The following is a 288,358-nucleotide window of genomic DNA, read 5'->3' as shown; positions in this document are numbered from 1 at the left end:
ACTAACTGTCTAAAAAAGCGCTAACAATCTATTGTCTAAGGCCAATTAGTCAATTAATGGACCAGTATATTTTTAAGAATGTGGGAGTGCCTGCAAACCCATGGGAACACAGGGAGAAAGAACATACAGGTAACCTTCAATGTGAGATTAGCACCTTGCACCCGAATGTAAGTTCAGCCCAGAAGAGTTATGAACAGAGACTCTGGATGTGGTTCAAACTAGCCAAATATAACTATTTAGGCAGGTTTGCAAATGTAAAAATTAATATTAATGACTGTCCATTCTAGAAATGCATTTTCATACATATTTAAGGTCAGCAGTAGTGCTGGTGTGACCAGATATACATGTTGTACTGTTAATTACTCAGATAAAGAAAACATTACAAATAACACTGTTTTAATGTATTTACAAAGGCAAGTCGTAATTCAGACGCATTTAAAAATAAGTACACTCTTACTACTTCCATTAGAATTAAACGCGTAGGTAGGACCCAGGTACTGCTAATAAAATGCTAATGATCAGGTAATCAAGTGGAAGTGTGACCAGCTCAATAAAAGCAGATGTTTTAAGCACTCAGGTATGTGTTAATTCAATGCTACACAAGGCTATTTCCAGACAACATGAAGTCAGTCATTCTACAGTAAGAAAGATTATTCACAAGTGGAAAATATTTAGGACAGTTGCCATTCTTTCCAGGAGTAAACATCCCACAAAATCTACCCCAAAGTCAGACTGTACAAGGCTACTGCAAGAAATAAGAAAAAAAAACTCAAAAGCTACATCTTAGACTCTACAGACCTCAGTTAGAATGTTAAATATGTGCATGACAGTACATTGAGAAAAAGGAATGAATGAAGTATGTCTTCTTTAAAATGATTGCCAGTCACTTCTTTTTAAAAAGAACATGGTAGCACGGCTTTGGTTTGTAAAGTTGCACTAAACAAACCACAAAACATCTGGAAAAATGTCCTTTGGAAAGACCAGACCAAGTGGAGATGTTAGTATTTTGCCAAACGTGGTGCTGTGCATTATAACAAAACACTACATATCAGCCTCATATTAACTGTCAAGCAAGGGGGAGGAGAATGATGATTTGGACTTGTTAAGCAGCCACGGGACCATGCCTACATATACACACATCCCTACACTTACATTAGAGCTGTAATCTAGTGATATGACACAAATCATAATATACACGTTATGGTTCAAAACATTGCATAATTTTAAAAAGGCAAAAATATATATCAATTTATAAAATATAATTTTAGGTAAACCTTTACACTATAAAGAAATCTACAAAAATCCAGTTTGCTTTCTTCACTGCCAGATATCCACCATTTAAAATCAATTGTGGGCAGTATTTCAACACTAAAATCAATATTTTTCCCCACAAATCTTGTTAATATAAATATCAGTTTGTGACCCACACCTCACCTCCAATAGGCCAGTAATTGCTAAATATTGCAATATTCAAGGAATCAATACAGTATCGTTAAACATGATATTCTGCAAAAAAAAAGTTTATCTCTTGTGACAGTCAAGATCTCTTTAAACCCAGTTAAATGCTAGCAAAATAAGTATCTGACAGCTGGTAAAACCTTTACATAGAATTGCTGAAAGACATTCGTAAGAAAATTTGATTTTATCTAAGGCTATCATAGAATAAATGCCCTCCATGTTCATGCAATTTTTTACTGCTACCAGTACACCAACAACAGGAAAAAGCTTTCAATTATTATTATTATTATTATTATTATTAAACAGGTTTTATATAGCTCCAACATATTACGCAGCGCTGTACATTAAATAGGGATTGCAAATGACAGACTAATACAGAGAGTGATACAGGAGAAGAGGACCCTGCCCCAAAGGGCTTACAATCTAGTAGGTTTTCACACACAATTGGATGGGAGATGTAACTTAATGTAATTTACTTTCCTACCAAGTAATTTAGTTGCAGCTGATATTGTACTATGCAATATGCTTATGTTGCCACTACTGGCAACTGTTAGATGCCCATGAGCAGAAATAGATGGTAACTACTAAGTGGTAACAAGTGCATGTACAGACATTTACTAGTGGTTTAAAGTGGTGTTTTTTTTTCTTCTAGGGCTAAAAGAATTTACTTTTTTGTAAGCGGTTGAAGCAGTTAAATACTCTAGGATGCTGCATGAAGTGTCTGAAAAAAACATTTTCATTCATTCCAATATTAACTTTTTTTAAGAGCAGTTAAATGTAGTTAACTGCAGAAATACGGCTTGGGGAGAAAAAAGGGAATACAAGACTACATATACAAACTGCATAATAACTGAAAGTAAAATTAACAATAAAAAAGTGACAGAATAACAATAAGGCCATTACTTTTTCCCATTGGAATCATGGGGCCACTGTTGCCTTTTCTTTTCTGTGCCTCTCCTCTTCAAATTGCATTCAAACAGTAAGGATGCCATGTGTGATGTGATTGGCTAGATGGTGGGCACAGTTGTGGCAAAGGTAGAAACAGGCATTTTTACCTAACAATTAGTCAGTCAGTAAGCTTGGCCCAGTAGCAACTTTGCCTGTGGCACTCTTGAGGTCATGTGGCACACTAGTGCATCCTGGCACCCAGTTTGGCAACTGACTTTCTTAGATCCTTTTTAGTCCCTGTTTGTCAATGTTTTAATGTTTTTTTTACTTAAAGTATCTTGGTAAAAAGTAACACCATACTCAAATTGTTTAAGTGAAATGATTTTAGCTTAACATTTTGTATTAATTAGTAACAGTAAAACACAACAGTAAAACACAACCTTTATTACAACTACCACTGATCAAAACTGGGAACATATTTGTGTGTGTGTGTGTGTGTCTTTTTTAATTAATGGTAAAATAATCCAAAAGTAAAAAAAGATAAGGATTTGGAGCAACATGCTTATATCCTTGAGATAAGTACACAATTACACAAATATAGAAGAATGAGACTTGGAAAATATTTTTCTCTCTATTAGCTACAACAACCTTAGCACCATTCTAATTACTGAAACATATTTCAATTACCACACAGCACCTCTGTACAGACAGACATTTGTTCAGAAAGAAAGAACATTTCATTGAAATTTCCACAGACAAATAAATATTCGCAGACAGCCAAAAAATGGATTGTAAAAATAGTGAAAAGAGAATCAGCATCTAGCACCAAGGCTGCTGAACCCTATGTGCTTCTAAATGGTTTTCACATTAAAACTGAAGTGACATCACAGCACTTTTAGATAGTATGAAATGCTCAAGCAGAGGCAAAGCAGCCCCTTAACTGCCACTCTCTGTAGCAGCAGATTGATCACTATGATAGCAAACCTAATTCTGGAGGAATTTTCAAAAGTAGCACAAGGAGAAAAAGGGAATGAGATATATTTGCAGTAACATCACTCTGTAATACATGATTGGATATACCAGCCAAAGTAGACAGTACTACATAAAAGCTTATTGAGATGGAAGGGAAACGTCCTAATAGACCGTAGTCAACAGAGTTTCTGACAAGCACATCAGTACATATGACACAGTGTTTGACAGAAAGTAAGATACTTGGGTTCCTGGACACTAACTTGAGATGACTACGTGGAAGTGTGACACTTCCACTGAGTGATCCAGCAATGCTGCATTCACCAAACCACTCAATCTACTAAAGAGAAAACACAAAGAGGAAGCACGCCTGTATGCCAAAGCCTAAAGTATTTCATGATATAAAAATTATATCACTGACTTGATACACAATAGAAGAGAGTAGAAGATTGTGCTGGTGTAAATGAAACAACTCAGATGAGCTGCAGATTTTCAGCATTAATTCAGTGGGTTGAACAAAAAGATTGCATAAAAATGTGAGGAACTAAAGCCTTTTTTTTTTTACACAATCACTTTATTTCAGGGGCTCAAAAGTAATTGGACAATTGACTCAAAGGCTATTTCATGGGCTGGTGTGGGCAATTCCTTCGTTATGTCATTATCAATTAAGCAGATAAAAGGCCTGGAGTTGATTTGGGGGGGGACCACAGGCGGTCACAGGAGCTCTCCATGCAGGTGAAACAAGCTATCCTTAAGCTGCGAAAACAGAAAAAACCTATCCGAGAAATTGCTACAATATTAGGAGTGCCAAAATCTACAATTTGGTACATAATGAGAAAGAATGAAAGCACTGCTGAACTTAGCAACGCCAAAAGACCTGGACGTCCACAAAAGAAAACAGTGATGACAGAGACATACTTCCTGCTCAAATCCAGCTAAATGCAGTCACATTGATTGGGAGGCGTTTCATAATACAGATGGACAATGACCCAAAACATACAGCCAAAGCAACCCAGGAGTTTATTAAAGCAAAGAAGTGAAATATTCTTAAATGGCCAAGTCAGTCACCTGATCTAAACCCAATTGAGCATGCATTTCACTTGCTGAAGACTAAACAGAAAGGCCCACAAACAAACAGCAACTGAAAGTCTTTGCAGTAATGGCCTGGCAGAGCATTAAAAGGAGAAACCCAGCATCTAGTGATGTCCATGAGTTCAAGACTACAGGTTGTCATTGCTAGCAAAGGGTTTTCAACCAAGTGTTAGAAATGAACATTTAAGTTTCGGCCTTTTTATTTGTCCGACTACTTTTGAGCCCCTGAAATAAAGTTATTGCATTAAAAAAAGGCTTTAGTTCCTCACATTCCTCTACAATCTTTTTGTTCAACCCACTGAATTAAAGCTGAAAGTCTGCAGTTCAACTGCATCTGAGTTGTTTCATTTAAAATTAATTGTGGTAATGTACAGAACCAAAAGTAGAAAAAAGTTGTCTCTGTCCAAATATTTATGGAACAACTGTACAAATTCACTGGTCCCATAATGCCCCCTTATCCTGAGCACTTCCATGACTATCTACTATGATATCCATCTATCATGATATCTACTATCTAACAGTGGAGACAGGAAAGAGAGGAAGGAAAGACTGGGTCAGAAGCTTTCCAACAGTGTAGAAGTGTATAGCCAGCTTTACAGTCAACATCACTTTTACTACAGTAGTTGTTCAGTGCCCAACAAGCATCTGAAAGCTGAATTCCAGCTTTACTTTTAATTTTGCACACCTAAAGATGGCCCTCTCCTGTGATGAAAAATATTTTTTCTTAGCAATTTCAGAACAGGAAAAAAAGCTAGTGGTCAGTGGAACATTGTCCCCTTGCGCTGGTAGTCAGCAAATTCAAAAGAAGCACCAGCAGAGAATCACTAGCGCAGATTCAGGGAACATCCATTTCTTGTGTTATTAGTGTTTTGTTTTTTTTGGTATAGGGATAGATTTGTATTGAGTACCTAATTTTTTTTATTTTGTGTTATTGTAGACTCAGAGTCTTGAACACCCAAAAATTAGTAAAGCAAAAAGTCAAGTTTTTGCAACTATTTAGAACAAATCATCTGACTGCTGCCAGTTTTTGAAATTCATTGTGCGTAGCAAAACATAGTAAGGCCCTCTCTAATGGAGATATTATGAAAACGGACATGTTTTCTAGGAGTAACCCCCTTTTTCATGATTTCCCAAACAAGGATAAAATTATTAAATGCATCTCTGAGCAGAGTCACTTAGCAGAAATATTGGTAAAGATGGAGTCCAGTGCATGGCAAGTGATGTTAGTCAGCAGCTTACCACTGACTTACAAAAGGCAGCCTTCCATGTGTTTGCAAGAAAGCACAGATATAAATAATCAGGCAAGGCTAGCAGTAATTTTGCGTTATGCTGTTGGTGACATCATGAGATAAGAGCTGGTGAAACTGGTGTCTTTGCCTGAGAGAACACAAGGGATAGATATCTACAATGCTGTGATGGAGGCTTTTTTGTTACAAGACATAAATCCAGAAAAAGTGGTTTCAATTACTAGTGATGGGGCACCTTCTATGGTGGGGGCAACATCTGTTTTCATACTTCTTTGTTAAAGAAACAAAACATCAAGTCATTCAGTTTCATTTTATTATTCATCAAGAAGCTCTTTGCCAGGGAAAGCAGCAAAAAAATTGACAATGTCCTCAAAGATGTCACAAAAGTAGTGAATTACATCATGGCTCATGCTCTGAATTTTCCACAGTTTCAAGCACTTCTTGAAGAGGTTCAGGCACAGTATAATTGTTTACCTATACACAATATTGTCTGGTGGCTGAGCAGAGGACGAGTCCTGGAGAGATTTGTGGCCTGCTTGGATGATATAAAATTCTTCCAGATTTTACACTACATTTCAATGTACTGAACAAACAACTACAAGGTGTAGGGAAAACAACAGAAAGGATTTTTTGTGATCTCAAAACATTTGAGAGAAAACTGCAGGTTTGAGACTTTGATAAGGGGCTGATGAAATATTTTCAAAATCTAAAAATGCATTTAGAAAATTCTACATTTGCAGAAAATCCTACAAGCCATCGGAATCTACATGGAGTTTTCTAGCATTGTAGCAGCTGCAAAGGTGAATTTTAGTACCAGATTTTTACAGTTTCGTAAGATGGAGCACAACTAGTTCTAAAAATGAAATCCTTAAAGTGTGAAAAGTGTGAAATTCTCTGCCAAATAATTTTAAATCAATGAAAGCATTTGGGTTTGCTTTCCCTACTTTGTTTGGATCATTTTATGCTTGTGAGCAGCTGTTTTCATCTTTGAATTATATCAGTATAAGCCAAGGTTACACAAATTATCAGCATGCATACAAAAGGCAAAAATCACATTAATTGTTCAAAGGCATGCCAAATGCAAACTTTTACCCTTCAATAAAAAGTTGTTTGTATCATTGAAAGCTCTGTTATTGTGTTTTTCTTTTAAGACAAAAGATGGTAATGTAAGTTGGTATTTCTAAACTAAAACCTCAGTATTCAGATTAAATTGCCGTGTTGGCACTTTGCAATAAATAAGTGGGTTTTGGGTTGGAGTTTGGGCACTTGGTCTTTAAAAGGTTCGCCATCACTGGTCTAGAGGGTCCTTTCCCAGCTTGGGAAGCACGACTGTGCAAGAGGGGAACAGTTGGAGTAGTGAGAATGTTGTATCAGATAGTTGAAGAAATTAGCCAGATATGGTGCCAGAAAATCAGGGAATTTTTTGTCAAATATAGCCGAATACCCATCAGGCCCCAGCAACTTCTTTAAGCCTCTTGATCACCATTAACACCTCAGCGACCATATTGTTTGCCGCCACGGTTTTGGTAAGAGTGGGAAGAGATAATTGTTCAAACAGTTTGTCAGCCCTATGCTGTTGAAATTGCTGTGGGGCAGCTTACAGTTTGGAGAGATTTTTTTTTTTTTTGCCCTACTATGGTAAGTGGATTTCAGGTAATTGAGCCATTAGAGAGCTTTAGTTTACTCAATAGTGTTCTTGGAGAGTGAGCGTTAAAGAGTTGATAATATGGGCCCTGGTTTGTTTGCGCTAGCATAATAATTATGTCTAGTCCACCTTATTTGTTTTTCAACCTGGTGTTCTAAAAGAAGGTTAAGTTCGATATGTTTGTTGTACCCCTTTGCGGAGATGCCCTGAGGGATTCCATCTCCATTGTGATTCCAAACGCTCTAGTCTGGACCTTAATTCTATTTTCCTCAGGTTCCTTGTCTTCTTTTGTCGAGAGGCCAGTTGGAATAATGTTTCCTGTATAATTGCATTGTGGGCATCCCAGAGAGTGACAAGGGAAGCAACAGATGGGGTATTGGTTTCAAAATATTGTTTGATTGCCTGCTCTACTGCCCCTGCCATCTTTGGGGACGCCAACAATATTCTCGTCACAATGATATGGAAAAAATGGCAGATGAAAACAAAATTTTTGTTCAGTGAATCTGAAATTTTTGTTCTGAATCAGTGGAAACAAAGGGTCCCTCTACAGTTGTCATACCTATATTTAATATATTGCTGCAACAGTCTAAAAGTTCAGCTACTGAAAATGATTGCATGCATCGCTTTTTGGGGCCTAATGATCTTGGTCCAGACTTTAAATGAGAGGTCAAACACAGAGTACTCTTTTTGGCTCAAAGAATTGCCCAAATCTTAAGATTTATGTCATGTGTCATGGTTCCTCAGTTCTAATGCTTCAGGACTTGTCGATACACAGCTTGCCACTTTGTCAGTTCCTGAAACCTTTTTTTAGAGGGCTTATCGGCTAACAATATTCAGATAGCCGTTCCAACTCCCCGGCTTTTACATCAGGAAAATTTGCCACTACCCTCTGTTGGTAACCACTTTTGAGGTCCCTCAGATCTCTCTTCAGATTAGCCGAAAAGCACAGTGTTATATCAAAAAAAAGCTACCTGTGAAATGTATCCACCTGAGGGGCATGTACAGGTTCATGTTTGCAATCCCAAGGGGCATGTACAACCAGGTTTGTACAGTGACGTACAATCTTGTACAATCAGGAGCACAGTTAATAGCTGTGTGTGTATGTGTAAAGTCTGCTTGTCATTCTAAAGACTTTATACCTCCTAACCAGTTCATTGTAATGACTTTAATGTACTTTTGAATACACAGGGGACCCTCTCAGCTATAAGTACCCAAAAGCCCCCTAGCGTTAAAGAATTTCATGCTATAGGGGTACAAGGTGCCACCTGCCTAGCAAGGAGCATTGGGGTGGGGCCCCTAAATTTGTACCTACCTGTCACAAAACGATCTTACTGCCCTGACCTGTCTGCTTACCTTCTTTGAACTTTGAGATGTAAGAAATGGAAAATAAAGGTACAAATAAAAAATAAAAACAAAGGAACACTTTTGACTAAGACTCCCCAAAATGTCATCACAATAGCATCATAAACTCTACCGAATAACAACTAACAACACCCTGCTACACATACCTGTCCATGCTATTAATTTCTCTGGAAAGGAGAGGTTGCAGATAAGCAATTTCATAACTCACAAGCATAAAATCCTAATAACAAGCAGGGATATTTTCACTTCCTTCCTTAGTCCCCAAATTGAGTTTGCATGTTAGGGACTCTCGGGTTCCACTTCCATGGCAATGAGCATTAGGGTACTGTCAGTTTGCTCTGTGCTGTGGTGCCACAAATATATCCTTGCTCGTTCACAAAACTGGTGATGCTCAGTACCACTCACAGACCCCTGGAGTCAAATCTGCAGATGCTGCGTTGTGATGGACTGAGCGGCTGGTGGGGTGCTTGTTATACGTAGCTGGCCACTTACCTCCTATGACCCTCAATTTGCTCTCGAACAGAGGAATTTTGGCAACAGGAAATGTGGGAGCCAGTAGGAAATGCCTTTTGTCCCCCCCGCCAAATAAAATTTTATACCCATCATATGTTACCCTGTCACACATTGCTATCCCCTTTACTCTATATGAACCCCAATTTCTCTGTAAGAAAAGGGAAATGTAACTGCAAGTGAACGACTCTTGTGGCTAACTCCCCCTAACATTACATCACTACAGCACTACCGCGCCAATCCAAGATAAGAAAAACAATACCTGTCGTACTGTGCTACCCTATCACACATACCTGGCCACTTACTTCTGTGAACCACAATTTCTCTTTAACAGCAGAGAAAGGGAATGTAGGTTAAGTAGGGGAGCTGTAGACAAAATAAAATGTAGGATAAGTTTGATACTTATCATACCGTGTTACCCTGTCACACATATCTCGCCACTTACCTTCCGTGAACCCTAATTTCTCAGGAACAGAGAGATGTAGGGACCCGACAATGTAGTAGTAAAAACATGTACCCATTGGCTATTTGTCACATGAACTGCATTTCTCTGGAAGCATCCATTTCAGAGATTTTGGGGTACAAAGAAGGTTAGCTGCCCCTATTACTGACAGGACGCATTGTATTTTATAGTTTCTGCTCTTTGTTACAGGAATGGTGAGCAAGGAGCAATATATGACCGGCCAGCACTGTATGATAGAATTAGTTTTGTATCTTTCTTTATTGAAATGTCACATTATTAAAATGAGCATCAAAAGAAGTGCAGAAATTCTTGATTTGTCATTCCTTTTATTTAGTGGATGTAGGTTACAGTAACTAAAAACATTTTATCATTTTAAATGAAAACTATTTTATTTTTAAGCATATATCTTTAATGTTTGTTTGCATTGTGGCCCGCAAGGTTTTACCCAATGTCAAATACGGCCCAGATGAAAAAAAGTTGGGCACCACTGGCTTAGGGGATTAATAGAGCCTTACACGTCATAATTCAAAATTGCTGGGCAAATTTAGAGGAACTTATATCAGGGGACCACCCCCACCATGGGTCCTGCCCAGTTTTAGGACCTTTCTGGGAACAGGTTAGGGAAATTTGTCTAAAATTCACTGATTATGTGATTCCAAATTACACTGCCTTTCTCCTGTTGCATCACAATACATTACCTTTGAAAATATATCCTAATCTGATAAATATCTGGTGACAGCAGCATAATCAGCTTGGTGTTCCTCTCTTTCGGAAATAGTCAACTGGGCCCTCGATTCCCCTGTAGGTTTAAAGAGCCACAAGATTATGCTCAGAAGATCTTACTTGTTCACTATATAGTAAAAGGAAGAAATTTCTTTCTACTTGGTTTTATTGGCACCTGTCACGATTAACAGGGAGGGGAGGGTAACAGAAAGGTTTATTAACTACTTGCTGAAGCGATCAACAATCACCAGAATCACGGTTTTTCCTGAGGAATTCGGCAAATCAGTGATAAAATCCATCGATAAATGAGTCCAAGGTCGGGATGGGATTGACAACGGAAGTAGGGATCCAGAAGGCCGAGTATGTGTCACCTTAGCACGAGCAGAAGTACTACATGCTGACACATAGCCCTCAACACATTTACGCAACCCCGGCCACCAGAATCTACGAGAGATGAGATCGACCGTGGATTTGTTCCCAGGGTGTCCTGTAAGGACTGTACAGTGGTGTTTCTCGAACACCTTATGTCGNAATTNATAAGGAACAAACAATTTGCCCGAAGGGCAAGAATCCGGTGCATCTCCCTGGGCCTCCAATACCTCTGCCTCTAGATCGGGATACAGGGCGGATATTACTACCCCCTCAGGCAAAATCGAATTCCGAATTACCTCCCCCAGGAAAGCTAAGCGACAAAGCGTCCGCCTTGACGTTCTTAACCCCAGGGCGATAGGTGACAATGAAATTGAACCTGGTAAAAAAAACAACGACCATCTGGCCTGTCTTGGGTTCAGACGTTTAGCCGACTCCAAATATGCCAGATTTTTGTGATCGGTAATTACCGTAACAGGATGGATCGCTCCTTCCAACCAATGACGCCATTCCTCAAAAGCCAACTTAATGGCCAGCAACTCTCTATTACCTACATCATAATTTTTCTCCGCATTAGAGTTTTTTTGAAAAGAAAGCACATGGGCGCCATTTACTAGGTGAAGGACCCTGTGATAAGACTGCTCCTACGCCTACTTCAGATGCGTCAACCTCCACAATAAATGGTTGTGACACATCTGGTTGCACCAGTATAGGGGCAGAAGTGAAACACTCTTTAACAGCTGAAAAGGCTGCCGCATCTGACCAGACTGAGAAATCTGAGCCTTTCCTCGTCATGTCTGTTAAAGGTTTTACCACAGTCGAGTAATTTAAGATAAATTTACGGGAGTAATTGGTGAACCCCAAAAATCGCATAAGTGCTTTCAGATTTTCGGGTTGATCCCAGTCCAACACCGCACGGACTTTTTCAGGATCCATACGAAAACCTGAAGATGAGATTAAGTAACCCAGGAACTGCACCTCCGGAACAGCAAAAACACATTTCTCCATCTTCGCATACAATTTATTCTCTCTAAGGATCTGTAACACTTGCTTTACGTGATCCTGATGAGCCATCATGTCTGGAGAATAAATTAGTATATCATCTAGGTACACCACAACAAACCTGCCCACCAGATGATGAAAGATGTCATTATTGAAATGTTGAAAAACCGCAGGAGCATTGGTTAACCCAAAAGGCATGACCATATTCTCAAAATGACCCTCAGGGGTATTGAAGGTCGTCTTCCATTCATCCCCTTCTTTGATTCTTACCAGATTATACGCCCCTCTCAAATCCAATTTAGAGAACACCTTGGCGCCAACAATCTGATTGAATAAATCTGGAATCAAAGGAAGGGGGTAAGGGTCACGGACAGTAATACGGTTAAGCTCCCGGAAGTCCAAACATGGCCTAAGAGTTCCATCCTTTTTCTTAACAAAGAAAAACCCGGCGGCTACAGGAGATTTGGATGGTCTAATATGACCTTTAGCCAAACACTCAGCGATATATTCTCGCATGGCCGCTCTTTCGGGTTCGGAAAGATTATATAACCGAGACTTGGGCAGCTTAGCTCCGGGAATAAGGTTGATGGGACATATTCCCGATGTGGAGGTAACTCCTGGTCTCCATTTTCAGAGAATATATCAGCAAACTCAGAAATAAACGAAGGTACAACCTTAGTGGTTACAACAGAAAGCGATGTGTTAAGGCAGTTGTCTATGCAATATTCACTCCAATCAAGAATCCGTCTTGCTTGCCAATCGATAGTAGGATTATGTTTACTTAACCATGGTAAACCTAGCACCAACGGAGCACGCAGACCCTCCAACACAAAGCAGGAGATGGATTCTTGATGAGAATCACCCACTTTTAAACGAATGTCCTGCACCATTTGTGACAAACATTTCTGCGAGAGAGGAGCGGAATCAATTGCAAACACTGAGATATTTTTGTCTAATGCACTAGTTGTTAACCCATGCATACGGACGAACTGACCATCGATTAAGTTAACCCCTGCCCCGCTGTCAATAAACACATGAATTTCCATCTTTTTGGAGTCTAGCGCCACCTCAGCAGACAGGAGAAATCGAGTACTACCGGTAAAAGACAAAAATAATTTCTCTGATTCTCCACACAGACCACCCAGTGAGAAATGAGGGTTAAACACACCCCCTTTTTTTTTGTTTTCACCCTGGCGCTGAACATAAGGGCAGACATTGACAAAATGTTCCTGTTTTCCACAGAAAAAACAAAGTCTTTTCTTATGCCCAAAATTCCTATTCCCAGGTCCAGAGGTAGCTCCCCCCAACTGCATAGGTTCGTCACCAGACCTAACCTCAAGCGTCTCTCCACCCAACGTATCAGAGGAGGGCGCCATCTTATAGGATTGTACGTCCTGAGATTGAGGAACTTTTGATCTCTCCCTCAGGCGTCTTATCTATACGTACAGCTAGGGACATAGCCGCTTCTAATGACCCAGGATTTTCATGAACCGCCAATGCGTCCTTCAGGATCTCAGATAGCCCATGTCAAAATTGACTACGGAGAGCAGGATCATTCCACTCAGTATCCGTAGCCCACCTCCTAAATTCAGAGCAATAGGACTCTGCAGAACGCTTTCCCTGCTGCAAGCCACGCAACTTGGTCTCCGCCAGGGAAACCCGATCTGGGTCATCATAGATAAGACCTAGCGCTCTGAAAAATTAATCTACCGACCGTAGGGACCGAGATCCGGTCGGCAGCGAAAACACCCAAGACTGAGCGTCGCCTGCTGCAGTATGAAATAATAATACCCACTCTTTGACTCTCGTCCCCCGAAGAGTGTGGACGTAGTTTAAAATAAAGTTTGCAGGATTCCCTGAACCGCATAAAATTGTCGCTTCCCCCGGAAAATCTGTCTGGGAGCGCCACCTTGGGTTCAGGACAGGTCTGAATGTTGCTGTCACAACCAGCTGCCTGTGGTCTCTGTATGTGAGAGACGGCCGTGCGGAGGTCAGCTACCTCCAATGACAGCCCCTGCAGTTGTGCGACCAGTGCAGAGATAGGATCCATAGCTGCACTGACAAACAGAAAAAAATAGCGTTTTTTGGCGGTTGATAATGTCACGATTAACAGGGGGGGAGGGTAACAGAAAGGTTTATTAACTACTAGGCCTCAAATGACTAGGGAAAAGGGAATGGTCACCCCTTGCAGACACCCTAATCTGGCCCTAACTCCTAACCGTATGAGCATCCCCTGATGGTGAAAATACTCATACACAGGAACCTAGTCCCTACTAGCCCTGTATAGCCCTGGCAGTAGGGTCTGGATTGAGACTGCTGGTTCCTTCCCCTATGAAAGACCCAGTGTCTCCCTGAGGCCTAGTAAACAACTAAATCACCACAAAACACCAAGACACCAAAAGTAAAGCAACTTATCTTATTAGGAGATATCAACAGGAACACAGGATGGCACAACACTCCAGCTATTCACAACCCAGCAGTGAATATCAACCGCACAGCATGAAGTGTGAGGCCAGACTAAATGGAGAAGCAGTAATGACCAGCAGCTGCACCTGATACAAGGGGAGTGGTCATTACAAACAACAACACAGAAACAAGTAAAAACAAAGAGACTGACAGATAATCTCACATGCAGCTTGTCTGACAGATCCTCAAACTTCCGTCACGGAAGGAACCGTGACAGCACCACTATATTACCTCCAAGGAGTATAGGCACAACCTGGTTCTGACTGCTTCTTCTTTATCTTATTAGGAAGGTCTTTCATAATAGACTTATTTTTACATTAATTACTAATATTTTTAATGTCAGTTAATTTGGATTGCTTAAGTTCATACTTTGCTTATGATTATTTCTGTCTGTAGCATTGTTATGGCATATTTTGAGTTTCCCTTAATTTTCTCCATTTTCACCTATTCTCATATTTTAAATTGGATAAATTGGACTGTATCCTGTGGATGTTTTCACTTTATTTAGCTTAAATGCCTATGTAACTCTTCACCCAAAGGGCTCCGAAAATAGAAAAAAAATGTGGGGTACTGCACCTCCTAAAGCAGTAACTGTTCACAGCCTTAAGCAATGTAAAGGTAATGTTTCATCTTAGGTGCAAATGCAGGAAGAGTGGCCAAAGTGCAGGTCTTTTCTTAAATAGGCACTGGATGTGCAAGTAGGAAAGTGCTAAAAGTAAGACATAAAATATCCAAAAATATCCAATATAAAATATCCATTCAAATGCATGACTCTGGTGTCAGAAAAAGCAAATGGGTTTTGGAGGTTCAAATTCAGTTGTAGCACTTGACTTTCTATTCCAAATCAAAACATGAAAATTTTATCAAATTTGTGTGTTTTCTTTACAGAAAGTGAATACAAGGGAACATTAGGCCTTTAAATTAGCAGCAGTGTGGAGTTCAGTTTGTGAAGTCATTCATTCTTTTAAAAATGTCAAATAAAGCCCTTATTTATGGAAGGAAGGCAGCAAATGTTTTACATGGTTATAGTGCATTTCCTTCTGAGAATCTAGATAAAATTGCTTGTTCTAGACATTGTCCAGAAGAACAGTGTACCATTATTTAAAAGTTATTTGGAGAGGGGGAAACACAAAGAAGTGCAGAAAATGATAGGTTGCCCAGCTAAAATTATCTAAAGCTTTAAAATGGCAACCAAAACCTAAAGGACATGGACGAAAACGGAAAACTACCATTCGAATGGATAGAAGAATACCCAAAATGGCAAAAACTCAGCCAATGATCATTTATAGGAAAATCGAAGAAGGTCAAAAGTTACCTCCAAGTACTGTTACAATTAGAAGATGCCTATGTGAAGCCAAGCTATCGTCAGGAAGCCCCTAATTTTGTCCTAGTTTTGAAAAAAAAAAAGGTGTGTTGATAAGGTTGTAGTTTGCCAAAGAACACATTGTCTAGCCAATAGAGAAATGACAAAACATTTTGTGGACTGATTAAAGCAAAAGTCTTTTTGGGTCTAGGGATTGCAGATAGTTTGTCACATGACCCCCTAAACACTAAATTCAACCCACAGCACTCTGCGAGAACCAGGAAGCATGGTGGCGCAAGCATAATGATATGGGGAGATTTCTCATACTATGTAGTTGGGATCATGAATCAGTTTGAATACATGAAAATACTTGAAGAGGTCATGTTTCATTTAGCCAAATAAGAAATGCCCTTAAAATGGTTTCAACAAGACAACAACCCCAAATACACCAGTAAATGAGCAACGTCTTTATTTCACTCCAACAAGACTGATATTATGGAGTGGTCAGCCCAATCCACGGACTTTATTGAAATAGAAAACTTGTGGAGGGACATGAATAATGCGGTTTCTGAGGCTAAACCAAGAATTGCAGAAGAATTGTGGAATGTAGTCCAATCATCCTAGGCTGAAATACTGGTTCACAGGTGCCAACGGTTGGTCAATGTCATGAAACAGTTCTCAGAAACAGTGGTTATACAACTAAATTTTCAGTGATTCCAAGGAAAGCAAAATCTTAAAACATGTTTTCAGTTTATACAGTGAATATTTGAGTTTGTAAAGAAGAATGCAGACACTGCTTTTTTAAAACCAATTCATATAAACCATTGGCCCATTTTAAAATGCTGAAGTTTTTAAAGAAGCAGTTTTATATTCTTTAACAAAAGGGAAGCAGGTTTTTCAGCAACTGCAAACTGATTAGCAACCTAATTAAATACAAATATTTTAATTAATGATTATGTGTCGATGTATTACTTTTATTTTTCTAGTTTAAAAAGTGGTCCGATAACAAAAAATGCAATACAAAAATCCTAACATATGAAACAAAACTACCCTAAAAAAAGCTGCTGTACAATATCCATTAAAAACATACTTAAAGCTGATAGCAGGATTATACTGTAGCTTAATGTAATTGTGTGTGCCAGAAAGTAGCTTGATGGCCCAATTTCTGTAATCAGAGGCATTTAATATAATTAAGGGAGCCCTCTCTTCATCATCCCCTATCACTGATCTATTTTTCCAATCCACCCTGCAAAAACAACAAATAAAAAGTAATAACAATTACAGGATACTGCATATAATAAAAGGTTTTTGAGCTAGGTTCACCACATCCTTTTTCTCAAATAGTACATGGACCAGCAACGTTTGGAAAGTTTTATCAAATCTTTACTGTACTGGAATGTCAAAAGCAAGACAACGTTTGTAAGCATTTTATGGGGTGATATTACTGATGCAGTGTTCTTCGCAATTTGTTATACTTTTCCAGCCCTACAAATATCAGTTGACAGCCACTTGCTTGTAGTTTGCTCCTTTCCTGGCTACCTCCTTCCAACACCACTTTTGTCTCACCACTTTTGTCTCCTGTCAGACTGTGCTTTTCAAATACACCAGTAGCCTTCAAGGATTATTGATATGGATAGCTTTGTTTACTTTCATGAGTAATATTATTATAAACATCATTATTATAATTATCAGTAACACTATCATCCACCTTTTATAGAGCACCAACATATTACGCAGTGTTTTCAAAGTCCACAGCTTAGTCACTAGCTGTCCCTCACAATGTAATGACCCTATCATAGTAATATGTCATTATTACAGTCCAAGTGAAGCCAATTAACCTAACTGCATGTTTTTTGGGACTTGGGAGGAAACCAGGAAGAGGAAACTCACACAAACATAAGGAGACTATGCAAACATCATGCAGATAGAGCCCCGGCCAAGATTCAAACCTGGGATCTAGTGCTGCAAAGTCTAAAGTGCTAACCTATGTAGAGATAAAAGTATAGTTAGTTAAATAGCGGCAAGTATTCCAGTTAACAGAAATGTTGTTGTACACCAGAAGATGGTAAGCATATGTACCATCAGTATAGTGGTCTATTTATTTATGTGATTTTTTAACCTATGTTAAGGTTCAAAAATACATTGCTATACACAAACCAAATTAGTCAGTACTTTGCAGCAGGGTGTAGGTTAGGCAATTTGTGGCTTTTTCCTTTTTCATATCCTAAAATTTCCATATATACCTAAGCATAAACCAATATTTTATTTCTCTCAAAATGCCATTAGAAAAACAATCTCAGTTTATGCTCAGGTAATACCTGGTGGCATGTCCAGGAACTGCAATTGTCTCTGGTTTGACAGTAGTTAAACACCAGCTGTTTTTTTAACTGTTCCTGAGGACACAGCAACATCTACTGAAGTCCAACAAACATGCACAGAAGATTATGACCAAATGAGTCATGACAACCAGCTTAAAAGTATAAAAAAGTATAAAATACTTTAACCCTGTTAAATGTTTTAATATATTTGAAAAACACCATATATGTATTTTCCCATTCTTTATATTGGCTTTTCTGTCAAATACCGTATTGAATGTTAGCAGTGATGGCGGAATATTGAGCCATAGGTTTATACTCAAGTTTGCCTTAATATTCTTAGTTTAGCAGGCCATTTTAAATATATAAACATTTGTTGTTCCCAACTGCATGTATCCCCACATATGAATTCCATAGTAGTTAGTATCCATGGTCTAAATCATGCACAATTTCAGCCAATCTAATGGAGACAGAGGTGCCATGTAGACTCTGTAGAAGTGCTGCAGCTTTTTCTTCTGGCACATTTGAGAGGTTTACAATATCTGGCTTAAAGGTTGTACCCCAATGAGAACTCAGCCCAATGCTCTAAGAACCCAAACCCTTCCCTATTACAAGACTTGCGTTTAGCTGTCTAAGCTCCTGCTGCGACCCCCTGCTCTATAGTATTCATTTACTTTTCAGATAGAATTGAATACCATTTCCTGTTTTCCAGAATCTTATTACATATTGATCTCTATCCATTAGCACTACATTTCCGCCTTCATCAGGCTTTGTTATTATTTGATTTTTTTTGTAACTGATTTAGTGTTACATGCTGCGTTTTAGTGAGATTTTTTTAGGTGGCATACAATATGTCAGAATTGCCTGTATAACTTGCTGCACAAATCTAGATTATAACTTTTAGAATGGATTTATTACTATACTGTAGCCACCTCCTTTTTTCTGATGTAATAAGGATGCTACAGTCTGTAGGATAATGATGTAAAGTTGTTGCTTAGAATAGAAGCATACCACCATGATTATCTTACAACCTAAGGCTTACATAATTGTTGATTTTATATATATATATATATATATATATATATATATATATATACACACACACACACATATATATAAATATTGTGACACCAAGGCAGGATTGGAGGTGGAAGAGAGATATAGTTGCCCAGGATTCCTCTTTTATGTGAGGTATATTTGCCCAAGATTCCTCTCCTGTGTGAAGTAGCAGATGGAAGACTCTCACCTGTGAGATAATTATTGAAGAAGCATTGAGGGTGGGGATATAACATAGAGCCAGGAGCTCAGTCAGTAGCTTGGCTTGGAGAGACACAGACAGGGGTTTGTGTCAGTGCAGCTCTATTTGGGGAGACACAGACAGGGATCTGTGAGAGTTCAGCTCTGTTTGGAGACACAGCCAGGTGGACTGTGGGAGAGAGCTCTGCCTGGGGACACAGAAAGTTGGTCTGTGTGAATGAACTCAAACCTGAGTAAAAGGTTGCTGAAAGTTTTGTTTTGAGCTGACAGGGAGAAGCTCTCCACCTGATAGACAGGAACGTTGGATGTATAGTAAGTGCTGGACAGGCAAGGTTTTCTTTTGCTGTTTTGTTATTTTATCTGCAACCTTCTAATAAACCTGGCTACAAGTCAGCTTAACACTTATACCTCAGTGTGTGATCTGAATTGGATGAACCAGACAAGTGTCCTTTGACCCCAGCAAAGGCGATCCTGAGCTTAACCCCTCACAATATATACAAAAAATATCTTTAAGAAAGTGTCCTAAGCTGTTATTAATTAATGTTCAAGGCATTTGGTTGTCCGATTTGCAGGCAACTTGCAAACATATGAAATAGAAGTTTGTTTCCTGCTTGGATGTCCTCCGTTGCAGTTTGTAGCAAATTTCCCCAGATATGGGGAAGTTCTATTTACTTTAAGGATTATCCATGATGAAGGTCTGTTTTGATGAAACATTGATAGTTACTCTTGATTTATTGTTTTTGGAATTGTTAATAAGCACTATGTATTATAATGTAGGTCTCATTTGTATCCTGAAGAAGCTGACATATAGCTTCCACGAAACACGTCAATGTTCATTGAGACAAAGTATGAACTTGGTATGTCACGGTTTTATGCTATGAGCAATTTCCTTTTATTCAATCAATTATATGTATGTTTTAACTATTTATGTACTGTTGATTACACTGGGAAACAATTTTAAACAAATTTTTGTTGACTTGTTGACAATTTTTAAGCTTATTTACACTAAAATAGGTATGCTGATTCTGAAAGTACGGTTAGTTTTCTTCTATCACGTCAAGTTTTTTCTCTACCGCTTATATTATTGCGATTACTGTAGCATGGATTTGTATAGGCTATTCATTTACACGCAAGACAGTGTGGTCAGAGGTTGTCCGCTGCTCTACGTAGTGAATAAGCAAAATTTATTTTTCTACTTACACATGTATTTACCTTCTTTCAGATCATGTCTGGCTCTGCTGTTTCTCGTCAAAAGTGCCTAAACAACCCTGATTCATTTTGTTATATCTTTGCAGTTTCACCATTCCCAGTCAAAGGGCGAACATCAGTACATCTGTAGAGCAAGCCTATTTGGCATATTTCAGTTAAACTTGGTGGTCAAGATAAGTCTTGGGCTCCTTATAAAGGTGTGAAAACAGAGTGTTGAGGGTTTACGGATGTGGACAAAGGAAACACGTGGACAAAGGAAACACACGTGAAAAGATGTCAATTGGTATACCTATGGCTTGTCGAGAGCCAGGAGATCATTTCAGTTCCTTTTGTATAGTGAAAACTTCGGGATATAACAAGAAAAATAAATGTAACATCAGCAATATGCCCAGTACATCCTCAGTGCCGGTTTTCGTTACAATACCCTCTGTTTAAGAACATGATTATGGTGATGATCATTATGGTGATAACAACAATGATGAAGAGTTTGAAATTGAAGAGGACATTGTTCGTAAGGGATTTGATCAACATAAATTGAGTGATTTGGCATGTGATTTGAGACTATCAAAGAAGGCTTTAGAACGCCTAGCATCAAGACTGCATGAGAAAAACATACTTGAAAAAGGAACAAAGGTATTGCAGTTTCGAACCAGAGAAAATGCGTTTCTGCAGTACTTTAGAATTGACAGTGGCTTTGTATATTGTCATAACATACCTGGTTTAACCTTCTGGGCGGTTCATTTCTCTCTGGATTTATGGCAGTTATGTCTAAAAGTGGTTGTTTTTTATGAAAATTTATTTTACAGTATATTATATTAGTATGAGTATAATAAAGTTTGAAACACAAAATCATGTCAAAATAATAGATTAAATAAATTAAAAGAAAATAAAAAAAATAAAATAAAAAATATATTATGCTTATATTATACTGTAAAATAAATTTTCATGAAATGCACTGCATTTAGACATAAATCCACTGTATTGCATTCAATACCGTTATTTTGTATTGAATGCAATACAAAAAGATTTTAAATTCCCGCCGCGGCCCCGGCACAACAGCCGCACGTATCGACGTCACTGGGAACTTCCGATGGCTCATCAGATGCAGAGGACGCCGGCTGGAGGATGCACGAGGACGGGAATCGCGAAGAAGGGTGCCAGTGGACCAGGTAAGGCTATTTACTATTGTTTTACATTGTTTTAGCTACGCCGAGTCACTGCTTTCAGCATCTTTTTCTTATCCCGAGTCACACTAGGGGTTACCACTGGGGAGGTTAATGGAGGAATTGGGAATTCCAAACTATAACTCAATTGAATGGTGAACTTAAAGTGTGTCCTCCTTCACAATGGCAATATATTTGTGACAGTCCCAATTGGCCATTCAGTTTCTTTTTGTAAAGAATATGCAGACATAAAGAGAGTCACTGAGTTGTTGCAATATCACTAATACAATTGGGTCACCTGTGTTGACCGTAAAATTCTATGCTTCCTTCTTGGTCAGCAACGCAGATACACCAAGTATCCCTGTGATCTGTACATGTGAGACAGCAGAACTCGTGAGAGGCATTGGGTGGAAAGAAATTGGCCTCCAAGATCTGCCCTAAAACCAGGTGATCCAAACATTCTATATAAGCCACTTGTTGATAGAAAGAATATTATATTACCTCCTCTGCATGAAACTGGGTCTGATGAAGCAGCCCGTCCAAGCTTTGCCAACTGAATGAGATTGTTTCAAGTACCTCATTTTGGCATTTCTTAGCCTGTCATTTGAAAAAATAAAGGCCAGTGTGTTTGATGGTCCACAGATTCGGCAGCTCATCAAAGATAAACATTTTATCAGGACAATGTCAGAAGTCCAAAATAATGCTTGGTTATGATTTAAAGTCCATGTCAAGGACATTCTTGGAAACACATGAGCAAATATTTACACAGAAATTGTCCAGTAACTCTTGAAGAGCTACAAAATGCTTGGCTGCAATATGAGCATCAAGGTGCATTTTCTGCACAGCCATTTTTCTTACTTCCCGGAAAACCTTGGTGCAGTCAGTGATGAGCAGGGTAAATGATTCCACCAAAATTTGAAGGTCATGGAAAAATGGTATCAGGGGAGATGGGATGTACAAGTGGGATTGTCCTAACACTGAACACTCCAGGAAAAGTGTAAATTTTTACCTTAACCGCTTACCCGATTCATTTTCAAATGTTTTATTGTAAAAAAAAAATGTCAAAGTAACAAAAAATCCTTTGTATGAAAACAAGAAATTTAAATAAACAGTACATTCAAGTAATTTTAATTTTTTTCTCATTGTATGTAAGGAGATATGAAGGTTTGAACACAGTGAGTTGCTAGGCTAAAGAATATGACAAGTAGCTTTAACACAGATATCACAGAGCTGCCAATGACATCATTGTATACTCGAATTGTTTACTCCACTTGGGATTTCACACGCTCACTTGTACACAGGCAGCTTTTTCGGAGAGAACAATAGAATGGCTTTATGGGCCCTGCTGTCATCTGTTTAGATAACAAGCCACTGCTGATGACAGGTGGGTGGAAAAGGCACAAGTGCCGGGTGAAATACCCTAGAAAAAGCCTCTGGGGAGCACTATGAGAAAGGGATGCAGGTATCCAACACCCCCTGGCATGGGCAACTGGACATGTATTCACTGGATTAACAGGTTTGCTTCATTTAGTATCTAATAACACCTTGAAAAGCAAACCTTTCAGTAAACAATAAACTAATGTAAAATTCGGGTTGCACAACATAAAGACATATCTGTTAAATATGAAAAAAACAGTGTTGTTTTACAATAGGCCCATTGTACTTTTGTGGCCTGATCCAGATAAGCTGGCTATTGCTACATAGACCTTAAACTTCTTAGTAACTCATGCTGGTCCTCCCAGGCTGGTTTCCCGGTTGTTAATTATTGGTAAAAAAAAAAAAAAATAATATATTGGAAACAGGAAAAAATAAAGATAAGGACAGTTTTGGGGAAAGGGTGAGTATATGAGCCAGAACTGCAGCCTTACTCTGCATTTTCTTTTCTGGTTATGAAGTGGACCTACCACTAGATACTCAGGAGAAAGTGCCCATGTCACCCTGCCTCTTGTAAAAATAGGAACAAGAAGCCAACATAAAGGTTAAGCACAAATGGAAGGTGGCATTGGAGGAGGATAAGTTGATTGCAATATGAAAAACACAGCATTTATAAGCACAAAATGTCATATACTTTTTCTTAAATGCCTAACATTTAGTATGGAGAAAGAGAAGAATGGAAAGCTTTGATGCATTAAGTACACTACAGGGTTCATTTCTAAATGCTTGCACACAAGATTTCCAAAATTTCCCTAACATATCACATTTCCTAACTGAATTCAACTAGAGTTTGGGCCTTTTCAGATTAATACACTGTGGTGTTGTACATTATCGTGAAATGCAGGTTTATTGGAGATATATTGTACTAGTACATTTAGGTTCTATTTTTTGAAAATGGCAAATAAATTGCATTACAACATGGTATACGAGTTGCCTTAAAATGAGTACAAATACAGGACCTGCTAGTTCAGATTCCCCTGGTGTACCAAAATAGGAGTCTCTGTCTTTTGGTGTAAAAAAATAATAATACTGTCACTGTAGCTTTATGTATCTGTTCCTCCTAACAAAAGAACTTTGGAGAAAAAAAAAAATGTTTCAATATACACGTAATGATACTGCACAGAGGGATTGAGGGGGATTCTTTGGGGTGGTGGATGTTCTATGATAAATGGAAGTACTATTATTTTCCTTGGGATCTATTTTTCTATTGGTTGCCTCTGGTTTATCCCAACCCACCCCCATTTACCATTTCTTTATTGCAGAATTTAATTTGGAGAAACAGTCTTTTTTTTGTTAGTGTTTTGCTTTTTTTTGGTGTTCTGTTATGTCTGTGATCATACCCCCATTTCCTGATTATCTGATAAATTGTATAATGTATCATCTGTTCCTTTTTGTTTGATATTTGTGTAATAAAGAACTATTTTTAAAAAAAGTACATTGTTGCAATGCATGACCACGAATGGGTCTTTAAAAGTAAAATTTCCACATTGACAAATGACACAAACTGTCAAATATAAAAGAATGTACTCGTGCATTTGAATAGTTCACAAAAAGCAGCACACTGTGGAGTTTAACAATACTATTATGTCAAAAACGCAGCACTATCAAAAGAAAATGTAAGGAAACCTACAGTCCCCTATATTGTCTGCTGATGGGTAAGTGGCCTTCAATGACAACCAGGGGTTGGTTTGCTGCAGAGTCACCTTCTCATTTAGCAACACCTGTGGCTTGTTATTAGTAGGTCTTTATTATCTGGCTTCATATCTCTCACTCATTATTGGATATGTATCCTTGAACCTGAATCCTTGCTGGTGCTCTGGTCACTTGCCCTCCTGAATTAAGTCCTAGCCCTGCTCCTGATATATTGTCACCCAATGTATATAGTAGTTGTATATAGCTTGGTGCCACTGTGTGTTTTAGTGTTGGTTGCACTGTGCATCCTGCTGTGCATACCCTTCCAATAAATACACACAACCTATCAATGACTAAGTGCTTTTTAATATATTCTATCAATGAAGATCCTGAAACAAAAGCTCACAAGCTCAATATCCAACCCATATCTGAAACCTGTACTATAGCTGAAGCTTGCCTAAAATTGGGTCATGCAATGGAACAACAATCTCAATCACACCTCCACATTTACAATAATCTAAGGGCTTATAAAAGTCAAAAATCTTCTGGTCTGTAGGATATAGTTAAAAAAAAAAATGTCCCAAGTTGTAGCTTTGTGCTGCCAATGCTGTGGCGGGACCTAAGTAGGCCAAAATTTCAACAATGATGTGAGAGACTGATGATCACACAGAAAACCATTACCATAAGTCACTGCAGCTAAAGTTGGTCTACAAGCTAATAATTCATAGATCTTTCAGAAAAAAATGTTTTAATTTTTTATAAACTTTCAAAGCTGTAGAGAAAAAATTGCAAAAATGTTCTAGCCACACAATGAGAAAAATGTGAGGTAGGGAAAGGGAGCATGTTGATTAATGTAAGTTTTGCAGTTGGCTAAAAACATGTATATCATAAAAATCAGTGGGCAGGGATCTAGTTTTTCTGGTGGATCATAAACTTAAAAAGCACACAAATGCCAATCTGCAGCTTATAGGGTGAACCAGACAACTTTCTGTATAAAAGGAGGTGTAGACTCAAAAGGCTGTATTTATAAATTATTACCACCAGTTCCTGTTAAAGTTCACCTACAGTTATTTGAATCTCTGTACACTTCTCAGTGTCTAAAAAAAAGATTCTCAATCTACCACCTAGTGGCCAACTGTCAGAAGTGAACAGCTGTCACCATTGGAAAGGTTATATCTACTACTGAATATAGGAATGACTCTAGGTTAAATTGACGGGGGAATCATTTACAAATACACCCCAAAAAGACACAATTTTGTGCCTGTACAAAGCATTAGTAAGAGCTCATCTTGAATATGCAATTCAGTTTTGGGCAACAGTTTGCAAAAGAATGTAACGGAACTGGAGATTACATAAATTGGTAACTAAAATATTGAGGGGAATGGAATACCTTAATAGTGAGAATGATTACTTGAACTGAATGTATTCTTCCATGACAAGAAGCAATTAAGGGGGATTTGTTAACTTTTATATGAATACATAAATTGTGTACTTAGCATGCTGTGTGGAAAGTTGTCATTTTAGGGACAAGGTGAAATCTTTGCTGCTAAAAGCAAAAATGTTAAACCCTCACATGCAGAAAGGCAGCTTCACAGCAAGAACTGCAGAAATGTAAAACATAATAAAAAAGCTGGATATATTTCTAAATTTGCACTATATAACTAGCTAGAGTTATTTATAAGTAGTAACACTCTATCATCAATCAGGAGTAGGAGATTGCCATAGTAGGCATGTCGGAAAAAAAACAATGTAACAGAGTGTCATATTATGTTTAATGTCACTGTATAAATTCTTGAAACGTACTCCATAATTTCTGCTTCTTCTTTTCCTGGTAGCCCTGAGCTGCTACTCCTATCCAACAATTGCGGTCATTACATGTTCTGTGTTTTTGTGTTTGTAAACTGTGGATTTTCCCACCCCCAACAACCAATAGGCCGATGGGATCAAACCAGCTTGTTGGCTGCTACATTTACACAATGGAAAGTGGAAGCATGCTAAACAGATGCTGGGCATAGTTAGACTGTTTTCCCCTTCTTGATATTAAAGTAGAGTTATTTCCATGCCCCCTCCTCCTATGTAAAAGCTGCCAATCTCCCTTTACCCTTCAGCCACTTCTAGCTTACACCTACTCCAGAGTCAGTTGCATATTATTGCCCAGTACCAGTTTCCTGATTGTGTCAACTGTGGACTATAGCTTTGCAATTTCTACTGGCCAATTGTGTGGTGTCATGGGGTGACAATGCAGAAGTACAGTTGGAAGACAAGCACCATCAGGAATGCTTGCAGATACAAGATTTTAGGCACTAGGTTTATATTTCATTTGAATCTTAAAAGGCAGATCCACATGTTAGCAGTGTCGTAAAACAGTACTTTGATCCACATCTGGCCAAATGGCTCAAGCTCAATAGCTCAAGTTCCTGCTGCTCCTGATGCAATATCAGCCAGCAGCTTACCCAAAAACACATTGCTGGTTACTGAACATATATTCCCAGACCTAAGCTTGGTTGGCTGGGTTACACCATGTACTGTTGCTTAGCAACAAAAGAAGGTGCAATGTCTCATATGCACATTATATCCTATGAAAAAGCAACCAAAGCAATGATTTTTTTAATTCTTATATTTTCAAAAAAATTGATTTTTAACATTATACATTAATCACAAATCCTAACTAATATTCATCAGAAAATAAACAATTATTCAATGTAGAAAATTATATTCTGGTGTTTTCATTTTGTCACAAAAATCCTAAACAAAGGGCCAGTTTCACCTTGGGACTTTTTTTAAAAAATTATACCCCGCGGACCAGGATTCCACTATCACTGTTGGCAAATTACTTTGTACCAAAACTTTTCTTCTTCCCTGCCTTCAATTTTTTGCACATTTTCTTGATGTGCAGCTAGTTCCTGAAGCATCCTGAAGGCTGAGCAAAATGGATAAAGACAGGGAGAACTCTGAAGAGGTGTTGACAAAGCAACAATGACCTATTTATACATGTGCATACACTAAATCTAATGTTTGTGTGTGGAGGAAACTACAATAAAAGCAACTAATTTTGTGTTGTCAGAGAGTAATACGTCTAGTGTGTGTGGTGCACTGTATAGTAATACAATAGTAAATAGTAATTCATTATATATGCTGGCTAAGGCGCTATTCAAAATAAATAGGAGCATGATGCCCATTACCCTATATAATGGAGATGTTCTATATAACGTAGATGCTTTTTAGTAACACATGGTAAAACAATAATAAAATTCTGCATGGGTCTCAAAAGATAATGTTAACACTTTACAAAACAGAAATGGCTACTGACCAAGGCTCCACATTTTCAGATAAACCTGTTTAAAACAATAAAGACTAGATTAAGACAGAAGAAGGCATGTAAACCTTTTATATATCCAGAGAAAAATGATCAAAACAAGCAAACCCTTTAAATGGTTAAGATGTGGATCTATTGTTTTACATTTCGGCAACTGAATATCTGCACCTTTCCGTGGCATAGACCGTACCATAAGGTGCTGGAAAATGCCTTGGGTATTGTATAGTTGCTACAGATTTGTTGGCTGCACATGGATGATTTAAATCTCTTATTCCAAGGCATCCCAAAAGGTGCTAAATTTGATTGGAATCTGGTGACTGTGGAGGCCATTTAAAAGTCAATTTATGGTCATGTTCAAGAAACCCAGCAGGTTAACATGGCACATTATCCTGCTGCAAGTAACCTTTGGTGGATGGATACACTGCGATCATAAAGGGGTGGACATTGTTAGCAATAATACTAAGGCAGCAGGAGAGGCAAGTGTGTCAAGAAAATATCCTCCAGACCATTACATCACCTCCTGCAACCTGCACTGTTAATAAAAATCAGGATGGATTCATGCTGTGGGTGCCAAATTCTGACCCAGATATCAAATGTAAAAACTAACAAATGTCCCAGCAGAAATTAAGGCTCATTGAACCAGGTGACATTTTTACAATGTATCTGTGTTCAGTTTTGGTGATCTTGTGTGAACTGTAACTTCAAGTGCCTTAGTTTACAGGAGTGGCACCCGATGTGGTATCCTGCTGCTGCAGCCCATCAGTTTCAAGGTTGAAAATCTTGTGCATCCATAGATGGTCCTCAGCATACCTTGGTAGTAAGAAGCTGCATTTAAGTTACTGTTGCCTGATGGTTGAAGCCAGTATGGTAATTCTCCTCTGCCATCAACAATCCATTAACCCCCAATGAACCACTAATCACTGGATATTTTCCCTTTTTAGAACTATGCTCTGTAAACCCTAAAGTTGGTTGTGCACGGAAATTCCAAAATCATCTTTTGAAATACTCATATTTCAACAATAAAATACTCATATTTCATTGTTGACACCAACAATGAAAAACATACAATAAGATAGTAACACTTATGGTATGCCTAATATTTACCAAGACTTATTTGGTACAATTAGCTTGCAGGATTAGATACAATTTAAATGAATGGTGTAGGTACGTCTTCATATTACAGTTTTGGTAAATCTAAAGTTGACCATAGATGTTACACCTTACTGCACAATTGACTTTATATTTGCCAAAACAGCAAAATATGAATTCACTTTTGTGTGTATTTTGGTATTAGAAGAAGATAACTTGTGCACTTTAGACTTTTGTGTTTTTAATGCTAAAGTTGCTTATTAGAATTTTACCTCAGTTAATAAAGAGAACAATCATTTTATATTTCTTGGTTTTGATTTATTGATTTGTGTTGGTAGAATTAATATTGTCCTCAATGTCTTTGTTTACCATAAAATCCCTTATCCTTTATGAAAAGGCCTGAAAATAAAACCAGCTATTTATATCAGTGATCACAGGAGGCTTGTTGGAGGAGAGGGATAAGTATGAAGACATTTATTGATATAAAAAAAAATATAAAAAAAATAAATTTCTTGCTCTGTACCAAGCAAATTTGGCATGTGCTAAGATGTTTAATAATAATAATTTGATTATAGCTTAACAGGATTTATATAGCGCCAACATATTATGCAGCGCTGTACAATGAATAGGGGTTGTAAAACCTAATGCATCAACGTTATAGAAACATTTCAGGACACATCAAAACTTGTATCTCAAACAATTTCTAAAACAAAGAGCTCAAAAGATTGATATAATCTAGTTTCTTTCCCAGTTCTGTGGAATTTAAGTGGTACTAAACTGAAAAGGAAATATTTTCTTTGTTATAGGGAACATCTAGAAATGGTAAGTGTGCCTAAGCATAATTCCGATTTACCTTTCATCCTGAATTTCTTTGGAAATACATCAGTGTACTTCAGCTGAACATAAAGCCTGAAAGCTGTGTAGCTGCAGTGCGAGACCTAAGACACTGCTGCCTCTGACTGCTAGTCTTAGCAGATTTGGAGTGAGATTTTGTTATGTCATTACTGTCCTGTTCACTGTTCTTTATAGAGGCTGTGTCCATACAGAGACAAAGCACAGGGCAGTATGGAGGTTAGAATAATTACTCTAATCAAACTAAAGTCATTAGACAAAGAAAGTATGCCTTCTTTCAATTCTAAAGTTTACCCATCAGGACATAAAAATCAGGTCCTTTAACGTCACGTGCAAAACAATACATAGATTCTACTCCAACATAATTAATTTAACAAAATAAAGCCAAATTGGAGAAATGTGCGAGAAACTAAATACACCTATGAATAAATAAGTTACCTAAAATATTTATTTTCAGTTAGAATTTATCAGTCTCTCACATCCTTATGTTGAAATTTTGGCCCATTGTTCTTTCTTCCAACATTGGAACAGTTCATTGAGGTTTGCAGACAGCTCTCTTCAGGCCCCACCACAGTATTTAAATCGGGTTTAGGACAAGTCTTTGACTAGACCATTGCAGGATTTTGGTTTTTTTTTCTTGTTCAGGAGTTGTAGATTTGTAGGTGTGCTTGGGGTCATAGTGCTATTGCATTATCTATTTTTGGCCAAGCTTTAGCCTTCACACAGATTGCCTCACATTTGACTCTAGAATACTTTGGTATATAGAGGGGTTCATGGTTGACTTATCGACTGCAAAACAAGCCGAAATCATCACTCCCCTGCCACTGTGCTTTACAGGTGGTAGGAAGGGGTTGTGCGGATATGATGTATTTGTTTTTTGACAAACCTGGCACTGTGCATTATGTCTAGGTTTTTTACATTATAGGAAAGTCCCTGCTGTGCAAATTCACAAACGGTCATGCACAAAAAGGGCTTGCGCAGATCTCACGCATGCACAGTGGGATCAGAACCTTTTTTTTTTTTACATTTACAGTAAAGCGCGCCACCCGATCTCACCTCACCTGCGCAGTGTGAGATCAGGTGACGTCATTGACCAAGGAGGAGGAGAGGACAGTGCGAGACTGACTTGACCAGGATCGCAGAGGGATCAAGGGCTTTCCATTCTATTTCCACTTTAAATAATTAATGACAATGTGTAATATGTAATGGGTTGTTCATCCGGGGTTTCATTTACCTATTTTTAGGGCCTGCTAAGGACAAGTTGATATTATGTCCTGGTACATATCATTTGGAAAAGAATGTACACACTCTTTCATTTCTATTACTGCATGAGGGAGGAAGTAAGAGCATGCAGTTACTGGTTTACTGGTCTGTGTAAGAATGCTGGAAAGTGTCCACTGCATGCATTATGCAACCTACAACCATGCTTGAAGGCAAACACAGGAAGTACAAGGGTTTTGCAGGACCTAATGCAGCAGTTGACCAACGTTTGACAACCACTTCTAAGAATGCTCAAATTTATATCAATAATAGAACATGGATGTAGTGGTGGATCAGCAACTGGTAGCTTGTCAGCTGCCCATTACTTCAGCTAAAAAAGGTAAAAAGGAATCTAAGACAATGTTGTGTCTGCAAATGTTAAAATTATATTTTTCTGTGTAAATTCACTGAAAGCCAAAAACTGCTTTCTGAAAATATATGGTTTTAGGGGACAGCTAATACAATTTTACAGGTATAAATTGGTCCACCAGCAAAAGGATTAAAGAATCTCTACTGCCAACTTCTGTTGTCCTATTGTAGATGTGGAGTGTGTGTGTGTAGTGATTCAATCTCTTCTGGTGAATTAAAACATTTGAGATATTACATACCAGGAATAATGGGGGCACTTGTTATATAGGCAACAGTTTGGAAAAAGATTCTCCATACTTTTGAGAGATCTCCCACTTCCTGTAATGTTTTAAAATAAGAAGTTGAGGAAAGTTTTCTCAATGGAACTTCAAAGAAAACTTGACTAAAATCATTACATTCCACATTTTATTGGAATCTGAGAAAGTGTTGGCATTAAAGGATACAAAGTTTTTTTTTACAAGCATTTAGTTTTGAAATCTCAGCTTTCCAAAAGGTAAAAAATGTAACCTACCATTTGCATGCCATATTTTACAAAATTGATAAAATTAAAAAGTTTGTTTTTGCATACCATATAACTGCTTGTACAGGTATGTCTAAAAAATTCTGCATGATGTACATGGGCGAAAAAAGTATTGAACACATCAACGTTTCTCAGTAAAGATATTTCTAATGGAGATATTGACATGAAATGTACGCCAAAGGTCGGTAACAACCCAAGTAATCCACACATACAAAGAAATCAAAACACAAATGTCCATAAATTATGTGTAATAAACTGGAATGGCACAGGGAATAAGTATGGAAAACATGAAAAAAAGAAGGTGCAAAAAGGCATGGAAAGCCATGAAACCTATCAGTGCAAAATATTATCATCTGGTTTAGCCCTAATTGATGGCTTTCTCATTACCAAGGTATCACACAAGAAGCATCCTGTGATGGGATCTGCACATCACCCGACAGTAAAGCTTGCAGGGGGAAACATCAAGGTGTGGGGCTGTTTTATTAGCATATGGTACTGCCAGACTTTATATAATTGAAGGAAGGATGAATTGAGACATGTACTGGGACATTTTTGATAAGAATCTGATGCCATCTACCAGAATGTGGAAGATGAATTAGGAATTTTAGGATTTCAGCATGACAATAATCCCAAACACACAGCCAAGGAAACTCTCAATTGTTTTCAGAAAAAGAAAAAGCTGCTGGAATGGCCAAGTCAATTACCCAACATAAATCTAACTGAAAATCTTTGAAAAGCCCTGTTACTCTGGATGAAGTCTCCTCTCTTCTCTCATCATCTCCATCTACTACCTGTCCACTTGACCTAATTCCCCCTGATCTACTCCATGCCCATTCCTCCACCCCGGCCCCCACCCCAACTGAAATTTTCAACCTCTCCCTTTCTGCTGGTATCTACCCCTCTGCTTTCAAACATGCCATTATTCTCCCTATTTTGAAGAAACCCTCACTAGACCCCTCCCTACCTTCTAGCTACAATCATATCCCCTTCTCCCAAACGTTTCCAAAGTCTTGAGCACCTTTTCTATAAAAGACTCACCGATTACCTGAACACCAACTTGACCCTCTATAGTCTGGATTTTGAGCTGCCCAATCCACCGAAACAGTCCTTACTAAAGTGGATAATTACCTCCTCAGAGTTATGTCTCGAGGCAACTTTTCCCTCCTCCTTCTCCTTGATCTTTCCTCTGCTATTGACACTGTTGATCACCCCCTTTTAATCCAAATCATGTGCTCCATTGGTATCTGTGACACTGCTCTCTCTTGGTTTGCTTCCTATCTGTCTGACCGCTCCTTTCAAGTTTCTTTCAATGGTAATTCCTCCTCTCCTCCCTGTTGGTGTTCCCCAAGGGTCAGGACATGGACTGGTTCTCTTTTCTCTGTACACCTGCTCTGTACATCGATAGTCTCATATCCTCCCTTGGTTTACAGTAACATTTTTATGCTGATGACACTTAATCTATCTGTCCACCCCTGACTTGTCTCCCTCAGTCCTAGGTAAGGTGTCATCCAGCCTGTCAGCCATATCATCATGGATGACGGACGGATTTCTGAAACTCAACCTGGATAAAACAAAACTCATCACCCCCCCCCCCCCCCCAATTCCAGATCTCTCCCTGACGCATTTCGAACTGTTAAAAACACTGTTATTATCCCTCTCCTCAGGCGTGTTGTCTTGGCGTCAACTTTGATTCTGCCCTCTCATTTACCCCCTATATTCAGAACATATCCTGGTCCTATTACTATCACCTATGCACCTGTGCTTTGTCTTCAAATCCCTCCACAGTTCTTGTCCCACTTACCTTTCTGACCTGGTAAAATAAAAATACTCCTCTAGCCGCTTTCTTCGCTCCTCCAATGACTTAATAATGACTTTCTCACTCATAACCTCATCACACGCACGGCTCCAAGACTTTTCTAGAGCTGCCCCAACTCTCTGGAATGGTCTTCCCCATCCTACTAGGCTTGCTCCTACTTTCTGTTCATTTAAAAGAGCACTCAAATCCTATTTTTTCAAACTTGCCTACCCATCTTCTTCTGTCTTTAGAAACCCTCACTACATATCTCCCCTCCTATTGTGTGTTACCTCCACAACCTCCTAGATTGTAAGCTCTTCGGGGCAGGGTCCTCTCCTCCTCCTGTGTCACTGTCTGTATCTGTCTATCATTTGCAACCCCTATTTCATGTACAGCAGTGTAATATGTTGCCACTATATAAATCCTGTTTATTAATATTAATAATAATAATATTAATAAAAAGAACTAAAGAACTGAGTTTATAAAAGAGGCCCCAGCAACCTTCAATATTTGTGTGGAAGAATGGGCCAAAAATCACAATTGAGAAATGCATGCGAATAGTTTCTTTATACAGAAGGTGTTTTGAGGCTGTTATTACCAGCAAAGGCTTTTGTAATAAGTATTAACTAAATTTCAGTAAGCCTGTTCAATGCTTATTTTCTGTGCCATTCCACAACTTTTTGTTTTGATCTCTTTATATGTGTGAACTACTTGGGTTGTTACCAACAACTCGTGTAATATTCATGTCAATAGCCCCATTAGAAATATATTTACTGAGAAAAATGTTGACGTTCTTAATACATTTTCTCATGCTGTATGTGTTATAACAGGTTGAACACAATTTACATACTAGTCCACCACAAACAACATACACGGGTCATTCCATCTAACGGTTCAATTCAATTTATTGTTATCTATCGTATACAAAGCCAACTGTCATCCACAAATCAGATTTTATACTGGCATTGTGGGTTATTAAAATTGATACTTAGAATGCATTGGGTCAATACAGAAAATATATTTAGGTAACCTTTCAATACACTTTAGTACATTTAAAATAAAGGGATGCCTTTTTACAAGATTCCAGCTTTTCTACCTTTCATTCAAACAGCAGACTGGAAAAGGAATAAGACATTTTTCACACTGTATATTAAAAGGTGTAGTGGTTCCTTTCCATTTGGACATGATTCAAATCATTTTCTCCCCCTCCCATTCACTGGTAGCAGGAATGCAGCTATCCAGAATTATCAGCTATTCACTTCCCTCCCCCAGCAGAACAACAGATGGTCTTCCAGAGTGGGTGATGAGGATACCACTCAAGAGTACAAGAAGCTGTATTATGTACTAGAATCTCCTCCAAGAAAAGCATTTTTTTTAAAATCAGTTTTGCCCTATAAATAAAAAAATTACTTTCTATATTCAGTTGTAGTCAAATTGATGAATTTATATTGAAACAAATATTATACTTATGAACCAGCCGACATAATCATTAGGTCAAGGTTAACATGTAAAGCACCAGGAGGCAAACATGCGGTTTAATAATATAGAATTGATAGTGGATCTTCCTTGTAGTCTGTCTACTGAAACATTTCATTTACCAATCACACCTAACCGGCTACAAAGAGCAGCAGCAGTGTTTTCCATTTTCCATTGCCAGAAAGTGACAGCAGCACTGAAATAATCTCATAAACCTTGCAGACAACCAATTTTAGTGTACATTATTTCAGCTATGTGTAGAAAAGAACCAGAACATATATATACACATATATAATTATATATATACATATCACACATACATATACACAAAACCCCTGTCAAGGGTTGGAGCAAAACTAGCACAGGCCTTATATATAAATATGACTTGGCATGAATTAATATATATTCCCATTTTCAGCCTAAACACAGGTAGATTGCAGCACTGGTATATGTGGCAGCTATTTCTATGGAACGGAATAGGCAAATAAATATATAAATGGCACAACTCTGACCCCCCTTTCAAGCAACCAGCCCAATCCGCTAACCATTACATCATAACAGCAGACACAATAAGATACGGTGGGATGAAGAAGAGAAAAAATTCTCCATCACAGGATTTCACACCTATTGTCTATGCCAGGCATCATGCTGAAGGCAGCCACCCTAATTCATTGGATAACATTTCTATTGCGCTATTTTATTCTCACCTGAAGCATGGGGAGGCTCGTGTAATTTACACGGAAAAAGCCACAGTCTGCTATCCAAACATCAATCATCCATCCATGCAGAATCCACGGTGGAGCCTACACCAACCGGAAATACCGTGCCCAAGGCGATGACCCAGCAGAGAATAACGGGAGAGGCGGAGTCAGCGATTGAAAGGCGGTGTCTGTAAGGGAGCGGTTTGTCAGTGCTCCCTATGCGTAGAAAAGCCTCCCAATCTCGCAAGAGCTGTTTACCGCTGTTGTTGCAGTCCCTCTTCGCTAAGACTGTGTGTGCCTGTGATTTACCATATGGGCGGGGCTTGTCATTGTCAGGGCGGTGCCATGGTGACTACATCACCGTTAGATTATGGGACTTGTCATCTGCACCTAGGAGCGGTTGTGGGCTCTCTGATGTCGCAGGCCAGGTGTAACGCGATGCCCCCTTTTTCACACCTCATAAAAGGACCTTGTGATGTAGGCGGCTTTCTAAGCACTCTTTGGGGAGAGTGAACGAACAGAAGCAGGCTACTGTGGTTCAGTATGTTTGAAGGATTTAGATGATGTATTCTGTTAGTACATGTAGCTGTAGTTTCCATTACAAGGTTGTTGCAACAACTGACTTCTGTATGAAAATGTTGATGGACAGACCATTGCACTCCGACCATTTACATTTCATGGGAGAAGCATGCAGCAAGTAAAGTCAGTACCTATGAACTGTATACTTATTGCTGGTCAGTGATTCAACATTATAACAATATTAAACCCCGCTGATGGTGCCTAGTGGCTCTTTCAGACCTGCAGAGTGAAACCATGTGGCAGCATTTACCAGACACTCATCAAAGTGTACAGATGGGAGAGCAAGCAGTAGAAAGGTGCTTCTCCCTACACTTGCAGATACATTGATTGGAGCCACCTCTAGATATGGTACAGTACATTACCAGGGAGAACAAAGAAAGTGGCTTGAGGCTCAAGTCGTTTTAGTAAAGTATTAATTATGTATTTATACACTGTGGATTTATCCATAACTATTGATAACAAACATCAATTATTTTCCTATGTCTTGTTAAATAGTCACAAGACTGGGATATGCAGTGCTATACATGGGTACTCTAGCCAGATAACAATAAAAGTAACCGTATTTGTCGCATACGTTCCGACGCGTTTCCCCACAGATGGGCTTTCTCAGGGGTATGATGCTATATGAGCTTTACAGTCTGTATATACATGCAGGATAATTTAAATAAAAATGTGTATATCTAGAACATTATTACATTATTATTATTATTGTATTAGTACATACATTACAGTGCTTCAAATAAATAATAGTATGAATCATTCAATACTCCATTGTTACAGATATAATTTGTTGATATAAAATATAGTAAATAAAAGATCTTTCAAATTTTCATTTCATATAGTACTCCAGATTATATTTTATATTCATATATACTATGTTTAGCTTATAGTAAAGCAGGGGTCGGCAAACTCCGGCCTTTGGGCCAGATACGGCCTAGCCGGTAGATCATTCCAGCCTAACACCACCTGGCCGATCTGGCCTAATACTGGTCTGCAACCCGCGGCTCTGGAGCCACGTATTGCCAGCGGATCAGCCAGGGGGGCGTTAGGAGCCGTCAGTGCCGCCCCCTTGCAGTGGCCCCCCTATTTACGGTGGCTGGCGTTGATACTAATAGGGAAATCCCCCTGAAGGTAAATTCCTCTCCTTCGCAATGCATACAGAGGAGAGGGATTTCTCTTCAGGGTGTGTTCCCTGGTGGTGGGTGGAGCCATTAGGGTGGGTCCAGCCTAGTGTGCTCCCGCCCACCCCATAAATGGCCTAGTGGTCATAAAACTTTGCCGACCTCTGTAGTAAATATTCCTATATTCCTTTATATATATATATATATATATATATATATATATATATATATATTGAAAAGGTACATACCATTTCAGAAAAATACCTAAAGACTTGACAGGGAATTGTATATCAAATATACAGGAGAGGAAGTGTTTGATCCCCGCTAATTGTTTTAAACAAGCATCCATCAATGCTGATATGTAATCACATGGGTAAGGCTGAGCCTTCTGTTGTTGTATAGATCTATATAATAACACTGGGAAACAATTTTGAAAAACATTTTATGTTGACTTCAACTTCAATTTTTAAGCTTATTTACTCTAAAACATGTATGCCAATTCTGAAAGTGCATTTAGTTTTCTTCTATCACATCAGGTGTTTTCTCTACCGCTTATATCAATGCGATTACTGTAGCATGGATTTGTATGGGCTATTCATTTACACGCAAGATAGTGTGGTCAGAGGTTGCCTGCTGCTCTACGTAGTGAATAAGCAAAATTTATTTTTCTACTTACACATGTATTTACTTTCTTTCAGATCATGTCTGGCTCTGCTGTTTCTCATCGTAAGTGCCTAAACAACCCTGATCCATTTTGTTTTATCTTTGGCAGTTTCACCATTCCCAGTCAAAGGGCGAACATGAGCACATTTGTAGAGCAAGCCTATTTGGCAAATTTCAAAGTTAAACTTGGTGATCAAGATAAGTCATGGGCCCCTCATAAGGTGCAAACAGTGTGTCGAGGGTTTACAGATGTGGGCAAAGAGAATACGTGATAAGATGCCATTTGGTATACCTATGGTTTGGCGAGAGCCAGGAGATCAGGAGGATTTCAGTGACTGTTACTTTTGTATAGTGAAAACTTCAGGATATAACAAGAAAAATAAATGTAACATAGAGTAGCCTAGTCTACCATCGGCTATACGCCCAGTGGCTCATTCAAATGAAATCCCAGTGTCGGTTTTCGTTACACTACCCTTTCTTGAAGAACATGATTATGGTGATGAACTAGGTCACAAAAATGATGAAGAGTTTAAAATTGAAGAGGACTCTGTTCGTATTTTCGTAAGGGATTTGATCAACCAGTGAGTGAGTGATTTTGCACGTGATTTGTGACTATCGAAGAAGGCTTCAGAACTCCTAGCATCAAGACTGCGTGAATAAAACTTACTTGAAAAAGGAACAAATTTCTGCAGTACTTTAGAACTGACAGTGGCTTTGTGTATTGCCATAACATACCTGGTTTAATGGAGTAATTGGGAATTCCAATCTTGACTGAATGCCTTGACTGAATGCCGACTATTTATTGATACCTCAAAGCAGGGCTTAAAGTGTGTCCTCCTTCACAATGGCAATATATTTGGCAATTGGCCATTCAGTTTCTCTTTGTGAAGAATATGCACACATAAAGAGAGTCATTGAGTTGTTGCAATATCACTAACACAATTGGGTCATCTGTGTTGACCTTAAAATGGTATGCTTCCTTCTTGGTCAGCAACGCGGATCCACCAAATATCCCTGTTATCTGTGCATGTGAGACAGCAGAACTCGTGGGAGGCATTGGGTGGAAAGAAATTGGCCTCCAAGATCTGCCCTAAAACCAGGTGATCCAAACATTCTACATAAGCCACTTGTTGATAGAAAGAATATTATATTACCGCCTCTGCATACAACTGGGTCTGATGAAGCAGTCCGTCCAAGCTTTGCCAACTGAAGGGGAGTACCTCATTTTGGCATTTTTTAGCCTGTCATTTGAAAAAATAAAGGCCAGTGTGTTTGATGGTCCACAGATTCGGCAGCTCATCAAAGATGAACATTTTATCAGGACAATGTCAGAAGTCCAAAATAATGCTTGGTTATGAATTAAAGTCATTGTCAAAGACATTCTTGGAAACATTCTTGGAAACACATGAGCAAATAATAATAATAATACACAGAAATTGTCCAGTAACTCTTGAAGAGCTACAAAATGCTTGGTTGCAATATGAGCATCAAGGTGCATTTTTTGCATAGCCATCTTTCTAACTTCCCAGGGAAACCTTGGTGCAGTCAGTGATGAGCAAGGTGAACGATTCCACCAAGATTTAAAGGTCATGGAAGGACGGTATCAGGGTAGATGTGATGTACATATGATGGCTGACTATTGTTTGAGCATTTGGCGGGATTGTCCTAACACTGAATATGCCAGGAAAAGCTATAAGCGTAAATTTTTAACTTAACTGCTTACTTGATTATTTTTCAAATGTTTTACTGTAAAAAAATGTCATAGAGTAACAATAAATCCTTTAATGAACCAAATAAATGCAAATAAACAGTACATTCAAGTTATTTCATTATTTTTTTATTGTATGTAAAATTTGTGTGTTTTTTGACAAAAATAGAGGATACCCTGTATCGTAAAAAGTGCATGTGATAGCAAAAAACTGGGGTCATTTTTGGGTCACCACCCAAAAATTAGTAAAAAACAAGTGTAAGTAATCCAACTCAAGAAAAATGTGTTTCCCAGTGTATTAGGTGAAGTAGAATTAGATTTGAGGATACAAAAATATTTAAGGATAAATTAAAGGCTGAAAGAAGTATACAGAAAAGAATAATTTTAGGGTTGTCTTACCCAATTAATTGATGGCATGTGGGTCAGTCTGAACGTCTGTATGTCTGAAGACTAACAGCATTACATGCAGCCAAGAGGGGCTGTGTAAAGCCGGAAATTCCCTTATAAGGTGTAGTTTCTGGTTGGCCTCTTGTCGGCACATCACGCATGCTCCCGCTTCAGGGAGATTCCCCGTGGTGTCAATGGGACTCCAGCTCCGTCACAAAGGGAGCCAATCAGTCAGGTCAGCTCCCTTTGTGCACAGAGGGTGATCTGCCCCAAATGGGCAGGACATACGGAGGACAACAACTGGCTTTCTGCAGACTGAGACAAAGGGCCTGATTTATTAAAGTTCTCCAAAGCTGGAGAGGATACACTTTGGGACAACAAACCTGAAATAGATCTGGTCCAGGATTGAAAAAATTTGCTAACAAAAAACAAATGACTGTTGGGCCTGGTTTTCAGGATCACCCAGCTTCACAGATAAAATTGTATCTTCTCCAGCCTTGGAGAGCTTTAATGCATCAGGCCCAAAGTCTGCAGCTGAGCCCAGGCACCACTTGTGAGTGGCGCTTGGTCCCCCTCAAGCCCCAAAAGCAGCAGGGGGATTCATCCTAGCAACAGCAACCATGCAACAATCTGTCACAGCCGCATGCAGAAAGGGTCCCCGTCTGCTCCAATTCAGTTGAATAGGAGTGCTTGAGACTGCACCTACCGAAGCTCACCATAGGTCTGAACTGGCCATAGGACGTTTGCCATAATGTGGAAGTATGGACATCATTTTTTCACATTATTGCAGATTTACTTACTACAGCACCCCTATCAAGCATTGCAATGGCCACAATGTCTCCTATTGCGTCTTCACTGCCGCTGATATTATCGCCTGGTCTTCTAGATTTAGCAGTATAAACCATCTTGATTGGCCCACCTTGGATGATGTAACTTCAGTGCAAAACCACCAGCATTGTACACCAAGCTACACATACTCACACAAGACTTTGCAGGCTAGAAAGTGCAATACTTAAAAATAAAAATGTAATGCAATAAGAACTTAGCTATTAGTGATGCTTTTTGCAACAAATTGCAAATCACACTGAAGTCAGTATTTGTGTTAGTTACCAGAAAATAATCCCATAACTGGTGTCAGTGGATGCGATAAATAAACCTAGCACTGGTTTCAGTGACAGAAATAACAGTGTCAGTGTCTGCAATAATACAATGTCTGCTGGAGGAGGTGGGGACGGTGTGGCATTGCAGGGCATTAACACACTTCAACCCATAGATAGGTGGATTCCAGGTGGTAATGTTGGACATCAACATTTTGACAGCTAGGAGGAGGTGGCAGAAAATTGCAGTGATGTAAACACCAATACACTGGATATTATTACAGATATTAACTTGAAATTGGCAGTGTAGACCCTAGTCAAGTTCTCCCTCTACTTGTTCAGGTTTCATCTGGTCTGATTTAACACTTCAATATGGGAGAAACAAATCCAGACGTAACAAAAAGAAAAACAAGGGGGACCCTTGATCATCATGTTTGGCTGGGCAAATATGTTGTAACCCCTGTGTATGCATGTATGAGTTCAGTCCTAGCAGCACTGGGCACTGTGGGACAGTGATCAGGCAGGAAAGTAGGTTTTATTGCAGAAAGTATACCTGTCCCTTTTTGCAATAAAGCCCTGCCTAATCACTCATTTTTTAAAAGGAGAATGAATTTTGATGAAGCAAAAAAAAAGCAACTCAATAAGTATGACAGTCAATAAATGTAATTGATCACCTTTCCGCATCCTAGAAAGGCTTCAGAGTGGGGAATGGCCAGGATATATATATATATATATATATATATATATATATATCATTGTGCCTACTTTCCTACACCTTCAACATTAGTTCTAGGTAGAAGTTATGCTCTGGCTGCTCCAGTGTTTTTTAATTTCAAATTTTTAGGTATTTTGAAGGAATGTACAATAAAGGTACGAGAAGGACAGATACAAAAAAAAGGATACCCCAAACAATATGTCAAAATAAACAGTTACAACCACACACAATGGCAGAAAGAAAGAAGTACCAGAACATAATGACATTTAGGGTCAGCTTAGCAAAATAGGGTTACACCAGCAATATATTCTCAATACAAAACAAAGGGCAATATGTACAGTTATACAAACAAAAACCTGACTTTGTGCTAACAACAGGGTAATCCGGGACCTTTATTTGTGAGCCCGTATAAATTCGTTGGAACTTGTTACCCCATATAAATTTTAGCAGCTTGTTTTGTTTGCTTTTTTTATTGGTAAAGAAGTCGGGGAAGGATGTTCAACTTTACTGCTGCTATCCTCCCATACCAAGACAGCAGGAAGGTTGACCAACTGCTAAAGATTGTTGTTGGTCTTACGGAAAAGAGGTGGGTAATTAGCTGAAAAAAGTGTAATAAAGGTCAGTGTCAGATTAACTCCCAAGTAAGGTATTAATTTGCTTTCCCATGTCAAAATTCTCCTGAAGTTGGGTAACTATTGAGGGGGGTAGGATTAGATTAAGAGCAAGAGATTTGCTCCTGTTCACTATTAGGCCTGATACCCCAGAGAACAATTTTAGTTCTTGAAAGGGATTAGGAAGGGTGATCACTGGGGAAAATGTACGAGGACATCATCTACATATAGGGCACACTTATGCTTGATGGGACTGCATTTGATACCTTTAATCTCTGGATTTGTTCTTATAGAAATCGCCAGGGGTTCTGTTTGCCACAGTTGGAGAGACAGGACCACTAGGGGCCGCTATGGCCTGCACAGAGGTGGTGTGAGTCTTGAGAAGAGCCAAGGCGCAGAGTCTAAGCAGTAACCAGGTTTTCTCTAGAGCCTCGGATGGTGAGGATGTTGCGCCACTGGTTACTGCCAGGTTGCGGTCCTTGGGCACACCAAGGTAGGCAAAGCGCGGTACCAAATCACTAAGCAGAAGGATAGTCAAGGGAAGCCGGGGTCGAGACAGGCAGCAAGCAAGAGAGGTCAGGTCACACGCCAGGGGTCAATAGCCAGGGATCCAGGAGACAGACAGCAATGACACAGAGGCCATTGCGGGCACAGGGAACACAGGAGACACTAGAAACAGCAGGAGGTACAGGTGACTCAGGGATTTCCACAGGCAGACAGGAGAACAGCACAGGGAAGATGGCTGGGAACCAACAAACTGGACAACGAAGGGTTAACACAGGAGCTGGACACAGGAAACACTGGATTAAGCAGCAGGTGTACAGGAACTAGTTCACAGAACTAAGGGCTCGGCACAAAGGAGACACAACTTGTTGCATGAACACAAAATGAAGTCTGAGAGCTAGCTAAATAGCCAGGGCTGGTTAACAGGCTATTTTCTGATTGGCCAGTGGCATGGACGGAGTTGATAAAGCTTGGAAACAGAGGCATGCCCAGCATCAGAACTGCCCGCATGCACAGGAGAGAGATGCCCGTGCTTTAGTGAGGAACAGGTAAGTATGACACTATTGTTTCTATTATTCTGTCACCCATCCCAATTCCCAGTAATGGCTTATATCAAATCTATTGTACTCCTGACCTAGTCAGGGACCTGACAGTGGCAAAAAAACCTACCTGATCTAGATGTATATAGCGGTTGAGAAAAGCATTAAATCGCTCAGGTAATATTTTTGTCATGATCTTGAGATCACAATTGATCAAGGAAATGGGTCTATAGTTAGCTACTTCAGTATGGGAGAAGGGCCAAGGTGCAGAGTCTAAGCAGTAACCAGGTCTTCTCCAGAGCCTCTGATGGTGAGGATGTTGCGCCACTGGTTACTGCCAGGTTGCAGTCCTTGGGCACACCAAGGTGGGCAAAACAGGGTACCAAATCACAAAGCAGAAGGATAGTCAAGGAAGGCCAGGGTCAAGGCAGGAAGCAAGCAAGAAAGGTCAGGTCACACACCAAGGGGTCAATTGCCAGGGATCCAGGAGACAGACACCAGTGACATAGGGGTCACTGCGGACACAGGAGACACTGGTAGCAACAGGTGATGCAGGGATATCCACAGACAGACAGGAACACTGCAACAGCATAGAGAAGTTGGCTGGGAACCAACAGACTAGACAACGAGGGGTTAACATAGGAGCCAGGAGACAGGCAGCAATGACACAGAGGCCACTGCGGGCACAGGGAACACAGGAGACACTGGAAACAGCTGGAGGTACAGGTGACTCAGGGATATCCACAGGCAGACAGGAGAACAGCACAGGGAAGTTGGCTGGGAACCAACAAACTGGACAACGAAGGGTTAACACATGAGCTGGACAAAAGAAATGCTGGATTAAGCCACAGGTGAACAGGAACTAGCACAACAGAACTATGGGCTCGGCAGTCATAGAGACTCGTTGCACGAACACTGAGTGCAGTGTGTGAGCTAGCTAAATAGCCAGGGCTGCTAAAGAGAATATTTTCTGATTGGCCAGTGGGTTGGACAGAATTGATAAAGCTTTGAAACAGAGGCACGTCCAGCGTCAGGACTGCCCGCATGCGCAGGAGAGAGGCGTCTGGGCTTTAGTAAAGGAAGAGATAAATGTGACAGTTATGCTCCTTGTCTAGGAATGTTATGTGACCCCTTTTCAGTTTAGGCAATAATATTCTAGAGAAGAATGATTCTAACACAGCTCTAGATGTCTGCAGAGGGGTTGCATAAAATTTATTGTAGAAATTGTGAAAGGCCTTATGTACTAGGGTGGAGTTTTCTGTAGTCTGCCATATCCAAGCTTTATTTTAGGGATCGCATAATTCTTGTTTTTAGGATGGGGTTAGTTGGTCAGTAAAGGCCCGGTTTGTCACCACATGTGAAGAATTTGTGTCTAGTCTGACCTAAACTATTTAACCTTTTCCTTTCTACTAGTATCTACCTCTCTGCTTTCAAACTATATTAACACCAACTCTCTCCTTGACCAACTCCAGTCTGGCTTTCGAGCTGCCCGCTCCACTGAAACAGTCCTTACTGTGGCCAATGACCTCTCCAGGGCTAAGTCACAAGGCAACTTTTCCCTTCTCTTTTTCCTAGATCTTTCCTCTGCTTTGGAAACTGTTGATCACCCCCTTCTAATCCAAATCATGAACTCAATTGGTATCAGTGAAACTTCTCTCTCTTGGTTTGCTTTCTACCTGTCTGACTGCAACTTTTAAGATTCATCCAATGGTAATTCCTCCTCTCCCATTCTCATCCCTGTGTTCCCCAAGGATCATTCCTTTGACCAGTTCTCTTTTCTCGCTCATAAGACTCATAGCCTCCTTTGGTTTCATCCGCATGCTGACTGTCAAATGTATCTGTCCACCCCTGGCTTGTCTCCCTCAGTCCTGGACAAGGTTTTATGCTGCTTGTCAGCCATCTCTGGATAAAGTTGCCTCTGCCACCTTCCGCTACCCCCGCCCTGCCAACCCCTGACCCTGACAATTCCACTAAACATTTACAAAAGACTGTTCGTTCAGCTGAGCACCAGTGGAGGAAATCTGGCCTCAGTATTGACTTCATTGTCTACAAAGCCAGACTACAACACTTTAACACCGCACTAACTGTCGCCAAGCAAAAATTTTTCTCTGTGGTCATTTCCTCTCAAGCTTCCAACCCATGCAGCCTCTTCTCAACAATTGACTGCATCCTAAACCCCAAACCCACTTCCCCCACAACTACCTTTTCTGCCCATAACATAGCCACCTACTTAGAGATAGAATTGTCAATGATGTCAACATGATGTCTCTGCTCACCGTGCCACTCCAACCATGTCCACCCCTCCCACCTGTCAATCATCACTGACCCCCCTCAGCCCTGTTACTGTGGATGAAGTTTCCTCTCCGCTCTCATTATCTCCATCTATTGACACTTAGGATGGGAGGCAATAAAGGAATGCATTTCCTGCAAAGCCAACACATCCACCCCAAGGGAGTGATAATACTGGAAACCTCTTTACTGGAGAACCAGGATGCATGTATGTCAGTAAATAATAAAATTGTGGCTTATTGAAGAGATTGTTGTACAGCTTAAACATACTGCCCTTTTTTCTCCTTTTGGGTGCTAACAGTAATATAAGCCCACAAAATCCCCCTCCCCATCCTTTAGGGAGTTTATGCTCCAGCACTCCCTCCAATGGTGGGTTGTGCTACCTTCTGGTCACATGAACTCTATTTGCCTCATGACCTCCCCTATAACAGAAGTGACTGGCAACAGGATGTTGCCTAAAAAAGGAGTTCTCCTAGGGTCTGCGTCCAGGTTCCTATTTGCATTTACTGATCCTCATTCTGACTATTTAGTATACTGACCTGGGCTCTGTCTGACTACTTCTGATTGCTGTCTGCCCTTACCTTGGCTCGTCTTACTACTTTTGAATGCTGCCTGCCCTGACTTTGGCTTGTCTGACTACCCTTTTGCATTTTCTCCTATACTATGTTATGGTCCTATCCAGTCAGCAGTTACCCGCCTCTGCGAATGGGGGCCCCAATCTAGGCACTGCTTCCTAAAGTCCATTACTCCTTGTGGGGTGCACTGGTAAAGCCTGAAGCTAGTGTCTTAGACTCTGTGACCCTTACACGCTTCTGCCAAGCTGGCTGGTAACACAGTGGGTCCACCATCCTGCCCCTGACACTCTGACTGTTTATTTAGGCCGCTGACTCCATGCAGGATTTGCTGCGATGGATACAACAGGAGTTGCTGCAAATTAAGGTTGGTGACCTTCTTCAAAAGTATGATGAATGCACTAATGAATTCCAGTTTGCCATCATTCAGACCCTGACCGCTTCACCTGTTCCTGTGACTCCATCTTCAGCTCCAGTGACTCCAGTTACAGTTCCTGTTCCAGTCCCAGCCCCTATGCCACCCTGCTCCACACTCTGAATTCCTACTCCTCCTGCTATTCTAGTGACCCCCAAGCTCTGCTGTGGCTTTGCAATTCAATGCCTAATCCAGTTTGAGTTGCAACCCCAGAATTTTTCCACATAATGAACTAAGGTGGCATTAGAACAGGTATCACCTCCCTAGGAAAAGGGGGATCCTGTTTCGAATGGCTTTCATAGCTTCCTTCAGACTTTTCACACCTCCTCTGCAGCCTTGGGAATTCTTTGTGTATGCCAGGCTTCTCACACATTGGTGAAATTTTGAACCCTGGCTACAGAACCTTATTGGAATAAAGATGCTCTTGTGGCAGTGTTTTGGCAGGACCTAGCAGGCCATATTAAAAATGGCTTTGCAGCCCATGACCTTCCATCTACTCATAACAACCTGGTGTCCCTCTGTATTTGGGTTGACACTCGCTTTCAGGAACGAGCTAGAGAAATCTAGAGAGAAGGGCAGCATTTGAACCCATGCAAGTGGATAGAGCAGGACTTTCCTTACAGGAACATGCTTGCCGCCAAGACCAGATCCTCTTTTTAGACTGGTGCAGCCAGATTACAATACTACTGTGTTGCCTTATTACAAGCCTGCCATTTGGTGCTAATCTTCATATTTAGTGCTTGGATGTGGGCAGGATCCTTAAAGGGCCAGCACATGTAAGAAGTACTTTCTTGCTTTGTTGATTTTAATGGCTGTAAAAATGTCTTTGTCTGTTGGTGGCTGCTATTGACAGGGCACATTTTTTTCCATAATGGTGGAACTATTTAGGGCTGTGTTGGAAAACACTGCATCCCTGCAGAGGTCACACCAGCAAGCCAATGCTGCCCAACAGGAGGCCAACAAACTTTTAGTAGCCCACCTGGTAAATTCTGGGGCCCAGCTCTCTGTGCTGACTTACACTGAGACAAGTAACTAACAGATCCAAGCTTTGAATAAAATGACACTACAGGTTAAAGGTAGCACTGCTGAGTGCAGGTGGGTGCAAGCCTCCATGCAAAGAAGCTTAACACCAGCCCTGAAAAAGTTAAATGACTCCGTAGTGTGTAAAAACCCTAACTGCACTCCAGACACTGCAGCTGAGTTGCAACAACCTGTTTTGGCTGCACTGCCTAAGATTTTTTTTCTTGCAGTAGTAAAACGGAATTAAAAGAAAAATGAGACCTTCCTAGAGGAATATTTGCTGTTGGAAAACCTACGTGAGGAAACGTACATTTTCCCCAAAGGTTCAATGTAACCTCCGATTGGAGAGGGAGTGCTGTGTTGCAAATTCAGCAGAGTGAAGATGGCCACAGTGATCTTGACCTAAAGAGGGATGTGCAGACTGGCATAAAAGAGACAGGTCAATTAATGAAAACAACTGAAACTGTTTCCAAGTACAGGGTAAAACCTTTAGCACAGTGGTCGCCAATCTTTTTGGATATTTTGGGGTAACTCCTATTATCTCCTGATCTCTTTTATAGACCCCCCAACCTAAGGGCAGGTTACCAAACATCAAAACCTTTTGCATCAACACTATATTTACCTGTGTTTCACGTAGAAGCTTACCAGAGAGGACCAGTTTCAACTTCATCCCCCCCAAGGGGAAATTATTCTGGTAATTCTACACAGACTTACCTTTTTAACACAACCTCTAAGATAAAATCTTGTAATAGTATGGTATCATATGTTAATAATTGATACTTGATCAATATCTGTTATCTGATATATTGATGTTAACAATGTAGACTGTACCCATATACCACCTAATATGATAATTAGGTACAATTATTATTATTATTATTAATAAACAGGATTTTATCGCCAACATATTACGCAGCGCTGTACATTAAATAGATAATATGATATTATTGTTAGGAGGCACTCTTTGGCCCTACAATCCCGGGCGGTGCCCCACCGCAGGAGGGCGCGCTCAGCCTATTCTCTCCGGCAGCTGCACTCACAGTAGCACAGGGATTTGAGGATTGGTGCTATAAGGAAAGCAGCATCCTTGTTTCTCTTCGGCTGTGGTTTTCCTCTCGGCATCCTCTGCACTGAGGCTGCACAGCTGAGTGGACTTGGAGCTGTGTTGAAGCTGATTAGCAGTGTTTCCTGAAGCAATCCCATGCTGTCATTGGCTGCTGGAGCTTTATAGCCTCTCTGCTTCCAGTCTTCAGTGCCTGTTGTAGTGTATAGCTGGGCTAATCTGTGCTGAAGGATCAGCAGGGGATTAGCCTGTCTCGGCTTTAGGGGTACATCAAGCCCCCCATGCAGCTATTGGGACAGGCTATTTGAAAATTTGTGAGGAGTGATTGCTATCAGGATTTATTTCTGTGTAGTTTATCCTTTTCATTTTCATTTTGCATCATAGAGGAAGACCTTGTGGGGAGAGGCTTTATTATCTCATATGCATGTGATAAGGATCTGAGAGTTTGCCAGTCCTTTAGAATTCTGGTGCCGAAGAATGAAAGAGGAGCGTTCCTCTTGGAAAAACTTGTGGCCCAATGCCTAGTGGAAAAACTAAAAGTGAACAAAAAGGATATCCACTGCCTGCAAGAACAAAGATCAGGTCATTTTATTCTGTCACTTATTGGAATGGGTGCTTGCAATAATCTGCACAACAATCTGAAAAAAAACAACTAGAAAATGAGGTCTTTAATGGCTGGGAGTTCGTACTTTTGTACTCACAGGAGGAAGTGTTATTAACAACCCACTTTTATAATCCATTTGTAAAAGAAGCTGACATCAGAATCTTCCTCCATAATTACTGTTCCTCTGTATCTGAGCCCATGAAAGTTTACAATGTCTGTGATATATGGAATGGAAAAATTCAGTATAGAGTCAAGTTCATGTCTGACCCTGGGGGGATTGGAGGCTTGAAACACCCTCCCTCCTCTTTTGCCTCGGGGCCGAATCGAGTTTACTGTTCTACCCTGGGATACCAGTTTTTTTGTGAAAAAGTTGGGTCATATTCAAGAATTTTCTTTCTGCAAAAGTTGCAACAAAACTGGTCACAAAACTAAAAACTGTCCTGTGAAACTGGTGTGTAATCTGTCCAGAAGTTCTGCTCATCTGTTTAAAGGGTGTCCACATCGGAGTAAGAGGTCAGGGGGTGTGGGTGCTGTCACTGCTCATATGGCAGAGGTAGCTGCACGCCTTCAGGGTGACCCAGTGTCTGAAGCCCCTGCAGCACCATCTCAGTTGGAGCTGGTGGATGAGGAGGAGGAGATGGAAGCCTTACCAAGCAGTCCTGAAGTTGTTCCAGATGGCGAAGCCAGACCAGTGGAGGTGTCTGCAGGGACTGACCAGCGACACCTGGACAAAGGAGGACCAGGCCTGAGTCTCAGTCGAGTTCAGATGAGGAAGAAACCTCAGTTAAGTGCAGCTGCAGTGAAAAGTCTGCTGCAGTCGGCGTATCGGCACAGGTTGGTGACCAGGAACCTTATTCAGGTCTCATTGAGGATTTGACTGTAGTCAACAGGTTCCACCATCTGCAGCAATTCCACCTTTGACCAGCTCAGACGAGGAACCCTTCAGTCCAGCACCCAGTTTCTGTATAAAATCCTACCACTCTGAAAATGGGGGAGTTTAAAATTTGTTCCCTGAATGTCAGGGGTCTGAAAAGCTCTGTACAGAGGGCAGCAAAATTTAGCTATTTAAGTAGCATAGCCTGTGAAATATTTTGTCTTCAGGAGTGCAAAATAGAACACCACCCAAAGTATGAACACCTTAGACAATCGGCCCTTCATTATGGTCAGGGGACAATGGAAATTTAGCTACAGGTATTGGTATCCTTGCAAAGGGGAACAAAGTCATCTTTTCAGTACCTGGGAGAGCTATGATGGCCACTGTGAAATTTAGGGGGAAGGAACTCAAGGTGTTTAATATCCACTGCTCCCTGGAGAAAAATGAGTGAGCTGAATTGATTAATACCATACAGTTCTTCATTCCAGGTCCCTCCCCTGCAATTGATTGTGGTGAATTTAATTGTGTATTACGAGGTGAAAAGCGAGCGGGCTGTAGAACAAGGAAGCACAATAAAACATAATGGCTGATCTTGAGTTGCAGGAGGTCTGGAAGAAGTTACATCCGAATGATCCTGGTTATACATGGTCCAGCAATATAAGCAAGTCCTGCATTGACTTTTGTTTTTGCCATTGCTCTTTCACTCCAGGGAAAATCACTCTCCAAAACAACATTTTCGGGAGTGCGCATGCGCCGCCGTCCATGCAGGCAGCATTCTAGACGGCTCGGCGCTCCCCGGATCCTTTAACGGCTTCCTAAGTAGCGGTACTCGGCAGCCACGCTACTGATCAGCTGTGCAGGAACCGGTCACACCTCTGCTCCCTCCGCAATGGTTGGAAAGTCCGGGACGAAGGCTAAAGACATGGCTACAGGCTCTGCATTGCTGGAGAGGGAGAATGTCTATCCCACAGGTACGGGAAGGGGACCAGCGGACAGGGGGTGGGAGCTCTCCTCACTCCTCACCTGCTAGCACCCAGGCTGCACAAGCTTCCCCCAGCTTGCACATACCTCAGCCCCCCCCCCTTCAGCATCGCTCTCACCAGCACTACAAAAATCCCAGAATATCTCAGGGGAGGATTCAACGTCCATCAGCCCTACAGCAGTAATAACAGATAATGGCTCCAGATACAGAGTGTTATCACAAGATTTCATAGCTTCTTCATCCCCCCCGGACCTTCCGGTGGCAGAGAATAGGTTGTATTTATATCTGGCTGAGCTTTTGCAAACAGAGCTGGCTAAAGTAACAGAGACCATTACATCTGAGCTGCGACAAGATTTACAGATTCTGGGCACCAGAATTGATGTTTTTGAGAAAAAAGTAGATGAAGCGGTGTCGCAAGTTAACCATAATTCCAAGGAAATATCGTTTTTGCATGACCAGATTGGGGATCTGCAGCTTAAGCTTGATGACATGGAAAATAGGTCTCGCCGAAATAATTTTCTGATTAGAGGTCTACCTGAATCAGTGAAGGATGTCGCAGAGGCTGTGAAAAGATTTCTACATGATCTCTTGCCTGACTTACCTGAGTCTCTTCTAATACTTGACAGGGCAAACAGGGCTCTGATGGCACCCAGACCGGATGGTCCGCCCAGGGATGTGATTGTCAAGCCTCAATACTTTGACCAGGGGCTTGGACCATGTTGAAATGGAAGGCCATTCGATTCAAATTTTTTCTGATATAACACCATTCACTATTCAACGTAGACGGGAGCTTAAACCCCTACTGCAAGTCCTGATCGATCACAAGATAAAATATAGATGGGCTTTCCCTTTAAAATTGATTTTCCAGTTGCAAGGGAAAAGTTTTTCTTTCTCCTCATTTGCTGAAGGTGAACAGCTCCTCAAGGATTTGGACCTAATCCAGAGAGCGGAAGCTCCGCCTATGTCAGGCAGGGAAGCGTCCACATCTTTGTACCCACTCTGGAATAAGCCCAAAACATATGGGAAACATCCTCAGAAGACACCCTGAAAATGTGGGCTGGACGCCATTCTGCACCAGTCTTCTATTCCTCTATGATGATGGAGGAACTCTGAGGGTCTTACTGTATGGTTGTGTTTCTTTTTCTTTTTCCATCTTTACAGTATACATAATGTTATTTTTCTGTATGCTTTGCACTTAATACTGGTTTTTATTGTATTGAGGCCCCAGTCTTGCCTTGGTTTCAGTGTTTTGTTTTTTTTTCCTGCAGTTCTAAAAGGTACTGGGTATTGTATTATTGTATTGATTGTTAAGTGGCTGCCGAGCCATTATCAAGCATGTGGTTCCCCTGGGTTGTTAAGTAAATGTTCTGCTATGCTCTGTTTGTTGGGAACCTTGTGCTTTTGTACTTGAACTATGAGGGGCGTGGGATCCGGGGGGGTCACACATGCCCTCAACCAACAGGGAATCCAGTTTGGGTCTTATTTATTTGACTGGGCCCGACCAGAATCTCCCTGACGACATGGAGCTTGTTGGAGCTCCTGGGAGCACGGGAGGTTAGGGTGCCCCCCGAGGTCCAGGACTGTGTGTTTCCCGGGGGTCGGGGAGGCACCCAATCCTCTTTGGTTTACTACATTGCACTTTAGTGCGCTGGTTGTTTGTTTTTTGTCTGTCTTATTTTTTTTTTATGTTTCCTGTTAGTTCCCATACTTTTCTCCTTACCCCCAGAGGAAGTTCACTGATGGCTCTACTATTGTTATATTCCCATGTTGACTGATCCACCCGCAGGGCCCGTGACCCCTACTAAGCTAACATTGCTCTCCCATAATGTCCAGGGTCTTAACTCTCCGGTCAAGAGGTCTAAAGCGTTTCACTACTATAACTCCTTAAAGGTTGACATCCTAGCTTTACAGGAAACCCATTTTTCCAACAATTCAGTACCGAGGTACTTTCATAAAAACTATGATAAGAAGAAATGTGGGGTTCTCTTGTGTTTTAGAAAGAGCTTGAACTTTGCTCCACAGGAGGTCTTTAGGGACCCAGGGGGCAGGTTTCTGGTAGTGATTGGGTATGTTGGATTACAGCTCATTACGGTTGTATCTTATTATGCGCCCAATGAAGGTCAACTGGCGTTTTTTCACGCATTTCTAGGTGAGATCTGGCCCAAAGTGAAGGGTTCCCTTATTTTGTTAGGCGACTCCAATTTAGCTCTGGATCATATTTTAGACAAATCTAAATTAGGCAGATATAGGAACCCCCCCGAAAAAGAATCATGGCCTCTCTCTCTTGCTGCAAAAATATGATCTAATTGATAGTTGGCGCTAACTGAATCCGTCGGCCAGGGACTATACTTATTTTTCAGCAGCTCATGACCAGTATTCTCGAATTGATCATGGGTTCATCCAGTCTCATATGCTCCCCAATATAATTGGGGCCCGGATTCTGTCAACGCCTTGGTCCGATCATGACCCATTGGCATTGTATCTGACGGGTTTTAACCGGCCTCCAACCGGGTTTCGCTGGAGATTTAACAAAAGCTTTGTTTCAGATACACTGGTAAAAGGGGAGATAGACTCATTGTTAAGTAGTTATTTTCAGATTAATGTTGCGAGCGACATATCCCCAGCTATTAATTGGGAAGCTCATAAGGCTTATATTCGGGGGGAGCTGATCAAACTGGGGGCGTCACGTAAGAGGGCTCACAACAAACTGATTGATACTGGTCTTAAAGAGTATCACCAGTTAAAGTTGCAACATAAGAATGACCCCCAGTCTGTATTGAAGTCTCGTTGGAGGCCAAACGCACCGAACTTAATTTAATTCTCACCACTAGGGCAGAAAAATCGATTCGCTGGTCAGCCCACAAATTTTACCTGTGGAGTGACAAACCAGGCAGCCTATTGGTTAATAAACTCAACCCCAGACCCAAGTCACACGCGCTCCCCAAAATTAAAGTTAGAGATGGTAGGCTATCACAAAACCCAGAAAAAAATTTGGCAGCTTTTGAGGATTTCTATGGTCGTTTATACAGTTCTGAAGACTCAATTTCCAAAGTAGGCATTGAAGGGTTTCTTAGTAAGCTTGACCTACCTAAACTGCAGCCTAAACACGGGGCAATCCTGGAAAGACCATTCACAATTGAGGATTTGAATGGGGTCCTTAAATTTCTTAAGTTGGGAAGTTCACCTGGCCCGGATGGTTTTTCTAATTTGTACTACAAAACGTTCAGCTCTGTCTTGGCGCGCATTTGATAGCCTATTTTAATTTTTTGCGAGAAGGGAATTCCCTTTTGGGGGACGCCAATAGAGCATTTATTAGCATGATCCCTAAGCCAGGCAAGGATGCTTCTGAAGTGGCCAATTACAGGCCCATTTCATTAATTAATTGTGACCTCAAAATTCTAACGAAGATCCTGTTAATCCGGCTGGGCTCCTTTTTGGGAGTGTATATCCATCCGGACCAGGTGGGCTTTATGCAACACAGACAGGCCCCTGATCAAACGAGAAGGGCAATAGATCTCATTTCAGTGGTTAACTCCAGTTGGGATGGGGGCCGTCCACGTCAGGCTATGCTGCTTTCCCTCGATCTTCAAAAGGCTTTTGACAGTATTTCTTGGAGATATCTTTTTCAGGTCCTTGCTAGGATAGAATTTGGGGCCCACTTTACTAATCTGCTGCTCTGTATGATTCCCCAGAAGCGAAGATATCGCTAGGGGGATTTTTTTCTACAGCTATCCCAATTAACGGAAGACCAGACAGGGATGTCCGCTCTCGCCATTCCTGTTTGCACTAGCAATCGAGCCCTTAGCGATCGCAATGCGAATGAATCCTAACATTAAAGGGATTAGCTGTATTAAGGTGGAACATAAATGTGCCCTCTCTGCGGATGATATTTTGATGTTTATCACCTCCCCAATCACTACTTTGCCCAACCTAATGAAACTTTTGGATGACTTTTCTCTATGCTCAGGCTTGAGGGTAAATAAATCTAAATCTCAGGCCCTTAATATAAATATTCCCTCAGGGACGCTAGAAGGGATAAGGGAGACATTTGATTTCAGCTGGCACAGGGATTCCATTCAGTACCTGGGCATCCAGCTGACTCCTACTTACAATGGTCTCTATAAAGCTAATTATACATCTTTGTTTAAAAAACTCTATGCGGATTTTCAGAGGTGGTCCCTCCCCCCCATCATGGATGGGGCGGATAGCTGCTATCAAAATGAATTTACTCCCTAGACTACTTTACCTGTTTCGTACTCTCCCAATTCAGGTACCGGTAAGGGAACTTGAACTCCTCCAGGCTGGAATAATAAAGTTCATCTGGGCAGGGAAGAAGGCCAGAATCCGAAAAAGCACTCTTTTTGCCCCCAAGCGAATGTGGCAGCACAGGTAGCATGAGTCTCATTGAGCACTTTGCACGGAGCTCGACCTCAATAGGTTGAAATAGAGAATCAGGACGTTTTTTTGGGCTCCATAGAATCTCTTATGTGGCGTAAAAATAGTATGCGAGAGCTGTGAAATGCCCAGCTCTGTCCCATTCCATTCAGGTATGGGATAAATTTAGCAATCATCCGACACTAACCTCACCTCATAAACCTCTAACCCCACTCTGGCATAATCTGGATTTTCCGCCGGGCCTATGTCCAGCTAACTTTAACTGGTGTATTTCCAAGGGTTTTAGAAGGGTGAAAGATTTGTTAGATATTCGCGCAGTGTTTACATGGGACCATTTAGCCAGTAAATTTGAAATTCTTCCAACGGAACATTTCCGCTATAGACAATTGACCTCATATATCAACAAGATAATTAAAGAAGCCCCGAGACCCATGCGCTCTTCAGCATTTGAAAGCACGTGCTCATCCATAGCTTCCACTAAAGGGCAATTTTCTGTGATTTACTCAGCCTTAGTTGCCCCCACCAGTAAACTGCAATATATGCGGGATTGGGAATCCGAACTGGGCACCACTTAGGATTTGGAAGAATTGCGGGATATGGTTTACTCCCTTTCCACGGTCTCTTTGAACTCTGTGGTGGTGGAAGCCAATTATAAGGTAGCACTTCGATGGTACCTCACTCCAGCTAGACTAGCGAAAATGTTCCCCTCAACCTCTCCCTTGTTTTCGAGGCTGTGATTCTAGGGGCTCCATGCTGCATATCTGGTGGTCATGTCCGATAGCCAGGGTGTTTTGGGACGAGGTGTTTAATTTGATCTCCAAAATTTTACAGCAAACGTTTTGTATTACTGTGGAAGCTGCTCTATTTTGTAAGCTTGAGGTGTCCCCTCCTAGACCCACAATGAAACTGTTTAGATTGATATTACTGGCGCGCAGAATTTCACTAGCCAAAGCTTGGAAGTCACCCTCGATATCTTTGGACCCCATTTTCACAAAATTTAATTGGATTATGGTTAATGATAGACTGACTCATACCCTAAAGAACTCCTTGGACAAATTCGACGATATATGGGAACCTTGGATCGTGTTTAATAATACATAGATATTGGCTTATGATGATTTACTCTTGGGTATAGTGCATTAGTGATGTGTGCCTTTTCTACTTCCTCTACCTTCTCTTTCCCCCTTCCTTGTGATTTTTATTGTTTATGTTTGTTGTTATTTCTTTTGGCATAACTGGGACACGTGATCTGTTTACTCACTGTTCAAACTTGGTTTATTAATGCTTTGTTTTCTGCTATTGTTTCCTTTAGTTTGTTATGGTATATATTCATCTGATTCTAAGATGAGTTTTCTGTTTTCTGTATACCTGGATGTGGCAAATAATATGGTTTGAGCATTGTTTGCAGTGAAAAATGTTTTAAATGTCTGCGCACACACAATGTGTTCTGTCTCATATTACAGCATTGCTTTTATTGTTACAAATTTTTTGTTTTGTAAAATTTAAAAATTTAATAAACAAATTGAAATACAAAACAACATTTTCTCGGGTCATAAGTTATTGTACATTCACCTAAAATTATCAGGTACATCCAAGGGACCAGGGACCTGGAAGCTAAATACCACGCTTCTAGAGATCCTGGGATCAAAACACAATACACATAGCATACAAGTCATGGCGGAGGGACATATTCAAATTTCCCAACCCCTAAGTTGGTGGGATAACATAAAAAAAAAAACTAGGTCCTTTTTTGTCCAGAAAGGAATACAGGAAGCAAGGAGGAAAAAAAAAGGGGGGGGGGGGGTTCCAGAGGCTAAACACACGGGTCCAAACTTTTATTCAATTTAGCAAAAACAGCATCCTAATGGAGGAGAAAATTAATCATTTAAAAAATGATATAGCAGAGGTCATCACTGCTAAAGGGAGACAAATTATTTACAATGCAAAAGTGGAAAATGAAAAATGCTCCAGGTTTTTCTTTCAATAAGCAATCAGTTTGGAAACAAAACATACAAAAAATCAGGGATAAGGTCACAATATCCGACATGTTAAAGGAAGCCCAGAGTTTCAACTCGGAGCTCTTTAGGGAAAAAGAGATAGATCCAACCGTCACCAAGGAGGTTGTAGGTGCCTTGGAGCTTAAATTAGATCATGTTGACCATCTTTTCTGACGATCTGAGTGAAAAAGAGCTATTAGTTACCATCAAGAGCTTTACCAAAAATAAATGTCCAGGTTATGATGGTTTGCGGATTGAAGTTTATCTGTCATTCCGGGATCTTCTAAAAAATGATTTGTGTCTGATTTTCCATGAAGTTTTATCATCTAACAGGCCTCCGGACTCCTGGCTTTGGGGTGTAATCACTCTGATCCCTAAAAACGGTAACCTATCAAACCTGGAGAACTGGCATCTCATCATCTTGCTCAACGTGGATTATAAAATCTACTCCAAGATTCTGGTAAATAGAGTCAAAGAAGTTGTTGATAAATTTACCCAGGGTGATCAGGTCTGTGGGATCCCTGGTAGAAGTGCACATGATAGTCTATGTGCTATTGTATTCAAATGAGAGAAAGCAAAAATTGGCCTTTTTGTTCTTCAACTTCCAAAAAGTGTTTGATAAAGTTTCACATATCTATTTGTGGAAAGTGTTCAAAAAATGGGTTTTCCTTTTACACTAATTAACCAAATCAAATGTCTTTACAGTGGTGCTTCTAGCAAAGTCTTAGTCAATGGCTTCCAGATGATTTTCAAGTCTGGAGTTAAGCAAGGATGCCCTCTCTCTCCTCTTCTATTTATCTGTGCCTTGGAACCACTTCTGTCATCATTAAGGTCAAGGTAATCCAGGGAGTCCCTATATCAGGGGTGGTGGTCAGTCCGACAAAATTTGCGCATACATGGACGATGTTACTGTCCTCTGTACCACAGAAGCTGCTCTCAACAGGACAGATCTAAACACTGAAATTTTATGTACAGCCACAGAACTCAAGGTAAATATCAACAAGTGCATTTGTCTTTATCTTGGCAAATGGCAGCTTCAACATCTAAAAATTGCAACATCATGTCAAGCTATAAGCATTTTATGAGTGTTTTTTGACCATCAAAACAGCAGGCACTAAAGCTGGAGCATTGTCTAGGAAAAAATAGGCCAAAAAATTGAATTCTGGAAACTACATAACTTAACATTAGAAGGTAAAGAGCTGGTTGTAAAAAATAATTCTGTCTCAGTTACAATACAAAAGCCTTGTCTATCCACCATCACTCTCCATATTTAAAAAAATGACCAGAAATATCTATTTTTCTGGAGCTCAACTGTTGAAAAAATGAAATGGTCGATTGTGCACAAAAGCAAGGCAAATGGGGGTAAAGACCTTCCGGATAGTAAGATCTTTCTGTGGTCCAGTTTTTTTCTCCCTTTGCTTCAAGTGCCTCCAAACCAAATCTAACAAATAGTCATATTTTCTCAAGTATGCAGCTGTTCATGTGCTTAGGAGGAGAGGATGGTACCAATCACCCCAAATAGTTCCAACAACTCATTATTTCTCCAAAACTATAAACAATTTTGGAAAAAATGTATCCGTATCTGGAACCTACAAACCCTAGACCAAAAATCTCCAAACAAAATTAGGGAATTCATTAAAACAAAGGAGGAAATTGCGCTTGTACCCACATTTACTACAAAAAGGTTAGCACAAATCTGGAAAGATTTGGACGAAAAATTTCTATCAAACGAAATATAAGATATTGCTTGGCAGGGTGTCCATGAGTGCCTGCCCCTGCGTGCCCTTCAGCAGAGGAGGGGTTTTGTGAGTTCTCCTGTCTGTCCCCGGTCTGGATGTTGAGGAATCAACCCTTCATCTCTTCTGGACTTGCCCGTATGCAAGGGCTCTGTGGTGGTCAAATTTTTAAACACTTGACCACCAGGTTGTCATGTACGGTCCTCCTCTTTCCTTCTCAGTAGAGAAGAAAAAGCTACTTTGGGTTTCTATAAATTGCCTGAAATTAGCTTTATGGAAAACAAGAAACATTTTCTTGTACAAGGATGATTTCATAAATGAAAAGGAGTGTATTAGGTATACCTTGAGCAAAATGTTTGCACCTGAGGTGCGCCGGATTTTGGAAAATTCCGTATTTTTTTTTTTATACTTTCAGGAAGAAGGCAGCAGGGACGTCTCAAGGTGTATGTAGTTTAGCAAGCGTTTCTGCAGAACAGCGCCAAACATATTAGTGGCCAAACAGTGTACTGCAGTGTTAAATATGCAATCTGAAATTCATGCCGGCAAACTGAAGTAAAAGGAATATCGGTGGCCGGATTTTTGAATGTCACCCTTTATACCGCACGTAGCAGTCAGGCTCCCCCTGAGGATAAATTTTCAAGAGCTTGCCTTTTATACCTAGAGACTCAGTTGTCTGACTGAATAATAGGGTAGTACAAATGTTACAGATTTCTACTGATGCGTTTCACCAATAGGCTTCATCAGGGTATGTACAGATTACGTTAGAACAGCTGTATAATAACATATGAGAATATACATGTGAAAGTATGAGTAGTTATAATCAGTATTCAAGATAATCACTTCACATTACAATATCACATATGTATTTCAAAAGAAGTATCAAAATATATGATCATGGATAGTATCAAGAGATTTCATAAAAGATGTCAATAATATCTATTGATGTCTAAGGGTAGTATATAGTGCACAAAAAGAGAAAAATAAATAAAGGCATGTATCTGATTCAGTATTTACCTGATCATAAAAAAGTGTGTGTAAATTATGGTAATTAGTGAATCAATAATTCTAAGTACAAAAAGAAAGCATAGGTGTTTAATTAGTTCTAATGATGACACTTACTCCGCAATTAGAATGGATTCCTATCCTTAGGAGCCCTATCCTAAGGTGCTTCAAAGAGTAATCTTGCAGTTTAATATCAAGGATCATGCAGATAATACTAATTCTTATTGGAAAGACTGAGATGACAGTTAATTCACTGTCAATCTAGGATTTAAAACAGAGATGGCATAGGTTAAGTTAATAGCCCAGTGTTATATTACTCATGAGAATAAATAAATCATTCACCAAGTAAAAGTCCGTTGGTGTGTGGATATAAATAAAAAGCCTGTAATGCGTCCGGGCGCACAAACCACTACCAACACCAGGAACCCTTTCAACAAGTTTTATTACGAAATCCAGAAACAAGCCAAGGTCGTACACAAAGGTCAGTCCAATATTGTGTGGTACAGGTGGATGAGGCAGAGGCGTAGTCAGGGACAATCTAAAGTCAGGGCAGGCAGCAGGCAAGGGTAGTCAGAAACAAATCCGAAGTCAGGGCAGGTAGAGTTCATGCAAGGTCGAATATCAGACCGGGTCATTGCGGGTAAAGTCCAAACTGGTGATGACACAACAGAAGTTAACAGGATGAACCAACACAAGATTGGCCTCAGGGAATTCAAACTTAACATGTCCCGCCCCTCGGCGAGACAGCTGACTGCCTCGCCCCCAGGGGGTACAAGAGGTGCGCGTGGTAGCTCGTGCACCTCTTTCAACAGGACCCCTCAGACATGCTGTGCTGTGTATGCCCGCAGGAGTGCTGAGGGTGTGAGCAAAACTGTCCACGTCCACAGGGATGCCGGGGATGCCGTTTGGCCAAACAGTTGTTCGGTCAGAATGGATCCCTCCGCTGGAGCAGCGAGGCGCGCTGCGACCAGGGCAGCGGCGGCCTTGGCACCGTGGGCTCACCGGCCAGGTACGTTCCTTACAAAGCCAATAAGTTATTTGAATACAAGTTCATGTAGTCTATATTGGGTAAAAAGACATAATGCTAACTAGTGGTCTTAGTAATTAATTCATCTGCGAGTTATCGCTATTTAGATTAGAACTCATTCAAAAGACTTACCCCTGGAGAGTGTGGATAGTGTTAAAGAAGTGGAGAAGTTATTAAGCAGCAGCATGATCCATTTGAAAACCTCTAGAGGGTACTGTGAGAACATCTTCGGCCTTAAATGGGCAAGAAGATGTCACCGAACAGGGCTTTAAAGAAGATGTGCGCCGAACAGGGCTTTAAAGCCAAATACACCCTCTTCCCCAAGCCAGTACCTTCACCGCTAATTGAGTTGCCTCAAAGGGCTATAGGTGGCTCGACAATCCACATCGGATGATGTAGAAATAACGGGGGAGGAATCGCCACACCAATCGCTGCTGTTTATATTTTCTTTATTGCAGAAGAAAGGGTTTAAAGCTTATTACATCATTCAAGCCTGGTTTCAGAGTTGCTTGTAGGTCAAAAATCCATTTTGTTTCACAACAAAGTAGTTTCATATCTACATCTCCACCCCTAGGATTGGGGAATATGTGTTCGAAGCCAAAGAAGCTCAGCGTGTGAGGGTTGTAATTATGTTTAATGCCAACATGGTGGCTTAACGGTGTTGTAATCCTACCTGAGGTAACTGAATAGATATGTTCGTATATTCTCTTTTTGAACGGTCTCTTGGTTTTTTGGACTTAAAAAGATCCACATTCACATAAGATTAAATAGATCACATTTTTGGTGGTACAATCGATGTAGGTGTTAGGACTGTGTGTACTCCCATAGGGGAGTGTTATGCACAGTTTTTTTCTTTAAAAAAGTTCCATTGGTACTGGGAACATTTCCCACATCTAAAAGTTCCTTTTATCTTGGAATTGTCAGGTCTAGTTGTAGTAAAGTGGCTATGGACCAAATGGTCCTTAAGAAAGGCAGTTTTTTTGTAGACAAGGGATTCTCAGTCAAAAACTTTTTGAGTAGGATGTCTGTGTTAATGATGTACCAGTGTTTTTGGATAGTATCATGTTCTTGGTTATATCTGGTAACAATAGAAGTGACGGGTGGTTCTGGATCACGTTTGTGTGTGCCATTTCCATATAGTAAGTCTCTCCTGGACTTTTTAATGGCTCTTTGAAAAGATTTCTTTAGAAGTTTCTTAGAGTATCCCCTATCTAGGAGTCTAAGTTGCAGTTGTTTAGCTTCTTTTATGAAGGCATCATCCGTGGAACAGTTTCTGTGCAAAATCAAATACTGACTATAAAGAATGCTATTCTTCAGAGATTGAGGATGGTTACTAGTGGCATGCAAGATGGTATTGCCAGCTGTAATTTTTCTATAAAATGTTGTAGAATTGCTGTTGTCTTCATTAATAGATAAGAAGAGGTCCAAAAATGGTAATTTAGAAGTCCTCCATTCCATAGTAAACTTCGAGTTAAACCTATTACACTGTAAGGCTTGAAAAAATTCTTGTAGGGTATCCAGAGGGCCTGACCATAGAATGAAAACATCTTTGTTTTATCTACACCATAGTATAACATGTTTAGTGAATCTTGTAAGTGTTTCAGTGATGTTTCTCTCCCATTACCCAAGGTACAAGTTCACATATATATTTCGTCCCCACCGCAACTCCTTGTACCTGTAAGTAGATGGTGTTGTCAAAGGTAAAGATGTTTGTTTTTAGGATAATTTTGAGTAACGATAGTATAAAGGAGTTGGGATGATATTCTTGGGGAATTTCCCTCTTCAGGCATCTGTTAATCATTTCTAGTCTCATGGGGGATGTTGCTGTAGAGTGCCTCTATATCTACAGCTACAAGAATGGTGTTTGGAGGCACAGCAAGCTTATTGGTGAGCTTGAGTAGCTCAATTGTGTCTTTTAAATACAACGGTAGTTGCATCACTAAAGGTCTTAAGTAAGAATCTACCAATTCTCTGGCGTTTGTAGTTAGCCAATTTACCCCAGAGACAAACTGTCGTCCACTGGGGTTGGTTGGATTCTTGTGAATGTTTGGAAGAATATAAAATGTTGGTAGGAGCGGGTGTTGGATCCACAAGTAATCATTTGTTTTCTTGTCTATATTATTGTTGGTATATGCATTCCCGGATTAATAAGTTAAATTCATTGCTATAGCTTTCCACTTGTTCCTTCCGTATAGGTAAGTACCAGTCTTTGTTCTTGAGGATGTCCATACATATAGATTTATAATGTTGTGTGTCCAGGACCACCACATTCCCTCCTTTATTAGAAGGTTTGATGACTATATTCACATTTTTCTTAAGTGTTTGTATGGCTTGAACACGTTCTGTTACAAGAGTTACAAGATTGACAAAAAGATGGATTTTCGGATAATTCTAAATTTGAGGGTAAAAAGTTAATTTAGGTCTCCGTGTGATGTCCACTGAGACTGGTTCTAGGTTGGTGTTGGTTCCTCCTTGTTCCAACATTGTTGCTGGTGCATCACCTTCATTCTCTGATAATAATTGTGCAAGATCTCTTAGGACTTTGTACTACCTTATTATTCAGTCAGACAATTAAGTGTCTAGTTATAAAAGGCAAACCCCTTGAAAATCCATCCTCAGGGGGAGCCTAACTGTTACCTGTATTATATATTGTATATTTTATACTTCACCTACTGTATATGTTGTTAAATTGTTTTGCTTATCCTCGCATACTTTTATGTATGCCAAATAAATAAGTTCGATTTTTGCCGCAGAAAAAACCCAGTCTTTTTCATTCATCAAAATTTTCTAAGTGAGGAGCAAGTTGAACATGATGTGCAAGGACAAGTTGTAAAAAAGCACAGGGTTTGGTGTAAAGATCCTCCTGATGGCTGAGTATGGCCATTACTTGCAAACTGCAGTGTTTGCTTCTTTTTCAGCTCCTCCTGTTTTTTTCTGGCTCCTTTTTTGGCTGAGGCTGGAGATGGGTTTGTTTGCAGCAGGTGGAGTCTCCACAGGGTCAATCGAGGAAGTCTGCAATAAAGAATACAGAACATATTAATATGCCATTTAACTTTTGTTACATTTTCCTTTCAGTTTCCTGATACACCAGAGGAATGGCTGGCCATCACTTCAGATATTGAACAAATCTGGAACTTCACAAATTGTGGAGGAACAATTGATTGGAAACATTTAGGAATCACTCCACTTGCAAACAGTGGATCCTTCTATTACAATTACAAGGATTTTGTAGCATTGTGCTCATGGCAATGGTGAATACGCATTATGAATTAGTTTTAGTTGACATAGGCAAAAATGGGCGTATGTCTGATGGAGGGGTCTTGGAAGCTACGCCATTCCACAACACAACATTCCATTGCCATAAGCAACTGCACCTTCCTAGTAACAGCCAAACTGTAGAGGGTATGAACTTTATGCTTGTTGCAGATGAAGCAATTGCCTTACATGACAACTTATTGAAACCATTTGGACCTAGAGCATGGAACGTTCAACTACAGGCTTTCTAGTGCCAGAAGGGTGGTTGAGAATGCATTCTGTATTTTAGGAAATCGCTTTGGAATATTTTATTCAGAATATTATATTTATATAGTGCTATAAATCTCTGCATGTACAAAATTGACAAGGTGGTTTTTCCTTGCTGCATAATTTTCTGCACCGGAAGAGTTGCAGTGCATCATTTGGCCCACTAATAGAACAAGATACTGCTATAGCAGCACACATGGCACTGGGTAAAACGCAGCAGCCAATTCACTGGTCTGGTGGACCTACAGTATGCGGTACCGCAGAGTGCTTCAGTGTAAACAAAAGAAAACCAAATTTGGTACTTGCATGACTTCAATAGAACTGGAGCAGTGAAATGGCAGGATAGCATGACCGTTTAAAATTGACCATGGTATGTGTTTTTTTATTGTAATAAAAATCTGTATTGTTTTATTTTTTGTTAACTAGTTCTGTGCTTTCCTAAATTGTACAATAAAATTATTTGGTGGCAATTGGCCTTGAATCATTGTTCTCATCAAACAGGCTGGACACTGACAGACAACCTTCCTTGTGATCGGCTATGAAAGAAAAAAGGTTGAAGCATCATAGTTTAGGTACATACACATCTTCTGCACCTGACCGCTATGATGCCTTCACTTTGTTCAGTTCTTTTTTGAACACCGTGCGCAAGTTCTGTATTTTCTGCTTCACGTAGTTAATGTTGGCCACAGGATTTATGGTTTTGCACAGTTCTATCATTGCATCGTAGGCCTTAATTTTAAGATGCCTGTTAATTTTAGGATGCCTGAATATTCCCCAGACTTCACAATCCACAGACATGGATAGGATCTGTGGAGTTCAATGAACTCACAAATGAAGTCTGGGTTGTTGAAAGCATCATAGGCCATGATTCTTGCAAAACTTAAAAAAAATTGCATTAATCACCTTCAACATAAACCACACACTCCAATGAAAGACCAGGGACAGGCAAAGCACCAACACCTACCTTCTGATAATGCTCAGTGAACGAATGTTCTAAGAAAAAATGTTAAAATGAAGGTTCGTACAAACAAAACCTAGTTTGTAAACGTGAAATTTTTCCCCACAATACCAAGCACTCCTTGCGTTTCTGGTCTAATGACATAATTTACAAAACATGCCACAGCCAAGTAAAACAGAGACACAGAGGAGGAGAGCAACACGTATGAGCCACAGTGAGATGGAGGCCATGGCGAGCATTCTGGACATGGCTGACTACGATAGCACGAGGGTGGTTTATCCACATCCTAACGCCAGAAAGGTCTGCATTTTGGACATAGTGCAGAGCAGGTTGGAGGGGTATAGCGCAGTCAAAGAAAAACTCTGTAAGTACTGGTCCGACCTGAAAAACAAAGAGGGCTTGAGGATATGCAACGTTGCATCGCCAAAAAACATAAGTACAACTATTATACTGTTTTGTTTGTGGGGAAAACTGAATTTTTGTTATTTTGTTTGTTATTTTTAGTAATTTGGGTGCTGTTGTATTAGGCCAACGTGCTTTAAAAAAAAATAGGATGGCTGCTGCTAAGGAGGCAGAGGCAGAGCAACAGGCCAAGGCAGAACAAGAGGCAGAGGTTCACCCTCAACATGAAGGTAGGATGTTGCCATATACTCAAGCTTAAAAATGCACTAGGAACATACATTGTTAAGTAGATATATTTTTTCCTTCCGCAGAGTTGATTGCTATTTCCCCACCCCCATCAGCATACTGAGGAGGAAGTGTGCTCCTCACCAGTGAATCTTGATCTGGGTATAAACCTGGAAGGTAGAGATATAGGGTAAATGCGGTAGTATGTAATTATTTTTTTTTCTATACACGTTTATTTTTCAGGAAGTGAACCTGCAGCACCTGATGTCCTAAAAATGTTTGAGGGAGAGCAGAAAATTCTGGAGCAGGACACATCTGGGCAGACGGAGGGCGTTGTCGCTATGAAGAGAGAAGAGCAGAAAAGCTTTAATCTGGAAACTCACTATGCTTTCCTATTTTTCCAAACAGGTCGTACATCAAAGGAAAACCTGCTGCGTGGGATTGACTCGCTGCACAGCACCCCTCAAAACTTCATGTCAGAGGCGCTGAGGGCAGCAACTAAAGAGCTGATGTTTTAAAAGAGAGGTGCAGCAAGCACAATTTGCACAAATCTATGTACATACTTTGTTTTTGTTATTTATTTTGTATGTTTTTTTTTTTACCTGGAGTTTTTTTTTTTTTACATTTTGTTAATAAATATTTTTGTACTTTTGTAATATTTGCATTTTGTATTATAAGTGGTTAATGGATCATAAATGGTTAAAAGCAGGTAAATTTTATAGAAAACTGAGGAACAGAAGATATGACAGCGTAAAACAGAAGAAAGCTGGAAAATGAAGGAGAAGGACAGAGAACAGCACTGGAAAGTGGTGCAGGAGGAGAAGGACAGAAAACAGATGCAGTGAAAATGAGAACATGGCTATGTTTAGAGATCCCGGTGTAGTAGATTCAGACCTAACAGAGACTGTTCTGCCTCCGCTGTCTAAATTGGTTCTGCCTGTAACATCACCTGTGCAAGCATAATGTGCCTCTTAACACTGAGAGCACTCAAAGTGCAGGCTTGGAACATGAGGGAGCTGTCAGAGAAGGAAGCTATGATGTTACTCATTACATTGATTCAACATTATTTGCTGTAGTTATAACTAGTGCAAATATCTTGATAGATATAAATATTTCTCTCTTACTAACAAAACAGTTTGCAATATCTAAACATAAATATGCATCTAAATGTAACATGCTGTAAAAAAAAAAAAAAAAAAGCAAAAATTCAACTATACCTAGTATAGCTGGACAGATTAAATATATCTATTCCAATAGTGACATCTAGTGGATATTGTACAAAATTGCAATACATAGATATTTTATTCAATTTAGAAGTATGATTGTATTACTAATGCAGAATCATATAAAAGTCAATAATCAATTTTATTTGGAATTTTTTTTATATTTTTCTTGTCCCTGTCACCCTGCATAATGATATGTAAGGAGCAGATTACTAACTATAACAATTTTCACCTAAACTATACTTTGCACAATATTACATGAAAAATATGTGCTGAAGAAAAATTAGTAGGGGTAACTACATTCAGAGGAAATCTGGACGTACAGTGAAGAATGTACAGTGAAGAATGTACAATGACACACACACAAAACCATCCCTAATACTGCACGAGGAGCTACCTTGAAAGGCATTCTTGTAAAAAAGGAAGTAAACAATTTAGGCTAATTTGGCCAATACCTGCAGCAAGTATGTAAAATAAAACCTTCACCATCAACATACAAGATTAAAGGTTAAAACAATCAATCACAGGCCAGGAAGGTTATATTTTCCTCATAAGTTTTATGATAGCAAACAAAAGACAACATACCCCAGGCATAAGCAAAAATTAAAGCACCGTAAAGATATTCTGTACAAAACTGCTGATAAAGGCAAAATAGACAAATACCAAACTTACCAAGCGTATAATATAGAACAAGAGAAAATGTGGTTGTATAAACTCACAATCACAAATGCAATGTAGTAATATGGCTACACAGAAATAGAAACCTACTGTTAAAAAAGGTGGCAGAAAGGTCAGCCAGGGATCAGTCACTAGTGGAGGGTGGATTGGGGATAGTTGGGGGGAGGATTATGTATAATAAATATGAAGAGTTTCTCATGTTACACACAAACATTGGATTGTACAGTACTATTTGTACTGAAAAACAAAAAGATCTGGCAAACAGTGCTGGTAAATGCAGCAATGGTTTAAAGAGCCTGTTCACCAATGCTAGAAGTCTGGGAAACAAAACAGGGGAGTTGGAAGCCTTAATAAATGAAGAGCACTAGAACTTAGTGGGTATTGCTGAATGCTAGCTTGGTTCTTCACATGACTGGGCTGTCAATATTCCTGGTTATACTCTATTTCGTAAAGACAGAGTCAAAAGAAATGGTGGTGGTTCCTGTCTGTATGTGAGAGGTGATCTGAAAGTGAATGTAACAGAAGAAATTGTTGATGGAGCAAGTGATGGGGTTGAAGTGGAAGGATTGGGTGGGCCTCTTCAGTCATCTGGGTATACACCAGGAGTTGCATCTGCCCAGCAGGGGCAACGGGAATCCCATAAGAGCTCAGTTGTGCAAGAGGGAGAGGAAGTACAAATGTAGGAAATAGCCTGAAAACAAGCTTGGTGGGAAATCAAGCTAAGAAGTAGTTTTGCTATTACATGGGAAGCTGTTGATGCTGACTTGATTTCACTGATATATGGACTGTAGAAACCCCAGGCTGCGGATTGGACCCTCATGAGAGACTTGTATTGGACTCATCCTTATCGTGAGAATGTTCTGATGGACTATGGACAATGCTATAAAGAAGCAGTTTTTTTAGTTATCCCAAAGGTTACATCCTTTTGGTGGAAAGCGTGCTGGCTGCATTCTGAGCTAATCCCCAAACTTTACAGGGGCTATAATTAAACCCTTTTTGGCTCACACCAAATGTTAAAAAAGCCATAAAGAATAAGAAAAGGGCATTCTAAAAATGTAAAAATGAAGGATCACCTTCATCATTTGAAACTATAAAGAATATAACAAAAGATGGAAAAAGGTGATAAAATGTGCAAAACTTCAAAATGAAAGACAGCTTGTAAAGTAAGACAAACCCCCCAAAAATCTGTTAATAGCAAAAGGATCAGAGCATGTATGCCTCTTAAAGGATGTCTCTGGGTTGGTAACTGGGGATAAAGAAAAGGTGGATTTACTAAACACTTTTTTTTAATCTCTGTGTACACAAAGGAAAATGGCAGAGCCATTTGCTAATACCAATGTTACTGCCTTAAATGAGCCACAATGGCTCACAAATTGATGATTAAGAAACAGTTGGGCAAAATTCAGGTTGACAAACCACCAGGACCTGATGGATTACATCCATGTGTCCTCAAAGAGCTGAGCTCAGGTATTTCAAAGCAATTCTTGCTAATTTTTAGAGACTCTTTAATCACGGGCATGGTACCAATGGATTAGTGCAGGGGTGTCCAAACTTTTTGCAAAGCTAAATGTGTGGTGGCCAACCACTCAGCCTGACAGTCTTTGAACCATTAACATTAAATGCAAATTACCTATTTTTTTTGAATTTTTTATTGCAAATGGCATAATTTTCATTTCTTCACACAGAACACAAATAAATCTAAACACATTTTTACCAAAATCACTCTGCTTTTCATATTTGAAGATCACATAAAATGAAGAAAAAGTCAGTCTGGAAAAAAAGAACTTTTGGGGATGAATAAACATATCTAGGTTCATCTGAAACATTACATATTATTCACTATTAAATGCTCACTGTAAACTTCTAAATTCAAAACATTTGAACAGGAAAATAACACTAACAGTTATCTTATTCAGAAGTACAAAATTGAGGGGCATATGAATCAGTTTTTCAATTACCCATCAAAAATCAAAAATATAGTATTTGATTTTGAATCAGATATCAAAAACAAAAAGGGCTGTGTTTTTAATTATTTCAATTTTAGCCTTGAATCAAAAATACGAAATAGAAAAACGGGCTGTGGGGCCGAATTTGATTTTAATATTTAATTTGTCGGGTTTATGAGACCCGGTTTGATTTTCAATTGAAAAACAAAAGAACAAATGATACACGGATTGAAAATTGATCACCACACAAAAAAATAAATTCACTAGGAATTTAGAATCAATTGCACTCAGAAGACTAAACAAATAACTTGCCTGCACTAATGTAAAGGGTGATACTGAGATCTCGACTGCAGTAAATAGGCAATGTCTGGCTCAAAAACAGTGGTTTTGATGCGCAAGATGTCACGCAGGTAGGAGTCACTTCCTCACACGGTTCTTGTTAATGTTCATAACTGAGAATGTCTTCTCTCACAAGTATGTCGAGCCAAACCTGCCTTTATCCAGCTGGCGGTAAAAGTTGACAAGAGGGAGCTGTTCGTTCCAACTGTGACACTTGGTGTCACACTGCAGCTCAATGAGCTCCAGCTGCAGGTGGTCTGGAGCGTAATCAGGGTCCACGGAGAAAGGAGAGGAAAAAAGCGTGATTTCCTTTTCAATAGCTGCAAAATCCCGAAAGTGCTGTTGAAATTCCCCAGCCACAGATGAGATGTCTGCTCCATACCTCATTTGCGCACTGTTATTGTTCTGTGGAAAACTGGTCATTATTTCCTTCAGCAATGGGAAATGTGTGGTACTGGGCTGCGTTGGTGACAGGTGCCTTTGGAAAAGTAGCAGCTCGCAAAAGCTTTGATGTGTAAATAAAGTTAGCTTACCATGCATTTGCCCGTGATACCTGCCCTTACCTCTGGCTTGTTTGACCACGCTCCTGGCTCATGCTTAGGTACCTTGCTTTATTCCTGACCGTCACCAGTCACCAGCCTCTGTAGGCATGGAGGCCACAACCTGGGATTAACTCGCAAGGTAACATCTTCACCTCTAGAGGCACTGGAGAAGACTGGGCTGTTGCTTATACTCTGCACCCCCTGCATGTCTGTGCCAACTGGGCTCGTGACATGGTGGGTCCACCATGGTGACATGGAGGGTCCCTGCCCTGTGGCACCCTGACAAGCATCCTCTGCCTTTATACCAATACCACATCATGTAAAAAAAAGTTTTATTATTTAACTAATACTTACCGTTTTATGATCCAGCAATGTGTATATGTATCCACCATGGATGATGCAGCCATCCATTTATCCAGCAATAAGAACTTCTCTAGCTTCGCTGCCATCTCCACACTGAATTCATCCCTGGATTGATGCATCATCATCTTTAGGTTTCTTATACAGAAGCTGCAGGAGGAAGTAAGGATCTGCAAGTTATTCGTCCCTTCCCTCAGGCACGTTGTCTTGGTGTCACCTTTGACTCTGTCCTCTCATTTACCCCCCATATTTAGAACACTTCCAGGTCCTGTAACTTTCATCTATGCAACATCTCCAAAATCCGCTCTTATCATTTCTCGTCTGGACTACTGTAACATCCTCCTGTCTGATATTCCACTAACCCGACTCTCTCCTCTACATCTGTTATGAATGCTGCAGCCAGACTCATCCATCCTTCCCACCGCTCATCTTCTGCGGCATCTCTCTTCTTGCAGATCTCTACACTGGCTTCCATTTCTTCTTAAAATCAAATTCAAGCTCCTGTGCTTGGCCTTCAAATCCTTACACAGTTCTTATCCCACTTACATTTCTGACCTTGTAAAAAAAAAGTACTCCCCTAGCTGCTCTCTCTGCTCCTCCAAAGACCTACTAATGACTTCCTCACTCATAACCTCATCCCACACATGGCTCCAAGACTTTTCTGGAGCTGCCCCAACCCTCTGGAATGGTTCCCCGTCCTACTCCGCTTGCTCCTACTTTCTGCTCATTTAAAAGAGCACTGAAAACCCATTTTTTTAAACTTACCTACCCATCTTCTTCTGCCTTTTGAAACCATCACTACTTCCCACCACTAGATATCTCCCATCCAATTATGTGTGAATTCCCCCACCTCCTAGATTGTAAGCTCTTCGGGGCAGGGTCCTCTCCTCCTGTATCACTGTCTGAATTCGTCTGTCATTTGCAACCCCTATTTATGGACAGTGTTGCGTAATATGTTGGCGCTATATAAATCCTGTTTGATAATAATAATAATAATCTGCATTTTGCCTCTATTGAGAAGTAACACTATATAAACTGTTGGCGCCATCTAGTGGTAGCCGGCGGAATTCACCTAAGTGAAAGCCAGCTCGTTATGTTTGCAGCCAGGATTTACATTGCTCCCCGGTGTTGTCATAGCACCGTCCCGGCGAAAACAGTTGAAAGCTTTGTGCTTGCCAATGATATATGCTTGTGCTTGCTTGTGATATATGCTTGGATTCCAGTTCTAAATATGTGTAAAAATCTGAACCTACAAGATATTTTCAAATATTTGAATGAGGAAATAAGAATACAGATAAAAACAAATGCAATTAAATAATGAAGTAATATTTTAACCAATTAATACATGACCGCCTAGTTTACATCATGTACTTCAGGGCAGCATACCTTTGTTTAGGCGCCTTTTTTTAACGTCACGCTCGTGGGTTTTCAGAGCGTGTTGTGGGCGGTTTCTTTTTTTTTATTTTGCATGGCGCTGTTATGTGCATAAGGTTGTACGATGGCTACTGAGGAAGACGCAGTTTTGCAAGATGTCGCAGGAAATCGCGAAGAGGCTGATGAAGAAAAAGGGAGGACTGGGAGTCCGGGAGAGAAGCCTGAATGTTCCGCTGCTGTAGTACCGAAGCTGGTCAGGCTGCCGATGTCACGTGTGAAAGCATTGATGAAATTCGATCCGGAGTTGTCGTTGGCGAGTCAGGAATCGGTTTTCCTCATAAGTAAAGCTACGGTACGCCCGCTTCCGCTGTGAAAGGTTTTGATTTCGTTAAGCTTCTATGTATATTATTATTATTATTTTTTTTAGAAAGCAAGTTTGTTTTTGCAAGTGTATAGTTCTGGCACTAACAGCTGTGATTGGTATGAAAATGTTGTCCTCTTCATTCGGGAGACTTTTATTGTGGCAGTATAACTAGAATAGATTTTATAGTGTGACTGTCTCAAAAAAAAAACAAAACACAAAATGAAGGCTAGACTGTAAAAATGTAAACATATGTGGGTGTGTGTTTGTGTGTGTGTGTGTGTATGTATATATATATATATATATATATATGTGTGTGTGTATGTGATACCTGTGCAGCGTGTCTCCCATTCATTTGAATTGGTTGTGAAATTCAACATATAGCAGAACAAATTTAGAGGAACTATACCCAAAAATAAAAACAAAACAAAAACGCACTTGCCTTCAATCCCGCAGGGCAGACCAATCACTCTGTGGGTGCCCGGCATCTGGTCCCCCGTGGTCGGCATCCATCCTGGAGCTGGCGCTCCGAGCGCCGCAATCTTCGTCTTCTCTTCCGGGTTCTTCATCCTACGTCACCTTACCCAAGCGTGAGATCAGGTGACGTAGGATGAAAAAAAATTGACGATCTCACTGCACATGTGTGAGATTGGCAAATTTTTCTTTTTGAGCAAAAAGGCTCCTTCTGCTCATGCCTGAGATGCTCGGGCATGCGTAGAAGGATTGCCCAAGAGTGCCGCCATCTTTTTCCCTCTGGTGGCTATGTCACCTGATCTTGCACCTACTGTAAAATGTGAGAAAGTGTGCAGTAAGATCAGCACTTTTTTTCATTGCTTTGAAAACCCTGAGGTTTGGCATGTGCAAAATGAGCAGTCGGAAGCCTCCTGAGATACATGGCATTGGTATCCCAGGAGGCTGTGTGCTCTCATTCAGTCCTTACTTCAGAAAGACAGATGGGGAAGGGCTTCCCATTTTTTATTTTTTTTCTTTAAAAAGAATTTTAAGGAATAAATAGCAAATTTTTTTGATATGTTAGTTTGAATACAGTAAGTTAGTAGTCTGCAGAGTATGACAAATAGCCTTTACACATGTAGCTTTCACACTGAGCTGCCGATGATGTCATTGTACATGCCCACCTGGGTCGATACATTTTTGATAGAACTTCATCATTTATTTACAAGTGCTTAGCATCGGTGAGAGGGGGACAGCAGCAGTCCTGCCCTCATATGTCACATTGAATATGTTCATATTCATGATGCTCCTAAAGTGGATACCTAAGGCATAAACAACGCTAAATTTGTCATGTCTTACCCCACCCATTTTTTGACCACTCTGCTAAGAAAGTCTTAGTAAAACACTGAATAAAAGCCCCCCCTGTAAAACAAGCTACTTAATATGATGGTAATAAAACTGTATCTGGCAAACAGAATCTGCCCCTGCTCTGGCATAAAGTCTTCAACTGGCATAAAGGTAAGCAGAGGTGACTGTTGTCTCATGCTCTGTATTTTGCTTTTTGGAAGATACTTGGGGTTTGGTATCCTATTCTTCCTCTCTTAGTACCCTATTTGCTGCAGAAACTTCCCCTTATGTCCTTTTGGGTACTATGTGGAAATCAGCAACAGACATGCTCTGCTTTATTGAATTTATTTTTTGTGCAACAGTTTTCATATGAGTATAACAGCTTTGTCTTCCACTGATTAGGTCACAGATTAGGATTTATTTGGTTGTTGGAGGCTTCATAGATTGATACCCAGTGGCTGGGCTATAAACAAGGTGGAACTCATATCTTAAAAAATTTTTTTAAAAGGTAAAACAAACCTTTCTGACCATATGCATTCTTTTGCGTATCTACATATAGCTGCACTTTCACATTATTATTGGTGCTTACAGTCTCCCACTTATTTATATCTCTAATATTTTCGTACTAGTCAGTAGTAATCCTATTACTCTAAACCACAAATCTGGCCTCAAGAAATCAACAATCTCTATTTAAATATTTAAATATTCTTGTAAAAAATTTTGAACGTAACATAAAGATAAAGAACAGAATAGAAACTACAATAGACAAAAGCACCGTTCTAACATTAATTGCAAAGTTCTTCCCAGAAGCTTTTTCCCTGGTGTTCTGCCCGACACTTGTGTCTCTTCCACTCGCCACTCATCAGCGGCGGCCTGTCATCTGAACAGATTAAATTGGGGCAAGAACAGCCCCTGTACTCTATCAAAAAAGCTGCCTGTGTGCAATCTTGAGAGGGGTTTACAAGTGAGCTTATGCAATTAAGTAATTGGCAGCACTGTGATAGGCTGCTTCTCACACACACACACACACACACACACACACACACACACACACCCCCCTAACAACTCTAACCTTCATATTTTCTAAACTGTTGGTCGTAATAACGTTGAAATTTTCAGGGTACACAGAGTACCCTCATAGCTACTAATACCACATTATATAAATGACCCATAAGCTTTCATCCTCCAGCTTTTAAGACTTTTAAGTTATTGGGGTGAAAAGTTTAAAAATTATTGAAAATTGCACATCGGGGTTGGTGTTTCAAAAGCAAGTGCACCTAGGATCCCGAAATTGAAAATGCAAATGGGGACCCCTGGGGCCACATACATAGCAAGGACTATTGGGGTGGCCACCTAAATTTATACTGTCACAAAACTATAAATCTCATAATATTCTATCCTGTCTGCTTCCTATTTTCAACCCAATATCTCTTGAATTGGGAGGTGTAGATATTCAAGAATGTAGGTGCATTTTGTGCACTTGTAATTAACTACCCCTAAAATGTCATTACTATGGCATCATTAGAACATAAAAACTCTACTGATCAAAATGTGCTACCCTGTTACATAATAGCTGTCTGCTTCTCTACCTTGGACCCTAATTTTTCTGGAACAGGGAGATGAACATTGGCTGTCCCACATCCATCTGCTAACACGTGCTGTGCAGTGATGAGGGGGATTACCAGAAGTCCAACCCTCATCATTCATCACGTGTTCATGATGCCATTGAAGTAGACCTATCACTACATTTTTCAAATTTTATAAAAGGGTGGCCGTTACTTTTATATAAGAAAAAAAGTTTTTTTTTTTTTTATTTTTTTTTATTTTTTTAAAAAAAGAGTGCAAGATTAAAAAAAAAAGAGTGCAAGATGTCAGCAGCCAGCCAAAAGGGCCTTTTGGCTGGCTGCTGACGTCTTGCTCTTCTCCACTATCCACCAATTCATGCATCTGTTCAACCATCAACTTGTGCATCTGTTTTTTATGTAAAAGATAGTGCTTTGTGTATGTTTGAGTGTATGGTGCAAATCCTGTATAGTGCTTGTTTGTGTGTGTATAGTGAAGGCTGTATGTATGTTTGTGTAAAGTAGGACTATGAGTATGTTTGTGTGTGTGTGTATCACAGTGTATGCTCCTTTTGGTTGGTATAACATATTTTATATTTTTTATTTTAGTTAACATGGCCGAAAGACTGTCAAACCCAACAGTCATCGAACAAGATATGGGAATTATTAAGTATGTCAATACATAACAAAAGATGGTGATGGTAAAAAAGCATGTGATGCAAAAACAGTTTTAGTGGTTCTGAAAAAATGCACCTACAAATGCATCAAATTAAAAAGACGCTTATCGTGCTTTCATCATAAAATGTTAAAAGTTGGTAATGAGAAAGCCATAGTTAAATAAGGCTCAGATGTCTACTGGAGAGCAAACCCTAAAGATTCTTTACATCTGACAAAGTTACCATAACAATGACATCAGAAAAATTCAAAAACCACATCATTGAAATGGCAGTAAAGAACCCATGGTAAATATCTTTAGAATTTAGTGAAGGGTGTTTTAGAAGATTTTGAGATTGGGACAGATAACGCTTCAAATAATATGATAAGCACAGTTGAGAAAATGAACAAAGGAGATGAAGAAAGTGGTACACAAGTATAGGAATGACAGTTTTGCAAGCATTAAAGAAAACTGTGACATTTTGGGTGATATTACTGAACAAGCATTCAAGCTTATTACTATCCAACAAATGCCTTGTGCTGTTCATATTCTGCAACTAGCAATAAGAGATGGACTGAAAAATCGCCATGCAGCTGCTCTAATTGGAAAGTTAGGACAAGTAACTGTTGCAGCCAAGGCCCCAAAAACAGATGCTATTCTGAAGAGACTTGCTGGAAAAAGAGCCATTTTGGATCAATCAACATTGGGAAGCACTTATTCGATACACTTTGATATGATAAAGCGTTTTTGAATTAAAATACTTTCTTGAAGATCTGGACTATGGAAACACTTCTTTACCTAAAAGTCGGTGCAAGTAAAATAATTGGAAAGTCCTCTTTCTCACTTAACACTTGGAAATTTTTTCTTGCAATGGAAGAGCTTGCCTGAACAAATGTGGGGGGTTAATAGCTTATGGTATTTTATCTTCAATGAAGTAGAGAGGATAATCAGATCTTGTTAGCTGCTATTTATGTTGTACCGTTGAGCTGCATTTTGTTGAGTGGTGACCAAATTGCTATAGGAAAAAAGGCCCTCTATGACGTAGCAGTTCGCATAAAGGGGTTTCTACTTGAAACACCTGAACCACTGAATAAAGCTTTAAGAACTGGTAACTCAAAATAGTCCTCTTCAAATGAAGAACTAGACTTTGAAGCCTACTTGGACAGAATTGAACTTTCAAATGTAAAATGTTGCAGTTTAACACACGGAAAAACGACCGGTAAATGTCCAAATAAAGAAAATTCCAGCAGGATTTTTCTGAAGGATGAAAAAGTAGTTGAAAACTATGATCACTCATCCAAACTAAAAATAGAAGAAGAAATCCTTGTTTATCCAGACATTAGCCACGTGGCTAGAACTGTAACAGCAATGCCACCCACCAAAGTCAAAGACTATTCGAAAATAATTGAATCAGATTTAGGAGCTTCTATGAAGGAAGATCTGGCTGAAGCAATTCTGTTTGAGAATAGCATAGTTAATTTTGGACTGTATTTACCAACTGTTTTTATACCTATATGCCAACATTTATGCTGTTTTAGATTTTTGGTTTATGTAGTTTACTTGATGGTTTTAAAGTTGCAAATGATGTAGTTTATTTTTTTCAAGTTGTTCCTGATCCTCAATTTATATGCAAATACTTAAAAAAAATTTTAGCCTCTTAACTAACCATCAGTAAAACTTTTTCATTTTTGTGTTTTTAGCCTAAAATTTAAGCATTTACTGGTGTGCAGGCTGGTCAGTAGGGCAGACTGTCAGCTGCCTGGCCAGGAGTTCTTGTTCCCAAAACCAGACCCTGTGTTCAAATAACTTTCCAATTGTTGAGCTTTGGCAGTGATGAACTGCCAATGTTTGCGAATGTTCCATGTTCTGTTTTAAACAACGTGGAACATTAGTATACATTAGAATATTTAAATTGGAGGAAGTAGGTGAATGTTTGTGTTTTGTTTATTTTCTTCTATTTACAACAAGATAAATTGTGGATAAGGTGAAAGCAACATGCTGCCAGTTCTGAACCTTTCAGGATGTACTACCATTTAGTCATGTAAAACCGTTTAAGAAGGGGGATCAGACAAGGGTAGATAGACAAAGGATATTATGCCCCTAGAATCATTATAACCCAGGGTTCACAAATGACCACTGCCCTAAAGGGGAAAGTGGTCACCCCTGTCCAGTGCCCCTTCCAATAGACCATGTCTGGCACTGATAAACCTTTATGGAAATCTGTGCTGAAGGGCAGTTATGATGTTAGAACAATATCTTGACAAACTGAATAGAAGCCCATGGTCTGCCAGAGGTGGAAGAGGTAATCCCAGATGCTATAATATGCCTTTTGTAAATCCAATACATAGGACAATAGCCTCCCTCCCTGCCCATTCTGTGGTGAACGCTGAGATGAGATCTATAGTTCTGCAAGTCAGGTCTGCAGCCTGACACAAAGAAAACCTAGCTGATCTGGATAGATATAGTAGGGAAGTAGACAGAAGCTGAGATTTAAGATAGAATTTTGGCTATATTTTTAATGCTGCAATTGTGGATCTATAGTTGGCAATTAGTGTTGTCTTTTTGAGTTCGAAATGCCACTAATACAGACCTTATTCTCCTTTGTAAAAAAAAAAACTATGTTACACTTTCTGAGAAAGTTAAAGTAGGTGACTAGGGAAGGGGACAATATTTATAAAAGTTAAGAAACCCCTAACTGGGAAGTTAAGTGCTCCCCATTTTAAGATATTTGATTGCTGTTGCCATCTTTGCAACTGTGAGTGCCCCCTTTAGGTCAGCATAAGAGCCATCAATTTCAATGTTTAGAAATGGTAAAAGGATTTAAAAAATTTCTGCACGCTACTAAAATCAATTTGGGATTATGAGAGAGTCTTCCATCAGGCTGTTTGGGAAGATGTGAAATCAGGATCTGGGATTCAGCTCTTTAGCTAGCAGAGAGCCTATTTTTTCCCCCAACAAGTAATGATCAAGTTGTATTTTGTTTCAGCTGCGAGCAGTTTTGGCTGAGGCTGCCAAAGATATATGTGAGACATCCAGTTTAATGAAAAGGAGGTATTCTTTGTTTTGTTAATATGGTAAAAAGTTTGGTTATGTAACCTAATTCTGTATCATTTGCATCCTTTCCTAGAAGAGCCCCCCCTCAATAAAATTGACTGGGGTTTTTTCCCCAAATCCACCAGTAGATAGTGATCTGACTAGAGGGTTGAGAGAATGTGAGCGGATGGGTCCACTTTAATGTGATGTCAGATAAGTGCAGGATGGCTGGTGTCCCACTCATCAATGCTGAGCTCTCAGAAACCGACGATGTCAGGGCTGCTCATGCTCCGCCGTCATCCATGCTGATATAATAGGAGGACGCGAGATCCTGGGCCCCTGCTCCTTGCCTTCCCTGCTCCTTTCTTCCTGCAAAGCCGTCTACACACGCTGAAACCGGGTAAAGATAGGCAAGAAACAGCCAGTTGCCCTCCATCCAGGGGACAAGAAACAACCACGGGCTCTAGACTCCTTCCTCTTCCGCAGCGAGAAGGCTCCCTCCTGCTCTACAGTGAAGGCGGTAGCAGCCAAGATGGCGCGGGACCCGGCCAGGAGGCAGAACAAACAAGACCCAGTGAGTACAGACTGCGCCTCACACCACAGGGAGGGATAGTTACACTGCTGAGAGGGGAAGCCAGCAGGACATTTAACTCTGCTCCTGGCATTACAAGGGAGGATGACATTCATGACACGCATTTAGTCAACAGTCAAAAAAGAGATTGCCTGTCTTAATCAGGACTTGGGCACTAGAATTCTAGAAAACCGTAGCAGACGCAATACCGCGGTCTGCCGAATCAGTTGAACCCGCAGATCTCTACAATACAGTTTCTCGAATTTTCAACACACTACTGGGAACTCCCCAGGACAACCCTATTGCCATAGAGAGAGTCCACAGAGTGACGGGCCCACGATTTCAGGATCAGAGCAGAGTGCGTGACATTGTGTGCAAGCTATTGTCATACCCGCTGAAAGAAGACATTAAAAGCTGCCCGCTCCCAAGAGGAAATCTATTTTCAAGAATCGCCCAATATGCTCATGCAGGACCACTCTCCATACTTTGGCACTACGAAGGGCCCTGCGCCCACTCGTGGAAATTTTGAGAGCCAAGGGCTTGCGTTATAAGTGGGCATTCCCAATTCAACTTGCATCAAAGAATGGGGGTAACGTCAGTTTTCCTCAGCACCGCAGATCTGCCCTCCTTACTGGCCACTTTCTCCCTACCACGGGTCTCCCTTACGGACTGGCCATCTAGCCCAGGTTTTTTAGAGGTCCTGGAAGGCTCGGATTGGAAAATCCATTGCAGAAGGCACAACCTGAAAAACCCCAGGAGAGACCTGACTGTCCAACCGGAAGCTTTATGCAGGAATTCCTGCCATAACCTTTCTCTCCTGGTAAGGAGATTAATTCCCTTTTCTTTTGGCTACATTTTCTTCTATGGATCTACTCCCAGGATTTTGACTTTCTGTGTTTAATATTTGTCATATATACGCTTTTCTTTTCTTTTTTTAAATGGTACATTGGTTAGAACTTCTCTACAGAGTTGGACTTTAGCTCTTAATGCCATGCCTTGCTGTCTGTTGCCACCTAGTGGCTTATTCTAATAATACAATGGATCTCTCTCTATCTCTCTCTCTATCTCTATCTCTATCTCATCTATCTTTTTCTTGAAATATGATTATATACTCCACCTCAAGGCATTGTAGTCCTAGTGTCACCTAGGGGCCTCTTCCAGAACCTGTACTGACTGTTTTGTTTTTTTTTTCTTAGGTCTGTGAACTCAAGACATGCTTTCTGGTGCTTTTTTTTTATTTTGCTTTTTTTTATTTTGTTCCTTTATCTGTGCATTGGATCACCCGAGTCCAATTTTAAAAAAGCGTGAACATGCTTTTTGTAAAATTTACTAATGGAGTCATGGGTGGTGAGCATGCATGTTTGTCAGTTGAGTGTATTGTTTTCTTCAAAACAACTGTGGCTAATTCCCGGTCTTTCTGAAGCTCTTCACGAGTGATCCTTGGCTCTTGGACAACTCTGATTATTCTTTTGAGTGGTCTGTCCCAAATCTTATGAGGAGCACCTAGTCATGGCTGGTTTAGGACGAAATGATGATCTTTCTGCTTCCAGACTATGTCCCCAGTGGTGCTCACTGGAACATTCAGAAGCTGGAAATATGTCTCTAATCGATGCCATCAGTATGTTTTGGAACAGTAAGGTTGCAAAGGTCTGGAGTAAGCTCCTTGCTTTCATCCATCATGAGTTGCTTCTTGTGTGATACTTTGATAATGAGAAACCTTTTTTATAGGCCATCAATTAAGACTAAACCAGCTGATAATATTTTGCGCTGATAGGAGGGTAAGATTACTTGTAAATTTTTACAGATTTCAGCAGGATACTCGGCTTTCCCTGCCTTTTTTCATTATTACCATTGCTAGTACACTTTAATACATATAATTTGTTGTTGTACTTGTTTTGATTTCTATGTATGTGTGGACTTCTTGGATTGTTACCGACATCCAATGTAAATTTCATGTCAATAGCTCCATTTTAAGTCTATTTACTGAGAAAAATGTTGACGTTTTTATACTTATTTTCCTCACTGTATCAATGATTGAAGATGCTTCTGTGGAGTTTATATGCAGTTTTAGGAACCACTGTCACTTTCAGTACTAGAATTTATGAAAAACGTATTCTTGGTGACTGAGCCCATCCTTTCGGCTGTGGCAGTGAATACTTGGTTTATCTTCCTGAAGGGGATTTGCATTTATCTTTTTGTGAAAAGGATTTGCATTTAAACATTTCGCTTTGGGATATCACTCTGTTGTACATATGCCACAGACTTATTAAATAACCATATTATTTAAAAGAAATTTAAGGAATTTTAATGGCATAGATGATTTATAATTACCATATTAAATTTGATGAAAAAACTTAGATAATAATCATGTATGTGTTTTAATAATATTAGACAACATCCACAACAATTTCTCTAGTACAAGCTCTGTACCTAGAGAAAATGCTCCAAAAGCTCGACACCTTTAGCGGGTTATTTACTACCACTTCATTTGGAGTAATAGATAACAGAGCATATCATACTAGTCTAATCTAACAAAAGAATTTGTTGTGTTTTTATTAATAGAATATTGTTTTTTTGTTGTTTTTTTTTTAATTAAAATGAATGCTAAAAAAAAAACTATGCTGTTTAAAATCCCCTACTTAAAAAAAAAAAAAGAGCACAGGAATGTATTCATATTCAAATATAGAGGTATGAGTTTTCCATAGAAGTATAAAAAGAGCATTTGTCTAGGTACTATAACTACCTGTGTAGGGATTCTTTTCCTAGAGTGTAGTTATTAATTTTATTATTTTTAGGCCAGTCATTGAGTAAAACAAACTTGCATAAATTCACTGTATAATATTGGATAAACAGACTTCTTTTACAAATGTTTTATTTTCTTTTTTTTTTTTTTTACAGGAATTATTAATAGAAACAATTGCTAAAGATGCATATGTGTATGCTCAACGAAACAAAAGGAAAACGTTGCAGCGTCGCGATATAGGTTTGTATTTTTTTTTTTTTTTAATTATTGTAAAGTGCTTTGGGCTTTTAGAAAAGCTTGCAAAGACATTCAGAAGTATGGGACTAATGTTTCCACAAAGTGCTGATTTTGATTGGCACATAAAGGTGACTGCAAATTTGGCTGTTTGAAACTTACGCAATATACATTAGACCAGAGAAATCTGGGATACATAGCATACTACAGATACAAATTACATAGTTACATAATAAGTCAGTTTGAATATAGACATAAGTCCATCAAGTTCAACCACTAGGTAAATAAACCTATCCCAGATAAAAAAAACCCTGTGGGCATAGTTTATCCAGAGAAAGGCAAAAATTATTGCTTCCTGATTGAGGCAATAAGATTTTCCCTGGATCAACAGTCTTTTATATTTACTTTAAAGCTTTACAACCCAGCTAAATCCATTCCTAAGGGAGCCTATGCCACCTTTTCACAGACCTTACAGCAAAGAATCCCTTCCTTATTTGGAGCTTAAGCTTCTTTTCCTCCAGACACAAAGAGTGCCCTCTTGTCCTTTATAACAATCTTAAAGTGAATAATTGGGAAGGGAGTTCTCCAAATGGACCATTTATATATTTAGTTGTGAAAAGGTTGGTTTCATGTCTGTGTTTCCTTATTAGGACATACAATCTGAACAATGTTACCAATCTTCTATCTCCACTGTGGCATGGAGTCCATTGGCTGTGGTTTCCGTTGCTTGTATAGCTGATGTTCTTTTTTTTTTTTTTTTTTTTTATTCTGCCACTGGGATAGACCTATAGCTTTCCTGAAGCATTCTGGCTCCAGGGTGGATGGAAATACTAGAGAATGGGGTATGTGTTCCAGGCTTTGTTTTCATATGTGCAATTTCACTTCTGGCACGAAGCAGTATCACACTTTTGCCAGCGACTCCCACTATCTACATGTGTCCTGGACATTGTTGGAGTCTGTTTTTTTTTTTTTTACGATACTGTTCTTGAAGATGGAGAAATTTGTTGCCTGCACAGGTGAATCTGAGATTATACTGCATCACAAAAAAATAAATATTGTCTGCTACTTGGTCTAATCATGTGTATACTAAATCAAGTGCTCTGAATCCAAATCTGAAGTCTGATTCTGCCTAGGACGTCAGGAGCTTTTAATTACGCGTATAGAGGCGAATAGCTACAGTCTCTCGTTCTGCAGTTACTATGTAATTTCTATACATAACTTAACTTTTGCCTCAAAGTTCCATGACATTATGAAAACGTAGTTTTATGTTGCAACAACATATACAATTACACATAATTCACACACAACACACATGTACACTTCAGAAGTGTTTCAGGCACCTACTTTTGCGTTTGTGGCTCTCCGCTGTCTCCAGTTGCAGAAACCAGCAGTAGTCACCCATCATGTTGGGGTTGCACCGACCTTGATATCTTGTTTCCATAACAGAAATGTCCTGGTGGAACCTCTTCCCTTGTTCATCACTCACATCAACCAAGTTTTGTGGGAAGAAGTCTAAATGAGAATGTAAGATATGAATTTTAAGTGACATTCGGCAGCCAAGTTGATGGTATGCTGTTAACATGTTGTTCACAAGTTCAAGTTAATCCAAGTTCAATATAAAGTGCGGAAAGTAAACTTTCTGGATCAATGAGTGATTTATGCTTCACATTGTACTGGCCAACCGTGTGTTCAGGTCTGGGTGGCCAGTCTTTCACTTTGTAATGGTTGCTGTCATCACGACTGTTCCACAGGCACAGAAAGCACATATATTTTGTATATCCCAATTGCAGGCCAAGAAGGAATGCCACCACCTTCAGGTCACCACAAACGTTCCACTTGTGTTCTGAATAGTAAATCAATTTCAAAATGACCTCCAGGGATTCGTATGTCTTTTTCGTTCCCTCCGCATGAGCAAGAGTAACAGAAGGTTTTTTGTTACCTTTATGCAGCAATACAGCTTGCAAACTTGCTTTGCTCGAGTCTATGAACAATCTACACTGCTCTGGTACGTATTCGCAATCTAACTCCATCATCAGACCACTCACGTCAGTTCCGGAACAAATGTCGTTTTACAGCTTGTAATAACCTGCAAACTTTTTGTGAAGATGATAGAAGTGTGAAGTTGTCGTTCGTTTTTGTAGCAAATTTCAATCCTTTAATCCGGAGGCTAACATTTCAGACTTCTCTTTGATGGCTTAAAAAATGTGGCTTACCCTCTTTAAATTGGGGTTCATAACATTTTTTAACACCGACATCATCCTCCTGTTCCTATTCCGACATGTCACTGTCAGTAACAACAGATGTAGGAGGGACCGGCACTGGATTCTCTGCATCATGTGGCACTGGCTTCAGAGCAGAATCACAATCGGGATAGACGATTTTTGACTTCGTCTTCTTCGAAAACCCAGCAATTTTACTCATACAGAAGTAGAAGTCTGAGTGATAGTCCTTTGGCTCACACCAAACCATAGGCACAGCAGAAGGCATTTTATTCCTTTTCCTATTCAACCGTTGTGTTAGGCCAATGTAACACACCTGACAGCAGATATGAGGTGCCCAGCTTTTAACCTGATCCCTAATTTCACATTCAAAGTAATACTTGTAAGCAAATCTCACACTCTTGGTTAGGTTCTAGCATTGATCACACGGGTATATTTGCCACAAATGTAGCAAAAAATTGTCCGGTTTATTAACACAGCTGTGCCTACTCATCTTTAGCTCAAAACAGACTCACTATGTTTACTACTAATAGTACCTAGCTGTACTATTCAATAGGATGGTTTTGCACTAGAGACAAGCTCTTGGTCCATCTCGCCTTATATACAGTTAAGTCCATAAATATTTGGATAGAGACAACTTTTTTCTAATTATGGTTCTGTACATTACCACAATTATTTTAAATGAAACAACTCAGATGCAGTTGAACTGCAGACTTTTAGCTTTATTTTAGTGGGTTGAACAAAAAGATAGCATAAAATGTGAGGAGCTAAAGCCTTGAATGCTCTGCCAGGCTCTGTCCTGTGTCACATCATCGATAACTAGTGTCCCAGTGCCGCTGGCAGCCAGGCTCACCCAAGTAATCACACTGCTTCCGCCATGTTTTACAGATAATGTGGTATGCTTTGGATCATGAGCTGTTCCACACCTTCTCCATACTTTTTTTTTCTTGCCATCATTCTGGTAAAGGTTGATCTTGGTTTCATCTGTCCAAAGAATGTTTTTCTAGAACTGTGCTGGCTTTTTATTAGATGTTTTTGAGCAAAGTCCAATCTAGCCTTTCTTTTCTTGAGGCTTATGAGTGGCTTGCACCTTTCAAGTGCACTCTCTGTATTTAGTTTCATGCAGTCTTTTCTTTATGGTAGACTTGGATATCGATACGCCTACCTCCTGGAGAGTGTTGTTCGCTTGGTTGGCTAATTCTGCGATCATCCACCGCTGTTGTCTTCTGTGGACGACCAGGTCTTTTGGCGTTGCTGAGTTCACCAGTGCTTTGTTTCTTTTTCATGATGTACCAAACTGTATATTTTGCCACTCCTAGTATTGTAGCAATTTCTCGGATGGGTTTTTTCTGTTTTTGCAGCTACCCCTCAAGCTGTTGGTTTTAGTATTTTGAACATACCTTACATTCACGTGTCACAGTATCTAACCAATATTATTTAATAAATTGGAAACCAAATTTCTTCAGTTTATAAATTAAATTATATAATGATTTCACTATTGTTGTAAATTATGTTCTATGATACTGTTTCTTTTTTTAGTTGCTAGTTGGTCCCCCAAAAAATCCCCTGATGAAGCCTATGTAGGCGAAACACGTCGGGATGGGTGACCACCCCAGTTCTTTCTACACATTTGTAGCACTATAAGCCTTGAAAAAATTCAGTGTCAATTTAATTGTTCCATTAATAATTACTATACACATCACATTTTTCTTTGTACAACAATTTTATTGTCATTTTTACATTAGAAATAAATAAAAATGATGTTTTAAAAAAAGGTTTATTCTCTGAAAGTGCTACTTAAAAAGCCTCCTTTTTTCTTTTTTCCTCCATTCACTTCGTCTAATAATACGTTTAGTAATATAGGCTAGGCACGCAGCGGTCTAACCGGTTCAAATCTTGGTTTCCTGATTGCTTTTAGGAGAGTTCTAAATGTCTCTTTTCATGATATTCCCGTTGTAGTCCAAGAAGACATGTTTTTTGGATCTCCAAAGAATGTGTGTATATGTCCTGTGGCATCTGGCCGCAACTAGTTCTTTTTGACCCAGGGGCACATTTGCCATCGCAGGCCACAGTTTTGATTTTTTTTTAGCTTGATGACATGTCTTACTAAGTCTTAGGCTATGTTCAATGGGGTGCTTTTTTTTGGTCATCACACAGCCTATAGGTTATGGGACCTGCAGGCCTTATCTGTTAGAGAACCTTACCTAGTAATTCTTCTAGATGGAGTGATTTTAAAAATAGACCCACAATACTTGCCCATTGATACTTCATTAATAGGACTGGGCATTATCATGGCACCATCCATAGGTGGTCAAAAAATGGGTGGGGCAAATTTAGTGCTCCCAGTTGTTTAGGCCATCATCATTCAGTAATCCTATTTTGTCGGTGTTCTACCTACCCCTTATGCTTTTTGTTCAGACTTTCTAATGCCTGCTGCCTTAATATGTCCCATTTTCTATCTTTTTTTTTTTTTGTATTATACCCCAATGGTTCAGTGCCATGTTTTGAAACCCAACATTCTAGTGTTCCTGTGTAATCCCATGCAGTAGTAGAATAAATCTAGTGTAACAATTTACAAGGCTTAGTTCACATTAGCAGTAAAAAAAAAAAAAAAAAGTGCTATTTACCACTCCTGAGTGACTACTGGCATCTGATAGGCACCTGAGATTTTTGTGTTAACTGTTAGGCATTTTCAGACCTAGCGTTTTTTCAAGCAGCAGTGGTTCCTGGCAAGAGGCACCAGTTCATGCAGTGAGTCCCACGCTGGCTCGGCTTCTGTCTTCTTTCTGGCCCCCACCATTCCATCGCCTAATTGGGTGACGAGTCTTCCTGAAAATGTAAACATAAAAAAATGCAGATCTCACTGTGCGTGAGATTGAGCATTTTTATGTTTTCATTTTAGGAAAGCCCCTGATGATGTAGAAGGAGCAGCCCACACTCTCGTGGGATATGTGATGCGATTTTGCCAGAAGACTGCGGGCTCTCCCTGTAGTTACCGCCGTAGCGGTGAAGATAGAAAGTGTGAACACGTGATAAGCAGATGAGGGCGGACTTCTTTTGTTCCCCTACCATCACTGCAGAGCACGTGTTATCTGATGGAGGTGGGACAGCACAGTGTGATAGCTGTTTCTGCAGCCTAACAACTCTTTCTGTGCAAACCTTCATATCTTCCAAACTGTTGGTCCTTAAGAACCTTCATAGCGACTAGTAACCAATATTTGGGCTCCCAGCTTTAAAGAATTTCAGAATATAGTGGTCACAAATTTAAAAACATTTAATTTGACAATTGAGGTTGCTGTTTTAAAATGAAGTGCACATAGAAGCCTGAAATTGGACCCCTGGGGAAGCATTGGCTCCCCCTTAAAATTTATTTCCCATGGCATCATCAGAACATGAACAACTATACCCATCAAAGAGCACTGCCCTGTTACACATATTACTGTCCACTTCTAACACTTGAACACCAATTTCTCTGGAATTGGGAGGTGTAGGAAACCAAAAATGTAGGTGTAGGTGGGGAACATCTGTGGCTAACATCCCCTAAAAAATTTTTTACGGATGTTGGCTACAAGTGTCCCACTATCACCTACATTTTTGTTCACCTGTTCCAGAGAAATTGGGGTTTAAAGAAGGGAAGTGGACAGGGTAGAATACCATGAAAGTTATAATTTTTTGACAGGTAGGTGTAAATTTACAGGCCCCATCTCAATGCTCCTTGCTATGTGAATGGCCCCAGGGGTCCCCAATTTGTATTTTCAATTTCCGGCTCCTAGTAGCATTTGCTTTTGAAACAGCAACCCTAATGTTTAACTTTCACAAGTATTTAAACCTGTGATCCTATATATTGAAAATCTTCAAAGCTGGGGGGCTGGAATTTTGGTTATTAGTAGTTATGAGGGTCTCCTGTGTACCCTGCAATTTCAGGTTGTTACAACCAACAGTTTAGGAGGTTTGAAGGTTTGTACACAGCGAGTTGTTAGGCTGCAGATTATGACATGCAGTTTTTACACACACACAGCTATCACAGTGCTGCCAATGACATCATTGTACGCGCCCTTTCGGGATTGCAAACGCCCACTTATATGCAGGCAGCTTTTTTATTGAACAACAGAGCTGCTTGTGCCCTGCTGTCATCTGTTCAGATGACAAGCTACTGGTGATGAGAGGTGGAGGAGGCACGTGTGGTGGGTGTATCGCCCAGCAGAAAGCCCCTGCGTAGAACTAACTTTTTTTTTTTTTTTTTTTTTTCTTGTCCAGTTCTACCTTCCTGGAAGATGACTTCCTGGTAACAGTCTTTCAAGTCTTTTTTTTTTTTAACTGCATTCAGTTTAATTTTTTCCTTCATACATGTAACTTCTGCCCTGCTACCACCTACTGCCATTGCAGATATCCACAAATCACTAGATCTCTTCCACACACAATTACTTTCCTCCATGTACTGAAGTTCAGCTGGGGCTATGATCTCGCTCCCTACAGGTTTTTTGCACCAAACACTTGTTGTTCACATCTAAAGCTCCTACTGTTTCCAGATGCTACTGTTGCTAGGTTACTGTTTTAACTGCTGCTTTTTCTATTTGCAAGTAAAGGAGACAGGTTCATTTATACAAGCTAAAAAACCAACACAATTTATTTAGTATGTATTAAACCATTTACAAAAATGTGTACATATCTTTCGGACCAGCCCATTGTACATGTTCTCAATGTATGCCTAAATCAAGTCCCAACAAATCAAACACATTTTTCAAACTGACTTGCATATAAGGAAAAGGGTGCAACTTCTTTCTGTGTGTGCAAGTGTTTTTTCTTGAAGCAGGCTGTATGTCACCTGAGCTACAAATGGAAGAAGTAGGGGAAGCTTCAGAGGAGATGGTCATATACAAAATATATACGAACTGGTTACAAAGGTATCGTCAGATCTCATACACTACACTAATTGCCAATTTCCCTATTTAGGATAATAAGAGAAATATTTGAAAGTGGCACTTTTAAGGCAGTATATATATATCATTAAATTATTGTATAAAAACAAAAACTTTATTGATACAAGATGCACACATTTAAATGTCCTCTATACACAGAGAGGCAACAGATGCAAATTAAAAGCTGCATATGTTCATATCACCTAAGTTAGTACAGGTTATTGGTATGCTGTAATAATCCGACACGTTTTGCAGATAAAATCCGCATTCTCAGGGATTCAGTTTATACAGGTATTAGGTATGGCAGCATTACAACATGATACAAAGAATAAAAACAATGAAACTGTTACCTATTTAATTTTCGTTATTCACTAAAATACTTTTGTATAGTAAAAAATATAATGTTATGATGCATACCACCAAATTCACAAAACGTTGGTGGAACTTAACATGATGTAGCAATGAGCACAAAAGGTGGAGGAAATGCCCATGGCACACAGGAGGGGAAAACACCCCATAAACAGCTCCAGAAAGTATATCCAAAAATATTGGAAGATGTATTATGTGCACTAGTTCATTAGATGTCAAGCCTATGAGATGATAATAGGGTAACAGCTGCAAGGAGATAGATAGATAGATATATATATATATATATATATATATATATATATATATATATATATATATCACAGGTTGACTATCAAAAATCCGGCCATCGATAATCCAGTTTTCAGTTTTCTGGCATGAATTTCAGAGCACATTTTCAATGCAAGGACTTTAGTACACTGTTTGGCACTTATGTTTTGATGGCGCTGTTCTCTCAAAACAGCTGTTAAGTTGCTATACTATACTACATGTTGAGATGTTCCTGCTCCCTGGAACTGTGCCAGATGTCCGTGGGTGCTGCAAGAGGAAGGCGTGTGTGTATGTACGTATATATATATAATATATTAGTGCCCATGTTTTGATAATGTAAAATTAAGACATTATATATGGTATAGTTGTAATCCAATATAAAAGTAGGAAATCCTTTCAAATGACTAAAAGGTGTTACTCTTTTTAAATTAATTGATTGAATAAATCAAGCATTACAAAGGGTAGTGTATTATAAATAAATTTTAAAAATCCACCAAGTAAGGATGTACTACTGTACTACTTTTTTTTTTTTTTTTTGTAGATAAGATTACTATGTCCACAGGAAAGGGGGGGCCACCCATGATATCCCCAGAAAAAGTGGCTTCATAAAGAGCCGCAGGATAGACGTCCTCCCTTTATACTCACTACGTTCCATCACGTCTGAGGTGATGACGTCCGCACAGGGAGGTTGACTTCTGGTCTTACAGGGTGAAACGCACGCTGTGCTCCACACATCAGGGAGGTGCATGGATCGCAAAAGTGAATCCACCAACAGACCGGAATGTACCAGGAGGGGCACAAATGAGATAGCAGCACACCAATGAAGCAGGGAGCAGAAGTACAACAAACAAAAAGTACAGTGAAAAACATACCAAAAAAAGGAATGGGAAAAGATAACCAGGGGATAATCGGTATAGGGTCAGTCCTATTGGTAGCGTCCTTAGGTGGGAATTATTATACCACCTGTTAACTGGACAGCCAGCTGACCCACAGATGGAAAGTGGGGCTGGGCTTTGGGGAGACTTAGACACCAATAATGGTGTCATGATTCTCCCGTGGGTCCTGTCTGGATCTGTTGCCTCTCTTTGTGTATAGAGGTAGTACACACGTTTTAATGCGTGCCGTTTGTAATTGTATATCTTGTATCAAAAAAGTTTTTGTTTTTTTACAATTTTTGATATATATTGCCTTAAAAGTCCCACTTACAAATATTTCTCTTATTATAAACGAATTGATTGTAATTCTTTATACTAGTATAAATTGGGGGGGTTAAACTCTAAGAACTACATTAGTAGCTGAGAATATTTTTACTTTGACTGTATACAAAATTTTAAACAATGCTTTTATTTATCTGTTTCAGATAACGCTGTTGATGCTTTTGATGAATTTGCATTTTTGGAAGGTAAGGCAAAAATGTTATACTAAGTGTTGTGTACTTTTATTTTTACCAGTTTCTACACTTGATGTTTGCAATTATTAGCATATAGCTTGTTTTAAAATGTTGGATAATGCAAATAACCAAAGTAGTAAACCAGTGAGACGACCAAAGACTGCAAAGGTTTTGTACACCCAAAAACAGGAATGTATTTTTTTTATTGTATTGCAGCCGTTATTTTCACCTGGTAATACTTCAAATTAGTATTTTTGAGTTTTTGTTAGGAACCATTTCCAAATAGAAGTAAATCCCCTCTCAAATAATTGGCAAAGCTGTAAGAATTCTCTTCTCCATTTTTAGTAACAATTCAATTTTGCATGTTCCCCTGCTACCAGTGCCAGGTCCATGGTAATTAAAGCTAAAGTGTAATTTGTTATTATGTTGCTTTCTCTTGATACTTCCTACCCCTGCCATTATTATATTACATTTTTGAATAACATTTTATTTTTATTTCATTCATTATTTTTAACATGTAAGGTCCTTTCTTGGTCCTATTCTATGCAATGTAGGCATATCATGGCTTGCTGTAGAGGCCTGCAGTTTGCTGTATGTGACTTCCTAAAAACATGATGCACCTTGCCTCCATACTCTTTTAAAGAGCCCTCAGCCCTAATGCAAATAATGTATGTTCCCCTATCTAATTAATAAAATACAAGGCTAAGTTTAGTTAGCCTGAGGAGGAAAGTCTAGATGACTGTTCTAAATCTTCCAGCCAAGAAATGTTGCAGGCTTTAATTTAGTGCTTCTTTTACTGCATGTTGTGAGTTCTGGACTGGAGAGTAGCCTGTACAACCATGGAAGACAAAAGGTAAAGTCACAGTTTAACCCAGCATTTAATTTTTTTTTTTTTTTTTTTTTTTTACATCACCCGGAAGATGACTCATCCTCCGGGGTGATGTGAGTGGGGATTTCCCTGCCCTGCCTCACACAGGCACACAGACGCTGGAGCTGCTGCTCGCATCTCCAGAGAGATGCAAAGCACAATGCAGGATTTCTGCATTGTGCTTTACATCTCACTGCAGATGCCAGCAGCAATAGCAAATTCCGGCAGCAGCGTGGCCAGGACCCGGGTGCTATTTAAAAGCAGATTACTCAGTAATCTGCTTTTAAATTTCAGTAATCTGCTTTTAAATTTCCCGCCCGGGCATCACACCAGGACCATCGGATCAGCGCTGGAGCGTGGGGCAAAGGTAAGGGGGGCTCTTAAAGTTACCCCGAGTGTGACTCAGGATTACCGATTTTTGCAAGTAAAAGCCACCCCGAGTCACACTCGGGATTACCGGTAGGGGGGTTAATATCCAATTAGTTTATAAGGGCTAGGTAGGCTTTTTAAACCTGAGATTGAAAGAATCCCTGTTAAATCACTCATATCTGTATAGTAAAATGTGTTACCTGGTTTAGATTCCTTTCTAGCAACGGCTAAAAGGCTGAACCTTGCTTCAGATTAAGGTTTGGAGGACACTACTGGCAGCTTCTCCTTGTTCTGAGCAACCTGAAGGACCACCACCTGTTCACTTATGGGGCGGTGTTTAGTGAGTCTGTGGACACTGAAAAAAACAACTTGTCCCTCCTCCCTGAGCCTTTGTACATACCAATGGGTTTGTGTAACTCTTAAATTCATTGGGTGCTTAGGGAATCTGCTACATTCCTGTACAAAAAGTCTCCTAAGGAATGTTCTGTACAGGCATTTGTCCATGATTTAGAGGGTGGTAATTATAAAAAGTTTACAGTGGCTGCACACAACTATAAAAAAAAGGAAGCCAAGGTGGTGGTTGCTGTTGCAAAAGGATTGATTACTGGGACTATTAAAGCCTAACTTTTGACATTTGGTAAGATTCTGAATAGTACTATTTTATGTTTCTATTAAAGATGTTTTTTGTTATCATAAATGTTTGTTTGGAAGACTGGTTTAACAATATCCGACGACTACACTGAATTGAAAGACAGTGATTTACATTATGCAAAATGTGACAATGATGGGAAATGCTTAAGGTGAGACAGATGAGGTACCCACTGGGTTCAAGGCATTAAGATGTCAAAATTAGATTGTATTCCTCAGCCGCATGTTCTTCCAAATCAAAAAAATAATTGTTTTGGAGAAATCACAATAAGATTAGTAGGAAGCTTGGGGGGGGGGGGGGGGAAAAAAAAAAAAAAAATAGAAGATAAAAAAAAAAAAAAAGAGGGGGGGGGGGGGGGGGGGGGGGGGGGGGGGACAAAACAAAACAAATAGAGCCAGAAAATAATGGAGAACAGAAAGGAGAGAAGAATTATGAGGTTAGTTTAGGATAGGAGGATGTCCAACGTTGTGCTAAATAAGGCAGGTTGGTATAAGTTAAAGAAGGCAATGCAACAAGGTAGGTTTTGCCATCTTTAAGACCATAATGTCTGGAATTGCTTGAAATCTATGAAAAGGTTTCAATGTTTCCATATTTTTGAGTTGTGGGTAATTATTATATAATAGACATGAAGTAGCAGATAGCGCAACTTTATTCTCAAGTTCCTTTATCCCTTTAATAGTTCAGGGAGGTATGAGCTGGTTTGCAGTATTACAGAATAACTGTTCTGGCAGCCTAAATGAAGAAACAATGTAGTCTTTTGTTAGAAGCTTCTTCAGATGCTAAGTTGAAAATCAATTGTAACAGTTTTTATGGAGGTTGGTGTCAAAAAATAGGCTTCATCTCGTGTAAGAGGTAATAGAGGTATAAGTATTAAACTTTAAGCTCCATAGATTAGGAGTTAGGGGGCAGATCCACCTGATGTGTATGATGTGTATGATAACCTGATAAATTCTATAGAGTTTATCAGAACTATAATACCATTTCATGAGAATCTGATCGTTTTAATACATTTATGCTAATGGTAGACCTCATCCTTGAAAAGGCACAGAGAAGCAATTTAGAAACTGATTGTTTTACTTGCTGACCTTTCTGGTTTCCCCAGGAATATCTGAATGTTCTATTATCCCTAAATGATGATATTGTTTAATGAACCCCTTCATTTCTGCCTCACTTTATGAAATACTTGCACCCTCTTCCTTTCCTCCCCTAACGCTTTGATTTTTGTTCTTGCCCAAGTGTTTTTTTATTCTATATTTTTTTGTTTTGTTTTTGTTTTTTGATACTGTTTTTCTTAAATATGAAATGGTCTGTTTTGTTTTGCTTGGTCTCTGTGGGTTGTTCTTTAATTTCAACTGTTTAAGAAACTTAAAAATCTTAAAACTTCACCTTTAAATGTGACCAGCTAGGATGAGTTTGCATGTAAAGAGGTTGTCCTCTTTAAACATACAGTTAAGTCCCTGCTTTGATATGGCAAATTTTATTATTGGTTCTACAGCAGAATCCTGGCACATAGCCAAGGCAGTATACGTATGTACATAAGTGTACGTATGTATTATTAGGTGGTACAAAAACTTAAATAACAAACTAATCAAAGGTACAAAACCCACTCAAGTATCGTTCCAACCCCATTCATTTCATTGGAGTAGATAGAATATATTACAGGTTTCTCCTAAATTATGTAAATAGGTTTCAAATCTGGAAGAGACAGATATACACTATAAACTGTTAAAAGCCTAAATTTAGGAAAGAAGTAATTTGTGGAAAATATGCTTTGAACACAAAAAAGATTTTTTTTTAAACCAAAGTATATTAAAAAAATATATATATAAAATCATCAAACCATATATATTGTTGTATATTTCCCTATATCAAACTATATACAAAAAATAAAAGAAAACAAGACAAAAATATCATAAATATGTCAATTGTTTTCAAACAATTATAACAACATTCTTATTATCAATTGCAGAGTGACAATTTACAAGAATAATTAATTATTGATGGTGTCCAATCTTCAGTCTACAAAGAAAGAAAACCCAAGCTCTATTTCAATTTCAGGACTCATAGGGCAAACAAAGAGAAATGCTGACTTGACTACAGGACAGTATGGTAGGCTCTTTTGAAATTAAAGCAAAACTAAGATGACTTGGATACTGCCCTGCTGATTTTACTGGAACATTGTGGCAGTGATTTCTAAAGCTTTAAAACTTGCCTTTAAAACTAAGCCAAAAGTAGTTTTAGACTTGCTTGAGTTAGGAAGTGCTTTTCTTGTTACCTTTATCAGCCACCTATATATGCTGTACTTTTGACTACTAAATGACTACTTTTTGTAACAGTTTTTTCTTTAAATCTCTACATGGTTTCCATTCTTCAAAAGTTGCAAATCTAAATTAAAATAATCAGGGAATATGCCTGGGTGGAGTATAAATCTGGTTTGAGGAATATAGTACAACTGTGATAGTTACTGATAAAACTGTAGAGGATTGAACAACTCAGGTTTTAAAATACATTTTTTTTTTCTTCCTACTAGGCACATTGGATTGATGTTCTTGAAACGGCCGTGAAACAATTCATGATGCTTTCAACGCCGCAAATTTTCATCCGTCTACGTGTTTGGCAAAGGAAATTTTTCTGTGTTTGCTTTATTTTTTGCATACATTAATATAGCAAGTGCTCTTGTGTATTATCAATAGATTTCCATTATTGGTTTGTATTTTTTCCTATTGCAATAGTTATGTAAATCCAAAAAGAAGTACAAATTTATATTGCGCCTGTCACTGTTAAAGAACATAGTATTTTTATAATAATAACTTTTTATTTTGTTTATCTGTCGCTGTCCCTTCTGTTTGTACCAAAACTAAATTGGAGATTATGCTTTTAAAGTCTGAAGGTTGTATCTTTTTGTGTTAAGCAAAAAACTACCCATGTCTTGATGTGCTGAAAGGGGGCTCTGAACAAGATAGTTGCCAATTAAGCTTAATACAGAGTTTGTTTCTTGTCATGCCCAGTGTTCTCTTTTAATGGGCTTCAGCAGGAGTAGACTCTCTCCTTTTGATTTTTGAGAAGTGCAGTTAATATTTACCTTTGTTTGCTAAAATATTTTGGTTAGGAAGAACATTGATTAATACATGTCTTAAGGCGTAGGTGCCTTTACTCTTCTCAATTGCACCTGTATCCCTTCACAAAATATGCCAATGCCCAAACTTAACAAGTCTGTGATGTTGCTGCTAAAATGAGGTTTTTGAAAGCAATCTATATAATATGTAGAATTATAGATACATGTATAGACCAGCCTTTCTCAAACTTTTTAACATGAATAAGCACCTAAAATGTTACCCCTTTTTATAATTCCTGTATCCTTAGCTTATAGTAAATGTGTGTGGTGGACAGTGGAAAGAATGCCTCTTACATCAAAAAAGGTCATTAGTCACTTTCCTGAGAAGCACCAGTTTTAAAGTGCTCAATCCTTAGCAACTTTTGAAAGAACCATAGGGTTCCAATCAACCAATAAACTCCAGTTTCCAATAAACTGGTTTAGAAATGCTGGTATAGACCCTAGGCATACCGGAGAAGGTAGTAAAGGGCTGTAGCCATGCCCCAGATATTGGCTACAAAATCCATGGTATTCATACTGTTTTGCTAGTAGTTTTGCTCCAATAAATTTAACAGTCATCAACAACATCAAGCAACAAGGAAACCCATATATGGCATTTAATTGTCTACAGTTTTGAAGAAAAATAAACATTTGAAATTGTGATTTTGACTAAACGGATGATGAAATTCTTTGTTATAGTAAGAGTTGAGCACATTTTAGCAATCAAATCATTTATACCACACTAAGGTAATATGAATACATTTTCTCACTCCTAAATCCTTTTTGTAGGTTTGTAAACCACAGTCAACAGAGATTGACTGCACAATACGTGGTTGCCCTAAACAAGTCCACATGATGGATAGAGGTCAGCCTTATGCCCAAATAAGAGGGACAGGTCTGCAGTGTAAGCCAAGCCTAATGTGATAGAGTAGCACAAATGTGTATGAAGACACACACAAACATTCTAGGGCTACCAGAAGTTTGTGACAGGCAAGATGCAAAGGACAGAAGACGGTAAGCTGGTCACAAATTGGTGAACAGTATTGAGCACTATGAACAAGACTTTTATACGCTGTTAGTGACAGAAAGACGAAATGCAAAACTAAATTAATGGAAATGACAGAACCCCAAATTCACAGTCCAGTAGACTGAGTGGTCAAACAACTCTCTAGGCAGATTTGTGAGTAAATACATACAGTAGGTGTTGAAATCTGAATATAGATGAGAAAAGATAGTCTGGGAAGGGTAAAGATAGATCAGGGTTGTCCTGGACTATAAGGCTTTGCTTGTTATTACCAAAGTGGTAAAGTGTAATGATGCCTATATATATATATATATATATATATATATAAAAAATAAGAGACCTATGCATAAATGATCAGTTTCTCAGGTTTCAGCCTTTTTATCTTTCGTCTTAGTTTTTAAGAACTGCTGACAATATCTCTCCTGATTTATAAAAATATACAATATTTATACAAAATAAAAATGTTTTTGTTTAGAGCATAATTTTAAAGGAAATGACAATACATAAATTAGGGAAATGATGCAGTGTTTGCAGAAAATCCACCGTTTACATAATGGCAATAATGTTTTGACTAAAGAATGTTCAGAAGTCATAATTTGGTGGAAAATACCCCTGATTTGCAATCACAGCTTTTATGCATTTTGGCATGCTCTCCACTACTTTTTCACATTGTTGTTGGGTAAATTCATACCACTCTTTGATTTTTGGCAGAACTAGCTTATCATTGCTTGATGGTTTGAGATCATCCATCTTCCTCTTGATGTAATTCAGAGGTTTGGTTTTCCTGGTTGTGTGACATGGAGCATTGTCCTGCTGGAAATACCAATCATCTCAGTCGGGGAGCACACTTACACTCATTGTATCCTTCTGTCAAAAAAGCCAAGATTGCGTCTTTCTTTTTCTCAAAACCTTTATTTCACCTGTTTTGTCACTGTCAATAGTTGTTTTTTAATTGCCAAATTCCTTTGACGTACTTCTTGCAGTCAGAAATAATACAAAAATGTATCAATTTTGGATTTTTAAGGCATGTATTTTCAAAGAAAGCTAAACTTAAAAATGTATTTCTTTATTTACAAAATTTGTTTAAAAACATAGATATTTCCAACATTTTGATAATAAAAGCAAAAGAAGAGAATAATTCTCCACCTTGTGAAGTTATTATAAAGCATAACTTCTATATATATTTTTCACAGTAGCTCAATATTCCATTTTATACATAGCACAGCTAGTTCTAACCTCAGTCTTTCTTCTTAATGCGGTTCACGGATAATAATCCAGATGCTTCTCCCATATTCCTAAAAATATATTGTAGATATATCTCATTCAGAGATTTGCTAATAAAACTACAGGTAGAATCTTCTGTATCCAAAAAAATACCATTAAATACAGAAAATATATTAATCAATCCATACCTGCCAAGACTGATTAGATGCCTACAACTGATATAACTCAGGGACATGGAATTCTGCTTCTGTTAGAGTGCATACAGCTGCACTGTGCATAGAGCACAACAATAGTACACAGTACCTTACTGTTTATTATCCAGACTGAGGAATGCTTAGCTATCTCCTTTTGTCATCCTACTGAGCAGGTTTTCTGGGACCCGCTAGCACCAATGAAAGTAATTTGAACCCAGTGATGTTTATCTGCAGGATTGATATAAAATAATATAGTCTGCCTAGAAGTGAATAACATAGGTCTAAGCATAATCAAATTGAAGGGGCCTTGCAAATAAACATGAGGCTTATGAATTTACAATGTACCTACTTAAATATTGCCAAGTTATGTCTGCAAGCACTTCCTGCCTCTGCTTTACCTCAAGATGCATGTGTTTCAAAGTGTCTGTATTATATCTGGCAGATGCTTCGTGTGTAACAAATGTGATTATGTCATGCACTGAAAGCGACACAATGGAACATCAACAGTACTGTCATAATACTTGACACTGTAGGAAAATGAATCCTTGGCAACATGACCAACAAAGGAACAGCATGTGACATCCCCCCAACAAAACACAGAGGACTCATCAACTGCCATCCTGGTCACATTCCCACTGCTCTTGTATTAGTATGTATTGAATGTAAATACGCACTATGTATGGTATTGTACAGGTAAGTATAGTAGGCATATAATAGGTAAGTGCAGGATTTCACTGTATCATATACTTTAAGTATTTGCACTAGCACTTCTAGTCACATCAGAGAGTACCATGATCATGTCAACTGAATATTCATACACATATATTACACCAGTGTTTTTCAACCTTTTTGAGCCACGGCATATTTTTTACATTGAAAAAATTCTGCAGCACACCACCAACCAAAAATGTTGCAAAATGACACTCTATAGCTTAATACAGTATATATAATGACAATATAGTTTCTCAATTTATTTATACTCGGTGCGAAACGTGGGCCTGTTTAGAAGACTAGGATCTGGATTGCCCACACTTTTTTGGCTTACCAGCTACTTTTAAAATGACAAAGTCAAAATAATCTACCAACAATAAAAATGCTAAACATATATTTATTTATATAGATATACCGCGCATACTTTATTTTTATAATATGTATTGTTTACCTTGCATAACAGCATGAACATGCACAATACAATTCTTAATTTTTATTTTTTATTTTTACTTTATTTTTGCTTTAAAATGATCCTTTTGCAGATTAAAGTTCACTTTAAATATTAAAAACAAATGAACATGTGCAAACTCCTGGCTCAAGTAGTTTTATGTGTTATTAGCCCAATCACTCCACCTGCTGTGCATAAGTGTAACACAGGGCTTTGAAGAAACAAACCTAAAGACTCCCACATTTAATTCAACAAAATTACACCTGCCACATCCCAAATTAACAAATATTAGAAAAAGAAAAGGTGAGGCACTTTAAATGCAGTATTCAACAATACCAGTAACATTGAAAATTCTTTAATATAAAAATAAAAACAAACGATAACATAACAAAACATATATGGAGGATAATTCATGCATATGTTGTTTGCATGTTTTGTTGTGTTATCGTTTGTTTTTAATTTTTATATTAAAGAATTTTTAATGTTACTGGTATTACTGAGTTTTACAACTGTTAGTTATTTGGCAACATGCTCATATACCGTGTTTCCCCGTCAATAAGACATCCTCCGATACCCGATCCTGTGTGTGTCTCCTCGATGCTGGCTGCAGTGTGTGTCTCCTGCTGGCTGGAGTGCAGAGCAAAACTGAAAGTAAGAAGCCGGCACACGCGCCTCCGCGATTCTGCACCAGGAAGCAAGCTGCTGATCCCTGCCCTAACAGAGATCCCTGCCCTAATGGAGTTACCTGCCCTAACAGAGATCCCTGCCCTAACGGAGTTACACTTAAGTACCGGTAAGTGAACAGAAGGGGACAATCAATGGCATAGAGTGATCAGAAGGGGAATAAAACAGTGCCTTATAATCGGGGAAACAGGGTAATTCAGGGTTGTAACTGGCTGCAACTCCAGTGCATTCCTCATCACCTTCTACCGAAGCAAGTCCATCATGTGGCGGTACCAGAACTGGCAATACTTTCCTAAATGCTAGGTTTGTTTTTCATGGTGTGGTGCAAGGCAACTAGTTTTCCTATTTCCTGAATGCAGAAGCCTGGTTTCCAAATAAAGTAGTATAAAAAGATTTCATTATGTTAAGGTAGACTAAATGGTGGCAAAAAACTTTCACTATACTATTGCACAGCTTCGCTGAAACAAATGGTATCTGGATGTGTTAATTACACTGAATATAATTTACCCTTATTAATTAATTATAATAAAATAAATTTTTTTAAGTTATATTTCTAAATGTCATCACATGAATGTTAAAGCAAAATATGTTATTCCCATTACCACTAGTGTAGTTTTGCTTTCCTGCAGCCTGTCATTTACTTTTCTGTATATTAGGTATAAAAGAGGCTTTATTGGTGTAGTAATACATGTTAAAGGTCAAAGCAACATCAAGGAACTTTGTACTTCTGTTTCGCAAACATTGTGTGATGGTCTCAGCCCAGTGACTAGCACCAAGGGGAGGGAATATAACCAGTGAACATGGACTTTGTTTTGCAATAAGTCTAAGTACAACATAAGTATAAGAAGTTAGATGAAAAGATCACAAGGTGGATACATTCCCTTAAAGTGACTCGTAAGACAGATGGAGTTGGAAAAAAGACAGGTATGTTACATTTCTCTTGGTTTTTGAAGACCATTTGTGAGACAAAAATGTATTTGTGAGACTTGAGACAAAATTTGGGTCCAGCTAAAAATTTCAACTTTGTTCTAGCTGTATATATACTCCACTAGCACTTAAAGTTATATTATCAGTTATGTTGATAAGGAAGGCTGTGGCTATATCAAATTTACAAATTCTACATAATTTATGTGTGTTAAATATGTGTAAAATATTTGATTATATACAAACTTTTCTCCGCTACATTCCAATGTAAAAAGTAATACAAATACAAAAAGAAATCACAATTTTGTTTAGATGTCTAGCATTATTATATTCACTGAGTGTGTTCTCTCTGTTAAGTAAAGTCCTATTTTTATGGATTTGGCAAAGGCAAATGTTATTTTATCAGGTAAAGGCTTAGCACTTTTTAAAATATGCTTTTTTTTTCAAATATTCTACCTGCCTGTTTACAGAATGTATAAGGTGCAGACAATTAGCAAACATAGGTAATGTAAATACAAGATCTCCATATTTTAAAATGCAAAATTAGAATCACACAGTATTGCAATAATAACAGTATATCTTAATATACGTATGTTAAATATTAATCTGTCCTATACCCAGGTTAGAATTGTATTTTATCAAAAAGATTGACAATTGGGATTTAGGGGGATGGCAGGAGAGATTAAAGAAGAAGAAAAAAGGAACTATTTTCTTTTTTTTATTATTGAAGAGATTGACCTGTATAAGTAAGACCTCAAATTTGTTCTGATGGACAAAAAAAGAATGTTTTAGTTTTAGCTTTTAACTAGGTATGTTGTGAGCAATATGTATTTTGAGAAAAAAAGAGAATCCAGAACTTTTGTCATATTTTTATATTACGGATGTTATAGTGTCTAGCTGTAATCAGGTTCAAATTGGGACCTCTGGGCACCTGGGGCCCACTAAAGGAAATTAGTAGAGGGTCTCAGATTTGGAAAATCCCAAATTCGATCAGAATTGGGAAAGTTCAATTTTCAATTTAGATTTATTTAAAAAAAAAAAAAAGGTTTAAATGCTTATTTTTGGTAGAGAATTGGTAGTGACCAATGGTTTCTTTAGCCAATTTAGGTAATCTTGGAGCCTGGGGCCAGTCTGAATGGATTTTTATGATTTTTACACCACAATGGAAAGACATTGCCAGTGTGCCAATATGCTGCAATTTTACTTTGTGAACAGTAACAACTAGTTTTTCTAATTGTGTTTATATATTTAAAGCTTCAATATAGTCAATGCTGAAAAATTGCTAGCAATGTTTCTGTTAGGAATCTTGTAAAGCCTGCACCAGCATGACTGCAGGCCAGTCTGAATCCATTTTTGTGATTGATTCTTATCTAATTGTGCTTTTGGTAATTGTGGTGGTGGTACTAAGGTGGTTGGGGATGGTGGTGCAATTACTGTTGGGTATTAGAAACAGGAGTACAGAAATACAAAAAATTACGGTATGTAAGTATTACATTTTCCATTTTCTTGACTGCTCCATATCAGAATATGAATGGGATAAAGCCAAGCATGGGCATCAAGACTGTCCAGTCTGAAATGAAAGGAGATAAAAGGCTTTTAGGCACCAAATAATACAATCTCTAAAACTCTTCAAGCCACAATAACAGCCATAAAAAAGTCTGCCTTCAGCAACAGCAGGCCCAGCGATATCTTGACCCTAGTCTGAAATCGTCAGATGCAAACAAAACCAAGGGCAAAGTAGGTTCCCTTTCGGTAATCTTGCTTCCTGGGGAAATCAGCAATTGTCTTAAAGATTGGGACACGTTAAGGTGTTGAATGACCAGCAGTAACCGGTGAAAGATGAGATCTGAAACCTGACATTTCAGTGTATTGTACCTATGTCCCATATCCGAAGAAGTTTCAAAATAAGTAGTTTTCATGGGAGCACTGCTTGAATAATGCTTGGGGAGCTTTGGGTAACCACGATGACCCTATAGATAATGAGCTACATTATAAGCTACTGCTGGATTTGAATGTCCTTTGTGTCAGTGATACCCATCATCACCATAAAGAAATGGTATTTTCCAAAAAAAAGGTCTTACAGAGTTCTGAACATGGATCGTCAGTTCCAGAGTCCAGAGTGCCAACCATTACATCACAGAACCCAGCTTTCATATGGGTTTTATCTGCCAACAAAGCAGTAACTATTTTTAGTATAGGCATAGTATATTTTATAATCTATATACAGCTATTTTTATCTAATTTCCTTTCTCTTGACCCTATTTCAGGATAACACTATCTTTCCCTCCTATCTATAATGCAGTGGATTCACAGTGCTACATTCACCTCCTGTGTGGAAAGCCCTGTTTATCCAGGATGTGAATTCCTTATAGGAGCCGAGAAGTACTCCTATTTACAACATCTTTCTTCATATTTGTCCCTGTCTTGTTCTTGAAATATCTTGAATGTCTTGTAGGAGGACTTTTTTTGAGACAATGGGATCCACATACATTACTTTAACTGTAGTCTTAGCACATAAAGCACATTTTATAAAGGATTAACACAATTATATTATATTATGAAAAATTAAAGCAGTTCCTTTTTGTAGAATAGTTCCTATCCAAGCAAAAACATTTCCAGACCATTATTTCCACATATAAAGTAGTATAGGTCTTTAAGTATAGATAGTGACAAGTTTACTTTATTATTGAAGGAGCACATCAAATCTGCAAAAATAATACAGAATAATAGCTGGATAGTCCAAAGCATTGAAAAGCATATTAATATATTAGACTATACTAAAACTATTTTAACCAAATTCCTAATCTACAATCCTATCTTCTCTTGTAACTTCTTTATTATATTGGTACGCATAATATTCTTTCTGTACAAATCCTCAATAAAAAAAGAGAGGTATTAAAGGTATGTTAGATCTGTATATGTATCTTTAAAGTTTACTGAACTGCTGCATTAGGATTAGGTGGAAGGTAATGTGTTGCCCTCATTTCAGGGGACTCTGAACTTGACAGGGACCCTTTAATTGGGGCAGATTTTAAAGTGCCTGGTTGATTAGCTTTTCAAATTTCTATCCTCTTTTACCTCATCTCTAGAGGAATGTATAGTAACACGTGTAAATAAAATCTACACGGACTGTCTTTTTCGGGTCTCTAAAGGATTCTGCATATTTTTAATTATCCACACATGTACACATTCCAATCCTCACAAAATAAAATCTCTAAGTGGGGCATAAAAATATTTAAGTGGTCTTACATTTATATATATAAAGCGTGATCATATTCTCCTCTTCTCAAAGGAGAATAGATTCAATTGAGCTAATCTCTCCTGATAGTTTAGCTCCTCCATTCCATTTTTCGGTTTATTCGCCCTTCTCTGCACACTCTCCAATTCCACAATGTCCTTTTTGTGAACTGTCGCCCAAAATTGGACTGCATATTTTCAGATGTGGTCTGACCAATGCTTTGTACAGGGGCAGGAATATGTCTGGATTTGAGCAATCTATTCATCTTTTAATACAAGATAGTACTTTGCTAGCTTTTTATATTGCTTGGCATTGCATGCTAATAATAAGTCTATGATCCACCAGAACCCCCAGATCCTTTTCTAGTTTTGACTCCCCCAATTGATTCCCCCTAGACAGTATGAAGCATGCATGTTATCCCCCAAGTGCATACCTTTACATTTCTCAATATTAAATGTCATTTGCCACTTGGCTGTCCAATCAAACAGTACAGTCTGCTTGTAGATTATAGACATCCTGTATGGACTTAATTCCATTACATAGTTTGGTGTCATCTGCAAACACAGAAATAGTACTCTTAATCCCAAACTCTATATCATTTATAAAGATGTTACACAGTAAAGGTCCCAACACTGAACCCTGGGGTACACCACTAATAACCTTAGTCCATCCAGAGTATGATTTACTAATCACTAATTTCTGGATGTGGTCTTTAAGATAATTCCCTATCCATTTACAGATTGACGTTTCTAAACCTATTGACCCTAACTTGCATATTAACCGTCTGTGGGGTACAGTGTCAAATGCTTAGCAATGTCCGAGTACACTATATCAACTGCTACTACACTGTCTACCTGTTTACTTATTTCCTCAGAAAAAGAGAGTAAATTTGTTTGACAACGTCTGTCTTTCTTGAATCTATGTTGACTATCAGAAACTTCTCCATGTGGTTCTTTATCAAATTCTCTAGGACAGGGGTCTGCAAATTCTGGCCTTTAGGCCAGATATGGCCTAGCAGGTAGTTTGTTCCGGCCTAACGCCCCCTGGCCGATCCGGCCTAATGCCGGCCGGCAACCCGCTGCTCCGGAGAAAAGAGAACTTGCTAACAGAGAAGCAGGAAATCCACTGAGGATCCAGCAAGCTGGGCCTTGAACTGGCTTGGCAGCCGATGGCAGGACAGGATTGAACAATCTGCTCATTGTCTGCAGCACAGTCTCCAGAATTCCCTTCAGCTGTGCAGTTTCTGTGCAGGGGATGCCAAGAAGAGATGGAAATTTACAGCTACAGGGATGCAGATAATGCTGCAGCTTGTTGAGCAGATGATCGTCGAGCAGAGTGGTAACAGGGACAGTCAGATATGCTTAGTACATAATAGCAATATGTGCAAGAATTTGGATTGTTTTTCAAAACTGGTTTTAAATGAAAATCACAAAGAATGTTTTTTTTTTTTTTGACAACTTAGGGAAACCTTAGACAACATTATTTCACCTCTAATTGTGCTATTGGTGGTTGCGCTGGGGTTATTGTTATTGGTACAATTACTCCTTGGCAAGAGAAGTATGGGCCAAAATGAAAGCCCAGAAATAAAACAGGAACTCCATATGTTCCTGCGTACACCAGGATTAATATATTCTAATGAATGTCAAACCACTCCTCACAGGTGGCAGACCTTGTAGTCTACTTTGGAGTACCAGTTCCACCTGCAACACTGAAAACATTCTCAAACATGAAACTCATGGAATTTACTCAGACACTTCTGGCCAAACATTTAGTCTATTGGCCAGCTAATCCTTCAAGACAAGTGTTAAATGTTCTGCCATTTCATGGCATGCCCAATTAGAGGCTTCAGAGGCTGTCTTTTAGGGGGTCTTCTAACAGACCATCAGAAATAAGACAGTAGATCCTAATTAGTTAAAGGTTTAATGAAAATCAAATGCTTAGGCAGTTAAAGCATATAAATTCAGATCAAAACAAGTTCAAATCAAATTCATCAATCTTTACAGAAATACAAAGTCATTCCTCATTCCAAGTGATGGCCTATGGAATCCTAATGTCTTCAAGCCCTAATGGTCAAATAGATTTTTCTTGAAAGTCTATATAAGTATAATAGTCCACAAACAGTTAATGGGGTGTGAATGTCTTCTGAATAGCATTTGACATGGAAAAGTCTTGTTTGTCTTCTCTATGTGTCCGCAGTAAGTTGCGATCTGTTTGGTTCATCAGCAATGGTTTGCAACAAGTTCCTCTATCTTATCTATTACATTGTCTGTAGAGTTTTTTAGATGGTGTATAGGTAAGGGGTCACTTTGTGTAAGTGAGTTTACAGTGCATCAAGTTTTTGTTCACTGTAACGCAAACGTCAGCAGTAAAGGCAACATATGTTTTATAATCTATGTACAGACCTCCTACATTTTTAGCTCAGCCATAGTCATGGTGTTGCTGCTTGGCATGGCAGCTGCAGTGGAGAATGGAGAGATGCCTGCTGATAAGATGATACACCTTAGAGGAAAAGGCTGCCATGAGGTGGCTGTACAATGATAGTTCATAATAATGGTGTTCCTTACTTTATAAGGCTTTTGAAAAATTCATATTTTTTTTTTACAAGAGTCTAAGAGTGTGGCTATCCAGTAGTCATCTCTTTGAAATCAACAATACACTAGTCACTGTGAAAACAAGCAAGCATACAACTTTCCAAGTTTGTCACAGAACACGCTATATCTGTCCCTCACTGTGGGTCTTCACCCACCTCATATTCTTACACACACAAAGTTGAAAGTATGAGAAGAAACTTACTTGTTGGGTATTATTGTAATGCGTGGGAAGAGAGGGCCAATAGGGGGCGCTACAGTTTGCACAGAAGTGATGTGAACCCTGGGAAGGGCCAAGGCGCAGAGTCTAAGCAGTAATCAAGTCTTCTTCAGAGCCTCCAGTGGTGAGGATGTTGTGCTGCTGGTTACTGCCAGGTTGCGGTCCTTGGGAACACCAGGGTGGGCAGGATGATACACAGTACTAAATCACTAAGCAGAAGAAGTGTCAAGGAAGGCCGGGGTCAAGGCAGGCAGAAGGCAAGAGAGGTCAGGTCACAAGCCAGGGGTCAAATACCAGGGATCCAAGGAAACAGATACAAGTGACACAGGGGCCTTTGCAGACAGAGGGTACACAGGATTCACTGGAAACAGCAGCAGGCACAGGTGACACAGGAATATCCACAGACAGAGAGGAACACTGGAACAGCACAAGGAAATGGGCTGGAGACAACAGACTGGGCAACAAGAGGTTAACACAGGAGCTGGACAGAGGAAACACTGAGTTGTAGTGTAGTGTACATTGTAGTGTAGTGTAAAAAAGTGTACAGGAACTAGCGCAACAGAACTAGGGCTCAGCACCAGTGGAGACACGTTGCACAAATGCTGTGTCTGGACTAGCTAATTAGCCAGGAATGATTAGGATGCTATTTCCTGATTTCCAGCGGGTTGGGTGAAAGTGTTAAACTTGGAAGAGCAGGCACGCCCAGAGTCAGAACTGCCCTCATGCACAGAAGAGAGACACTTGCACTTCCAGGGGGAAAAGTGCTTCTCATGGGGTCTTGATTCCAAAGGGGGTGTTAGTCAGTGGTGTTGTGATCCATGCAAATCCTTTGACAGGTTCATAGGCATCCATACTTTTTTGTGTAGGTAATATAGGTATATATTTACATATTTGTATAATATATGTAATAGTAAAAGTAATAGAAGTAATACAAAATTTTAAGTTCTTATAAAAGAAAATAAAGCCAAGGACGTGATCATACCACACACATTAATAGAAGGGAAAACATTTGACTCTATATATCTGAAATTCAAAACACATTCCACCTACATACTACCTAAGGAAGATCTATTCATTAGCACCTAATCCAGAACACTGGATGCTATTTTATTGAGTTTGAAGTACTGATAAATGTACTTCATTTTTTACAAGACTGTATAATGCTAGAGGGCATAGCTAATCAAAAGGAAAAACAAACAAGAAAGCTAAGATGTTAGCAACCTGTTGTTGATTAAGGATGTTCATAAAAAGATGTTTGGGTTCAAGTAAATTATGTGAACATAAGAGAATGTTCTCCACTAACACAATTCACAGAACCCAAGCCGAGTTGTAAACGTAAATGCAACTAATATTATGTTCAACTTAGTTTATTTTGTGGCAAGCCCCCCACACATACTTACATCCTATGCCTGCCAATTTCCCCTTGCTCCCTTCCACTCTGGCCCTTTCTTCTACCCTGAAGCGTCTTCAGGAGATGGGGGTAATACATAAGCAAAACCTTGACAAAGATGTAGGCGCTGAACTGACATTGCTCAGTAACAAACTGACATCTTTGTGCCTGAAGAAAACGCAACTCTGACCAAATGCCGCAGAGCATACTATGAACATGGTAACAGGTGTGGTCATCTTCTAGCTAAGGCCCTGAGGGGTCTCAGAATGCACACTCGTGTCCCATTCCTGTCCTCCCCCACCAGAGCCAACATCTATTCGGTAAAAGATATTATGGCTATTTAGAGACTATTATGCCTCACTATATAATCTCAATCATAGTGTCAGGGATAGCAAGTCCCCAAATCCAAAAACTGATGAGATTAAACAATACTTTCAGCAACTAAACCTGCCCAGTTGCTAGAAAGGAATAGATTGGAATCCCTTACCATGGTTAAAAAGTTTCAGGCAGCAATCCAGACCAAAACGGGGAAATCTCTGGGTTCGGACATATTCTTGCTTCCATACAACAAGGGCTTTGCTGAGATCCTGCCCCCCCCCCCTCCCCTTTTGTATCTGCCTTTAACTTTTTGACTTCGGCACTAAACTACCACAAGATGCTCTCAGAACCCTCATCAATGTGATCCCTAAAGTGGATAAGGAACCCTCTGTTTGCGGTAGTTGTAGACCAATTTCCCCTTATAAATTAAGACCTAAAACTTTTCACTAATATTTTAGCTAATAGGCTGCAATGGTACCTTCACAAACATGCCCCCCTTGACCAAGTGGGCTTTATGCCATCCAGGGAGGCAAGGGACAACACTACTTGGGCCATCAATTGGATTCATGCAGAAAAAAAGTCCAGTACTGTTACTCTCAACTGAATGCAGAAAAGGCCTTTGATTTGGTAGATTGGGACTTCATGATGATGACTTTGAAACATTTGGGTTTAGAGGACGATATGATTGGAGCTTTATACTTGAACTCTTCTGCATCCATGAGTGTAAATGGGGGCGTCTGAACCCTTTCTCATTAATGGTACCAGACAGGGTTGTTCCTTGTCCCCTATCACTTTTATTTAATCCTCAGAACCGCTGCTAACTGCAATAGGCTCACACACAGACATATCCAGCCTTCCACCGGGGTGGGGGTACCCAAACAGAAGATGGCCGCTTATGAGCATGACTTTGTCTTTGTGATCATTAACCTGTGATATCTCTGCCTAACTTACTTCAGTCCATTCAGGAATATGGATCCCTTTCAAATTTAAAATTAACTATTGTATGTCGGCCGCATTGAATGTCTCTTTGCCAGTCACTGTGTACGTAGCTCACTGCCTATTTCTCCTTCAAGTGGAAGATCACTGCAATCAAATATTTAGGCACCCAGCTTCCTGCTGACCTCTCCTAGCTATTTATTCTAAATTTTTCACCAATACTTACTACCATAACAAGGGATCCTCAGCGGTGGACCATGCACACTTTTTCATGGTTTGGCCATATATGTGTAATTAAGATGAACATATTAAAAAAAAAAATTGTATTTACTACAGGCCATATCAATCCTGATCCCTAACAATTTTAAAACCATGCACTGCAAAGAATTTTGCTTTATCTGGGATAAAAAAGGTCATTGCCATAGCCAAAATCTAATATTTTGTGCCAACAAGGACAGTGGACTGGGGTCCCTAATCTCTTTCTGTATTATCTCGCTTCCCATATGGTTCGGATACTGGAACTTCCCTTGCTGACCTAACTCAGTCAGCACTTTGTTATCAGCTAAACTATGCTACCTGGGGAGACTTGTAAGTCAATCAAAATTGTTGATGATTTTGTGGAATACCTTTTTTCCCCTTGATATGGAAGACCAGATATTTCTCAGATTTAAAAAAAAAGGTAATGCTGCGGGCAGCCCAATTTACATACCAGGGTTATTGGGTCACCAAGGAAATCCTGACCGCTTCCTCCTCATTTTATAATTTGGACTTCATGAGATCCATACAACTTCTCCACTTTTCACTTTGGGCAAGAACGTGGTAGCATCCTACACATATTCTGGTCATTTGTATTGCCCAGCCCCTTCTATTAATCCAGATGCTATTCTGATAAAGATGGTGATAAACCTTACACAGACACTCCCTTAGCCACACAATTAATACATCAAAAAATGGCAAAACCATGCCTAAAAATGTGATTTTTTTGGAGTCATATTAAAAAATACAAAAACAACTTTATTGAGATTAAAAAAAACATATATAGTACTCTATAACAATGTGGGTTTGGTACAATAAATCTGATACTTGTATGTTGCTCCTATAATGAGAGAAGTTGGCAGATCCTTCCCCATATATTAACACCTAAATGCGTTTCACACTAGATTCTGCTTTTTCTAGAGGACAGAAGCTATTAACAAATTATATATGTCTTTAAACAAATAGCACCTACATCTTGCACATTCAAAATGCTTCATTATTCCAGAACTGCTTATAACCATAAAGCAAGGTGGGAAACAACCTCAGAGAGCACAAAGATGCAGCCAAACATTTTAGAAAAATTGAAGATGACTAGAAGAATCTAGCCAATATTGTCTTTCAGGGTAACTGTGGATTTAAAGTAGTACTGTCAGAAACATGTGAAACACGCTGTAATGGCTGCTGAGTGCTCCTGCACTGTCCCACGCTGCTTACAGGATTCAAACAATCAGTAGCAAATTCCAAGAAACGGGGTAAAAAATATTATGTCTTTGGTACAGGAAACCAGAAAAAGTGTTTTTTTCTCTGTACCCAACCTATGCTGGCGTTGTGGTCTAGAACATGGTAGCATCCTTCACATATTCTGGTCATGCCCTCGGCTCTATCCCTTCTAAGAACAGCTGAGATCTCCCAATGGCTCACCACCCACCATATTCCTGTGGATCCAGGTTTTTCTTACTGTACCATAATATCCTTTCAGTAGAGGCTTATAAAGGTAGATAAAATCTACTTCACTGCTGACAGAGGGTCTATGGTTGTGAAACACGAGGTACTTCTGACAATATTAATGCTGTATGGCACATTTGGATGTATTACAGAAAGACCTCAGAGTTTAGGTGCCACCTGGTCCCATCCCCCTCTTTATTTCTTGTTCTCTTGCTCAGTCATGTTGTGATTTTTGTTAACATGAGATGACAAAGGATTTTGATGCAAACCCCTTGTTATTATATGTCTACCTATGTTTTCTGTATATTTGCAAACCCTACCATAAAAAATTTTGTAAAAAAAAAATGGATGAAAATGATAAATTGTATATGTGATTTTGTGGAAAATATTAAGTCCTGATTAAATATAATAAATGGTCTTCCTTTAAAATGTCTTTGTTGGAAATTGTCTCTCTAACAGACCAGGGTCATAATTTCCCCTTATCAGATATTCCTTGATATGACAACTGACATTCTCCAGACCCTGTAGTTTTTACGACACCCATTGTAAAAGTTGAGCTATAAGTCCCAGACATGCCTAGTTTGGTCTCTGTGAAATTCTTTATTTTGTGGTGATTAATAATCTGGGGGTTGGCAGTTCATAAAACCTGTACTTGTGAAATTATTAATAATGGCTAGAACAAGGGCATTTTGGAAGTGTCCACAGAGCATCAGTACCCATGTGGACACAGCCATTCAGACACATTGAGCACTGCAGGGAGCCCAGTGACTCTGGCTAATAAATTGGACTTTACATAGCAAACTAGACCAAGGCAACCCAACTCTACCTAAGTATTATTTCGCAGTTTTCCCTTTTTATTTTATGCTGTTGTTATAATTCTGCTATTGTTCTGGTATTGCTCTTTGATTAGTCTATATTTTTCTATCATTTGTTTATGCACTGTTTTTGAATGTTTTTACTTATTAAACACTATAAAAACTGAAAGCTGAATCTCTGAATGCTCTAAGCAGAAATAGTGTAATTTGCTAACCCCAAACTCTACTCTAAACATTGTGATTGTTGAGACATCCCTGTCTGGAGTGGCAGCCGGCGACCCTAAAGAAACAGAAGCATAACTGCGGTTGTCAAGGGTAACGGTCCGTGCTTCTGTCTAAGCATGTGGTGGCAGTGTACCTGTGATGGCGTTTGGCAAGGGCTAACAGAGTGGTTAACCTTGCCCCATGACGGCCCCTCTTCAACCTGCTGGTGTGTGGACTGTTGCTGAGCGCGCTTGAAAGTCTATGCGCAGGGGTGCGGGCTGAGAGGGCGTTCGTCACATACTGGTGGTGGGATCTTAGTGTGTGTACTGCCTATAGGTGTTGTCCTGTACTCAGATTGAGGTATTTTGGGTACCAGTAATATTTATCAGTGCACTGGTAGATTGCTGATTACACGCGATAGTTGGAGATAGCCTTGCGCATCTTCTGACATTCCTCGTCATTGTACCCATAATCACTCAGCCTGGCACATCACATCTTCCAGTAGTTTGCTGAGATCTGTTCCTACTTAGAGCATTAGTGCAGGGCTACGTGATTGACTCTGTACTGAAAGACTGTGACCCCATGGGAAGCAGTTCTTGGAGATAGGCCAGTGCATAAGTTTTTTTTTTTTTAGAGAACATATAGCAACAGTTCCCCACCCCATCTTTGTTTTTCTATACTATCTTTTATTTTTCAACCATGGCCTGGCCTAGTGGATTACAACCAAATGAGCAAAGCTGACCTGTTAAACCTATGTTTTACCAGGAGAGTATCATCCCTATCAAGTATCTTATTCTTACTGGAGTTGGGGGTACCCTTTTTTTGTGCCTACTGCAGAAGTTCACATTGATTGTGGGGCCGGCAAGGGTACCAAGATTGTGGGAGTCTCAAATGAGATTCAGGTACCAGTACTGCTCGGAGCAGATTTGGGCACTCTTATTTCCTACTATGAACCATCTGGAGCTATTCAGGATTATTCAACTGGACCCTCCGAATATTCCAAGGTACCGAACAAAGATGCAGAGGCATCATCTGAGGGACCTGGGAATGGACAGAGGGAGGGAAGTGGGCTGGAAAACAACAATTCAACAAAGGAAGGTGATAAAGTAATAATTGATGATGTGTGTGCACCATATCTCGGCAAAGTGAAAATGTTGGCAAAGCAGTTATGAGCCAAGTAGATAAAAATGTGATAACTATTGTTGAACCTGTTGCCAATGAGATGTATGAAAGTGTAGACATTGCACAACCGATTATGACCAAATATGATGACAAGGTATCACCTGTATTGGCCGTCACTCGCAGTGCTGCAAGGGCTGCCCAGGCCCAGACTACAGGATCAGAGCATGGGGAGAGTTCTTCTGATTTATCTCCTTGCTCTGTTTCAGTAGGATCAGTCTCAGAGTCACTCCCCCTGTCCTTGTTTGCCCCAGGACAGGCAGAGGTGACAGGTGGTGCAGCCTTTGTACAAACACTGCGGGAGGACCCAAGTCTGAAGTCACTTAGAGACTTTGCTTCCAGGCCTGTAGAGGAGGGGGCCAAGTACAAGGTGTACTGGGACAAGGAGAAGCTGTACCGAGAGGAACTGCTAACAGACAGCAGTAAGGTAAAAACGGTCATACAGCAGCTTGTTGTACCGGATACATTTAGGGGACATTTGTTAAAGATTGCACATGAAATTCCCCTTGCAGGTCACTTGGGTGTTGCCAAGACCAAGGCCCAGGTAAAGCAAAATATTTTCTGGCCTAACATGGGTGCAGGTATAGCTCATTACTGTCGGTCCTGTACAGTTTGTCAAAAGGTGGGCATAGCAGGTGATGTGCACAGGGTCCCCTATGCCACCCATTATCCAGAAGCTGTTAGACAGACGGCCTACCATGTCTTACAGGAGGTACTCTCTGACACGCAGAAAAAAATTGAGGAGATGCTGCAATTAGGGGTCATTCAGAAGTCCCACAGTGCATGGGCATCCCCGGTAGTTTTGGTCCCAAAAAAGGATAGAACCACCAGTTTCTGTGTGGACTGCAGAAAACTTAATACCATCGCCTCATCGGATGCCTACCCAGTGCTAGAATTGATGAGTTGTTGGATAAGCTGGCAGGTGCCCGCTATCTGACAATAATGAATCTAAGCTGGGGGTACTGGCAAATTCCCCAATCACCGGAAGCCCGGGAGAAATCTGCTTTCATCACACCATTTGGATTATTTGAATTTTTGGTAATGCCTTTTGGGATGAAAAATGCACCAGCCACATTTTAGAGGATTGTAAATGACTTATTTAAAGGACTGGGTGAATTTGCAGTTGCCTATCTGGATGATATACCAGTGTTCAGTAACACCTGAGAGGAACACCTTGATTAACTGTCACCGGTGCTGGACAAGATTGCATCTGCAATTCTGACAGTGAAACCCAGCAAATGTCAGATTACCATGACTGAAGTCCAATACCTGGGACATTGGGTAGGAGGTCCCTGAGACCAGAGACAGGAAAAGTTGAGGCCATAATGACCTGGCCTACCCCAAAACTAAAAAAACAGGTTATGTCATTTTTGGGAACCACCAGTTACAGTAGTAGTAGTAATAATAGTGCAGTCCCTGGTGGATCAAGCGGGAGATGAGCATCCATTTTTGTACCTTAGTAGGAAATTGCTTCCTAGGGAGGTGGCATATGCCACCATTGAAAAAGAATGCCTTGCAATTGTGTGGGCCCTACAGAAGCTGCAGCCATACTTGTATGGCTGAAGCTTCACAGTCATCACTGATCACAACCCAGTTGCCTGAACCGTACTGCAGGAGACAATTTGAAATTGCTCCGTTGGAGCCTGATTCTTCATGATCCAACACAAAAAAGGTGCTACCTATGCTAAGGCGGATGGCCTGTCTCGCCGGGCCGAGCCAGTGGAGGACAGCTGCGCTGGGAAGAATCGAGTGATCCCTCCCATGCTCTCTCCTATTAAGGGAAGGTCTAACAGACCAGGGTCAAAAATTTCCCCATATGAGATATTCCTTGATCTGACAACTGGCATCCTCCAGACCCTGTAGTTTTTATGACATCTATTGTAAAAGTTGAAGTTTTGTGGCTCCAGGGGTCATAAAACTCAGATAAGGCTAGCAGAATGGCCCTTTTTAAACTCTGAGATGTATTCTGAAACACATTTATTCATAATCTTGGTATTTTCAATAATTGGTGAACAATAAGTCCCAGACATGCCTAGTTTGGTCTCTGTGAACTCCTTATGTGTGGTGATTATTTTTCTGGGGGTTGGCAGTTCAAAAAACTTGTACTTAATTATTAATATTGGCTCAAACAAGGGCATTTTGGAAGTGTCCACAGAGCATCATAATCTATGTGGTCACAGCCCCTCAGACAGCCCCCACCCGGCTGTCATTGGATTGTTGTATTAGTCCCACCTCTGTTGTTGGCCAAGAAAAAGCCAGGTAATTCTAGCAGAGACGGCTCTCACTGACATCATCTTGTTGCTATGGACAACGACACTGACACATTGAGAATTGCAGGGAGCCCAGTGACTCTGGCTAATAACTTGGACTTTACACAGCAACCTGGAGCAAGGCAAACCAACTCTACCTAAGTATTATTTCATAGTTTTCCCTTTTTATTTTATGCTGTTGCTTTAGTTCTGCTATTGTCTCGGTATATTCTTAGACTAGTCTATATTTTTCTATAATTTGTTTATGCAATGTTTTTACTTATTAAACACTGTATAAAGTGTAAGCTGAATCTCTGAATTCCCTAAGTAGAATTAGTGTAACTTGCTAACCTGAAGCGCTACTATAACATTCTGAGACATCCCTGTCTGGAGTGGCAGCGGGTGACACTAAGGAAGCAGAAGCATAACTGCAGTCGTCAAGGGTAGCGGTGCGTGCTTCCATCTAAGCACGTGGCGGGAGTGTACCTGTGAAGGTGTGTTTGGCAAGGGTTAACAGAGTTGGTAACCTTGCCCCGTGGCGGCCCCTCTTCAGGTTGCTGGTGCATGGACTGTTGCTGAGTGTGCTGGAAAGTCTATGCACAGGGGGGCGGGCTGAGAGGGCGTTCATCACAGTATACCTAAAAGTTTTACTTTCCTGGCACATCTTCATAGCAGCACTCAGTGGGCTGAAGCCTCTTCTCCCTTAAAACAGATAGGATAACTATAGGTTTTTAGAACCCAAAGCTGGACACCATTCTTGTGAATATCATGCCAATCTGAAAGGGAGTTTTGATACGCTGCCATGAAGATATGCCTGCACAGGTAAATTAGCAAAGGTGGGTATATTTCCCTTTTCTTGGGGCATCATGGCAGCAAACAGTGGGACCTGAACAGAAATCCACAGTGCCAAAGCCTGCTGCATTGGTAGGCTGATGCTAAAGGTTTAGCAAAAAATAAGACAGAGACTTGGACCTTCAATATATGCTCACTGATAGGCCCATATTTAAGCTAATTGGAAAAAGGCCCAAAGTCAGAAAAAAACAGATGCACAGACAGAAGTCTAACAAGTTCAACTAGTCAAGGTCACGGTGTGGTGTCCCAGCATGCTGAGGATCCTCATGATTTTCCACGTGGAAGGAAATACCCACCCCAGTTTGAAGTTCCACCAATGGATAAAACATCTACTACTTCCACCCCTCAAAATGGGTATCAGTTAGAAAGCAGGGGACTCTTAGTGTTCCGAAGGGTTGACAGAGTCTGGCGATCATTTACTGACATCTAACCATTCTCTGCTGAGAAGGTCCCTAAATAATTCTGGCTTACTGGGACATGCGTAGGAATCAGATCTTCCAGATGTGTCTGAGCTCAAACCATGACTGGTTCCAATTCTAGAATCATCTTGTAGCTTTGGGAGTCTTGTAGGTGACAAGGGCAACTGCATCTGGGAGATCAAGTAAGTGATCTTTTTCTTTATCACCTTGCCCATATATCTTACTGAATGTCATTGTTCTGCAAGGCAGGATGGTAGACCCTCTGTGTCACCAGCTTAGTAGGCAGAGACATGCACAGGGCACAGAGTCTAAGCAGCTGTCCAGTTTTAACCAGAGCCTCTAGAGGTGAGGGTGTTGCTCTGCGGGCAACTTCCAGGTTGCAGCCCCCCTCCACGCAGAGGCAGGTGACTGCTGACAGGCAGGAACAAGGCGTGGTACCAGAACAAGGGACAAAGAGTAGTCAGGGTCAAGCCAGAGGTCAGGGCAAGCAGCAATCAGAAGTAGTCAAGGTCAAGCCGAGGTCGATACACAAATAATCAGGAACAGCAGGATCAGACAACAGGGACCTGGAAGCAGAGCCAATGAAACCCCTTGTTCAAGCAACTTCCTGTTGCCAATCACTTCCATAAATAGGGAGGGCCAGGTGATGGATGGAAGCCATGTGACCTGCTGGCACCTTTCCTTACCACCAGAGAGAGTGCTGGAGACGAGAGGTAGATGATATTCACATCTCCACCAGCAGGGGAAGTGCATCTGCGGAACACTGTAGTCTTCTGAGGTAAGGGAGCAGCTGACTGGAAGTCACATGATCTGGACCAGGAAGTGAGCTGAGAAGATCCCTGGGCAGAGTTGGTACAGGCAGCATGGGAAGGTAGGTGACACTGAAGGGGTTACAGATCTCCTGGTCCTGCGGGGATCTGTGACACTGAAACACCATCCTCTGTTTGGAAACTAGCTGTTTTTTCCCAGGTTAATCAGTCAATTGAAGATTTGAAGAGTTTGGTTTGTGAAAGCTTTTTGCCACTCCACGGTGAAATATTCCCGGGCCAGAAAAAGGATGTTGTTCAAAAAATAGTAAATCCTAACCCTCTTGCCTGAAAAGGGAGATGACCGTCAGCATTTTGGGGTGCTCAGTGAGAGCAGGAATGACTTGTGAATAGGGATGGGCAGATGAGCATCCAACTGTCATCATCAACTGTATAATAAATAGACATTAGCCAGTCCTGTGGGCAGATAGCCAGAGGTAGGGATTTTCTGAAGGACTGGATATAGATGTTTCTGCTTAGTTTCTTGAGGTTGAGGATGAGAAATCAGTCTCTTCTTTATGCAGAAAAGTTCAGAATAGAACCCCCTAAACATCTCATTCTCAGAAACCTTCTGGATTGCCTGTTTCTGTAGCAATGTAGGAAGAGCATGTGTCTTCTTTGATCATTGTATAGGATTTGGGTCACCACAAGGTTTGATGCCAACCCATGAATGCGTAGTGTTGACCCAGCCATGTCGGTTATGGATTTTCTGCCCTTATTCAAATATCATCTGACAAGTATGGCCTTAAATGCCAGACTTTCTTGTCCTAGGGAATAAGGCTTGCCCTGTAAACTTTGTATCCAGTTTTCTCCCAAAGAGGTTTTTCCTATCAAACTTAGAATTCCCATTGAAAGTAAAACCACAAAGCTCTTCTTGCTGTTATGGTTGACAGCATAGTTTCGTCTGCACTCCTGATGATGTCAGTTAGTGCTTTGCCTTTAAAGCTGGCCAGATTTGATTGTTGCTCTTGCTATTACCCCCAGTCATAGTTACATAGTTAATCGAGATGAAAAAAGACATAAGTTTATTGTTAAGTTGTTTAAGTTAACTACTAGGAAAATAAAGAAACATACTGGTAACCCGATACCTGAAAATTAGAAGATTTTTAATCTAAGAAGAAATTAGAAGAAAACATATTTTCCTGGTTGATCCAGAGAAATTTAAAAAAACCCTTATAAGGCATGGTTCAATTTAATGCAACAGGGAAAAAAAATCCTTCCTGATTCCCTAAGGCAATCGGATATTCCCTGGATCAACAATCCCTGCTGTCATTCCTTTTAAAATTTAATAGGCAGTATTATTCTGTGCATCTAGAAACTGTGCATCTTTCTTAAAGCAATCTATAGAGCATACTAATTCTACTCCTTGAGGGAGTCTATTCCACATTTTCACAGAGCTGACTGTGAAGAATCCCTTCTGTACTTTTTTTTTTGTAAACTGCTGTCCAGAACTGGACTGCATATTCCAAATGAGGTCTGATTAATGCTTTGTACATAAACTGGATTATATTTTGTCCTCGGCAGTCTATACCTCTTTTTAATACAAATATTTTGCTTGCTTTAGAAATTCTGGCTTTACATTGCATTCTCTTATTAGGTCAATGAGCTACCAAAACACCCAGATCCTTCTCCATTTTTGACTCCCCCAAATGTATTTCCTCTAGACTGCATGAATCATGCATGTTATTAGTCCCCAGGTGCAAAGCATTATTATTAACAGTAATAAAAATGTCTTTTGCCACTGCCCAGTCATCCAGGTCTGCTTGTAGATTACAGACATCTTGTATGGACTTTATTTCATTACATAGTTTAGTGTATACTGCAAACAACAAAATGCTAATTTTATTCCCAAACTTTATATCATTTACAAATAAGTTAAAAAGTAGGGACCCCCACACTGAACCTTGGGGTATACCACTGATAATCTTAGACCATTCGGGGTATTAATCATTGCTTTCTGAATAGTTCCTCTAAGCCAGTTCTCTAACTATTTACAGGTTGGGTTTTCTAATACCCCTAATTTGCACATTAATCATCTGTGAGGTACTGTGTCAAATGTTTTTGCAAAGTCCAGGTATACTATGGCAACTGCTTTTCCTTTGACTAATTGTTTACTTACTTCCTCTTTTTTTCCCAACTACAGACGTTCAGTTCAGGTCTATAGTTACTTGATGGAGAGTTTTCTCCCTTTTGAAATATAGGTACCACATTGTCCATAACAATGCAACAATGCAATATAACAATCCTGGGGCTTTATGAACCTTTTTTTCTCCTAATCATTTGAAGCTAGCTTGATCATATGAATTTTCAGTCATTGTCATTTCAAGCAAAACTAAACCAAAAAAAAAATTATACTTACTCTTACTCCCACAGAGCCACAGATTCCTCAGGCACTGTCCTTGTTTGGATCTTGCGCAGTACTGTAATCCATCTTCGTCCCAGTGCCAGGCTCCACCAACTTCCTCCATCTTCTCTTATCTTCTTGCAATGTCACCCAATCTCGCACTGTGCAGGCACAAGTTTAAATTACATAGCTTGCTGTAAATGGGAAAAATGCTACGCATGCATGAGATTGGCATTTTTCCTTACTACAGGAATAAAATTCTTCTGCGTATGACCGAGATTGAAAATATTTGACTTAAAACATTCACTTTTTTGTTCTATGTTCTCTAAGGACAATATTCATTCCCCCTCCAATTCTTAATATTCAACAATCAAGACAAGACTACCTTAGCCACTAAGTGCAATAACTATGAAACGAATGCCCCCAGCCAAGATGTGCACCTTCCTTAGGTCTTTGTCAATTTTGCTATCCATGTTGTCCTTACAGGACAATATGTCTCCCATTGGAAAGGTCAATCTCATTAGTAATGATCTGATTAAAAGAGATACGGAGAACCAGATGTCTTTACCCCCCTGAATATGATAGCATTAAAATCAAGTTATTGAGACAAGATTTCTTTGTTTTGCAGTGTCCCCTCAGCCCCTTTGGGGCTATTGATTAAGCCTCCTTCAACCCATGTCTTGAGCCACTTCCCAGTGACAGAAGTAGTTATGCACAGATCATACTAGTTAAGGCCAGTGTCACATGAAGGTCCATTCACCTATTCACCTAGCATTTGTCTTTCCCATGTGCTGACCGTTTCAGATCACCTGTAAAGCTGTTTTAGTAATGGATCTCTGTCTATTATTCCCTATAGGTCAATGAGAGTGTGACTGGGGGAAGGACCTGCAGCAAGGGGGAAGAAACCCTAACTCACTGTATGCTACCATAATGACCCCCAAAAAAGGTTAAAAAGTGTTGCATTTATCTAATTGTATATATTTTTAACTTGGGTTTACATCTAGTTTCAAGTACAAATATGCTTTTTTATTTTAAAGAAAAATATGATTTAAGATTTTTTTTTTAAGGGACACATGCAGCAAGAGAAACATGACAGTTGTTTCAACACTATACCACTCAGCCACTACACCATTTTAACCAAAAGTTTAAAGTTAAAAAAGTCTTTAGTTACATATTGTCACCTGTCTACACTAACAGCTTTCTAATATCTCTAATGTTTATTAGCTGTCCTTATCCCTATGCTCTCCATTAGTGTTGGTCGAATATCTCACTATTCGATTCGAAAGTTATTCAATTGAATAGGCCGATATTGTTCGGGTGATCGAACGTCGAATTTGAACACCATTAAATTCAATATGAGGAAAATTCAGGGTTTTTTTCGGGACTGTGTAGAGCTTCTACAGCCTACAAATACATTTAAAAAGACATGTCAACACTCCCACAGCTCTGCACAACACTGTACAAGGCAAGAAAAAAATCAGGAAGGCTTTTTTATGTTGCTGGCAAGGCCATTTTGTGGGGTGGTCAAGGGAACATGCCAGATTTTATACAGGCCTCCGAGTAGAGGCAGAGAGAACCCCAATGGGGTTCCTCCGGTCCAAAAATTAGCTGCCAGGTTTCACCGCTCCATTACAAGTTATACACAGGCTTCAGAGTAGAGGCAGAGAGCCCTTTTAGAGGGGTTTTACGGCTCTGTTACCAGTTATATAGGCCTCACAGTAGATAGAGGCAGAGGGCCCCGAGGGGGTTCCTCTGGTCTGTCATTGGCAACTGCTGCAGGACTGGCGGCTTTCCTCCGCTCATAAAAAGTCTGCATAGTTTGGCTTAGACCACCTCTCCTACTGCTGCCACCCATGCGGCTTAAGGTAGTTGTTTGGCTGGCATGGCTGATGTAACTGCCATAGGGATCCCTGCTGCTGCTGGCATATGGAAAGGCGGTGCACAAATCCCTCACAAGCACTTCTTGGTAGTGCTGCATTTTAGGTCCCCTTTATTGGGGCAAGATGAGTTGTTCTATCTCAGGCTTGCAACGTGGATCAAGTAATGTAGCAATCCAATAGTCGTCAGTGTTTGTTTTTATGTGCTGTATGCGCAGATCTTTGGTTATGCACTCTTGCATGTGGCTCAAAGTTCCCACAGCTGAGGGAATTCTGGACCCAGACTCTTGTGGGTCGAACAGCAGCACAGGGTTGTCCTCCTTCTCTGCCTGGTCTTGCCATACACAGAACATGCTGCCTTGTGTTTGGGTGGATGGATGCCAGGTACCCTCCATATCCTCCTCTGCCCCTTCCTCCCCTTCTCCCATGCCTGCCATCTCCTCCTCATACTCTTCCACCTCCTCCTCTTCCTGGATTTGCGGTACACTATGCCTAGTAGGCACGCATGTCCGAGATGATGTTGTAAACGTCATCTCTTCCTGCAGCGTCAGTTCTCTATCATGTTTGAGCTCCACCATCATCTGTTCCAGCAGGCATATGATGGGTATGGTGTCAATGACACATGCCCGATTCCTGATGATCATCCTGGTTGCCTCTTCCAAAGGTGCCAATACAGTGCACAAGTCCTCTATTTGCAGACACTCTGCAGGGCTGAAGTAACGTTATGTAGGTAAGCGTCTCAAACTATCAGACTCTGCCACATAATCCACCACCGCTTTCTATTGTTCAGCAAGCCACTGCAGCATGTAAAAGGTAGAATTCCAACGAGTGGCCACATCATAAAATATTCGGTGCACCGGCAGATTGAGGTTTTGCTGTAAATCTACCAATCTGGCTTGGCTGTGTACGACCAGCGGAAATGCGCTGACAACTTTCTGGCCTTCAGCAACAGTGGCTGGAGGCCTGGGTACTTTCCAAGAAAGCATTGTACTATGAGGTTCAGAGGTGCAGAGTTAGCCATATGTTCACCTGCTCCCGCAGGTCATTTAGAATGGATTTGCCCATGTAACTGAGGGAGCCGAGGCATCGCAACCTCAGGCCTGCGTGGCAACGTCTGACTTGTGCACCGAAATAGCAAACTGCAGGTTGTTGCTGGCTGGGAACAGATGATGGTGCATAGGAGGTGCCTGGTCTCCACGGGATATTGTCCCTGGAGAAAGAGGTTGAGAAAGAAGAGTCAAAGAAGGAGGTGAAAGTGGAGGTCGAGGAGGAGAGTGCAAGGCAATGTGCTCTGGGTGGAGCTAGGTATGCAGGCCTTCCTGCAGCTGCATCTTCCCCTGCTGCCACCAAAGTTACCCAGTGAGCTGTGTATGAAATATATCTACCCAATCCGTGTTGCTTGACCAACTGTCGGTTGTCAGGTGCAGCTTGCCAGAGGCTGAAACTGCTGTGCACCTTGCCAGAGTGCTGCAGGGCCACAGACACATTGCTCACACATTGTGCAAAATTCTGCCGCTTGGGCATTATGTACTGTGGGTTCGTGCAGAGAAATGCGTAACCGAATGCATTGGAGTCCAGTAGCCAGTAAGGGAGGAGCTCAACTGCAATCAGCTGTGCAATTGCCGCATTGATTAGCTATGTTTTAGGGTCATTTGGGCCATATTTTCTCTTGCGCTCCAGCATCTGGGGGATTGAAGGTTGGATGCTGCTAATGCTAACCACAGAAAGATTGGACGATGGGGTAGAAGGTGTGGGGGATGGCATTGCTACCATAGCGACAAACACCAGCCCATCTGCCTTGAAGCTCCTACTCACTGCTGGTGGAGCCTGAGAACTGTAATGCTCGGCTACATCCCCCCTCAAATTGATGGCAGCAGCACAGGGACCTTTGGTGGCAGAAGGAGAAAAGGCAGCGGAGGAAGATCTAGCAGCTTGAGCTTGCTTCTGGGGCAGAGGTCGAGGCACAGAGCTCTGTGCTTTGCCCAGGTGTTCCCCCCGGATTACCGGGTGGTGGCTTTTTAAATGTGTGCTCATTCAAGTTGTTCCAAGTTTGTTTGGGTTTTTGCCTCGTTTTAACTGCCGAGCACACAGTTTGCAGATGACCATAGTGTTGTCATCACTATGGACACAAAAAAATGCCCACACAGATGAACATCGAACTGGGCCGAAAGGTGCTCTGGAGCTGGTGCGCATGGTGACGATCCGCAGTTGTTGAGGCACATCTGTGGTGACAGCTGCTAACAATGGACGACTATGAGTTGCCAGACTGGTTCCTGAAGACTGCAGAGTGTTGGCAGCTTTTACCTTCTGTGAACTGACTCTCTTCGTCAGATGGCTCAAACAACTGTGTGTCTTCAAGAAATGCGCCCAGCTCCGCCTCTCCAGACCTTTGGTGGGACTCCTCTACGTACTCAGAACATTCTACTCTACATGAGACTTTCCAGCCGAAGAGGAAGAAGTAGGAGGAAGAGGTGTATCAGGTACTATAGTTTGGGACCCCTGTGAGGCCCGTGTCTGGGACTGGGAGGGGGTGCAATCACTTGACCCAGGGTGGGTCATGTACTCTACTACCTGTTGTTCAAGGTGCAGTAAATATAGGCGCACACCACCACCAACAGCGCTAAAATGTCTAAGGTCCGGCTGGCTTCTTCTTCTAGGGTCTGCAGTTATAAACCAACCCATACTGCTTTCCTTGCCACCCCTGGCAATGCTGCCCCTTCCTCTTTGGCTAGACATAGTTAAAATGTTTGTGTGGCCTCACACCCTGCAAAATACTTTTGGGCTAATATGCTTCACAAAGTATAAATTATTACAGTAAGCGTATTTTTTTTTTGGGGGGGAGGAGGGGTTTACACAAAAAATGCAAGTGCGCTGTGTGTGTTGTATGCAGCACTTTCCTTCAGCGGTGACGCTTGTAATAACAAGCACAGTATACAAATGTGACGTCCATCACTGCGTCTGTCAGACTGTCTCTCGGTACAAGTGTGATGGTGTGCACTCCATCTGGGTACCCTGGCTCTGGCTGCCTATATGTAACACACTGACTTACTATCTATCTATCTATCTGACTAAAGCTACGTACACACGGCAGATTTTTATCGCCCGATAATCGGCATCGGCCAATTATCGGGCGAAAATCTTCCGTGTGTACAGTCGGTGTCGTCCATCGTCCGGACGACCGACCTGCCGGATCCACGGACGATGGACGACAGCCGATCGTAATGAAAGGGAAGGGGAGAGCGCGCAGCAGGGTGCCGCTCCGTCGCTCTCCCCCTCCCCTCTCCATAGAGCATGAACGGTGCTGTATGTACAGCACCGTTCATGCATCTTGCAGCCCCTTGTCGTTGGAAAGGATCGTGAAAGATCCTTTCCAACGACAAAAATTGCAAGTGTGTACGCAGCTTAACAGTGAAACACTCTACCTATCTGAGTAAAGTAGATTACAGGACTGAAGCAATACAGTACAATACAACTATCTATCTGACTAATAATGAAACAGTCTAACCATCTAACTGCAGCAATTTTATTTTACTTTGACACTGCCAGCAGCACAAATAGGTTGTGTCTGCTAGCAGATCCCTGTCAGGAGTGGTAAATGCAGGCAAGCCCTGGCCTTAAAAAGGCCAATGACTGCCTGTGTGGCATGTGGTGACAGACTGCCAATCGGCTGCCTGTCACCATAAAGATGGAGGAGAGGATCCCCGCTCCTACTGGAGGGCCCTAGGCATTATGAGGGTGGTCTCTATGCACTGTGGGAGGGCCGAATTTGAGCCTGCGAACCATGTTTTTTTCGGGTCGGGTTTACCCGAATTTGAACAGCCATATTCAGGTTGAATATAAGGACGACCCGAATTCGAACACCAACACTACTGTCCATACAACATATCCATCACATTACCTTTAATTAATTATTTAGCTGCTGTGAACCCACCCTTCTATAGTAAAGAGGGGTATGATGGCCACAGTCAACGGCTTTACAGTGTTTTATGGGTTGCCCCAAAAAATGTAGACTGATTTTACTACTTCACTGTTATAGCTATTACCATGGAATAGCACAGTCTATGAAATAACAGGGGAAGTCTTTAGGTACTGATTAAAAATCTGTGTGAACATTTCTCTCGATTCTAAGTTTAAAGCTTTTTTAAACCTGACTTTTGACCCTTTGTTTTATGATCCGTGCGATACACGCAGACACATTGCGGGTAAAGTCCAGGAACTGTCTATTTCATTATACGATATCAAGAAATGACTAAGAAAGGAGATTAAAGAGCAATAGCCTTTCAGATAACTAAAATAAAGTTAATAAATAAAATAAAAAATAACTAAATTAAAAGTTAATGCTAAAGCTTAATTATATTGAGTTTCTCTAGTTTATACCACACTTTCCCCAATAAAATACTAATTTATATTAAACCATTTGCATCATATACTTTGTTTTAGACTTAGTGATGTCATTACTGGGTCTTTGTGCTTTTTTATGCAATAAGGGCAGAATATGGCTTGTAGTAGCTGCCAACAAGGTGCAGTACATAGCTTTCTGAGAATGTTACAAAATTCACAACAGCCCTTAGTTTTGCAAATATTAAATTGTTTTGAAGAGTGGATAGAAGTAGATAGAGTGGATAGAGTGGAGTAGACAATCCTAGGCATTGGCAATTAAGGATTGCCTGCTGTAAAAGGCTTCCAATGTGTCAAAAGGCCAGTACATGGATCACTTAAGGTCAGATTTTTTGGAAATGGGAAAAAGCTAGTTGGTGCAACTTTCTCAGGGTCGAGTGCAGAAGATTTTGGTGACAAAGTTGAAAGAAAGTTGAAAGTTACAATATTAGGAGTTCCATATTAGGGACAGGGGTAGTGTTTTTTTGTGATAGCATTTACTTCACAGTAATTGGAAATTAGCAATTTTCTGTGGCTAAGCAAACAAGCAGACAGTCTCTGATGTGTGCCATGACTGAACTTTGCACAGGGAACTTTATTAACAAAACAACAGCATACACAGGATATTGCATCATGCCTAGTTTTCATAATTTGTTTTTCTAAATACTAGAACACTGCTATCTGGTGACAAAGAAGTGCAACACATTTATACCATCAATACAGTTGTTGCTTACAAAATACAAACCTGTATTCCAATACCCCCACAACTATTCATGTCAATCCCATCTTTCAAAAATATCTATCTATCTATCTATCTATCTATCTATCTATCTATCTATCTATCTATCTATCTATCTATCCTAATGCATTCCTGATTGTCTTCATATAAGACAGTAGGCTGGGAAACACCCTTGAGTAACCCCTGCAAACACCTTCCTGCTATAGGAGCAGAGATGTATTCTGCCTTTGTAGAAGACAGCGCCACGGAGGTTATTTTTTTTTGCTGGACAAGGATTTAGGACTGTTTCCTAGTCTGAATAAGTATCCGCTTGTGCATTGTGATCACCCACTCGATCAGAGTCCAGAATTTAAGTCTCCGATTGCTGACAATTTTCAAAACTCAAAACTTTTTGTGTGTTTAAGATATCTTATAACTCTTTTTATTGCATTCCAGTCTCTTTGCTGTGGTGTATACAATTCACAGAAGTGCCCTTACTGCTTGCCTTGTACCTACAGACTTTTTCTTCAGAGTCACACATTTCGCTGTAAATCCTATTTACATCATATTGCATGTTTACTTTGAGGTAGCTCTGAAAGAGTCTATGTCTGGAGCTCAACTTGTGATGTCATCTCTTCATCAGCAATTCTAGTTCACATTTGCTTTTCATGAGGTGGTAGTGTTTGCATCTCATCCTATGAGCCTTGGCGTGAACCACTGTGTGAGCCATATAAGACAAACGTCCAGCTGGAATACTTTTTTTGCTTCTTGCTTACCTTCTGACTGAAGTAACTTTGTGGTTCTACTTCAGTTATTTTATTATCCATATCAAGTCCTACTTTTGTGTCACTTGTTGTTGTTTTTCTTGTGTCACGGGTGTGTTTATTTTCTCAATCTGAACAGTTTGTGTCAGTTTTTAATAATTTTGAACACACAGACCTTCATCAATAATCACACTTACTGAAACCTTGTTTGTTTACCTTTTTTGAGACTCATTGAGACAACATCTTTTGCATGTGCATCACATTTTGTAAAGTTTTCTTTTGAAAAGTGTACATCGGCTTCAAGAAAGGTTGATGTGTCTCAAATCTGGTTTCTTTCTGTTCCACAGTTCAAATGAAGTTTCTCTGTTGCAGCAAAATAAACATTAGCTGTCTGGCTCCTATCATCTTTGTTCAAGGAAATACTCCCTGAGCCTTTTTCCTCAGTAAGGTCAGTTAAAGGGGCTGCTATGCTGGCAAAACCTGGAATAATCCTTTGGTAATACCCTACCATACCCAAGAAGGTTCTCACCTGCTTTTTTTGTATAGGTCTGAGGCCACACCTTGATGGCTTGTACTTTCTGAACCTGGGGTTTGATGAGGCACTTTCTGTTAATGTACACCAGAAATTGGGCTTCCTCTAGGCCTTTGGCACATTTTATCAGGTTGGCTGTCAGCCCTGCCCGTCTGATTAAATTTATCACTGCCTGGACCTTGGGAAGGTGACCCAAACACTGCTGAATATCACTACATTGTCTAGATAGGCAACAGCGAAGTGTTTGTGTGGGTAAATGATGCACCTGGCAGGCCCTAACCTTTAAATTAGCTTGTCAACTCTGGGCATGGCATCAATTTGGCTATCCGAACGTGGGCTTGTGAAAGTCAGTGACAATATCATGTTCAATAACATGCATACAACCAGGCTACTCTAAATGTCTGCATTTCTAAGGAAGAGCTCCTTTGCCTCCTGAACCTGTGGAAAACTAAAAAACCTCAAGGATTCCTCCCAGGTGTGACTCATCAGGGAGTGCAGCAATCATCATACCAACTGGGTCCCCTGGGGCCTTTACCAAATTTAATTCATAAATCTGTTCTTTTGTTCTCTTATCGGCTTGCAGGACTTTAAAATTCACTTCCCCATTTCTCTCCATAATTTCATAGGGTCCTTGCCACTTTGCTAGGAACTTGCTTTCTGCTGTGGGGACTACGACCAACACTCAATCCCTTAGTGGAAGACCCTAAGTGTGGTCTACTGGTTGTAAACTCTACTCTGGGCTACTTGTGCTTGCCTCATGTGCTCCCGGACAATGGGCATCACTGCTGTGATTTGGCCTTGCATGTGCACAACATGTTCTATCACAGAGCGATGAGGACAAGGCTTTTCCTCCCAGGACTCCTTAGCTATATCCAGTAGACCTTGTGGGTGTTGCCAATACAACAGCTCAAAGGGAGAGAACTCAGTGGATGGGTGGTGAACCTCATGAACTGTGAATATTAAGTAAGGGAGGAGGCAGTCCCAGTCTCTCCAATCTAACTCACTTACCATTTTTAGCATTTCTTTGAGGGTTTTAATAAAACACTCTACAAGACCATCAGTCTGGGGATGCTAGACGGACATTTTCAGCTGCTTTATGCGGAAAAGCTTGCACAAACCTTTCAACATTTTTGACATGAAGAGCCTTGGTAGTGGGATGCAGAATGTTATGCAAGCGGGTGTGGACCCACTGTGCCACTGACTGGGTATGCTCCAGAGGGGCGTGACTAAGCCACTACCAGGTCTTCGCTAGAGCCTCTGATGGTGAGGATAGGCTTGGGCTGCAGGGTAGCTGCCAGGTGCCACTACAGAGCAATCCCCAGGCCAGTGGCAGCTGACCACAGAAGTCAGGAAACCCGGTGCAAGCACTGAGGGGCTTGCGTGGCCAAGAAGTCCAGAAACAAGGATCCAAGATCAGGGTCAGACGGCAATCAGGCAAAGTCCAAAAACGTAATCCGAGGTCAGGGTCAGGCAGCAAACAGGCAAAGTCCAAAAACGTAAGCAAGGTCCGGTACACAGCAAAGCAAAACAGAGAAAACACCTTAGCACTGAGAGTTACACAGGGTAAACCAGAGATTGCTCAGGCAACTTCCTGTAGTAGGAGGTGCCTTTAAATACCTGCAGGAAACCAGCCATAGGCTGTAGAAAACAGAGGACGTGTGTGTGTGTTACCTTATAGATTAGGAGAGACACACCCACGCCAGCTCAAACACCAGAGCAAGTCTCAGCATGAAGGAAACACAGGCATGGAACATAGGTAGTGGGTTACCTGAAAGATAGGACCCGGCGCCCGTGCCTGCAATTAGGAGCAGTGGCGCCGGCACGACCTGCAGTGCTAACACAGAAGATAGCAGTTGACATTCAGGGTAGGACTTGCAATAATTTTTAACATCTGCAAACGCCCCAGGCCAATAGAACCTCCGCAGGACCTGCTGCTTTGTTTTTTCCACAACCAGGTGACCCCCAAGAGGGTGCCTGTGTGCCAGGTCAAGTACAACCCTGCAGTGTAAGTGAGGCACCACCAGCTGTTTAACCACTTCCCATTCAAAGTGTCTACACAACAAAGGAGATCATTGTTTACGCCCCTCCCCCCAAATTCCATAACGGAGGAAAATCCAGGACCAAAACAATACTGTAGACTAGGATGTCTGCAAAGCTCACAACATGAGAGGCAATCCCCTGCTCAGTCTCAATTGTAGCTAGTGCTGTTGTGTAATTCCTAACATCTCCATTGATACACTGTAGAGCAAAGAGTCGTCCACTCTCTTGTTTTGGGTTAAGAATGGTGGCATTAACCAGGATGACCATTGTGTAGTTTGGTATGTTGAGCATATGACTCAATATTGTCAGTATATATATGTATATATATCTTGAACGCTCACAATGTAAATTAGCTTATTTTACATTCCCTAAGTAGTTACATAATAGACTCCTCACACACCTTAAATACTGTTTTAAATCCTGAATGTATGGATTAGATTTTTTGAATTCATACATGTTCAATGAACGGAAGAGTTAAGTGAACATATTCAACTGAATGCCATGAGTTAAATGAACCTGATTTGTCATTGCTTTGTGATTGGTCTGTAAATCTGACAATAAATCCAGATGACTTGTCCCTGTAAAGATTGGAGTTGCTGCATATTCTATATGATTGATCCTTTGAACAACACATTGAAGTAACAGCCCAGGGACAATTAGCTGCCAGGTGACCTGGTTCTGAACTATGCCAGCAGGTAGGTTGCTCCGCGATATTTGTGGTGCAGTAATAGAAATGCTAACTCTCTCTATTGGTTTCCAATCAGGTGGAGTTTCTTGGATTGTCACATATTTCCTTATTGCCCCTGGTAACTATCTCTTTGGAACCACAGTATCTGGATGCTGACCCTCTTTTGAAATTTGTGGGGCATAGCTGTCAGAAAGCTGTCCAATTATATACAGCACAAGTTAAAATAATGCATGTTACCTAACCTTTTCATGCTACAAAAATAAAGACATACCACATGCTTCTAAAGTTTTCTTAGATGGCATTCTTGAAAGATAAAACTTCTCTTTTAAGAAGTCTTTGTGGGAAAAAATGGTCTTTAATGGAGCCTGTAGAAAAATGCTTGAAGCGTTTTGCAGCTATAATTGCTGTTTTATCAAGAGAGGGGAGAGCATAATAAATCCATTGAGGAAAACAGGTAAGAATGACCCACATCATGTTCTCTAAATAATTTCCATGATTTCATAGTCAATATGTGGTAGTTACAACCCATGTCAATTACTTAACACCAGGCAACTTGCTAGTTTAAAAGGAGAATACCTTTTCTAAGGTCATAGTTTTGGAAGCAAGGAACACTAAGGAAAGAAGAAAACTATATTTACCCATTTTCTAATACATATATAGCAGAACACAAAGCATGATATAAAATGATATGAAAAGGGAAGAAATTCACCATTGCAGTCAGTCTGCAGAGAAGTGAATCTGTACAGTGCTGGATTGCAAAGAGGTTTGCCAGTACAGTGGCAGTCCAAGCTCTGGCCCTTGTGGACTGGGTGGCTCATTCATCTCAGTCACAACAGTGAGATGAAGACAGTGAATTTGATACATTACCTTGAGCCAGGGTCCCCATGCTACTTTTGCAACACACATAACCACTCTCTCTGAAGACAAATATTTTCAGTCCCCTCTTCTGTTTTTAGACAGTATTCCTGTCTTTTAGGAAATGGAGACAAGCAGTTTTTGTGAATCACAGGACACTGCTGATGAGTTAGAAGAGAAGCTGTGTGATAATTCACATTTATTCAGTCCAGAGAAGCTACAAAAAAGAGATGCTGAAGAGGACAGCATTGATAATGCCACAGTCGTTTGTGTCGGCGGTTGCAATAGTGTTGCTGCTACTGACGGTAGTACTGGTGGTCCTGTTGGCAGTGGTGGTGGTGCTAGTAGCAGTGGTAGTATTATATTATTGAAAACAAGGGCTTGCAAAACCTGCAGGTAGACAAGCGGCACATTCTGGGTCAGGGTCAGTCAAAAATGATGATAGTGTTCTAGACAAGACATGGGAACCATGTGGGAGTGATAAGGAGGACAATGGTGAGAATAAATAAGTAGGTATTGTGCACAAAATCGTTGGGTATATATAGTTCATCAGTTGGTACATCATAGTTGGTGTTTAAACATTCTTGCAGCATCTGGATGTAGCCAAGTCTCTTTATTATTAATATTATCTCTTGTAATTTCACAGTTGTGATAGTATTCAGGAGCACAAATAAATCTTGCCATTGTGATTTCAAGCTGCATTTTGGAAATGTGTTCATCAGAACACAATCTTCAGGCTGCATATACCAGGATTCTGCAATGGAAGAAACATTTTTGCACATACATTAGATAAATTCACTATACCCTAATACTCACAAATGTCAAAGGGTTTTCTTTGCATGGGTTTTAATGGTGCCAAATATCAACACTAATTTATGTTAAAAAACAATTTGTTGCAATTTATTATACAATATTATAAAAAATGTATCACAAAACGATAAATACTTGCAAAATGCAAATATTGACAATTAAGTAATCACATAATTTGTAATAATACACAATAACTTCTACAGTCTCTAAGGCGTTTCACCAATAGGCTTTATCAGAAGAACAGAACAATATTAGTACTGCATCTATGTATCTATATTTCAAAGCAAAAAGAATATCCAAATGATTAACCCCCCCTAGTGTAGCGGTATTCCCAAGTGTTACTAGGGGTGGATTTTACCTGCTAATAGCGGTATACCCGAGTCAGGAAATCAAGTCCCTCTAGCGGTATTCCCAAGTGTGACTAGGGGTGGATTTTACCTGCAAATAGCGGTAATCCCGAGTCAGGAACACAAGTCCTGGGGACACGTCCGTCTTCTTCGATCTTCAGCCGTGCAATGCTGAGACGATCTCCAGGGTTTGCCGGTGACATCGCTGCATGCGTCGGTGCGGGCCGATCTGTAGGTAATTCAAATCATTTGGTATTGAATTCAAAACAAAATAGCTTTATTGAGTCCAATACAAAGAAAATTTCATATAATATACTGTGCTTCACAGTGTAAATAAGCAAAAAGATAAAATATCACCTTTAGTATTGTTGTCTTCAGATTTAGAACAAAATAGAGCACCTATCAAAAGAGAAATATTGATTATGATTGTTATACCCATTCCACAGATCAAAAACATATCTAAATACCAGAATATAGAATGTCTATGTATTTCCATGCTGTCTTATTCATTTGGATATTCTTTTTGCTTTGAAATATTGACACATAGATGCGGTACTAATAACGTTACTGTAAAAGTCATTGTGTATCATTACAAATTATGTGATTACTGAATTGTCATTATTTGCATTTTGCAAGCATTTATCGTTCTGTAACACTTTTTTTATAATATTGTATAATAAATTGTTTTTTTTTAACACAAATTGTGTTGTTAGTATTGATATTTGGCACCAATAAAACCCATGCAAATTTTTTCCTGTTGGGAAAAGAAAACCCTTTGAAATAAATCTGAGATAAAGATCACCCATATCCAGACAAATCATTTATACCGAGCTTCTAACTAATATGAAAATATAAACCCACCTTTGAATTATATGTGATGGTTTACTTTTATAATCACAACATTAGGACTTTCTTCTTTTACTAAACTCAGGGTAAAAAAAGAGATAAATACTCATTTTATATTTAATTTGATGTATTTTCTACATAATTGACCCGTGAAATTGGTCACTGCCTGTCTAATGATTTCTAAGCTTCATACCTACACAAACATTTTAATAAAACCTTTTTCCTTATGCTTTGGCAGTTTCACTACTAACTGGCCTAGCCTTATTGCTTTAAAATATATCTACTTAACCTCCCTAGCAGTTTATTTCTTTCCGGTTTTATATGTCTAAAAGCGGTACATTGTTTTTCATGAAAATTTATTTTACAGTATAATATAATAGCATGAGTATAATAAAGTTTGAAACACAAAATCAAGTCAAAACAATAAATTGAATAAATTAAAAAATCTTTATATTAAAAAAAAGGAATTTTTTTAAATTAAAAAAAAAAATACAAATTATACTCATATTAATATATATACTTTAAAATAAATGTTCTTGAAAGCAATGTACTGCTTTTACACATAAAAATCCAATGTATTGCATTCAATACATTTATTTTGAATTGAATGCAATACCCCGGCGGATCAGGTAAGCGCTCTATTTACTATCCTTCCCATAGGTTTACATACCCCGAGTGTGACTCGGGGTTACGACTTTTAGCAACTTTTTTGTACCCCGAGTCACACTCAGGGTTACCTCTAGAGAGGTTAAACTAGTTTATGCACATCTACCACTCCTCTATAATTTAGTTAAGTCGATCTGCAGGAACTGACATTGATATAAAGGTTGTGGAACCTGTATGGTGGGTACTTTAGCAATTTGTCATATAAGCATTCCCCTGTTTTGTTGGGGGAAAGATTCCAGTAAAGGTCTTGAAACATCTCTTCTATGTAGCTGAACACAGTCATGTGCAGGAGGGGTTATAACTCATGTCTCCCTCCTCTAGTGAATACATTTCTGTTTAAGAATAACTACTTAGTTTCCACACTCTTCAGGATTTGTTCTGCGATGTGAGGCAAATACACTATCTGTCCAATCTTAGTATAGCAATCTTCTGGAGCAAGAGTGCTGCTTCAACTACAACTCAGCATTTAGGTTTAGAAAGTCTCTGAAATGACAATTCAGATTTCAAAATTCAGAAATCCACTGAAAAAATACAGGCAATAGCTGGTACAGGGGTTTGAGTAAATCTTAATCCATATTGTCCATCAGTATATGAGATTACCACAATTTATTCAGAGGGCTAACAATTTCTTTACAATGAACTGTCTTTTTCAACAACTAACTTTTTTCACTATTACTTGGTCTCTAAAACTTTACATCATCTTACATTGTATCTTCTTGCTCTTCAGTCCTAGTAAACATTCTATGACCTTTGTAACATTTGAAAACTTCTTGCCTCTGCATAATTTTTCTGTAATCTTTCTTCTTACTTTCTTTTTCTCTCCTATCAATTACTCAGTGTCCATTTAGCATATTCCTGACTGCTGTAAATTACATCCTCTTCCACTCAGGACAACCATTATACAGTTTCTCTCAGCTGAGTATCCAGTTCAGCTGCACACAGCACTCACATTGTTCGTACCCATCACAGCTACATCACAACTACTATATTCAGCCAATTGTAAAGGCTGGATGTTAAAGTTTACTGTACATTCTATAATATTATACTCATAAATTACTTCTATCCTCCATAGGTTGTTTTTAACTACCCAAATCACGTGTTTCTTTCTTACTTTGGGAAATTACAATAATTAGGCAAAATACCTCTGCAATCAAAATGATTAATTTTCTTGTTTTATTTCAATTTTTAAATTCTAGTTTCAAGAGACTCTGAACTTGACAGTGACTCCATATTTAACACAGATGTTGAAGTAATTGGCTGAATTTGAGAACTTTTTAAACTTCCATCACTATTCTCTGTTTTATCACATTTCCAATGATAAAACTGGAGACCCAGTGATCTCCAAAACTTAAAAATGTAGGGTTTTAAAGCCTGTTCAATCTCACTAATAATTGTCTACTATTTCTTCATACAAAACACTAATATACTGTATACTCACATGTAATACTCATTAGCTAACGGGTTCCTCGAACTAGCAGATACACCTGTAATAAGGTGGAAGTATTTGTTGGACTACAAGTGTCAGGAAGAATTAAAGAACGACCCAGAACACTCAGGCACTGCTTAAAAAGTTAGTACTTATCATTGTTGGATGAGTACAATGGTCCAAAACAGCAACAGTTCCATTAGAAAGATCACGTGACTTGGTTTACCCCAGGGAGTGTCCATTTCCCTATCATCTAACTGGGAAGAGTCAGGCAGGGAGAAGCTGGCATTTCTTTACACGTATCCAGAAAATGTCAGCGTCAGCACTCAATTCTATGATATATGAGATAACAATTATACACTCAACTCAACCAATCAACTCGTCATCGAGTTGATCATTGCTAGCTTATTTTGACCAAACATCCTTGTTACATTATATTATGAAAAAAACTTGCAATTGTTAGTATGAGAATATGTTTTGTATATTACCAGCTGCTTTCTCGTGACCCATCGGGGCATACCAGCAATAACTTTCTTTTTATCAGGTCCCTCCCACCCCAGCCTAGTGTGGGAAGGAGGCCACAAGATGTTCACAAGGGCACAGACAAGACAGTTTACACAAATCCACCTGTACAACCACAACACATTCAGTATTCCATGTTTTTGTATTTGACTTGCTAAAAAGAATAACTCTTAGACGGGTCTTCAGAGGAATAATCAGAAACCCTCACCACTCCTGCTACACACCCCTATTCTTCTTATCTAATTATTCTATTACTCTTCTTCTTCTGTTATCTAATTGCTACCAGCCACTCATGCATAAAACTTCCCCCAGCCTCAGACAGGTTGTAGCCCTCAGGGAAAATGTATTACTCATTGTCACACAGACAGATCAGATTTTTCTACATTATGACAATGTGTTTCAAATATCATACACTTTTTTTATCAGACACCTTTATTACACTATAACAACACACTAACTCAACCTAAAAAACTTTAGGAATTTTACTAAAGAAAAATCCACCTGTGACGTTGAAGAGGCAGAATATCCTTTTATTCCATAAAATGATGCCCATTCTCTGGAATTCAACAATTCATATTCTGGACTGCCCGTGCAAGCATAGGAAAGTGGTAGCTAACAATATGATGCACCACTGTGCAAAGACATGGAGCTTAGGTTTTTTGACCAAGGGCAGTAGCACCTTGCTAGGGATTTGCGTTAAGTGTCAAAGCTCATAAAGGCGGCAACAATTTTTTTCAGCTGGGAAAACAGCTTATAAAGGAGGCAACAATTTTTTTCAGCTGGGAAAACAGCTTATAAAGGAGGCAAGAAACTGTTTCAGCTGGGAAAACAGTGGTGTCAATGATGTCACACTGCTTATTTTCATGTTAGAAACCAAAATAAGTTGATGTGGCAGAGGAAAAGAATGAAAACTACCATTAGTGGGAATTACCTGTTATGGTCCACCACAGTGGAAGGCAGAGCATGAGGAAGTTCTACAGGAGGATCCGTTGGATAGGAGCTAGGAAGTAACACAGGTCACTGCCAGTCTAGTAGACATCTTTGGGGACATACTGAGGATGAGGATTGTCAAGGAAAAAATTAGCTATTTCCTAAAGAAACATCAGCTGATCGTAATTGAACAGACACAGACACCAGTTGATCTATAAGTTGCTGTTCTGATTTATTTAAAGAAAATGGTGTTCTTTATACAAATTCAGTAGGCAGTACAGAAAAATAATTAAAATGTGAAGTAAACAGCGATCCTTCAGGAATCCAGAGTCATTGATGGCCCTAAAATATGCATAGCTCTGATATCCAGGCTATCTCCACTCACGCCCTGGTTTATTAGTCATTTTTTTTTATTTATAATGTGGTCATTATCATTGTTATAATTGTTTCTTATTTATATTTTGTTTAAAAGATACACAAAAGAACCTAATCAGGTTCACAGGACAATTGCCCCTCACATTGCAGTTAAGTTTCCTGATATTTCTAAATACACAATGGAGGCTACAAACAAGATGGAGGGAGTGACAAAATCATTTTCCTTCTCATTCCCTCCTTTTGGTCATTCTACTGACCAAACAAACACCTACTTTAGGCATGGCGCAGGTTGTGGACGCTCTGCCCAGGGCAAAACCATTCAGCATTTGTAGGTCAAAGAACTAGGTTGATACCTTGTTCTTATGTACATATTTTGAGTCTCTTTCCGTGGTGTACATTTTTTAATGCCACAGAAAAGGAGCCTAAATTAGACATAACAGAGGGTGTGTGGAATGTGCTCCGTTTGGGGTGCCTTGTTTTCATAGAAGGACCAATAGATCTTAGAAAATGAAAAGCAGCTTATTAGGATATTATATACATATGATTTACAAGACAAAAGGGAAGAAGCTAAAGGGGTATATAGGTAAGTGAGCAGAAAGGGGTCTAGCTCTATCTCTAGCACATAGTGATTCTCACTCACACAGCCATACACCGGGAACTTCCCAGTGACTCATCAGGTGCAGAGAACGCCAGCTGGAGGAAGGAAGAAGAAGGGAAGGACGATGGAGGATGCCGGCGGATCGGGTAAGCGCTTTGATTACTACTGTTTTCCATAGGTGTACCTACCCCGAGTGTGACTTGGGATTACCGCTTCCACTATCTTTTTTCTATCCCAAATTACACTCTGAGTTACCGCTGGGGAGGCTATGTAAACAAATTTAAAGGAAAGTTTCCCTTAAAACAAATTTAAAGGGAAGCATGTCGAGTCTCTAGTGGAATCTTCTCTTCCAGCTATGTCATAAACCTAGAATATATATTCTATGTTTTCTTACCCCTTTTTACTGTCACATTAAAAATACTTACGTTTGTCCTCCAGTTCATTTCTCCATCCCACAGTGTTTGTCCTAAACAGGGTATCCCATAGGGAATATTTTCCCACCACCTGTCAGCTTCAGGCCTGTTACCCTGCACCCACAACATGGGTCTTTTTCCACATTTTAAATTCTTTCTATCTGTGCATCTAACATAACCATTTTCCATTTCTAATTCTTCTTCCCCTACCTTTGGAATCATTTCCCCTTTTTTTCCCTAGAGTGTGGTATTAACTAAAACAGTTGTTCAACTGTATAACCATGGCTGTACCCTTCCTTTTATCAAACAGGTGGTTAAATGCATAGGACATTCTGCTATGTCTTTAGATAGAGTTTATGTAAGAAGAGAGTCCTTCCCTATTGTATGTGGAATCAAGGCACATATATAGCATGAATCATTAGTGTACTGTTTGGTTATCTGGACCATGTGTTTCTACCACATGTTGTCTTAAAAGAAAAACTCTGGACCTATCTCATCCCAGCCCCACACCACTAGCACACAACACATATATACATGTTTTATGCTTGATTTCGACAGTCACTTACTTGCAGTGTGAAATGTGTACCCAAGTGTCTTTGTTGTTAAGTTTGACAGATATCGGTGTAGTCAGTTGGACTTGGTAGGGACCCTCAAACCAGGGTTCCAAGGTGCATCTGATGTGTCTTTTTATCACCACACAATCTCCTGGTTTGAGCTTGTGGGATCCCGTAATTGAGTTTGCATCTGGAATGGAATCAAACACATATTTATACACCTTGTTTAGGCATTTCTGCAAAGAAGGCAACATAACCTGTCATATCAGAATGAAGTGCTTGTAGCTGTTGGGGAAAGTACTGTCCTGTTCTTGGGGCCATCCCAAATAATATTCCATTAGGTGAGAGCCTATAATATTCTTTAGGTGTTGTTCATATTAAGTACAATACAATATCCAGGTGTTCAGATCAAGGTTTCTCAACTTTAGCAGCAATTTTGGCAAGCCTATTTTTAACTACTGGTGATATGGTGTGTAGAAGGCCTGTGTAATATTTAACGCACTCATTATGGAATCCTCTGTCTGATGATCACCTCGGTAAACCCAAATCTACAGATAACTTCAGATAGTGATTTCCCTGTCACAGTTTTAGTAGTAGCTTTAGCTACTGGCCAGGCCTCAGGCCATCTTGAAAACATATCTGCACATACAAGAACATATTCAAATGTTCCTACTTTTAGGAGCTGTATAAAATTTATTTGATGTCTTTGGAAGGGATACTCTGCTCTAGGTGAGGGTCTGCTAGAGGTCTTGACTACTTGGCCAGGGTTATGGCATGAACAAGTAAGGCAAGAAAGAGTGTACCTTGCAGCAAAAACTGTAAATCCAGGAGCTTTCCAGTTCTTCCCTACTTTGGTGTGTCACAGTTACCTCTTCCCCACTAAAGCGCAGGTGTCTCTCTCCTGTGCATGCGGGCAGTTTTTACGCTGGGTGTGCCTCTGTTTCCAAGCTTTAATAATTCTGTCCAATGCGCTGGCCAATCAGAAAATAGCTTCTTGACCAGCCCTGGCTATTTAGCTAGCTCACAGACTGCACTCTGTGTTCGTGCAACGTGTCTCCATTGTAAAGCCCCTACTTCTGTTGAGCTAGTTCCTGTTCACCTGGTGCTAAATTCAGTGTTTCCCCTGTCCAGCTCCTGCGTTAACCCCTCGTTGTACAGTCTGTTGGTTCCCAGCCTACTTCCCTGTGCTGTTCCAGTGTTCCTGTCTGTCTGTGGCTATCCCTGAGTCACCTGTACCTCCTGTTGCTTCCAGTGTCTCCTGTGTTCCCTGTTCCCGCAGTGGCCCTGTATCACTGATATCTGTCTCCTGGATCCCTGGCAACTGACCCCCGGCATGTGACCTGACCTCTCTTGCTTGCTGCCTGCCTCCACCCTGGCTTTCCTCGACTATCCTTCAGCTTTGTGATTTGGTACAGTGTTTTGCCCACCTTGGTGTGCCCAAGGACCGCAACCTGGCAGTAACCAGCGACGCAACATCCTCACCATCAGTGGCTCTGGAGAAAACCTGGCTACTACTTAGACTCTGCACCTTGGCTCTTCTCAGGGCCAACACCACATCTGTGCAAGCCGTAGCGTCCCCTAGTGGTCCTGCCTCTCGGTGCATGACATGGTGGACATTGCATTCTTACCTAAGTGAATGATCCCATGAGATAGATGAGCCATCATAGGGTACAATGATCGGGGCAAGCAATGGATCTGACCATGCCGCCAGACAATATAGCTGTTTTCAAATCTTCTATAGCCTGGACATCCACATACTGTAATAATGCTATACTACCTTTTTATAGAATCTGTCCATTCAGTAGCTTATGCAATATTTGGATGTACAGGGGGATTTTTTTCCTCCATGTGTAAGACACGTCCAACATCTTTGCATTTTCTCAAAGGCAAAAAGATAATAAATATCTGAAAGCAAAGACACAAAAAAAAAATGTATTAGTTCCCCACAGAAAAACAAGCAGCAGTTGGACCCAACTGAGTATGGAGTGTCTGCCTCTACTATCTTATTCACTGCTTAAGTCCCTTTGTATTCTGCCAACTTCACCCTGGTTTGTGTTTCAGCTATAGCCAGTAAGCTGTCAACAACAATTTCCCTGATTCTACAGATTGTCCTCATCCTTTGTTCCTAAATTGGAGTACATGAAGTATGATGAAAGTACAAACAACAATACAAAAAACAAATTATCCACAACAATTACAAACAAGCAACTAATTACTCACAACAAATTACAAACAAATCACCTGATATGAAATCAGTATTGTTAAATATAACATCCCAGCAACATTATTACTATTGATACAACATAAAAACTTGAGATCTCACACATCATTACACTAGAAATATTCTCACAACTTGCTGGATTTAAACAAAACTATATACAACAAAAATACCACCATCTAAATTTTTGCACATACATGTCCTATTTTAAAATCAGTGCAGAAGCCATATGTATCACTTTCCTCATATTTCTATGCTATCAGCTGCAATCTAAAGCTTGGTAAACTCTACTACTATACTACGGTGTATTTTATCTAGCCTGGGGTGATATAATGTCTTTTGTCTACTTTTACATCTTGGTGGGAGGAGGTGCACCAGCCATTTCAGTTCAAACTCTCACTTAGCCAGATATTAGCATATTTCTCAACTGTTTCTTGTTCAATACTTCATTGTTATTTTTAAATTGTTCCTATATTGCTGTATCTAACCTGGCTCCCGGAGAAAGCCTTTTCCACAGATTTGCTCAATAGGCACAAATCTGAATCGGTAATTCCTGGGTGTCCCGGATGCCAGTTTTGATCGGCTGATCAATTAGCTCCTTAAACCAACAACACAGAACCCTGTCTGTGTGTGGAATTACCAAAGGCTTTTACAGCAATTTCTCTCTCCCACTGAAACCATATGCTAATCACACAGTTACAGTCTACACACTTTTATTAGCAGATACACTTACAGACACACACAGACACACCACCAATGTGCTAACAAATTAATAGAGCAGATATAATCTTTCTTATTACACAATTGTACAGAATATCACCCAACACATTATCATCATATAGGCTAACAAAGCAGACACTGAATCGAAAGGCATTAGTGTATAACAGGTTACAAAGCTGATATTATTCTAACATTTGGCCACAGTGCTCACTGAATCCTGTGTGGCAGGACTGTTTACCAAAATGCCGCTATAGGTCACATTACTGCTTGAGCAAATTTTTGGATTGACCCAACTACACTCTTAGCAGCCAGGTTAGTTAAGAGGAAAACATTAAGGACATTTACACTTATTACACACACAGGTACACAATACACACACATGTACACTTCTCCTAACAGCTGAGGTTTGAGTGATGGAGCTCGTCATCCGTCCATTCCAGAAGTTTCGGCACCAAATTTCAAGAAAAAATGTATCTATTTCTTAAAGAAATGTCAGCAGGTAGGGTAATATTTCTATTGTAAGAGAACAGACACCACTGGATCCATAGAGTTGCTACTCTGATTTATTTAGGGAAAATGGTATTATTTATACAAAATTCTGTAGGTGGTACAGAAAAATAATTAAAGGTGAAGTAAGCAGTGATTCTTCAGGAATCCAGAGTCAGTTTATTGGTCATTGTTTCTTATTTATATATTGGTTAAAATATACAGAAAAAAAAAACATAATGAGATTTACAGGACAATCACCCCTCACAATGCAGTCAGATTTCCTGATATTTCTCATTACAAAATGGAGGCTACAAACAAGATGGAGGCTGTGACAAAATCACATTCCTTCTCAGGATTAAGGCCTGCAGTGGGGGAGGGGGCAGAAGGAGCAGACTTTTAGTTAACATTTACAAACATGAACAAGTATGCTGCCTTGTTTTTTTAGTGGCATACACATTGTTGATCTCTAACAGAGTGTTGATACTGGTGTGAAGTAAGGGGGGATTAGCTCAATGCAGGACACTGTAAAATTTCAGTTAAATTCGTTTAATTTGGCTCACACATAAAACAAAACAAAACAGCTTTAGTAATAAGTCCCATAGGTCAGCAATTCAAAAATTCTGCTACACCTGGTAGTTACATGTTGCAAGGAGGTTGCAGTATCCAAGTCTTTCTTCCAAAAACATGGAGCTGCCTCGTGCTGCTGCTTTCAGCCTTGTTCCTTACTCCCACATTGAGCCACACTCTGCTCCTGACTGCCTAAGGCATACATGTCAGGTCATTCTAAAAACCTGGTATGTACTGCTACTGCTACCCAAAGTCAGGACTCTGTAAGAAGCTAAATAAACAGGAACTACAGGTGACCAAATCAAACTTCCCAGACTCATTCCACAGTTCATCGTCCGTGGATCCATCCTGGTGGAATGGATGAACGACGCGGGCTGTACACATGCCAGATTCTCGCCCGATATAGGCCCTAAGCCGATTATCGGACGAGAAAAGTTTGACGTGTACGTAGCTTAAGACCTAAAGCAGGGGGAAATATATCTGTCATCCAGGACTTCTGTATACTGGATATTTGACCCTCACTATCTACTATTCTCCTAATATGAACAAAGCAGCCTTTTACTGCAAGGTGCATACCAGTGTCTTAACTGGTGAGCAGGCATCTTTGCATTCTCCTTTGCATTGGTCTTCAGCCCCATTTGCCACTGCAAGCACTCCTACAGATTTACTTTATATGCTTTAGGATCTCATAATTATTGCAATCTGCTGGTTACAACAGTTTTTTTGATTGGCATAAATCAGACTGTAAACATAAAATACTCTGTGACAATCCATGAGTTTTGGCCAGTTGTGTCCCATATTATGCAGTTGTTACAGCTAGTTGAGTTGATACATGCTAAAATCACATTACTGTTTATTTTTGTCTTTTTCAAACACAGGAGGTAAATGAATACAATCAGGGTGGAATGCAGAGTTTGGAGCTTCTAGATCTACTATTTGACTACCAGGATGGCATTCTCCGACATGAATATTCACCTGCTGGGTCAATTTCAGCCACCTCAGATACAAAAGTAAGTATTTCACAGGTACAAAAATGCATTATTCAGCAGCTTTTTTTTGTTTTCTATTTATAGTTTTTTTTGTTCCACTAATAAAATTCTTTTTTTTATAGATTTCTAGCCAGGAAAATGAAGAATTTGCTTCTCCATTACTGTTGTTGGCTGACTCCTCCTCAGATTCAAACCTTTGGTCACCAGCGGCTAGTGACAGTGGAGTATCTGAAGATACACACTCAGATCACCTGAACAGTCCATTCCAATACCAGTTCACAGACTCGGGTTATATAATATCCAATTTAGGAGATTTCCAAGAACCTGATCTTTGTATGAATATGGGAGAGCATGCAGGTATGTAGCCTTTAAGGGAAATGTACATTTTTGGAATTTTATTTGCTATATATCTAGATAGGTGATTTACAAAAAGTTTACAACGTAGTACACCTGTGGATAAATGTATGTATTTAAGCAGATAAAGCTCTGACTTCATTCTGGTGACACCCGTAACATCCTGTGTGAAAGTAAAAATAAAAAATCCAAATCTGTGGTTTCATTCAGTGGAAACAGTTCACTACAAGAGCAAACACTTGAAACTGTCACAGTTATAATTTACAATGATAACATAGCAGCGTGATAAATGTGATTTAGGAGTTCAGTTTTCCTTTTTTGTTTCCACTTTAATGAACAAATTATACCCCCCGACAACATGTTCAAACTAGGAAAAAAAAGTGAACCTAGTTAGCGGGGAAAATTGTTGGTTAGAGAACAAGGGGAAAATAGGGGGTCCAGCAATTTACATCATATAAAGGCTTTTTCAAAATCTCTCTGCATAGGTTAGTGTGGTCTTTTGTCACTGCCTCCTCTGGAACTTCACCCCCCTATGAGCTATGGATTGAGTAACATCAAGATATAACTAAGAATGATCCACATTGGAGGACCTACCTCTTTAAATTAGGAAATTTTTACATCTAGAAAGTATTTGCTAGATGATACAATGCCCAGAGTTCAAGTAAATTGAGTCTGTTCAGTTAGATCTGTACTTTTTACACTTAAAGCATTGGATCTAATTTATTAAAGCACTACAAGACTGGAGAAGATAACCTATCAAGGGAGAACCTGGTTATCCCAGCCAAACTGGAGTGGGTTTCCTAAAAAAATCATTTGACAATAATTACCATATTCTTTCAACCAGATCTATTTCAGGTTTGCTTGTTCACCAGGTTCTCCCCTGATAGTATATCTTCCCCAGTCTAAATCAGACCCATTGTGTATGTGGAAGAAAAAGTGGCTTTTAACCAGGCAATCAAACAAGACCATTGATGGATAGAAATAGCAAGAGAATCTGGTCATGTGGGACTTTCTTCTGAAAACAGAAAAGTAATCAGAATATGACTTTTAAACTATTAAATGCAATATTAATGTACTTATACATTGATGTTCGGCTCTTGCACAGGACCACGGGGATGGGTCCTGTGTGGGAGATATGTTTCTCTAATATCTACAGCATGGGCTCTTTAAAACCAGGGTGCATGCTGGGGAAAGAGTCCAGAAGTAGGGAGAGCAATTCTTCAAAGGGTTTAGTTTGTCAGGGCTCTGAAATGGGAAGAAAGGTACTGGGTGGGCCTTTCCATTCCACCCTGGGTACACCCCTGAGTTTTATTACAGGCCTGAAAAAATTAGCACTGGTGTGCTGCTAGGTTATGAGGAATGGAATGGAAGCAGGTAGGTTGCATACAATCAAGCCTATATTAAACCTACAAAGAAGCTGTGTCACTTTGTATGGAAAGCTGTTGATTTAGTTTGTGAACTGGAATCCTAACTAGAAACTGTAGTGAGGAATCTGCACTCTCATTATCAGACTGTAGTAAACTGCCTTTTTAATGTTCGTAAATGGCCAAAAAAAAATTTTTGGGCAGAAACAATTTCCTTTCTAAGAGTATTGTTGATGTCTTTCCTCACTGGTATTGTGTTAACATGTACGTGAATGTTCTAGACCACCAAGGTGACCACCTGACTGCCTTCTTATATACTATGGAATCCATAAGAATATATATATAATGACACTAATATGTCCATGTAATATGTCATGTGTTTTTAATTTGAGGTTGTATTTACCTCAGTTTAAGACCTGCTTAGGACCAGATAATTATTTCATATGTCCTGATATGCAAAACCTTACATTTGAAAGAGAGTGCTCTTTCTTTTCCAAAAGATCATGGTTGATCTTTACAATTAATTGCATTTTACAAAACATTGTTTTCATCAACATATGATTCCCCGAAATATTTATATAAATATGACACTTTTACACATTCATAAATTCCATTCCACAGAAACCAAATGTATTGCAATGGATTTGGGGGAAAGCTGTAGCATAAAAAAATTACCATGTAAATAAGGGAACAAAATATTGAAGAACATTAATTATACCATGGATGTAAGTTGTGTTAAAATGTACTGTTAGCTTCTTTTTTACCAACAAAAAAACATCATAGGGCCCCTCTACTATCTACTAACACTTTTATTTGCTTTTTTTTATTTGCTTTATTTGCTTGGACCTTTGTGGATACAACACGAATAAAGCTAAGGAGTATGCTCCCACTCCTCTCCATAAAAGGTCTTCTTCTTCCTTCTTTAGCAAACTAGATTCCAGAAGACAAAAAACATGTTTCCCCCTTTTATTCTGTCAAAAAACAGACCCACATCTGCTCTCAGTGAGGGTAAGGGTTACTAGGGAACAAGACCTCATCTCCACAATGTGACCCAGACGTTGGGGGATATGCAGGCAGGAATCTGAAAGCACCTTATATTTAAAGGGACCCCCAGGGCTCTTCTACCCTTGGGAATGAGCACAGGGATACATAGTACCCCTTACCCATTCCCAGAAATAGTTAAATAAAGTTTTGAAATTAACACACCACACTAATTTAAGAAAAATATTATGTTTATATTTGCAGGATCCAGCAATGCCTAAATTGGATCACACAACCATTGCTTCCAGCACTAGCTGCTTTACATCCAATGCAAGCTGCCATTTGTAGTGCAAAGATAAGAGCTCAGTTTGCTTGGATGGAGCACCTGCCATTGCATTTACCCAATCCAGCAATGAGGCAGCCAAGGACAGTCTTCTTGCATGATTGGCTGAATAAATATAAAGTATAGTGATGTGCGAATTGTCATGTGGCTGAAAGACTGGGTACTGAGTTAGGAAAAAGTAAACAGCAGAAGTATAGGAGGCAGATGAGGATGTACAGGGATTAAAGATGGTCATATCTCCCACATCTCTTCCACATCTCTTGCTGTTAAAGATATGTTCCACCCCTGCTAATAATCCCGAAACCATGTATCCGTTGTCAGTTGCACCTACCACTGACAGTGTCATGCGCTGCCGGGAACATGTCCTTGAGCGGTGATGGCTTTTTGAGCATGCTGTATTGGGGGATACCACAGACCTTGAATTCCCCAAAGGCAGCTAGAAAAGGTGCAGGCTAAACAGTCATGTCTCTCATTAATGGCGTGTTTTGCCCTGAGGCTTTTTTAGGGGATTTTTATCCCCTAAAAAAGAGATCAAGATAATCAAAATAATAGAACAATCATGAGGACTGGTATACGGAAAGGACATATGGAGATATTTATATCAGGGCATCCCGGTGGTGTTGACAAAAGTCTAGAAAGAAGTGAAGGGTGCTCTTTGCTAAATTAGTTGTGGTATGGCCCCACCATCACTTTAGTCTGTAGAAGCTTCTTGATACCTTCCAATACTTGGTAAAAAACCTTTTGCTGACAATGACAGCCTGTAGTCTTGAACTCATGGACCTCAGCAGATGCTGGGTTTCCTCCTTTTTTAATGCTCTGCCAGGCCTTTACTGTAGTGGCTTTCAGTTACTGTTTGTTTGTGGGCTTTCTGTCCGAAGTTTAGTCTTGTAAAAGTCAAATGCATGCTCAATTGGGTTCAGATCAGGTGACGGACTTGGCCATTCAAGAATATTCCACTTCTTTGCTTTAATAAACTCCTGGGTTGCTTTGTTTTTGGGTCATTGTCCATCTGTATTATGAAATGCCTCCCAATCAATTTGACTGCATTTATCTGGATTTGAGCAGACAGTATGTCTCTGAACACCTCAGAATTAATTGGGCTGCTTCTGTCCTGTGTCACATCATCAATAAACACTAGTGTCCCAGTGCCACTGGCAGCCATGCACGCCCAAGCCATCACACTGCCTCTGCCATGTTTTACAGATAATGTGGTATGCTTTGTATCATGAGCTGTTCCAAGCCTTCTCCATACTTTTTTCTTGCCATCATTCTGGTAAAGGTTGATCTTGGTTTCATCTGTCCAAAGAATGTTTTTCCACAACTGTGCTGGCTTTTTTAGATGTTTTTGAGCAAAGTCCATTCTAGCCTTTGTATTCTTGAGGCTTATGAGTGGCTTGCACCTTGTAGTGCACCCTCTGTATTTACTTTCATGCAGTCTTCTCTTTATGGTAGACTTGGATATTGATACACCTACTTCCTGGAGAGTGTTGTTCACTTGGTTGGCTGTTGTGAAGGGGTTTCTCTTCACCATGGAAATGATTCTGCAAACATCCACCACTGTTGTCTTCCGTGGACGTCCAGGTCGTTTGGCATTGCTGAGCACTTGCTTCACCAGCGCTTTGTTTCTTTCTCATGATGTACCAAACTGAATATTTAGATTATTTTTAGGCATTTTTCAACATTGAAAGATAACTAAATTCATGAACAAAAATGTATAATGCTGCAGCAAGTTCAGAAAATGCTTTTTGATATTGCCAAAAACTCAGTGTTCTTGTATTGTCACATGTGGGCTGAACAGAGAGTAACAAAAATGTTACCTTGCTGTAAACTAATATCATTTCCCCCAACATGTAAAGGACTGGAAAGTTGCAGTATAGGTTTTTAGTTGTTATTTTTGGGTTTATATTGTTTTACTTTGGACAATTTAATGCTTTTGATGTATTTATTATGCATCTGTCTTTTCAATATTGAAGATATGAGGGGACCTATGTGTCTGTTACTAAACCCTTAAATTTCCTTCTCTTACTTTGCAGGCATCTGGCCCGGGCTTTTTTGCAATGAAAACAATCCAAAATCACAAACTCAGATCGGAGACACGCCACTAACTGTAAAGGATCTGTTGCTTTCCAGTAGCTTTGATATGGTGAGATGTAGACTTTATCTTTTTTATTAATATTATTATTGTATAATTGTTTTATTTTATATACGCACAATTTAGGAAAAATATTTTATCATGTGGTTATCTGCATCAATGTCTCCTAAAATCTTAATTGAAGATCTCCATGAAGCAATACATCAAAAGCATCACAATGTTTTTGTTTTTTTTGGAAATATGACACAACTGTTTATTCAACCAAAAGTCTGCTGCTAAGCAGAAAGGCAGAAGCTCAATGAGGTTCCCAGTTTTCTTTTAAAATATATTGATCAAGTAGGGGAAAAATAGAAGTGGGGAAAAGATAAGGAGAAAAAGAGGAGCGGAGGGGATGAGCACTGAGATTTGGGTGTCAGCAGTCATGACAGGGAGGTTTCAATTGATAGCAGCAGCATTGGGGTATATGACATCTAAATCTATTCCAAAGAGGACCATCAGCATAAAACAGTGACACCACCTATTCCAAAATTGTTCTTCTGTACCTCTAAAATATTCAGTAAGATTCTCCATCCGCATTAGCTTGTTTATTCTGGAGAACCACTGGATCAGTGTGGTTATCTCATCTAATGCCAGAATGCTGGGAGCCATGTTCTAGCTGCATCAACCAGTCTGATAAGAAGTAATTTATTAATATTAACTAGTATTTATATGGTGATGACATAAAATGCAGTGCTTTATAAAGTCCATAGTCATGTCACTAGCTGTCCCCCAAAGGTGCTCACAAGTTATATGCCATTACCACCGTCTAAGGTGAATTTTGGGGGACGACAATCAACCTAACTGCATGTTTTTGGAATGTGGGAGGAAATCAGAGTACCCGGGGGTAAACCAACACAAACACAGGGAAACCATGCAAGATAGTTCCTTGGCCGAGATAATAACCTGGGACCTAGCACTTCAAAGGCCAGAGGGCTAACCTCTGAGCCACTGTGCTGCCCTATTGTGAAAATGGGTGTGGTTATCGCTTTGGTGAACTATGCTTTCTGATTTTTACATTCTGTAGCATTACCCCTGTAGCATTCCATGTAGGATGTGCCATATAAGGGTACAGAACCCATTTTTTGTTCCTATCATAGCCATACTTCGTACTGCATGTTAGTATTCTGTTTTATGCTTAAATCATGGATTATTAGTTTCCAGTAAAATGACTTTTTATGCCACTGACTCTTGTACCTATGTTTTGTTTGCATTTAGAAGTTTTGTCTTCTTTTTGCTGGAATCCTGCTTTGATATGAGATGTAGGAATATTACACTTGTATTTTTGAACCCACTTCTAAATTTGCTGTGGACTCATGGTATATGATGCTGGTCTAAATGGTGTTTATACTTTTTGATCTGATAGTATATACTCTTTTGGAAAGACAGAGTAAAATGAAAAGGTGGTGGTGGTGTCTGTCTGTATGTGAAAGGTGATCTGAAAATGAATGTGAAAGAAAAAATTGTTGATGGAGCATGCAATGAGGTTTAGACATTATAGTTGGAGGATGCATAATACACAGTTATTATTGGAGTCTGCTATTGGCCACCCAGTACTAAAGAAGAAATAGAGTAAATAGAATAGAATATAGGAATATAGGAATCAACGTTTTGCCCAGATAGGGCCTTCAAAGGATGGGACAATGGTACTGATGGGTGATTTTACCTACTCTGACATTGACTGTGGTAAAGACACTACAGGTAAAGCAAAAGGGCGGAAATGTATTAATTTATTACAAGATAATTCTATGTTACAGTTTATAGAAGCCCCAACTATAAATGCAACTCTGCTTACCTATTCTTTTCTAACAATGCAGAGCTTATAACAATCGTGCATATAAAAGAAAATTTGGGTAGCAGTGACCATAATAGGATTTCATTTATTGTAAGATGTAAACAGGAAGCTAAAATAGGAAAGATAAAAATATTTAATTTTAAGAGAGCAAACTTTCCATTTAAGGCTCTAGATGACTTGGAAGGGGATGGTATGTTGCAATCAAAGAACACAAAACAGAAATGGAATGTTTCAAGTCTGTTGCACAAACACACTGCAAAATATATTCCAATGGGTAATAAGTTTAAGAAGCTAAAAAACTTATATGGCTCACAGCTAATGTTAGAAAAAAAGGCATAAAGAATAATATAAGGGATCGCCTTCATTATTTGAATGTTATAAAGAATATAACAAAAAAAAAGATGTTATAAGGAAATAAAATGTGCAAAATTTCAAAATGAAGGACATATTGCAGTGGAAAGTAAGTCAACTCCCAAAATTGGTAACTGGGGATAAAGAAAAGGTGGAAATACTAAACATGTTTTTTGGTCTGTGTACATAAAGGAAACTGGCTGAGCTCAAGTCACTACCCTAACAGAGCCACAATAGCTCAAAATTGATATGATTGAGAAACAGTTGGATAGAATTTAGGTTGTTAAACATCAGGACTTGATGGATTATACCCACGTGTCCTCAAAGAGCTAAGTTCAGTTATTTCAAAGCTACTGTTTCTACTTTTTAGAAACCCTTTAATTACTGGCATTGTACCAATGGATTGGCATAAGGCCAATGTGGTGCCTATCTTTAAAAAGGTAGCAAAGTCATTGCCAAGTAACTGTAGACTGGTAGAAGTTTTAACTTCTATAGTTGGAAAGATCCTAGAGAGTTTGATAAAGAACCACATAGAGGAGTTTCTGCTAAAAAATATTACTTAAGTGATAGTCATCAAGACATTAAGTGATAGTCATCAAGACATTTTAGAAAGAACGAAGTTTACTGTCTAAAACAAATTTACTCTCTTTTATGAGGAAGTAAGTAATCAGGTAGACAGTGGAGTAGCAGTTTATATATAATGTACTTGGACTTTGCAACAGCATTTGACACAGTACCCCAAAGAAGGTTTTTATGCAAGTTAGGGACTATTGATTTAGGAAATTCAATCTGTAAATATATAGAGAATGTGCTTAAAGACCACATCCAGTGAATAGTGATTAATGATACATACTCTGAATGGTCCAAGGGTATTAGTGGTGTACCCCAGGGTTCAATGTAGGATCTTTACTGTTTAACATCTTGATGATATAGAGTTTTAAATTAAAAGTACTATTTCTGTGTTTGCAGATGACACTGAACTATGCAATGGAATTAATGTCTATAATATGTCTATAATGTCTATAATCTACAACACACCTGGATGTACTGTTTGATTGGGCAGCCAAGTGGCAAATGACATTTAATATTGAAAAATGTAAAGTTATGCACTTGGCGGCTAACAGCATGCAGGCTTCATATTGTCAAGGGGGAATACATTTGGGGGAGTCAAAAATGAACAAGGATCTGGGGGTTATGGTAGATCACAAACGTAATAACAGCATGCAATACCAAGCTGCAATTTCTAAAGCTAGAAAATTATCTTCTTCTATTAAAAGAGGAATTGACTGCAGAGATGAAGACATAATCCCGTCCCTGTACAAAGCATTGGTTAGACCCTATCTGGAACGCGCAGTCCAGTTTTGGGCATCAGATCACAAAAAGGATATTGTGGAATTGGAGAGAGTGTGTGGATTTTTCCTGCAAATAGCGGTAATCCCGAGTTACACTCGAGGTAGCCTTAACTAAAAAAACCTACTTCCCTTGCTCTGATGTCATCCCCCATCGTTCTGCAGGTCCTGGGGACACATCCTTCCTCCTCGATCTCCAGTTGGCAAAGGCAGCGATGATCTCCGGGGTTTATTGGTGACGACAGTGCATGCGTCGGTGCCGACGGGAGGATTGGCAGGAACTTCAAATAATAGCTGTATTGAATCCAATACAAAGAAATAATCATATAATATATATATATATATATATATATATATATATATATATATTTATACGTGCTACTCTTACATTACATGAACAGGGACGGGACGGGACAGCAGCTGGGAAGGATACATTTTGATACATTTGGACCATAAGACGCAGGGACTTTTTCCCCCCACTTCTGGGGGGAAAAAAGTGCGTCTTATGGTCCGAAAAATACGGTATATATATATTTTTTTAACAGATTATTTAAAGTTTATTATTAAATGTATTAAAATTATTATATATCGGTGAGTTATGCCTAAGAATTATAGCCTACAATAAAAAATACATTTCAATGCAAACAATTGTACCGGAAAAGGATCTGGGAGTTCTGGTAGATCATAGACATGATGCAATGCCAAGCTGCAATATCTAAAGCTAGTAAAGTACTTTCTTGTATTAAAAGAGGAATTGACTACAGAGGTGGAGACATAATCCTGCCCCTGTACAAAGCATTGGTCAGACCAAATCTGGAATATGCAGTCCAGTTTTGGGCAACAGTTCACAAAAAGAACATTGTGGAATTGGAGAGAGTGCAGAGAAGTGCAACTAAACTAATAAAAGGAATGGAGGAGCTAAGCTATGTGGGGAGGTTAGCTGAACTGAATCTTTTCTCCCTTGAGACGTTTAAGAGGGGATATGATCACCCTGTAAAAATTTATAATTGGTCCAAATAGAAAACTCTCTATTTCTCTACATTTATTCACTTTAAGATCATTACAAAAAAAAAGAGGGCACTCATTGTGTCTGGAGGAAAAGAAGTTCAATCTCCGGATAAGGAAGGTATTCACTCACTGGAAGGTCTGTGAAAATGTGGAATCGGCTCCCTCAGGAAGTAGTTTCAGCAACTACTAAAGATTGCTTTAAGAAAAAGCTGGAAACGTTTCTAAAAGCACAAAATATAACTGGGTATTAAGGATTAAAGTAAACATAACAGTGACTGTTGAGCCAGGGAACATCTGTTTGCCTAATGGAATCAGGAAGGAATTTTTTCCCCTGTTGAAGCAAATTGTACCAGGGTTTTTTTTGCCTTCCTCAGAACCAACTATGTCCATAGGGTTTTATATCTGGGATATGTTTATTTCACTTGATGGACCTATGTCTTTTTTCAACCTAACCTACTATATAACTATATGACACAGGAAGCAAGGAGAGTGGGAGACACAGGGGTCACCGTGGACACAGATGAACACTGGAACAGCACAGACTGGGCAACAAGGGGTTGACACAGGAGCTGGACTGGGAAAGCACTCATGTAAACAACAGGTGTAAAGTAAATGCTCAGCAGAGCTAGGGGGCTCAGCACTAGTTGAGACTTGTTGCACGAATGCAGGGTGTTGGAACTGAGCCAGCTAAATAGCCAAGGGCTAAGAGGCTATTTCCCAATTGGCCCGTGGGAAAGGCGATAGAGAGGTGCCTGCACTTAAGCGAGGAAGAGGTAAGTGTGACACTACCTCCCCACTTTTACAGGACCTCCCCACCTGCCAAAGTCCAGGTTTAAGGGGAAAGCCAAGATGGAACCTCTTGGCAAGAAGAGGAGCAGACACATCTGTAGCTGGAACGCACAATCTCTCCTCTGGACCGAAATCTTTCCAGTCAAACAGGTACATTAGCATCTTGTGAGAAATTTTGGAGTCCAGAATTTGATGAACTTCATACTCTTGAGAAAAATTGGGTGAAGGAGAAGCCAGTTGTGAGGGATGAGAAAAGCTTTTCAGGACCAATGGTTTAAGCAGAGATACATGGAAAGCACTGGGTAACTTGAGATGAGGGGGAAGGCATTACTAACAGGGTTAACTTTAGCTGAACTTGCATATGGTCTAATGAAACATGGGGCAAACTTCAGGGAAGGGACCTTGCAACTGATGTTATTTGTGGAAAGCCAGACTTTATCCACAGGTTGAAAAGGAGGTACTTTATAGCAATGCCTATTCACAAACTTCTTGTGTCGAAAAGCAGCATGTTTCAGATACTCAGAGGTAGAGGGCCAGATATGATTAAAGTCTCTCTGCAGGTTACTGCATGCGGGTACTTCGGCAGAGCAGGGTATAGGAGATGGAAGGCGAGGATGTTTGCCATAGACAATACAGAATAGGGACTCCTCGGTGCTGGTGCTAACATGGTTATTGTGGGCAAAGTCCACCCATTGCAGCAGAGCTGCCCAGAAATCATGGAGGGCTAAAAGATATTGGTCCAAGGCTTGATTAACTTTTTACATCTGTCCATTGGTCTGCGAGTGATAGGTCAAAGAAGAACTCTGCAGAGATGTCCAGGGATTTACAATTACGAATAAAAATTGGCACCAACACTGTTTCCAAAGATAAAGCAGGAAGGGGTACAAAATGGGTCATTTAGGAAAAGTGACCCATGACCACCCAAATAACTGTACAGCCATCAGAAGGTGGAAGGTCTGTAATGAAATCCAGGTGAGACAAGGCTCCTTGGGAATGGGCAGAGGAAAAAGTGGTCTCACTGGGGCACAGGTAGAGGACTTTGAGCACAAACAGCACAGTCCTTGACGTGGTTCATCACATCGTTACAAATGTCAGGCCACCAGCACAGATACGAGAGAAATGTGAAAGTTCTGTAAACGCCGGGGTGACCAGAAAGTTTGGAATCATGTGCCCTTCGTAATATTTTGGTACAAAGTTCAGGAGGCACCAAAGTTTTACATGGGGGAATAGTGGATTCCTGAATAGAGGTCAAGGCTAGGACACAGGCTGGAGGGATTTCTTTGGCAAGAGACGCACCAAAAAAAGGAAGGGGCCAATTTTCCTGACATATGTGTTTACAATCTGGACTGTTTCTCAAAACATGTCATGGATGGACTAAAAGGCTCTTGCGGCCACATGGGACCTGAAATTGGTGATGCGTTTTAAAGTTTCCAACTTACCAGGCCACCTAAAGAGTAATAATCCAATTAGAGACACTGTAATAACTCAGAGAGAAGTCAGGCACAAATTTCAATTAACCTCTGGAATCTCTAGATACCTACCTATCTGTGGAAACTCATGTTTTCCATCTGGGCAAACAAGCCCTTCATTATCAAATATGGCAGGCTAAAGGTGTGCACTATGTAAAAGATTTGTTTGATTCTGAATCCTGCCATCCACTATCCCCGACAGACCTACAAAGACATTACCATCTGCCTAGGGTCAGTACACAAATTGTACTATTTGCAAGTAACAAGTCTGACTGACTCACCACCCAAAGTGCTGTCTAATAATCATTTTGATAAATAGTTTTCACTTTCACCTCCCTTTATTCGATTTATTTGGTATATCAGAATGTGTTTCTCAAACCCTTGTTGCACACTAATGTGCAGCATTGGGAGAAAGATATTCCAGAGGAAGATCTGATAAAATACTGCAGGGTATAGTTAGAAAGCATATGGTCAATGAAATCTGGAGTGACACAATTTAAATTGATACATAGAGCATAGAAAGTTTTTTAACCTCAAGTAACTAACCTTGTAGAGCAGGGGTGTCAAACTCAAATACATAGTGGGCCAAAATTAAAAACCCGGACAAAGTCTGACCCACCTTGAAATTTTTTTCTTCAATAATTTTTATTCCTTTTCAGAAAATTACAACATATTACAGAAGTACATATACCAAACAAACATAATTTAACAATATAGCAATCAGGATCCAACAAACATCTTGAAATAAAACCAGTTACCTGAACTACACTCACCAGAAACCTGGTGAGTGTAGTACATATCATAATGCCTCTCAAGGCTGACAAAAAAAAAACACACCTGGCAGTAGAAATAGCAATAGCAAAGTATACTGCCAACTCATTGATTAGTAAATCAAAGCCAAATATGGTCTGGACTCTTGATTGACATTGATAGTTATTAACAAACATAAACAGAAATATAACCATCAACGAAGTAGCCCAAGGGTGGGGGGGGGGGGGGGGTAGGGAAAGTAGTCTGAGGGGGGAAAGGGGGAACATTTGAGTGGCAACTCTCAACATCAGGACCAAAAGTTCTATGACAAACATGTCTTAACGTAGATTTCTTAAACCAGTCCCATATAGACCATGTTAGCTTAAATTGTTTTGTACGGTCATTATCCTCTGCCACTAGCATTTTCATGTCGTATTTTCTCGAGTTGGAACTGGATGGAAGGAACTGTGTTTTGTTTCCAAGATCACGGGGTCACAGCCCTAGCAGTCGTGAGAAAATGGCGAGAGGTCTTTCTTAATAAGTTTAAGAGCCCGGGATCATTAAAAGTAGTGTTACTTTGGCATTATTCTGACCGAGGACCCGCTCCCAAAACTGAAATATAAGTGGGCATTCCCACCATATGTAAAGTAGTGTTCCTCTTTGTGTATGACAACGCCAGCATCTATCAGACTGTTGGGCGGAAATATGATGTAGGTCTACCGGGCAGCAGTACCATCTAGATAGAACTTTATAGTTTGTTTCTTAGGATTTACATGTCAATGCAAGTTTATGAGTAAGTACGAAGAACTTTTCCCACTCCTCATCTGTTATTGACCCTCCCAAGTCTCTTTCCCAATATCCTGTATATATAGGAGGGGCAAAGCTGGAGCCCCAGGTTAGCAGGCTATACAATACCGAAATTACATGGGTAGGGCGTGTGGTGGAACTGAGCATCTTCTCAAATTCAGTCAGGCCTCTGCGTATTAGGGACATATCAGTAAAGGGGACACAGAAGATGTTAATTGTCTATATGAAAACCACAAGAGCATCCTACTAGTATTGGGTATATTCAGAGAGGCCAGAGGAGGAACCTGGTCATGGAGTAAAATATCCTTAAGATATCTGTTGTTCACACCCAACCAGGATAAAAAGTGAGATGTACCCTTAGCTGGTAGTAACGCTGGGTTGTCAAAGGTGTCATTGGGCCAGGTTTGCCTGATACAAACATGTAGGAGATCAGAGGTGAGCTTAGGCAATGGGGCAGTCTGAGATAAAAGAGAATAATCTACCCAGGGTAGGGATTTAAGGTCAATTGGGGAAAGGGGGTTTTCTATCCTCACCCATTCTTTAGAGTCACCGTTGTGAAACCAGTCCACCACACACACTAAAACCGATCCCCGCCCTGAACTTCGGTTTGGCCAATGTAGGAAATGCCAGCCGGGGGCACCTCACCCGCCACAAAAAATTGCAAACTAGACTGTGCAATTTACATAGATAATTAGCCAGTAGAGAGATTAGGACTGTTTGAAACTGGTACAATAACTTTAGAAGTATATCCATTTTAAGAGTGTTGACCTGTGCAAACCAACCCAGCGGTGGAGAGGTAAATTTCTGGAGTTCAGTTTGGATTTTACTATAAAGGGGGGTGTAATTGTAAGAGAACAGATTGGTCAACCTTGAAATTTATTGAAAAAAAATTAGGAAGTTTTTCCTTCTCATTAGATATATATATATATATATATATATATATATATATATATATATATATAAACCTTTTCATATAAAAACAAAAAGGTTTTTCTTAACAATCAATCTGGAACAAGCCTACAATAGAGAAAGAGGCCTAAGAATTAATTTTAATTTTATTTAAGAAAAAATTGTATGCCTTTTTCTCTATTTGTAGCCTAATAGTAACCTTTTTGCGTAGGCTAACAATAATAATAACAATTTTCTTCTATGAAAATTCAACCATTCAAGTCCATGCCTTGGAGTAACAAGGCAAAGTACATAACGAAAACATTTATTCAAGATCCAATCCAGATACCTGGCATCTCTTCTTGCACGCTAGTTCATCAATGTTTGGGGTCAGGCTCTGAGCTGAGGAAATCCTCAGGTGTGAAGGTGTTCATCAGTAAGACGACTCCTGTGCAATGTTTCGTTCATCTTCATCTCACCATCTGAGTCTCCCACAGGCATAATTTTATTATAAAATTTTATTATATCACTGTAGTGTCCATGTCTGTGATGACATGGCCCTGCCCCTGAAGCTGCAGGTTCAAAAGATCAAAATGACTTGTGTTGTCACAGAGAAATGCCAGCTAAGACAGAAACTCTTTATCCCAGGGCTCTGCTGTGTCTTTCCCTTTGCTTTCTAGAAACTGACAAATTTCCTCAGGCAGCTGGAAACATCTGTTCAGTATTTTTTCTCTGCTTAACCATCTCACCAATGCGTATTCTGGACAACACTCCTCCAGAAAAGACTTGAAACCTTTAGCTCTTATAAAGTTAACTACTGGTGTTATGGTGCTCATAACATGTTCCATCTTAAGGGCTTTGCCACACAACGATTCCTGATGTATGATGCAGTGATAAACAGTTAGCTCACCTGCGCAGTTCCTCTCCCTGGCCACCAATCTACTGTTTTGACCGCACATCGCAGGCGCACTATCTGTCGTTAGCCCCACAAGTTTATCCCAATGTAGATTCATTTGAGTTTCACATTTGGAAACCTCTTTTGCTGTGGAAAAATATTTATTTTGCTGTGGTTGTGTCATGCATTGATTTTAATCCCAAAAGTTCCTCTGTAACGCACAGATTTGAGTCCACTTCCACAAATGAAGACTGACAGCTGGGCAGTATCCGATGTGTTGCTGCTCTCATCCACAGCAAGGGAGAATGCAATGAAATCTTTTCCCTTTTCCATCAGCTGTTCCTGTAGATTTATGACAAGTTCACATGCTTGATCAGCTACTGTGTTTCTGCTAAGGCTCATACTTTCCTTTTTTCTGGGCACACAATGTCGCAAACTTTGATCATGCACTTTTTGACAAACTCTCCCTCATTAAAGGGCCGGGCTGATTTTTCAATCTCTGCTGCCACAATAAAACTAGCCCTTACAGCAGCCTCACTTTGTGATTTGGCTTTTGTGAACATAGTCTGCCATCAAACCATACTTCTTTTCATCTCCTCTACTTTCTGGCTCTTTTGCGCCATGTTTAGGTCATTGTACTTGTCATGGTGTTTCGTTTCATAAATTCTTCTTATGTTATATTCTTTGGTTACAGCTACGCTGATTCCACACACAAGACAAACAGGTCTGTCCTTTACATTTGTGAACAGATATTCTACTTTCCACTTTGCAGAAAGCTTCTGTTTTCCACGATTCTTTTAGCCATGTTTAGGAGGGGTGGCCAGATAACAGGTCGCTAATAAATGTCAACGGAGGAGGGGACGTTTGTGCGTTTTAACGAAGATGCTTATTAAATCTATCTGCGCTAAACTTGAAGCCCCTATACCTCCAAAAGCTTCCTGGCAACTCCTACGTGTAACTGAGGGGGAGTGCTGGAAATGCCAGATGCGGCCAATGCGGGGCTAAATCTTTTAGAGTAGCTGGAACTCCCTCTTCTGAAATACCACCGCTACTACAATTTCCTGCATCTATAAAACAGTCCAATGCGGGCCTATGGGCCAGAATTTGTAAACAATGTAAGATGTAAACCACACTGTCCAGGTCTGATGGTTTCTCCACTCCATCTGCTGCTGCTCTATCCTTCATACATTTTAGATTAGGTAGATTCCATACATTTTAAGCAGCCACATTTTAATGGGAGGGACATCAGTAGAACTTGGGAACTTGGGAATTAGTGGTTTGGCCACAAGTGAAATGTCAGTGAAGCTTTATACTGTTTCATGGACATTTTAGAGATGTGCAAAAGACACGCTTCTGAGGTAGCCACTAATGAGAAATTCCAAATTTTTTTGCCCAATATCAAGCACTTATTTCCAATAAAGTTGAATTATGTAACACCCCCACCATATATGGATTAAAGTACCACTGTTTTCCCACATCTCTAACAGATGTCCGGACTGTCTAGGAACCACCTGTGAACCTTGTCTGGCATGGTGTACCACTGGGTCAAAACTTTATAGGAGGTTTCCTGGATAGTAGTGCTAATGGAGCATTAATGTCTCAGCTGACATGCATCTTCCTATTGGATATCCAAAAAAGACCTGCACAGGGCAGCCTTCCAGCATCTTTTATACCTAAATGTTCCTTTAGAGGCTAGTTCGTTTAGAAACTTCTATACATAAGAACGTACATTACACACACACGTACATTAAGGAAGTTAAGTGTTCCAGTGAGATGCCAGCCAGGCAAAGCTTATCAAAGGGGACAGAGGGGCCCATATATCACTACTAACCATCATGCCGTCAATATAATGTTACATTTGTAAATTGGACCACAATGGTAAGGCTTGTTCCCTCCTGTAGCAAGTCTACCGACCTTTCTCTGTTTAGCAACCTGCCCTCCTGGACAAAATCTAGCACTCCCCGAGGGGTTTCTGCCAGCCAGTTGGATAGAAAGTTTTTCTCCAGCCCCGGAGGAAAGGCACAGTTTCCCAGCAGGGGAACTAGAAATCCTCTACATTTTTGTAACCTGTTTACATACCTGCAATGTGTTCCCTATTTTGGTTGAAATTTTAATTGATTGGGTACATGTTATTGTTCAACCCAGGGAAGCTCAGAACCCGGGAAATTGGAATATCACCAAACTAATTTTTTAGTGGAACCCAATCTCTTTTATCCAATACATAAGTCATATTGCTTGGTAATAAAGTTTTGCATCAGGGAATCCCAATGCCCCGCACATTTTAGATTTAGTTAAATAGCTATAGCTAATTCTGGGGTGCCTATTGTTCAAAATAAATTGGGTTAGAAGAGACTTGAAATTACAAAATTTCTCCCCTGGTATCTTGATAGATAAGGCTATCAGAACACAAAGTAGTCTTAGGAGTATGGTAATTTTTATGAGCACTGCTCTTCTAAACCAAGAGAAAGGGAATCCTTAATAGATCATATCAGAGGTAACAACATTTTGGCTGAACAGTTTGTCAAGTAATACTGTCAGCTTGATTCCTAAATACAACACTTTGTCCATTTCCCAATAGAACAGGAAGGCTTCTCTTAACAATTCAACCTGATATTGGGAGACAGAGGGACTGGGAACAGCTGATTTCGAAAAGTTGATCCTATTATAGTTTGATATCCTATTAAAAGTATCAAATTCCACCATCAACCCTTTTAAAGAGGTGTAATCCCGTCATGACCTTAGAAGCTAGTGGATTATCTGAAAGGCTTTTAAACGGTTTTAGGAGTGGGGTCGTTTGGATATGTTCATGTAATTTGACCAACTGAGTGCTAAATCCATTGGGTCCCAGGCTTTTGTCAGACTGCATTTGAGAAAGGGTAGCTTTTAACTCTTTTCCTAAAAACCGGTTCTCCAAAGATTCCGCTATCTATCAGAAGTTCCCCGCGCTCCTTTTATGTTATACTCAATAACATTGATGACTACATTAATATATATTCCTATAGAATTTAGAAGCCCATTGACTGAATGTGTTTCCCAGTGACAAAGCAATGCTTTTTCAAGAGGAATGGGAACTATAGTCATTTACTAGGCTGATATAATAATACAAACATATTTACAGTAGCAATGTTCATATTAAGTCTTCCATCAATCTTGCTAGTGGGTAGTCATTAAGATGCCAAACATAGTTTCCCCCAGTGAAACAATGTTTGGCATCCTAATGACTACCCCCTAAATACCTGACTCCACTAATGGTGACAATGTACACATTATCAATAATTGTGGGGAAAGCGTCAACCCAATGTCATTTTAGTTTTAAAGACATTGCTGCAGTATTATGCAGTTCCGATTGTGATCAAGGTTTAGTGTCCTTTTTTGTTTTTGGAACTTTTCTTTTCTTATTAGTTTTCTAACAGTTGTCCAATGCCTGATAAATAGATACTAGAAGGAATAAATAATTATTTTTTAAATCCAGTTATCAAAATACAGTACAAAATACTTTAGGTTACTTTTAAGTTACTCAATAGAAAATGTAATTTGAAGTAAAAATAGGTATCTCCTAAGAAGAGGGTTAATGCTTGCAGTTCCTGTTCCCACACATGAAAATGGCTCCAGTTTAAAGGATGTGTCTCTTTATATTTTTCCCACAGCAGCACTGCAGGGTTTAGAGTAGTTGATTTCTGCAGACTATGGCAGATAATTCCTTTTCCCTGAAGTGGTGTTTCTCAGGGCAGGCAACAGGAACCTCCTTTTTTAAATTTTACTTTTATGACAGTCAATTTATATTATGCTTTTGCTAAAAAACCAAAATCTGACTAATTTAAAAAACAATAAAAAAGGACCTATTGCAACAAGAATTTGAAAGTAAATCTGCATATATTTTTAAGCACAATAATAATAATATTAATTATTATTATTAATAATAATAATAATAATAATAAGCACCAAATATTGACTTACTTGGTGAATTATATTATTGCTTTGAAGTGAAATTTTGTATCTTAATGTCAGCAAACTTTTATTATTATCTGAGGTCTGAAACCTTCAAGTGATATCTTCCTGTGAGTATAAGAAGGCTGTACTGGTGGTAAAGGTCGTACAGCTCTGAAATTACCAAGCTCACATCTGTGACATGCCTTAAAATCTAATAGATGCTAGAGGCAGTGGAAAGGCCAGAATGTCACATTTGAAATAGACATTTTTATCTTCCAGGAAAAAGTCTAAATGTTTCAATATATTTCTTTGTATGTTTACAACTAATATATATTTGTTTTTTTTATTAAAAACAGCAAGCTTCCACCCTACCACAGAATACTGGAAGTTGTGGAGAATTAGTGTTGACTGAAGACGAAAGGAAACTTCTTTCAAAGGAAGGAGTAATATTGCCTACCCAGCTTCCACTGACCAAGGTAATTTTAGCCACATATTCAAGTTTATAAATAACATACTATCTTCTGTGTGACTTTATATCAAACAGATATTTCTTGTACTTTGCATTACAGCTATAATACTTGCTTTCTGTTTAGCAGTGATTTTGTACTTTAACTAAAAAAAAAACTAAGCCATGTTGTCAGACCCCATAGTCAAATCTCTAATATTTGTCTAATACTCTTATGTCAGGACTTGTTCTGACTTCTCCACATATTTATCCGCTTTTGAATACCTGTCTCACTGTCTAATCTAACTATTGGCCAGAGTGCAATACATACAGAAACATGTCAGAAATTGGCCCCCATCTCACTAGAACCAGAAACTCTACCTAGGAACAGGAGACGGCCAATCATTCCCAGGGTAGAACCAGATCCCAGAACAATCCAGAGTTCTAGACCTACACACCCCCACTACCCAAATTAATGACACACTACATGGTTTATACAAATTGGGAATTCAGTAGCCTATGTTACAAATATACATATTTATTATGCATATTACAGTTTGGTTGATTAAGCACTGCTTATTGATGTTAATCCTTTTAACAATAGGAACAACATTCAAAAAAATCTAAAATAATACGACATGTATATTAAAGTGCTGATATGTAACCATTACAAATACCTGTTTAATATCTACTAGTGTTGGTGGAATATCTTACTATTCAATTCAACAGCAATTCGATCGAATAGGGGGATATTGTTCGGGTGATCGAATGCCAAGCAATCAGGGGAGCAGAGCTGCAGCCCTTTACTAGCTTTATGTGTTCTTGGATAGAGTTTCTCTTTCTCTATCCAAGAACACAGGAGTCCTGTGTTCCTGGATAGAGAAACTCTATCAAGGAACACATACTACAGGGCGGCAACAGCAATCACGGGAGCAGAGCTGACAGCCAAAGTTTCGCGAAACCATCAGAAATCACTATAGGAAGATTATCACGGCTAAATTCATAAATACAGCTCTGTGAATCCTCCCGTCAGGCAAGCCCTCATTCTAACCATTAGTGCCCGGGGATCTCTCACTGACAGGAGGATTCTTACGGCTCCATTTATTAATACAGCCATGGGAATCCTCCTGTCAGTGAGCGATCCCCAGGCACTACACAGGAGGATTACCATAGCTGATAGGAGCATTCCTGACAGGAAGAGGAGGAAACAGCAATCAGGGAAGCGGAGCTGACAGCTGAAATTTTGCAAAACCATCAGAAATCACTATAGGAGGATTATCACTGCTGAATTCATAAATACAGCCGTGGGAATCCTCCTGTAAGTGAACGATTCCCGGGCACTACAGTTCAGAATGAGGGCAAGCCCTCATTCTAACCTGTAGTGCCCAGGGATCTCTCACTTAGAGGAGGATTCTCATGGCTCCATTCATAAATGCAGCCGCGATACTCCTCCTCTCAGACTGCAACAGCAGTCTGAGGAGCGGAGCTGCTATGCTCCCCTGATTGCTGTTGCCGCCCCGTAGTATTTGTTCCTGGATAGAGTTTCTCTATCCAGGAACACAGGACTACGATCCCCAGGGTCAATACAGTGCACCTGTTCAATCATGTGGGATGACAAGGATTCCAAATGAAGAGCATGCATTAAATCAACAGTTGTAAATTTCAAAAGATCTGGGTATTTATGTGTCTCTGGAATTCCCAAGAACCGCAAGTTAAAGCACCAGTTCCGATTTTCTAGATCCTCATACTTTTCATTAAGTTAGGTCATTAATTGGGTCAATTGGATGGTCATTGTAGATTGCTGTTGCAGAACTTGATCCTCTAGGTCACTCATTCTTTGTTCTAGTTCAGATACACGGGAAGATTTGCTGGATATCTGTTGTAAAGTTGCATCCATTGTGGTTTGCAGAGTGTTAAACTTTTTATCAAAGTAGGGAAGTAGTAGGTTATAAACCTCCTGTGCTGTAGATGAGACAGGTGCTTGTGATCCAGAAGGTATGTCCTAAGGTGCTGTGCTCAGGGGAGCATGTTGTGCCCTTTGATTTCTTTTGCCTGCCCATCATACCAGGGGTAGAGCGAGGAAAATATTTACACATTCCCCAAGGGGATTAGGAAATAAGAGTGTCACTGTGGCAAAAGCGGTAGGCAGCTGATGGGTTATTAAAATTCAACCTCACCCGGTCAATTAACAGATACCAGCACTTAGCCCACTGTGAAGACGTACAGCACCACTCTGTAAGTGAGGTAAAGCAAAAATGGTGTTCAGGGTAGAGTTGTAGTTTCTCAGCACAAAGCAGGCTAATATTCAAGCAGCACCTCTCAACCTGGTACAGTGGTAAAGTGTGATAAGCCTGATCCAGCCGATACCTCTATGGGACTTGTAGTTCCTCAATATAAGCAGGTTAATATTCAGGCAGTATCTCTCATATAAATGCAAAGGGGGTGAACATGCCCCCAATCCACTAGATTATAAGAATAGTGAGCAAGGAAGCAAGCAACAGCCACAGTAGGGAAGTATATATGAATAAGAATAAGCAAGGGCTCTGGTCACGCGGCCAATATGACCACCGCTTACTCACAGTTGCCTCAAAAGACTCCGGGCTCAAGATGACAGTCCTGCGTTCTGCCGAGGGATCCCGCCTATACCGCTGGTGAAGAAGCACACTCTGCCGATGGATGTGGATTACGGCGGGTCTCTGGAGCTGTGTTAAAACAGAAGTCTTTTTTTTTTTTTTAAACACATTTTTTTACACATGAATTTGCGCTGTTGAATCCCGTGTTTTTCAGGTTGGGTCTATCCGAATTTAAACAGCCATATTCGGGTCGAATATAAGGACAACCCGAATTCGAACACCAACACTAATATCTACTAGTATTTTCAAAATTATTAGAATTATTAGAATAGAATGTAAAAAATCATTGAAAAAAAAAAGAAAAATTAAGCACATTGCAAAAAGGTGTTTAAATATTACCACGATCACAAAAGAGATATTGTCTAGAAGGGAATTTCAATTAGCCCCAGTGAGTCGGTTGACTGGTATTTGCCTAGCCTCAAAAAATTCTAGAAAATCGTTTAGAAAGAAGGAAAGGGAAGGCTATTTGTAAGGCACTCATTATTCAAAATTATAATAGAATAAAAGCAATGCTTTATTAATTAATATTGTTACATGAATAAAACAGTAATATGTATAACTTACAAGAAACATACAGTAAAAATAGATAAAATCACACTTTAATTGATATTGCTATGTTTGTATAGAAAAGAAAACCGTTTCCTTTCCCAATGCGTTTTTCCCAAAGGACTTCCTCACGGAAAATGGGAAACCAATAGCAAGCTATAATTACAAGAAAAATTGGCTTAGTACACATAATCAGTACACTAGGTGGCTTAGTACACATTATTCAAATTGTTCTAAATGTTCCCTTTGTTGATTTTCCATACTACCTAGATCTACAGACAAGGTGTTATTCTAGTGTTAACATCTCTGGGAAGTAACAATTAAGTGCCCCTAATTAATTTATAAATTATACTAAATCTATACATATCAATTAACTTAATACCATCCAACGAATTGTTTTCTTTTCATTTAGAACAATTTGATTATTTTATAACAATTATCCCAAGGCAAGCAATACTTTTTCAACAACATTCGTTCATTGTTTTTAATGAATTGAACACACTGAGATACTCACAATTATAAGTGCAAAATCAAGCTTTATTACTTTTATGAATTGATTGGAAACCACATTTCTTTATAATTATAGTGTTTTGTACATATTTATGCAATAAAAAAACTTGCTCTGTTGATAAGATAATGTGTACTAAGCCAATTTTTCTTGTACTTTTGTTTGGTATTGGTTTCCCATATCCCCTGAGGAAGCCCTCGCTTCCTCGACGGCGAAATGCGTCGGGAAAGGAAACCGTTTTCTTTTCTATACAAACATAGCAATATCAATCAAAGTGTGATTTTATCTATTTGAACTTACAGGGCAGATCAGAGACGGCGGACTCCAAAAGTTCAAAATAACAGTGCTTTTTATTTGTTTAGGCAAGTGTTACAGCACACCCTCCAGCACTTCACTACAAAAATAATAAACAGTAGCCCAGCTGGGCCTCTTGCTACCTCATGTAGGTGCCCTCTCTTACTAACACATTCACTATATCAGTACTGTTCCACTCACAGTTTAAGTCTTGTTTGCCCACTGGCTTTCCTGGAGCTCTGTTCCTTTTTCCTGCAGCCTGGAACAGACTCCGGCTCCTTTCCCAGCCTGGAACACACTTCCTCAGCCTGGAACCCTCTGGCTCTCTCTTAGCCTGGAATCCACTCTGGCTCTCGCTCAGCCTGGAGTCCACTCTGGCTCTCGCTCAGCCTGGAGTCCACTCTGGCTCTCGCTCAGCCTGGAGTCCACTCTGGCTCTCGCTCAGCCCTCGCTCAGCCTGGAGTCCACTCTGGCTCTCGCTCAGCCTGGAGTCCACTCTGGCTCTCGCTCAGCCTGGAGTCCACTCTGGCTCTCGCTCAGCCAGCCTCTTGCTGATCAATTTCCCTCAGCCACTTGTTTATCAATTCCCTTCCTTTGCACCTGAATGCAGGTGGATATATCCCAAATCAAGGTTGAGTTGGGCCAAAGAACCCACCCTTTCACTCCCTTGGCTGGCTCCAGGACCCCAAAGAACCTGTTTTTTCTTCTCAAAACCTATACACCAATTATCATTTTCTCTTTTCCCTGGAACCATTACCACTTCTCCTAACCTTCTTTTGGGACACTCTGTCACAACTCATACTATTATATTATACTGTAAAATAAAGTTTCATGAAAGACATTGTACCGCTTTTAGACATTTAAATCCAGACAGAAATGAACCGCCCAGGAGGTTAATGTACTGATGTATGTTTATTATCCATATTTGTACTGTTGTATCATTGTCCCCCACTGTTTAATTCCCTTTGTTAAAAATCCCTAAATAAAGAATGTTATAAAAAAATGTGCCTTTAATAACACAGGTCAACATGTAATTTTCATCAGATATATTTGTATGTGGGCTCCGTAATATTTTTGATGCGGATTTCAAATCAGTTTTTCTCTAGCATGTCTAGTTTTTGTGATGCAGCTAATGATATATTGTGTGAAATTTGTTATACATAGCCTTAACATATTACAACATTTAATAACAGTTTTCTTTTTTTAGATTAGAGACCGCACTAACTGCAATTGATTTCATTTGTCATCATGCCTAGAAATTGCCATAATGATCCAGACAGTTTCTGTACTTGTGTGGTTCATTCACGACAAAAGCACAACATCGCCAAATTACCACAGAACTTAAAAAGATATACAAATTATATTTCAGCTGTCCACTTGGTGACCAGGATAAATCTTGGACTCCACATGTTACCTGTACCAGTTGTTCCAACGGACTGCATTACTGGCTAAATCGGCGTAAAGCAGCGATGCCATTTGCAATCCCGATGGTGTGGAGAGAACCGCAAGACCATCTAATCAACTGCTATTTTTGCTGCCTCTACAAAAGTGGATTCTTAGGTAAAACTAAGCGCAAAATTGTATATCCCACCTTCAATTCGGCCTGTTGCCCATGATGATTCATTGCTAGTTCCGGTACCGCCACATGATGAACTTGTTTCTTTAGAAGGTGATGAGGAATGCGCCAGTTGCAGCCAGTTAAAACCCCGAATCATCTGATCCAGACTACTTGGCTGATGAAGATGAAGATTCAGAACCAGAAACCCTTTACACAAGCAGCATGATCTCGTTTGTGACCTAAATCTTTCCAAAGACAAAACAGAACTTCCTTCTTTAAGGCTTAAACAGAAGCACTTGCTGGCAAAGGGTTTAACTGTAACTCACTACAGAAGTCATAACTTGACAACGTTCCTCACTAGTCATTTCCTGGGCAACCATGAGTCTCCTGCATACAAGGAAGGAGTTTAGAATCTGCTTGATTCTCCCCAGAAACTGGGTTGTCGCATGCCAATAAAAATTTATTTCTTGCACTTACATCTAGAATTCTTCCCGGAAAATCTTGGTATGGTGGGTGACGAACAACGAAAATGTTTTCACCAGGACATTCAGTTAATGGAGCACCGCTACCAAGGTTTCTGTAATGAAAAAATGATGGCTGACTACTGCTGGATGCTGTGCCGTTACAATCCAGACAAAGATTACACAAGAAAATCATACTCTAAGCATTTCTGAAGAAGGGGTACCTGACTGACACTGTTCAGTAGATTTATACCACAGTGTGCCTTATTTTACTTCACACTGAAGATGTATTAACATTTACTTTAATGGTGCTTTAGTACAAAATACATGCACATACAATGTTAACTATGTGGTCATGCTGAACATGGATAGATAATGTTCTTGTCAAGGAATTTTCCCTTATTTCTTAAAAAAAAATGTCAGCTGGTAAGTTCAAATTGATATTACGATTGTGAGAAAACAAAGACAGAGACACTAATCTATCTACAAGTTTCTGTTCTAACTTATTTAGAGAAAATGGTGTTCTTAGTACATGTAACTTAGTGGATGCTACAGAATAGGTTTTAATCAATGCATACTATGATGTTGAAATAAAAAAAAAGGGTAAAATGAAAAGTGACTCTTCGGGAATCTAGTGTTTGGTGGCCCAGGTCATCAATCACTTTGTCTTTGTTCTGTAAGCAACCAGCAGGAGAGATACTAGAGAGCAGATAGATTTGCACAGGATTCTTCTCCTGTGTAAAGGGGCAGGTGGAGGACTCTCACCTGGGAGATAATTGATGAGGAAGCACTGAGGGTTGAGATATAACATGGAGCCAGGAGCTCAGTCAGTGGATGTGATGTGCTGGAGACACAGACAGGTGCTCTGTGTGAGGGCTGTGCTGGAGACACAGACAGGTGGTCTGTGTGAGTGACTGTGCTGGAGACACAGGCAGGTGCTCTGTGTGAGGGAGCCCTGCTTGGAGACACAGACAGGTGCTCTTTGTGAGAAAATGGAAAAGTCCCTAATAGAGAGGACTTGAGAGCATGCAGCTCCACAGTGTTCCTGAGAAAAAGAGAGAGAGACAAGACTCTTCAGACAAGGTGACTCTAGTTCTTCTGCCTATTTGAAAATGGACTGTTATAGACACGGGACACCTGAAGATAAGTGCTTTTGTGTTTGATTTTTACCCGGCTGACGTTAAGCCTTCCTCTTGGGATGATTTTGTTTTTTTCAATAAAACCCTGATATGGCATTCAGTCCTGCTAGTTGCCTACCATTTGTCAAGCTAATTCCCACAGTTCTTATTGACAATTTGGTGAATAGACGCACACAATGACTTGTACCAGATGTTCAAGGTCTTCATCCCCCACAATACAGTCAGATTTCCTGATTTATTCCCCATTGATGATTATGAAACAGAATGGAGGCTACAAACAAGATGAAGGCTATGACAAAAATATTTACCTTCTCACTCCTGAAGTGGAAGAGTCACTACAAAAGCCTGTTTTTCTCAATTACTCTTTGTTGAAGTTTGGCATTGGAAACATTCTGAACCCAACTTTTTCTCTTGTCATTCAGAGAGACACTGTACATGATTATCTATTGATTAAAGTGTAACTCTAAATTATGTTCTCTCTAAAAGAGTGGAGCCGACAAATGTAGAGCCTGACAGTTCTTTTGATTCAGAGGATGGGTGGGGAAGGCAGAATTGTGTGTCAGGTCACAAGACTTTTTTTGGAGGTGGCAGCAACTTTCACATTTTTTTCAAACTTTGTGGCCAGATGCTGACTACTGCAGGCCCTTGACACCCTTTTGAATAAATATGCGTTGATGAATGGGGGATCCCACACACTCTCTCTATTATCTATGAGCTCCTACAGGCCTTGCCCCCCAACTAGACCCCCGCCTACCTCTCAGTCTGTGAATCAGACCTGGGGATTACACTGTCGGCTGAACAAAAGGAGAGGATTTTTTGTTGGACACATAAAGCATCCATCAGTAGTAGGTTCCATGAATCAAGCTTCAAATTGATATCAAGATTCTATCAAACACCCGAAAAACTCCACCACTTTCTCCCCAATATGCCTGATGGGTGTTGGAGATGTCAGACAGCAGTAGGCTCTATTCATATTTTTTGGGAATGTTCACGTCTGCAGCATTTCTGGTCAACATTGCAATCCATTGTCTAACAGATAAAGAACAGACATGTCCATGATGAGCCTGCCTTCTTCCTCCTACAGCAGAACTGTTTCTCCCTGAAAATGAACAAACACTTGGTGATTATACACCTAATAGTGGCTGCTAACTCTTGTATAGCTGCCGACTGGTAGACCTAACCTACTCTATCCAGGGGAATAGTAGTAAATTCTCTAATATATGGTTCTACTGGTCTCAATTTATCACCCCCACAGACTATAGCCACCACCTGGGCCCAACACAGCCTTATGAGTAAGATGTCCAGACCCCCCCCCCCCGATATACCTTTCAGACTACAACATCAGTTACCCTCACTCCACTGCTGCTCTGCCCTTGCTAACCAGCCCCCTCATTCATTCCCCCCTCCTCAATCCCTCCCCTGTAAATGCTTGTGGAGCCAATGCCGGTATTTTGATGAATGACACACAAGCCACACTATCACCACAGCTTACCATAGATAAGGGTATTTGGCCCATATCCGCTTCTATGCGCAGAAAGACAACTTGCATTGGAACAAAAGGTAGAACAAAAGTGAAAGAGATTCACAAGTGTCTGAAAAGGGTGAATATACAGTTTCACATTAGAGCTGGTTGGTTAGGGTATACATGTCTCTTTATAAAATAACTAATACTAAGCAAGCAATAATATCTTTATATGTGCTATGAAAAATAAACTATACCAGGTCATATGAAGACCCTATTTAATGTACAGCGCTGCGTAATATGTTGGCGCTATATAAATCCTGTTTAATAATAATAATTATAATTATAATCTTAAAAGGGAAGTAAAAAAAAGAGTAGGTGTAAATATATGAAAGGATATAAGCTATATACTTCCATTATTGAAAGAATAGTTCAGCAAAAAATCTTATTGAGCACTAGGTTAAGGCATGTTGCTTACCTATATCTGGTTAGAATTTGGTTGTATTCACCCTTTTCAGGCCCCTGTGGATCTCTTCCACTTTTGTTCTACCTCTAATCCCAAACAATCCATGACACTGGGTAACAGTAAGTTATCTTAATAGGGTTTAACAATGTTTGATTTACAATCTTTAATCATATACTTATTCTATCTAACCAAACAGGGAGAATATACTCTCTCCCTTTATACCATTTTACATGCTTAGTATTACCATGTACCATTATACATGTTTCTTGAACCACCACCTACTTTATCAATGAGTTAATTATAACTTAAGAACATACTACAATATTGTCAGACAATTTATTATGTTTGCATATTATTCATGATTGTGTCTTTAATTCATTGCTGAATTATATAGGCATTTGCATTGCATGAGAATAAGATAGGCGTGGCCACACACTGCATTATACTGTATTACGTTTCATGTTCAATTTTGTGAAGTTATTCAATACAGTCATTATTATTTTGCCTATAAAACCCCCAGCTTTCTTCTCTTCATTTAAAGTTTTCTATCTCTCGTGGGGTAGCAACTTTATACAACCACTTGGGAATTAATGCTTATCTTATCTTCTATATGAAATCTTTGTTAGCCGAAACGTGATTTCTTTTAGGTTTCTATAGAAAATCATTTAATTTGTTCTCGATGCTGCCCACAATTTAAAGATAAGTTTTACAAAAATAGTAAAAAGCACAATATAAAAGGTCATGAACTGTGTTAGTTAATCACAAAGCAAATAAAAAACAAAACTTTATGGAGCCTAGACATCTATTAACTTCTTAAGCAAGCTGTGCTTTGCTATGCAAAAAGAAACAACTCTAGAGTTTGTCTTGGTCATTAAAGAGTTACAAATTGTTGAAGACGAGCTCAGTCCTCAAAATCACCCACAACCTCAGCTGTGCTCGGCAAATGATTTCTTCTGCAACACATGCAAACCGCCAACATCAAGCCTCTGTCGGGGACACCAGCTAGCAGGGAAGCCCGGTTCAAACAATAAATGCTATAAATCACACCTACCTCTCAGATTCACAGCCACACAAAGAGTGCACCGTACTGACACGGGTATGAGAAGAGTTTCTTTCTGGGGCACTCTGGAAGCCCCTTTCTATAAAGGTCAAAGCGATATGTCTCTCTCACTTTCTGATTCAGTATACTGGAAGTACTGTACATTGATCATGCAATATGTTATCTGGTGTCTTGCTTCCTTTTCTTTGTTTTTTTTCGCATTCGTTAGCTGAGTCCATGTTCGTTAGTCGAGTCCCATAAACAGTGAAAAAAAATGTGTTAACCGAAAAATTTGTTAGCAGGGCCATTCGTTAGCCGAGGTACCGGCTGTATTTTTATTTGCTTGTTCACTCGTACACCTGTTCCACCTTACCATGTACCCTTTTCTGAAAAAATTTATAAATAAAGAATGTTTTTAAAAAAGTACTCTAAGTAGAGGGGTAAATATGTCCACTCCCTCCTCTATCTAGAATGCTGATTCAATGCTGCCTAAAAAGAACTGGAAAGTATTTTTAAGTTAGGCACTCTTATGCATTTATTTAGTACCTATACAATTTTAGACAGAACTCCCAACAACTAAAAAATGATATACAGATAGATACATAGAGTTCTTCTGAGAAACATTAGTAGTCCTACCCTGAATAATCATGAGATTCTGTTTTAGAAAGTTTCAACTTGCCCTGTTAGAGAAAACGGACTTACAAAATCCTTGCATTTTGATGAAAATAGTAACAATTTAGCATACCTTGCATGGCCTGCATATTTCCCATGTGTTTTTCCTTGAATGTTTGCTAAAATTGACCTACTGGTTAGTCAAACAACTGGTAGATTCTCCACACGATATAACGTTCGCTGAGTGTAAACCATTGAACCTTTCTGAGCTATGTTCAATACATTTGGTTTTCTAAAATATTTTTGTTGTATAAAATTGTAAGTTGAATATGCTATGAAAGATGTTTATGGTTTTAACAAAACATGGAACATTGTCATAAAATCCTCACTTTTTCCTTCACCCTGCTAAAAGTTGAATGACACATACGAATGGTGGCATCTTTTATCACCTTGTAGAATGGTCAGGAGCTACACAATTGACTCCTCCTCCTTTTTTCTCATCCTTCCTATTTACTAGAACTACTCGCCACTGACACCAACAGGAAGCTCTTCCATGCCTCAGTCTGGCATGTATATCCTTAAGCACTTCCATGCTATCCTCCATCCTGTCTCTGGGTGAAAGAAGTCACACCGCAGGCAAGTTGCTTTTCTGCCACGAAAAAACAAATTGTGCACTGGTTTTCCCATGCTACCTTCAAATTGGCAATGCGGTCACTGACAACTGGACAGATATTGTGGATATGCTGCACCTGGGCAAATTCCCTCATGTACCCTGTTTTGCAGATGTGCTGAATCTGGTAGTGAACAAAATTATAAAGAGCTACCCTAAATTGAAGAATGTATTTGCCATGAAAGGAAAGGTCTGCTCCCACGTCAACAGATCCTACACTGCACTTAATGCCTTACAGAGACAGAATGATCTTCCATTTCACACAAAGAACTGTGACATTCCCACTCGCTGAAGATCATTATACAAATACTGGACCATCTGTACAAGCAAAGGAAAGCAGTAAATGACTATCCTATGCAACACAGCACAAAGACAGGGCACTCACGTTTTTTGAACCCAGGAAACTTGTTAGAGACATGTGCCACTTGTTGAAACGTATTTGACAACAAGGAAAAGAGCTGTATCAATGAGGCCACTCTGATCATCAGAAGCCATGCTAGATTTGTTGTAGCACAGGGTATCCTTTGCCTCACAACCATGGGGATGTTAGTGGGGAGTGATACATTTATACCCAGCACCCACAGCTGCAGGGAGTAGAGGGAAGTGGGCTCCATAAAGAGAATGAAAAAGAGGGAGAGGAGGAGCTACCATAGAAGGAATTGTCAAGAATGATGCAAGAGGCACAGAGCATCAATAGAGGAAAAGGATGAGGGCCCAAAGTAAGTATACTTCTTCTTGCAGTGACAATTGTATGGTTGATTTAAAACAAGGATATGACTACACTTTTAGACACCTACTGTCTCAACAAATATTGGTAATTTTCAAAGCCTTATGAAAAGGAGGCACAAACATTGAGTATGAGAGTGGAAGTTAATAATGTATATAGGACATAAGGTATCATCCTATCTGGCCTATCTTATTTTCTACCCAAAATAGGCATTTTAAACTTTTTTTTTTCATTTCTGAATTTCAACTTTTAAAACTGAATCAGAAATTGTGACTGTTCACACCTGATTTGGTTGATCTCGTAATTTTCCTGTTCTGAGCATCTTTAAATGAAATGGGACTTATTTCCGGTAAAACCACCAGGGAGGATGTTTGTTAGATTGGAATGGCACTGCTTGTTATACAGTAGAAATGAAAATTGTTAAATGAAAAATAAATTATTTTAAGAGAAGGTTGAGCTGTATGTTCTTTTTTCATATACAAGTGTAATAAGACAGGCTTTCATTTTCCCCTATTCTTGCAAACAAAGCTTCCCCAGTTTTAGAGAACTTTAATAAATCATGCCCAACGTGTCAAACAATGGTCTTACCATCTACAGTAGGTAGCAACAGCTCATGTCTTGGCTGCAAGTAATGCTGCAAAAACCATAAAATATTTCCCTTTGGGCATCTCACACAGACCCACTTTAAGTCCATCCAGATTTTGACACTACTTTTCAGATGAATTAGCACATAAGTTCTTATTAAATTTGTTGTTCACATAGGGCTTTATAAAACAGGAAATCTGACATTCCCTCAAACTCTCCCTGGTGGAAAGCAATTACCTAAAAGATCTCCATAAGTGAATGTTTGAGGGAATGTCAGATTCACTGTTTAATAAATAGATCCCATAGTATATTTACATGCTTTTATGGCAAGGACTAAAACAGTTTCTTTGTTGTTGGATCAACATTTTCTTTTAATACAGCGTTAAGGTTACATATTGGAACTTAGCTTGTGATGCAAAGATATGTTGTAGGAATTTTTTTTATAAAAAATTAATTAAAGTGGAACAAAAAGCATGATTAGTAAGGACTGCCATGTAATAATAATACAGTACTTTTGAAAAAAGTCTTGTCTCTCTCTCCAGGATAGAATAAAAGGCCTTTCTAAAAGGCCTGTGTTAGCTATTAGTCTACTAACTGCCTAAACTAAATTTACAGCCCATGACCCACAGTGCTACCAGCATTTCAACTATTCTGCATGTTCCTAAAATGTCATGAAATCCAATTCCCCAATTTCGTGAACCAGGGTTGTCTTGCTTTAATCAATAAGGCTTGATTAATTACATGTTAGAGAACAATTAAATATGTTTGTTGTTCTGTTTGTTAATCTGCTGTGCAATCCTTTAGGGGGTCTTCAAACAGACCAACAGATGAAATAGTAGGTTCAAATCAGAAGTAGATTTAGTATGCACAATCAGAAGCTTGGAAGATAAAGCCTTGACATTTTGATTAAAACAGGGAAATTCATCTTTATAGAAAAAATCATTATAGAAATAAAGAGTCATTCCCCTATGCCATCGTCAAGCAACAAAGTCCATATATGTATACTCGGAAATCCAAATAACTTTATTAGTCCACAAGCAGGTAATGGGGTGGTAGTGTCCCTTTATTGACTTTTGACACCGGAAAGATGTCAGCCTTAGTGTTTTCTTTATGTTAGCAGTAAGTTGTCACCCGTTTGGTCTATCAGCAGTGGTTTGCCACAAGTTCCTCTTATCTATCACGTTGTCTATAGAGATTCAGTGTATAGGTAATAGGCTACATTGTGTAAGTAAGATGAAAGCGCATCAAGTTTCTGTAAAGCAAATATCAGCAGTATAAATCTTTCATATAAGCAACAAATATTTTGTAATCTATATACAGACCTACTTATTTTATCTTATTTCCCTCCTCTTGACCCTATTTGAGGGTCACACTCTGTGTTTCTCTCCTATTCACGATGTAACAGATTTACAGTGCTACATTCACCTCCTGGGTGGGGAGCCCCTTTTCTCCAGTACCAAGATCCCAACAAAGGCAAGTTGAAGCCAGGTCAGGGTCAGCATACAGGATCCCCATGGCCTTGAAAATTGCATTACCTGAGAAGAGGGCTGGATCCCCCTGAGGTAGGTTGAAGGCCCATGTCTGGGAGTCTCCCTAGAGTAGGGAACAACTAGGCCAACTCTCTGAGATTCAGTGCCAAATGAGAGTGGCCGCAGATGGAAATATAACTTGCATACATTCATAAAATTATCAAAGTGCTTGGCATTCACCAGAAAATTTCTCTAGAAGAGGAATCTTGAGTTCCACAGGAGGGACAGTCACAGCAGGGTCCTGTCTATGAAGCTCTTGTGCAGCCATGTGCTATGGCAAATGGTTAACAGCATCAGTCGGAAGCCGTTCTTGATAGCGGAGATCTTCCATGACGGTGGGTAGTTTTGTTGGCATTTTATAATGTAAGGCCCCTGTCCTGCAACAGACACCAGTCCCCCAATCTAATGACGCACCCTTCACCTATAGCAAGCCTCTACTCGGCCTCGGGAGACTGGTTGCATTTCCCAGTACATGGTTGCCCCAAGGACTTGTGCACAAGAGATGGTGTCTGGGGAAAGCCTGGCAGGGGACCTGAAGCCCACAGATAAAGCAGTACCAAGATTTTAACTGAGACAAATCCAGTATACAGAGCAAGAGGTCATATACAGGTAATCTGTCCACCAGACGAGGTACACAAGGGCAAGACAAAAGCAAAGTTAGGGTCACAGGCAAACCAGCAGAAAACAGGCAAGGTAGGCAACAGTAAATCAGATGAATACTTAAACCAACAAGTCCGCCTAGCCTAACGCTACAACAGTCACTGGTGACTGGGAGCAGAGAGGCTATAAAATCAAAGTAGCCAATGACAGTGCAGGATGGAGACAGGAACTAATCTGTCTCTAAAATCCCCGTCTCTAAAATCCCCTGCACAGCCTTAGAGTGAGAGCTGGTTATGCCGATAAAATACATAGCATAGCTGCATAGCTAAAGGGAAGCAGAGGCTGCTGCTATGGTTTTATTCCACTTGCTGCTATAAGTGACATCACTGAACAAAATAGGTGGTGTGGTTTACTAAGGTGGTGCACAGCATGGAATCGCCAGCCAGATTAACCTCTCCTAACACTTATTAAAATTTCTGCAGTATCCTTTTCATGGCAATAGTTTGATTGTCATAATTACGTCTAGCTTTTAGCTTGGTAATCCAGAACAATGGTAATATTATGTGATAGGGCACCTTGTCTATGTTGTACATGCCAGGAAGGTTTGTTTGTAGATCCAAAATATTAGGAACTACCTAAATCTATATAGTTAGGGGTGTCATTGAATAATCTTAGACAGTATGGGATTAATGAGATAAATCTTTATAGTTTTTACTGAAAGTACTTTATGCTGGGTCAAAATGGTACTATTGCTTGCAAACAAATTTGTAGTAATAAAGGTGGCAATGTTTACAGGTATTGGAATTTGGGGATTACCTTAAGATTTCCCCTTTTAGCTACCATATCATGTAACTTTTGGAGATGGTGAAACCCTAAAGCTTCAACACCCAAGATAAGACACCTAAAATAGATCAGTAGTTTACTCATCTTTTGGCTCTATGATTTTTTTTGCAGTGGCGGGCATGAATCTGATCTTCCTTTAGTTTTTACTGCAGTTTAAGCGGTAACAACACTTGGTATGGACCCTCGTATCTGGGGTGAAGTGGATCCCTGATGTGAACTTTCACAACTACCCAGTCACCCAGAATCAACTGGTGGGTGCAATTCACTTGGTCTGGGTCTGGAAGAATAAATACATACTTGGTTAGTTCCTTATGCAACAATAATATGTAGTCAGTTACATCGGTATGCATTCAGCAGGAAGTACAACCCTGTTTTTGGTGATCCCCTAAACAAAACATATTAAGGACTTGCCAAGGATTGGACTAAGTGTGGTTCTGATACTATACTGAACCAAAGACAGCATTTCTGGACAAATTTTAGGCCTTCCTTCAGCCTCTGTTTTCTGTATGAGTTTGGCAAGTCAGATTTTAATTATTCTATTCTACCTTTCTGCCCTGCCCTAACTTTGCCCATGATAGGGAATGGGAAAGGCCTGCTCTATCTCCAAATCTTGACATATCATCTACATGACTTGCCCTCTATTTCTGGACAGGTACTTATAATGACTTGGCATCTAAGCCATTTAACTTCTAACAGTGCTGGATCAGTGTCAGCAGCAGTGAAGGAGTGGTTTCCTATACCACTCAGACATAATGCTTTCTTTTTTTTGCTGAAACTTTCAGCTGCCAGTCTTTCCATGTTGAACGATCAAAGAATATGAAACAATATTTGTACAATGTCTCTCCAGCAGAGATCTTGTGTGTGCCTCAATCTATTTTTTTCCGTTTTGTAGTATGTCGAATATCTTTAGTGAGCTGTACCAAGAAAAGATTGGCTAAAAGATGTATATAAAATGCTAGTGGTTAGAGGGTTCTGGTTGTCCATCAGGACCAGGATGGGTGGCAACTACTGTCCTTACTGTATATAATCCTAGGTGTTCAAAATGTTCTTTATTAAACCTTTATTGCATGTACAATCTCATCCTTAGAGGGATGAATAGTTACACATGAAGATAACATCTATACAGACTTACTTCTTCTGCACTCTGAATCCTTATGGATATTTATTAATATTATATTATGAATAAGTAATCATACATGTACACATTCCAATCATCACAAAATACCATCTCTAAGTGGGGCATAATAAGAACTCTACACAATAACCCAACTCTAAACATTTACCTCCTAGTTTCTGGCAGAGGTGTAATACTATCTCTAGTTAGTTTTACAATCTTTTTGGTTGCATTTCCTATTCATTTAACCATACTTGTAACACATTTCTCAATGTGGTCTTTGCAATGTCCTTTTCTGTCATACTACCTATATTGGTTACCCATAGGAGCAACCTGTTACAAATGAGGAATCTTACTCAGTCTTTTGATCTGAAACCACATTCCTATCTGTAGGTTTTGCTAGCTAAACTCCATATTTCACACATTTTCTTTCCTTTGCTCGTACTCAAGGTAATCATTATATATTGTCAAACATAGTGGCAAATTACATGATCCGACCTTTCGTATGGGTTCCATATAATTAACAGGCCATGATTTTGTTATTTTACTGGTCTTGCCCATCCAGTCACCACATCTATTTGTCATTTCTGTAAGCGGATTATTGGTGCCCTTAAAGGGTCTTGAGGTCTTATTGCCCATGATTTCACCAGTCTCCAAGCTCTATCTTAGTTTTTTTTTTAGTAATTGGCCTGCAATTTCTTATTTACCTCATCCAGCTCTTACCTAAGACTTGAGGATCTAGATGTTTAATTACATCTTCACTTATCCCTGCACTTTCCTGAGTCCCTTTTCCCTCCTGGTGTCACTTCAGCTTGGTGGCCACTTCATCACGGTGGCCCTTTTTACCTCTAAATACCAGGTACTAGGAAAGTCTCTGAGATTAGGTAAATATGCTGCTTACCAATTTCTTGTCTTTTCCGGTCAGGCTATTTTACCAAAACATACAACAATCCTGTAATAATCCTCCTATTGCAGCAACAAGCAAGACCCAAGTTTCCCTTTTATCTCTATTGCCACTGTCTAAATTAGGAGTTAAAACGCTTTACTGTAAGGTTTCAAGTTGTACACTTCAGATGCACTTATTTCACTTTCTCATTGTGACCTAGATCTAATCCAGAAATCCTCGGAACCAACACTACAAGCAAACCCTATTAGTAAGAATAACACATAGTTCTTTCTATGGCCACTGGTTCTGTCTCCACCTCAGGGTTTGGGCTTCCTCATCCAGGAACTCCTGAAATAGATCTGATTTACAAAGGCACCATGTAATGTCTGGTTCTTTTAGGGGGTCTCCAAATGGACCATCAGACATGAGACAGACATAGATCCTAATTAATTAAAGGTTTAATTTTGCAATGGAGAAAATCAAATGCTTAACAGTTAAAACAAAGAAATTCTGATTAAAAAAAGGAAATGCATCAATGTATATAGGAATACAAAGTCATTCCCTTGGGTTCCCAAATTGAGTTTGCATGTTGGGGACCCCCTGGGGGATACTCTTATGGCAATTAAAACTAGGGTACTGCCAATTGTCTGTGCACTGTGTATCCCCCTTCGTTCAGGTTGGCAGTAAGATTGCAGTACGGTTACCCCTTCCTCATGCCATGGAACCGTGTCTTGGGGAGGACCTAAGTACCGCTCACTACTGCCTGGAGTCAACTCTGAAGATGCTGTGGTGCGAAGGACTGAGGGGCTGGCAAGCTGCCTCTTACACCTTCTCTAAACCCCTCTCTGAACAGAGGAATGTTTGCAACTGGTAATGTGGGAGCCAATAGAAAACCCTTTTTGGCCCCCTTCACTATTAAAATGTTTTACCCATCATATCATGCTACCCTGTCACACATAACTATCCACTTACTCTCTATGAACCCCAATTACTCTGTAAGTAAAGGGAAATATGACTGCAAGTGCAGGACTCTTGTGGGTAACTCCCCCTAAAACTTCATCATTATGGTGCCATCACAACATACAAAAAACTATACCCGTCATACCGTGCTACCCTGTTACACATAGCTGGCCACTTACCTTCTGTGAACCCCAATTTCTTTTTAATAATAGAGAATGGGAAATGTAGGATAAGTGGAGGAATCTTGTGGCTACCCCCCACTAAAATTTTATCACTCCTACCTCTACCATGCTACTCTGTCACACATATCTGGCCACTTTTCTTCTGTGAACCCTAGTTTCCCAGGAACGATGTAGTATTAGGAACATGTACCTTGGCTGTTTGACACATGAATTGCATTTCTTTGGAAGTGTCCATTGCAGAGATTTTGGGGTACAAAGAAGGATAGAGGCCCTCTATAACTGACAGGACTAAGGTTGGAGAGGATATACTTTCATCAGTGAAGCTGAGTGATCCAGCAAACATGAAATTGGTCTGGTCCAGGTTTGAAAACATTTGCTAACAAATAGCAACTTCCTTTTAAAAAATCCATTCCAGTTTTTCTGGATCACCCAGCTTCACTGATGAAGGTGTATCTTCTCCAGCCTTGGAGAGCTTTAATAAATCAGGCCCTATGTAAGCAGCAATTTGCCATCTGTATGTAGAGATTCAGACTGCGTATAGGAAATAGGTCCCATTGTGTAAGTGAGTTATTATTATTATTATTATTATTAAACAGGATTTATATAGCGCCAACATATTATGCAGCGCTGTACATTAAATAGGGAGTTCGCAGCGCATCAAGTTTTCTTTCACTGTAAAGCAAACATCAGCAGCATTAGTTTTTTTATATATGCAACATATACTTTATTGCTCATATTTAGTCTCAATTTTTATCTCAAAAGCTAAAAAGTGTAATTACAGCCAGTATAATTGCATGGTGTGCATTTAGTTAAAGTAACTGTTGTATGCAGTGTCATTTAAGGTACTTAAGGTATGTTTTAAATAATACACAATAACCTTGTTCTATTATGCAGAATATAACATAACCTCTTGTATTTTACATATTTCAACAGCATGAGGAACGTGTTCTTAAAAGAATTCGTCGCAAAATTCGAAATAAACAATCAGCTCAAGAAAGTAGAAAAAAAAAAAAAGAGTATATGGATGGACTGGAGATCAGGTATGACTATAAATTACATATGACGTTAAAAACAATCTTAGTCAATATGCTGGATTTTAGAGATTTTGCAGCCTGTATGGTTACTCAGTAAAGTAAAAAGACTACAACAGGCTATTTAGGGCAATGACCCCATTGGTAGCACATTCATAAAACATCTTTTCTTCAACTAATCTATTTACCAAAAAATTAAGCTATTGAAAACAGAAATACAGATAACAACTGATATTCATAAAAATCTTCCGTTCTTTGAAAATTTTTTTGTTTTGCCCTATTACCTATTGCCTCTATATTTAGAGAACTTTCATGTTACTTGTTAAGGATGCACATTAAGGCTCCGGAAAGCTTGAAGTTGAAATTTGGAATAAGAGTTAAGCAGCAAAAAAATGGCTTTTCTAAATGTAATTTTATGTTGTACTCTCACTATATTTTTATGGCTAATCTCAAAAAGCAATTTTATTGATAATCTCCATAGACTAGTGATTGCTTCCTTAATGCTATTGACATAGGGATGAGATTTAAATGTGTCTAAAAATCAATTTGAGATGAATTGGCTTCAAGCTGGCAATTTTGGCCAGATATATGGCCAGATCTGTAAACATGAATACTTATGTTCACAGATCATATCTTAAAGAACAACTGTGTAATGCCAAGTACTCATTAAGAAAAAATGTAATGCCTCCTCTGAGCCTGCAAAATCCTACTTCATTTGTGTCCCACATGTTTTTACTTCTAAACACTGCAAAGTGTTGGTAGTAGTAGTGGGGTAGGGGTTGAGCAACACAGTCGGTTCTGCCAATCCTTAAAAAAGTAACTTAATGGGGAGCCCAAATGTGTCTATGTTTCCTGGGCTCCATGGTGTTTTCATAACTGATGATACAGGTTACTTGGGATTGATGTTCAACAACTCCCTTTTTGGGATAGTTGCAGCTCTGCACTTTAATTTCCAGTCTATTCGACTTTGTTTGCACTTCCTGTAGTGCTTTCATTTAATTAACAAGAGGCTTGTTATGATTGTTTTTACATGTTTAATTCTGCTTTTGTGCCCCCACCCCCACTAAATAATAAATTGTTGTGGAACAATCCCAATTATTGCCGTTTATTGTCTTTGGGAATTATGGACTTCATCTATTTTTGGATCAAGATGAATATAGGATAATATAAAAATAAAAATATTTTTTTAAACACTAGAATTTAGTGTGCCTGACATTTCCTTTTATATATATCTGCAGATTGGACATGTCCTTAGCTTGATATCTGTATTACTTAATTTGCAAAATATGATCTCTTCATCTACTACTACTAAGTTTTATTTTATCAGAGAAATATTTACCTATTTGTTATTCATATGCTTTATGGCGCTTGGTTGAGGATTTTGGAGCTTTGCCGGAAGATCAATAGTAATGATCTCAAAAGGGATGGCAAGGGTTTCTATAAAATACGCCCAATATCTGACAATGTTGTTTTGGACTGAAGTTAATTGACTATGAAAAAGTTACATAAAGCTACATTGAGAACTAGAGATTTTTTCAATATGTTGTTTTATGTTATGGTATATCAAAACCCACTACCTTGTTGGCTGGATTTTAATAAAAATCACCTAATGTTTTATCTCTGTTATTGTTCTGTCTTTGCATTCTCTTAAACAGTTAAAAGTAATAAAATATAATGAAATATAATGAAAATATGTAATCTCTAAAATAGGGAAGTATATTATAATGAAAATATAAAAACTGAAAAAAGCATGTCTAAAGCATCTAATATTAAGACTAAAGCCTTAAAATCCCCAAATCAGGCATGGAACCTGTCTGACCATGAAAAGGGGGTGGAGGGGTCATGTGCCCCCCTCTATACAAAGGCGAGGCCCCAAGGCCCCCAGGACTGGCTGGCCGGTCAGACTACATATAAGCCTCCTCTTGGCCATACCAAACCATTGCTTTCCTTTAACAGTATAGGGGGGGGGGGCAGGGGGGGTTGGAGTTGGGTAATAGGTTATCTTTCTCATAACTTCCCCAAATTCTTGTGATTCGCTGTGAGGTATTTGGAATCCGTAATCCCATTTTTGGATAGGGTCCCCCAGAGCCATTCTGTAAGGCTAAATATTAAGTCAGTTACATAGTTAGTAATTCAGTTAGGTTTGCAAAAAGCCTATTAAGTTGAACGACTAGGGAAATTAGCATATCACAGATAAAAACCCTATAGACATAAGCTGCATACACACCTGCAATTTTTCTCGTTGGAAAGGATCTTTCACGATCCTTTCCAACGAGAAAAGACTGCACGATGCATGAACGATGCTGTACATACAGCACCGTTCATGCTCTATGGAGAGGGGAGGGGGAGAGCGACGGAGCGGCACCCTGCTGCGGGCTCTCCTCTTCCCTTTCATTAGGATCGGTCGTCGTCCATCGTCCATGGATCCGCCAGGACGGTCGTCGGACGATGGACGACGACCGACTGTACACACGGCAGATTTTCGCCCGATAATTGGCCGATACCGATTATCGGGCGAGAAAAATTTGCCGTGTGTACGCAGCTATAGTTTATCCAGAGGAAGGCAAAAAAAACCTTGTTCACTTTGCTCCAACAGGGGAAAAACAATCCTTCTCGATCCAATGAGGCAATCAGAGGTTCCCTGGATCAACAATCTCTGGTATCTTTACATGGAAAAATATGTGCTTCTAGGAAAGCATCTAGCAATCCATAGTACTTGCCAAAACTACTTCCTAAAGGAACCTATTCCAAATTTTCACAGACCTTACAGTGAAGAATCCCTTCCTTATGCAGAGATTAAATGTATTTTTTTTCCTCTAGATGCAAAGAGTACACTCTTGTACTTTGTAATGACCTTAAGGGGAATGACTGAGAACTGAGTTCTCTATATGGTCAATTTATTGTATATACTTTTACAGGGTGAGCATATCTCTCCTTCAATGTCTCTTCTCAAGGGAGAGTAGATTGAGTTCAGATTATCTCCCCTCATAGCTGATCTCCATTCTTTTTATTAGTTTTTTTTTTTTTTTTTTTGCCTCTGCACTCTCTCTCCCCATTATCTTTTTTGTGAACTGGTGCCCAAAACAGGACTGCATATTCCAGATTTGGTCTGACCAATAATTTGTACAGGGGTAGGATAATGTCTCCAACTCTGCAGTCTATTCCTCTTTAAATACAAGGAAGTATTTTTCTAGCTTTAGATATTGCAAATATTTTCAAGTTTATGATCTACCAGAACCCACAATTAAGTACTTTACCCTTTCCCAGAATAGATAAATAAAAGTTCTGTAAGGATTGACACAGACAACATTTCTTTCTTTTTTAAAAAAATAACCTCAGAAATGTTGAACAATGACATTGTTCATTTTTGTAAATCAACATCCTCAAAACTAGAATCTTACTAGTCACCACACCTAACTTAATAGGCCTGATTTATTAAAGCTTTTCAAGACTGGAGAAGATAAACTATCATGGGTGAACCTGAGTGATCCAGTAAACCTGAAATGGATCTGGTTCGGGATTTAAAGCATTTGCTGATAGTTATGATTTTTTAAAAATTCATTCCAGGATTTCTGTATCCCCAGGTTTACCTGTATTAGTCTAACTTATACTTATCTAGTCTAGAAGAGCTTTAAAAAATGGGGTCCAATTTGTACTGCCAATATAACATCCCCATCATGAATTATTCAGTGAACATATGAGCCATTGATTAACCTCCAGGGCTGTTAATTTCTGTCTGGATTTATATGTCTGAAAGCGGTACATAGTTTTGCACGAACATTTATTTTTCAGTATAACATAAGAGTGTATTAAAGTTTGAAACACAAAATCATGTCAAAATAGTAAACTAATTAAATATTAAAAAAAATGTATTAATAAACTTTGACATGATTTTGTGTTTCAAACTTTATTATACCCATACTGTTATATTATACTATAAAAAAAATTTTCATGACAATGTTCTGCTTTTAGACATTGAAATCCAGTGTACTGCATTCAATACAGTTATTTTGTATTGAATGCAATACAAAATATTTGAAATTCCCGCTGCACCCCTAGCAACGGCTGTACGCACCGACGTCACCAGGAACTCTCAATGACTCATCTGATGCAGAGGACGCCAGCCGGAGGAAGCCAGGAGGAACGTCAGCATACTCAGCTGGGGGACAGATTGAGGAAGATGGTGCAGCCAGAGGATGGCAGGAGCCTGGAGGATGCCGATGGGACCAGGTAAGTGTTTATATTTTACTTTTTTAACTACCCCGAGTTTGACTCGGGGTTACCGCTTTCAGCTTGTTTTTTTTTTCCTCGAGTCACACTCGGGGTTACCGCTGGGGAGTAATTAAGGCAGTGGCCTATTATTGCTATGAAGGGTTACATGGTCATTGCCCCTTCTTCATTTCTGGTCAACCAGATATTTTTCCTATTTTTTTTTTCACAAAAAAATTCCCTGTGACCTCTTCCTGCAATTTTATAGTAAATATGGGTGTTTCCAACTATAATATCGGTGTTTCCAACTATAATTTAACTTTAACCCACAAAAAAACTATATGCTTGTTTAATTTCTTTTTTTGTTTTTTTCCCATAAACATGTCTGTTAATTGAATGCTTTCCCAGTCCAGCTCCTGTGCTAACTCCTTGTCTCCCCAGTCTGTTGTTTCCCTGCTTGTTCCATTGTGCTGTTCCAGTGTTCCCTTGTGTCTGCAGTGAACCCCCATGCCTTCTGTATCTCCTGCATTCCCCTGTGTCTCTGGTGACCCTCATGTCACCTGTGCCTCCTCTCCCATCTTATGTCTCCTGTGTTCCTTTGTGTCTGCAGTGACCCCAGTGTCACCAGTGTCTATTTAATGGATTTCTGCCTTTCTTGACTATTCTCCTGCCTAGTGGTTTAGTACCACACTCTGTTCTATCCACCCTGGTGTGCCCAAGGACTGCAAATTGGCAACAGCCTGCAGTGCAACATCCTCACTAGAGGCTCTGGGATAGACCAGACTGCTGCTAAGAATCTGCACCTTAGCCCTTCTCAGGGCACACACTACTATTGTGCAAGCCAAAGCACCCCGTAGAGGCTCCATCGCCCCAAGCATGACATAACCTTCTGATTAAGCAAATTAGTTTTGCCAAATATAGATAATTATCATCTGCTCATCATAATAGTGCTGTATACCTAAAGCGGAAATAAACCCTTTTAAAAATATGTAATTAGTCACATTGTTTATTGCACAAGGGACAGCTGATGTGCCTTCTGCAACAAAATAATCTTACTGGCAGAATCAACATTTTTTAGGTATGCTGACCTGTCTCCGTTTCATCCCTGCCAGGATGTTCTGGGTATCCCAGCAACCCTTTCCCACTTTTTAACTTCTTTCATCTATCAAGGTGATGTCAAATTGAGTATTTTTGATTACTTGTTTGTACGGTATCCTTTTTATTAGCAAAGTATAAGCCTAAATACCTGATTCATTTTGTACATTTCCTACCTGGGGGGGTGTAGCTTATTTTATTTATTTTGGCAGCTTTATGTTGCAACTTATACACACTGTTAAAATAGAAATTTCTCACTTACTTTAAACCCATCCTCTAAACAAAATCCTCTAAATTCCTACCTGATGTACTTAATGATTAAAAACATTTGTTTTTTTTTTAGTATCTCATTCATTCAGCTATTTCCTTTCAAAGTTTCTTAACCTTTCTACAATAAAAGAATATTTTAAGTGAAATAGGTTTAAAACCACCATATTTTATACAGTGACTCTTACTGGTTACAGTCCATCCATCTTGTTGTGCTGTAGAAATTTTCATCTTAAGTATCCATTTTTAAATAAACTTCCCTAAGAGTATTAGATTATTATTAGTTATTCTGAATTACTTTACATTTTTCTTTATACGATTTCTAAATGTTTACCCATGATAAGTACCATTAAAATATTAATTAAATTTGTGGTGTTAAAAAGTGGCAATTAGATATTAGACTTTTAAGTTTACATATTTAAGCATAACCTTTTCTCCAGATTTTCTATAGTCAAAATGAATTTCCCTTCTACTCTGCCTGTGTCAATATAATTCTTTATTCGTTGATATGAAAAAAATTGTTTTACAAATTTTAATCTCATATAAAAATACCAGAAAATTTATACTTGCTTACCGTAGCCTCCTTTTCCTCCAAATGGGTTAATCCCCTTGTTCCTCCTACTCCCATGATTTTAACTCAATAAATTAGAGGCAACTCCGGCACTTGGCATTCCATAGCTAGTCATCCTCAATATTAAGGGTGGGAGCCCATGCTGACATGGAGCTTGTCGTGAAAGGAAAATTACGGTAGGTAAGTATTCAATTTTCCTAACAGCTCCATGTCAGGCTACAAATGGGAATTAACTAGATCAAGCCAGGGTGGGATGCTCAATAATATATATATATATATATATATATATATATATAATATTTTTATTGAGGTGATACAGTGCTAAACAATAATACATAAAATCTTAAACATTACCAGTCAAACAGAAAACTTACACATAACAGTATGCTTGTAATAATATACCTTTGGGTGCATAATTGAAATATTACCAACAAACAATAAAAATCGCACTTCCGCACTGAAGTGAGACCCCTTGCAGCCCAATCAGCGAGCAAAGGAGAGGAAAGCCCTGGGGCAAACTCAGCTTTGAACTTAAGTGGGAGACACAGAGAAGAATTTGCATTAAGAGATTCTGCCTTAAGTAAGAAATGCCACAGCTGCCATTGAGAAAACAGTAAACGATTATTTTGAATCTCTGCAGGTAAAAATTCCCTATGGGTATGCAAAATGTCTAAAGGATTCCAGGGGGAGTACAATGAAAAATCTACTTGTAGATTCGTATAGAAAAAGGTGCCATGTGTCCAATCACCCTCCATTTCTTATTGTCTGTTGCAGAATCATACGACTAGTCACTATATGCAAATAAAAGTCCTGAATAGATCATTTATGTGTTTTAGGTCATAAGGCAGCAAAAATATTGGAAGAGTTTGAAATAAAAATAAAAGTCTAGGAAACTTAACCATTTTATTCAAAGACACTCTAACCTTGAAGGAGAGAGTAAGGGAGGCCCATGATTTAAAATCTTTTTTGATTGAGCGAACAGTTTTCTTAAAATTAAGAGTGTAGATCTTCGTTGGGTTTTTGGGGATTGTTACACCTAATCTAACTATAGGATTTTGACAATTGATATGGGTACTGGGAGCTCTAATTGGGTTTATGTTTATGTGGGAAAAGAAAAAGTGCCACAGATTTGTCAAAATTTATGGTGTATCCTGATACATTTTGGAATATCACAAAAGTGTGCATGATACCAGAAAGGGAGTCCTTTGGGTTTGAGATGAACAAAAGTAAGTCATCTGCAAATGCCATCAATTTAATTTCTGTAGGGCCAAGTTTTATCTCCGAAAACCTGGCATCCTCCTCCAACAAATGCAATAGTGGGTCTAGGGCTAAATTAAATAGTAGTGGGAACATTATGCATTGTTATAGGCTGAGAGAGTTGAATATTCACAATTAAATGTGTGGTGGGGTGATTATAGAGAAATTTGGCATATGATTGAAAGTAGGTACCAAAACCTCTATGTTTCAGCAATAAGTGTAAAAAAGGCAAAAGTGTTTTATCGAACACCTTTTCAGCATCGAGACTTAAAGGCATGTGGTTTTTATTATATGGCAGCTATGGCTGTCCTTATCCTGATAGAAATATGTTGGTTTCTGATGAATCTCAATTGATGGTTAGCAAAACAGGTAACATCGGTTGTAACCGATTAGCCATATTTTTTGCCATCACTTTGTAATCCGTGTTAAGCAATGTGATTGGTCTATAGGAGATGGGGTATTCAGCACCCTTGAATGCTTAGGAATTAATGAAGTATGGGCTTGAGAAAAAGCTGGAAAGGAAATCTGGTTTTCCAAAATACCACTGTATATGTCCAGTAGTAGGGAAAAAAAAAAAGTTTCTAAAAAATGTATAAAAGTAATCCATCTGGACCTGACATTTTCCCCAACAGGAGAGATTTAATAGCTTATGCCACTTCCTCAATCCGTATTGTGGGATTTTTTTGCTCTTGTTGCAATAATAAGGCCAGCAATTTTGCTCTTTGCAGAAAGGCCTCAAAATCAGCCTTTGCAGATATGGGGGTGGGGGGGGGGGGGGCAGAATACATTTCTGTGTTTAGTATTTTTCAAAAATAGCAAGATTTCTGCCTCGGTGGAACATTTGACACCTGCTGCATTTCATAATGTGTGAATAGAGCATTTTGGTTTTTGAGGTGATGCCAATTTTGATAGAAGAGAGCCTGTTTCGTTTCCCCATCTCTAAAATTTATATTTAGTATGTTGGGTTTCAAGTAGAGCCTAGGTATGTAAGTGGTTATCCAAAATCATAGCGGCCTGCAACCAAGCTCGCCTAGTAGTATTTGTGGAGTTATGCACATGCTCACGGTGTGCAGCTGCAACATTATTATAAAGCAATTTACATAGCTTCCTTTCTTTGCATGCTGCCCAGGGACATAGGAGGACATCTGACCCCGCATTACAGCTTTTACAGTTTTCCATAATAAAACAGAAGCATCCCAGTGTTGTAAAAATTGTCATCTTGGCAATTAGCCCAAGACGTCAGTAGAAAGAATTGGAAAGCTGGAGAGGAGTAAAAATATGTAGGAAAGCTCCACCTTGGGGAGTGGGTAAATGGGTTTAAAAGTGCCACCTTCATGGATACAGGAGCATGGTCCATTAAAAATATAGGGTGGTACAACACCTTAGAGGTTCTATAAAAAAGGGTGACCACAGTTAAAAAGAAATCAATTCTGGATAAGGTTTTGTACACTTTGGACCAACAGGAGGAGTTTCTTTGTGTCGGGTTTCTGGCTCTCCAAGGATCTACAAGTGACAGTGAATCCATTAACCTCCCTAGCGGTCTAATTCTGTCCTAATTTCTATGCAAAAAGTACAATTTTTTGCATGGAAATGTATTTTTCATTGTAGGCTGTAATTCTTAGGCATAACCCATTGATATTTAATAAATTCAATAATAAACTTTAAATAACAAAACACAAAAATCTGTTAAAAAATTAAAATATTTAAACATGTAATGTAACTGTATAGTAGCATATATAATATATATAATATAATTATTTATATATATAATATGAATTTTTCTTTGTATTGGCCTTATTACAGCTTTTTTGTATTGAATCCAATACAAAATTATTTGAATTTCCTGCCGATCCGTCTCGGGATTACCGCTTTTTGCATTAAAAACATTTAATTTTAGGAGAGCAAATTTTGCATTATTAAAGACAGCTCTTTGTGACTTGGACTGGGAGAAAATATTGTCCTAAAAGAACACAACAGAAATGGGAATGTTTCAAGTCTGTTCTACACAAGCACACTAAAAAATATATTTCAATCGGTATTAAGTTTAAGGTTAAAATTAAAACCTATGTGGCTCACAGCTGATATTAAAAAAGCCATAAAGAACAAGAAAAGGACATTACAAAATATAAAAATGAAGGATCACCTTCATCGTTTGAAAACCATAAAGAATATAACAAAAGATGTAAAAAGGAGATAAAATGTGCAAAACTTCAAAATGAAAGACAGATTGCAAAGGAAAGTAAGGCAAACCCCCTAAATTTTTAAATATATAATATTAGCAAAAAGATCAGATGTGAGCATGTAGGCCCCTTAAAGGATGTCTTTGGGTTGGTAACTGGAGATAAGGAAAAGACAAACTTACTAAACACTTTTTTTTAGCTCTGTGTACACAGAGGAAAAAAGCAGAGCTCAAGTCCAAATTTATATTAGCAAAATCACTGCCTTAAACGGTTCACAATGGCTCAAAATTGATATGATTGAGAAACAGTTGGGCAAAGTTAAGGCTGACAAAGCACTAGGAATTGATGGATTTCATCCATGTGTCCTCAAAGAGCTGAAGTTATTTCAAAGCCATTATTTCTAGATTTTAGAGACCCTTCAATCACTGGCTAGTACCAATGGATTGGCGTAAGGCCAATGTAGTACCTATCTTCAAAAAGGGAGCAAAGGTATTACCAGGTAACTACAGACTGGTTAGTTTAATGTCCATAGTTGGTAGGGTCCTAGAGAGTTTGATAAAGAACAACATAGGAGAGTTTCTGCTAGAAAATAATAATATAAGTGATATTCAGCATGGCTTCAAGAAAGACCAAAGTTGTCAAAGCAATTTACTCTCCTTTTATGATGAAGTAAGTAAACAGGTAGACAGTGGAATAGCAGTTGATATAATGTACTTGGACTTTGCTAAAGCATTTGACACAGTTCCCCACAGACGGTTAATATGCAAGTTAGGGTCAATAGGTTTGCAAAAGTCAATCTGTAAATGGATAGAGAACTGGCTTAAGGATCGCTTCCATAGAGTAGTAATTAATGATTCAAACTCTGGATGGTCTAAGGTTATTAGTGGTGTACCCCAGGGTTCAGTGTTGGGACCTTTACTGTTTAACATCTTTTTAAATGATATAGAGTTTGGGATTAAAAGTACTGTTCCTGTGCTTGCAGATGACACTAAACTATGTAATGGAATTAGGTCCATACAGGATGTCCATAATCCACAAGCAGACATGGATGTAGCGGTTGATTGGGCAGACAATTGGCAAATGACATATAATATAGATAAATGTAAAGTTATGTACTTGTACAACATGCATGCTTCATACTGTCTAGGGGGAATACAGTTGGGTTCTGGTAGAATTTAGACCTAATAACAGCATGCAATGCCAAGCTGTATTATATAAAGCTAGCAAAGTACTTTCTTGTATCAAAAGAGGAATAGACGGCAGAGATCTAGACATGTTCCTGCCCCTGTACAAAGCATTGGTCAGACCACATGTGGAATATGCAGTCCAGTTTTGGGCACCCATTCACAAAAAGGACATTGTGGAATTGGATAGAGTGCAGAGAAGTGCAACTAAACTAAAAAAAGGAATGGAGGAGCTCAGCTATGAGGAGAGATTAGCTGAACTGAATCTATTATCCCTTGAGAAGAGATGTTTAAGGGGGTATATGATCACCCTGTATAAATCTATAAATGGTGCATATAGAGAATTATTCACATTGAGATCATTACAAAGAACAAGAGGGCACTCTTTGCGTCTGGAAGAAAAGAAGTTTAAGCTCCAGATAAGGAAGGGAGGTAAGGTCTGTGAAAATGTGAAATAGGCTCCCTCAGGAAGTAGTTTCAGCAACCACCGTAGATTTAGGAAAAAGCTGGATGTTCTGGATTTTCTAGAAGCATAGTATATAACTGGGTGTTAAGGATTAAAAGTAAAAATAACAATGTCAGTTGATCCAGGGAACATCCGATTGCCTCATAAAATCATGAAGGAATTTTTTTCCCCTATTGGAGCAAATTGGACCAGGGTTTATTTTTGCCTTCCTCTGGACCAACTATGTCCATGGGGTTTTAAATCTGGGATATGTTTATTTTCCTAGTCGTTGAACTTGATAGACTTATGTCTTTTTTTAATCTGACCTACTATGTAACGATGAAACACAAAACCCAGGAATCAGCCTCAATATATGGCAGGAGGGACCGTCCTAGGCAATCCCATCCACACAGAAAACTGTAGAGTAATAAACACACCAAATATATAGCAAAACAACCTTGTACAAAATTGAGAGAACCATTGAAAAATTACCCTAAAATAAATATCAATAGTTCGCCAAATGTATTGCACTGTAAACAATTTTTTAAGTATATCTAGAACTTTACTATCTTTACCTGGGTAAGGGAAGGCACTAAGCTTAAGAGACCTGAGATAACATAGAATAATATTTATCCAGTAATATTCTAAAAATTGAAACAGATTATCAAATAGAGGTGAATGGCTCAGGGCTTTAAAGCAGGTGCATAGAAAACCCTGTGTACATTGCCATGTAAACATAACCATTGAATGTACATGTAAAACATCATGGAAGGAAGTAAGCAGAAATAACAGAATCAGTATTATCAAATTAAGCATGTGTTGGAGCGATTTCACAAACCACAGAACTTGCATAAGATGCATACAGTCTGGTAACATTCAATCCTATTAGAAACACCTTAAGAAAAACAATATACAGAACTAAGTTCTCTTGAAAGGGGCAGCCAATCAGAGTCACGATCCTGACTCTTCATCAGTTGCTGACGATGAAAATAATTCCTGTAAGCGTGGTAGGGCAGAATCTGGGTCTTCCAGAATCAGTGTAGTCCCATTTATTGTGACTTTAAGTTTTGCCAAATACAATTGGGCAAAATTGATCTTGTTATCAATAGGATATTTGCAAGCAGGAGGGAACGCCTTTCATTGTTGAGTAACAGTGGCTGAAAAATCTTGAAAGATGAGAATCTTGTATCCATTAACCTGTAAGTATTCAGCTTTTTTGTAGGCAGAGAGGATAAGTTGTTTATCCAAAAAGTGAAAGAATTTCGCAATTACTGCTCGAGGCCTGGTATTGAAAGCATGTTTTTCTGAACCAATACGATGAATACGTTCAATCATACATGAAGAAAGAGGCTCTAAATGAAGCGCACACATATGGTCCACTGTAACAAATTTTAGCAGATCCGGGTGTTTAAGCATTTTCGGTATCCCCAGGAAACGAAGGTTAGAGCGGCGATTACCATTCTCCAGATACTCATTTTCTGCTAGGGATGTAAGTTGAGTTGTTTGTAGAGAGATGGTGGATTGTTGTGACAGAATTTGATCTCCTAAGTCAGCGGTCGCCAACTACTAAAACTCCTGGGTCCTGACAGCGCATGCACGGGGCGCCAGGTGTCAATCAAAGGGTGTCAATCAACTCCCCCATAGTGACGTAATAACAAGATAACCCAGCCCACTCACCTATTGCAGATCTGAGCCTGAAATGAGAGAGTGGGAGGGTTATGTCCAGGGACACAGCCCGAGCCTTGGGACTCTACAGGGGACATTGTCCATGGCTCTGGCTGGTGCATCCCCCCAGTGGGGTCCTTCTCCTGACCCCGTATGGGGGTGCACCGGCCAAAGCTGCAGACCACTGGTTTGCAACCGCTGTTCTAAGTCACTTACCCTCTGCTCCAACTCTGCTATGCGAGTTGTATTGTTGGAAATTTGTTAAAGTGCAGAATCAATTGAGGCTTGTAGTGTATTCATTTTTTTGTCAAAGTAGTTAAAAGGTTAAAGACCTCTTGAGCTGTATAAGAGGAGGGGTGATGTGATCCCAGTATCGCAGGTTCACTACTAGACATGTCCATGGATAACAAAATGGATCATGTCCCGATAAGGAATGTAAGGGTGAACTGGGGGTTGTGTCACGTTCAGGGGAGCGTGTCACTCCCTTAGCTTTATTGTGTTTTCCCATGGTATTCGGAGTGGATTGGGTTATGTATTTACACACCCCGAGTTACAGCTTCTTCGAAGGTAAGTAAGGAAAGTTGCCTGAATATACAATGCTTTGTAACTCTGTATGAATATCTAAGAAAATGGAAGAGAGATGTAGGCTGAAACCAACTTAAGAGAGTGCAGCAGGACCCACCATTCAGGAAGCCGCTAGTAGGGGGATACAACGGTTAGGAAGTTGATAGAATTAGATGACAATAAGTCCAAAACCATGTACTCCTCCTTACAGGGTAAGAGGCATACACAGTTCACCAGTTCAATAACTTCCAAAAATCAAATCCAGTAAATCTATTACTAAGTTCAAACAGGTGAGTAAAGTAGGTTTTAGGACAGACAAAAGTTTGTGCACTTACAAATAGCGCCTGAGGTAGGTGGTAGAAACAGTGCCCACCAAGCAGTAACATTATTATACAGTCCACTCACCAAAAGGGTGTAGAGATCTTGAATTGCTGCCAAAATCTCTGTATATTCACAATAAAAGAGGAGAGGTAGCCGTGCAGGATAAACTGCTGTGCAGATCTCACATGGGATGCTGCTGAAATGATAGAGTGCTCCGGCCACATGGACAAGATGGCCGCCACACACACACGCTGATGAAGAGCTCTGACTCTGGGTTAGGACTAATTATGTGCCCCGTCCCGGGATCCGGCTGCCGCAGAAGAGGCAGAAACAGCTGTAACCCCTGCGAAAGTCTATACGCATTTAGCCTTATGTGCAAAATAAACTGTTTTAACAATCCACAAGGTGATGAGTCTGCCAGACACTTTTTTCCCTTTGTTCATGCCAGAAGGAACAAAAAAGATATGTTCTGATCTGCGTATAGAAGATGAGGCTTCCAAATACGTGTGTAAGGAACTGTCCACGTCAAGATGACTAACCTGCTGGTTGTTGTCCCTGTAAATGGTAGGAGGAACAATTTCTTGGTTCAGGTGAAATGAAGAGGTAACTTTTTGATTAAAGTGAGGTATGGGTATTAGTACTACCCTGTCTGGAAATAAGGCGATTCTTTAGCCCCTAGAGACACCTTTTCAGATACTCTTTTGGCTGTTTTCTGTGACAGTAGGCCTAAGAAAATATTCCCAGTTGATTTGAATTTGTCAGATGCAAGGAAATCAAGCTCAATAGGTTGATTCCATTTAGGGAATCTTGGGCTTCTGGAAGGTTTGATTTTGGCCACTGCCTTACAGAATTGTATCATTACCAGATTTAAGGCCCAACGGAGGCCTGTGATTGGAGGTGGCTGAGACTTGACTTTTTAGAGTGTTAAGACTGAGCCCCATTTCAAGGTCTTTCTGGAGAAATTCCAGGACATGCTGCAATTATCAAATAATAAAAAGACCTATCTGATTCAGTGCTTTCCACTGTATCAGATTCTACTTTTTCTACTTCTGCCATCTATAAGCCTTTCTATTCACAAATGCCTGCTTATCTCTCTGAAACCTATTTTCTTTCTTAATCAATTCCTGATTATCTTAGTTATCTCATACTTTCTCTGTCTGTACTCCTGCACCTTTTTCTTTACTGCTACTTGGTGGTGACATCTCATCTAACCCTGGTCCCCCCCCCCCTCACAGCCTCTCTCTTTCCTACCCTTTTAGCAAGATACTCCCTCCTCCTAACCTCATTCCCATTCACCCAACTCATAAGTTCTTATCTAATTTCTCTGGTGGTCTATGGAAAGCCAGCTCTGTTGTCAATAAATTCCATCCACAACCTTCTCCTCTCTAAATCTTCAATCTTCCTGGTTCTCACTGAAACCTTGCTTTCCTTCTAAGACTCTACCGCTACTGCTGTTTTCTCCTATGGAGGCCTACACTTTCCCCTTAGACGTGGCAACAGAGTAGATGGTGGTGTGGGTTTCATTCTCTCCCCTGTCCTTTTTTCACCTCTTTTGAAGTGATTCTGTCCATCTTTTCTGCCCCCTACCTCTTATTGCTACTGTTGCCTACCACCCTCTTGGCCCAGTTTCACAATTTTTGAATAACTTTGCCTCTTGGCTCCCACATATTTTTCCCATAACCTGCCCACCCTCAGTGACTTTAATGTTGCAGTAGATGACCCCAACTACTTTCCATTACCACCTTCTTTGGACTCACACAGAACATAAGCGGCCCCACACACATCGCCGGAAACAATTTAGACCTGGTATTTTCCAAACTCTGCAACCTCACCCACCTTGATAGCTCACCATTTATCCTTTCTGATTACTACCTTATCACCTTCAACCTATCTAATTCTTGCCCCCATTGCCACATCCCAGACCTGATCAATGGCAGAGAGACATCAGTAACCTTGACCACAACCTATTCTCAAACTGCTTCACTTCCCTAACCTCCACTCTCTCTAAAAAAACATCTCCTTATAAAGCTGCCACTCAGTTCAACAACACTCTGTGACTGGATACATATTCCCCTGCCACCTTTCGCTACCCCTATTCTGCTAACCACCGACCCTGGCACAATAAGTGCACTAAACATCTACAAAAGTGAAAAAAAGTGGGGGAAATCTGGCCTGATGGCCTACTTATGGACTACAAAGCCAAACAACAACACTTTACGCTGCGCTCACTGTCTCATTTTCTCCTTTGGTTTACAGTATCATCTGTATGCTGAAGACACTCAAATCCATTTGTCCACCCCTGACTCTCCCTCAGTCCCGGACAAGGTTTCTTGCTGCCTGTCAGCCATCCATGATGAGATTTCTAAAACTTAACCTGGATAAAACAGAACTCATCTTCTTCCACCCCCCAAATTCCAAATCTACCCCTGACATATTTCTAACTGTTAACAACACTGGTATTTGTTCCTCCCCTCAAGCACATTGTATGGCGTCACCTTTGATTCTGCCCTCTCATCTATCCCTCATATTCAGAACATTTCCAGGTCCTGTCACCTTCATCTGCATACCAACCCCAAAATCCACCCCTACCTGTCCCCAGAGACCACCAAACTCCTTGTACACGCTCTTATCATCTATTGTCTGGACTACTGTAACATCCTCCCCTCTGTTATTCCAATACCCGGACTCTCTCCTCTACAATCTATTATAAATGCTGAAGCCAGCCTTTTAAATCTTTCCCCCGACTCCTCTTTTGCTGCCTCTCTTTATAGCACAAGATCTGAGCCTGTGATGGGTGAGTAGGCAGATGTGTCCAGAGACACAACCTGCCCACTTCCCTGAGTCTGCAGTACGTATGGTGGACATAGTCCCCGGCTCTGTGTTGCACAAAAATGCATCTTGGTAAGTAATGTCTAATAAAGGGTTAATAATATTGGAAAGTGCTTCAGCACAAAAAGATTTTTAAAAAGTATCAAAAATAAAGTCCTAATTGAGTGAAACAAGGATTTTATAAAATGTATCCACTCAATATATAATATACAGCAGATTTTCATGACCCTGGTTACCAGCAGAATTTTAAATCTGATATCATTTCTTGTCTATAATGCACATGATTTGATCGAATTTACAAATTGTAATCTTTAATATGCATATATTATTTTTGATAAAAAGTGTAATTATGTATTTATGTATATTATTCTCATGTACAGCTTTCAAACAAATGTTCACCACTAAGTCCCCTACAGGAAGCCAGTAAGGCGAAACACATTGAGCTACGGGACTTTTTCAGTTAATATTCCAATAGGGATATCACTGTCTAGTACATTGGTCTGCCTCTCAATACTTCTCTATTGGGACTGACCAAACGAATCATTATGTTTTAAGCTAAGTTTGTACGCAACAGTGATTACTTTTTCACAATATATTGCTGCATCAAAAACCCTAGCTATCTTTTGTCTTTCTATTCAATGTTACATTATAGTCACAAAGTTTCAATTAGTAGCAGATACAAAGAAACAAACACTGCATCATTTACTTAACGTACCTTGCCTTAGTGTGCTGGGGTGCCATTGAAAATAAATATCATTACAACACACACTAATACATAAGTGTGAAGGGGCCTTAAACCACATGGAAAGGTTTTGATGTTACCAGCTTTGATAATGTACAATACATAGCTTATAGCTACGTACACACGGCAGATTTTTATCGCCCGATAATCGGCATTGGCCAAATATCGGGCGAAAATCTGCGGTGTGTACAGTCGGTGTCGTCCATCGTCCGAACGACCGTCCTGCCGGATCCACGGACGATGGACGACAACCGATCCTAATGAAAGGGAAGGGGGAGAGCGCGCAGCAGGGTGCCGCTCCGTCGCTCTCCCCCTCCCCTCTCCATAGAGCAGAATGGTGCTGTATGTACAGCACCGTTCATGCATCGTGTAGTCCTTTGTCGTTGGAAAGGATCGTGAAAGATCCTTTCCAACGACAAAAATTGCAAGTGTGTACGCAGCTTATGTATACCATAGTTGCAACAAAGTAGCAACTTGCAAATAGATTTTGTGTAAAGAGACAATGACCAGTAATTGCTCATATTATTTGTATTTGTTAGGATGTCTGCCTGTGCAGCCCAGAATCAGGAACTTCACCGTAAGGTTCTGCAGCTGGAAAAGCATAACATGTAAGTAAATATCTGATTGATATGCCCCTGTCCCCCCTTACCAGTACTAAAAACAGATCATCAGTTGGTTTACTTTTTTAAATCTTTGTGCACTATTATGTTGACTTGTTCTATTATTTATTCTACCTACCATAGCTTTTGTACCAAAGCAAGAGGATTTAAAAGCTGCTAACAACTATGTCTGTGAAGATTCTCATTCATCCAGGTCAATGTATATCTATTAGTTGTTAGTCACATTTAACATGACTTGTTTTGTAATGTTTATGTTTTGTAGCCTATCCAAGCTGCTTCCCTAGTTCTACCAGTGTAAATTTTCTCATAACCTGCCCACCCTCAGTGCTTTTAATGTTGCAGTAGATGACCCCAACTACTTTCCATTACCACCTTCTTTGGACTCACACAGAACATAAACAGCCCCACACACATCGCCGGAAACAATTTAGACCTGGTATTTTCCAAACTCTGCAACCTCACCCACCTTGATAGCTCACCATTTCCCCTTTCTGATTACTACCTTATCACCTTCAACCTATCTAATTCTTGCCCCCTTTGCCACATCCCAGACCTGATCAATGGCAGAGAGACACCCCCGAATTTATATCCACACAGGATAAGCACCCTAATCTAATCACCACAATCACAATGTGGCACCCCAGATGTGGACTGTCCAAGATTGAGAGGTTCTAGATAAGCACACCATGCTTAGTGTCAGGAGCTCCGCATACATGTTTAAAAAATCTTTGAATTACATGGCTGAACGTGTGAATTGTTGTCCTCTGGAGTTTTGACAACAGACAAAAAGTCCAGTTGAATGTGACTAACTACTAGTAGGTCTTTAAACAACTAAATACACATATGAAAAACATATTTGACAGCTGTTTTACCTGTCAAAAGACATTTATTATGCCACTCAGACATACAGTTAGGTCCATAAATATTTGGACAGAGACAACGTTTTTCTAATTTTGGTTCTGTTTATTACCACAAATTATTTTGAATGAAACAACTCAGATGCAGGTGAACTGCAGACTTTCAGCTTTAATTCAGTGGTTTGAACAAAAAGATTGCATTAAAATGTGAGGAACTAAAGACTTTTTTTAACGCAATCACTTCATTTCAGGGGCTTAAAGTAATTGGACAAATTAAAAAGCTGAAAATAAAATGTTAATTTCTAATACTTTACTGGCAATGACAGCCTATAGTCTTGAACTCATGGACATCACCAGATGCTGGGTTTCCTCCTTTTTAATGCTCTGTCAGGCCTTTATTAAGGCGGCTTTCAGTTGCTGTTTGTTTGTGGGCCTTTCTGCCTGAAGTTTAGTCTTCAAAAAGTGACATGCATGCTCAATTGGGTTCAGATCAGGTGACTGACCTGGCCATCCAAGAATATTCCACTTTTTTGCTTTAATAAACTCCTGGGTTGCTTTGGCTGTATGTTTTGGGTCATTGTCTATCTGTATTATGAAACGCCTCCCAATCAATGTGACTGCATTTAGCCTGATTTGAGCAGACAGTAAGTCTCTGAACACCTCAGAATTCATTCGGCTGTTTCTGTCCTGTGTCACATCATGGATAAACACTAGTGTCCCAGTGCCACTGGCAGCCATGCACGCCCAAGCCATCACACTGCCTCCGCCATGTTTTACAGATAATGGATCATGAGCTGTTCCAGGCCTTCTCCATACTTTTCCCTTGCCATCATTCTGCTAAAGGTTGATCTTGGGTTTCATCTGTCCAAAGAATGTTTTTCCAGAACTGTGCTGGCTTTTTTAGATGTTTTTGAAATCTAGACTTTCTATTCTTGAGGTTTATGAGTGGCTTGCACCTTGCAGTGCACTCTCTGTATTTACTTTCATGCAGTCTTCTCTTTATGGTAGACTTGGATATCGATACGCCTACCTACTGTAGAGTGTTGTTCACTTGGTTGGCTGTTGTGAAGGGGTTTCTCCTCACCATAGAAATGATTCTGCGATCATCCACCACTTTTGTCTTCCGTGAACGTCCAGGTCTTTTGGCATTGCTGAGTTCACCAGTGCTTTGTTTTGTTTCTTTCTCATGATGTACCAAACCGTAGATTTTGCCACCCCTAATATTGTAGCAATTTCTCAGATGGGTTATTTCTGTTTTTGCAGCTTAAGAATGGCTTGTTTCACCTGCATGGAGAGCTCCTTTGACCGCATGTTGTCTGTTGTCTGTTCACAGCAAAATCGTCCACATACAAGTTTTTTTTTTTTTTTTTTTTTTTTTTTTTTTTTTTTTTATAAAAATTCCTGCAAGCTCAATTTGACAGTTCTGTATTTCCATACTGGTAATCTTTTTGAGAGGCTTAAAAATTGTATATTATCAGTTTCCTTAGGTTACTTAAAGAACAACTAAGGTCTTAATGTCTGAATTTTAACTCTTTCCCATGATTCTTCCCTGTGAGACTAAATGATGAGGTAGGAGGGGTTATCAAGCATTTCTCTCCAGGAAGTAACGTTACAAACTACATGTTCTAGCACTCCACTGACTATGTTGCCTATCACCGTGGATGACAGAACACATCCCCTGAAACTCTAGATAAGTCCTCTCTTTTCTGTGCAATGAAACAATTTATTAGCAGATTGCACAGCAAAATGCTGCCCCCTGTTGGCCACTGCGTGGTGCAGATTAGCTGAGCATTTAATAAATCAGTTATTGTTTTTTTTTAATTGCACAGCAATGAGCAGTCCCATCTAAATTCGTTTTTTTCTGACACTTTGAAAATAAATTCCCAGTTGTGTAACTGGTGATTTTGATTGTTGTGGTTTATTTCCCTATTTATTTTTTCCATCAGCTCACATATTATGTAAGCCATACTCTATTTAGATTGATAGGCCGACATCTTGTCAGTCATATGTTGTTTAACAAAGCCTACAAATAATAAGATGCTAACAAAAAATGATTTATTAAATATGTTTCAGAAGATTAAATGGTTTCTTCTTAGGTTCTTTAGTGGTACTACACATAGACATAGTGCTACTTCCTTTTTTTCTAGAAGTCAAAATAATTAAATTCAATGTAATAAATGCATTTCATGATGAGATCTGTTACTTAGTTGCTACAGTGCTTGTAACAAATAATATGCATTAGTACAACATATTACATTCTTCCAGTTTAGGTAGAAAAGGCAAGTGCTGTTCTTGATATTTGGCTTTGTGTGGCAGAGTACAGACAGATTTGCTATACTTGCAAAGTGTTATTAGGACTTTTGGGTGCCCAAGGCAGAATTACATATGGTTGGTCCCCACATGCCCTCCCCTTAGAAAGCACAATGTCCCACCTAAATACAGTTTTAGTGGATGCTATTCTCCAAGAGACAAAAGGTAATAGTATGGCAGTATACAAAAGTAATTACAAAAATTACATGTGTAAAACATGTTCATTGGTTTAAGGATAATGCTTGTGTACCTGTGCATTTTGTTTTCTACAAATAAACATATGGATCGTGTACTGGAAGTATAAGTATATTGCAATTTGTCTTTTAAAACATTTTGGGACTTTGACATACCTTTTGTGATGCACTATGCAATGCTGGCTCCTTACCTGTAGGCCAGAAATTTTGTATATAGTTATGCAGCAAGTTGGTGTAATATAAGCTTGGTTCTTTCCACACCCTTAAAAACAATGCAGCATTAAAAAGGCTACAGAGCTTTCATAAGTAAATTTAAAGTAATATTGTACACTTACCGGCCAATAAATTAGGTAGACCTTGCTAGTACTAAGTTGGAACTCATTTGCCTTCAGAACTGCTGTTATTCCTCCTGGCATAGATTCCGCAAGGTGCTGAAAATATTCCACAAGAAATTTGGTCCATATTGACATCATAACATCACTCGGTTGCTGCAGAATGAGAGACCGCTGCACGTGCATGTGGAAAATAATGGAAAATTGTTGACATACTTACCTGTAATTTTCCTTTCCTGTAAACTCCTCCTGACAGCATGCACACGAGTAGGCTCCGCCCCTTGCTCTCCACAGGACCACTTTACCAAAGCAAAAAAAGTCACCTCCCTCTGATCTGCAGGTGTTCTGTAACAAGCTCATGAGGATAAGGGAGGGAAACATGCTATCAGGAGGAGTTTACAGGAAAGGAAAATTTACAGGTAAGTATGACAACAATTTTCCATTTTCCTGACACTCCTCCTGACAGCATGCACACATAGGAAGTAGCAAGCAATAATAAATAGAGGGGGAAGAAATTAACAAACAATGCCACAGGAAACAAAGTTACTCTTTAGAAAGAGCCACCTGCCAAATAGAAGCCCCAAGGTGGCTGAAGCTCCAACCTATAAAGCTAAACGAATGTTGGAAGACTTCCAACTGGATAATTACAGATTACTTCAGTAGATACTTATATAAATGAAGTCTATAAGGTTGCCCCTTCCCTAGTTAAATGTCTCTTGACTTCCTGCAACAGAATCAACCCCTCATGATGTAAGCATACCACATGGTATTAAAAATTCTAAAATACTGCTATGCTCCATAAAGGACTGTTAGAGAGGCTGACTAGAACATCCACAACTATAAATTTTTCTTCTCTTGAAGGTAAATGGAGAAAATCTTGCTCATTTTCATTAGAAGCTTCAGAAAATTAGTGTCTCTATGCTGAGGAATTACTTTTTAGTCAGAGTCATACACAGACTACACGTTAACCCTCCCAGCGGTAATCCCGAGTGACTCAGGGTGGAAAAAACTTGCAAAAAGCGCTAACCCCCGAGTCACACTCGGGGTAACTTTGGGAGCCCCCCTTACCTCTGCCCCGCGTTCCAGTGGCGATCAGACGATCCCGCCGTTCTGGGCGCCGGTCCGTCGGGGGCGTGGCTAGGAAATTTAAAAGCAGATTACGGGGGATCATCCTGTCATTGTAGGATAACTGTAAAAAAATAAAATCGCACACATTCAATAAATTACTTTAACATAAATTTTTTGCCTGTTTTGTGTGAAAATAGTGAAATAAACCCTTGATGCGCTTAGAGTTTCTCTATCCAAGAACACAGGAGTCCTGTGTCCAGGAACACATACTACAAGGCAGCAACAGCAATCGGGAGCGGAGCTGTCAGCTCGCTTAACCTCTAGTGCCGCAGATCGCACACTGTTCTCAATGAATGCAGCCTTAGCACCCTTTGACACTGGCATACATGGAAATATATCCTTTGTTACACACCCTCTATTAGAGGCACGGTAGACTGAGCTGAATAGAAGCATGCTCTGACTTCCTGGTATGCTTTCTTGGAGGGCTTTTATCCCACAACAGAAAGAAACCACATTAACACTCTTTTTTAAAAGGTAGCAGCCATCGTCTGAATCCATCCCCTACCTGTGCCGCAGCTTTCGTGCGTGTGAGGCGAGGTTAGGTGAGCCAGCAACTAAAAACAAGTAATATATCTTTCCTTTATATGTACTTATTCAGAACCATAACCCAACTAAACCTACTAACAAAATTTCCTATCTGACTTCCTACCAGTCAGCATAGGTACAAAGAAGTAGAAAACAGAAAAGTTTTTCAAAATGGCGCCTACTGTAAGCAGGACAGTGTTATGATAGCAAATTGCACTCATTAACAACTAATGATTTAATAAATGTACAAGTAACCAAGAAAAAACCTCCAAGGTTTTCCCACAAAAAAACCACAGGATGATAAACAGGTATGTATAAATATAGAATACCAGAATCCTGGTAAAAAATACCATCAGGCAGAACAACAGTGCACTAAGCCATATTGTATGTACAAAAATGTTACAACAAAATTCTACCAAAATTACAGTTAGGTCTATAAATATTAGGACAGAGACAACTTTTTTTTCTTTTTTGTTCTGTACATTACCACAATTAATTTTAAATGAAACAACTTATATGCAGTTGAACTGCAAACTTTCAGCTTTAATTTAGTGGGTTGAACAAAAAGATTGCACAATAATGTGAGGAACTAAGGCCTTTTTTTTAAAAAAATCACTTCATTTTAGGGGCTCAAAAGTAATTGGACAAATTAAAAAGCTGAAAATAAAATGTTCATTTCTAATACTTGGTAGAAAACTCTTTGCTGGCAATGACAGCCTATAGTCTTGAACTCATGGACATCACCAAATGCTGGGTTTCCTCCTTCTCAGAATTCATTTGGCTGCTTCTGTCCTGTGTCACATCGATAAACACTAGTGTCCCAGTGCCACTGGCAGCCATGTTTTTCAGATGATGTTGTATGCATTAGGATCATGAGTTGTTCCACGCCTTCTCCATACTTTTTTCTTGCCATCATTCTGGTCAAGGTTGATCTTGGTTTCATCTGTCCAAAGAACGTTTTTCCAGAACTGTGCTGGCTTTTTTAGTTTTTGTTTTTAGAAAAGTTCAATCTAGCCTTTCTATTCTTGAGGCTTTTGAGTGGCTTGGACCTTGCAGTGCAGCCTCTGTATTTATTTACTTTCATGCAGTCTTCTTTTTTATATGTCTATATAATATCTTTATATGTTTATTAAATATGTCTTTGTTAGCAGCAGGTAGTTAAAACAACCAATATTAAACATTACAATGAATTATGACAGTCCGAAAAAGTACGTACAGATCATAACAGGTCAAACACTGTCAGCTACTGCTGCCCCACCCCAATTTTCTGTTATTTTAGAGTGTAGTATACATCTTTAACAATAACCAACAAAACCGAACAAAGTATTAAACAAAAAACCTAACCCCTTTACAGAAAAAAGAAAACAGTTAAGCATGAATAGACACTTTACTATACAATGTTAACCCGCAAATAGTGGATTTAGCGTAGAGGAATTGTATATAAGGATTCAGACATTACCCAAGGTCCTAAGGTCATACCCTAGGTGTGTCTAAAGAGTTCTAAAAATGTCTTGGAGCTGGGCTGGGGAGAGAGTGTGCTGTAAATAAGGCATCCATGTACCAAAGAATCTTTGTGAATATGTCTCTCGATGTTGAGTAGCTTCAATTTTATCTACTGTCATTATAGCTTGAAGATATTGTATCATCTGAGAAAGACCTAGAGGTTTCGTCTCAGGCCGCATCTTGAGGATACACATTTTGGCTGCTAGATAACAAAGGTGTTCAAATTTGGTCACCGATGGTTGTGTAGAGATAGCAACTGGGGGGTTTCCCCCCACATTACCATGAAATAAGGCCAATTGCGGAGATATTCCTCTATTGTGTCCAGTTACTAAACAGAAGTCAAAAACTTTAGACCAGAACCTGGATATACCAGGACAGCCCCATAATAAATGTTCAAGAGGAGCCAAAGCAAAGTTACACTTCGGGCATGCTGTCAACCTAGGTGTCAGACTGCGGGGGTTGGAGGATATGTTGAAAGCATAATGCTCTATGTATTAATTTGAATTGGATTTCCCGCCACTGTTCACTAATTATAACTTTGCGGATACATGACCAAGAGGGTTCTAATAACTTAAGGGTCTCTAAGTGTGGAAGATTAGGAAAAGCCGCCCAACTGCACACAAAGGGAAGCACGAAAGCTACATCAGTAGGAATATCTCTTAGTAAAGAGCAATTATGAGATATCGAATGTCTCGATGCAGACTCACCCAAACATGTTGGACCTGGCCTGGAAGTACTAAAGGTAATTGCCTAGCCTGACATCCAAAAAAAGTACATTTAACTTGTAAATAAGGGAGGAAGTGATGCACAGGCAGAGCATATTTGATTCTCAGTATCTCAAAGGGCAGAAGAGTAAAAGAGTCATCCAAAAGATGACCAAGGACCGCTATTCCTCTATGTTTCCATAGTTCAAAAGCCTTATAGGCTCATCCCTGGGGAAAACAGGGCGTGGTATGCAGGGGAGTGTTAACAGTTAGACCCACACAACAACGAAACAGCTTTTTTATTTCTCTCAATGCTAATAAATTATCCCTTAGCAAGAGATTTTTACGTAAATTAGGTGGCACAGATGAGAAAGGACTATTCAAAAGACCCAGTAAAGACCAGGGTTGAACCAAACGAGTCTCTAATTTTACTACAGTATATTGAGATGTACCGTGCCACCAATCCTTGACATGTCTCATAAGACATGCTAAATTATATTTACGTAGATCAGGGAAATTAGCTCCCAAGTTGTCTTTAGAACAGACTAATTTAGATCTGGCAATATGGGAGTCTTGCCCTTCCATATAAAGGAAACAAATTCTGATTGAAGTTTTTTAACATCAGTGTGAGGCAGAAGAAATGGTAAGGTTTGTAATGGGTAGAGCAATCTGGCAAAACCAATCATTTTAACAAGGTGGCAGCGACCCATAAGTGACACTGAGGGAGGTTTCCATTAAAGGAGCTTGGCTAGTATTTTAGATTTAATGGGAGAATAGTTCAATCTATACATATCAGGGACATTACGGGAAACTTGATTACCCAAGTACATTAAATAAGAGTTTGCAATTCTTATACCCAGGTTATTTATAGTAGTTAAAAGTTGGGTTGGGGGCGAGGTTGTATGTTAACAGAGAATCTCACTTTTGTTGTAGTTAATTCGGAATCCTGAAAAGGAGCCAAAATAAGAAATCTCGTGAATAATGGAAGGGAGATCTTTAGTCGGGTCATTAAGAAACAGCAGAACATCATCCGCAAAACATTGCGACCACCTTTTTTTTCTATACCTTCATAGATTTTACAATCATAAAATGACCTGGCCAGAGGCTCTAAAGCCAAAAATAAATAACAATGGGGAAAGGGGGCAACCTTGATGGGTCCCCCTCCCCAAGGGAAAAACTTGAGATTCGACTCTGGCCACCTGGATCTGAGCAGTAGGATTAGAATACATAGATTGGAAAAAATTTGCTGTGTGCCCACCAAATCCAAACTTGGCCAGAACTAAATTTAACCAAGACCACTCCACACTATCAAAGGCTTTTTCTTCATCAGGTGCCATAATAGCAGCCGACGCAGGAGTAAGACCCGACAAACGGGCGTGTTCAAGAACTACTAGTAATTTCTGTATATTATTAGTAGTGGATATACCTATCATGAAACCGGCTTGTGCAGGGCTACCTAACTGTGGGAGAAACTTAGCTAGGTGATCTTAGGTGATCTGCCAGTATCACACTGGCCAATCCAGAAATCACAAGCTCTTTTCACTTGCAACCAATGCTCCTTATCAGAAACGAAGAGAGACGACTTGAAGGCCAGGTAAGCCTGGCGTGCTTGAGAACAGGCCTCTCAATATCTTGCAAGCGTCTGTTTCTTCTTGAATGCAACATAGGCCATAATGTTGCCTCTTCGTACCGCTTTTGCTGTGTCCCAAAATAGTGCGGGGTTAGACTTGTGTTGAGCATTATCATATTCATAATCCTGCCACCAATATACGAGATTTTGTTGGAAAGGTTCATCTTTGGCTGGAAAGGTTGGAAACCTCCACACAAAGTCTGTCTTATGTAAGAAGCCATCAGTGAGAACTGAGGAGACAGGTGCATGATCCAATATTACCAACGGATGGATTTCAGTGGTATCAAGTGTACACAGTATATCATCAGAGACCAAGATGGCGTCTATCCTCGACATTGTGGAATGAACTGCCGACACGTGTGTAAATTCACGCTCCAGTGGGTGAAGGTGTCTCCAAGAATCAGTTGACCCTACTGCTAATATAAGAGATTGGTATGCCTTATCATTGTTGGAAGAAACTCCTTGCTTGGGAGATGGTGGATTCCTATCTTCGATAGTAGTAGACACGGCATTAAAATCTCCTGCCACCAAGAGAGAGGTGTGTGAAGGCAATTGAAGGGTACCCAAGAAATTATTATAGAAAACAGCATTGTCCCAGTTGAGACTGTAGACCGCCATTATGGTAAGGGAGTTAGCAGGAAATTGAAGGGTGAGCGATGCCCATCTGCCATCTATGGCATCACATGATTTTGCAGTTATGGGGTGCTGTAATTTTTTATGCAACAGGATGAGAACTCTAGCACGTTGCCCCGACTTCACCCACCCGATTTTTTCGCATTAGGTGGTATAGAGAAGAGGTAAGATGTGTTACTTGTATGATGGCAATATCTGTTTGTATCTTCTTTAGGTGCCTCAAAACTTTTGTGTGTTTCGCAGGGGACCGAAGGCCCTTGACGTTCCAGGTAGTAAGCTTAAGGAGGTATACATAGGAAAAGACCTTCAAGAGCATGCATGTTGTAGGCACAAAATCAATGCCACTCTGTCGTCCCAGCCGAGCGGCAGCATGGTAAAGGCAATTGCATTCAGTTGCAAGGTCAATAGAAAAAATAGATTGATGAGACCCAGTAGTAGTAAAGCATCTGGTACAAAAAAATGGGGTTGTGAGTTCCAAAATACCAAACAAAAACAAACCAAAAGTTTCAACACATATCACAGCTAATAGACTTCCTTCTTCCCCAATGTGGGATACAATAGGAGGTGATGTTTAATGGCTGGAATCCTCTCCCTCTGTTCTCCTGGCTTCTTCAAGCATAGCATACAAAGATAGGAGGACAATAAAAAAACAAGAGAAAAACAAACCAGCTCCCATTTATGCAGTCTTGTAATATAACGGATCATCGGCTCCATCCAGTAAGTAGAAAACAAACAAAACAATAAGAGTCTTTTAAATGCCATGTTGTGAATGAAAGTTCAGGCTCTTATACAATAAGCAGCAGGAGAAGGCAGTAGCCTATATAGTTAACAGATATTGTGGGCATTTAAGAACTTGGTGAAGAAGATCTGAAGGAGTGCACGGAATCATTTCTAGACAGTTGATCCCTGACTGGTGAAGACAGATTATTAGCGAGCAGAGATTTGATGAAGTCAGCCACCTCCAAGGGGTCTTTAAAGAGTTGTGGTTCGTTGTCAGGGAGGAATACTTTGAGCACTGCAGGGTACATTAAGGCTAAGCGAAATCCTTTCTCAATAAGTTGTTTGCACAGGGAAGAAAAGGTTGCTGCTTGCTAGTCTCCATGGAATAATCTAAGAATAACAAAATTCTAGTATCATCAATACAAAAATGGTCATGTCCCCGGTAAGCCTTTAATAAAAACATCTTATCTGTGAAGTGGTGATATTGCACTATTATAGGACGAGGAATTGGTTTATTACGCTGGTGGGGTCCTAATCTATAGGCCCTCTCTATCTTCATTGGTGCTTTAAGCCCCAAGGATTTGGGGGGGGGTGATGGAACAGATCTTCTCCAATTCAGAAGGCTTATATGACTCAGGAACATCAATGATGCGCAAAGTATTGCGGCGTACTCTATTTTCCAAATCTATAACTTTTTCCTGCGAATGCAAGTACTGATCATTCATCTGCTGCTGTTGTGTACGGGTAGACAATAAATCATCTTCCAAATTGCTAATACGTTGTTGCATATTTTGCAGCTCTTCTCCATGTTTAGTGACAATTTCTGTTATAGGCTGTAAATGCTGTTGTAATGCCTCTAATATCCTGTATCACATTAGGCTTAAGATGCTGGGAGACCTTCATAGCCAGCTTGGTATAATCTAATGCAGTGCAGGAATGCACAGAGGACTCTCTCCTACCTGGACTGGAAGACTTATCCACGTGGACCGCATGGCGTCGGCCACCTTGGCCTGTGTAGTCTTCTTCCCTGCCTGCTTCTGTTGGGATCGACTGGAGCCGGAGATGGAAGCATTCCATCCGTCCTCTGCTGTCTGCTCCCTCACCACATGCAGTCTTCTCTTTATGGTAGACTTGGATATCGAAATGTCTACCTCCTGGAGAGTGTTGTTCACTTGGTGGGCTGTTGTGAAGGGGTTTCTCTTCACCATGGAAATGATTCTGAGATCATCCACCACTGTTGTCTTCCGTGGATGTCCAGGTCTTTTGGCATTGCCGAGTTCACCAGTGCTTTGTTTCTTTCTCATGATGTACCAAACTGTAGATTTTGCCACTCATAATATTGTAGCAATTTCTCAGATGAATTTTTACTGTGGATGGCTTGTTTCGCCTGCAAGGAGGGAGGTCCTTTGACCGTATGTTGTCTGAAAATCTTCCACAAAAATCTTCCACATACAAGCACGCCCCCCCCCCCTAATCAACTCCAGGCATTTTATCTGCTTAATTGATAATGACATAACAAAGGAATTGGCCTCACCAGCCCACAAAATAGCCTTTGAGTCAATTGTCCAATTACTTTTGAGCCCCTGAAATCAAGTGATTGTGTAGAAAAAGGCTTTAGTTCCTCACAACTGCATCTGAGTTGTTTTATTTAAAATAATTGTGGTAATGTACAGAACCAAAATTAGAAAAAAAGTTATCTCTGTCCAAATATTTATGGACCTAACTGTAACATTTAACAGCTCTCTCACACATAGTTCCTCCTGATATGATCTTTTATTGCTGCAGTTTTACTTTAACTTCCTGTGGCAGGTGTCTTTTTTATCTCCTCTGAATAGTCTAAAATGTTAGATTTTCTCTACCAGTGAATAATAGTCACCAATACAAACAGAGAAGCAAATCTCCCCAGTGGGTAACAATTAAATAAAGCTGGGCCACCAATACCCTTTTTGGTAGTTCTTTTTCTTACTAACAGTGAAGTACAAAGTTCTTTTGGATAAACAAAACTTGACAACATACTTTCCAGTGGTTGTCTTTGGAGCTCCTTTCCCTTCGAACTTTATAAAGTCACTGAGCTGTTAGCAGTCTGTTCCTGATTACCTAAACAGAGAACCTGTGCTCTTTAAATTACGTAAAGACCCAGACATAGACTGAGTGACTAAGGATCCCTCCCAACTTTAACTCTGGCTTTTCCACAGAAGCCATCTGTCTGGCAGAACACGTTTCTTTAGAGGTCTAATAATTGGTTATACTACATACGCTCCATCTAGGACTTTCCCAGCCAAACTTCTGGACACCCTGTCACATATCCACACCTACCTTGTTCAGACCTGTGGGGATGGACATTATCTGCCACCAAACAGTCCTGGAGAGGGAACCTGCATTACCCCGCAATTTTTGTGCTCGGTGTTCATCTTTAAAGTTGAAATCCTGCAGGGGAAACCAGCTCTTGACCATGACATTTGATGCCTTTGCCTTAGCCACCCTGGTGACGGGTGATTGGTCCGTAATGAGCGCAAATTGACAACCTAGCAGGTAGATTGTAAGCTCTTCTAGGCAGGGTCCTCTTCTCCTTCTGTGTCACTGTCTGTATCTGTCTGTCATTTGCAAGCCCTGTTATGTGCAGCGCTGCATAATTTGTTGACATTATATGAATACTGTTTATTATTAATATTATTATTCACCACCTGGGCGGTTACCCCGAGCCTGGTTCGGGGTAAGAAAACTTGCTGAAAGCTAAAAATAGAAACAAGTGTTACAGTGCAATCCGATTGTCATACAACATTGTATGACAATCGGATTACAACTGAAAAAAAACACTTAATTTGTCCCTGCAGGTTCTCCAGAGACGTCTTCTCTCTTCTGTCTTCTCTCGGCATGTGCAGTGGTGATCTCCGGGGTTTCCCGGTGACGTCCATGTGGGTGGGAGGCGGGGCGGGAAATTCAAATAATTTTGTTTTGGATTCAATACAAAAAAGCTGTATTGAGTCCAATACAAAGAAATCATTATATATTACATATATAATTTTATAATATATATTTATACTATATAAGCTACTGTACAGGTACATTACATTATACACTTTTTTTTTAAAGATTTTTTTTATAATTTTTATTTATTTTATTTATTAAATAATAATAGTTTATTATTAAATTTATAAAATTTTGGACATATTTCGGTGAGTTATGCCTAAGAATTATAGCCTACAATCTAAAATAAATTTCTATGCAAAAAATGTAACGCTTTTTGCATGGAAGTACGTAAAGAATTAATTAGAACACTCGGCTTTCACATACGCGTCCCTCTGCAATTCCTGATGATGTCAGTGCATACGCCCGTCGACGGGGGTCGTAGTGGGAAATTTAAATATTTTGTATTGGATTCAATACAAAGTCCCGTATCCAATCCAATACAAAATAATACAAAATATATTTATGTGGTTTTGTCTATCGGTATGTGATGTTGGACTGTTTTAAAATTTACCACACTAGGGAGGTGTTTTAGAAAAATATAGTACTATACATTATACGGAATTATTGCATTTTCAGTATTTTTTTTTTTATTTATGCATTCTTGTTTAAACTGAATTTTGTGTTTTTTATTTAATTTTATTATTAAAGTTATTTATTTTTACATGATTGTGTGTTTCAAACTTTATTATATTCATGATATCTACTAGACCCTTGTTTAGACATCTTTCTGTAAGTTACAGGTCTACAATTTAAAAAAAAATTCATGAAAAACAGTGTACCGCTTTTGGTACAGAAATCCAGACATCAGTAAAACGCCCAGGAGGTTAATAATAATAATAATAGTATTGTAGGGATTCCAATGCCAGACACTCTACAATAACTGTAACTTTTTCAAGCAGGTCAATTTTCTGTTTAAATGCATAACAGGGTGCTCCTCACCCTCAACAAGCTGTCTTGACAGGGTTGCCCTTACTCAACATTAGAAGCATCAATTTGAATGAGAAAATGTATCTCAAAGTTGGTGGCACAACATGTTCTTCAATTGCTGAAATGTTCCCTCAGCTTCCTGACTCGACGTTCCCATCACTGACCCTTTTCCCTTCGTTAGTTCTGGTAATGGTGCAGCTAAAGAGGATAAATCTTTGATAACAGCCAGGGATTGACAAAGAAGGTGCACATTTCCTGGTCAGGGCTTGGGCCAGTTTTTTATTGCTTCCACCTTATTCGCCTGGGGTATAAGGTCTCTCCCAATGGTGTTGCCAAGATAAAAGACCCCCTCCAGGTCTATGGCACACGTTTTTGGGTTTGTTGTGAGTAGGGATGAGCGAGAAGGCCTCTGAGAGTTTCACAAAAATTTTCTCGAACTTCCGGTGGGTTCACGAAATTACGGCAAGACGATTTTTGGAATTCCATTAAAGTCAATAGGCCGACTTTAAACATTATTAGCTAAGCGCCTATAAACGTTAGAACTACCAAATTTGCTAGGTAAATGTAGGAGAACAGTAGCAACAAGGAAAAAATACAAAAGTTCCAAAAGACCTTGTGGTTTTTCAGAAAATGGCAAAGTGACAGCAGGCAAATAGGATCTTTGCTTGATTGGCAGCGTCCAGAAGGCAGCATAATCATTAGGACATTGAGAAAGGGTGAACTCAACCCAGTAGCAACAGTCTCTGCCGTCAAACAGCAGGTTGCTATTTAATGTACATCCTATTGAATTTACATAGTTGCATAATATCTTAACGCTACATAAATCCTGTTTATTAATAATAAAATTGCCAGCTGGCATCATGACCTGGATTACGTGTTAGGAATGATACCCATAAAGTTGTGGACAAGTAGTGCGGTGACATTAGGCAAGGATGGAGGACCAGAGACAAGACGTGGGTTAGCGAGAGCAGTAGCAATGTGTGGCCTCTGGTCAGCTCAGCTATCGCCAGGGAGACCGCATTGGTAAGAGTCATGGAGAGCTGGGTCTAGTGCATCGTCCATGACACCCAGAAGTGTACAATTTTAATGAATAGAGTACTGACAGGCGGCAACAGGAACAGCAAGAAGAGGAGGCAGTGGGCCCTGGGGACCGCATTGAAACTGGCATCTCGAGCGGGGTGTAGTGTATCGTCAATGCCACCTAGAAGTGTGTAATACAATTTTTGTGAATGGAGTACTGACAGGCGGCAGCAGCAGGAGGAGGAGGAGGCGGTGGGCCCTGAGATGGAGCGTGGACGGCATTGGTAACTGGCTTCTAGAGCTGGGTGTAGTGCATCTTCAATGACACCCAGAAGTGTGTAATACAATTTTTGTGAATGGAGTACTGGGCTTGCGGCAGCAGCAACAGCAGGAGGAGGAGGCGGTGGGCCCTGAGATGGAGTGTGGACAGCATTGGTAACTGGCATCTAAAGCTGGGTGTAATGCATCATCAATGTCACCCAGAAGTGTGTAATACAATTTTTGTGAATGGAGTACTGGGCAGGGGGCAGCAGCAACAGCAGAAGGAGGAGGTGGTGGGCCCTGAGACGGAGCGTGGATGGCATTGGTAACTGGCATCTAGAGGTGGGTGTAGTGCATCGTCAATGACACCCAGATGTGTACAATTTTAGTGAATGTAGTACTGACAGGCAGTGGCAGCAGCAACAGCAGGAGGAGGAGGCGGTGGGCCCTAAGACGGAGTGTAGACGGCATTGGTAACTGGCATCTAGAGCTGTGGGTGTAGTGCATCGACAATAGCACCCCTAAGTGTGTAATACAAATTTTGTGAATGGAGTACTGACAGGCGGCAGCAGCAGGAGGAAGTGGCCCCTGGAGCGTGGACCGCATTGGTAACTGGCATCCAGAGCTGGGTGTAGTGCATTGTGAATAACATCCATTTTTGTGAATGGAGTACTGACAGGCGGCAGCAGCAGGAGGCTGAGGCGGTGGGCCCTGAGACGGAACGTGGACAGAATTGGTAACTGGCATCTCGAGCTGGATGTAGTGCATCTTGAAGTATGTAATACAATTTCTGTGAATGGAGTATTGGCTTTTTTGATAGATAGCAAGTGGGATCAGAATAAATATCTTTATTTTGTTAAGAGAAATACAGAATTTTTTCTGGCTTTTTTGATAGATAGCAAGTGGGACCAGAATAAAATATCTGTATTTTTTTGAGAGAAATACAGATATTTTATTCTGATCGCACCTGCTATCTATCAAAAAAGCCAGAAAGATTTCTGTATTTCTCCAAGAAAAATACAGATATTTTATTCTGGTCCCACTTGCTATCTATCAAAAAATCCAGAAAAATGTCTTATTTTTCTGGCTTTTTAGATAGATAGCAAGTAGTATCAGAATTAAATAATTCTTCCTAATTTCCACAAGTGTACGGCGCTGAATATCACCCTATCAGCCGCTACAGTCTCAAAACTCCTTCCCATTTTGCATGGGAGGAACGCTGTTGGCGATACCTAGGAGTGTACATCACACCAACATATGAGACTATGTTCTCCGCCAATATTCCAGAACTGGTTCGCCATCTCACATCCCAAAAACATGCAGTGAGGTTAATTGGCTTCCCCCTAAAAATTGACCTTAGACTTCATTAATGACATATGACTATCCTGGAATTCCCGTAGGCCCCGTGTCCCCAGGCAGACTTTGTATCAGCCACTGCAGCTGGGAGGGTAATCGGTTCCACATATTATTTTGCAGCACAGCTTGCCCCTCTTATCACTTACCATAAAAGATCTGGCACTACATTGGGTGCCCATAGAAGCTGCTGAGATCTCACTAGTTTCGGTCGAAACCCTAATGTGGATTTCTTCTCGGGCTTGACTCACCCCAGCTAACCCGATAATTAAACATTACATGCAAATTTGGGACATGGCCTCTCTCAATCATAAAAGGCAATCCCTAGTTCCCGCCGGAATTGTAAAACCAGAGAAGGTCTCAGTGTTGGGTCGAACAGGACCTTTACAAAATTGTCCATTTCCTGAGTCCGCTGGGTAATTTTAATCTAGCAAGGTTCCAAGAGGAGCACCAAGTCCCAGCCTCTGAGTCTTTCCAAAAGCTGCAAATTATATTCATTTCATATGATCCAGAATGGGAGTATCCCACTCTGTTGGTACCTTGTCGGTTTTGGACCCACAGATGAAATGTATGGTTTCGGTACTCTATGCTATTTTGGTGCGCAATCGCACTTCTGCATCAATGCCATATGGGAACCGTTGGGAAAGGGATTTGGCTGCATCTTTAGAGTGGGAGGAATGGTAACAGGTGTGGGAGACCACGGCCCACGGAAGCTTCAATGATTCGGAGGTTGAGGTGAACTACAAGTTGCTCTTGCACTGGTACATGGTGCCAGTTCGCTTAGCTAAAATTAAGCCTGATCAACGGTCTACATGTTTCCATGTATGCAACACGCCTGGTACTCTTTATCATTTCTGGTGGGAATGTCCTAAACTGCAGAGATTCTGGACTCACCTATACCAGATGGCTTACACCCTGTTGGGCAAATCTTTCCCTAAACGCCCAGTGGAGGCCTTACTTAATCAGAAACCAGAGGTGTGTACTACGGGCCAATTCCGCTTGTTAACTTGTTATTCAAGATGGTTATAGCGAAAGCCTGGTTGTCGGCTACCCTGAATATAGCCCAAGTCAAACACAAAATGTCCTGGTTCCAGGTCAATGAAAAAATGAGAGCTATACTTACAGATTCCATGGCTCGTTTCAGCAAGGTATGGTCGCCCTGGATAGAATATTATATGCCAATGGAGTGGGACCATGTATGTCTGTCGCTCTGAGGTTCCCTTTTTATGTTGCACTTAATTAATGGGCACGCTAATGCTGCATCATGTGATGACCAGTCCCTTTGTCCATCCTCTTTTTCCCACTCCTATCCCTTAAGGAATTTCCCCTTCCTCTCCCCCTTTCTTCTCTGCTTTCTTTCTTTCTACTCTATGCTATAGTTAATAGTAGCAATTAGTTGCATTCCTATGTTTTCTCAGGGTAATTTTGGGTGACCAACCCACATTTTTTTGGGACAATAACAACTGTGAGTGAAGAATCTACAGATTGTGATTTTTGTTTTTTTTTCTTGCTATGGTTGGGACTCAAGACTTTTTTTTTTTTTGTACATTTCATAAGCCTCATCTTGTTATAGGTTTGCTCTAGATAATGCAATATTGTATGTACCTTTTTTTTTATAAAACTTTAATAAAGATTGATTGAAAAAAATGGCATCAGTAGTAGGAATGGGTATTGATTTTTTTATGAAGTTGATTTTGCCATGAAAATCCTTTTTACATGGGAGAAATGTTTAAAATAGAAAAAAAAAACAAATACATTCATATTTGTGCAATGACTTGCAAACATTCACTTCTCCTGTGTGTGTTCACAATGTCTTCATTTGTAGCCACCCAATTGTTCTGTAAAGATTTGAAACTACAAGGGTCAACATCCACATCCATGATACACAATGTAAGGCATCTTGAGACAGGAAGATGGCTTTGCAGTTGCACTGTTGCCCTGTTGAGTCAGAAATTCTAAAAACGTCCATCAATCTCTACACCGATTGAATGCATAATCCCAACACTTTTTTAAAGCAAAACACAATAAAAACAAATAAATTACTTATATTTAATTGCATTCGTGTTAATCTATAAATTCTGAATCTGATGACTATGTGCTTTATTAAGCAGAGAATCAGACCTGGGCTTGATTTATTCAAGCTCTCCAAGACTGGAGAAGATAGACTATCACGGAAGAACCTGGCTAATCCAGCAAATTTGGAATGGATTTCTTACAATCATTTGTATTTGTTTGTAAATGTTTTTAATTCTGGACCAGACCCATTCCAGGTTTTCTGGATCACCCTGATTCTCCCATGATAGTCTATCTTATCCAGTCCAAAAGAAGAGATCTAATAAATCAGGTCCATTCCCTCAAACATTCAACATTAAAACAAGCTCATGTGTTTCAATGACAGTAACTGATTCTCCACTGGGAAATGTTTGAGGGAATTTCAGATTCCATGCTTAATAAATTGAGCTCTATGAATTTCATTTTTGTAATGTAATGCAACAATTATTGCAGTAATCAGTTTTGAGATCTTGAAATGCATCAAAAGGTTAGTGCCTCCTAATATTTACTGCTTTTAGTACAAAACATGATTCATGATAGAACAGACTATTTGCAATAACGTGGGTGTTGTAGTTCATGGAAAGTTAGTATTTAAGGTATTGTAGGGAATACAATGCAGTAAATGTGGCCTGAACTTAAAAAAATAATCTGAACTGAAATTTTCTTAAAGAAAAAAATATGTTGTTTTAAAGTGTGCTGGTAAGCAAAAATCAATCTAGTCGAATATGTAAAAAAGTTTCTGAAAATAATCTATTTTTTTTACTGCCTAGGTCCCTCCTTGAACAACTGCGGAAACTTCAGGCATTGGTCTCCCATTCTGCAGGAAAGGCAACTCAGACAAGCACCTGTGTAGCAGTTAGTACAAAATCAGTTTGTTCTACAAAACTTTCATTAACTCTCTATTTCGTTGTTCTTAAGTATTTAGAGGGCCTTTTTACACAAAATTTGTTCACAAAATATACACATACATTTCATTTAATGAAACAAATATATCTTGCCCTCCCTGGTTCCTTTCCCAACTCCCTCCTATTAACATACTAATGACAATATTAAACAAGAGCCTTTCAGTTTTCATTACCTATCTTATTTTAAACCCATTATGTCATCACTGTGCTTCTCTGTGCAATGCAAATTACCCATGGCTGATGGGTGGACTGGCATTATGCTGTATAAAGCTTCCTCAAGAGCTCTTACTAAAGTGTAAAAATATCCTGATGGGTGGGTGTTAACCTGGAAGAATGGGCTCCCTGATGTTCTACTTGCATGCAGATTGCCTTAAATCCAAACTACCACTTAGGGACTGGGGGAGTTATCATTAGAAGGAAAGAATGGATGCATACTATGCTGTTCAAAATTAGCATCCAAATGATAATATGGAGGCATTGTGTGTCAGGTTTGTCTAATTCAATGAATCTCCAATAGTAGCTGATCGTTTTCTAAAAATAAATTAGCCTGCTGTACAAGTTTGATTTTATCCCTAAAAGATTTTTTTTGTTAATGGTGGAGTGTGGGGGCGGAGTTCTTTTCTCTTTCCACATTTCAACATGTTAGACCGAGCAAATGTTATAAAGTTTGTACAATTTGCAATGTCCCTGCTTTCATGCTGTCCTTTTTCCTCAATTCTTTTTTTTTTTTGTGGTTGTATTGTGGTTCAAGAAAAATAACCACTACAATACTATAGCAAACATGATAAATATATTTTTGCAATGAGATAGCAACATAGAAATCCAGTCACCTAAAAAAGGTGTTAAAGATAATCAAGAAACAAAACAGATTAACAGCCAATAGAAATGATTCAATAAAAAAAAAGAAAAAAGTTTGAAACAGAGAAAAAAACTGACATCTTTGAAATACAACAAAAAGGGGTCAGGTCCTCAGGTGACAGCACCACCAGGACAGATAGCCAAGCATAAAATACCAATAATGAGGAAGAATGGCATTGCAAAAAGAATGTAACAACAGGGGAAGTATAGTATAACAGTTAGTTTGGTAACAGGTACTGTAGCTATAAATTTAGGGACCCCACCACAATGCTCTTTGCTATATAAGTGGCCCCAAGGGGTCCCTAAATTGTATTTTTAACTTCAGGCTCCTAGGCACACTTACATGTGAAACAGTAGGGTTCAATTTTCACTAGTTAGTTAGTAGTAGGACACTACTAGCTATTAGGGTCCCCTATGTAACCTGAACATTTCAAGTTGTTACATAGTTAGTCAGGTTGAAAAAAGACATCAAGTTCAACGACTAGAGAAATAAGCATATCCCAGCTTTAAAATTCTTTGGACATAGTTGATCCAGAGGAAAGCAAACCAACCCTGGTACAATTGGCTTCAGAGGAAACAATTCCTTCCTGATACCCTGAGACAATCACATGTTCCCTGGATCAATAGTCTCTGTTAGCTTTAATACCCAGTTATATTCTGTGCTTCTAGAAAAGCATCTAGCTTTTTCTTCTTTAGCAATCGATAGTAGTTGCTGAAACCACTTTCTGAGGGAGTCTATTCCACATTTTCACAGACCTTACAGTGGAGAATACCTTCCTTATTCAGAGCTTAAACTTATTTTCTTCCAGATGCACAGAGTGCTCTCTTGTCTATTGTAACGATCTTAAAGTGAATAGTTGGGAAGTGAGTTCTCTATACAGGTAATCCTCGGGTTACATACAAGATAGGGACTTAAGTTGAGTTTGTATGTAAGTCAAAACAGGTACATTATTTTAATGTAGGACAGATGTTTGTCTCAACATATTATTAGGCAGTGTGGTGTCAGTTTCTGTATAAAATCCTTACTGTGAGTTATTCATAAACAAAGCAAAAGAAAAAAAATGTATGGAGCCTAGACATTCATTAACTTCTGAGCAAGCTGTGCTTTGATTTGCAAAAAGAAACAGCTGCAGGGTTTGCCTTGGTCATTAAATCAGGAATATTAGCAACAAGACGTCCAGCACATTTGCAATAAAACAATGGACTGTTTTCTCAAGTAAATGTTAAAAAGATGGGAATGGACAGTTTTAAAATATGAACTCAATACCCAGATTGACAAAGTTTGAATAAAGTAAAATAGTCTGGGGAAGATATTCATTTTACAATCAAACCAAAAGAAAGCATTCACCTTTCATTTTTGCAAATCCAATGTCATTTTGGAGAGAATAGGGTGTAAGGTAATCTGGGTTAGATCTGGGGATCTGGGCAAGAAAATGCTCAGATACTTCATAGATGCCTTTGCTCATTTAAATGTGTATGATTGGTAAAGTTGTTTATGAAGGGCCAATGGTAAAGAAATATACTCCAACTTAGAGTAATTGATTTTGAAATTGGAAAATTAACCATAAGGAGTAGGAGAATGGATAGAAAAATAATTGGATTATTGACCACAAATAAAAGTTCCAGGGTGAGTAGGACAATGTGGGAAAACAGCAAAACCTGGTGGGTAGAATTATAAATGTGAAAGTGTTCTAACATTCACTTTACTCGATGCTGTGGGTGTAGAATAAATAGATCTAATTCAAAACATCATTTTATACTTCAGACAATGTGCACTGGGGTTTAATTCATAAAAATCCAATCTACCAGGTCAAAGGTCTTCTCTGCTTGAGTTGATAACAGGAATGCAGGATCTGAACCTGACTGAGGGTATCTAATTCAACACCCTAATAGTATTGTTTTTGCTATCCTTGAAGGCAGTTTCTTTTTTTGTAATGAATCATTTTGTGAAAAAAAAGGCTGGAAAAGGAAGGCCAAAATCTTCATAAATAAATAAGACATCTTGATTCAAAAAGAAAATTGGTCTACAGCTTGCACAAACTAAAACGTATTTACCTTTTTCTTTTGGGACAACTGAGATATAGTTCTCAGAAGCTCAGAACCGGATAAATAAGTTTGAATACTTTTTACCGCCTTGGTAGAAAACCCGGTGTTCTAGGTATAAAAAATGTAAAAAGACGCAACCTAAGCTTTGTATTAAAAATCTCATGACCAGTCCGATCAGTCATATATGGTACATAGTCATGTTCTCTCTGGTCTTAAAGGGCATTAGCCACCAAGTGCTCACACTTGTTACCATATTCATAAATGCTCTCCCATACTTTGACAGAGTGGCTTTAGCTCTTGGTATGCAAAGATTGCCCAACTGATCTTTAAGTATTTCCAATGGCTTACTAATTTCCCTGTCCATGGAGCCAATTCAAAATATTGAATATGAGATAATAAATCATACGTTTCCTGTTGACAAGCTTTCTTTTATTAATAAACCTCTAATCACCATCTTGTTAAACTACCAAACCACTATAAGGTTAGGAGTGTGGTTTAATGGAAAATATTGGTTTAATTCTGAAGGTTATGTCTGCCATAGCCAATAGATCCAAAAGTAGGAAAAGATTCAGTCTCAAATGCCAGGACCTGGTCATTTGGTGTGTACACTTTTATGAACATTAACACTGGAGCGTGGTATGAAAGCACCACATTTCCTATCATGCAGTTCTGGGGTCAAGAGGGATCAGCATGGCGCAGCTAAAAATGATTGATTCTTCATTATGTTGGCAATGGGAGAAATGTTGAGAAGGTGAAAGAATGTATTATCCCAAGAAGAAGGTTTTAGGATGAGCCATAGATTTATCAACTGAAAGCAATGTAGACATTGCTGAATATGCTTCCTTTCCTAAGGCTGATTCTACACGGACATTTTCCCCAGCTTTTAACCTAGGCTTTAAAAGCCCATGTTTGAAATTACCATGCATTCCAATGGGCTAATCTACACCAGGGCATTTCCTTGAGGCACGTTTTTGAGCCTTATAGTTAACGCTACTTGCAACATTTTAAAAATTATAAAGCAGGGTTAATGCGGATAAACGTGGGTTAACATGTCCATTGATCTCAAAGGGGGATTCCCATGTTTATAAGTGCTTGAAACGTAAACGAGGTAAAAGCAAGGGAAAAGGAAGGGAAAAACTTGGGAAAACGCGGCATAGATGCATTCCAGCACTTTCCAGCAGTTTAAAGGCAAGCTTTAAAATGTTGGTAAAGCTGCATAAAAACACATTTAAATGCAGTAGGAACATTTACATGCATTTTTAAAACCATCCACAGCCTAAGGATGTGTCATGGAGGCCTGACAGAAAGAGTCCAATCCTAGGTCTGGGGTAAAATGAAAATCTCCCCGAAACACCAGTATCCTCTCTCAAAACACATCCAGATAAGTCAAGAAGGATTATAAAAAATCATCTACTGACAGGATTCAATTTAAATGGGGTTTTTAACTAAGAAAGAACCAAGGATGTTGGGTACCTGTTGTGAGCTTGGAACCCAGACCTCTGATGCCCTCCATGTATGGCAATATGACCAAGAATGGACAATTAGTAAGATGGAGGTATAAATGTGTTTAAAAAAAAACTTTTTCATGTAGTTTTGTGCTAATATGAAGGTTAGTTTTATTACAAATGTTCTATATAGTTTTTTCCCTGATGAAGCAACTGATGCAAAATACATCAAGGAACACACATTGTAGTCTTTGTGTTTTACATTTTTTGTTAAACAGATTGTACCTAAAAAGTCTTACTGTTTTTGGTTAGATTCATATGTGGATTTAAGGGATGGGGTACATTTAGGACCCAGAGAAATATATATATATAGGTAATGAGAAAAAAATTATAGATTATAACACAGGCAGATGGACAAAGTTTTTATAAAACAATAAAAATCCAAGTATAAAAAGTTTAGATTATACTGGGGAACACATTTTATTTGAGCTAGAGCTTACACTTGTTTCTTTACTAATTTTTGGGTGGTGAATCCAGAAATGACCCCAGTTTTTTGCTATCACATCCATTTTTTTATGATACAGGATACCCCCCATTTTTGTCAAAAAACATACAAATTTTACATACAATGAAAAAATAATGAAATGATAACTTGGATGTACTGTTTATTTAAATTTATTTTGTTCATACAAAGGATTTGATGTTACTCTATGACATTTTTACAGAAAAACATTTGAAAATTAATCGGGTAAGCAGTTAGGGTACAAATTTACGCTTATAGCTTCTCCTGGCGTGTTCAGTGTTCGGACAATCCCACCGGATGCTCCCACAATAGTCAGCCATCATATGTATATTCCATCTACCTAGATACCGTCCTTTTATGACCTTCAAATCTTGGTGGAATTGTTCACCTTGCTCATCACTGACTGCACCAAGGTTTTCTGGGAAGTTAGAAAGATGGCTATGCAGAAAATGCACCTTGATGCTCATATTGCAACCAAACATTTTGTAGCTCTTCAAGAGTTACTGGACAATTTCTGTGTAATTATTTGCTTCTGTGTTTCCAAGAAAGTCCTTGACAATGGCTTTGAATGATAACCAAGCATTCTTTTTGACTTTTGTGTGCATCTTTGATTAGCTGCCGAATCTGTGGACCATCAAACACACCGGTCTTTATTTTTTCAAATGACAGGCTAGGAAATGCCAAAATGAGGTACTTGAAACAGTCTCCTTTAGTTGGCAAAGCTTTAATGAACTGCTTCATCAGACCCAGTTTCAGATTATATTATTCTTTCTATCAACCAGTGGTTAGTGTAGAATGTTTGGATCACATGGTTTTAGCTCTGCTGTCCCACATGCACAGATAACAGGGATACTTGGTGTATCAGCATTGCTGACCAAGAAGGAAGCATACAATTTTAAGGTCAACACAGATGACCCAATTGTGTTAGTGATATTGCATCAACTCAATGACTCTCTTTATGTCTGCATATTCTTCACAAAGTGAAACTGAATGTCCAATTGGGACTGACCCAAATATATTACCATCGTGAAGGAGGATGCACTTTAAGCTCCACTCTGATCTATCAATGAATAGTCACCATTCAGTTGAGTTTTAGATTGGAATTCCCAAATCCTCCATTAAACCAGGTATGTTATAGCAATACACAAAGCCACTGTTCGTTCTAAAGTACTGCAGAAATGCAATTTCTCTGGTTCCAAAATATGATACCTTTTTTCCTTTTTCAAGTAAGTTTTTCTCACCCAGTCTTGATGATAGGAGTTCTGAAGCCTTCTTTGATATTCCCAAATCCATCAACTCATGCTGATCAAATCCTTTTTGAACAGAGTCTTCTTCAATTTCAAAATCTTCATCATTGTTGTCACCTAGTTTCTCACCATAATCATGTTCTTCAAGAGAGGGTAGTGTAACAAAAACTGTCACTGGGATTTCATCTGAATGAGCCACTGGACGTATAGACGATGGTAGACTAGGATACAATGTTACATTTATTTTTCTTGGTATATACTGAAGTTTTCACTATACAAAAGTAACAGTCACTGAAATGATCTCCTGGCTTCCGCCAAACCATAGGTATATCAAATGGCATCTTATCACTTGTTCCCTTTGTCTACATGCGTAAACCACCGACACACTGCACGCCTTATGAGGGGCCTAAGACTTATCTTGATCACCAAGTTTAACCTTGAAAAATGCCAAATAGGCTTGCTCAACAAATGAGCTGATGTTCGCCCATTGAATGGGAATGGTGAAACTGCCACAGATATAACAAAATGAATCGGGTTTTTTTACGATGAGAAACAGCAGAGCCGGACATGACCTGAAAGAAAGGAAATACATGTGTAAGTACAAACATAAATTTTGCCTATTCGCTACGTAGAGCAGCGCACAACCTCTGACCACACTGTCTTGCGTGTAAATGAATAGTCCATACAAATCCACGCTACAGTAATCGCAATAGAATAAGCGGTAGAAAAAAAAGCTGACGTGATAGAAGAAAACTAACTGCACTTTCAGAATCAGCATACATATTTTAGTGTAAATAAGCTTAAAAATTAAAGTCAACAAAAAAATTGTTCGAAATTGTTCCCCAGTGTTATGGTTTCCAAGTTTATTATAAGACATTTGTGGAAGACCTAGTATCACATTTGGTGCATGTCTTCAATGAGGTTTTACAGGGTGGAGAGCTGGGAGCCACTACCTTAGAAGCAGGGATATGCATGCTGCTGAAGCCAGACACAGATACCACTGTGTGTTCCAATTACAGAACAATCTCCTTGCTCAACTTGGATGCCAAGCTACTTGCAGGCATTCCTTGCATTGACTTCCTGCTTGAACCTGGGCATCGATTGCCTGATTTCGGTGGTTCAAAGAGGTAGGAGAAAAAATATCCCAAGGGTCTTACCTTTTGCTTGGACATGGCAATGTCCTAATATGTTCAGCTATATTAGGAAGTCCTATGGCTATATCTCACTTAACTGTTAGAGCGATGGGGCTTTGGCTTTTTGACTTTTGACATTGGGTTTCCTCTCTATTCACTACTCCAAGGGCCTTCATAAAATATATGGGATTCTGGTCCTCTTACTTCCATATAGGTAGGGGCACCAGACAGGGCTGTTCCCTTTCTCCACTACTCGTTGCTCTAGCCATGGAGCCACTGGCTCAGGCCATGAGGAATCACCCATATATTATGGGCATATACTCCTGAGACCTGCTAACCAAAGAGGAGATTTCTGCCCTGTAAGATACAATAGTGAGAAGCCACTAAAAAATTTGAAAATTATACCTAATCATCCAGGAACGTGCTGCCGTGGTTGTGCGGTGGAAGGTACACTGTACCATATTTGGTGGCAGTGATACAGATACTGGACACATACATACCAGATGGCATACACACTAGAAGGTCGCTCTTTTGCCAAAGGCCCAGCTGAGGCTTACTCAACTTAAAACCACCTGTATACACTAACAATAAATTATTATCTTATTTGTTAACAGCTTTCAAAAAGGTTTTAGCAAAGGTTATCCACTCATCCATTGGCTCAAGTTAAGCAGAAAATGGCCTTTTTCTTTCGAGTGAGAAAATGTGAGCCATACTCACAGATTCCATGAATATGTTCCACCGGGTCAGGACCCCCTGGATAGATTACTACTAAATGCCTATAGGTTGGGAAACTCACTCGTGCTACTGTGATCTCTATTACACTAATGCTATAAACTTTCAATAATGTGGTAATGTAGGTTGACAGTTGATCTGACCCCCAAAAAATCCTGTTGGTCTCTTCTCAAACTCCTTTCTTTCCCCTCTCTTCTTTTTTGTTGCCCTTTTTTGGGCTTTCCCTATGTCTTTACTTGATGCTGTTATTATTGCAACTCCCCTATTTACGCACAAAGCAATGGCTAGGCAACTGTTTCACTAAGATTGTGTTTCTCTAGGACTTTCGCCTTAGCCCTGGAGACAGGCCACACTACCATTTGATGTCTCTGGTTTTATATATTTGCTGCCTAGACACTGAGAAGTGGGCACAAGTGAAATTGGACTATTATGCCTTTACCTTGATAAGCTATTTTACATGTCCTGTTGTTGTTATCTTCTATTTGTATTGTCCTGAAAATTCTCTCCTATTCTCTTCTAAATACTTATAATAAGTTTTATATATAATAAAGAAATAATTTAATAAAAATGTATTGAAACAAAAAACTGAGATTGGCAACAAACACAAATATCCAAAAATGTACTCTGTAAAATATTTTAAATCTGAATTCTGGGTAAATTAAACGTATCTCTGCACTGTAAAAGGTAAATGCTTGTTTTTCAAGTATTTAATTTTTTACCTTATCCCTTTCTCTCCAATGTTTCCGGTGGGTCCTTGCGAGACTATTTGTTCTGCATTTTGTTTTAATAATAATAATCAGATAAAGGCCAATTTCTACTGGTATCTTCCACTTAGCTAAATCAGAAAATATGTGTGGTACTTTTACTGTTTCATGTTTTGTTATCTTAAAATCCATAAAATTAGTTACATGGTGTCATGTTATGCTGAATGATAAATCTCTGTAGTGTTCACTTTTATCATTTGTGGTACTTATTTAGTTACATATGTAATTTATCTATTATATTAATGAATTTAACTTTTACAGGTACTTCTGCTGTCTTTTTCTCTTCTTATTTTCCCTTCATTGAACCAGTTTGCAAGAAACAAAACACAAGAGGGCAATGATTTTCTTCCTGTCAGAGGTAAGATTTTATATGTGGCATGCCAGTTTGCTTTAAGTCAACAGTGTACACTGGTTATATGTGCTTTGTTTGTTGTGGTTATATGTGCAATTATGGCTAACTAAGTGCTCAATCATTCTAAAAACTTATTGTCACTTTTTCTTGAACAGACTAGGCAAATATAGGCAGATATGCCATAAATAGCAGACTAGAAGATCATACAGTCCTTTAAATTAATACTTAAGTTATATCCCAACAAATGTTCTATTGCAGATTACAAGGTTGAAATGGGACTAGGGGCCCACCATGGAAAGTGAAAATGAGGGTCCATCGGAAAACAAAGCGTTTTTGGCACAAGGCAACAGTGGGGCAAGGACCAACCAGATGGCAACAGAAATGTCACTGGAGCCTTTTCCAGCCTACCATTAGGCCGGTCCTCCTCTGAACCCTGTGATAAAGTTGGGGTGTTGATGATCTGCTGTTCACCCGGATGATTAGTATTTTGGAAAAGTGACCTGGGTGATAAGAGAGGGATTTATATAAGATTTATGATGGTTACCCTCAATGACAGATTGGGGTTGTTAGTGAATTCTATCATTCTCTCAGGTAATAACAGTGGTGTAAGTGATTTCTGTGGTTAATTTGGGTAATAGCAAGGGCTGTTACTGATTTCTGTGTTGACCCTGATGGTAGAGGGAAGGACATAGTAGGGATTTCTTTTGATAATACTACTATAAAGGGGGGAATATAATTATTTCTACAATTGACCCAGGTGATGGGCGTCTGTTAGTGGTCTCAGAAGGTGGTGCAGCTTTTAAGGTGGTGGTATTACTAATTTCAATACATGGCCTGTGTGATGAGGGGAAGTGTTAGTGTTTTTACAAGGTGATTGGAGTGAGAATGGGGGTGTGATTGATTTCTGTGGTTTGTGATAAGGGGGATCGTTCGTGATTTCTGTGATGAACCCAGGTAATGGGGGGGGGGGGGTGTTAGTGATTCCAGAAGTTGACCCACGTGATAAAGGTGTGAGGTTAACAGGGTTGGACTGGGGACCTGGGGCCCAACAGGCACAGTGGCACAAATTGGCAGGGCTCCATCAGTGGCACAGGTGGTTTGTCCTGTGACCATCAATGGCATAGAAAAAAAAAAAAACATTTTTTATGTATATCACTGAGGCCTGTTTTGCTATGCTAACTTTTTAGTCTTGGTTCTTGGTTCTTGGTTCAGCAGTTTTCAACGCAATCCAGGCAAATACACAATAATAAGGTCTAATATGTATATCTTTACTAAATCAAAAAATGTAAAAATGTGTACAGAAACATAAACATACATAAGCAAGCATCGATAAAAAGACAATGGGGATATTGACCCCATTGCCCTACTTTAAGCAATAATTTGCACAAGTATTTACTGCTTCAATTCAGAACTTCAGCCATTTCTGCTGCTCCCCGTTGGTCTCTAATCCCCAATCCCTGTCTCTAACACATCTCTCTCCATCTGGCTCATTCAGTATCTGTTCATGATGTCCCAGCCCAGATATTTTCTGTTATCCTTGGAAATTAGACAATCCTGGCAGACATCCGTGTGTGCTACAAAAATTTATTTCGAAGGAAACTAAACTCCATCTAAATAATTTCATATTAGCTAAAAATTTAAAAAATTACCTTAGCACTACAGTGCCCACCAGAGGTTTTTCAGTAGGCCAGCCACAGACTAGCAATTTTCTTATCATTACTTTCAGTAGCAACATTCACTTTTCATTACTCATGTGTTTTTCTGTATGTACACCCTGGTGATCATGTCAGTGGATAATTCCAAATGATATGACTCAAGGAAAGACTCACAGTTTAGATTATTGTGCATCAAATACAAAGGTTTTTTTCAAAAGCCAAACTGGCCAAATTGAAGTAGGGCTTGGGCAAGGTAAAGTGAGTATGTCCAATAAAAATACCATGCTGTAGAATTCCCATGCAGATAATAACAGCAAAAGGTAGATTTTCCAAATCACGGACAAATCTCAACAACATGGAGATAATAATAAGAACCGGCAGTTACGTGTTGGGACAGATTTTAATATATGGCAAAAACTGTAATGGTTGGTTGATTTAGAAGAACTAGGTCTCCTAATGTGAGTGACATTCTCTAGCAAAAGGTTCACTCATGGCATTTACCAGTAATAAGCCTCTTAATGAAAGTGACACTAACCAGTAACAGGTAGATTCTAGGGACATGCAGTCTGTTTTCACTTACTTAGGTGCTTTTCACTCCTTTGTATCATCTGGGCCGTCTTAGTCTGGGGCCATATTTGCTCTCAATCCTTGGAGGCAATGGGCCTGATTTAAAAAAAAAAAAAACTCTCCAAGGCTGGAGAGAATATACTTTAATCAGTGAAGCTGGGTGATCCAGAAAACCTGGAATGGATCTGGTCCAGGATTCAAAACATTTGCTAGCAAACAGCAAATGACTTTTAAGAAATCCATTCCAAGTTTGAGTAGGAGGTGGAGGGCTGTGGGAGGTTCTTGCCCCTCTGTGTGGTTTAAGGTTGGTCTTAGCCTTCCTGCTACATCTCCTGCACCATCAACTAGCTATTTCTGTGGCAGAGAATAGAGGAATCACTGCAGCTGACAGAAAATCAACCTTATCCTTGGGAAAATAAGGATAGTTGGAGATATGGAGACCCACTCCAGAGAATTGGCAACCTGTGTAAAAAGCAATAGTTGCTGGACCAGTCATTGGGGGTTTCCAGGTATAATAGACGACTTCCTGACACCAAGAGATGTAAGGGATTATATAACTCCAAAAGAGTTACTCCATAACTTTAAAACCATAATTTTGGCAATCAACTTCTTTCCAGCTTTCAGTTTATCAGTTTCAACTTCAAATCATACATACTGGGGAAACACTTTTTTAAGGCTCCAAGAGAAATTCCCTTCATCCTTTATACTCTGCTTCTACCTCCAATGCCACCAATTGACTGGCCTTGCAGATTCACTATAGTAGTTGGCCTCCACCAATGACCCTACTTTTCATTGCCCAGGAAACAGAAAGAATATATATCATTATCATAGCGCTACCATTCCTCCTATTATCTCACTATGCTTAGAACACTAAATTATTGTTTGCCTTTCCATTCTCAGGCAGCTTTGTAAAGGTAAATTGGAACCACTTTTGCTTCTGTAAAATTGTATTTTGTTTCAATGTATGCTTGTGGGTACACAAGCACAGTTACAAACATGTTATACTGGGAGAAGGCAGAATTGCTTTGCAATCATGTCTATTTAAAAAAAATGCTCAATTTTCAGTAGCCATTCTTTACTGTGCGTTACTGTACCGTGCGTACCAATGTGTCCACTTTGGGTCCTCAAAACTTTCTGGAGCTGACACCATTTCAAGGGCATTGATTATCATTCACTAGAGAATGTGTGCTGAACTAAGTGGATTAGAAATTATTAGGAGGTAAAAAACACAGTTCAAAACAAAAGAAGTCCCCAAACTGCAACTAAAGCTTTTACCTTCCTGTAAGTGTTATAAATATAGTTATTGAGATAACATGCTTCAAGTTTGAGGGAGTTTGTTTAGTGCCAGGATAATAACTGCTGTGATAATAACAGATGTGAGCAGACCTGCCTTTCTGCAGTCTGCCCCTAGAGATTTGCAGAAAAGCATTGCAACACTGAAAACCCTTGATAAACTTTAGAGGAGTCTTCTGCTTACTGAGCAAATAAAAGGGGGCAAATAAAGGGACATATGTGAAGGATACAAAGGTAACTCAGGAGAATCAAGTAGGGAGCTGAGTTTTCTAAATAAAGGAAGTGATAGTGGAATATAAAGAAAGCTAGTCTTGTGATTAAGAAGACAAACAAATTTAACCCTTTCCAAATTCTCTTTTATATGGGCCTTTATGGCTTAATTTTCAGGGTCTGTGAGATTGTTGCGATGCCCTCGGGGTGGCATTGTGCCTGGGAACAAATCTATTGGACAGTCGTAGGGTCAGTGAGGTCGAGGGACATCATTGGCCCGAGGAGAGAATACATCAGCTAAATCTAAATATGTAGTGGACAGTTTCCTCAGTGATGTACCCACAACCATGATTCCACCATCACTGTCTCAACACATTTATTTGCCCATCTGATAATCTGCCCAGATTCCAATAAACTACTGGGTTATGCTTACGTAACCACGGCAGTCCCAAAATTATAGGGGATGATGAAATGTTAAGAAGAAAAAACATCAACATTTCTGAGTAGGCAGAACCCACTTTAAATAAAACCTCTAACTCACTTTCACCCACTTTAACTAAAACCTGTAACTCTCTAATGCTTTATAAAATACCAATACATATTTTAGGTCCCATATGTACCTCATCCCCTTTAAGCATAAATAAGTTGCTAATGTGTCAATGTCAGTTGATCTGTGGCACCCACGTGATGAGATTAGGGGTAAATTTGTTATTGAGTGCTCCTGCTGCAAGGTAGAATCATCAATGGCCAATAAACATAGTGGCTCAGGTAAATGATATACTGGAATTCCAAGAGAAGGAGCCTGAGATAAAACAAGACGATTGCCAGCAGCACTGCTATCTAGGAATGCCTGGCAATGTTCAATTTAAGATTACCAGGCAATCCCTAAAGGTAATAGAAAACAATCAGATTTTAGAGGAAATGCCTGATTCCATAGGTGGGTTTCCCCTGGGCCCACCTAAGCATAAATTCTCCCCACTTCTTCAGCAGTTGCCATACCAGGTCTGGGTCTGCATATAGAAACCCCATAGGCTTGAAAAAAGTGTCCATTGAGAGTTGGGTACCCCCTCAGGCAGCTGTGAGCCACATAGGTTTTAATTTTAGCCTCTTAAACTTATTACCCATTGGAAAATATATTTTTCAGTTTGCTATTGTAGAACAGACATGAAACATTACCATTTCTGTTAAATGTTCTTTGAGGTCAATATTTTCTCCCAGTCCAAGTCACGGAGAGCCGCCCTTAATAATGGAAAATTTGCTCTCCTAATTCTTAGGCAAAACTCCCCAAAATATGTCCAATAGGTAATAAATTTAATAAAAAACTTAAAAAACAAAACAATTTTTAAATAAAAAAAAATAGTTTAACATGTAATATATAACTGTACAGTTTTTGACTCAATACAGCTATTTTGTATTGAATCCAATGCAAAGTGATTTTGAATTTCCCGCCGCACCGACATCATGGGAAACCTCGTTGATCTCGGCTCTGCATTTGCCGGCTGGAGATCGGAGGAGCAGGACGTGTCCCTAGCTCCTGCAGGGACGAGCAGGATGCCGGGGGATAGCGACGGAGCAAAGTAAGTGTTTTTTTTTTTTAGGTTAAAATAACCCCGAGTGTGACTCGGGATTACTGTTTTTTGCAAGTAAAATCCACTCCAACTCACACTCGGTATTACCACTTAGGAGGTTAAAATAAATGTTTTTATCTTTCCTGTTTTTGTTTCCTGTTTACAGCTTACTTTAAATGAAAACAAATTATGGTCACTGCTACCCAGATTCTCTTTTATATGCACATTTGTTATAAGCTCTGCATTGTTAGAAAGAACTAGGTCCAGCAGAGTATCATTTCACAAAACACAAATTTCCTCCCTTTTGCTGTTCCTGTAGTGCTATTACTCCAGTGAATGTCAGGGTAGTTTAAATCCCCCATGACTAAAACACTTCCACTTTTTGCTGCTTTTTCTATCTGTGCTAGTAGTTGATTCTATATTTCTTCCTTAGCACTGGGGGGTCTATAGCAGACTCCAATAATAAATTGTGTATTATTCAACCCCACATTCAACTCCACCCATAATGCCTCAACCTAATCGCTTGTTCCATCCGCAATTTCTTCTTTTAACATTCACTTTCAGATCACTTCTCACATACAGACAGACACCAACACCCTTTGTTTGACTCTGTCTTTATGAAAGAGAGTATAACCAGGAATATTAACAGCCCAGTCATGTGGAGAACAAAGCCAGGATTCAGCAATGCCAATTAGGTCATAATGCTCTTCACTCATTAAGGCTTCCAACTCCCCTATTTTGTTTGCTAGTCTTCTAGCATTGGTGAACAGGCTCTTTAAACCATTGCTGCTTTTACCATTGTTTGCCAAATCCTTTTGTTTTTCAGTACAACTAGTACTGCACAGTATTTATTCCTTACTTATGTTAATAAATGTAGATCCAGAGTAAACGATTTTTTGCATCATCTGTTTAGTGTAACTAGATACCACCGGGCAATTATAATACTTTCCCTTGCTGAAAAGCTTACTGTCAATATGTTTCTGCTATGGCTAAATTGTCCATTAAACAATGTAAATATATTGAGTATATTTTGTTAAGTAGCCTGATGTACTAAAATGATGGTTTCACATGAGAAGATACTTTATTATTTCTCAATGTACACACATTAACTCCATTTTTTCAATTATTACTTTTGGACCCTTATATATCTCCCCCCTTTTTTTATTTACCATTATCCTAACATACAACTTCAGTATCATTTTTCCTTTTCATTTACTTTACATGCAGTTATTACCTTTCCTCTCTTCACTAATCATAAAAAAATTTTTTAATTCATCCATAATTATTTTTATTTATTTATTTTTTTTTTTATATTTATTTTTTATTAGCAACCAATAAAAACAGACAATTACAGAACTCAAACCAGTGTATACAGATGGCAAAAGCAAATAAAAGCGTGAAAAGGCATACAATTTTACAGAAATAGTCATATCCAGTAACTCGAGAGAACATATAGCATGCCACGTAATGATAAATGGAAAAGAGAAATAAATTGTATACGTACATAAGAACATTTCCGTTATAGCAGTAAGCAATCTACCATTAGGTTTCATTGGTCGCTGATTTTATATTAAAGAGTATAGAAAAAGAGAGGAGAGAAAGAGGAGGGGAGGAGGTGCTGTATTGGGATAAAACAGAAAAGAGGGTAGTGGGGAGGGGGGGCAGGCCGAGTAGGGATTGGTGCACAGTGGAGGCGCTGTATGCTCACGGTAGTCGCAAATAATCTGCAGTGGTCTTAAATTCCTCCCAATAATACCAGGTGCGTATAGGTCTACGTGCTGAACGGTCTCCTGCACTCATAAGCTCCTCCATGTCAACCCTGGTCAACCATTGTTGCACAGTAGGTGGAGCAGTTTGTCTCCATAGCGGGGGGATGCAAGCCTTGGCTGCATTCAACAAATGTCGCAGCACCGACCTTTTATAGCATTTCCTCGACATTGCTGATACATGAAGCAAGACAAGCTCTGGTTTATCCCGTATCGACACTTCTGTCAGCCTTCGCACAATATCAGCAACAGCCGCCCAGAACGATACTAAACTAGGACAGTTCCAAAATATGTGTAGCAATCATTTTTATTTTACTTGTCTTATATTTTCTCTCCCCCCTAATGTCCTCCTTCTTCGCTGACTTGCAGGGGACAGGAGCGCTGGCATCACTACCAGCGCTCTTTAGATCAGATCTGCTGAAATTATTCAGCAGCCCTGCTCTCGTCCCCTGTATGGACGCAGCAATTTTTTCTGCATCCACAGCCTTGTCAAAGCTGCTTAGTCTTGGCAGCTACAAAGGGCTAGGCCGCCGCATGGGAGGTGGGGTGGAGCTATCTGGAGCTTCGCATGCGCATTCACATAACAGATCCGGCACACCTCAGACGCCAATAGACCCGTGTAAAAGATGGGGAGATTTGGCGCATGTACTCCTCTTTCTGAACACAAAGGAAGGGTCTTCATAGAACCCTGAAGTCCATTCCCAAGTACTGATGCCCAGATTTAAAAGTAAAGGAACCTTCTGATAATTTCTCACTACGTGTCCCTAGGCTTCATTCTTTTCTTATGACCTCACAAGCAAGTTTAATTATAACTCCAGCACAATTTTTTTTTTATTCATGAACTGTTATATTTAAAATAGACTAATACAATATTTGTTAAAAACCTTTGTAAAGAAGCCTTCATTTAAACCTATTTTTGGAGGTTTGAGAACACCAGTGGTATTAAAGATATTTTTAAGCTAAAACAACAACGTTCCTTAGATTCCCACAGGTACCCTATTTCCGCCCCCATTTTTTCTTGGCCACTATTCTTTCCTCTAGGGGATCACTACCATTTATTTATTGACAAATCGCAGTAGTGCTACGTTATATTTAAAGCGTACCTAAACTCAACATTTTTACTTTACATACAAGGGTAGACAACCCTTCTAAAGAAAGTAAAAATGTTGGTATTTTTTGTGTACTGTGTATGTGTACTACTTGCATGTTTCAAGCATAATCTGAAATAAATGGACATGCGTATAAAACAAAATGTTCCTGTTTCAACATATGGTTATTGTTCTCAGTCGTCTCCAGGTCCTTGCATAACTCTGCTTATTCAAGAGTATTCAATTTTCCATCTGAAAGTGAAGACACTGCACACTGGGGTGATACAAGCAGCCAGACTCACTATCAAGAAGTACAATCACTGGATGTAAGTCAGCTTATTGAAGAAGATCAAAGAGGAACAAATTGTACAAGAATGTCAAATGAACAAAACAATTTCCAGTTAAATGAGAATACTGCAGAGATGTTGAGCGAGTCTGTGGGTGATTCTGTGGCCGAACAGATAAAAATGTCTTGGAAAGAACCCTCAAAACCAAAAAGGGTGACAAACAAGTGTGGTAAAGTCAAAGAAAGCAATGAAAGCATTTGACCCTGTGGACTATATAGAGCTATCCTTTAAATTGTTGTATGTGGTAATAGCAAAAAAGCATAACAAGATTACATTTTAACCTATGTTCTGTCAAAAATATTTAATACCAGAAATATAAAAACAGCCTGGAGGTGGAAGTACTGTTCCTACTATTGGGTGAGCCTTTGACCAAAAGCACTCATAAAGCAGTATAATGTGGATACACTCAAAAACTATGGAACAATTAGTTGGCAATATATAACAATTTCAAAATGTTTATAATCATTTTTCTCTCTTCTGTAAGATTGTCCTAAAAATGTACCTAATGGTGCAAATAAAAAAAAGTATAAGGGACATTACTGTGCTGCTGTTGCAAGTGCAACTGATAACGCTACAATCACAAAAGGTACCCAAATTTAGTCAGGTGTGTATTTAAATGGAAGTTTTAACTTGTTACTGAGTAGGTAAATATTTTTAGAAATCATGTGTGGAAAAATTTAGTAATTAGGTTAAGGATGTAAAACTTTACATGGTAAAATGCTCATACTTGCAAAAATCCAGCTACTAATATAATCAAATGCAAACACAGATTTGAGAAAATTAGGGTTGTACACAAGTAACCAATGAAACCAACATGATTTTTGTCTTGCTCCAATGATATTTCTCATTTCTACTGCTTAATATAGTTATATTCCATATATTTTCTGAATATATGAATAAAATATTTTGCAAGGTAATCCTTAATACAACAGTTATGGTGATCTCTCAACATTTTATACTATAAAATCTCCTAGAGCAATGTATATTCTAGGAATAATTGATCATATTATTTTTCTAATCTTTTGACTGTTTAAACAGCTATTTAAATAGTGGGCCACTATTTGAGGTATCAAGCAAGGTAACAGTGCCAATGGGGAACCCAGTACATAGTAAGAGTAGCTTTCTTAAAAAGAGAGATGACAAGTTACATACTCCACCCATATGCCGTATTTACTCAAGTTGCTTTCCAGTGCAGTTCAAAGCAGATTCAACAGGCCTGAACTTCCCAATCTACTGAATTATAGAAAGAGACATGATGTAGATTTGCAACAATATTGTGACGTCACACCAAGCAACAGACAAATTATTATTGTAACACAAAACTGATTCTCAGATTTGATGACCTTCAGAGAGAAAAAAACAAGACAATCTTTAATGATCATGATGACTAATGAACAAGATAACTAATAATCAGATACAGGACTTTCAAGGTATAGGACATAGCATAGAAGCTAGATGATACAATACCATGGGTATTTCTAAATCTTCCTATATTTCTACTTTGGTTAGGAAGCTGGATGAACTGCAATCTAAATTAAAGGACTTGGAAAATCACTCCAGACTCTATAATATTCACATTCAGTTAAAGCAGAACTACAGTAAAAACAAATGCCCAAGATCAGGAGCAGCCTGAAGCTTTCTGGGATACGTGACGTGTTTATCCCAGGGGGCTCTGCAGTCTCATTTAGTCTTTACCACCGTGGCAGTAAATATAAATAAAGGGTTCACTGGTTGGCAAACATTCAATATATTGCATTAAATGCCCATATGCCACATCCAAAATATAGACCAAATCGATATGTGCAGAGAAACGGGACTTTAACGGCATATGTAAAACTCCTAAATATTTTATTGATACATCATATTAAAAAGTAAAGTAGGTGACTTTAAGAAGGAGAAGTCTCACAAGAAGTGCCAGTGTAACATCAACGCCTTCGTGGTTTAACACCACTTCTTCAGGATGGGGCTAAATGAGAATAGTAAATATAATGATACAGCATAAAATCAAATTCTAATATCACTTTCCAAGTGCCAAAGCAGGTTCACACAGGAAAGGAGTACAGAAGGGCAATGAGTGCCAATAAACAGGAAGCAGCAACCAAATGGTGAGACCCGAAGCCAAGAAGAGTTCAAGTCTGGCTGGGTTAGATGAAACAATCCTCCAAGGGATGTACCCTGGGTTCTGCCCACTCTTAAAATATTTTAGGAGTTTTATATATGCCGTTAAAGTCCCGTTTCTCTGCACATATCGATTTCACAGTGGCAGTAAAGACAGAAGGGTAGGGCTACGGCCTTTTTTTTTTTTTTTTTTTAATTTAAAGAAAAACACATTTTTACTTATGTAGATGGGTAATCTACCCTTCTTTATAAAGTAAAAATTGTGGTGATACGTTTACTTTAAGAACTTGAAGGGCAAGACAAGAGTTTTTATGTAATTTCCATTGTCAGAAAGCAATGACCTTCATTTAAAAATTAAACATATACATAGAGCCCTAAGGCTGACAGACAGTTTTTTTTGTAGATCTCTTACATTTAACCATACAAAAAGAAGAACCCTTCAAACACTGCTCAGGCTCTCCTCTTTCACAATATCTAGTATTACCAGGTGTATGTGTATTACTAGGGGACAGGACACCTTCACCGCATCGAAAGGGACAAAAGACGGGGCCATGTACTGTCAAATCTTGCGTGAGCACCTCCTTCCCTCAGCCAGGGCATTGGGTTGTGGATGGATATTCCAGCATGACAATGTTCCATGTTCCACCCAAAACACACGGCCAAGGCAACAGAGGAGTGGCTATAGAAGAGGCACATGAAGGTCCTGGAGTGGCCTAGTCAGTCTCCAGACTGGTTGATAGGGGATCAAATACTTATTTCACTCAATACAATGCACATCAAGCTCTGACTTTTGAGCACTGGGTTTTTGAGGGTTCTTTTGTTGTTATTCTGTCTCTCACACCTTCAATAAACCTACAGTTACAATTATAGACCTGTCATTTTTTTGTCAGGGGGCAAACGTACAAATCAGCAGGGGATTAAATACTTCTTTTCCTCACTGTATGTAGTATGGACCAGGTAATGTATTTGCACATACAGTGGGACTCAGTTTAGCATTTAGTAAGCGATGGTGGTCCCACAAACCAGAACTGAGTTTACATTAGGGAGTCGCAGTTGGCACGGCTGTACCACACTAATCAGGTATGCAGAGTAAGTGAAGGTAGCCAGGGACCAGAGTGCAGAAGGAGAAGATCAGCAGCAACACACCAGCAAGTACATGGACAGGAGAGGAGATGATGCCTGGGTGGATACACACCACAGTTAATAGTATGCCCCCAATAATCCTAATAATCCTAAAGTGAGCATGGGTGTGAGTACACTACTCACTAGAGATCCACAGCTGGGGGGAAAGTGTGCTGGTCTCACCTTGCAGAATGGCAGCTGTCAGTGGTGGAATGCAGGCACAGCCACTCAGTACTCCCAGCAGTTAACTATGGGTTCCAGAGCAGCAGCTGTCACTTGGCCACAGGATCAGAAGCCTAGGAAGGCACGCGCAATCTGTTGAGGGCTCACAGCTAGAGAACTTGTTAAAGAGGTGAGGTGAGCCACAGTAAGAGGGTAATTTTTCACTGCGCTTGGGCCTGGAGGCAAGATAGCTGGCGGAAAGATAGCCGCCGACACTCCTTTTTACACAGGAGCACAAAGGCTGGGTGTGATAGTGGGGATACTGGCAGAGGCACCCTGTCCCGCTCAGTGTTGGCGCTCTTAGATCACACTGCACACTGGCAATCAGGCAATGAACAGGAGGCAAGGAGAAGCACTGGTAGGATGCAGCTGCTGTGTCTGGCTCTGACCTCGGAAGCGATACACAAATAAAGAAAGTGAATAGCTAGGGTTTTTTAGGCAAATTCAAAATTGTATTAGATGAATTATATTTACCATCATATGAGACATGTTTAAAAAAAATGTAGAATATATGGTGGTGTATTGGACCTACATACTAGTTAGTAGTATCCCTGATTATATTAGAAAAGTAGCTTCCTCAGGGGATCTGTGAGCCATGGTATATACCTGTACACAAGAATGACACATATATGAATACATTAATCATTGTTAAAAATTTGAAGGTTACATATATAAATCACCATGAAACAAATTCAGGTCATGCATATAGGTACGTATTAAAATCTTTTAGCTGAGATTTCGATGATAACGGTAATATTGTAGTATGATACATATATAGATTTTGCCTAAATAATCCAAATAGTCAGTGAAAGTTGATTTGTAATATTCAGAAAATATATCCTGCTATATCCAAAATTCATAAATAAAATCTATTTGTTTCTACAAATGATATAATGATGGACTAGTTGGTAAATGCTACCATTATTAGTAACGTGATTGTCAAATGACACTTGTATTAAACTCAATTCGGTATCATGGAGTGAAAAGAAGTTGCTTTTGCAAAGTTGAAAAACAAAATTGATTCATATGTTATAATGCTGATTAAATAAACAATGGGTGGTACTTACTTTTGGATGGGTATTGCTTAAGCTTCATACACACGTGCAATTATACTCGTTGGAAAGGATCTTTCACAATCCTTTCCAATGACTAAGCACTCCACGATGCATGAACAATGCTGTACATACAGCACCGTTCTGCCCTATTAAGAGGTAAGGGGGGGAGCAAAAGAGCAGCACCCCGCTGCCCCCTCTCTCTTTTTACTTGCATTACAATTGTTCGTCCTTCATCGTCAGTGGATCCGCCAGGACAGTCATTTGGATGATGAACGACGTGCGCTGTACACACTTCAGATTCTCATCCAATATCGGCCCTGGGCCGATTATCAGGCGATAACCATTGGAAGTGTGTACGTAGTTTAAGATCTTACAAGGATTATAATATCAGGGAATAGATAAAAGCTTGTTTCATAGATAATTGCTACAAAGTGAAAAAAGGTAACTGGTTATTTGTAGTGCTCCTGATATTAATCTTACCATATAATTAATGATATAGGAGTAATCAGAAAGAATCCTTTATACAGACTATTGGATAGCACTGAATAAGCATGGTGGAGTTTTCCAAAAGAATTATGGTCTAATCAGTTTATTTAACAATGATCTGAATACTTTTAAAGATAATAATAAGTAGTACATACCTAAAGGAAATGACAAGTAGATGCAGAGATTCAAGCGAAGGTGCTGGCAGTCTCAAAGAACAAGGGCTGGAAATCAGACACTCCTGCCCCTAAGGCTGGTCGATTGGGGTCTGGAAGTATATACTGCGCATGCGTCGTATCGACACAACATATTGAATAAAGGGGAATAATAAACTAATAATAGAATGGAATGAATGGGAAACATACAAGGTTGTGTAGGTAAAGTGTGTGTAGTGTAATGAACTATCAATTGTTTGATCTAGGACTAATGCTATGTTAGTGAACATCTATATGGATGTAACACAAAATGCAGTTTGATCAAAATGAATACTGGAACACTCATTTAGGAGACATGTTTACCAGAATGATACAGAGTGATATACAAATAAATAACAGCAAATTCAAAACACATAGTAAGGTACTTATGAAGTGAAACTTATTAGGTACATAATAGGCTATATAAATAATAAAAAATGCAAATTAATAGAGTTGTGATTTGTACAATATTAAGCCAATGTTTAAACGTCAAAAAGTCTTCATGTTTGAGAATGTGAAATTCAGTACTAAACATAAATAACAATCATTCTCACAGTTACATTCAGAAATGTAATATCATACAAGCTCTCAAATAAAAATTGTTAACAGGTAAGTAGTGACAACTTATCAACCAATGATCAGTAATAATAACATACACAACTATACATTTTGGAGTATGGGTTATACAGTATATAACTCATATGGCATAATTTGTTGCAGACACATGTAACCAACTGGGGGGGGGGGGGAGTAGTAAGGAATACCACTATGGAAGAACTAGTAGGGGGAACAAACAAGGGGGGAAAGGGGAGGAACCATGGGTAGGTTAGGGTCCAATTGGTAGTATTTAGGTTATAGATAAAAAGGGTTTGAAGCTTATCATGTCGTTGGGATCAGCAGGCAATACCATTTTGTCTGCCACAAGTGCACATCCGACCAATCATAAGAACAGCATTCCACATTCCCAGTATCTAAGACTACGCCGAATATGCTTACAAGAGGGTGATTTTCAGACTGCCGCAAAGGATTTTCGTTTGGGATTATCACAGAGGAGATATAGCCAAAAGACACTTAAAAGAGCCACATCACAAACCCATACACAAGTGTTATTTAGAATGAAAGATCTTATGATTAAATAAAAAATGAAAAGTCAATATTATTACACAATATTATCGAAATCATAACGCTTTAAGGGAAATATTAAACAAGTTCTGGACCCTCTTTAAAAGCAGACCCAATAATAAAAAAAACACATCCCTGAAAATCTCAAACTAACATAAAGCAAATTACCTTCACTGGGAAATAAACTGGTTAGGAGTCAATATAGAGCTGCAGAGATTTAAAAAAATGGACAAAACAAATGTAGGTAACATTCCCCTGCAGGAAATGTAACCAGTGTAAATGGATATACACTGAAAAGGGTCCATTTTCAATACCTATAAATTCACCCCGCAATTCACCACTGATTGCAAATCAATTGGAGTTGTATACTTCGCATTCTGTAGTTGTGGCAGGTACGACATTGTAAAAACAAAAAGAGCATTAAAGAAAAGAATTTATGAACATGTCTACACAATTCACAAGTGGAAAAATGATCACACCCTTTTTTCATATGGGTTTGTGCCACAACTACAATGCCAATGAAATGAGATTTACAATCCTTGACCAAGTCTTTCCAAACGAAAGAGGCAGAGATTTAGATAAAGATGAATCTTCCAGATGAAAGCTACTGAGTTCTCTGGCTTAAATGAACTCATTAGCTACAAACCTTTTTTTTTATAACTTTCTTTCTATTCAACTTTTAGGAGAGGGAAAGGAAAAAGGAGAAAGGTGTTTTTTTAATGTATTTAATTATATATGTTGTAATTAATTGCATCTATCTATGTGTATATTGAATAAAAGAATCTTTATAAATATGTAACATGTTTTGCACGATATATAGCATATCTACAGGGCATGGGGGGGCCACAAAGCCTCGTGGTCACCGTGTATTATTTGTATGGTTACTGCCGGGACTTTAGTCTAGTGGGGGACGCTCACAATTTCAATGTCCCACTAAGACACATCAATCTCCCATGTCCCCCTGACGTCTTTCCCTCATAAATCCGCCTGGGGTGTCGGCGGACCCTGGGTGTTTGGGGAAACCTCCCACGTCATCCACTCCTTAAGATAGCTGAAAGGCGTGGCAACTCTCGCCCTGCACTTCCCTTAGGGTCGGAACTTCTATCCATGAGGGACGCCAAGTCTATCCTACTTATAGGCGCATCTGCTATTATATTGAATGAATTTTTTTGTCCTATTTATTTTAAGTCACGACACTTCTGAAAAGATTGTAAGTTTTTTAAATAGAATAGGTAGAGAAGTTAAAAAAGATGTAATATACAAAAGAGCATCATCTGCGAATAGCCCACACTGAATGCCATTATTAGCTGGGTTGAGTCTTATGGCTATGGCCAGGGGCTCAATAGCCAAAGCAAATATTAAGGGAGACAAGTGGCAACCTTGCCTAGTTCTGCGTCAGATCTCTAACCAGGGCGAAAAAAAACCTTTAAGACATATTCTAGCTGTGGGAATAAAGTGACATCATCAACGGCATAAAAGCCAGGCCAAAACCCATTCTCCGCAGCAACGCCAACAAATATTCCCAAGACAAACTATCGAAAGCCTTATGTAGATCTACTGAAAAGCCTTCCTTTAAACTCCCCCATTCCAGTTTCCATGCACCTGGTTTGATCTGGGTCCTGGCGATCAAGTTATCCAAACTGATCAGGATGTACATATTTATTTAGGAAAGATCCCAATCTCAGCGATATTTTAGTCATTATTGTAGGATCACAATTAATGAGCGAAATAGGTCTGTAATTAGACACATCAGTATGATCTTTATCTGGTTTGGGAATCACACTTATATGAGCTTTGTTATCTTCAAGAGGAACCTCATTGCCTTTACGCAAGTGATTAAAAAAAAATAGTAGGTGGAGAGCCAAGACACCGCTATATGTTTTGTAGTAAAAATTTGACAACCCATCTGGGCCTGGTGCACTGTTAATTCCAAGAGTTTTTATAGCTTTCTACGTTTCCGTTACTGAAAACTCCTTATCTAAAAATTTTACATGAGAGTTTAGTAATTTAGGTAAAGGATTTCTAGCAAAATAGGATTCCGCTTTAGCTTCTCAAAGTGATGATGGCTGGTCATATAATTTTTTTTTAAATCTCGTGAAAAGCTTCTAGAATCAATTTCAAGTTTTGGGATAACCAACCATCTGACAATCTATCTTTAGTCAGTGCATGGGTATAAGTTTTCGGGTGGAGTTTATGCGCCATTAAGGATCCTGGTTTATCTCCCCAAGTAAAAAATGTACGTCTAGCGAATCGCAAAGTCTTTTCAGCTTTAGTTGTAAGACATAGATTCAATTCTGTGCAAAGGACCCCTCTTAAATTTGACCTCTTAAATGTTCTTGAGGACTTTGTTTTTGTCTTTTTTGCAACTACAATAATGCATGTTGTTTTTGGTCTATTAAAAGTGAAGATTGTTAGTTGATTTAGGTTTGGTAGCTAGTGATATAAAATGCCCTCTAATATGGGCTTTATGAGCAACCCAATTAGTAACCGGAGAGGTATCTTGAGGATTATTAAAGGGGAAGTATTTAATTAAAGAGTTCTTTATGAAAGCCTGGAAAGCGATTTCTTCCTCTGTGTATAGGGAAATGGTGTTTACATTTTTTCATGGTGGGGGGTTTAAGCGAGTTCCCCAGATGTTTGAAATGTGGTGCGGCCAAGGCAGATTCAATCCACATGTTCTGGGGCTGTCCTCTAATTAAAAGATTTTTGGAGGCTAGTGGTGCAGTTTGCACTGAGCCATCTGGTGACCTTCCCCTATTAACTCCAACATGGGCTTTGTTTGTAGTTCTACCTGAGCAAGTTCAGATCGCTAGGGGATGTGGTGGACTTCTCATGATCAAATCAATGGTAGCCAAGAAGGACGGTTTTGCATAAGTGGATAAGCACTGACCCTCCTTTAGCTTTATTTTTGGTAAAACCTAAACACGTTTTCCAAATGGACTGGGTAAAAGCCGCAATAATAAGGACTCATGGGAATCTTAAATATACCTATATAAATATACTGCCACAGGCTACTAGACAATGTATTATATCCGCGTTTGAGCAAACCTCCTGGTATGTCACCTGGTATGGATAATAATCCCGCCTGTTGTTCTTTGGCAAACTTACAAAGAACTATGTATTGAAATGTACCTTTGTTTCAGTATTTTGTTTCATTATTTAACATTTTATGATAATTGCTATGCAATGCTGGTTTTGTATCTCTACACTATTTGTTGGTTTGATATATGATGTATATTTTGTTGTATCATAATTGACTGTTTGTAATTTCCTCTGTTGATTGAAGAATAATAAAATATTTAAAAAAAAAGTTCTTAATAGTCAGACTTTAAGTGGGGTCACTTAATAGATATTGATTTAGTCTCTAAGTTGGCCTAGAATCTTTTGTACCTAACTCCATAAAACGAACCACCAGTGGCTCATGATCAGACCACAGGCAGCTAAAATATGTGCTGAATGTAAATAAGGAATACATGGCGTATTAATAAAATCATGATTTATCCTACAGTATTGTTTATGACCTGAAGAGTAATATTTGTAATCTCTGGTTGATGGGTTAAATTTTTCACCATGCATCCACCAAATCATAATGTTGTAATAAAGTAACAAATCGTAAACTTTGCTTTGGTTTGGGTGCCTGTAGGTGGGGGAGGACGTCTTATCCAATATCTGGTCTAAGGCCAAATTAGAGTCACCCATTAAAATCTGAGATCCCTCAAAAGAAGTAGCCAATTTATCTAGCATAGCAGTTAGAAATGTTATTAGTTCCTCCAAGCTCCCCCACTACCATAAGGTACCAGCCATCTGGATCTCTGTATTCAGAGTGTGGGTTAAAAGAAACCGATTTAGAAAAACACAATGCTACTCCCCTTTTTCTTTTGCATTAGCTAGAAAAACCAAGTGGTAATTTTAAGCCAGTAAAGTAAAGCCAACATGTAAAGCCAGTACATAAACTCACATTGAATGGTAATATTGGAAGGCCTTAACTCTTAACTAGAGAGTTGAGCCCCTGCATATTTTGTGTCAAAAAATCAAATTTTGTTTATCCACAGCCATTTGAGTTAGAAGATGAAATCCAAATAAAGAGGCCAAACAAAACCACTAACCTGGACCAATCTTGTGTAATTCCATATCTAAGCAGAAACCCAAAGAGGAGACCACACAAATAATGGTATGGAGAGTAAGGTAAAGAAAGGGGAGGGAAAAGTGCCTTAAACAACAAAACAAAGCAATATATCTCAATACACTTGGCATAATAAAACACAAAAATGGTCCGAAGATCTGACCAAAAGGGCATTACACTACTCCAGTGGAGGCCATGATTAACCCCTCCAGACCTCTAAAATAACAAAAAAAACAAATACAAATCAACTTGAAATTTAGATAAAGCAATTTGTGAACAACATCTAAACTGAAGCATCATATTAATAGAAAAAAAAGGATATTTGAAGTATCCATGGCTTGGTAGCAAATAAAAATAGTCAAATTAGGACTTTTCAAGAGAGGATGTTTCCTCAAATTGTAAACAATACACAATCCTTCTGAATCAAGAATTTTTTCCTTTTTGCTGCAGATGATCCTTGAGCTGGTGTCCAAATTGGAGATAATAGGGCAAGAGTTCTACCTGCTGGCGATTTGGAAGAAGGATCTGATGGGATCAGTAGTGAAAACATAGCCTGAAAGGGAATACCCAACATATTTTATATTATGTGACATCAGAGTAGCAGAGGTTTCAGCGCCCTTAGCTTTTGTATTGTACCTATTGTAAAAGATCTTTAAAGATCTAGATTGCCATCAATAACCAAATCAGGAGCAAAGTGCAAAATTTTCATTAGGGCATCCATCGTCTGAAAATAATGTAGTTTCACCAATAATATCTATTGTGGCTCCATTTGCCCTGGGGACCATAGTAGCTTTGTGTAAACGATCAAACTCCATGTGTAAGTCGTCTACTGAAGATTTGAGAAAAGCTTTCATGATAGAATCCAAATTCTTACTACTTTCTGGAAGGCCTCTTGATAATTGTCCCTTCTTGAACGATTTTTCAAATCTTCCAGCTTATTTTGGGTAATTTACAAACGCACCTCTAAGGAGGATACAGCAAAAGAATTTTGGGTGACTCTACAGATATAGTTTCATCCATTTTCTGTTCAATAATCTCAATTCCCTGGCCCAGATCATGGAATTCCTGTTTCAAGTTGGCTGGTATTTTTAATCTAGCTTTGTCCAACTCTTTTTCTAATAAAGCTGCACAGTGTGCAAATCAATGTAGCATCACCAGAATAAACATTTGTACTAGGGTGTGGGCCAAGGAACTCTCAACAGGGAATGTGTGTCCTGCAAGGAAAATGGAGACCTTGCTATATTGGCATCTCGGGCAGGGGGGTCTGAGGGCAGGAAAAGAAGAAATGCTCTCACCTCCATCTCCATGGTCTTCATTATCCGGATGCTTCATAGCTGCAGGGGAAAAGGATGACACCGATATTTGTTTGGATTTCTTTGTTGCAGAGCGCACTGTGGAGGAGCGAGCTACACTAGAAGTTGATCATCCATCTTGAATGATCCAGGAACTACCCAATCGGAGCGCTCCCGGGCTCTCTATGGCTGCTTTCCACGCATCCTGAGGAGGTAGAGTGAGACTGCCGTATGAAGAAACTGCTAGTGGAGCTGATCAAAAACCTGCGTGTGGCGGGGAGGAACGGAGCCGGCTAGAGAACATCTGACATAGCCGCCTGCGCCTTCACACTCTCCGTAGCTAACAAATTAACATCCAAATTGAGCAAAGATATCGGACGGTAGTTTACCTATGACATATGATCCACATTAGGTTTAAGTAACATGCATATGCTTGTCGTAAGGGTATCAGCACCTATCTGATCCCCTTCCAACAGCTGGTTAAAAAAATTGGCCAGGTGGGGGGATAAGAAATTTGCACATTTTTTGTAGTAGGAGGCTGTGAAGAATCACATTTTTAACATCATATAAACAAGTGGCTTTCCCTTTTGGGAAAATGTGTTTTATGGGTTTTTTTTAACCCTTTTTTAGGGAGGAACTGCCATGGTGGTAAAGACTAAAGGGGAAGTCCTCAGTCTCCTGGGCCAGCCCACAGTAGAGTGTTTTTTTTAATGAGTTGTATAATAAAAAAAAAAAAAAAAAAAAAAAAAAAAAAAAAACATCCTGCAGAATTTGTCTTTAATTGCTCTATTCCCCAATTGAAATTATTATTTCTCCAACTTTAAAATCTTCTCTATCATATATATTGATACCCTTCTTCAAATTTAAGAGAAATAAAATTGCAAAAAGCCTAGGGGTGGTGTAAGTAGTTTAACGGAGCTGACAATTTCAGAGAGGGATTACATTGTGCAGGAAGTAACAAATCGTGGTAGGATAGATAGAAAAAAAGTAAATAGGATAAATACTGTGCAGAGAGATGGCAGGTTATGGGTCATAATCTAAGTTGGCTGCTCATGGGACCATGTAGTCAAGGACCAGAGTGCTTAAGCTGACCCTTGTCCAGCACTGAAAGAGGGCCTACAGTAGTCATACATAAGCATCAGCACTGGACAACTGAGCAAATGATGAAGATGACCTGGTCTGATTAATTACAATTCTGCTACAATGCCTAAATACCATTAGACACCTTTAAGAAGGGTTTTGTAAAAATCCATGCTTTGTGGGATCACAGATATTTTGGCAGACACTGGGAACTTGTTCAATATCAGGGTTTTAATGCTTTACTGATAATAAAGATAATAAAGAATAGGAAACGTTGTTAGAAATAGGAAAAGTTGTTAGCAATTTGCATATGGTGACCCATGTAGTATCTGTTTAGTGATTAAAAACATGCACATGCAACATTTTTAAATGTTTTATTAAATTCTGGTACATTGAAGACTTTACATCTCAGTGCCCCCAACTTGTTTTCAGTTTATTTCAGATATCTATGTAACACTGTTTGGAACAGAAGTTATGCACATCCGTGTAAGGCGAGAATGGGAGGCAGTTACATAAATAACCCCTATTGAATACACATCTAGTTAAAGCACACAGCGATACTTACAAAATCAACCCAAATCATCCACACAGAACATTTCTTGTTTTTGTCAGAACAGTTTATTCTTCCAATAAAGGAAAGTTGCAATTAAGGTTTACTAAATATTAAAAGGAAAATATTTTACAACAAGCTTATATTCCATGAGAATACAAATAAGCAATCATATAAAAGGGGTTTCAACTTTTGTTCGCTTGGGCAGACAGGAAACCTCCTCAACACAAGATTCCCTCTTGCTCTTTTGGCACTCTAAAGAATTCAGGTCTCCATTGCAGTTTGACACAATTTCAGCTTTAAATTTTTGCTCACTTGATTCTATTTTAGTAGATATACCAGTCCATATGGGGATTTCAATATTTAGATGCTGCATGAGCTGTGTCATAACCTCATCAACATACCCATGGATGCGAAGGTCAGCATACCGGTCCTTGGGGAAAAAAAAGCTAATTAGGAAACATACTCAAAAAAAAAAAAAAAAAAAAAAAAACACTGGAGAAATTATAAAAGTAAAATTAATTTTGTGTATATAGGAATTTAATAAAAGCCACATTAACCCAATGTCGTCATTTTTCCATAGAACTTAATCTCAAAATTATTTTTTTTTTTTTTTAAAGGTTATGATTAATATCGATTTAAAACTCTTTTATAAAGCTGTAAATTGTAGCACATTGCATAAAAAAAGTCCAAAAATTAAAATGCATGAACAGGGAAAAGTTTAGTATTACTTCTAGATAGTTATATATTCTACAATTATCTGAATTTTTTGAATGTCATTAGATAAAATGTGAAATCTCTCAATTTCATAAACCATAATATAGTTAGCATTGCCTTATATTGAACTTGTCTTGAAACTTTTTTACTGTATTCTATATTAAAGAAAAACAATATGTGTTTTAAATAAATAGTTAATACAGAGTACATTCATGACATGATTTATACAACACTATGAACTGTGCAAAGAAAATAGTTTAACATCCGAAACACAATTATAGAAGGAAGGGCAAAAAGTCACTACTCTATTGCACTACTGGTTATCCTGAGCTAGAGAGCTGTGCAAGAGAAAGAACAGCCTGATAAACAAAAAAAGAGCAGACACCTCCACCTGTTGGTTGCATCCTGAAAAACAAAATATATATGCAACATATAAGGGAAAACAAAAAGGGAATTCTGTTTTATTGAGTTGTTTATTGGGGAGCAATAGACAAATATGTATCCCTGCCTAGTAGTTAAGACACCAAGCAAAGCAGGAGGCACTTAGAAAGAGTGGCTTACAGTTAGGTACAGAAAGCAATTACAGTTAGGTCCATAAATTTTTTGGACAAAGACAACTTTTTTTCTAATTTTGGTTCTGTACATTACCACAATTATTTTTAAATGAAACAACTCAGATGCAGTTAAACTGCAGACTTTGGAGTTGATTTGAGGGGGGTGCTTGTATGCGGAAGATTTTGCTGTGAACAGACAACATGCAGTCAATTCAGCTCTCTATGCAGGTGAAACAAGCCATCCTTAAGCTGCAAAAACAGAAAAAAATCTATCTGAGAAATTGCTACAAATTTTAGGAGTGGCAAAATCTACAGTTTGGTACATCATGAGAAAGAAACTCAGCAACGCCAAAAGACCTGGACGTCAACTGAAGACAACAGTGGTGGATGATCGCCGAATCATTTCCATGGTGAACAGAAACCCTTTCACCACAGCCATCCAAGTGAACAACACTCCCCAGGAGGTAGACGTATCGATATCCAAGTCTACCATAAAGAGAAGACTGCATGAAAGTAAATACAGAGGGTGCACTGCAAGGTGCAAGCCACTCAAAAGCCTCTAGAATAGAAAGCCAAAAAAAAGCCAGCACAGTTCTGGAAAATTATTCTTTGAACAGATGAATCCAAGATCAACCTTTATCAGAAAAAAGTATGGAGAGGGGCGTGTAACAGCTCATGATCCAAAGCATAGCACATCATCTGTAAAACATGGCGGAGACAGTGTGATGGCTTGGGCGTGCATGGCTGCCAGCGGCACTGGGACACTATTTTTTATTGATGATGTGACGCAGGACAGAAGCAGCCGAATGAATTCTGAGGTGTTCAGAGACAAACTGTCTACTAAAATCCAGCTAAATGCAGTCAAAATGATTGAGAGGCGTTTATTAATACAGATGGACGATGTCCCAAAACATATAGCCAAAGCAACCCAGGAATTTAATAAAGCAAAGAAGTGGAATATTCTTGAATGGCCAAGTCAGTCACCTGATCTGAACCCATGTGAGCATGCATTTCACTTGCTGAAGATTAAACTTTGGACAGAAAGGCCCACAAACAGAAAATAAAAGCCGCTGCAGTAAAGCCCTGGCAGGGCATTAAAAAGGAGGAAACCCAGCATCTGGTGATGTTCATGAGTTCAAGACTACAGGCTGTCATTGCCAGCAAAGGGTTTTCAACCAAGTATTAGAAATTAACATTTTATTTTCAGCTTTTTAATTTGTCCAATTACTTTTGAGCCCCTGAAATTAAGTGATTGTGTTAAAAAAGGGCTTTAGTTCCTCACATTTTTATGCAATCTTTTTGTTCAACCTACTGAATTAAAGCTGCAAATCTGCAGTTCAACTGCCTCTGAGTTGTTTAATTTAAAATGAATTGTGGTAATGTACAGAACCAAAATTAGAAAAAAAAGTTGTTAGAAAAACAAAATTTATAAAAAAAAAATTAAAATTAGAAAAAACACTATGTTGACTGTGTTATCTTAGGCATCATTTATCGGATAACATGCAAATGTGGCACGTTTTATTTAGGTAAAATCAAAAGAGCTTTCTACAAAAGGATCTATGAACATATACATTCTATTACACATGGAAAAATAGTAACACCCACTGGGTACCATGTTAGCACCAAACACAACTATGACTAATTTATGATTGAATTCTCTGCACTACATTACATTCTGTTGAATTCCAGAGGAGGTGACATTGATGTAAAATAATACAATGTGAGATCAAGTGAATCGTTAACTTGAAAGCTACTTTACCCCCAAGGTCTTATTGATATTTTAAGCTTTAAACCCTTTTTTAATTGTGAGTGTAATTCCATTATTACCAAAAGAGTAAATAACCTTGTATAGTGATTTTGGACTACATCAGCATTAAATAGGGTGGTTTGTACCCTTTGATTTGATTGTATGGGTAACTATATAAAATTATATCAGAACGATATGGTAAATGCTATTTAGAACTTTGCGTATAGTGTTTCCTCTTCTGACATACACATTTTTATTTATGTGTATCAGCTTAATTATAAGTCTCACTCTCTCGAGGAAGCTGGGTAGGCAAAACGTGACTGGTCTCCTGTCCAAACTTCTGCACCGTGTATTAAACTGTATTCCCTAATATAAGAGAACTATGCAATTTGAAACTATAGAAGCATTATGTCTAGTATAAAAGTTCTAAATTCTAGCCTTCAGATGAAGTTGGGACTTCCAAGGACTACACCTTTGAGGTATCTCTTTGTATAGTGTAAAGTCTGATATCCCTGTTTGCTAACAAACGAACGATGGACTACTTATTCAAGTGATCATTTTTGATCAAAACTCTTAAGGCACTTATGTTGTTTTTTAATTTCTAATACACTATTGCCAGTTAAACACCCTCTGTCTTCTTCACATTTTTTCAATTGTCAAAAAAATATTATTTTAGGGGGTTGGCATTTAATACGAAGTTCAGAACATTAACCCTCCTTTTTATCCTTTATACTTTTCTACCATTATACTAGTTCAGTACTTGGCACTTTAAACAGGCCAAACCAAATTACTGAAATCGATGCTCAGAATCAATGGTCCTTGATTATTAAAGGTCTATTCTGCCAAAACAAAAAAAGTACAGGGTAATGAAATGCACTATATAAAACACTCAGAATCTGGTAGCAAAAAAAAATCTGAATTATTCAACTGGACAATTATTTTCATAACTCCTACAATATTTGACACAGCATATACATTCTGACTGTGAAACTCCAAACATTAACATCCTAACAATATATGACATAGCAAAAGAGCATGCAAAAAATGTTGAAACTCACATGTTTCGTTGGCTGCAGGTTTACTATGACCAATTTCCCACCTTTACGCTTGGTAAGAAGGGGAAGATTCCCACTGGGTTTAATCTGAAGTGATGTTCCGAGAGTGATTGCCAGATCTGCTTTTCTAAAAGCAAAGCAATCCTGTGAGAACAAATTTTACATTTTGAACATTAAAGAAAAGATCTAGTATCTTATTACCTGCAGGCGTCATTCGCTAAATTCAAGTCTTTCTCGGGCAAGGAATCCTCCCAATCCAAAATAGTATCGATCAGCTTACCCCTGAGAGACAATGATGGTCAATAAATAATTACCTTTGAAAAAACACACTGTATCCTAACTAAAAACATGCACCATTTATATTAAACAAACTAAAAACTATTTTTTTTTTATTAACAATTTATCACAAGATTGCAAACATTTTTTTTTTTTACCTGCATGACCGTAGACCCCTAACTTTGGGAACATCACAAAGTCTTCCAGTAGGCTTTAATCCCATGGTTCCCACAACACAATCTCGAACATACTGTCTAGATATAAGAAGCTGGTATAAATAAAATATTCTATAACATATTGGGGAATAAATTCAAAAATGCACATTTACTAATGAGACTGAACCCTCAATACACAATTGAATAAAGGAAATTAAATGGCAAGTACAAAAATCCTTTTTTTTCTTGGTGATTAAATGACATACTAGACCACTAGTATGTACAGTGCAACTGGTACGGGACAACTAATCCTCTCTACACTCCAATATCATATCTATACATACACACACTGTACTGTACCAATTGTTTTTTTTTGTAATACAGTGTATATGGTATTAAACAATATTTAATTTTCCTCCCTTTTTTTCGCCATTAGCCCAATTTTCTGGGACCAGCGGGCACTTGTTTTTGAGCTGATTCTATTCTCTAGCCTATTTAGTTGTGTTATTAGCAGTCATTTATTTGTGGTTTGTGATATTGTATAGGTAAGCAATTTAGTTTCTTTGTTCATAATATACTATATATGTGATTTTAATAATGTATATTTTGATACATATTCTCTATTATTAATAGTATGTACCTTCCATACTCTTGAAGAAGCATACTTGTTTCTGTGAAAAGCGTTGAGAAAGAATGTGAATTGATCTTGTCTACATAGAGGACCCTATTGACATATATTATAACTTGTGACCATTTTTTTTTATCTTGGATATTGATTGTAACATTAATTTGGGCCTCCTTAGCCAATCACATGATTTAGGAGGTGCACAAATACTAATATATTGTTGTGTATGAATATTTTTTATGTATTGCTTTTATTGTTGTGGTAAATAAAGTATTCATAATTTTAAATGTATGATGTTTATTGCCAATATAAAGTCCCTTTGACTTATGCATATATTGGGATGTGGCACTAATAAGGTATAAACCATTAGGAGATATATATTTTGGAGAATGTACAATATTTTTTACAATACTAATAAATTACATAAAACATTCAAATATTTACAACAGTATTAATCCATACATTAAACACATAATATAGTAATATGGAAAAATATTTGGGTTGTATGCATAAAATGTTTTTTCACACTTCAGTTCTTCATTTAAAAATAGAAATACATTTCAACACAATTACAAATTTAAAATTTGCATAACTGTATGAAAATGGATTACAGAGTGTATAAAGAACCATAACTAAAATATTCAAAATCATTAGTGCAAAAGACAGTAAGACTAATAACAAAAAGGAAAGGGAGGGAGGGGAAAGGGAAAAAAGGGTGATTAGGAATCTATAACCTCTTGCATACAGTATATAAGATGTATCATAATAGAAAAAATATGAGCATTATCAGCTAATTTATAATACTTGTTCTTCACCATAGTTCCCATAATACGTGTATTTTTTAAAAATTTTCTGACAAACTGTTCCAAGATCAAAACCATACCAATAAGGTTGATAAAGGGCATCCCTGATAAAGGGCCAATTTGAGTTCATTTACAGAAAAGGGTTTCTCTAGAGAATCAATGTCAGTAAAATACTGTTTGTAAGATATTGCCGTTAGGAAATGCTCATCTGGCTGATGACTCGTGTGCCATTGCAATATAAAACACTGTTCTGTTCAGAGATGTCATTTGCAACAACCAGGAGAACTAAGATAGCAGCAGCCCCTGCTTCTCTTTAGTCATGCAGCCTGATGGTTATATGGCATCCCCAGCATCAATTGGTAGGCTGTGCACAGCTGAAGGGGATTTTAGAGGCTGATCAGCACCTGACTCAGTCCTGCATTGTCATTGGCTGCTGGGGCTTTTGTAGCCACTCTGCTTCCAGTCTTCTGTGCCTGTTATAGCGCCTGCTGGACCTGTGTTGGAGTGATTTTTGACTATTCTGTTCCAGACTATCCGTTGAACTCTGCCTGGACCAACTTCCGCTCGGGACCCCGACTCTTTGTGCCTTTCCCTTTGTACTTCGCTTGGTGGACCGATTTCCTGTGTTTTGACCTTGGCTTGTTTTTGGATTTACTGACATTCTGTACTGAGTATTTGTGGGCTCTGTACTCTGTATTGGTAGGCTCCAGATCGGCTGCTGGCCTATCTCCAGACACCATCCCTTGCGCACCAAGTCCTGGGGGCAACTGAGTGCTGGGAAATGCAACCAGTCTCCCGAAGCTGAGTGGGGGCTGCTAAAGGCAAACACTGCGGCGATAGATTGTGGGATTGGTGTCTGGGTAATACTGGTATTGACTTGTGTATTTCAATTGCCAAATAAAATAATTTTTGGAGTGCGATAGTCAGAACTATTAGTCTCAGGCAAGCTATACAATAATGAGTATTAATGATGGAATTGTTTTGCGATATCTTGGGTTAGGTAAGTAAAGCGACCTTTGTCATCTAGTAGTTCATATATCTGGGATGATAAAATAGCCTCTTTAGGCACCCTGGCTAGGAACTTACTACTTTCATTTCCTGATTCATAGTAAATTTTTTATATGAAGAATAAAAGTCTACAAGTATTTTTTATGCAGAAGTTGCTGCAGGTCCAAGCATGTCTGCATTAATTTGGATGCTACTGACTTACCGGGGGGCGCTGAATTAGGGAGCCGCAGCACAATACAGCTCCTGAAGAAAAAGAGCAAGTATCGCACCGCAACGCCCCAGAACGAAAGGGGAATTGCTTCAACAGAGTGGGTTCTGGAATAGAGGAGTGACAGGGTTTTTTTTTTTTTCAGCCTTGCTCCCTCCACAAAGCCCAGAGCTCTGATTTACTGGGCAACCCTGGCAAGTGCTGTTCTCTACAACTCTTGGTCATACTTTGATTTTACTAACTGGATGTATCGGGGCAATCGCCATTATTGTGTTTCAACGGCTTGAGTGAATTGAGGCGGATTACACAGACTGCAGCAGCATCCCTTTTGGTACAGTCAATACTGACAGTTTTTCACAGTGCTATTCTAAGATATTTGCAACAATGGATAAATATAAGAGCAAACTACAGAGCAACCAGTCACACAAACAACCCCCCAAGACGAAGAAGAAACTCTCCCAAAAATCAGATCCAGCACTGCCAATCTCAATCGCCAGAGTTGCTGGAACTCCTCCCAATATCTACAGCCCAGGACCTACCTCCTACCATATCGGAGGACTTGCAGTCCTCATAACATTTGGGATCCATAGCCAGAGTGGTTTCTGATCTGCTAATACCTTTCTTTGATTTTGAAATTTGACGTGTTACAACTCACTATTGAAACAGTCTTATCCAATATATCCTCCAACACGGCACAGATCAAAAATTTGGAACAACGGGTAAGTAACTTGAAGGATCAAGTCATCGAAATGCAAGGCAAACTAAACCCTTCTGTGCACTCAACTTTCATCCATGGAGGAAAAGGTAGAAGATCTGGAGAATCATAACAGACGCTCAAATTTAAATGTTACTGGCATTCCTAATAATATAAAGGCCTGGATTTACAAAAAATTCTATCGGCTGACCTCATGCTAAGCCTCAACCTCCCTCTCTTAACAGCCCACGAGTCTCTACAAGTCAAAGACCAAGGCCAGTAATAGGAAGATTGTTCTAGGGAATTGACAAGGAAGCTGTACTTGCAGCAAACAGCAGTTACACAAAAATATAAAATATTTGTTCTAGTCTGTCAACGTTTAGTTGAAATGGGGACATGGTTCACCTTGATGTACCTAGCGAAACGGTGTTTCATGGGCTAGCGAAACGAAAATATTTGATGACCCAACCCCGACTTTGAGCATTATACATACAACGGGAGAATCAGATTGCACCATAACCAAATCATCTTAAGGCCAACATTCCTCTCAACTAGATAAGGTCTGGCTGGTAAATATAATCCACTAGTAAAAATTTTTGATGGAGCATCTAACTGAAAAATGTTTACATGCATTGAATATTCTGAGTATAAATGTGTATTTTGAATATGGAGTATAATTTCATTCAGTTTGGACTAACATTGATATTTTTTGAAATGTATTTGTACTGATTACCCAACCCTCTGACTGGTATTTTGGTTTGGTATCATACAGATTGAGTTGTAAAATGACATTGGTTTGCAGTCTGTGTGGTTTTTTGGCTCGCTGGGACTGACCTCGGCAAGAAAAGTTGAAAATCAGAAAATGTTTTGGCAATGTCCATAATTCCTCCTGAAACCCAAACACCTCAACCTTAAACGATTACTTAAAAAAGGCTTAAATTACGGTCAGGGAAGGAGGCAGGACCTAATAGTCCCTAAAAGTGGAAAAAGGTGCTAATACACCTGAAACACAAATCCCCACATGTTGTAGTTTTACAAGAGACACATTGGAAAGTCGAGGCGGAGGCAGTGTTGAGGGATTTTTGGATTGGAAAAGTTTTTGCCACTACCTATAAAACAAAGACGAAAGGGACGGCAATCCTTTTTCGTAAAAAATTACCATACAAAGTTTTGTCAGTGGAGTTGGACAAGGAGAGTAGATATATTATAGTTTTGTATTTGATGGTGTTCTATCCATGGCAATTACATAGGTAAATAGTAGGTTAGGTTAAAAAAAGACATAAGTCTATCAAGTTCAACCACTAGGGAAATAAACATATCCCAGATATAAAACCTATGGACATAGTTGCTCCAGGGGAAGGCAAAAAAAAAAAAAAAAAAAACCCTTGTAAGTTTTGCTTTATTAGGGAAAAAAATTCCTTCCTGATTCCATGGGGCAATCTGATGTTCCCTGGATCAAAGGTCTCGGTTATCTTTACTTTAAAGCATTAATACCCATAAAATCTGTGCTTTAAGAAAAGCATCCAGCTTTATCCTGAGGCAATCTATAGTAGTTGCTGAAACTACTTTTCCTGAGGGAGCCGATTCCACATTTTCACAGACCTTACAGTGAAGAATCCCTTATTCAGAGCCTAAACTTCTTTTCCTCCAGACGCAAAGAGTGCCCTTGTGTTCTTTGTAATGATCTCAAAGTGAATATTTGGAAAGAGTTCTCTATATGGACCATTTATATATTTATACAGGGTGATCATATCCTCCCTTAAACGTCTCTTCTCAAGGAAGAATAGATTCAGATACAAATGCAAACCGGAAGCAATTATACCTGGTAAAGCTTAGTAAGTGCCTCCCCTGAATTTGATTAAATACATATATGTACAGAAGAGAAGAGTAAAACCTGGGTTTTATTTTCTAATGTTCATGCTTTCATTTACTCCTGTCTGATAATATAAGACACCCATCAAGTTTGACTTGCTCATTAAATTTACTTTATTCCAGACCACTTATATAAATGTATTATTTCCTTTAAAACAATCATTCATATTCACTACTCATCATTTTCATATATGCCCATTATTTAAACATACATCAACTTTCTCACTGTCTAGGAAATGTGTCATCATCATTATACTACTAATCCACCATCCCTGACATACATCTGGGGTTAAACAACTAATAAGTAAAGTAAGTAAGATACTTCAATATATTTCAGATATTTAGGTATATTATAGGTAAAGAGTTATATTGATAAATACCATGCTATGATTTGTTTTTAAAATATAATGCTTGCATTCAATTATCCTGAAAAGTCAATATAAATAACCTTTATCAATACACATATATTCTTTTACTTTAAAATAATTGTGATGATATGAGTTTTGAATACTGCATTTATGCATCAACTAGTTGCATATCTATATGTATTTTCGGTATCCAGCATGCAAATTAGCGATCTCTATACATCCCCTGAGGAAGCCGATAAGGGCATGGGGACAAGAGACGTTAAGCTTCTACTCACTGAACTCATTATTGTACCTAGCCAGGGAAGACATTTGTCTAGTCTATTGGTGTGATTACACCAATGACGCTAATGGGTCAAGACCTATTCTACCTTTGTACATTTTAAGAATTGTTTGTGACAAATCATTACAATACAAACTTTTTATTTTTGGCAAAAAAAAAAACAGCTTTCACTTTTCTCTTCTGTACATGTACCTAGATTCAGTTCAGCTAATCTCTCCTCTTAGCTGAGCTCCTCCATTCCTTTTATTAATTTAGTTGCCCTTCTCTGCACTCTCTCCGATTCCACAATGTCTTTTTTGTGAACAGGTGCCCAAAACTGGACTGCATATTCCAGATGTGGTCTGACCAATGCTTTATACAGGGGCAGGATTTGGTCTCTATCTTTGCAGTCTTTTCCTCTTTTGATACAAGAAAGTACTTTACTAGCTTTGATATTGCAGCTTGGCATTGCATGCTGTTATTAAATCTATGATCTACCCGAACCCCCAGATCCTTTTCCATTACTCACTCCCCCAAATGTATTCCCCCTAGACAGTATGAGACATGCATTTTGTCAGCCCCCAAGAGCATCATTTTACATTTATCTGTAATAAATGTTATTTGCCACTTGGCTGTCCAATCAAACAGTACATCCAGGTCTGCTTGTAGTTTATAGACATCCTGTATGGACTTAATTTCGTTACATACCGTATTTTTCGGACTATAAGACGCACTTTTTCTTCCCCAAAACTGGGGGGGGAAAAGTGGGTGCGTCTTATACACCGAATACATGTTAAATATACCAGTAATTAAAAAAAATCATACTCACCCGATACCGCGATGCTGTGGGCTTCTTCTTCTCCTCGCTCTCCTCCCGGCTGCAGTGCGTGTCTCCTCCTCCTCTGAGCGAGGAGAAGCCGGCACACGTGCCCTCGCGATCCGGTAAGCAGGCTGGATCAGCCTGCTTATGGGATCGCTGGGGTATGCGTGTTGGCTTCTCCTCGCTCAGAGGAGGAGGGGACACGCGCTGCAGCCGGGAGGAGAGCGAGGAGAAGAAGAAGCCCACAGCATCGCGGTATCGGGTGAGTATGATTTTTTGGCACAGGGTGATCAGAAGGGGATACATTGTGTCAATGTATCCCCTTCTAATCACTCTGTGTCAATGTATCCCCTTCTGATCACTCTGTGTCAGAGTGATTAGAAGGGGATACATTGACACAGAGTGATTTTTTAGTATTTTGTTCAGAATCTTTTTTTTCTAGGTTTTTCTCCTTTAAAATTGGGTGCGTCTTATAGGCCGGAGCGTCTTATAGTCCAAAAAATACGGTAGTTTGGTTTCATCTGCAAAACACAGAATTGGTACTTTTAATCCCAAACTCTATATCATTTATAAATATGTTAAACAGTAAAACACCTAACACTGAACACCGGGGTACACCACTAATAACCTTAGACCACTCAGAGTATGAATCATGAATCACTACTCTCTGGGTGTGGTCTTTAAGCCAGTTCTTTGTCCATTTAGAGACTGACATTTCTAAACCTATTGACCCTAACTTGCATATTAACTGTCTGTGGGGCACTGTGTCAAATGCTTTAGCGAAGTCCAAGTACGCTATATCAACTGCTTTTCCACTGTGTACCCGTTTACTTACTTCCTTTTAAAAGGAGAGTAAATTTTTTTGACAACTTTGGTCTTTCTTGAAGTCATGCTGACTATCACTAATAATATTATTTTCTAGCAGAAACCCCTCTATGTGGTTCTTTATCAAACTCTCTAGGACCAGTCCAACTAAGGACGTTAAACTAACCGGTGTGTAGTTACCTGGTAATGGCTCCCTTTTTGAAGATAGAAACACATTGGCCTTACCCCAATCCACTGGTACCATCCCAGTGACTAAAGAGTCTGTAAAAATTTGAAATAATGGCTTTGAAATAACTGAGCTCAGCTCTTTAAGGACACTGATTTTTCACAATTTTATACTAAATTGTTACAGAATCTACAAGGAGGGCAATATATGCATTTGATTATTGTGGGAGACTTTAATGCAACCATAAACACAAAGATGACTCTCCACATCCAACAGGACATCAGATAAGCCCCCAAAAGAATTTATAATTTATTATCACAAACCTCCGTGTAGACATATATATATATATATATATACACACATATATACACACACATATATATATTTATAAAAATAAATTTCACTGGTGGCAAAGAAAACCATCCTACAAAACTAGATTATACCCCCCCCCCCCCCCCACCCCCCACCACACTCTCACTGTTTTCTGGAAAAACTTTGGTTTGTTTTCCAGATTAAGTGGATTGAAACCTCCCTAGCCAAGGAGACCAGAGTTATTGGGTTTTTTGAGGTCTGGGAATCATACATTGCTTTACTTTCATACATTTACTTTACTAAATACCAGAAAGAGTAAGGTTTCCACATTTGAATAGACCACATAGTATGCCTACTGTCTTCTAGATAACAATCCCCCAGTTGTATGTTAATAATTGTGGAAACCCTCTTTTCCTGAATTCAATACAAATTTAGATGATAACTGACCCAGCCAATTATCATTAACAATTTTTTTTATTATACTAAAGATGTCCCTGTTCAAATTAATAAAGGTGTATTAATAAAGGTAATTTTATCAGGTTGATATAATGATTACACTGTACAAGTATTGTGTTTTACTCATATTGTATGATGTATGTTGTTTTAATTTTGATCTCAAGTTTAGTTAATGTACATTGAATCTGTATGATACTTTTATTTTATGGAAAGTAAATAATTCTTGAAAACCAATTAAAAAAAAAAAATAAAAAAATATTAATGTAGTTGCTACTAACTGGGCTAATGACTGTTTGTGTACCGATTTAATTTGTGCTATTTCCAATAGCAAAGCATGTATCTTTTGCTCTTCTCCTTTCTTTTTTTGGTTGCCTATTTTGATGAATTCCCCTCTAAAGGGTACATTTGTAGGTTTTCCAAAAAAACATGAGAATCACCAGTGATGTAGAATTGTCATTAAAATAGTTCTTGATTACTTCCTCCTTCTGAATAGATGAGGGTCTAGAATTTGGTTAAGACGCCAGTTTTTAACACTTTCATAAAGTGAAAAATGGAGGAGTGATCAGAATGTACTTGTATGCCAATAGGGACATGCTGTACTTCAGGTATATCAGATTGCGAAACGAAAAAAAAATCAATTTGAAAGTATTTATCATAAATGTTTGAATAAAAAATGTAGTCTAATTCAGTGGGACTCCGTGCATGCCAGGACCTAATAAATTGAGAAATTAAAGGGCTGTCTTCATTCTCTTAAGAGCTTTAGAAGACATAGATGATTTACTATTGGAAGTATCACAGCAATGGATTTAGAGGGACATTGAAGTCACCTCCCAAAAAAAAAAAAAAAATAGTCCTGACCATTGTTAGGTAAGTACAGATTGGCCAACTTACAGCTTTCCCTGCAATTGTGCCTTGCAAGGAGGAAGTGACCATTTAGGTCTATTAGGGTTGTAGTTTGAAAAAAAAAAAAAAACAGAGCTCTTACTGATTATGATTAACACCCCTTTTGTTTTGAGGAGTCAGTGGCATCAGATGCTTGCATAAAGTAGTTAGTTGGCTTGGGTATACTTTCACTTTTGAAGTAAATCTCCTGGAGAAAAGTGATCCCAATTTTTGCCTTTTTAAAATCACCTAGCAAAAGGGAGCATTTTCCTGGCATTATAAAGCCCTTAACATTGTGTGGAACTAAAATTTGAATGTGGAAGCTTCATAATGACTGTTGAGCCATATTTGATTTTTAAACAGTAGGTTAAGGTTGAGCTTTATTTTTTTTAGCAGAGGGGTATGGTAGGATTTACAAGTTAGGATCATCCAGCGCTATCGACACTTGGGATCTTGAGGATGGTGGGAAAGTGGGTGGTACTACAAAGGTGAAACGTATCAATAACAATGAAATCACAATCAAAAAACAATTCGGTTGATTGTGCGCATGGGATATGTTACAGAGAAAAAAAACAATCAACATTTGTAAACCTCTTATATGACCATAACTTATTAGTTAGCAAAGCAAACATTCAAACAGAGAAAAACAGGGAAAAATAGAAAAAAAATCATAAAATTTTAAATTCCACAGACTATTATGAATTAAAAAAAAAAAAGAACACTTTTTATATACATTTGTAAAATAATGACCTTCCTAATGGAGCCTGACGAGGACTGTGGAGCTCCGATTCATTGATCAGCTCATGGTTAAGTGAAGTATTACTATTATTACTATTATCATTAGTAGCATTTTCTTCATTATCTCTGGTATTACTAAAGAAATGCTAAATATTTGTTTGCTTTTTTCACTCATTATGGGTTTATTTCATTAAAATCTAAGACCAAACAAGAAATGATAGTTATCAAAGTCAAACTATTTGAGTTCATTTAATATAACGGTTAAAGAAAATACACAGGTAAGGTCGTACATACCTAAAAGAGCATATGAGAAATAAACAACTAAAACAAAATAATCTGATATGAATTTGTATTTGCATACGGCTCACCAACAGTTGCCTCATACAGCTAAGACTACAAAGACATGAGTCATGCTCCACTGGTTGGCGACCGCTGCCTTATAGGAATGTTTTGTCTTCTGCCTCTAATACGAGGGGGTGCTGAGAAGTTCCTGGCTTTGCCGAGAAAGAAGAGAGCCAGAGTTATGAAAAACCAAATTTATTCAACATATTCCCCTGAGACTGATGCACTTGGTACAGTGTAGTTGCAGCTTTTCTAGACCATTCAAATAAAAGTCCTTTGGTTGGGCTGCAAACCAGCTCTCAGCAGCATCTTTGACGTTAGAAATGTGCTCAAAATGTTGCCCCTTCAGGTTTTTCTTCAAATTCGGGAACAGAGAACAGTCTGAAGGAGCCAGGTCAGGTGAGGTGAGTGGGGGGGATAGTGGACCAATTGGAAACCCAGGGTGTTCAATTTGGCAGCCAGAACTTAGGATGTGTGCGCAGGTGCATTGTCCTGCAAAAAAGGATCCCTTTGGTCAACCTTCCATGGCCTTTCATCCTAGTTGCCTCCTTTAGCTGGTCCAGGTTAGCATAATACTGTCCGGTGATACTACAGCCCTGAGGTAGGTAGTCCACCAACAGAATACCGTCTTTGTCTCAGAAAACAGACACCATGACTTTTTGGGCCAATTTCTGGGTTTGAAACTCCTTCGGCTGCGGTGACCCGCTGTGGTGCCATTCCTTTGACTGTTCCCTGGTTTCAGAATCATGGATGTGGAGCCAGGTTTCATTCTCAGTCACTAACCTAGCCAAAAAGTCCTGTGCAACTTCAAAGTGGGCCAAAACGGCTTTGGATGCTTCAACTCATTTCTTCTTCTGATCACTGTTTAAACATTTCGACACCCACTTCGCTGAAAGCTTGCGCATGTCTAGGATAGTGGTGATAACAAAACCCAACACCCTCCCGTGAGATGTCAAGTATCTGGGCTATCTTCTTTGTGGATATTCACCGTTCCTCAATAATCAGCTCATGGACAGCAACGCAGGTTGCCAAGTCAGTTGAGGTTGGAGGCCCACTGCGGGGCTCATCTTCAACGGTGAAATGCCCAGTCTTGAAATGAGATATCCAGGTTTTGACAGTGCTGTAGGAAGAACACTTCTCCCCCAGTGTTTGTGACATCTCAGTGTGAATGTGTTTTGCTGACTTTACCTGGAGAAACAAAAACTTCATGACGGCCCGTAACTCCAACGACGTGAAACTTGCTTGTGCCTCTGCCATCACAGCTTCTCACTAAAAGAAAAAACAGTTTTAAGAATCGAAAAGACCTGATATCTGCACAGTTACATACTAAGATATTACGCTGTCATATGCCCCCACACTCATTTTTCTATTTTACCTGGAAGGGGGCAAAACCAGGAACTTCCATGCACCACCTAGTATCGAAGTATTCAAGGTGAAGATTCATCACAATAAAGTGTAAATTATGCATAGCAGCAATAGTATCTAATCTTGCTATGGCCGCATCACGTTGATACCTGCGCATCCACTGCTTCTCCTTCTTCATCGGTCTGTTAGAGATAGTCTATTCTGCTGAAAGGGTGATTTTAATATGAGAGTCCATATCAGCCAGATCACCCTCACTGGGAGTTGAACAATTCTGGTATGCTGCATGTACAACACGTTGTACAGCTGTGTGTGCAGTGGGGGGGCAATTGGTCTCCCCTTGGAATGTTTGATCATGCTGCTGATTAGAGGTTTATCAGCCAAAATATCCCGTGCTAGAGCCAGGGAGTCACTAATGAGGGGCCATCTCCCCCCAGCACCAAGTCATGCCTCCATATAAATATATTCCTAATTTAGGAATTGTTCTAGGGAATCAACTTGCTTTTGAAAGATATATTCGTGACTAATTTGTTGCAGAGAGAGTTGGTAAGGGTTATCCCAGTTGGGGTTAGGGTAGATATGTTCTATGGATAGTAATCAAAACATTTTTTTTACCCATGTAAAACACCCTGTATGTATATAAAAGAATTTGAGTTATACCCTATGTGTTACAGATTATATTGTGTTTAAAATTTATAGCTGTTTAGAAGAAGTACAGTATTTTTGTAAAAGATATATGAGCACTGGTGGCATTTGACACCATTACAAGTTCATGGGTTTTTTTTTATTTTACATGGGTCAAAACACTTTGAAATTTTACAATGGCTATGGACATGTTTGTTATGATGTGGTTCACCTAAATGTTATCTTCACACATTTTCAGACAGCCTTTTCATCAGTTAGGCAGTGCTCAAACTTTAGCCGAATGGTTAGAATATTTTCAGAATAGTTTTAGGAATTTTTCTATTAGTATTGTGTTTTTTTTTTCTAGAAGAGTTCGAATTTGTCTGATTGTAAGGTCTGTGTATAACCCTTTTGAAGGTAAGTTCGAGCCTCTATTTGGTAATCTGCATCTCAAACTGTGATATTCGAACAAAGACTTCTTAATCTTAGGTATTGGTGTGGTAGTATTGTTTAAAAAATGTTCATGATATACACATCATGCGCATCTTTTCCACTCCCCATCTTCTGGGAGCAGAATGGACAAGCTCCTGATTCTCAATGCAAGCCTGCCTTTACAAGGAGCTATTCTAATTCTGATATGGGGGTTACAGAGCTGCAGTCCAGATCAGTAACCTTGTTGCTCTCCTTGGGAAAACACCAGTGTAGCAAAATATAGGCTCACAGAATGAGGCATAGTTCACATTAGCAGTTTAACGGCTTTAAACTTGCAAAAATCTAAAAAAAACAAAAACTTTAAAGCACATTTTTTTATGTTTGTAAGAGGCAGCAGCATTGCTGCATGTTCTTTCAGCTGCTGCATGCAATGCTTAAAGGTGACTTGCATTACAAAGTTGTAATAAAATAAAGCAGGGAGGTAGAAAGCAGCCACAATTATAAAGGTTACTAGATACTTATGGAACACAAAATTGTGAACATTAAAATTGGCATGTGTTGCCCCTCCCACTTTTTACCAACCGACTACAAGTTACCCCCCCCATTTAGCTAAAATAAAATCCTGGGGAAAGCAACCACTCATCAGTTGAAGGCCACCTCCAACATAAGGAAGCAAAGCCATGCTCTACCTAGATGGCTGCCTTCAGAAAGGCAAGAGTTGCAGCTAAAGTTGTTAAGAATCCTTTTTTTTGGTGTAGTTTTAACAGTATCAATACTATGCGTTTTGGCATAGAGGTGGAGCTACTTAATGGGGAAAGGCAGCAAGCTAATTTGTGTACTGAAATGCTAATGGCAGCATGCACAGTGATAAGAATAATCCTTGTAAATGTCCTTGTAAAAAATAAATCATTGGGTGTCTTTAACCAGACAGTAACTTTTGCATTTTATAGCATTTTCATTTAAACTTACAGAATCTTGTCCTCACCAATTTCAGTAGACATGACAAGAGAAAAGTAAAACATTTGCAGTCAAAGGATAGTATGAATAAAGACAATGGAATGGAAAGTGATGGTAAATGAATTAATAACGTTTGCAGTGTCTGCATATCTAGGTTATATAGCTTCTGTCTGCTTTAAACCATACTTACTTCCCACATTTGGTGCACTCTTCAACAAACATGTTTCCATGCAGCTCTGCAAGCTGTTCCCTGAACACCAAAGACAGTCATTATTCATGGATTATCCATAAACTACAAACACAACACAAAACATTGCAATAGAATGTACCTTGGGAATCCAGACCTTAAGTGCAGACCATCCACATTCTGACTGATCAAAAACTTCAACATACCAACTCTCTGAAGCTGTAGAAGTGCCATGTGCGTTATGGAAGGAATGGCATTCTCAAATGTTGTATCAAATTTTGGATTTAGACCTTTCTCTTCCATTGTCCACACACCATTGGGGCCCCTTTAAGGAAAAAAAAAAAACATAGTTCTAGTAATAAAACATACAAAGTATAGCACATAAACATTGTGTAAGCCAAAATAAAACTTGAAGGTCACACACATACACACAAAGCCCATTTAGCCTTATTGGTAACGATTTCCAGGATAGCACACTTGTAAGAAAAGGGGTTCTTCAACCACAAAAAGTAAAACGCTTTATGATAAAATCTTTACAAGAAGTAATGCGGGATAAGACAAAAAAAAAGAAAATACAGGGCCGAAACTTTTGCCGTCCTTGGTTTTCCAATGATGGCTTTCCGAAAGGCACTTGAGAGGCTAAACCTTACCAGTAGTTTGGGACTTCCCTTCTAAAAGCCTATTCTGCCCAAGACAAAACAATAAGTCTAGGTAATGATAATTACAAATGTAACAAATGCATACGCATTGAGATTTGAACTTTTGTTTACTTACAGCAGGTTAACATGCAAAAAGAAGAAAGATGATGGTGGCGGCTATCTGAAATACCCATATCCAGGGCAACACGACCACTTCAAGTAATTTAATGTATTCAAACTGTTTGATAATTCCTGGCATGAGATAAGAGGGCCCAACCCAATAGTATGAGAAACATCCACATACTATGATGCTTGCGCCAACATACTATAGGGTCTTCACAGTGTACTGTGGTTTGAATTCAGTATTTGGAGGTTGTCTGATAAGTGTCTTCTGCTCCTACATCCTAAAAGAACTTTCTTTTTCAGGCTTCTTTAGACCATTCAAAATATTAATGGAGACAGAGGGCATCTCTGGCGTTAACTATCTGCCCCTGTGGGGCTGCGAGTATAAGGCTTTGATCCAATACATTATAGTTTGGGGGGACACCTAAATGTTGCAGGGTGGAACATATATATAATCTCAAGCACACTATCAAATCTTTAACAGCATGGCTGTTAAAAAAAAAAAAAAAAAAAAAAAATAAGCGGTGTTGCAATGGCCCACCTAAAGTCCAGACCTCAACCCAAAATTATGTGGTGAAATGTTGAGAGCCAAGCATAATCAAAACCCTGCAAACCTCAATTATAGGAGGAATTTTGTAAAGAACAGTGGGTCAAATTTCCAAATGATGCAGAAGACCAAAGTCATACATTACTTCAAGTTATTGCTACAAAAGGTGCTTCTACAAGCTATTTAATCATGGAGTGTACTCATTTGTTCACAAATAGTTTCTTCATTATTGGCTTAATATTTTGGTAAATAGTGAAATATGTTGGAATCTGGTGTGTGCTGTTTTACACCAAGGTTAGATTATTAAAGTCATTTTAGAACTTGCTAAAATACCAGATAATTCTTTATTATCACATACATATATATACACACACACACACACACACACACGTTTGGCCACACCTCATTCCATGTTTTTTTCTTTGCTTGAGAATACATTCAAAGTTTGTGAAATTTTTTAGATTGGCTGACCTTCATGTCTAAGTAATAATGAACTATTGTTTTGCTTTACTTAGTTAGGTGGCACTAACAAGGAAACAGGAATAAATCTTTACATTACATGCAAACACTTACCATCCTAAATATACAGATGTGATTGCAATCAACATTCAGGATAGGGTTTCAAGATACAGTGGTGTTCAGAAGTTTAGGACCAGTTAGGCTACATACACACCTGCAACTTTTACCACTGGAAACAATCTTTTGTGAGCATTTCCAGTGACAAAACAATGATAAATGAATGAACAAGCACTGTACACACATTGCCATTCTGTTCTATAGAGAGGGACATTCTAAATAGAACAATCCTTACTAACCAAGATATTAGTATCCACTAAGCCTTGAATGTATTGAGAACATTCTGTGCTTTACGTCTTGAACCCCCTGAAAAAGATAAACAGTGAAACACACCATTCTATTGGAACTTCAAGACTAATTGTTGCTGGTAATTTGTGTGGCGTTTTCTCATATATAGAATTTAGGAAAAACAACAAGGATGTCAAAAAATAGGTTCTAAATCCCATGAAGGAGCAACCCTAATCCTTGGGTTTAAGGTTAACCCTCCTTTTTTTTTTTTTTTTAGGAACAAAGCCACATTTTGTTTTCAGTGTTTATCCCTCCCCATGATGAGGGATGTACAGAAGGGGACCAAAGTCTGTTCAGAATTTCACTGAATGCTGCATAGCAGAGTGCTTTGGGCTGTTTTAATCCAGCAGTGTGGCCATGTGGTTATAGGCTTTTTTGAGGCTGAAGGCGACAGAAGGTCAAAGTCAGAGCCAGTTCAAAGCCTCCCCTTCCATTGGGTTTATCTACCTAGGACTAAAGCTACGTACACACTTCCAATTATTATCGTCGGAAAACGAACGACGAACGTTCCTGCACGATATATATGAACGATCGTATAGCACCGATCCTGCACATAGAGGTAACGACACGATCGTTCGTAGATATTGTACACACAATAGATACGATCGTTTAAGCGATAGAGAAACTATGTGCACGACAGGAAAGTGAACGGACGTTCGTTCATCACGCATGCTCTGAACATGGACGATCAACGAACGACCGTACACACGAACGATGTTCAACGATCGTCGCCCAATCCGATCCGCCGGTCCGTTCGTTCGTTTCCAACAATTTTCCTCGTTCGTCGGCGTCATACTTTTTTACGAACGATTTTTTGCCCAATCGATCGTTCGTCGTTCGATTGGAACGATAAAAATTGGAAGTGTGTACGCACCTTAACTCAAGCCTAGGGAGGCAAAAAGTCTGGAGATAAGTTTTCCCTAAAGGTAGGAAGCAGAAATAACTGATTAGGAGCACTCATGGGAGCCTTTTTTTATCTATTTGATTCTTGCGCTTCCTGCAGAGGCAGAGCCATTTCTCATGTGCACAAACTTGAAGGGTAAGGGGGTGGGGGGGATTTAGGTTTACATGCAGGAAATTGATATTCTTAAAATAATCTCACCAATGCCATACTACAAAATCTCTAATACAGGTCCACATTAGCTAAAATATCAACAGGTTTAAACATCTGTCAAAATCCTGACCCAAAAATCTAACAACATACAGAGGGGCCAAAAAATATGTATACACAAAATATCTGTATAAAAGCTTTATAACTGGATTTATATAGTAATCAAAAGGTAGCCGTATATCATGTTTGATTTCTGCAGTCACATTTGGTGCTCAGAATGGCCGAGTGGTCACCAATAGCATCCAGACCCTTATGATGTGGGTGAGAAATAATGATCACAACTACTGAAGTGTGTATACAAGTTTTATGGGGATCCTCTGTATATAAGTTCTAATTTAGGAATGTTTGACTAAATATCGGATTAAAAAACTATTATATTTTGCATAGCAATTATTGTAGCTTTATAATGTATCTTACTATACCTTACTTTTAAAATATTACCTTTCCCCAAAACAACCTTTTTGCCATAATGCCACATCCCAAATTTTATAACTGTGCTGTAAGAAGATTTTTTTTTTTTTCGTACCAAGGACCAAAAAAAATATCGATCACAGGACTTTTAAGGCATTACATTTTCAGTACATATTAAAACATCATCCATTTTATATCACACATTTGTGTGAAATTTGATTGAATGTTAGGTCTCAAATAATTATGTTTACAATTATTTGACACCTAATAATCAATCTGATCTATTTTTTTGGTCCTTGGTACAAAAATATCTTCTTACAATACTGTAACTTTATTCTCCCTGCAACAGATTATATCTATTCTGCAAATATAAAAATATGCTCTGTGTAGAATTTTTACATTAAACCTGCAATAATCATAAACCTTTAAGAAAGTGGTTAAATGCATATACTTTTAAAAGCACAAACCTAAAATCAGGGATCCCACAAGAAGTGCTGATTCCTGCTCCAGTATGAAATACCACATAGGAGGCTCTTTTGATCATTCCAGCAAGCTCCTGCACCTTCACACGCAATTCTTCTGGGGAATCAAATATCTACAGCAAAAAAACAAAAAAAAAAAAAAACAAAATCTGAAAAGTCTGCTTTTAATTGGGGATTTATATAGCGCCAACATATTACGCAGCGCTGTACATTAAATAGGGATTGCAAATGACAGACTAATACAGACAGTGATACAGGAGGCGAGGACCCTGCCCCGAAGAGCTTACAATCATTGAGGAGACTTTAGACAACTGATCCCCAGTATGAGATTCAAAAGATCACATGAATAGGTCCAAAGGTCCCAATTGTAATTGGTGAAAAACCTGGGGGGGGGGGGTGCGGGGTGAGCTTTAGCAAAGATACTGTCCAAAAAACTGGTAATTAAGAAGAAGCGTTAACAACGGTGAAGCCATTAAAGGACTCTGAGCTTGTAATTTGAAGAGTTGACAAAGTAGTTGGCCTCCTTGCAAAATGTTGCCAAGTCGGTAATGCGAGTCTCTATGCCATGATTGATATTGCTGGGAGCCAACAGCAGGTTTACCAAATAAAGGAGTGATAAGGCCCTGGTCAGCAGAATTATGCAGTGTTTGCATTAGATGATCCCAGAGGTCTAGAAGAGCCGACATGATATTTGGTAAGTTAGAAGACTGAACAAAAGACGCAGGGAGATCAAGGAAAACCAGTAAACCCCAAGATCCCACTTAACTTTTACAGGCACTGCTATGAAACCAGTCAACTAGTCTGGTTAATAGTGAGGCTTGGTAATATAAAATAACATTTGGAGCACCAACCCCACATCTAGCTTTATATAATAATTTGCCCATGTTGGGAGTCCCATGCATAGTCATGAAATGTTTGAGGAACATTATGTAAGAATAAGGGGGACAAAGCAATGGGAAGTTTGGAATAGGTAAAGGAATTGTGGGAGAATGTTCATGTGAGGAAGCAAACTACTTAAGAGCTTTGATTTACAGAGATTTACTTTGAAATTGCTAAAAGAAGTTAAATCCTTGGAGGAGAGATGGAATGGATATATGGGGTGGGGTGAAATATAGTATTAGGCTATTTTTGAAAAGTGCCACATGTACTGTAGCACAGTGGTCCCCAACCTTTGCAGCTCACAGACCACTGAATCTACAGACTTGGAGTCCTGTATCACGTCATAATGCCAGAACCTGCCCACTGGTTTGAGTCTGCAATGGGAGAATGGGTGGGTTGTGTCCAAAGACACAACAGGCCCACTGCTGTAAGCCTGCGATCCGTATGGGAGACATGGTCCGCGGCACTGGTAATTGCCTTCTCCTGACCCCGCTGGGGAGTGCACCAGCCAGAGACGTGTACCACCGCTGGTCTTCATGCTCTCACGGCTCAAGACAGCAGAACGGGGGTTGGGGACACCTGCCGTAGCATACTGTGTTACATCTTGATTGGCCCCTAAAATTAGGTCTTTCTGCAGAGCTGGTCAGTGGCAATTGAGATTTAAAAAAACTCAAAACATATTGTGAAAAAAAACCCTTCAGAGTAGTTTAGGGAATATACATATCAAGAAGCACAGGAAAACATACATCATCAAAAACAAAAAAAAGTGTAATTTTCAAAAAAACAACATTTTATTTGACCTACTTTTTTACATTTTCGTTAAAAAAAACAAACTTTTTTCTGTATGTGCGACCCTGTATCCAACACGCCATAGTTATTAAAAGATGATATTAGGGCAGGTGAAGAAGGTCCTAAAGAGATTTCTAGGGGTTCCTTGAGCAATGAGCAGTTTATATCTGTCAGGTAATTTAAATAGCCAAAAAGTTTACTGGTGTCAATTTGTAAGGGTCCCACTGGCCAGCAATGTAAAATACATTATACAGACCACCACACTAATATACCGCGAGATACGAATATAATATTTAGAGAATGGGTTACCTGATGCCTATTTTAGGAATTCCTTAATATTATTAGGCATTATTTATATTGAGCCGACATATTACGCAGCACTTTGTCATATTACTAACTGTCCCTCAAGGAGCTCACAATTTAATGTCATAGGTCAATATTGTGGGATAATTTTTCTTTTGAGGGAAAGATGATTAATTTTTACTGCATGTTTTTTTGGGATGTGGTAGGAAACCCATGCAGACACAGAAAGAACATACAAACACCTTGCAGATAGAGTACTGGTCAGTACTGTGAACTAGTGCTGCAAAGGTAAGAGTGCTGACAACTAAGCCAACTGAGTCCTAATGTTCCTTACTTAAAGCGTACCTACACTCAGAAATTTCACTTTACATAAAAAGGTAGACGGCCCTTTATATGTAATGTAAAAATTCTGTTTTCTTTTTTTTTTTTTTTAAAGGGTGCAGCACCACCCCCTAATTTTCGATTGGTAGGCGGTCGAAAATGAATGGGAGTGCAAAGCCTCCCAGGATATCTATGTCACGCATCCCGGGAGGCTCTTGGGTGCTCCTTCTGCGCATGCCCGAGCATCTCAGGCATGCGCAGAAGCAGCCTTTTTGCACAATGAGAAAAATTTGCTGATCCTGTGCATGCGCAGTGAGATCGGCAAGATTCTTTCCCCATCCTATGTCACCCGATCTCGCGCCTGGGTCAGGTGAGGTAGGATGAGGAACCTGGAAAAAGAGACTAAGATGTCAGTGCCCGGAGCGACGGCTTCGGGACTGATGCCAGGACGACACAGGACCTGATGCAGGGGAACCCCGAATGGAATGGAGTGCCCTGCAGGATTAAAAGTTAGGTGTATATTTTTTTTTTTGCAGTTTTCAGTTTAGTTCCTCTTTAAATGTTCCAACTTCAACTATAAAGGCATAAGTTACACATTCTGAGGTTATAAAGGGTTTCTTGTAGATGTTTGGGTATCCCTGCTTCTTATTAGCAATGTAAGACGCGAGCTGTAGATATGTGAATTCTGGCACCTTATTAACTCCACACACTTCTATCCCGATTCAGTGCAATCCTTAAGCTGCGTACACACCTGCAATTTTTCTCGTTGGAAAGGATCTTTCACGATCCTTTCCAACGAGAAAAGACTGCACGATGCATGAACGATGCTGTACATACAGCACCGTTCATGCTCTATGGAGAGGGGAGGGGGAGAGCGACGGAGCGGCACCCTGCTGCGCGCTCTCCCCTTCCCTTTCATTAGGATCGGTCGTCGTCCATGGATCCGCCAGGACAGTCGTCGGACGATGGACGACACCGACTGTACACACGGCAGATTTTCGCCCGATAATTGGCCGATACCGATTATCGGGCGAGAAAAATTTGCCGTGTGTACGCAGCTTTACACCCAAGTTGCTGCCAGTAACTATAGCATGTTTGATACATCATTATCTTACAGAAACAATGTTTTAAACTGTTTTTAAATTGGTTAAAAAATATGTTTTATAAAATCACACTTTTCCAAAGCTTCTTGATACTGTATAGTCCTCAACTAATCCATTGAGTTTTCTTTCATCTCAATATGTCTATATTGCCTTGTGGTCCTGGAAGACTTCTAGAAAAAAAACAGAGAATTCCAAAATAGTTTTTCAGGACATCACAAGGTAAACAAAAACATACAAGAGGGAGGGATGCAGCATGGAGACAAATCCATTCATATCTCCCTGGAGAGAGCTGGTAAACATTTCCATATCCTCAGCATGGGTGAGCTATGACATTGTTTCTCTTTTTTCAGATATAGAGCACAGAGTGCCTTGCAGGCTCTGTCATACAAATCATCCCTAAAAGCAATGTTCCACAGGGCCAATATACAGGAAAATCCCCACCAAACTGCTATTCAACCCTACATTTTGGCACGTTTGTTTGGTAATCTGGGTGGAAAACCTCCACATCAAATGATCTTCTATCGGTTATAGTAACATACCCGACCCCCCCCCCCCGTTTCCATGTTTTTTAATGTAACACAGAATGCTGCAACTATGAGCGTGTTACATCGCCAAAATACGTCACAACTCAAACACACGGCACGGATCCAATAAACAGAACAAATACGCGAATGAACCAGGAAACGCTAACGACTTAGAAGTCCAATCTGAAGCGTGTCATGTGACGTTCTACTCATACCTCAGGAAGCCCACATTGGCCTTTATCAGAGTATGGAGACAAGCCAGCTGCATAATTCACCGACATTTCTGTAAAATAGCTTCTAGTTTCAATCTAGTAGTAAAAGGACCTGGAAGTGACGTCAGACAGAGAACCGGAAGTGGGCGGGATTAACGCGGCAAACTAAAGGCTCGGAGAAGAGAAAACATTACAGCTGGTGTGTTGTGCAGTCTTACATCTCTGGGTACAAACCTTCATATCTCAAACAGTATGTCATAACGACTTTTTCACGGTACACAGGAGCCCTTATAGCTAGCAGAACCCCAAATTTCATCTCCACACCCATTACCTCTCTAGTGGTCTAATTCCGCCCAAATTTTCATGCAAAAACCGGTACAATTTTTTGCATGGAAATGTATTTTTCATTGTAGGCTGTAATTCTTCGGCATAACTCACCGATATTTAATAAATTTAATAATGAACTTTAACAAAACACAAAAATCTGTTAAAAAAATATTTAAACATGTAATATATTTGTACAGTAGCATATATTTATTATAATTATTTATCTATATTATATGAATATTTCTGTGTATTGGACTCAATACGGCTATTTTGTATTGTATCCAATACAAAATTATTTCAATTTCCCGCCGATGTCCCCAGAATCTGCGGGGAGCAGCAGGACGCTGGAAGATAGCAATGGAGCAAGGTGTTTTTTTTAGTTGAAAACGACTGCTTTTTGCATGTAAAATCCACCCCGAGTCACACGCGGGATTACCGCTAGGGGGGGGGGGTTAACAAGTTTCAAAATATGGGGGTTAAAATTTTAGCAAATAGTGAAAATTGATCATCAGGGTTGCTGTTTTAAAGTAGGTGTGTCTGGAAGACCGAAATTAAACATACAAATTATGGACCCCAGATTACTCACATTGCAAGGAGGTGCCACCCCTACATTTACACCTAACTGTCACAAAACTAGAACTCTCATGCTACACTACCCTCTACCCTTCCCTATTTACAATACCAATTTCTTTGGAACTGGCGGGCAAAGGTAAACAAAATTAAAGGTCAAGTGTTGGACACCTGTGGCTAACACCCCCTAAAATTTCATCGCTAAGGCACAGTCAGAACATAAAAAACTTCTGCCCTATCAGACAACAGCTGGTTACTTCTATCGACTGAACTGCAATTGCTCTTGAATGGGAGGAGGAGGGGTTGCAGGTAAACAAAATTAGAGGTGTAAGTGGGGGACACCTGTGACTAACACCCCCTAAAATTTCGCTATGGCATTGTCAGAAGATAAAAAACTCTACCCATCAAAATGCGCTGCCGTTACAGATTGCTGGACGCTTCCAATGCCTAAAACCCAATTTCTCTGGAACTGGGGGGTACAGGTAAACAAAGGTGCAAATGGGGGACCCCTGCAGCGTTAGAAGCAACCAGCAATGTGTAACAGGGCAAAGCATTTTGATGGGCAGAGTTTTTTATGTTCTGATGGTGCCTTAGCGATTACATTTTAGGGGGGTTAGCCACAGGTGTCCCCCTCTTGCACCTTTCTATATTTTGTTTACCTGCAACCCCCCCCCCCCCCTCCAGTTCCAGGGAAAATGGGGATATTATGGGAACTCTATATACAATGACTGAAACAAGCTGTTTTTTGTTCTGATTGCTTTAATTCTTTAGATACAATTTAGCGAAGTACAGTTTTTTTTATCATTGTCTCCATATCCCCTGAGACATCCAGTTAGGCGAAATGCGTTGGGTAAAAGACTCAAATAATGGACCTGGTTACTACAACAGTAACATAGCAATATTGTGCTCATGATATGTGCAATCTGAATTCTTTTAGAAAACAACTTAGGATACTCTGTATAAATCGTTCTTGTATATCTTTTATGTTTCTAGGGGTAATAAAAATTATTGTTTTATCAGTAATTACAAAATGCTATAAAAGCCTCTCTTTCTCTTCATTTTACTCTTGTCAATATTTTTGTATGTTTAATTTCAGGCTTCTAGACACACTTTCTTTTAAAACAACAACCCTGATGTATAATTTTAATTCGTTTTTCAAATTAAACGAATTAAAATTATACACGTATTTTGAAACTTGTTAAAGGTGTAGGGATGAAATTGGGGGTTCTGCTACCTATAAGGGTCTCCTGTGTACCCTGAAAAAGTTTGTACCGTTTAGAAGATATGAAGGTTTGTACTCGGATGTAAGGTTCCAGAACATGACATGCAGCATTCACACACACAGCTAAAAGACGTTGCTGCTGATGACATCATTGTATACACCCCTTGGAATTTACACGCCTATTTGTACACACATCCCCCCCTCTGGTTGGATTATTTTTGGGGGCAGATTTATTCGATAGAACACCAGTTTTATTGTATAAGGGCCACCTTGTCAGGATTAACCAACTGTGGAGCAATGAAAAAATACAGAGGATACAAGTATAATTTCTCATATTTATGTTCAGATGGGGGATGGGACGAAAAGTTGAGTTAAGTGATTTTATATACTGAGGAAGATTATAAAAAGAGCTTAAAAGCTCAAGGTAATTAGCTAGGTTAAAAAAAAATTCAAAAGGAGCCAGGAGATTGTGAAAAAAAATATTTTCAATTATAAATCTTTTTATGCTGTGACATTAACTGAGGGGAAAAGCCTTGGTTTGAAGTTCACAGTCTTCAGTATCAACCTGTTTTAGCCCGAGTCTATGCAAGATCAGTTTTCTGTTTTGCACCTAGAGGACTCACTGCATCTTGTTCATCTGTGCAACAAAATTTCCAAAGAACTTTCAAAGCTCATTTTTGATTCTTAAAGAAAAATTAAACTGAAAACAAAAAAATTGAATTTACCTTCAATCCCACAGATCCCTCAATGGCGGTGATCCTTCTCTCGATCTAATCCTACATCGTCCTGAAATTCCTCTCAATCCTGGCAGTGAGGAAGTTCCCAGTGCAAAGGGGAAGAAAAAAAAAGGGCCTATCATGTGCAAGATCGGCATAACTTTTACTTAGTAAAATAAATGCCCCATCTACACATGCCCAAGATTAGGGCATGCGCAGAAGGAGCACCCAGAGCCTCCTGGGATGCGTGCTGTGCCAATCAAGACTTAAATTGGGGATGCTGCGCCCTTTTTTTTTTGCACTTAAAAAATACTTTTTTTGCTTTACATATAAGGGTTGTCTACTCTTTTATGTAAAGTGTGAAAAGGCTGAGTTTAGGTACGCTTTAAAAATGTTCTTGTACTCCCTCAGCTGGCTCCCACAAGTAGTACAGTTGCATGCTGCCTCTAAAGGTCATGTCTAGAAATGCTATATATACTGCTTAGTGCATTTAAAAATTGCCTGAGGAAAGATCTCTTTAAGCATCTGCTTCCGGGCTCCAGTTTCTGCAATTTCTATATAAAAAAAAAAGCTATGTTTTTTTTCAAGGATTCTAATTACTTTGTGTTAAGCATGCAAGACCAAAGTTAACTTAAACAGGTGGTATATAAAATAACATATTTTCTATAGGTGTAGGGCTTCAATTTCTAAGAAAGTTTAGAAATGGTTCTATAAGTGGTTCACCGAAACTCAAGAAAACAAAAAGTCACCATTGAGTTAGAGGTCATTATCATTGCAAATCACTTTTATCAAAAAATAAAGCTCTTGCTCTGGATGACTTTTTGCCAACCCCTGGGGACAATGTTACATGAGGTGAAAAAATCCCCATCCCCCAACCTAAAATTAGTGATTAGTTAGGTATAAAAACAGCTATTCCTGATGCATTCTAGTGCTTGACAGTATAAAAACTTAAAGTATTTGGTACTACTAAGACTTTCCCCAGATCAGGCCATCCCTCCAAGCTGGATGGAAGAGCGATGAAGAAACTGGTCAGATGGGCTTCAAGTGATCTATGGCTTTGAAGCAGTTACAGGAATTTATGTCAAAAAATAGTAATTGTTTACAATTAAAAACAAGGCAATCACAAGTCATCCACAAATGAGGCTTGTATAGGAGGGTTGCAAGAAAAAAAAACATCCCCTTAAGAAAGGCCACATTAAATCTCAATGGAGCTCTGCTAAAATGCATTGAGCCAAACAGATCTGCAAAGATGAGTAGGCAAACATTGCACATCCTAAATGTGCAAAGCTGGTAGAAATGTATCTCTAATGTGTCTTAATATTTTAACATATTCTTTTTTATACCCACTGCAAGTAGGTGGTCCACATTATCCTTATCCAAACTAAAAACACAGCAAGTTCATGAGTTGATGATGTCATATAGTGTGGAATTTCTCTAGGTCTCCTAATGTAACTTTTGTCTGTATGATATCATTGAGGACCACAGGGTGAAATTTATTAGGGTAAGTCAATATTATAAGGGTGCCAGTCATATAGGCATTGTGGGAGTTTATGGCAGGAGTGTAGCATTACCAGTTTCTCTTTCATTTGAAGAGTAAGGAAAACATGTTAAAAAGATAATTTCTTCCATTCAATCACTAATACCCAAGTGTTTTTTTTCAAGTTTTTAGTTTGGATGTCAATTGTCAAAGAAACATAGTCTGACCACATTTTTGTTCCAATATTAGAGTGATGTAGATTTATTATTAGGGTCCTAACCACTGAGATCATATTGAGCCTTGAATAGAATATACGTGGGTGAAAAAAAAACAAAAAAACATATAATCTATTTCTGATAAAGGCAGTGCCAAGCATCATAGTTCCAATAAACAATCAACTTAGGCTCAAGATTTTTTTTCTAGTTATGTTAGCAGTACATAACTAACTGAACATACAGCATCCTTCCTACCCCACCCTCTCTCATTTTCACCTCTTTTGAAGTCCACTCTGTTCGTCTCCTTAGCCCCTTACCCCTCATTGTTGCTGTTGTCTACCGCCCCCCTGGCCCAGTATCACAATTTTTGGATAACTTTGCATCCTGGCTCCCACACATTCTTTCCCATAACCTGCCCACCCTCATCCTTGGTGACTTTAATGTTGCAATGAAGGAGCCCAACCTTCTCTCCTCCGCCAAACTGCTCTCCATTACCTCCTCCTTTGGACTCACTCCGAACATCAATGGCCCCCACACATAGCCGAACACATTTTAGACCTGGTATTTTCTAAACTCTGCAACCTCACCCTCCTTGACAACTCACCATTTCCCCTTTCTGATCACAACCCTATCACCTTCAACCTATCGAACTCTTGCCCTCCCTTGCCACATCCCAGACCTGGTCAATGGCAGAGAGATATCTGTAACCTTGACCACAACCTTTTCTCAAACTGCCTTGTGTCCCTAACCCCCCCACCCTCTCCAAAATCAAAACCCCCGACCCTGGCACAACAATCACACCAAACAGCTACAAATTGTTTGTGCAGCTGAGCGCAAGTGGAGAAAATCTGGCCGCAGCACTGACTTCATGGACTACAAAGCCAAGTACAAAGCTTTATCACAGAGCTCACTGTCACCAAGCAAAATTATTTCTCTGCAGTAATTTCCTCTCAAACTTCCAACCCACGCAACCTCTTCTCAACAATTAACTCCCTCCTAATCTCCACACATGCTACCCCCACAACATCCTTCTCTGCCCAAGACATTGCCACCTACTTTAGAGATAAAATAGACAAAATCAGACATGATGTCTCTGCTCACTGAGCCACTCCAACCATATCCACCCCTTCCACCTGTAAATCATCACTGACCTCCCTCAGCCCTGTTACTGTGGACGAAGTCTCTTTTTTTCTCTCAACATCTCTATCTACTACCTGCCTGCTTGACCCAATTCCCTCTGATCTACTCCATGCCCATTGCTCCACCCTGGCCCCTGCCCTAACCGAACTATTCAACCTCTCCCTTTCTACCGGTAAATACCCCTCAGCTTTCAAACATGCCATAATCTCCCTTCTCCCATATGTCTCCAAACTTCTTGAACGCCCTGTCTACTAAAGACTCACCGATTACCTGAGCACCAACCCTCCCTTTGACCCTCTCCAGTCTGGTTTTAGAGCTGCCCATTCCACTGAAACAGCCCTTACTAAAGTGGCCAATGACCTCATCAGAGCTAAGTCTCAAGGCAACTTTTCCCTGCTCCTTCTTCTTGATCTTTCCTCTGCTTTTGACACTGTTGATGACCCCATTCGTATACAAATCATGCGCTCAATTGGTATCAGTGACACTGCTCTCTCTTGGTTTGCTTCCTATCTGTCTGACCGCTCCATTCAAGTTTCTTTCAATGATAATTTCTCCTCTCCTCCCTGTTGGTGTTCCCCAAGGGTTAGTCCTTGGACCAGTTCTCTTTTCTCTGTACACCTCCTCTCTGGGTAGTCTCATATCCTCCTTTGGCTTACAGTACCATCTGTAGGCTGATGACACTCAAATCTATCTATCAACCCCTGACCTGTCTCCCTCAGTCCTGGATAAGGTCTCATGCTGCCTGTCAGCCATCTCATCATGGACGCCTGACCGAT

General features: G+C 39.3%; 4 protein-coding genes across 20 annotated transcripts in view; 2 read left to right on the top strand and 2 right to left on the bottom strand.

Moving 5' to 3' along the window:
• Positions 1–36,043, bottom strand: part of PTPRS (protein tyrosine phosphatase receptor type S) — a 216,383-nt gene extending 180,340 nt beyond the window's left edge. For 6 of the 14 annotated variants that reach the window (XM_072405087.1, XM_072405088.1, XM_072405095.1 and 3 more), the window contains exon 1: positions 35,892–36,041. The gene's annotated coding sequence lies outside the window, so the exon portion shown is untranslated. Of the gene's footprint in view, positions 1–35,891 lie in introns of all 14 variants that reach the window. The other 8 variants (XM_072405086.1, XM_072405083.1, XM_072405092.1 and 5 more) reach the window with 2 other exon arrangements.
• Positions 36,044–73,427: 37,384 nt separating this feature from the next.
• On the top strand, positions 73,428–100,118 carry POLE4 (DNA polymerase epsilon 4, accessory subunit). The gene is made up of 4 exons (XM_072405080.1): positions 73,428–73,706; positions 83,734–83,818; positions 92,947–92,988; positions 97,393–100,118. The coding sequence occupies exons 1-4, from the start codon at positions 73,479–73,481 to the stop codon at positions 97,404–97,406; spliced, it is 369 nt and encodes a 122-aa protein (XP_072261181.1). The 5' UTR covers positions 73,428–73,478; the 3' UTR covers positions 97,407–100,118.
• A 2,888-nt stretch (positions 100,119–103,006) lies between these two features.
• Positions 103,007–242,720, top strand: LOC140326468 (cyclic AMP-responsive element-binding protein 3-like protein 3). Of its 2 annotated transcripts, none has more exons than XM_072405077.1 (10): positions 103,007–103,165; positions 146,635–146,766; positions 146,868–147,102; positions 151,821–151,930; positions 166,303–166,422; positions 186,139–186,245; positions 204,105–204,173; positions 224,075–224,159; positions 233,219–233,315; positions 241,655–242,720. In XM_072405077.1, exons 1-10 carry the CDS (start codon positions 103,145–103,147, stop codon positions 242,002–242,004), a joined length of 1,326 nt encoding a protein of 441 aa, XP_072261178.1. In that variant the 5' UTR covers positions 103,007–103,144; the 3' UTR covers positions 242,005–242,720. The 2 variants fall into 2 exon arrangements, with proteins under 2 accessions (XP_072261178.1, XP_072261180.1); XM_072405079.1 differs by lacking the exon at positions 103,007–103,165 and adding an exon at positions 123,350–123,370.
• Positions 242,721–254,972: 12,252 nt separating this feature from the next.
• SIRT6 (sirtuin 6) lies at positions 254,973–282,048 on the bottom strand. Of its 3 annotated transcripts, XM_072405074.1 has the most exons (8): positions 281,919–282,048; positions 277,770–277,897; positions 273,751–273,933; positions 273,612–273,671; positions 259,672–259,767; positions 259,439–259,519; positions 259,241–259,364; positions 254,973–255,597 (listed from the first exon to the last, which is right to left on the bottom strand). In XM_072405074.1, the coding sequence occupies exons 1-8, from the start codon at positions 281,982–281,984 to the stop codon at positions 255,334–255,336; spliced, it is 1,002 nt and encodes a 333-aa protein (XP_072261175.1). In that variant the 5' UTR covers positions 281,985–282,048; the 3' UTR covers positions 254,973–255,333. The 3 variants fall into 3 exon arrangements, with proteins under 3 accessions (XP_072261175.1, XP_072261176.1, XP_072261177.1); XM_072405075.1 differs by lacking the exon at positions 273,612–273,671; XM_072405076.1 differs by lacking the exon at positions 277,770–277,897 and having other exon boundaries at positions 281,919–282,040.
• Between the last annotated feature and the right edge of the window lie 6,310 nt (positions 282,049–288,358).

This window comes from Pyxicephalus adspersus, chromosome 3, assembly GCF_032062135.1.
Source record: "Pyxicephalus adspersus chromosome 3, UCB_Pads_2.0, whole genome shotgun sequence".
NCBI classification, from domain to species: Eukaryota; Metazoa; Chordata; class Amphibia; order Anura; family Pyxicephalidae; genus Pyxicephalus; species Pyxicephalus adspersus.
Note: the sequence above shows the minus strand (reverse complement) of the source record. Positions and strands in the feature narration are given on the sequence as shown.

Excerpts from the sequence above, each read along its gene's own strand:
- POLE4 (XM_072405080.1), top strand. The coding sequence starts at position 73,479 with ATGGCTACTGAGGAAGACGCAGTTTTGCAAGATGTCGCAGGAAATCGC. Across the intron at positions 73,707-83,733 it reads TCCTCATAAGTAAAGCTACG|GAATTATTAATAGAAACAAT; the intron begins GTACGCCCGCTT and ends TTTTTTTTACAG. Across the intron at positions 83,819-92,946 it reads GTTGCAGCGTCGCGATATAG|ATAACGCTGTTGATGCTTTT; the intron begins GTTTGTATTTTT and ends TATCTGTTTCAG.
- SIRT6 (XM_072405074.1), bottom strand. The coding sequence starts at position 281,984 with ATGTCGGTGAATTATGCAGCTGGCTTGTCTCCATACTCTGATAAAGGC. Across the intron at positions 259,520-259,671 it reads AGGGGTCTACGGTCATGCAG|GGGTAAGCTGATCGATACTA; the intron begins GTAAAAAAAAAA and ends ATTGTCTCTCAG. Across the intron at positions 255,598-259,240 it reads ACCTGCAGCCAACGAAACAT|GACCGGTATGCTGACCTTCG; the intron begins GTGAGTTTCAAC and ends TTTTTCCCCAAG.
- LOC140326468 (XM_072405077.1), top strand. The coding sequence starts at position 103,145 with ATGGAGTTGGAAAAAAGACAG. Across the intron at positions 166,423-186,138 it reads CCCAGCTTCCACTGACCAAG|CATGAGGAACGTGTTCTTAA; the intron begins GTAATTTTAGCC and ends ATATTTCAACAG. Across the intron at positions 204,174-224,074 it reads CAGCTGGAAAAGCATAACAT|GTCCCTCCTTGAACAACTGC; the intron begins GTAAGTAAATAT and ends TTTACTGCCTAG.